The following is a 288,358-nucleotide window of genomic DNA, read 5'->3' as shown; positions in this document are numbered from 1 at the left end:
ATTGATATTTCTGTGGATCCTATGAATTTCATAATTCCATGACTTTTCCTTCTTGGAATTGAAGTTTCAAGGTTTAAAAGTATATATCCATTGTCACAATAAAAACTTTATTTTAGTAATAGGCTATCTTGTATGAAACCCTGAATTGTATTGCCTTATAAAATTCCTTTTTCTAGAGAAATCTAATATTCAGCAATGTTGTTTTGCTTGTATTTGAATATCTATATATATAAGAGGCATTGTGATTACTCGCGAATCCTGCCCCCTGCACAGTATCTCCGCGCCCCACATCACCACACATAATCCTGCCCCCACCCCATTATCACACACAATCCCGCCCCCACCACATTACCACACACAATGCACACCACATCACCACACACAATCCCGCCCCCCACCACATCACCACACATAATCCCACCCCCCACCACATCACCACGCATAAACCCGTCCCTTCAAAACATCACCACACATAATCCCACCCCCCCACCACATCACCACATTAACCCGCCACCCATTACTACACATAATCCCGCGCCCCCACCACTTTACCACACCTAATCCCGCCCCCACATTACCACACATATTCCCGCCCCCACCACTTTACCACACATAATTCTGCCCCCCCACACATTACTACAGATAATCCCGCCCCCCTCACCAGAGCCCCCAGGCCGATCAGGACGAGCCAAATGAAAGGCACGAACCAAATCGGCAGCATGGACATCAGAGGCAACAACCCAGGAATTATCCTCCTGACCATAGCCCTTCCATTTAACCAAGTACTGAAGCTTCCGTCTCGAAATACAAGAATCCAAGATCTTCTCCACCACATACTCCAATTCTCCCTCGACCAACACCGGAGCAAGAGGGTCAACAGACGGAACCACAGGCACCACATACCTCCGCAACAATGACCTATGGAACACATTATGAATGGCAAAAGATGCTGGAAGGTCCAAACGAAATGACACCGGATTGAGGATTTCCAAAATCTTATAAGGACCGATGAAATGAGGTTTGAACTTAGGAGAGGAAACCTTCATAGGAACATAACGAGATGACAACCATATCAAATCCCCCACACGAAGTTGGGGACCCACACAGCGACGGCGATTAGCAAAACGCTGAGCCTTCTCCTGTGACAACGTCAAATTGTCCACTACGTGGATCCAAATCTGCTGCAACCTATCCACCACAGAATCCACCCCAGGACAGTCAGAAGGTTCAACCTGACCTGAGGAAAAACGAGGATGAAAACCAGAATTACAAAAAAAAGGCGAAACCAAAGTACTCAAAATGACCTTCGGGCGTATTAAATGCTGTCTTCCATTCATCGCCCTGCTTTATACGCACAAGATTATAAGCTCCTCGAAGATCTATCTTGGTGAACCAACTAGCCCCCCTAATCCGAGCAAACAGATAGGACAGCAGAGGCAAAGGGTACTGAAATTTGACCGTGATTTTATTTAGAAGGTGATAATCTATACAGGGTCTCAGAGAACCATCCTTCTTGGCCACAAAAAAGAACCCTGCTCCCAAAGGTGACGAGGACGGACGAATATGCCCTTTCTCCAAAGACTCCTTTATATAGCTCCGCATAGCGGTATGTTCTGATACAGATAAATTAAAAAGTCGACCCTTAGGGAACTTACTACCAGGAATCAAATTTATGGCACAATCACAATCCCTATGAGGAGGTAGGGCACTGCATTTGGGCTCATCAAATACATCCTGGTAATCCGACAAAAATTCAGGGACTTCAGAAGGAGTAGAAGAAGCAATTGACACCAAAGGAACATCGCCATGTACCCCTTGACAACCCCAACTTGACACAGACATTGCTTTCCAATCCAGGACTGGATTATGAACCTGCAGCCATGGCAGACCCAACACGACAACATCATGCAAATTATGTAACACCAGAAAGCGAATAACCTCCTGATGTTCAGGAGTCATGCACATAGTCACTTGAGTCCAGTATTGAGGCTTATTCTTGGCCAACGGCGTAGCATCAATTCCCTTTAGTGGAATAGGGAATTGCAATGGCTCCAAGATAAAACCACAGCGCCTGGCAAATGACAAATCCATCAAATTCAGGGCAGCGCCTGAATCCACAAAAGCCATAACAGAGTAGGATGACAGAGAGCAAATCAAAGTAACAGACAAAATGAATTTAGGCTGTACAGTACCAATGGTGACAGACTTAGCGAACCTCTTTGTGCGCTTAGAACAATCAGAGATAACATGAGTGGAGTCACCACAGTAAAAGCACAACCCATTCTGACGTCTGTGATTTTGCCGTTCAATTCTGGTTAGAATCCTGTCACATTGCATATACTCAGGCTTCTGTTCAGAAAACACCGCCAGATGGTGCACCGGTTTGCGCTCCCGCAAACGCCGATCAATCTGAATGGCCAAAGACATTGACTCATTCAGACCCGCAGGCGTGGGGAACCCCACCATAACATCCTTAAGGGCTTCAGAAAGACACTTTCTGAAAATCGCTGCCAGGGCACACTCATTCCACTGAGTGAGCACAGACCACTTCCTAAACTTCTGACAGTAAACCTCTGCTTCATCCTGACCCTGAGAGAGAGCCAGCAAAATCTTTTCTGCCTGGTCTACTAGATTAGGATCCTCATAAAGCAATCCAAGCGCCAGAAAAAACGCATCCACCTTTAGCAATGCAGGATCTCCTGGCGCCAGGGAGAATGCCCAATCTTGAGGGTCCCCACGTAACAAAGAAATAATAATTTTAACTTGCTGAGCAGGGTCACCAGAGGAATGAGGTCTCAGAGAAAGAAACGATTTGCAATTATTTTTGAAATTCAAAAACCTAGATCTATCTCCAGAGAACAGCTCAGGAATTGGTATTTTAGGTTCTGACATAGGACTGCGAACTACATAATCCTGAATGTTTTGTATCCTTGTAGCAAGCTGATCCACACAAGAGGACAGACCTTGAATGTCCATATCTGCAGCTGAGTCCTGAACCACCCAGAGATTAAGGGGAGGAGAGAGGCTAAACACACTGCAGAGGAAAAAAAAAAACCTCAGAGCTTCTCTTATCCCTCTTTTGCGATGCATTAACACTTTACGGGCCTGCTGTACTGTTATGATCCTGGTGGTTAGAACACATGAACTGACCTGATAAGTAAACCCAAAAATACGGACAAGCTCTGGGAATGTGGGAACTTTACTGACCGCAATTCTGATCCTATCAAACCACACTATAGGCAGCCGTGGAGCGTTCCTAACTCGGCCTAGACGCCTCGTTCACAGCCTGAGAAACTAGCTACCCCTAGAGAGAAACAAAGCCTCACTTGCCTCAGAGAAATTTTCCCCAAAGTGTAAGCAGCCCCCCACAAATAATAACAGTGAGTTTAAGGAGAAAACACAAACATAGAAATAAAAATAGGTTTTAGCAAATGAGGCCCGCTAATAACTAAAAAGTCAGAAGATAGCAAGGAATCTGTGCGGTCAGTATAAAATACTACAAAAGTATCCACGCAGAGAATACAAAAAGACCCCCACACCGACTCACGATGTGAGGGGCGCAACTCTGCACCCCAGAGCTTCCAGCTAGCAATCAAATAGCATATAAGCAAGCTGGACTGAACTCATAACATACTGAGAAACATTTTCAAATAGAAATGAGCAAAAAAGGACTAGCATGAACTTAGCTTCTCACGAGGAGACAGGTCACAAGGGAAGTCCCAGAGAGATCTGAACCAGTACTGAATACAACGACAGCAGGCAACAAGTAAAGGTCCAGATGGAGTTAATAGGCAGCAGGCCTAGCAGGAAACGAGGCAGCTGTAGTCCAGCTACAGACCAGCCGTAACACTAAAAGCCACCAGAGGGAGCCCATGAACAGAACTCACAAAGTACCACTCATGACCACAAGAGGGAGCCCAAGAACGGAATTCACAACACCCCAGCACATCACCACACATAATCCTGCCCTGCCCCCTTAACCACGCACAATCCCGCCCCCACCACATTACCAAACACAATCCACACCACATCACCACACACAATCCCACCACCCACAAATCCCGCTCCCCCAACACATCACCAAACAATCCCGCCCCCAACACATCACAACACATAATCCTGCCCTCCAACCCCATTACCACACATAATCCCGCAACCCAACCACATTACTACACATAATCCCGCCCCCCACCACTTTACCACAGATAATCCCGCCCCCACCACATTACCACACATAATCCCGCCTCCATCACATTACCACACATAATCCCGCTCCTTCACCATATCACCACACATAATCCCACCCCCAACACATCACCACACATAATCCCGCCCCCCAACACATCACCACACATAATCCGGTTCCCCCACTCCATTACTTCACATAATCCCGCCCCCCACCACATTACCACAGATAATGCCGCCCCCACCACATTACCACACATAATCCCGCCCCCCACCACATTACCACACATAATCCCATCCCCCAACACATCACCACACATAATCCCGCCCCCCACCACATCACCACACATAATCCCATCCCCCAACACATCACCACACATAATCCCGCCCCCCACCACATCACCACACATAATCCTATCCCCCAACACATCACCACACATAATCCCGCCCCCCAACACATCACCACACATAATCCGGTTCCCCCACTCCATTACTACACATAATCCCGCCCCCCACCACATTACCACAGATAATGACGCCCCCACCCCATTACCACACATAATCCCGCCCCCCACCACATTACCACACATAATGCCGCCCCCCCACCACATTACCACACATAATCCCGCCCCCACCACATTATCACACATAATCCAGCCCCCCACCACATTACCACACATTATCCCGCCCCCCCACCACATCACCACACATAATCCAGCCCCCCACCACATTACTGCACATAATCTCGCCCCCCACCACATCACCACACATAATCCAGGCCCCCCACCACATTACCACAGATAATCCCGCCCCCCATCATATTACCACACATAATCCCGCCCCCCACCACATCACTACACATAATCCAGCCCCCCACCACATTACCACACATAATCTCGCCCCCACCACATCACCACACATAATCCAGGCCCCCACCAATTTACCACACATAATCCCGTACCCTCATCACATTACCACACATAATCCTGCCCTCCACCACATTACCACACATAATCCCATCCCCCAACACATCACCACACATAATCCCGCCCCCCACCACATCACCACACATAATCCCATCCCCCAACACATCACCACACATAATCCTGCCCCCTCACCCCATTACTACACATAATCCTGCCCCCCACCACATTACCACACATAATCCCGCCCCCCACCACATTACCAAACATAATACCGCCCCCAACACATTACCACACATAACCCCGCCCCCCACCACATTACCACACAATACAGCCCCCCACCACATTAACACACATAATCCCGCCCCCACCACATCACCACAGATAATCCAGCCCCCCACCACATTACACACATAATCCCTCCCCCTTGCCCCATTACTACACATAATCCCGTCCCCCACCACATTACCACACATAATACCGCCCCCCACCACATTTCCACACATAACCCCGCCCCCCACCACATTACCATACATAACTCTGCCCCCCATTACATTATCACAAATAATCCTGCCCCCCACCACATTACCACACATAATCCAGCCCCCCACCACATTACCACACATAATCCCGCCCCCCCACCACATTTCCACACATAACCCCGCCCCCCACCACATTACCACACATAACTCTACCCCCATTACATTATCACAAATAATCCTGCCCCCCACCACATTACCACAGATAATCCAGCCCCCCACCACATTACACACATAATCCCGCCCCCTTGCCCCATTACTACACATAATCCCGTCCCCCATCACATTACCACACATAATCCCTACCACATTTCCACACATAACCCTGCCCCCCACCACATTACCACACATAACTCTGCCCCCCATTACATTATCACAAATAATCCTGCCCCCCACCACATTACCACACATAATCCCGCCTCCCACCTCATCACCACACGTAATCCTGCCCCCCCACCACATTACCACAGATAAAAGCCGCCCACCCACCACATCACCACACATAATCCCGCCCGCCCACCACATCACCACACATAGTCCGGCCTTCCCCACATTACCACACATAATCCCGCCCACCCACCACATTACCACACATAATAATCACCACACATAAGCCCACCCCCACATCACCACACATAATCCCGCCCCCACCCCATTACTACACATAATCCCGCCACCCACCACCACACAATCCCGCCCCCAACACATCACCACACAGAATCCCTCCCCCCACCCCATTACCATACATAATCCCGCCCCCTCCTCACATCACCACACATAATCCCGCCCCCCACCACATCACCACACATAATCCCGCCCCACCACCTCATCACCACACATAATCCCGCCCCACACCACATCACCACACACAATCCCTCCCCCAACACATCACCACACTAATGTTATTAGCTTCATTTTAAGTCAAATTTACCACCTGCATAAGTGCTATTGAATGTTGTCATTATTTACTTTAGTTTAATCACCAGCAGCGTAAATTAAATAGCAATGAGCGTGCCGAGCATTAGCTGGCTGGAAACATCTAGTTTCTTAACATTTAAAAACTGGAATAAAGTCTCCAAGTGATTAGCACGCTCATCTCCTAGTATGTCGTGAGTATCTATGTGACTGGATTGCACTATTAAGTCACACATTGACATTTCCAGTCCTTGAAATGTTTTCATGCATTGAATAATCTACTAAAAGTGTTGCATGAAATTGAGTGCAATATTGCTAACCTCATTAGCTGCATTAAGTTTTGCAAGAACCACGAAGATTAGCTGCAAGATCTGCAAAATTAATGCTTCAGTACATTTACTATGCACTTATGGGTTTAGCATTTGAATCATTTTATATGATCAATCAGTTCTGTTTCAAAATGACAGCTGAAACAGACGATAGGATTTTAGGATGACGTTCAAAGTACTCATCATCGTTGGACTGAGGTCTCAGAGAGGAGACAAGTGGCGCCAGGCAGGATTCACCTGTCAGGGGAAAAGTAGCTTCACTAACAAGATATGAAATAAAAGACACTAGAGGAATACTGGCTGAATTGCTTAGTCACCAAAAGTTCATTTTGTAAATACTATTAAGAATTTGGAGCAGTAAGGTCAGAAACGAATCCCTAAAAGATGTAAACACAAAGTTTCTTTACAAATCACAAAATACAGCTGAATAATTAAATCAATGAAAATTTTGGTTCTTTTATGCCTAAACTAATGTTATTTCCTAATTTATTAAAATTAAATTTTTATTTTCATTTCTTGCTTCCCTTCTTCCCATAACCATAACTTTTTTTATTTTTTGGTCAAACTGGCCATGTGTGAGCTTGTCTTTGCGGGACGAGTTGTACTTTTGAACGACACCATTGCTTTTACCATGTCGTGTAATAGAACATAAGAAAAAAAATTCCAAGTGCGGTGAAACTGCAGAAAAAGTGCAATCCCAAACTTTTTTTTTTGTTTGGCTTTTTTATTAGGTTTACTAAATGCTAAAACTGACCAGCCATTATGATTCTCCAGGTCATAGGTTCATAGACACCAAACATGTCTAGGTTCTTTTTTAACTAAGTGGTGAAAAAAAACAACGAAGTTTGTAAAACAAAAAGAAGGGAAAACCGGGCTGCCAGAGCTGCTGAAGTGCTGGGTCTGGAACTGCTGGGGCCAAACCTCCTGTTCCTGGGGGTAACGAGATTGCAGCTGGAGCAAGCCAGTAACCAGGGTGAAAGGGGTGTGGGCAGTCAGTGTAAGGTAAAATGGGCAACAGAAGCCGTCTTCCATCCAGAACGCTGATGAGGTAAAGACTGCAAAAGCTGAGAGGGGAGCGACAGGCAGCGGCATGAAGAGAAAGGGTGGCATAGTGAGGGACTCATCGAAACCGGCGGGTGTGCAGGGGAGCATTCGATCAATGGAGCATCGCAGTACAGACGTCTGGGTGTCGGCTGATATCCAGAAAGGTGCACGCCGGCCAGAGCATTGCAGTGCAGCCCTTCAGATGAAAGCAGCTTCTCAAAGAGGCATGCGCCGAGAGGAACCCTGCAGAGAGCTCTATTCTTTTGCTCCACAGATATATATATATATATATATATATATATATATATATATATATATATATATATATATATGGACTAGGTGCTCAGTGGGCAAAACTGGAGACTGCCTCCAGAAGTAGGACCATGTGCCGTGCGATGACGCCAGCAGGCACCACATGGACTGCCGCCATCATCCTGCTACCCACGGGACCTTCAGAGAGTGACAGGCTGTGGAGCCATGATAAGTGAACTGTTAATCAGAGACTGTTAGTTCAACAACCATTTATTCAGTTTAGCTTTGTACTCTTTGTTTACCCTACTATCTCCCTGTGAGGAGTTTTCCCACTGTTTTTGTAACTGTCCAGTACATACCCCGAACTCAGGGTTGCTCATCTTTACTGATGGAAAGTTAAATTTAGTGCATTGTAGAAGTAAAAGTGTCCGTCATATGATTAGACTTTTATATTTTATATACATTATTCATTTAGCGCTTTTCTATTAAATAGTTATGCTAATTTAAGATGTGGCTCATCAGCCCTAGAATAAGAAATAACTTTCCGAACCCATTGTATAATTTTCATACCCCTTTAAGTTTTTCACTCATTGTTTCATTGTAGCCATTTGGTAAATTCAAAAAAGTTTATTTTTTTTTTCATATTAATGTATACTCTGGACCCCATCTTGACTGAAAAAAAACAGAAATGTAGTAATTTTTGCTAAATTATTAAAAAAGAAAAACTGAAATATCACATGGTCATAAGTATTCAGACTCTTTGCTCAGTATTGAGTAGAAGCACCATTTTGAGCTAGTACAGCCATGAGTCTTTTTGGGAACAATGTAACAAGATTTTCACTCCTGGATATGGGGATGTTCTGCCATTCTTCCTTGCAGATCTTCTCCAATTCCATCAGGTTGGATAGAGAACGTTGGCGGATAGCCATTTTCACGTCTCTCCAGAGATGGCTGGGCCAGTCAAGAATGATCACAGAGTTGTTCTGAAGCCACTGCTTTGCTATTTTAGCTGTGTGCTTAGGGTCATTGTCTTGTTGGAAGGTGAACCTTCAGCCAATTCTGAGGTCCAGAGCACTCTGGAAGAGGTTTTCATCCAGGATATCTCTGTACTTGGCCACATTCATGTTTCCGTCAATGACAACCAGTTGTCCTGTCCCTGAAAAACACCCCCATAGCATGATACTGCCACCACCATGTTTCACTGTTGGGATTTTATTGGGCAGGTGATGAGCAGTGCCTGGTTTTCACCACACATACCGCTTAGAGTTATCACCAAAAAAGTCTATCCTCATCTCATCAAACCAGAGAATCTTATTTCTCATTGTCTGGGAGTCCTTCACGTGTTTTTTAGCAAATTATGCGGGCTTTCATATGTCTTGCACTGAAGAGAGGCTTCTGTCAGGCCACTCTGCCACAAAGGCCCGACTGGTGGAGGGCTGCAGAAATAGTTGATTTTGTGGAGCTTTCTCCCATCTCCCTACTGCATCTCTGGAGCCCAGGCACAGTGATCTTGGGGTTCTTCTTTACCTCTCTTACCAAGGCTCTTCTCGTACAATTGTTCAGATTGGCTGGACGGCAACGTCTAGGAAGACTTTTGGTGGTCCCAAACTTGTTCCATTTAAGGTTTATGGTGGCCACTGTGCTCTTAGGAACCTTGAGTACTGCAGAAATTATTTTGTAACCTTGTCCAGATCTGTGCCTTGCCACAATTCTGTCTCTGCGCTCCTTGGCCAGTTCCTTTGACCTCATGATTCTCATTTGGTCTGACATGTACTGTGAGCTGTGAGGTCCTATATAGACAGGTGTGTGCCTTTCCAAATCAAGTCCTATCAGTTTAATTAAACACAGCTGGCCTCCAATTATAGAGTAGAAACCATCCCAAGGAGGATCACAATGAAATGAACAGCATGTGACTTAATTATGAGTGTCTGAACAAAGGGTCTGAATACTTATGACTAGTGTTGAGCATTCCAATACCGCAAGTATCGGGTATCGGCCGATATTTGCTGTATCGGAATTCCGATACCGAGATCCGATACTTTCGTGGTATCGGGTATCGGTATCGAAACAACATTAATGTGTAAAATAAAGAATTAAAATAAAAAAATATTGCTATACTCACCTCTCCGACGCAGCCTGCACCTTACCGAGGGAAGCGGCAGCGTTGTTTGCTTAAAATTCGCGCTTTAACTTCCTTACGCGAAGTCCCGGCTTGTGATTGGTCGCGCGCCGCCCATGTGGCCGCGACGCGACCAATCACAGCAAGCCGTGACGTAATTTCAGGTCCTTCAGGATTTTAAAATTACGTTCCGGCTTTGTGATTGGTCGCGTCGCGGTCACATGGGCGACGCGACCAATCACAAGCCGTGACGTCACGGGAGGCTGGACACGCGTGCATTTTAAAATGCGCGCATGTCCTGCCTCCCGTGACGTCCCGGCTTGTGATTGGTCGCGTCGCCCATGTGGCCGCGACGCGACCAATCACAAAGCCGGAACGTAATTTTAAAATCCTGAAGGACCTGAAATTACTCAAAAAATACGTGGCACTCAGAAGAATATTTTGCAAGTTGATTATTCCATTTATTTGTGCATCCAGTTAGAAAATAAACGTTTTCGGTCCATACATCAGACCTTCATCAGAAATTCCTTTTTTATCAAACTGGCAGATTTAATGTGGAAGGGTATATCAAGGCCTGAACAGGCCAAGGCTGGGTGACCCGGGATAAGGCAGAGTGGCTGACAGCCAGGTTGCCTCACTATGCCTGAAGAGGTGGTGCTGAGTGAAGGCGCCGATCCGCCGCTATGGGTCTAATAATCAATGGAATAATCAACTTGCAAAATATTCTTCTGAGTGCCAAGTATTTTTTGAGTATTGGATTGAGGGGCTGGAAACCTGACTTGAGCACCACACAGGAACCTTGAGTGCCGTGTGCATTTTTTCATTATCTACAGGACCTGAAATTACGTCACGGCTTGCTGTGATTGGTCGCGTCGCGGCCACATGGGCGGTGCGCGACCAATCACAAGCCGGGACTTCGCGTAAGGAAGTTAAAGCGCGAATTTTAAGCAAACAACGCTGCCGGTTCCCTCGGTAAGGTGCAGGCTGCGTCGGAGAGGTGAGTATAGCAATATTTTTTATTTTAATTCTTTATTTTACACATTAATATGGTTCCCAGGGCCTGAAGAAGAGTTTCCTCTCCTTCAGACACAGGGAACCATCAGGAATACCGTCCGATACATGAGTCCCATTGACTTGTATTGGTATCGGGTATCGGTATCGGATTAGATCCGATACTTTGTTGGTATCGGCCGATACTTTCCGATACCGATACTTTCAAGTATCGGACGGTATCGCTCAACACTACTTATGACTAGTGTTGAGCGATACCGTCCGATACTTGAAAGTATCGGTATCGGAAAGTATCGGCCGATACCGGCAAAGTATCGGATCCAATCCGATACCGATACCAATACAAGTCAATGGGACTCAAGTATTGGACGGTATTCCTGATGGTTCCCAGGGTCTGAAGGAGAGGAAACTCTCCTTCAGGCCCTGGGATCCATATAAATGTGTAAAAGAAAGAATTAAAATAAAAAATATCGCTATACTCACCTGTCCGACGCAGCCTGGACCTCAGCGAGGGAACCGGCAGCGTTGTTTGTTTAAAATTCGCGCTTTTACTTGGTTACGTGAAGTCCCGGCTTGTGATTGGTCAGGGCGGCCATGTTGCCGGGACGCGGACCAATCACAGCAAGCCGTGACGAAATTACGTCACGGCTTGCTGTGATTGGTCCGCGTCCCGGCAACATGGCCGCCATTAACCAATCACAAGCCGTGATGTCACGGGAGGCTGGACATGCGCGCTTTTTAAAAAGCGCGCGTGTCCAGCCTCCAGTGACGTCCCGGCTTATGATTGGTCATGGCGCCATGTTGCCGGGACGCGGACCAATCACAGCAAGCCGTGACGAAATTACGTCACGGCTTGCTGTGATTGGTCCGCGTCCCGGCAACATGGCCGCCATTAACCAATCACAAGCCGTGACGTCACGGGAGGCTGGACACGCGCGCTTTTTAAAATGGGCGCGTGTCCAGCCTCCCGTGACGTCCCGGCTTGTGATTGGTTGCGCCGCGGTCAACCAATCACAAGCCGGGAGGCTGGACACGCGCGCATTTTAAAATTTTAAAATGGGCGCGTGTCCAGCCTCCCGTGACGTCCCGGCTTGTGATTGGTTGCGCCGCGGTCAACCAATCACAAGCCGGGAGGCTGGACATGCGCGCATTTTAACCCCTTCATGACCTTGCCGTTTTTTGCAATTCTGACCAGTGTCCCTTTATGAGGTAATAACTCAGGAACGCTTCAACGGATCCTAGCGATTCTGAGATTGTTTTTTCGTGACATATTGGGCTTCATGTTAGTGGTAAATTTAGGTCGATAATTTCTGAGTTTATTTGTGAAAAAAACGGAAATTTGGCAAAAATTTTGAAAATTTCGCAATTTTCACATTTTGAATTTTTATTCTGTTAAACCAGAGAGTTATGTGACACAAAATAGTTAATAAATAACATTTCCCACATGTCTACTTTACATCAGCACAATTTTGGAAACAAATTTTTTTTTTGCTAGGAAGTTATAAGGGTTAAAATTTGACCAGTGATTTCTCATTTTTACAACAAAATTTACAAAACCATTTTTTTTAGGGATCACCTCACATTTGAAGTCAGTTTGAGGGTTCTATATGGCTGAAAATACCCAAAAGTGACACCATTCTAAAAACTGCACCCCTCAAGGTGCTCAAAACCACATTCAAGAAGTTTATTAACCCTTCAGGTGTTTCACAGCAGCAGAAGCAACATGGAAGTAAAAAATGAACATTTAACTTTTTAGTCAAAAAAATTTTTGCTAAAATATCATTTTTGTATTTTCCCAAGGGTAAAAGGAGAAACTGGACCACGGACGTTGTTGTCCAATTTGTCCTGAGTACGCTGATACCTCATATGTGGGGGTAAACCACTGTTTGGGCGCACGGCAGGGCTCGGAAGGGAAGGAGCGCCATTTGACTTTTTCAATGAAAAATTGGCTCCAATCTTTAGCGGACACCATGTCGCGTTTGGAGAGCCCCCGTGTGCCTAAACATTGGAGCTCCCCCACAAGTGACCCCATTTTGGAAACTAGACCCCCCAAGGAACTTATCTAGAAGCATAGTGAGCACTTTAAACCCCCAGGTGCTTCACAAATTGATCCGTAAAAATGAAAAAGTACTTTTTTTTCACGAAAAAATTATTTTAGCCTCAATTTTTTCATTTTCACATGGGCAACAGGATAAAATGGATCCTAAATTTTGTTGGGCAATTTCTCCTGAGTACACCAATACCTCACATGTGGGGGTAAACCACTGTTTGGGCACATGGTAAGGCTCGGAAGGGGAGGCGTGCCATTTGACTTTTTGAATGGAAAATTAGCTCCAATCGTTAGCGGACACCATGTCGCGTTTGGAGAGCCCCTGTGTGCCTAAACATTGGAGCTCCCCTACAAGTGACCCCATTTTGGAAACTAGACCCCCCAAGGAACTTATCTAGATGCATAGTAAACACTTATAACCCCCAGGTGCTTCACAGAAGTTTATAACGCAGAGCCGTGAAAATAAAAAAATAATTTTTCTTTCCTCAAAAATGATTTTTAGCCCAGAATTTTTTATTTTCCCAAGGGTAATAGGAGAAATTGGACCCCAAATGTTGTTGTCCAGTTTGTCGTGAGTACGATGATACCCCATATGTGGGGGTAAACCACTGTTTGGGCGCACGGCAGGGCTCGGAAGGGAAGGCACGCCATTTGGCTTTTTGAATGGAAAATTAGCTCCAATCATTAGCGGACACCATGTCGCGTTTGGAGAGCCCCTGTGTGCCTAAACATTGGAGCTCCCGCACAAGTGGCCCCATTTTGGAAACTAGACCTCCCAAGGAACTAATCTAGATGTGTGGTGAGCACTTTGAACCCCAAAGTGCTTCACAGAAGTTTATAACGCAGAGCCATGAAAATAAAAAATAATTTTTCTTTTCTCAAAAATGATTTTTTAGCCCACAATTTTTTATTTTCCCAAGGGTAATAGGAGAAATTGGACCCCAAAAGTTGTTTTCCAGTTTCTCCTGAGTACGATGATACCTAATATGTGGGGGTAAACCACTGTTTTGGCACACGTCGGGGTTCGGAAGGGAAGTAGTGACGTTTTGAAATGCAGACTTTGATGGAATGCTCTGCGGGCGTCAGGTTGCGTTTGCAGAGCCCCTGATGTGCCTAAACAGTAGGAACTCCCCACAATTGACTCCATTTTGGAAACTAGACCCCCAAGGGAACTTATCTAGATATGTAGTGAGCACTTTGAACCCCCAAGTGCTTCACAGAAGTTTATAACGCAGAGCCGTGAAAATAAAAAATGTGTTTCCTTTCCTCAAAAATATTTTTTTAGCCCAGAATTTTTTTATTTTTGCAAGAGTAACAGGAGAAATTGGACCCCAAAAGTTGTTGTCCAGTTTCTCCTGAGTACGCTGATACCCCATATGTGGGGGTAAACCACTGTTTTGGCACACGTCGGGGTTCGGAAGGGAAGTAGTGACGTTTTGAAATGCAGACTTTGATGGAATGCTCTGCGGGCATCAGGTTGCATTTGCAGAGCCCCTGATGTGCCTAAACAGTAGGAACTCCCCACAAGTGACTCCATTTTGGAAACTAGACCCCCAAGGGAACTTATCTAGATGTGTGGTGAGCACTTTGAACCCCCAAGTGCTTCACAGAAGTTTATAACGCAGAGCCGTGAAAATAATAAATGTGTTTCCTTTCCTCAAAAATATTTTTTTAGCCCAGAATTTTTTATTTTTGCAAGAGTAACAGGAGAAATTGGACCCCAAAAGTTGTTGTCCAGTTTCTCCTGAGTACGCTGATACCCCATATGTGGGGGTAAACCACTGTTTGGGCACACGCCGGGGCTCGGAAGGGAAGTAGTGACGTTTTGGAATGCAGACTTTGATGGAATGGTCTGCGGGCATCATGTTACGTTTGCAGAGCCCCTGATATGCCTAAACAGTAGAAACCCCCCACAAGTGACCCCATTTTGGAAACTAGACCCCCCAAGGAACTTATCTAGATGTGTGGTGAGCACGTTCAACCCCCAAGTGCTTCACAGAAGTTTACAACGCAGAGCCGTGAAAATAAAAAATCATTTTTCTTTCCTCAAAAAAGATGTTTTAGCAAGCAATTTTTTATGTTCACAAGGGTAACAGGAGAATTTGGACCCCAATATTTGTTGCCCAGTTTGTTGTGAGTACGCTGATACCCCATATGTGGGGGTAAACCACTGTTTGGGCACACGTCAGGGCTCGGAAGGGAAGTAGTGACATTTGAAATGCAGACTTTGATGGAATGGTCTGCGGGCGTCACATTGCATTTGCAGAGCCCCTGATGTGCCTAAACAGTAGAAACACCCCACAAGTGACCCCATTTTGGAAACTAGACCCCCGAAGGAACTTATCTAGATGTGTGGTGAGCACTTTCAACCCCCAAGTGCTTCACAGAAGTTTATAACGCAGAGCCGTGAAAATAAAAAATAATTGTTCTTTCCTCAAAAATTATGTTTTAGCAAGTAATTTTTTATTTTTGCAAGGGTAACAGGAGAAATTGGACCCCAACAGTTGTTGCCCAGTTTGTCCTGAGTACGCTGGTACCCCAAATGTGGGGGTAAACCACTGTTTGGGCGCACGTCGGGGCTTGGAAGGGCGGGAGCACCATTTGACTTTTTGAACGCAAGATTGGCTGGAATCAATGGTGGCGCCATGTTGCGTTTGGAGACCCCTGATGTGCCTAAAACAGTGGAAACCCCTCAATTCTAACTTCAACACTTACCCCAACACACCCCTAATCCTAATCCCAACTGTAGCCATAACCCTAATCACAACCCTAACCCCAACACACCCCTAACCACAACCCTAACCGCAACACAACCGTAACCCTAATTCCAACCCTAATCCTAACCCTAATCCCAACCGTAACCCTAATCCCAACCCTAACCACAACTGTAACCCCAACACACCCCTAACCCTATCCGTAACCCTAACCACAAGCCTATTCTTAACCCTATTTCCAACCCTAGCCCTAATTCCAACCCTAACCCTAAGGGTATGTGCCCACGTTGCGGATTCGTGTGAGATTTTTCCGCACGATTTTTGAAAAATCTGCAGGTAAAAGGCACTGCGTTTTGCCTGCGGATTTACAGCAGATTTCCAGTGTTTTTTTGTGCGGATTTCACCTGCGGATTCCTATTGAGGAACAGGTGTAAACCGCTGCGGAGTCCGCACAAAGAATTGACATGCTGCGGAAAATACAATGCAGCGTTTCTGCACGGAATTTTCCGCACCATGGGCACAGCAGATTTGGTTTTCCTTAGGTGTACATGGTACTGTAAACCTGATGGAAAACTGCTTCGAATTCGCAGCGGCCAATCCGCTGCGGATCCGCGGCCAATCCGCTGCCAATCCGCTGCGGATCCGCGGCCAATCCGCTGCGGATCCGCTGCCGATCCGCTGCGGATCCGCGGCCGATCCGCTGCGGATCCGCGGCCAATCCGCTGCCAATCCGCTGCAGATCCGCGGCCAATCCGCTGCGGATCCGCTGCGGATCCGCGGCCGATCCGCTGCGGATCCGCGGCCGATCCGCTGCCGATCCGCTGCGGATCCGCGGCCGATCCGCTGCGGATCCGCTGCGATCCGCGGCCGATCCGCTGCGGATCCGCGGCCGATCCGCTGCGGATCCGCGGCCGATCCGCTCTGTGTGCACATGCCATAACCCTACCCCTAACCCTAACCCTACCCGTAACCCTAACCCTAACCCTACCCCTAGTTCTAACCCTAACCCTAGTGGTAAAAGAAAAAAAAAATATTTTCTTTATTTTATTATTGTCCCTACCTATGGGGGTGATAAAGGGGGGGGGGGTTATTTATTATTTTTTTATTTTGATCGCTGTGGTAGAACCTACCACAGCGATCAAAATGTACCTGTAACGAATCTGCCAGCCTGCAGATTCGGCGGGCGTACTGAGCATGCGCCCGCCATTTTCCAAGATGGCGGCGCCCAGCGAGGAGACGGCCGGACACCGGGAGGATCGGTAAGTATGAGGGGGTGGTGGGGGGGTGGATCGGAGCACAGGGGGGGGGATCGGAGGACGGGGGGAGCGGACAGGAGCACGGGGGAGCGGACAGGAGCACGGGGGAGCGAACAGGGGGACGGAGGGGGGTACCTGACAGAACGGACGACTGGGGAGGAGATCGGGGGCGGTGGGGGGGGCCAGTACATGATTTCCAGCCATGGCAGATGCTATTGCAGCATCGGCCATGGCTGGATTGCAATATTTCACCATTTTCATAGGTGAAATATTGCAAATTGCTCTGATTGGCTGTTGCACTTTCAACAGCCAATCAGAGCGATCGTAGCCACGTGGGGGCAAAGCCACCCCCCCCTAGGCTGAAGTACAACTCCCCCTCTCCCTGCAGATCGGGTAAAATAGGAGTTAACCCTTTCACCCGATCTGCAGGGATGCGATCATTCCATGACGCCGCATAGGCGTCATGGGTCGGGAAGGGGTTAAAATTTTAAAATGCGCGCGTGTCCAGCCTCCCGGCTTGTGATTGGTTGATCGCGGCGCAACCAATCACAAGCCGGGACGTCACGGGAGGCTGGACACGCGCTCATTTTAAAATGCGCGCGTGTCCAGCCTCCCGTGACGTCACGGCTTGTGATTGGTTGCGTCTCCCATGTGACTGCGACGCAACCAATCACAAAGCCGGGACGTAATTTTAAAATCCTTAAGGACCTGAAATTACGTCACGGCTTGCTGTGATTGGTTGCGTCGCCCATGTGACTGCGACGCAACCAATCACAACGCCGGAACGTAATTTTAAAATCCTGAAGGACCTGAAATTACGTCACGGCTTGCTGTGATTGGTTGCGTCCCGGTCACATGGGCGGCACGCAACCAATCACAAGCCGGGACTCACGTAAAGGAAAGAAAAGCGCAAATTTTAAACAAAGAACGCTGCCGCTTCCCTCGGTAAGGTGCAGGCTGCGTCGGAGAGGTGAGTATAGCAATATTTTTTATTTTAATTCTCTCTTTTACACATTTTTACATTAATGTTGTTTCGATACCGATACCCGATATCACAAAAATATCGGATCTCGGTATCGGAATTCCGATACAGCAAGTATCGGCCGATACCCGATACTTGCAGTATCGGAATGCTCAACACTACTTATGACCATGTGATATTTCAGTTTTTCTTTTTATTAAATTTGCAAAAATTTCTGCATTTCTGTTTTTTTCCAGTCAAGATGGGGTGCAGAGTGTACATTAATGTGAAAAAAACCCTTTTTGAATTTACCAAATGGCTGCAATGAAACAAAGAGAAAAATGTAAAGTGGTCTGAATACTTTCTATACCCACTGTAAGTAAGGATTGCCAACTTAACATTTTATTTTTTCTGGATGGCTTATCAAAAAATCACAGACAGACAATATTTTTTATGTACATGTGAGCAGACAGCGGGATGCATTAATGGACAGGAGGCAGAGCAAGAGTTAAAAGGTTTATGAACAAAGGGGTTACTCCACGCAGAGAGGTAATGGGTAGACAGGGATTTGGCAGGAGGAAAAGGCCCAGTATAAGGGCAGGTTAAAGTAATAATGGCAATAGACAAAACAACTGTTCATGAGAGGTTAAAGTTATCAGTGCGACAGCTTTTTAGATGCAGAGTCCAAATGCTCAACTGTGGCATCGCAACCGGTGCATGTTGATCCCGCAGTAGTTCTAAAGAAGTTGCAAAACCGGTTCCTAATGGTGGCGTCGAGTCCTCGCTGGCTTGAGCGGGGTCCTGGGTCTGGACTCGCCGTGAGGAGTGAAGAATAACCTATGATCCTGCCTGAGCATGGTTCAGCTTGGCAATACACTACGGTTGAGAAAGGACACGGTTCTATGCAAGTCACACTGTCTGTCTCAGGTGGCACGCACGCAGTAACCGACCCTGAGCATCTGTCACTTTTGGATGCAGGAGCCAGCGGGCACACTGTAGGTCTCTTCTTACAGTCACTGTACTTGACAGTCACGGATCTATAGCATGGGCCTGCGCTGTCACGTTGCTCGCAGGATAGAGCGCCAATCTTCCCAATGTTAGGGCACACGGGATGCGTGTGTTCTCATCTTAGTTGTCTGCTGCCAAATTGAATGTGAGATGTTACGGCCGGAGGAATCAGGACACAAATGCAAGCAATTGTCTCTCAGAGATTTCCTGGTCTTTTAATGGTCGGACCGCTCTTTTTATAAGAGAAATCGGGCGGTCTCAGCACATTACATCATGGGTTTTTCCAACTTGTCAATTATTACAAAAATCTTTTGATCTTACATGTTCTATGTTATTATCTTTATTACTATAATATCATTATTCTAATGATTATTGCTTTAAGACTAATTCTGTACCGTTATCGCCCTAATGGCTGTCTTGGGTCAAGCTGACATCTGTCTATGCACGCATTCTACTTATCTTTGGTTTATTGGGGATCAATTCACCTACGTGCAGGTACATTTACTCTCGATAAGACTAGGGGATTTACACGGATCTTGGTACATCCTGGTACAGAGTAACAAACAGAATTTAGTCTTATAACAATGAATTAGAAAACCTTAAAGTGACATGAATCTAATGTTCAGCAAAGCGTCCATATAAGTTTGATTCCAGTATATCTTCATATGCCATACATTCTCCCCTTAACAGTCCCCCCTTTGGAGATATGCAAAATCAAACTCTGATCTCGTCGAGCCTATCGATCTGTCCTCCTGGCCTATTCTGAAGCCTATCTAACTGACTAACCTTCACCGTATAGACGAGACGACCCATCTCTAGTAGATGGACCCCCTCCTAACGGACTTTGCACAGGAGGAAGTCAGATCCTGGTCTTTCCCTCATCGGTGTGTTTCAGGCAGACATATTCCGGGGGATGTGGATATGACATTCCTCTCGTGGTTTCACAGCAGCATCTTTCATCTGTGGGATCTTTGAAATCAGCATGTATGGTCATCATCACTTTGGTTTCCATGGTCCTCATCATCATTTTCTTAAGGCATGTAGCTATGCTGGTAAAGAATGGTAAAGGCTAATACAGTTAAAACAGATAGAATAGTTATTGAAAACTTAATGGGTCAATAAGTGCCTTTATGGCATCACCAGTGTATTCTATAAACCGTTGTTGGTTATAGTATAGGTAGTTTATCCACTGTATGTTCTTATTTATGGGAATGATAGGTTTAAGCCCAACTGCTGTCTCGTTCCTCGCTTTGAATGTATCAGGTACCCCCTGTGTGCCCCCACTGGTATCTATGCTTCTTAGCCAAAATTTACCTTTTGTGCCACCATTCTCCCTCCCAAGTTTAGTACTTGAGCCTAGTACATATAACCCTTGGTCATTCTCTGAGGGGTTGTCAATGGTGAGGTACAGGACTATGCATCCCTCCTTGGGGCAATGAGTTGCAGGGATGTGGAGTATTGAAACTGGAAATGGGGCTTTGGACAGGGTCATGCAGGTTAATAGGCTGATTCCCCATTTGTCTCTGCGTTGCAGGGCCTGGACTGGTTGATATCCCCAGTCACTTTCACCAGTTTGCCACCCAACAAGTGACCAATCCTCACAGTTTGAACCTTCCCCTGTTTCAGCAATGGTGACACAGATGAATTGTGTATTTAGCCATATGTCAAACTGTGCCATGGGGCCTGGGCATTCTACTATGAGGCAATAGTCAAATTGATATGTTACTCTTGGGGAGGAGATATTATACCAAAATGTCACTATACCCTCCTCATGAGTGACTACCCCTTGGTGACTGGCTACCCCTTGGACTATGTGAAGGATAAGTGTCAGATGGATGAAGAGTGGCAGCCGCCACTGGACTCTGGATCTGGCATCTCCTTGCAGTGGGAAGCGTGAACCCATGGACTGCTGTGGTAGTAGACAGGACTTGGAATGAGCTGTCATCTCTAGGTTTGAGGGTACGTCTGTTGAACCTCTTGGTGATGAGGAATCAGTCATCGGGCAGGATCTGGTGGGCACCTTCTAGGTCCTCAGGATCTGGGATGGATGGAACTTGAGAACAAATTTAGTCACATGCCTTATTTAACAATAAACTTAGTCTGCATATAGACAACTGTAGGTATAAAAAGGTATAACCCTAAACTGGGAATATTAGTAGGATCCTATAGTGCTGAGTTTGTAGGACCTGCTAGCGTTTGTGTGTGTACATGCGTATGTGAGACCTAAGGGAAAAACTAAAACTGCTTATGCTATAGCTCCACTGTTTCCTGTCTAGCATTACGTATGTAGGGTGTTTTGTTCAAGGCCTTCAATTCCCCTTGTTCATCCGTAGGCGTGTTTTCTTCGGTGTGGCTCCATCTTGGTTCCTTTTCTTCTTCTCTTCTTTGGATGCTTGCTTCTGGAATGTTGGGACATCTTTTTCCAGGGTTAGTCCTTTTTTTCCTCTGTTTCTGGATCCATATTAGAGTACAGATGAGATGTTTCTGTGTCAAGTAGTATCATTGCTGCTTCTGTTGCTGTTGCTTCAGTTAGTCTGCTGCCCACTGCTTCCCTTGAGGTGTCTCCAGTGTGTGTGTCTCTTCACCTTTTACCACCGCAACTCTTCCTGGCATCAACAAGGACTCCATTATTGTGGGGTCATCTGACCGGCATTCCTTTAGCCATGATGAAGTCTCTTTCCCTCCAGATTGGTCATAGCTTCGGGTTGAGTAGACCTCTTGCATGCTTCTGTCAAGGCCCACAGTCCTGCCTTTTGGGTGGAGGCAGCGGTTTTGCTAGCAGCAGGTATCTTCTGTAGCTACTGCTATACCAGTGTGCGAACGGCCTTCTTGGTCTGCATACCACAAAGAGCATCAGGTCAGGATCTTCCAGAGGTTTTCTTGTCTCATGACAGTGAGACAATCGCAATGAGCCATTTTAGAGTCGACTACCTCTTCCACTGATGTGTAAGAGATGTGATCTTCACCCTCTCCCCCCTTGGCAGAGGTAGGAGAGTAGCTAGGTTATGGACAGCACATCTGGAGATGGTGACGTTGTCCGTGAGCAGAATAGGGCATTGCAGACATAGGACAGCAGAATAGGGCTTTGGGCCAGGATCTTCAACTTGTGACTGGCTTTCATGAAGGTTTGGACTCCCCGGGCCACTGGTTTAATAGTAGTACCCAGGAGAGGATGTGCGTGCAGATTAGCATGTCAAACCAATCAATGGCTTCCTTAGTTGAACTGAAAGGCGTGTCCTTGAGGCAATCATACAGGGATGAAGGACTGTAACTGTGTTGGCTTGGCTGCCAGAGGTATTCTGCTTTCCTGTTTTCCTGTCTTCAGCCAGAGTGGCAGTGGGATATGTCATCTTTCCGGTGACGGCTGCAGTTTCCATGGCAGCAGGGCTCCTGACTCCAGTTCCATCTTCATAGGCTGGACTTTGAGCCTGCTAATTTCTTCTGAGCCTCGTGTCCGCAGTGAGTCTGGGATCAATGCCATCAGTTCAAAGTCCACATGATCTACAGGTGTGTCCTGTAGAAAGAAGAGACCGTACACTTCTGCAGACTGCTCCTGTGAAAGTGACAGTTCATCCTTATGAAACAGACTGCTGGCTTGGAGTTTTGGTAGTGGATCTGATCCTAGTAAACTGACAGGGTAGGTAGATGAGACAACTAATTGAGACAGCATACTCTGTAGGTTGTAGGCCTTCGTGTAGGGGTCTGATCCCTGGAGTGTACCGTGTGTTACCATTCACCCCTACAAAAGGCACTACTGCATCCGTGAGAAGTCTGGGTCGGGTAAGTCAATGTTCCTTCTAGCCGCTTCAGGTCCTCACCTGGAAATTGGAGGGTATACTCTCAACCTCTATATGGGTGAGAGGTGTTGCTTCTCTCGGGTATTTTTGTGGACTGTTAGAGTATACGTACTTTCATGGGTTGCAGATTCAGTATGCCAATACCCTATTAGGGTCTGGAGCTCGGTAGTGGTGGGTGTTAAAGTTTCTTCTAATTGACTAACTTGCATTTCAAATCTGAGATTCTGAAACTTTTGATTACATCGATGGAAGAAACTATCCACAGGTTCTCCTTTCCCCTGCATGACATCCTGGAGAATGGGGGTCTGGGCTGGCAGGCGGTTCTTAGCCCAGACGTAAAGCTTACGGAGGAAATATTCTCAGGATACACGTGACTCAAGCCATTCTACATGGAAGTTGTCAGGCTCAAGGGCTAGTCGCATCCTTGGCCAAAGGGAATATCCTGCTGTAATTTGAGTGAGCCTTTCTAAATCTGCCCATGAGGCAGAGTGTGCCTTCTGTATTTGACGCATCCTTTTATAAAATGGCATGGGATGTTGCACTGGGTCTGGCAAGCTGCTCACTACGGTGTCTGTCTCCTGGTATTTCCAGGGGTTCTTGTGTGGAGTAGGTTGTATGCGAGAGTGCAAGCTTTGAGTTTTAGAAGATGATGATAATGTACTCCCACCATATAATGGTGGATGCTGTGGATTATCAGTCTGAGCTGTTGATTCCTGTCTTCCCTCTTCTGCTTGATTATGTACCTCCATGTCATGTTCATCTTCTCCTTCATTATTCTTTTTATAGACTGCATTAATTAATGGAGCTATAGTGGATGCTGGACAGGAAGTAGCATAATGTATTCCGTCTACATATATAGTTGGATAGAAAGTAGGGCTATTTGCGTTGGTCATCTGACAGTCAGAACAAGTCTCACGGTATTCTGCATTCTGTGTCTGACAGATGGTACATGTCCAGTCGTCGGGAATGTATATGGGCGGTATCAATGACTGTAATGCAGATGTTGTAACTGACACATTTTCCGTAGGCGCCTGTTTGGCATAAAATTCAGTATCCTTATCATATTCCTCTCTCCATACCTGTCTTCTAACTTCCTTTACCATCTTATAAAATTCTTCAGGGTTCTGTAGGATTTCATAGTACCTAAGCCTAAGACCCTGCTCTCTACTCATTAACACATTTTTCCATACCTTCTTATCTAATCTTCCCCCCTTTGGGGTTGGAGGGTTCTTCTTAACATGCGTTTTCTTTCCTTGCTCCCCTATGGGTCGTGTCTGTCTTATATGTGTTGACTGACTACTCCCACCCATTCTATCATCTGAATTCTGAGTGCGCCTGAGGGACATGTGTGTCTATCTCTTGAGACAAGTTCCCACGGGGTTTTGAACAGTTGGATATATGTGACTGTGAAAGCTGTATGTACTCCTTATGTCAAAGGAAAGGGGTTTTTAGAGATATTGTGATGTCTAGTATTTTGAAAACAGTGATATAGGATGTTAGCTAACAATTACCACCAGGGTATTTAACAATTCTTGTATACCCAGAACATGCATAGTCTAAAAACACCAGATAAATTGCTAGAATATCTGTTTCCACAACACTTTCACTTTAACAATAATTTCACAGAAAAATGCAGTGACGTTAGTCAAACATTAACTAAAGAGTAACAATGGACTTCGGATCTCACACTACCAGAAATATCTGTAGAAGTAAAAGCAATTACCATTCAAGGAATTCTCTTCCTACATGAACACATTGTAACACCTAACTTTACAATTCTAAAAGTATGCAAAACAAAACCGGTTGACTAATTCTCTAATCTCACAACATATATATATATATATACAGAATGAATTCAAACCTTTAACCATATGCTAGTACGCCTCCTGCCGGCAAACCATACACTATACAAACAGACAAAAGACAGCTTAAACTGGCACTGATGTCAGATACTGCGAATCCCTGACAACAAAACACTTCACAATCTACCAATCTATATGCCAGCCTGATCTGTAGAGATAAAAAGTCTATACCTGGGCAAAACACAGTTTAGGTAGACAGGGAGAGAGCAATCACTCAGTCACATCAATACGGTAATTGTAATTACCCTTCCACCCTTATAGAATAAAACCTATGAACTTACGCTGCAGCCAAAACATCATCACCATAGCCAGGTGATCTCCGGTGGGCATCCGCAAGAAGTCACCAACCACTTAGAGGTTGTAAAATCACTCAGAGTAATCAAGCCGCTACTCCCACTTCCACTGGGAGAGACACAGTTCAGACTTCTGCGACCATCGGTCAAGCCTGAGAGCAGGACCGGAACCAGAGTGACAGTGAAATTGCTCAGTACGTCTCCCTATCTTTTTCAGGCTGGCTGAGTTAGCACCACATATGCAAACAACCAAAACAGCAAAGCAGAGAGGCAAAAGCAAAAACAGATAAGGCAGACAATTAAGGAAATCGTGACCAGGGTGGGTTTTTGGTGCTAGGACTTGTCAGAACGGTCACTATGTCCGAGTCTGACAGCCGACTGACCTTTATCTCAGCACGGAAACACTGGAGGGTTATAGGTAAGATGAATGATTTTCTTACCTAGTAGGAGGTGCACTTCTCCACCCTCGAGTGGTCCGGTCCAAGATTGGAGGTCTTCCTTGCGGCTGGTCAGGTTCGAACTTTCGTCCTAGCCCCACGTTGGGCGCCAAATGTTAGGGCGCACGGGATGCGGGTGTTCTCATCTTAGGTGTCTGCTGCCAAATTGAATGTGAGATGTTACGGCTGGAGGAATCAGGACACAAATGCAAGCAATTGTCTCTCAGAGATTTCCTGGTCTTTTAATGGTCGGACCGCTCTTTTTATAAGAGAAATCGGGCGGTCTCAGCATATTACATCATGGGTTTTTCCAACTTGTCAATTATTACAAAAATCTTTTGATCTTACATGTTCTATGTTATTATCTTTATTACTATAATATCATTATTCTAATGATTATTGCTTTAAGACGAATTCTGTACCGTTATCGCCCTAATGGCTGTCTTGGGTCAAGCTGACATCTGTCTATGCACGCATTCTACTTATCTTTGGTTTATTGGGGATCAATTCACCTACGTGCAGGTACATTTACTCTCGATAAGACTAGGGGATTTACACGGATCTTGGCACATCCTGGTACAGAGTAACAAACAGAATTTAGTCTTATAACAGTGAATTAGAAAACCTTAAAGTGACATGAATCTAATGTTCAGCAAAGCGTCCATATAAGTTTGATTCCAGTATATCTTCATATGCCATACATTCTCCCCTTAACACCATGGTGTGCACGCTGTCTTCCTGCCCAGTCTCCTGCTCTCTTCCTGCACACAGCCCCTATTATATCAGACATGCCCCCTGTTGAACAGTGTAAAAGGTTGGTCTGGGTCAGAAGGCTTTCCTGCAGGCAACAATGGTGACAGCCCTGACAGTTCTGGAAGCGGCACAAGAAAAGTACCCCCGGTCCAGTCCATCTTCTTACATACACATTGGAAAACCATAATAAATCATTATGATTATAAGTGACTAGTTGGCCCGTGCGAATTTTCGTACATTGGTTGTCGGGGGCGCAGGCAATTTCAGGAAAATCAAGATGGTCAAATATAAACATATTTAATGACTGTATATATGTTTTCACGAATATTTGAAGCCATGGATCCATTATATGTCCATTTTGCAAGCCGGCGAGAAAATCTCGCCATACAGATGTCATATGGATGTTACATGAATGCTTACATGCGAGAAAATCGCATCCTCGCACTGCACACGGATGACATACGGATCACTGTTTAGGGAACATTTCTGCGATTGTCGTCCATGTAAAACAGACTGATTTTTATATACGTTGAGTGTGACTCCAGCGTAAAGGAGACCCCCAACATTATACATAATGTTATTTTACTTACTGATCGGAAGGGTTCTGATTGTCAGGACCTTGCAAAAGAACAGGGACAGCAGCATTTTTTTCCCATCTACAGCTGCACTGCTATCTATTTGCAGTGTAGAGAAGTGCAACATAGCCCTATAAATGTGAACGGAGCAGTTCCCTGTACAGCAGTGCCACTTTGACAGTAAAAATGATGAAGGAAAATTGACCCAATATATATATATTTTTTGCAGTTAGGGTTATTTTTATTTTACTCATTGATATAGTGCCATTAACCCCTTCATGACCGTGGGATTTTTCGTTTTTCCGTTTTCGTTTTTCACTCCCCTCCTTCCCAGAGCCATAACTTTTTTATTTTTCCGTCAATTTGGCCATGTGAGGGCTTATTTTTTGCAGGACGAGTTGTACTTTTGAATGACACCATTGGTTTTACCATGGCATGTACTAGAAAACGGGAAAAAATTCCAAGTGCGGTGAAATTGCAAAAAAAGTGCAATCCTACACTTGTTTTTTGTTTGTTTTTTTTGCTAGGTTCACTAAATGCTAAAACTGACCTGCCATTATGATTCTCCAGGTCAGTACGAGTTCATAGACACCTAACATGACTAGGTTATTTTTCACCTAAGTGGTGAAAAAAAATTCCAAACTTTGCAAAAAAATAAATAAATACAATTGCGCCATTTTCCGATACTCGTAGCGTCTCCATTTTTCATGATCTGGGGTCGGTTGAGGGCTTATTTTTTGCGTGCCGAGACGGCGTTTTTAATTATACCAATTCGGTGCAGATGCGTTCTTTTGATCGCCCGTTATTGCATTTTAATGCAAATCGCGGCAACCAAAAAAACGTAATTCTGGCGTTTCGATTTTTTTTCTCGTTACGCCGTTTTGCGATCAGGTTAATGCTTTTTTTTTATTGATAGATCTGGCGATTCTGAATGCGGCGATACCAAATATGTGTAGGTTTGATTATTTTTTTATTGATTTATTTTGATTGGGGCGAAAGGGGGGTGATTTAAACTTTTATATTTTTTTTATTTTTTTCACATTTTTTTTGACTTTTTTTTTTTACTTTTACCATGCTTCTATAGCCTCCATGGGAGGCTAGAAGCAGGCACAGCCCGATCAGCTCTGCTACATAACAGCGATCATCAGATTGCTGTTATGTAGCTAAAATGCAGGTGTGCTGTGAGCGCCGACCACAGGGGGGCGCTCACAGCCACCGGCGATCAGTAACCATAGAGGTGTCAAGGACCTCTATGGTTACCTTCCTGACTCATCGCCGACCCCCGATCATGTGACGGGGGTCGGCGATGCGCTCATATCCGGCCGCCCGGCCGGATGCGGTAGTTAAATGCCGCTGTCTGCGTTTGACAGCGGCATTTAACTAGTTAATAGCGGCGGGTGATCGCGATTTCACCCGCCGCTATTGCGCGCACATGTCAGCTGTAAAAAACAGCTGACATGTCGTGACTTTGATGTGCGCTCACCGCCGGAGCGCACATCAAAGCAGGGGACCCGACATCGGACGGGATAGTACGTCCGATGTCGGGAAGGGGTTAATTCCACTGTGCTTTACAGACATTAATAGCACTGTCCTCGATGGGACTCACAATCTAAATTCCCTATCAGTATGTCTTTGGAGTGTGGGAAGAAACCGGAGTACCAGGAGGAAACCCACACAAGCACGGGGAGAACATACAAACTCCTTGCAGATCTTGTCCTTGGTGGGATTTTGAACCCAGGACCCCAGCGCTGCAAAGCAACAGTGCTAACCACTGAGCCACCGTGCCGCCGTTAGGGTAAGGTTTAGGCTTATTAGGGTTAGGATTAGGCTTATTAGGGTTACGCTTATTAGGGTTAGGGTTATGCCTATTAGTGTTAGGGTTAGGCAGTAAGAAAAATACTAGTATTAGATTAGGGTTAGTTTTTTGTTAGGCAGGCAAATAAAGAAATGGCCAGCAGAACATTTAGCGCTGAGCAAGCGTACAGCCTGCTTTGCTCCGGCATCTCTGGCAGTGAAACGGAATATGCCAAGCCCGTTATGAAGCCCTAATGTAATTTCTCCACTTTAGTGATAATTCCCAAGCCCCTCCAAGAACTGACCCCAACTATTATCGGCTAAACAAATTGAGACCCATAATTTCGCATTAATTTCTCAATTCCTATACCCCAGAGCAAAATGTGTCTTATTCTATTTTACCCTATAGACTAAATGGTGTGCCATCTATTATTATAGGGAATGCCGTGTGCCCAGTACTCACATTGGTGCCATACTGGATATATTTCTGAACACATAAAACTTAAATTTTAGGTACAAAAAAGAATCATAAAAGAGAAAGAAATGCAAATTGTAAATTGTCAAACTTGTGTTGCATCAACTGCATAAAAAAAGTGGTATAAAACTACTCACTGCCTCCCTAGATAAATAGAATAGAGGGTACAATTTACAAAAAAAGACATTTATGGGAGATTTCTGTTGCTCTTGACCAAACAGGTTCTGCAAATATGACAATATATTTTAAAAAAAAGCCAAATTTGTCACATTCTGCCCCTCCCTGTCAGAGCCCTGCCGTTTGTTCAAACATAACTTTTTAACTACATATGGGGTATCGTCACACTCATAAGAAAGTGAGTAACAAACTGAGTCCAATTTTTCATTTAATCTCTAGCAAAAGTGAGAAATTCAGGTCTAAAGCAAGATTTTTGTGAAAAAAAAAACTTTTTTAATATGACGAGGTAATGCTATCAAATTCTGTGTTGTACGTGTAAGTTCAAAAAGCTCAAGAAAACCCTGGATACAATCCTTGAGGGGTATATTTCCAAAATGGAGTCAGTTGTGGGGGGTGTCTGCTGTTTAGGCACCTTAGGGGGCCCTGCAAATGCGACATGTGCACTCCGTATATTCCAAAATTCAAATATTGCTCTTTTCGCTCCAAGCTCTGCTGTTTGCCCAAACAGACCTATTGAGTACATGTTGGGTATTACTGCGCTCATAAAAAAGCAGGTAACAACTGTGGGGTCCACTTTTTCGTGTAATCTCTGACAAAAGTGAGAAATTCAGGTCTAAAATAAGATTTTTGTGAAAAAATTAACTTTTTCAATATGATGACCTAATGTTATCAAATTCTGTGTCATACCTGTGGGTTCAAATTGCTCAATATGCCAATGGATAAAATCCTTGAGGGGTGTAGTTTCAAAAATGGGGTCAGCTGTGAGGGGTTTCTTCTGTTTAGGCACATCAGGGGCTCTTCAAACCTAACATTGTATCCACTCTCAATTCCTGCCAATTTTGAGATTAAAAAGTCAAACATTTCTCCTTCCTTTCTGAGCCTTGCTGTGCACCTAAACAGTGGTTAGTCCCCACAATTGGGGTATCAATATATTCAGGAGAAACTGCAAAACAAAGTTTGTGGTTCATTTTCTCTTTTTACACTTGTGAAAATAAAAAAATTGGTTCTGAAGTAAAATGTTTGTGAAAAAAAAGTTAAATGTACATTTTTTTCCTTCCACATTGCTTCAGTTCCTGTGAAGCATGTGAAGGGTTAATATACTTCTTGAATATGGTTATGAGCACCTTCAGGGACGCAGTTTTTAGAATGGTGTCACCTTTGGGCATTTTCTGTAATGTAGACCTCTCAAAGTGATTTCAAATGTGAGGTGTTAAAAAAAGGCTGCACGCTATCATGCTAAAGCATGTCAATGTAAAATATATGAAATATGAATAGCAATATGGCTTTTGAATGTAAGGAAAAAATGAGAAGCGTAGCATAGAATTTGGCCAAATTATATCTGCCCATCAACCGTCGTCAAGGTAGTCTCAAAGACTGATGGGTCCCTGCGTGTGTGAATAACTCTCCTAGGCTGATGTCTGAATTCTTGGGTGAATGTGGAAACCTCTGTCATCAATGCCTGCATTTATGGATACGTAGGAACCTGCTATACTTAAAATCACCACATGTTGAAGGCCGGAGTGCTCTGTCAGTAAGCTAACATACAAATGACAGAAAACTGACTGGCACATCCACACTAGTGTGAATAGGTGCTTTAGCATGATAGAGTATAACCTTTTTTTGAATATTGTATATGGAGGTAGCTCCTCCTGGTATGCACCTATTCAAACTAGTCTGGATGTGCCAGTTAGTTTTCTGTCATTTGTATAATAGCTTACTGACCGAGCACTCTGCCCTTCAACATGTGGTGATTTTAATTATCCTAAGGATAGATCATCAATGTAAAAGTAGTGGAAAAGCTCTTTAATGCTCCGGTAAGCAATGCAATTTGTTTGGCAACCCTACACATCTTCAAGGGTTCTTTCTAATGATAATGCTTTTTATGGGTTCCCTTTAAGGAAAATGCTTCACCAAAACTTTTTGCAGTCAATTTTTCATATTGTGTAATCAACGCCTTAACCCCTTAACGACCGCCGATACGCCTTTTAACGGCGGCCGCTAAGGGTACTTAAACCACAGCGCCGTTAATTAACAGCGCTGTGGAAAAAGTGTATAGCGCCCCCCACAGTCCGATTTTCTCCGGGGTCTCGGCTGCCGGGGGTAGCCGAGACCCCAGAGAACATGATTCGGGTCGGTTTTTACCGACCCCGCTTTTGCGATCGCCGGTAATTAACCGTTTACCGACGATCGCAAAAAAAAAAAAAATCCGGACTTGCGTTTCTTTCTCTCCCCTCTAATGTGATCGCACATTAGAGGGGAGAGAAATAGGGTCCCCCGAGCCCCCCACGGTACCTTATGTACCGAAAAAGTTCCCCCTCCGGTCCCCGACCCTCCTCCTTTGTCCTAGTGCTCCAAAATGGCGGGCGCATGAGCAGATGCGCCCGCCAGAACATAACTCCGGCCGCCAGAACTCAGCCTCCCCGCAGTGTATTGGGGTCGGTTTTTACCGACCCCTGGAGCGATCGCAATCCCGGGGGTCTTTACAGACCCCCGGGGTTGCGATCGCTGCACATTGTTTGTAAAAAAAAAAAAAAAAAGTTTGCTTTTCATTTCTCTCCCCTCTGATGTGATCGTACATCAGAAGGGAGAGAAATAAGAGTCCCCAGAGCCCCCCACCATACCTCCGGTGTGTCCCCCTGTCCCCGGTCCCAGGTCCCCGGTCCAAGGTCTCCAGCCCACAGCTCCCGGCCCCCCTTTTTCTTCTCTGCTGGAAGAAAATGGCGGGCGCATGCGCAGTGCGCCTGCCATGATCTGCCAGCAGAGACCCAGCAACCTGTGAGAATTTTCTCATAGGCTGCTGGGTTTTGATTACTGTGATATGTCCTATCACAGTGATCAAAACTCCTAATGTTTTATAAACATGGCAGCACTTGGGATGTACCTCTCTCTTCTCTCCTTGTAGTTGTTCTGGGAGAGAAGAGAGAGAGACTACATATCAAGCGCTGCCCTGTCAGTAATAAAAAAAGCCATTTCTATATCCGCCAGCATCAAATTTACCCACCCCCGTTCCCCGTAATCCCTGCGTCATAAGCAGGGGATTATAAAAAAAAAAAAAATAAAAAATAAATTATAATTTTTTTTAAAATTTTTTGTTAGGGTTAGGGTTAGGGTTGGGGTTGGAAATAAAATGGCCCGCAGAAGTTTCAGCGCGGAGCAAGCTTACAGCCTGCTTTGCTCCGGCAGCTCCGGCAGTGAAACAGAATCTGCCTCTGAAGCTGAGCAGCTTTCAGACAGTGATGACGACTGTTCGTCCACGGGATCCCCCGGCCCGATGGTAGCGGAGTCGGTCGTCACTGCTGAAGCTTCAGAGGCAGGACCAAGTACCGCAGTCCCCCCACCGCTGTGGTATAATGACACCTCATTTTCCCCTCAAATTCCCCCTTTTTCTGCAGTCCCTGGAATAAAAGTAAATGTCGCCAATTTTACCCCCATTGATTTTTTTGAAATTTTCATTAGCCCCGAAGTCCTGCAATTAATCGTCCACCAAACCAACTTATATGCCCGCCAGTATATTTCCCAAAAACCCAATGCCTTTCATTCCCGTTCCTGGATCCCCACAAATGTCCCCGAAACAAAAAAATTCTTAGGCCTCACCCTGAATATGGGTATAGTCAAAAAATCCACTCTCCGCTCTTACTGGGCAACAAAAGCTGTCCACAGCACCCCTGTATTTGCAGCAGTCATGACCCGAGTCCGTTACGAAGCCCTGATGAGATTCCTCCACTTTAGTGACAATTCCCAAGCCCTCCCAAGAACTGACCCCAACTACGATCGGCTAAATAAATTAAGACCCCTAATTTCCCTCCTAAAAACTTCCTTTCTAAATTCCTATACCCCAGAGCAAAATGTGGCAGTCGACGAGTCCTTGATGAGCTACAAGGGCCGTCTGTCATTCCGCCAATTTATTCCCTCCAAGAGAGCCAAATATGGCGTAAAATTATATAAAGCATGCGAGAGCTCATCAGGGTACACGTCCACCTTTTTAATTTATGAAGGTAGGGACCGCCAAATAAACCCCCCAAACTGCCCCCAGACAATTGGTATCCCAGGCAAAATTGTCTGGGAGCTAATGACGCCCTTTCTCAATCAAGGGTACCACGTGTATACGGACAACTTTTACACGAGCATCCCCCTATACAAATCCCTCCATGCTGCAAATACAGGGGCCTGTGGGACAGTGAGGAAAAATAGAGTGGGGCTTCCGTCACAGTTGGTGTCCAGACGCTTGGAGAGGGGGGCGTCATTCTCACTTGCAAGCGACCAACTTCTTGCAGTGAAGTGGAAAGACAGGAAGGACGTCTACATGCTTTCCACACTGCATACGGACACCACTGTGACGGTCAGAGAGAGGGGTGCCACCAGGGACAAAGAAAAACCTGTCTGTGTCACAGACTACAACAAACACATGGGTGGCGTAGACTTGTCAGACCAGGTTCTGCAACCATACCTGGTCAAGAGGAAGACCAGGGCATGGTATAAAAAGGTGGCAATCTATCTAATCCAAACTGCCACATATAACAGTTTTGTCCTATATAAAAAATCACAAGGACCACTTACGTTCCTGCACTTTCAGGAAAAAGTTGTGGAGAGCCTCATATTTGAGTCCATGGCACCGGGGGAAGCCTTCGACTCTGAGGATTCCCGGAGACTTTCAGAACGCCATTTTCCTCACCCTGTCCCTGTCACTCCCACCCAAAGGTATCCTCAAAAAAGGTGCAGAGTTTGCAGAAAGCATGGCAGACGGAGTGATTCCCGATTCTATTGCCCCACATGCCCATCCCAACCAGGCCTTTGTATCTCCCCCTGTTTTGAGACCTACCACACCACCTACAATTATTAGTTTGTTTGTTTTTTCAAAAATTTTTATTTTCTGCTTAGTGGCCCAAGTAGTACAATTTGGAACAATTGATAAATATTATTTTAATTAGTAGATCCCATTTTACCCCATTTCATAATTAATTCCAGAACTTGATCAATCCCATACCAAACTACTATCCCAACAAATTCTCATCCACGTACCCACGTCTGTACGCTCTAGAGTGTGGACCCCACAAATGTTCTTGCAAAGTCAGGTCATCTGAAAATTCTAGAACTTGATCAATCCCATACCAAACTACTATCCCAACAAATTCTCATCCACGTACCCACGTCTGTACACTCTAGAGTGTGGACCCCACAAATGTTCTTGCAAAGTCAGGTCATCTGACAATTCTAGAACTTGATCAATCCCATGCCAAACTACTATTCCAACAAATTCTCGTCCACGTACCCATGTCAATAAGCGTTAGAATGTGGACCCCAGAAATGATCTTGAAAAGTGAGATCATCTGAAAATGAATTCTAGGACTTGATTACTCACAAACATTTTTGACCATTTTTTATGACTGTCTTGCTACACAAAACTTTGGCTTCCATTTATATTACTTATATTTATGTTGATGATACGGGCATGATCATTTTATTGTAGGATTTCTAAAAAAATTAGGAAGTTCCGTACTTATACACTATGGGCTTTACTTTATGGTTCTTGCCGAACCTCTGGTACCAGACAATACTTTCTATAGAGAACTGGTTGTTTTGTGCATATAGCGGTTCTGACCTTGGCGGGTGGGAGCTTGCTATGGTGTACCACGTCTATTGGCACATTTGTCCCCATATAGGGATTGATGGAGCTAAAAGGACGTTGTACGACCAGTCTCTGAAAGTGTCTGCCATTCTAGCCCTGATGGTGTTCTTTCATCTTTGGAACAAACTCCGATTTGCCACATAGTTGGCTGCATTTTCCTACACATTTTGCCCTTCATTCCAGTACAGTTTATTCTTCCTGCTACAATATACGCAAATGCGGGACAACTGTTTTGTTAGCAAGACCAATTTTATAGTCAGCCAATGTGTTTTAGGAGCATGCCTCCCTCTGTGAGTAATAATTCCTGGAAGGATTTTCTTTTTTGCTCAATGTCTCTAGAAGCTTTGAATGGGTCCTGGATCTTCAATTTCAAATAAAGCCAAATTTGTCACATTGTGCCCCTTTCTGTCCACGCCCTGCCATTTGTCCAAACAGAACTTTTTGACTACATATGGGATATCACTGCACTCATAATAAAGTGGGTAACGAATTGTGGGGTCCACTTTTTGATGTTATTTCTGAAAAAGTGAGACATTCAGGTCTAAAACAAGATTCTCGTGGAAAAAAATGAATTTTTTCAGTATGCCGACCTAATGTTATCAAACTCTGTGTCGTACATGTTGGTTCAAATTGCTCAATATACCCCTGATTAAATTCTTTGAGGGGTGTAGTTTCCAAAACAGGGTCAGTTGTGGGGGGTTTCTGCTGTTAGGCACATCTACAAACCCAAAATGGCGTCCGCTCTCACAATTAAGAGATTAAAAAGTCAAACGGCGCTCCTTCCCTTCCAAGCTCCGCAGTGCGCCCAAACAGAGGTTTACCCCCACATACGGGGTATCGACATACTCAGAACAAATTGCACAACAACTTTTGGGAACCAATTTCTCTTGCTACCCTTGGGAAAATACAAAAATTTGGGGTGAAAAGATCATTCTTGTGAAAAAAAAATGATTTTTAATTTTTTCGGCTCTACGTTATAAACTTGTGTGAAGCACTTGGGGGTTCAAAGTGTTGACCACACACCTAGATAAGTTCCTTAGGGGGTCTAGTTTCCAAAATGGGGTCACTTTTGGGGGGTTTCTACTGTTTAGGCACATCAGCGCCTCTCCAAACGCGACATGGTGTCCGATCTCAATTCCAGGGAATTCTATGTTGAAAAAGCCAAATGGCGCTCCTTCCCTTCTGAGCTCTACTGTGCACCCAAACAGAGGTTTACCCCCACATACGGGGTATCGACATACTCAGGACAAATTGCACAACAACTTTTGGGAACCAATTTCTCTTGCTACCCTTGGGAAAATAAAAAATTTGGGGTGAAAAGATCATTCTTGTGAAAAAAAAATGATTTTTAATTTTTTCGGCTCTACGTTATAAACTTGTGTGAAGCACTTGGGGGTTCAAAGTGTTGACCACACACCTAGATAAGTTCCTTAGGGGGTCTAGTTTCCAAAATGGGGTCACTTTTGGGGGGTTTCCACTGTTTAGGCGCATCAGCAGCTCTCCAAACGCGACATGGTGTTCGATCTCAATTCCAGGGAATTCTGTGTTGAAAAAGTCAAATGGCGCTCTTTCCCTTCGGAGCTCTGCTGTGCACCCAAAAAGTGGTCCCCCCCCACATATGACATATCGACATTCTCCAGACAAATTGCACAACAAATTATGTGGTTCATTTTCTTTTTTTACACTTATGAAAATAAAAAAAATTGGTTCTGAAGTAAAATGTTTGTGAAAAAAAGTAAAATGTTCATTTTTTCCTTCCACATTGCTTTAGCTCTCGTGAAGCACCTGAAGGGTTAATAAACTTCTTGAATGTGGTTTTGCGCACCTTGAGGGGTGCAGTTTTTAGAATGGTGTCACTTTTGGGTATTTTCAGCCATATAGACCCCTCAAACTGACTTCAAATGTGAGGTGGTCCCTAAAAAAAATGGTTTAGTAAATTTTGCTGTAAAAATAAGAAATTTCTTGTCAAATTTTAACCCTTATAACTCCCTAATGTATTTTTTTTTTCTAAAATTGTGCTGATGTAAAGTAGACATATGGGAAATGTTATTTATTGACCATTTTGTGTGACATATCTCTCTGATGTAAGGGAATAAAAATTAAAATTTTGAAAATTGCTAAATTTTCAAAATTTTCGCCATATTTCCATTTTTTTTAATAAATAAACGCAAGTAATATCGAAGAAATGTTACCACTAACATGAAGTACAATATGTCACGAGAAAACAATCTCAGAATCAGCAGGATCTGTTGAAGCGTTCCCGAGTTATGACCTCATAAAGTGACAGTGGTCAGAATTGTAAAAATTGGCTCGGTCATTAAGTACCAAATTGGCTCTGTCACTAAGGGGTTAAACCACAGCAACAAATGTGAAAAAAATGTGTATTAACCTCAGTGCTGAATTTTTCAATTTTCTTCTGCGCATATGATGATTGGCTGCAGTGCTCACAAGATGCCCCTGTCAGTTGTTGCTCAAAGAAGATCAGTGGGAAATTTAGCGCTAAGTATGGAGGAGTTATACCAGTTCAAGAGGTAAATATAAATTTCTTTTCTTTTTTTCATGTCACTGGCACCAGTAATAATGGATTGTCCAGTAGTGTCCTATTTAATCCAGGATTCTCAAGAGACCTCCAAGTACTACAATGGGTAAAAAAAGTATTTAGTCAGCCATCAATTGTGGAAATTCTCCCACTAAGTGTACGTTCACATTAGCGTCTTTTGGCGCAGCATCGTCGACGCAACACAAAACGCATGTCAAACCGCATACACAACGCAGCTTTTTTTGACGCATGCGGTCAACGCATGCGTCATAAAACGCTGCGTTTTGTGACAACGCTTGCGTTTTTTTAACGCATGCGTTGCCCTAAAATGTTGACACAATTTAAGATAAAAAAACGCCAAAAAAAGTGTCTAGACACTAGATAAAGAGCACCAATGGATAGAAGAGGGTGGGTGTAATGGAATTTGTGTATATAAGCACTTGCAGAGATGAATTCCTCCCATTTTGCTTGTGTTTCCAGCATCAAGATGGAGCGTCCCATGGAGAGTATCTACATGAATATGGAGTTGGATTTTGCCTTGGCTAATGCTATTGCCTATTACGAACAAAGGAAAAGAGAAAAACTGAGAAGGAGTCATCGGCGCTTTTGGCTACACCCTATAGTTGAAGTCTGGGAGAGCCGTGGAGCCTACCATTGCTTGTTTGGCGAGCTGAATGACAATCTTGAAAAATATTTCGAATTTACCAGGATGTCTCAAGACAACTTCCGCTATCTGCTGCGTCTTGTGGAAGGAGCCATTACCAGGCAGGACACACAGCTCCGGAGATCAATTTCTGCAGAGGAACGGCTGCTGGTGACTCTACGGTACGTCATATGTTCAGCAATGTAATTTATTTTTTTTTTACTTCTGTGTTTCTTCTTAAATGTACTTAATTTAATTTTTTAATTTATCTGTTTGGCAGTTTCCTGGCTACCGGAGTGACCTTAAGATCCCTGCATTTTCAATTTAGGATTGGAGTCTCCACACTTTCAGGAAGTGTTGCCGACACATGCCGTGCTTTGTGGGACAATGTCCGGGATGAATTTTTACCCCTCCCAACAACTGATTTATGGGAGGCCAATGCCCAAAAATTTGATCAATTTTGTTTTTTCCCAAACTGCATTGGAGTTGTGGATGGGAAGCACATTCGGATTACAAAGCCTGCAAGAACTGGATCACAGTTCTTTAAGTATAAAAAATACTTTTCCACTGTGCTCATGGCAATTGCAGGTGCGGACTGCAGGTTTCTCGCCGTGGACATTGGAGCGTTTGGCCATACAAATGACTCACGGACATTTAAAGAGTCTGATATGGGCCAAAGGTTATATGGGAACAATTTTAATTTCCCCCAGCCACGACCTCTTCCTAACACAGAAGGCCCGGCAATGCCATTTGTTGTGGTTGGGGATGAGGCATTTCAAATGTGTGCCAACCTACTGAAACCCTACTCCAGTCGGGGCTTGGACCACACCAAAAGGGTTTTTAATTATAGACTGTCCAGGGCCAGAAGAACTGTGGAGTGCGCCTTTGGGATCCTGGTCTCCAAATGGCGTATTTTAGGATCCGCCATTAATCTCAAAATTGAGACAGTGGATGAGGTGGTGAAGGCTTGTGTGGTTCTACACAATTATATTATGGCAAAAGAGAGACCAAACATGGAACTAGATGAACCCATATCAAACCCATTGCCAGATTACCAACATCATCCTCTGAGGACAACTGTTGAAATTGGGCAGATGAGGCATAGATTTGCATCCTATTTTGTTTCTGATGTTGGGCGTGTGTCATGGCAAGAAGAAATGGTGTAGTGTTTAGGTTTTAATGTTATACTTTATTGTGCTTTTAACTGAAAATAACTTTATTGTGCTTATAATAAAATAAAGTAGTACCTGTTAGATTTTAATTTAATAATAATAAAAGCCTTTTAAACTATTGTGTCCATTTAATGTTTTCTAAAACCAGTTCAAAGTGGCCTAATGTAATGTTCTTTCAATGTTGTAATGTAACAAATTTTTCTACTGCCTTGTGCTTTGAATAAAATAACTTTATTGTGCTTTTACTTTAAATACCTGCTTCCCGTTTTTTTCAAATGTTGTTGTCAATAAAACCCTTTTTATACTATTCCAATGTCCATTTTCCTAACACCTGGTCAAAGTGTCCTACACCACAAAAAATGTGCTCTGGTGATCACCAGTTCCCAACTACACTATGCAAAACCACCCCATTTATGGTCACATAGCCGTGTGTTCTAGAGTTGAGCGAACATGATCGGCTCCCTCCTTGGCAAGCTATAACGCTTGCCGACTAGTTGCATATGGAACCCGGCTTCCTGGAGCGCGCCGGCTGATCAGCTGTTTTCCGCCGCCGCAGCTGCATGTGCCGCGGCTATGTGACAGGCACAACACATGCACGGAGAGCCTATTTGTTGGGCTCTCCATCCATGTGTTGTGCCTGTCACACAGCCGTGGCACATGCAGCTGTGGCGGTGGAAAACAGCTGATCAGCCAGCGCGCTCCAGGAAGCCGGGTTCCATATGCAACTTGTCGGCAAGCGTTATAGCTTGCCAAGGAGGGAGCTGATCATGTTCGCTCAACTGTAGTGTGTTCAAACTATTGAATTCAGGATGCTGAAATCCATCCTGAGTCTAATAGTGGTGACACTTGGCCATGTGACCATTGCTACCACCTCACCTGACCCATGACCTTACTGTATTTTAAAAAATATAACATTTTTTATATGCTCTTTGTGTTTTTAACACCTCGTAGCTCCATGAAAGACACTGAAAAGCTGCCGAATAAACAATTGATAAAACAGTGTCTGACATTGGAGATATGAGGTGTTTAAAAAAAAAAAAGATTTATGTACACGGCGCACAGTGTGTGTTGCCGGCGACAAATTTTGAACTATGGAAATAAAAATGGTTTTAAACATAACATTTTTTATTTTTAACATGGGGAAAAAAATAATGGGAAAGATTAAGGGGAAGGGACATCAGTTATCAATGGGGACTGATAGGTTCTTGTTGGGGAGTGGGAAGAGGAGGAAGAACCATATTCCAGGATACTGGGGGGGATTTCAGACAACACAGTGCCCGATGGTGGGGACATTGCCACCTCTGTAGGGGAGGGAGGAGGCACCAAGACTCTTCGTGTACTTGACTGGCTCTGGCTACTCCTGCTCCAGCTTGACCCCGACCTTGTGCTGTGGTTTGGATTTGGAGCAGCCGGAGCCGCCGCTGATGTATGCTTTCGCTTCTTGGTCCTCTCTCCCTCTTGGTGTTGTTGGTGGCGTCATCTGGTGCTGGAGGTCCTGGCAGGAGCAGGACTCGGCTGCTTGGTGCGATGGTGTTGGTGGCGGCGTTCCTCAGCACCCGGACCTCTGTAGTGTTGCTGTGCAGCAGGACTCGGTGTCATGCTAGCCAGCATTGGTACTACAGGCATTGTAGTCACTGACTGCATGATCCTAGCCTGCTGCAGAGCACTCACATACGCATTGTTGCAGGCCTGCATCACCGAAATCTGGAGTTCCGGTGTAAGGTGTTCCACCATGCCCTTTGTAATGGCGCTAAAAAAATGTTTTGCCGGCCTCATGAGCTCGGATTCCATTGATTCAAGGCGCCGGTCGATAGTGGCCAGAGCAGTGTCCATCCTATCACCCAGCACCTTGAAACAGTTTTGGAAAACCGTGCCCAAATGGAAATATTCGGGCATTAGTGGCCTGTCCGAGGCCTGCTGGCGCTGGCAGGAATAGCCAAAAAAAGGAGCGCCAGAGGCCTCGTACAGGGGAACACCAGGTGGACCAGCTGCTGGTTCTCCAGAGTGTGGTGCATGCCTGCTCTCAATGTGGGATGGCTGTGACGGGTCCGATGGCGCTTCATGAAGGGCCACTCCACGTGGCTCTGTGCTGTTTACTATGTCACTGGGAAATATACTACGTGACTGTCCAATATTCTACGTGGCTCTGTTCTGTATACTACGTCACTGGGAAATATACTACGTGACTGTCCAATATACTACGTGGCTCTGTGCTGTATACTACGTCACTGGGAAATATACTACATGACTGGGCAATATACTACGTGGCTGGGCAATATACAATGTGGCTAGGCAATATACTATGTGGCTGGGCAATATATTACGTGGCTGGGCAATATACTACATGGACATGCATATTCTAGAATACCCGATGCGTTAGAATCAGGCCACCATCTAGTAATTAAATACTCACGCTCGGCGGGCAAGGACCGGTCTCAGGAAGTTAAGCAGCCTATAATGCTTATATGTTGTTGTCCTTCCCCCAGCAGCACCACTTTGAGCCTGTTCCTCCTCCTTGCGCAGGCCCCGATTGAAACGGTCCTTCATGGAACGCCATCTTGTTCTCACTTTTTTGACTGTGAAAGAAAAAAAAAGGTTAGAAATTGTATATTTGCCCGTGATAACACAACCGTGTGCGATGCAACAAACTTGCAGGAGTTGATCACATCACACACGGTTGTGTGATCCTGGCCTGATGGGTCAGAGCTGCGTTGCTGCAATACTTACAAAACTCTTCCTGGACCTTCGCACAAGCGGTGTCAAAGCCATCCCACAGCGACTGGGCAATCTCATTCCACAGTCGCCTCAACACCACTTGGTCCGAGTGCCGGGGGTCACGGCTGTCCCACAACAGGACTCGCTCCTGGATAGAGGTGATGAGGAGATCAATGTCGACCCCTTCATCCTGGTCCCTTCGTGAAACCTAGAATAAAAGAAAGACATTAATGTTTGAAAGCTAAATAAAAATTGCTCCCCCCAAAAAAAAAAAATATAGCGAAAATAAATAAATAAATAAATAAATAACATTCCAAAAATTTTTTTTAAAAATACTTACTTGCCGTCTTGCCACCGCAGCTTGGCCCTGAGGTCGCTGCTCCTGCTGTGTTTCTTCCTCTTCACTTGAAGAGCTCTGTTAAATTTAATTTAAAAAAAATTAATGACACGTGTACAAATGACAGTGAATACTGACCAACAGTAGATAATGTACTCACTTTACTGGCCTGTGAGGTGTTGCTTGACTCTGTGGCCATTTTTTTTTTTGGACAAGAAATTCTGCAAGGAAAAGTGAAAAAAATTATTAAATTTACACAATGCACAATATGCACCCACATAGAAGAAAACAGCAAAAATACCATACATAAAATTATGAAAACAACAAACAGTAAACACATAGGACAATGCCAACAGAACAAGCGCTGAGCAATTGCAGATACACCACACCGCCATACATAAAAATAAAAAACAAGGTCAGAGCCGACACAATGCCAAAGTATAGCAAAAGCTGAATACCAGTCCCAGAAAAGAAAAACATCAATTGCAATACAACAGCTTACTTGAAAAAATAATAAACACATATAAAAAAAAAATGCACAGAAAAGGAAATACAGTATAAACCACCATACATTACAATAAAAAATAACAAGGCCAGAGCCAACAAAACGCCATTCGGTAAAATATAACAACAGAAACACATCAGGCCCAGAGAAAAAAACCCACAAATTTCAAGAAAAAAACCACAATGGCACAGCCGCATTAAAGTACAGAACAACCCAATAGAAATTAAATAAACCACCATAAATTGCAATAAAAAAAGTCACACACACATTAAAAAAAAAAAAAAAAAAAAAAACATTGCAAAGAATAAAAAAATAATGGGCAGATAAATTATATACTTACATCTCTTGAAGGCAAAGCTGTGTCTCGTGTACTCTCCAGACAGGCAAGTGAAATACAATGAAATTAAACCTTTTTTTTATATCTATGGGGTTGTCTTGTCACTGTCTAGACACAGTCTAGACACTTCACTTGTTTTTTAATCAAAAGGCGCATGCGTCGAACAACGTGGGTCGACGCAGACACTTGCGCCCTATGCGCTTTACGTAGACACTAATGTGTTTTTTTGGCGCATTTATGACGCAAGTGCGTTGCTTGCATTATTTACAAAAAATTTGACGCCAGAAAAATGCAACATGTAGCGTCGGCTGAGCCCTGTCTGGCGCGCCCAAACAACGCATGCGTCATACAATGCTTGACAACGCATACCGGCGCATGACCATGTGCCCCCATGTTAAAGATAAGGGTGCATGACGCATGCGTCGGTATGCGTCGACGACGCTGCGCCCAAAGACACTAATGTGAACGTAGCCTTAGGCCAGATTCACACTAGCATTCGGGGGCTTTGCGGTGGGCTGCGCACATCCTCCACTAAGCCCCGCCTACTTCAGCATACTTCTGCATGCGTCCTGCGTACCTATCTTTAACAGTGGGTACGCAGGACATGCGGATGTATGTGGATGTGTTGTTTTGATGTGCCGGCCGTCCGCACAAGACGCAACTTGTTGCGTTCCCATGGCGTCGGCTGCCATGTCAAAACAACGCATCCGCATACATCCGCATGTCCTGCGTACCCAATTTTAAAGATTGGCACACAGGATGCATGCAGAAGTATGCAGAAGTAGGCGGGGCTTAGCGGAGAATGTAAGCATCCCTCCACAAAGCCTCCGAACGCTAGTGTGAACTTAGCCTTAAAAAGTTGAGAGAGGCCTGTAACTGACATCCTAGGTAGACCACAACTATGAGAGTCAAAATGAGACAACAAATCCAGAAAATCACCTTGTCTGATTTGGCAAGATGTATTTTGAAAATTATGGTGGAAAATAAGTATTTGGTCATTAACAAAAGTTAATCTAAATATTTTATTATATATCCTTTGTTGACAATGACAGATGTCAAACGTTTTCTGTAAATCTTCACAAGGTTGGCACACGCTGTTGGTGGTATGTTGGCCCATTGCTCCATGCCAATATCCTCTAGAGCAGTGATGTTTTGGGCCTGTCGCTGGGCAACACGGACTTTCAAATCCCTCCAAAGGTTTTCTATGGGGTTGAGATCTAGAGACTGGCTATGCCACTCCAGGGCCTTCATATGCTTCTTATGAAGCCACTCCTTCATTGCCCTGGCATTGTGCTTAGGATCATTATCATGCTGAAAGACCCATCCATGTTTCATCTTCAATGCCCTTGCTAATGGAAAGAGTTTTGCACTCAAAATCTCATGATACATGGCCCCATTCATTCTTTTATGAACACGGATCAGTCGTCCTGGTCCCTTTGGAGAGAAAAAGCCCCAAAGCATGATGTTGCCACCCTCATGCTTCACAGTAGGTATGGTGTTCTTTGTATGAAACTCAGCATTCTGTCTCCTCTAAACATAACGAGTTTTGTTTCTACCAAACAGTTCTACATTGGTTTCATCAGACCATATGACATTCTCCCAATACTCTTCTGGATAGTGCAAATGCTCTCTAGCAAACTTCAGATGGGCATGGACACGTACTGGCTTAAGCAGGGGGGACGTCTGGCACTGCAGGATCTGAGTCCCCGGCGGCGTAGTGTTACTTATGGTAGCTTTTGTTACGGTGGTCCCAGCTCTTAGAGGTCATTCACTAGGTCTCCCATGTGGTTCTGGCATTTTTGCTCACCGTTCTTGTGATCATTTTGACCCCAAGGGGTGAGATCTTGCGGAGAGCGCGAGATTGAGGGAGATTATTAGTGGTCTTGTATGTCTACCATTTTCTTTTTATTGCTCCCACAGTTGATTTCATCACACCAAGCTGCTTGCCTATTGCAGATTCAGTTTTCCCAGCCTGGTGCAGGGCTACAATTTTGTTTCTGGTGTCCTTCGACAGCTCTTTGGTTTTCACCATAGTGGAGTTTGGAGTGTGACGGTTTGAGGTTGTGGACAGGTGACTTTTATATTGATAACAAGTTCAAACAGGAGTGGAGGACAGAGGAGCCTCTTAAAGAAAAAGTTACAGGTTTATGAGAGCCAGAAATCTTGCATATTTTTAGGTCACCAAATACTTATTTTCCACCATAATTTGCAAAATAAATCTTGCCAAATCAGGCACAGTGATTTTCTGGATTTGTTTTTTTCATTTTGACTCTCAAAGTTGTGATCTACTTATGATGTTGCCTACAGGCCTCTCTCATCTTTTTAAGTGGGAGAACTTGCACAATTGGTGGCTGACTAAATACTTTTTTTCCCCACTTTAATTTCCACATTACTATGTGAGAAAAAAAATATAGCAAAGCAATTAAAAAGAAATTGCTTTTGACTTGCATGATTATCGGAAATGAGAAGAAATTTTCAAGTACTCTATCTGAATAGATTTATATGAATAGTGATTTCATAGTGATTCACTTTAGTATTTTTTTTTTACAATTTTTTTTATTGGCTTATTACACTTGTCTACTATCGGTGGTAATTTGATTCCACAATGTGAACTTTATCATGTAACTGATGCAATCTTCAAACTCAAAAACTTCAGATCACTTCTCACCATATTAGAACCTTAAGGTCCAACTGTAATTTTAAAGTTGTGTACAGGGGTAATGCTGCTTTGATATGGAACAAAAACATAACTATTGAACCTAATATAGTGAATAAGGTAAATAAAAGCAATTTGCTCAGTGTTTTGGAAGAATGCCCAATTTAGTTCAATGTGAGGATTCAATGATCCTTTTGTACAACATTACCAAAGCTGAATAGATTAAAGTAAGAGCTCAGTGATTTGGCAGAATTCCCAGTCTCAAATAAGTGGGGCTAAATAGAATGCAAAGCAACAAATCTTTGGTCTAAATTATTTTCAGGCTTTTTATACAATATTTCAGACATGTCAGGATCTTTGAATGAAACTGTGTGTTCTGCCTAATAGTATCATTTTGTATTGCTCATATGCTTAATATAACATCTCTTAAGGACAGTGTTAGAGTAAAAAAGAATCACGGTGGCCTTTGTTGTAGATATTATAGAAAGTATATCTTATTCAAAAGTAGACTTGAGTGGATATTATTGAACTGAGTAGAAAATTCAAGAACATGATAAATAGGTAATAACTAGCTGAAGTTAAGAAATAAATGCATTTATGACAGTTGAAAAGAAATTCTGCAGTGTACTTATTACAGAATGTATAGACTATTAAATCAAGTGGAATTATATTCCCCTTGAATTTCCCAAACCTTCAGCTACACTAAAATATTAATTTTTGGCAATTCACTATTGGTGAATTCAGCACAGTTGTGGCCAGCTGCATTGCAAAGCTCCAGCAATAAACTGGTGTCTTGTACTCTCTTCTTCCTCTTTTTGCCTTTTTGTATGCATCCTCTACAGGCCTTCTTCACTTTATGCCAGGGCTTCTAATGTAGGCCACTAAAGTCACTGTGCTATTGTGACGCATGCCGTGATATCACGTGTAACGTCGGCCCTGCATGCTTCCTTGCCTTCCTCCCAGTAGGGATGCCTTTAAGCTCACCGTTCCGGCTGCCCAGTCACGTCCCCTGCTCCAGATCCCATGTCACGGGATATGCGCATGCAATGCAGATCTTCTGCCAGTACGCTTAGGGCGCACGCGTACTCCCTGACTCTAGAAGTGACAGCGCGCTTGCACATGATGTGTCCCCAGCCAATAGATGGAAATCACTTAGTACTTAATGCACATTAGTACATTGTCAGTTTGTACTTCCTTAATTGTTTTTAGGTTCCTGCCTGAACCTTTTCCTGTACCATCCAGTTTGAACATGTTCCTGTAACTCACCTGCCATTACTTAGTCCCTAACCTGAAATTGCCTTGTAAGTTCCTGTCTTATATCCAGAAGCTGCACAGTCTGAACCTATACCAGTGGCCGTCATATCTTCTATACAGAAACCACACAGTCTGAACTCGTACCAATGGCTGTCTTGTATCTAGAAGCCACACAATCTGAACCCGTACAAGTGGCCATTCTGCCTTATATACAGAAGCCTCACTGTTTGACATTAGGCCATTGTAGAGTACAGCAGGCCAAGGAAGAACAATGAGGAAGGCAAAAAGAAGAGGAGTAGAGGACTGATCGGTGGACCGCAGGGGGAATTGGGACAGGTGAGTATTCATTTTCTTTTATTTTACATTTTATGTTTATTACACTGAGGTCTGGAGATAACCTGAGCACAATAAATGTGCTCGTAAATTGAAATTGTATGTTCTTTCAACACTTTTGAACAGTCTATATCTCTGCAGGGTGATTTACTTGTTATTTTACTGAAAATATTACTGTAACGTCTAAAAGAGGCAATAGATTGTACTGAAATTTGGACTGTACATACCTTGATTCATGAGAAACTGATGTTTTAAAGCAGGTGTTGAAAATATTCACTTTTTGCATCCAAACATGCACTGAAGTTGGATCAGCCTGTAATTTGATTTTCCACTTTGATTTTGAATATCATTCCAAATCCCGACCTCCATGGGATATTAACCCCTTCACCCCTGGAGCTTTTTCCATTTTTTCGTTTTCGTTTTTCGCTCCCCTCCTTCCCGGAGCCATAACTTTTTTATTTTTCTGTTAATATGGCCATATGAGGGCTTATTTTTTGTGGGACGAGATGTACTTTTGAACAATACCATTGGTTTTACCATGCCGTGTAACAGAAAACGGGAAACAAATTCCAAGTGCGATGAAATTGCAAAAAAAGTGCAATCTCACACTGGTTTTTTGTTTTGCTTTTTTGCTAGGTTCACTAAATGCTAAAACTGACCTGCCATTATGATTCTCCAGGTCATTAGGAGTTCATAGACACCAAAGATGTCTAGGTTCTCTTTTATCTAAGTGGTAAAAAAAAATTCAAAAATTTGCTAAAAAAAAAAATTGCGCCATTTTCCGTTACCCGTAGCGTCTCCAATTTTTGTGATCTAGGGTCAGGTGAGGGCTTATTTTTTGTGTGCCGAGCTGGCGTTTTTAACGATTCCATTTTGGTGCAGATAAGTTCTTTTGATCGTCCATTATTGCATTTAAAAAAAAAACGTAATTTTGGCGGTTTGATTTTTTTTTGCTATGCCATTTAGCGATTAGGTTAATCCTTTGTTTTTATTGATAGATCCGGCGATTCTGAATGCGGCGATACCAAATATGTGTAGGTTTGGGGTTTTTTTTATTGTTTTATTTTGATTGGGGCGAAAGGGGGGTGATTTGAACTTTTCTATATTTTTTATTTTTTTATATTTTTAAACACTTTTTTTTTAATTTTGGCATGCTTCAATAGCCTCCATAGGAGGCTAGAAGCATGCACTACACGATCGCCTCTGCTACATAGAGGTGAAGCATAGATCACCTCTATGTAGCAGAAATGCAGGTGTACTTTGAATGCCGACCACAGGGTGGCGCTCAAAGCAATCAGCCATCAACAACCATAGAGGTCTCAAGGAGACCTCTGGTTGTTATGGCAATGCACCGATGACCCCCGATCATGTGACGGGGGTCAGCAGTGCGAGCACTCCCGGCCGTGCGGCCGGGAGCGCTAGTTAAATGCCGCTGTCAGCGTTTGACGGTGGCATTTAACTAGTTAATGGGTGCGAGCGGATCGCGATTCCGCTCGCACCCATTGCGTGCACATGTCAGCTGTACAAAACAGCTGATATGTTGTGGCTTTGAGGTGGGTTCACCGCCGGAGCCCACCTCAAAGCGGGGGATCTGCCAGCTGACGTACTATTCCGTCAGCTGGCAGAAAGGGGTTAATTTTGATTTACATTGATCACTTACCATATTTTTTGGACTATAAGATGCACTGGACCATAAGACGCACCTAGGTTTTAGAAGAGGAAATTAGAAAAAAAAATTTAAGCAAAAATATGGTCAATTCTGTACTAATATCCCCTATCCTGGTATGCATGGTCCCCTTATCCCCATCCTGGTGTACATGGTCTCTTCATCCCTATGCTGGTATGCATGGCCCCCTCATCTCTATAATGGTATGCATGGCCTCCTCATCCCTATCCTGGTATGCATGGACCCCATACCTATCCTGGTATGCATGGCCCCATCCCTATCCTGGTATGCATGGCCCCCTCATCCCTATCATGGTATGCATAGCCTCCTCATCCCTATCCTGTCATACATAGCCTCCTCATCCCTATCCTGGTATGCAGGGCCCCCATCTCTGTCCTGGTATGCATGGCCCCATCCTTATTCTGGTATGGTTGGCCTCTCATCCTCATCCTGGTATTTATGGCCCCCATCAAAAAAATATGAAAAAAAAGATATAAACCATTATACTTACCTTCTTTCGCTCCCATGCTGCATTTTGATCCAATGCCAGCAGCTGCTTTATGCATGTAAGCAGAGTAGAACTGTGATCTCATGCGCTGCTTACAAGCCGAGGACAGCTGCCAGAATATTGACTCCTCTCCATGCTGGGGCTATGTGAATATTCATTCCCTGAAGCAGCGGGGACATGCAAAAGCTCAGCAGCTGCAGGAACCTGGCTGTCTTTTTTGTCCGCTATTAAAGAGAAATGAATATTCACTGCTTTCTACTCTAATGGGCGCGGAATCCAGTAAATATTAATTTCTCTTTAGCACCGGGCACAGGAGTTAGCCGCAGCCACTGGCTTGTGCCTCCTGTGACTTGTTGCTCCACCGCTGCTGCTCCCCCACCTCCAAATCCACAGCCAGTGCAGGTATATCCAGACTATAAGACGCACCCCCCCATTTTCCTCCATATTTTTGGAGGAAAAAGTGCATCTTATAGTCCGAAAAATACGGTATATTTTATTGTTCTAAATGCATTCTTCCACTATGTAATGCATAAAGATTTGCAACTGGAATATTTCATTCAGTGATATCTAGGATGTGGTAGTTTAGTGTCCCCATTATTTTTTGAGCAGCATATATACAGTTACGTCCATATATATTTGGACAGAGACAACAGTTTTCAAATTTTGGTTATAGACATTACCACAATGAATTTTAAACAAAACAATTCAGATGCAGTTGAGGTTCAGACTCTCAGCTTTCATTTGAGGGTATCCACATTAAAATTGGATGAAGGGTTTAGGAGTTTCAGCTCCTTAACATGTGCCACCCTGTTTGTCTCTGTCCAAATATGTGTGGACTTAACTGTAAATATATATATATATATATATATATATATATATATATATATATATATATATATATACTGTATATCTCCCTGGAATTGTTCAGTATACTTCTATACTATATACAGGTGCTTCTCACAAAATTAGAATGTCATCAAAAAGTTAATTTATTTCAGTTCTTCAATACAAAAAGTGAAGCTCATATGTCATATAGCTTCATTACAAACAGAGTGATCTATTTCAAGTGTTTATTTCTGTTAATGTTGATGATTATGGCTTACAGCCACTAGAAAATCCAAAAGTCATTATCTCAGTAAATTAGAATAATTAACAAAAACACCTGCAAAGGCTTCCTATGCATTTAAAAAGGTCCCTTAGTCAGTTTTAGTAGGCCCCACAAACATGGGGAAGACTGCAGGCATGACAGATGTCCAGAAGGCAGTCATTGACACACTGCACAAGGAGGGTAAGCCACAAAAGGTCATTGCTAAAGAAGCTGGCTGTTCACAGAGTGCTGTATCCAAGCATATTAATGGAAAGTTGAGTGGAAGGAAAAGGTGTGGTAGAAAAAAGTGCACAAGCAACTGAGATAACCGCAGCCTTGAAAAGATTGTTAAGAACAGGCCATTCAATACTTTGGGGGAGATACACAAGAAGTGGATTGTTGTTGGAGTCACTGCTTCAAGAGCCACCACACACAGACACATTGTCTACAAGTATCGCATTCCTTGTGTCCAGCCAATCGTGACCAATAGACAATGCCAGAAGTGTCTTACCTGGGCCCAGGAGAAGAAGGACTGGACTGTTGCTCAGTGGTCCATGGTGTTGTTTTCAGAGGATAGTAAATTGTGAATTTCATTTTGAAATCAAAGTCCCAGAGTCTGGAGGAAGAGTGGAGAGGCACACAATCCAAGCTGCTTGAGGTCTAGTGTGAAGTTTCCACAATCAGTGATGGTTTGGGGGAGCCAAGTGATCTGCTGGTGTAGGTCCACTGTGTTCTATCAAGACCAAAATCAGTGCAGCGATCTAGAAGGAAATTTTAGAGCACTTCATGCTTTCCTCTGCAGACAAGCATTTTGGATATGGAAATTTGATTCTCCAGCAGGACTTGGCACCTGTCCACAATGTCAAAAGTACCAAAACCTGGTTTAAAAACAACAGTATCACTGTGCTTGATTGGTCAGCAAACTCGCCTGACCTTAGCCCCATAGAGAATCTATAGGATATTGTCAAGAATTGAAGAACTAAAATAAATTAACCTTTTGCTGATATTCTAATTTTGTGAGAAGCACCTGTATATACACTAAACCAAAGTTATATCTGTATACAGTTAAGAATGAAGAAACAATAAATCATGCTGAGCTAGAATTCATATTATGAGAGAGAAAAGCATGAGCACTACTGTATGAGGTGCCTATGTAGGGTCCCAAACCATATAGTGATAAATATAAGAACCTGGCACTCACCTTAAATGCAATACAGAAGGAAATTTTATTTGGTCCACGGTGAATAGTACACCAAAACGTTTCGGTCAATCTTTACCTTCGTCAGTTGCTACAAAGATATACAAGAAAAGAAAGAAAAGGACCTTGGAGCAATAAAGGAATTAATAAATAGTTACTTTATTATAAACATTACATAGACAATGTTGGTTAAAATACATACAAATGTCAGGGATAGTGACACCTAAGTGCCACGTCCGATGAGGCTAGTATACAAAGCAAGTAACAATAACAAGGGTCAATCAACACCAAAAACCTAAGTATAGCCTCCTAGAAGCCATTTACTAGAGCTATTAGAAAGAGGAATAGCCTAAATGAGGAAAATGATGCATAGAAACTCAAGAGTGCAAGTGCACAAAACTATAATGTAAATAAATGGTTCAAAACACCAATAAGCATATTCAAACAATAGAGCATTGTGCCACGTTATAGCCAAGTTGCCAATGGTGAATCCATTGCTATAATGCAACATCCATCACAAAAGAGGCATAATGTGAAAGGAGGGTGATAGACCAGAGGGCTGTAAATCAAAAGTGGAGATGCAATACCAAACTACAAACCCTCTAGTCTATCACCCTCCTTTCACATTATGCCTCTTTTGTGATGGATGTTGCTTTATAACAATGGATTGTACGAAGTAAATAAATGTTTCTACCCTTGAGACCCTTGTGGTGGTCTGAAACTGCTTTTATTCCTAAGGCCCAAGCTGTGTGCTGTCAGTAATTTTGGATTAACAATATCAGCCAATAAGGTAGAATCTGCTGTTGGTGTCTGTGAGAAATTAACCTAAAGTCTAAGAAGGCAAAAAAAACGTTGTAGGTCCATCTCTAACTCAAAGGTACTACATCTGTAGCTGGGACAGAATGAGAGACCCTTTTGTAAAACATTATATTCAGAGATGCACAGGGACCTGGAGGAAATATTAACTACTAAAGAGTGGGTACCTGGGATCTTGTAACTCTCATCTGATCCCGATTTATTTTTGTGTCCAAGCCCCCATCGGGTCCTTTTCTTCTGGGGAAGCATCTTGGCTGTCCTAAAAAATGACCGGATGTTGTAGGTTTTGAAAATTTATTTTTTATTTTGTATATATTTCTTGCATATCTTTTGTAGCAACTGACGAAGGTCAAGATTGACCAAAACGTTTTGTTGTACTATTCACCGTGGAACGAATAACATTTCCTGTTAAATTGCATTTAAGTTGACTTCCAGGTTCTAAGAATTCATATCATGACCCTGCAACTGAGTGGGCTGACTGGTCCTTCATCACATAATAGGGCACCTGTATTTTAAACGATACATGGTGGGTGGGGGACCTATTATATTGGAGTTTTGAAAAATGTAGTTAAACCTCTATCTATATTAATATTATTTATTCTTAGAGCACCATTGATTCCATGGTGCTGTTCATGGGAAAAAAAGCAACTAGAGTTACAAAGAAAAAAATAACAGTGACAGACTGGTACAGAGTGGGAGAGCATCCTGACCTTAAAGGAAAGGTGCCGCATTTTATTTTTTGTATTAAAAATAATTGTTTATATAAACAATTATTTTTCATACAAACTTCCTTTTTTTAACTTTAACATTTTTTTTATTATTAATTTTTTTTTAAGCCACTGGGCGCCGCCATTTTGCTTTGCAGGAGTGTAAGTGAAGCTGCACGTCACTTACACTCTGCATTTACGGCAGCCCAGGGCATAGAGATCTGCGGTCGGGAGGCGACTCTATACCTACCATTATAAGCTGCTCCCTGCTCTGGTCTGGCCACGCCCCCTGAGCCGTCCACAGCACGGCAGAGGCAGGAGACCAGCGCCATCTTCCTGGAGCTCACACTGCAGCTCTGAGGTCCAGGCCAGCTTCCCAGGATGATCGCAGGAGCCCTGCAGTCATAGGAGGAGGAGGAGACCATGGACGGGAGGGAGAAGCACTCAGCAGGCAGCTGTGAGTATCAGTGGGGAGGGGGAGAGGGAATCTAATCCTCTCCTTTGTGGTGCTGACTCTGAGCAGTTATCTCCTCCCATGTATGTTACTGAGCTGTGTATCTACTCCTCTCCTGTGTGATACTGTCTGCTTAGCCATGCATCTAATCATCTCCTGTGTGATACTAACTGAGCTGTGTACCTAATCCTCTACTGTGTGCTGAGCCATGCATCTAATCCTATACTGTGTGATACTATGCTGAGCCATGCATCTAATCCTATACTGTGTGATACTTTGCTGAGCTGTGTACCTAATCCTATCCTGTGTGATACTGTGTGCTGAGCCATGCATCTAATCCTATACTGTGTGATACTATGCTGAGCCGTGTATCTAATCCTATCCTGTGTGATACTGTCTGCTACGCCGTGTATCTAATCCTATCCTGTGTGATACTGTGTGCTGAGCCATGCATCTAATCCTATACTGTGTGATACTATGCTGAGCCGTGTATCTAATCCTATACTGTGTGATACTATGCTGAGCCATGCATCTAATCCTATACTGTGTGATACTATGCTGAGCCATGCATCTAATCCTATACTGTGTGATACTTTGCTGAGCTGTGTACCTAATCCTATCCTGTGTGATACTGTGTGCTGAGCCATGCATCTAATCCTATACTGTGTGATACTATGCTGAGCCGTGCATCTAATCCTCTCCTGTGTGATACTAACTGAGCCGTGTATCTAATCCTATCCTGTATGATACTGTCTGCTGCGCCGTGTATCTAATCCTCTCCTGTGTGATACTATGTTGAGCCGTGCATCTAATCCTATACTGTGTGATACTGTGTGCTGAGCCATGCATCTAATCCTATCCTGTGTGATACTATGCTGAGCTGTGTATCTAATCCTATCCTGTATGATACTGTTTGCTGAGCCGTGTATCTAATCCTGTCCTGTGTGATACTGACTGCTGAGCTGTGTATCTAATCCTCTCCTGTGTGATACTGTGCTGAGCCGTGTATCTAATCCTATACTGTGTGATACTGTATGCTGACCTGTGTATCTAATCCTATACTGTGCTGACCTGTGTATCTAATCCTCCTGTGGAATACTGACTGCTGAGCCGTGTATCTAATCTGCTCCTGTGTGATACTGACTGCTGAGCTGTGTATCTAATCCTCTCCTGTGTGATACTCTCTGCTGAGCCGTGTATCTTATCCTATCCTGTGTGATACTATGCTGAGCCGTGTATCTAATCCTATCCTGTATGATACTGGCTGCTGAGCCGTGTATCTAATCCTATCCTGTGTGATACTGTCTGGTGAACAGTGTATCTAATCCTCTCCTATGCATTCCTTTCCCCCTGCATGTCTTTCCCCATTGCACACACAACTCTATGCGTGCGATAACAGGAGCTGCAGGGGTCATGCTGTATTATGGCATTATGTGAGATCTATATGACGGTATTATGTGATCTGTATGGTGGTATTATGCTTGATCAGAATTGTGAGAATTATATGGTGGTATTGTGTGTGATCTATATGGCGGTATTATGTGAGATCTATATGGCGGCATTGTGAGAAGTATGTGGCGGTATTGTGTGATCTATATGGCGGTATGCGAGAACACTGGCGGTATGTGTGATCTATATGGTGGTATTATGTGAACTGTATGACAGTATTGTGTGATCTATTTGATAGTATTGTGTGTGATCTATATGGCGGTATTATGTGAGAACACTATGGCAGTATTATCTTCAGAAAGCGGACCCATTCTATGGTGGTTCTGGCTGAGCACCTGCACGCGGGTCTGGGGTAATAGAGGGGGCAGCATGACCTCCAGTTAGGTGCAGTCAGGGCTGGTGAGGCAGCTTTAGAGAGGGGTCTCATTTTTATCATTACTATATGGCTACATTTCCCCCCAGCGTCACCCCAGACTGCGCCTGTCGTCTCACTTTCACACATCGCCAAGACAGGATCTGAGGAGCCCGACGTACCGACGCATGCTGTGAAAGAAATGCCCGACGTGGGCAGCGGAAGCAGTCTTACAACGCTTCCGCTGCCCCATTGCAAGGTCCGGGCAGGAGGGGGCGGAGTTTCGGCCGTGCATGCGCGGTCGAAAATGGTGGGACTCGACAAACAAAAAAAGTTACATGTAACTTTTTTTGTGGCGGCGGTCGCACGACGGTTGCGACGTGTGGCAATACATCGCAATGCGTCGGTAATGTTAGTCTATGGGGAAAAAACGCATCCTGCAGACAACTTTGCAGGATGCGTTTTTTCTCCTAAACGACGCATTGCGACGTATTGCAAACAACGCTAGTGTGAAAGTAGCCTAAGGCTGCCGTCACACTAGCAGTATTTGGTCAGTATTTTACCTCAGTATTTGTAAGCCAAAACCAGGAATGGGTGATAACTGCAGAAGTGGTGCATATGTTTCTATTATACTTTTCCTCTATTTGTTCCACTCCAGGTTTTGGCTTACAGATACTGAGGTAAAATAGTGACCAAATACTGCTAGTGTGACGGCAGCCTTACTCTGCAGTCACCAACAAAATGGCTGCTCACTGGGTTCCTGAATATCATCCTCTCATCCCTTAGCAAACACCCAGAAGGGAAGGAGAGGAGTGACATCACACATGTCAGCAGACTCCGCCCATAATTACTGCAGTGCTGTAATGTGAGCTAGTTGTACACTAGGTTTTTCTGAAATTTCAGCAGCTGCTCCCCCTAGTTTTTGAAAGTGGAAATTCCAAAACTTTTCAAATTATTTTTCATATTTTACTAAATTATAAACAAATGATAATATTTTTTAAGAAAATGTAAACATTAATTCTTTACATTTTTACAATTGCTGTAAAAAAAAATTTTTTGATGGCACCTTCCCTTTAAGTATTTACAGTCTGCAGGGTAATGGGGAAGTTAGACAGTAGGTTGGAGGGTTGCAGTAGCTCCAGTGGTGGTGAGGTAACAGCTCGTTATCTCAAGTGGTAAGCTTTCTTGAAGAGATGGGTTTTTAAGTTCTGTCTGAAGGTTTCTAATTTTGGAGATAATTGGACATGTTGTGGCATGGAAATCGGAAGGATGCGGGTTGCTTGTGAGAAATATTGAAGGTGATTGGGTGAGGAATATACAAGAGTGGTGGAGAGGAAGAGATCTTATGAGGATTGGTGATTAGTTACATGTGGGGAAATATTAGTTTGAAGATATATGAAGGAGACAGGTTAAGAATGGCTTTGTTGGTCAGTGTTAGTGCTACGTATAATCTAGTAAAATATTCACAATTTTACTGGTTGATAGTTGAGATTTGTTTTCTCATCTCAGCTTTTAAGCTGATCATACATTTTAGGTTTCCATCTATGTAAATTGATCTCATTTGGCTATATGAGAGGCTCTGGACTGGACAAGGAAAAACATTACCCCTTAGACACCAGTCAAGCGCCTCTCACCAAATCAGATACTTTTGTATTGATGAAGGGCAACACCCTGAAACACTGGCTTTTATGCTAAGTCATATTGTAAGGCTTGTTAAAGAAAGGATATTGACTTTTTAGGATCACTACTTTCAATAGGTGGCGCTTGATTTCTACTCCTCTTCCACTATGAAAAGACAATTTTCATATTTAATTTCCCAGATGAGCATGCATGGCTTATAAGTCTACTCACTCACACATGCCAGGCTTGGCTTGTCACTCTTCACAAAGAGTAATGTTACCCCTTAGATTTTTGTTAGCTAAATTTATTGCTTCCCTACAGATAAGCAGTGTTGCAGTTATATTGCCTCCTATCTTGAAATAACATGCAATGTCCATCAGCTCGACTATAACTAGGACATTAGCATCTTTATGGTCTCCATGCATATTTTATTGAAGTTGTGCAAACCTGCTGATTTCAGTGAAAACCGTCTGGCCAGCTGATGTATATGGGGAGCCCCTGACTCTTTTCTGACAGAAAGCACTAGTATAGGGGAGTCGAAATATAGCTATTTGCCAAACAAACTGAAGGTCTTTCGGCTGACAGCTTCTGCATATGTATAGCCTGGTTTCCTGTAATCTGTGTTAGATTTGAATTTCCAATATATAAGTTTTAAAGAATGTGCAATTTACATGTCAAACTATCTAGGAATGATTTTTTCAGCTCTGAAGACACCAAAATTGTGATTGCAGCATTGGGTTATGATATAGGCTATACTTTAGGATTAGTGCAAGATAAAAATTGCAATAAATTTGAAACGTTTTCCATATATGAGGATTATTTTTTATGTAAATGGTATGATGGAATTCATTTCATAGGGCTATATAATATTAAGAAAATGTAGCTGGTTTCTTAAGTGATTACTTGGGTTCTTGTGGTCTAGTACATTAATAAACAAGAATCAGAACTAGTGAGAAATATTGATGACATCCTGAAGGAACAAACATTTGTCAGCGTTGTGAGTAGTCAGATTTACTTTTCAGGCATCTGTGTAAACTGAAAGAAGACAGGAGAGGGAAATGTTCCTTAAAGGCTAGCCAGGCTATAAACTCCTGCTGTCTACACAAACAGTAAAATTATATACAACCTAGCACTGACTTAACTTGGCTGAAACAATATGCATGCCCTCAACTATATAAACATTCCACAAATCCCATCCAAGGTCATTGCCTACTAGTCTATGCAAAATGGTATTATATTGTGAATTAAGTTGCCAAAAGTGACAGAAATCAATATACAAATATAACTGTAGAACTAGATCAATTTCAGTCCCATAATCTAGATATGATTGCAACCATACTTCCGTGTTTAGTAATGCATTTCTGTTCATAATTCATTTTCCCTTATTTCATTTTAAAGATAGGATGAATTACTGCATACCAGACTGTGGAAAGGAAATGCATGCGACTTCCATGAGACTTGGCTACTGTCCTATTTAATTTGAAACTGTGGAACAATTAGACACTGAGTTTCTTCTTCTCATATCCAAGTCATTTCATTGCCCTCAGGGTTTAGTTTAACGGAAGGTCAATATTTAATTTCATAAACCTGAAAGATTATTCAGGCTAATGTTATAATCCCTGAAGAAACTACTTTAAGAAAATCAAACTAATGGATAAACAAAATAACTTCAAAAACTATAAATTCACTAAAATATTTAACATTAGGGATGAGCAGCCCAAACTGGAAAATTTGTGGTCCATTGCCGAACACTGAACACTGACTTTTTACTGTACGTCCATTTTCCTGTTTGAGTTCGGCAGTCTAATAAGGCTTGTTGAAAGGCTGTTTTTTTGACTGTGGGCACTTCTGGAGCCATCACAGCCATGCCAAGTTTTGGCATGCCTGTGATTGGCTGGTGCAGCACATGTCCTGGCCGGTATGAAGGCCAGATCACGAGTGCCACCGCTATTATGCTCTCATTAGTGTAAGGATAGCACGCAGCTGGAGTGAGGGACAGAGTCGGAGAGCACACTTTGCAAAAATAACGCTCTGTGTACTCTGCAACCGATATCTGTAGTAGTACTGTGCTAGTACTGTGGTAAAATCCACTGTGTGTTCTCTGCACTCCCTGCCTGCTGGAGTATTTTCCTTAAAGCTACTGTGTGTACTCTGCACTGCCCTCACCACGCCTGTGGGAACTCTGTGTTTTCTAGTAGTTTTGCAAAAATATATATATGTATCAGCAGTCTTACTGCCATTTGTAGGCAATAAAATTTTTTATATTGGACTGGTGTGTGTTTTTTAATAGTATGTTTAATAAAAAATTGGCATCAGCAGTCCAGTTGCCATTTCTAGGCCAAATAATAATATTTATGGACTGGTGTTTTAGGGCTAGCAGAACGCACCAAATAATTAGAAAGATAGAGTAAGGTGCGTTCGCAGCCCGGGGTCCACCCAGCAGAGATGGAACCTGCTGCTAAGTAATGACAGCCTATATGGCAGTACAATATGGATTCACACAGGGTTAACTTCGCCCAGTATGAAGAAAGCGAACCCTATTACGTCACAGGGCCACGGTACCGCACAAAGAGTGCAAGCAGGGAGTCACAGAACTCTACCCCTAGACTCGGGATTAGAGTACAACTAGATCTCCTGCGCTCGACACCGCAACTGGGGTGTCAGCGTAACTGAAATAATAATTTAGAAGCACGGGAGTGCGTGCGGTGCTGCTCTGGCGGACGCCACTAACCACCCAGGCTTGGGCAAGGAAAGCGCTGTGAAAGCGCACGGCGCCGCACTGGCGGTCACAGCTATTTGACGCTGTTTTGTGTGTCACGTGCTGATAGCAAGTCAGGCGCTAAATAGCAATCATCTAGTCTTGTATAGACTATCGGCTTCTGAATAAAATCACTGTTAAGTTTCAGTATCCTTTGCCACTATTGTCAGACTTGTTTGCTCGGATTAAGGGTGCCAAGTGGTTCACCAAGATAGATCTTCGTGGTGCGTACAACCTTGTGCGCATTAGGCAGGGAGATGAATGGAAAACTGCATTTAATACGCCCGAAGGTCATTTTGAGTACTTGGTGATGCCCTTTGGGCTCTCTAATGCTCCTTCAGTGTTTCAGTCCTTTATGCATGATATCTTCCGGAAGTATCTAGATAAATTTATGATTGTTTATCTGGATGATATTCTGGTTTTTTCTGATGATTGGGATTCTCATGTAAAGCAGGTCAGGATGGTGTTTCAGGTTTTGCGTGATAATGCTTTGTTTTTGAAGGGCTCAAAGTGTCTCTTTGGAGTGCAGAAGGTTTCCTTTTTGGGTTTTATTTTCTCCCCTTCTGCTGTGGAGATGGACCCAGTCAAGGTCCGAGCTATTCATGATTGGACTCAACCTACGTCTGTTAAGAGTCTTCAGAAGTTCTTGGGGCTTGCTAATTTCTACCGTCGTTTTATCGCTAACTTTTCTAGCGTTGTTAAACCTTTGATGGATATGACCAAGAAAGGTTCTGATGTGGCTAATTGGGCTCCTGCAGCCGTGGAGGCCTTCCAGGAGCTGAAGCGCCGGTTTACTTCGGCGCCTGTTTTGTGCCAGCCTGATGTCGCACTTCCCTTTCAGGTTGAAGTGGATGCTTCTGAGATCGGTGCTGGGGCTGTTTTGTCGCAGAGAGGCTCTGGTTGCTCTGTGATGAGACCATGTGCTTTTTTCTCTAGGAAGTTTTCGCCTGCTGAGCGGAACTATGATGTTGGTAATCGGGAGTTGTTGGCCATGAAGTGGGCATTTGAGGAGTGGCGTCATTGGCCCGAGGGTGCTAAGCATCGTGTGGTGGTCTTGACTGATCACAAAAATCTGATGTATCTCGAGTCTGCTAAGCGCCTGAATCCTAGACAGGCTCGTTGGTCATTGTTTTTCTCTCGTTTTGACTTTGTGGTCTCGTACCTGCCTGGTTCGAAGAATGTTAAGGCTGATGCTCTTTCTAGGAGCTTTGTGCCTGATTCTCCTGGAGTCTCAGAGCCAGCTGGTATTCTTAAAGAGGGAGTAATCGTGTCGGCCATATCTCCTGATTTGCGACGTGTGTTGCAGAGATTTCAGGCTGGTAGACCTGACTCTTGTCCACCCGACAGACTGTTTGTTCCTGATAAGTGGACCAGCAGAGTTATTTCCGAGGTTCATTCCTCGGTGTTGGCAGGGCATCCGGGAATTTTTGGTATCCGAGATTTGGTGGCTAGGTCCTTTTGGTGGCCTTCCTTGTCACGGGATGTGCGGTCATTTGTGCAGTCCTGTGGGACTTGTGCTCAGGCTAAGACTTGTTGTTCTCGTGCTAGCGGGTTGCTTTTGCCCTTGCCCGTCCCGAAGAGGCCTTGGACACACATTTCCATGGATTTCATTTCTGATCTTCTGGTGTCTCAAGGAATGTCTGTCATCTGGGTGGTGTGTGATCGTTTTTCCAAGATGGTCCATTTGGTGCCCTTGCCTAAGTTACCTTCCTCTTCCGATCTGGTTCCTTTGTTTTTTCAGAATGTGGTTCGTTTACATGGCATTCCTGAGAATATCGTGTCCGACAGAGGATCCCAGTTTGTGTCCAGATTCTGGCGATCTTTTTGTGCTAAAATGGGCATTGATTTGTCGTTTTCGTCTGCCTTTCATCCTCAGACTAATGGCCAAACGGAGCAAACTAATCAGACACTGGAGGCTTATTTGAGATGTTTTGTTTCTGCGGACCAGGATGATTGGGTGACCTTCTTGCCATTGGCTGAGTTTGCCCTTAATAATCGGGCTAGTTCCGCTACTTTGGTTTCGCCATTCTTCTGCAACTCTGGTTTTCATCCTCGTTTCTCCTCGGGTCATGTTGAGTCTTCTGACTGTCCTGGGGTGGATTCCGTGGTGGATAGGTTGCAGCGGATTTGGAATCATGTGGTGGACAACTTGAAGTTGTCACAGGAGAAGGCTCAGCGTTTTGCCAACCGCCGCCGCGGTGTGGGTCCCCGACTTCGTGTTGGGGAATTGGTTTGGTTGTCTTCTCGGTATGTCCCTCTGAAAGTTTCCTCTCCTAAGTTTAAGCCTCGCTTTATTGGTCCTTATAAAATTTTGGAAGTTCTTAACCCGGTTTCTTTTCGTTTGGATCTTCTGGTGTCGTTTGCCATTCACAACGTGTTCCATAGGTCTTTGTTGCGGCGATACGTTGTGCCTGTGGTTCCTGCTGTTGAGGCTCCTGCTCCGGTGTTGGTTGAGGGCGAGTTGGAGTACGTGGTGGAGAAGATCTTGGATTCTCGTCTCTCTAGACGGAGGCTTCAGTATTTGGTCAAATGGAAGGGCTATGGTCAGGAGGATAATTCCTGGGTGGTCGCCTCTGATGTTCATGCGGCCGATTTGGTTCGTGCCTTCCACGCTGCTCATCCTGATCGCCCTGGTGGTCTTGGTGAGGGTTCGGTGACCCCTCCTTAAAGGGGGGGTACTGTTGTGAACTATACTTCTTGGCTCCCTCTTGTGGTCACTATTGGTTTGGCACTTGGATTGTCTTTTCCAAGGTTGGTTTTCACCTGGTTCGTTAGGCCTGGGGTGTTGCTATTTAAACTTCCTGGATTCTCAGTCCAGTGCCTGGCATCGTTGTAATCAGTTCATTTCTGTTTGCTCCTGTCTTCAGGTCCTGGTTCTTTGCAAGATAAGCTAAGTCCTGCTTTCTTATTTTTGTTTATTTGCATTGTTCATATTTTTGTCCAGCTTGTACAAAATGTGATTCCTGATATCGCTGGAAGCTCTAGGGGGCTGATATTCTCCCCCCTCACCGTTAGTCGGTTTGGGGGTTCTTGGATATTCAGCGTGGATATTTTGCAGGGTTTTTTGCTAACCATATAAGTCATCTTACTATCTTCTGCTATTAGTCAGTGGGCCTCTCTTTGCTAAAATCTAGTTCATTCTTACGTTTGTCTTTTCTTCTTACCTCACCGTTATTGTTTGTTGGGGGCTTGTATTATAACTTTGGGGTCTTTTCTCTGGAGGCAAGAGAGGTCTTATTTTCCCTGATAGGGTTAGTTAGTTCTCCGGCTGGCGCGAGACGTCTAGAATCAACGTAGGCACGTTCCCTGGCTACTGTTAGTTGGTTGTGCTAGGATCAGGTATATAGTTACCACTTCCCTATGAGCTGGTATTTATGTTTGCAGACTTTGCTGTAATCTCTGAGATCCTCTGCCATTGGGATCATAACAGTCGGAGAGGTGAGTATAGCAATATTTTTTATTTTAATTCTTTCTTTTACACATTAATATAGATCCTAGGGCCTGAAGGAGAGTTTCCTCTCCTTCAGACCCTGGGAACCATCAGGTATACCGTCCGATACTTGAGTCCCATTGACTTGTATTGGTATCGGGTATCGGTATCGGATTAGATCCGATACTTTGCCGGTATCGGCTGATACTTTCCGATACCGATACTTTCAAGTATCGGACGGTATCGCTCAACACTACACAACACCCTTTTGGAGGATGGGTACTGGATCCTCCCGAGGTTCTCCCCCCCGGAAAACACCTGGACAGAGCATCCGCCTTAGTGTTTTTAGACCCCGGTCTGTAAGTGACCACAAAATTGAACAAGCGTGAAAAACAATGCCCAGCGAGCCGGCCTGGGGGACAGACGCTTGGCTGACTCCAAATACAGCAGATTCTTATGATCGGTAATAACAGTTACCTGATGTACCGACCCCTCCAAGAAGTGTCGCCATTCCTCAAAGGCCAACTTAATTGCCAACAACTCCCTGTTGCCGATATCATAGTTACGTTCGGCGGATGACAGTTTCTTGGAGAAATAGGCGCACGGACGTAAACCACTCAAAGATAAACCTTGAGATAGTACTGCCCCCACACCAACCTCAGACGCATCAACTTCCACAACAAAGAGTTTAGATACGTCTGGCAACAAATCTGGTATCAGAGGCAAAGAAGAACCCTGCTGCCACCGGCGAGGATGACGGCCTGATGTGCCCTTTGCTCAAGCTTTCAGCAATGTAATCTTTTAATGCTTGTCTCTCCGGACCGGAGATGTTAAACATCCTTGTTTTAGGCAATTTGGCCCCTGGTTTAAACCTGATAGAACAGTCATAAGGACGATGTGGCGGCAACTCTGAACAACCCTTCTCAGAGAACACATCCACAAAATCCAGAAGTGACTCCGGAACGCTTGAAGTCACCGCAGCCACACATGTGGCCAGGCAATTCTCCTGGCAGAACTCGCTCCACCGAATTATGTCCTGAGTTTTCCAGTCAATTACCCCGTTGTGCATAGACAACCAAGGAAAGCCCAAAACCACCTCAGCAGGAAGATTCCTGAGCACCTTACATGTAACCCGCTCGGAATGTAGAACTCCAATGTGGAGTTTCACCTCAGCCACAAATTCAGTAATCTCCCCCTGAGAGAGAGGAGCAGCATTGATGGTAACCACGTGGATAGGATGAGACAGTTTATCAATCCTAAAACCTGCTGTGCGCGCAAACTCCTCATCAATGAGATTTGTGGCTGAACCACTATCCACAAAAACAGTAATTGGCAGCTCACTGCCAGCGATAAAAACCTTAGCAGGGAGCATGCATTGAGAAACCACCATGGAGGATATACATAAGCTCAGATTGGTCTCCTCCACACCCTCTGAGCTTAGAAGTTTTCCGCCGTTGCGTTTTTCTTAGACAGTAGAGGACAGATGTTAATAAAATGACCAGTTTTACCACAGTAAAAACAGGCTCCCTGCTTCCTGAGCTCAGGGGCTCGACGCTTGACATGTGACACCCCTGCAATTTGCATAGGTTCCGTGGGCTCACCTCCAGCAACCTCACTTGAACCTAAACCCTCTCCCATAGGCGGTGTCTCATGCTCCCCCTGATGCAAACGGCGATCAATGCGGACAACCAGACTCATGGTGGAATCTAGAGAAGCAGGAGTCTCGTTCATCAGAAGGGCTTTTTTAACCCTTCCAGAAATCCCATGTGTAAACTGACTCCGCAATGCTGGATCATTCTATTGTGTATCGATCGCCCAGCGACGAAATTCAGAACAGTAATCCTCTGCAACTCGCTCCCCCTGGCGAATAGAGCGTATCTTGGATTCTGCTAGAGCCATTCTGTCAGGCTCATCGTAGATTTTTCCAAGAGAAGAAAAAAACTCTCCACAGAATCAAATGCAGCAGAATCAGATGGCAAAGAAAACGCCCATGCTTGGGGATCCCCATTACCTCAGCCTCATTACCCGAAGATATCGGGCGCATACGGAAAAATAGTTTGCAAGCTTCACGAAAAGAAACAAATTTACTGCGTTCCCCAGCAAATTTTTCAGGCAAAGGAAATTTAGGCTCAGCAACTCTTCCTGTCGCTCCAGCTTGCACATTAGATACTGCTAGTCACTGTTGCTGTACTGCCCCCCTCAACTCAGTGACCTGTAGGGACAGCACCTCCAACTGGCGGGTTATGGAAGTCATGGGATCCATGACGAAACACACAAAAAAAAAAAGAAACCCCCCTTTTTTTTTTTTTTGTTTTTGTTGTTGGGCCGATTATAATGTCACGGGGAGACTAGGAGAACGAGAGCTAATAACCCGGGCCCCTGCAATTTCCCTCAGACTAGGGAAATCCTGACTGACCCTCTACCTGGAGTTTACACTGAAGGTGTGCATGTTCAGGCCTCGAACCTCACCCTGTCTCCTGAGCTCAGCCCTAGGCTGAAACCTCCGCCCACCACCCAGTGAAGAGGTAATACTCCAATACCCACAGTTAGCACAGACAAGGATAAAGGAAAATACACACCACGCCGCAGACACTCAGGAATACACTATAAATGTGCAGGGCAAAATAAATACAAATATAGGAAGGAGTAAATAAGACAAAGGAAAATACACCACCAGCAACGATACTCCAACCACCAGCTCTCCTCTCCAGACCGAGATAACAACGCACAAGACAGAAGCTATAATCGGGGACGCCCAATGATCAGGAGAACTATTTAAAGGTAATGGGAATGGCCTAGCTTCCAATCCGAGGATTAGGTAAATTAACCCCGGAACAGCTAGATAAAATCTAGCAGACGCCAATGAGCAAATAGTGGTCAAAAGCGGAATTACCGCTGTCTGTCGGACGACCTGGTCTGAACAGCGTCCGACATGACATATAGTCAAGCAAATAAAGCAGCACACTGCAGCGCTGAAACATGCAAACATGAAACATGAAAACTGAACTGCATTACTGCACTAGAAATATGAAAAATGAGAGCGTTTAGCGCATAAAAATGGCCAATTTTATGTGTACCTGGTAGCCACTTTAGGGCATGTCTCTTGTACCAGGTCTTACGCTTTCCTTTCCTCGCTGAGAATAAACTTCTCCATGTGAATGGGTACCTGTGAAAACCTCTTCTTAGACTAATATTCTCTCTCTCTCTGTGGAGGGGTAATGGACATGTTGCAATTAAGACACCTGTGGCTAAGAGGCGGACTGCTCGGTCAGAAGGCTAAAGAATACATTTCAAAAAACACATCAGACACATCAGAATAGTACTCAGATCAGCTTATGGACATCACTCCAGCGTGGCTAGGGGGATAGAGTACCCAAACCATACACCTCCAACCTAGGACAGCTTGTCGCTGTCTCTGGGCAGCCTGGCACACATGAGCCAATACATGCTGCATGCCGTGCAATGACCACCAAGTTGCCCGTATTGTTACCTGTGCAGAGTGGGTAACCACTCTGCTGGATCTCGCTGCAAGAACAATGTACCTTCATTTCTTCCATCATTGGAGAGGGATCGCAAAATGTGTGAATACATCACATGCAGGTAGGAAAACTACTAATGACTTTCCCAACTGATATCAGGGGTTCCGTGGAACAGCAAGGCAGAGACAGAGGAGGAAGTCCTCAATTTAGTTGTGGAACCTCCAGCACGTCGCAAGGCAGGGTTAACATGGCAGAAATGTGGCAACATTTTATGAGCACACAGCAACATCTGGCATCACCATCTGAATCGGTCTTTATAAGCATGAGCCAGCATTACAACAACATGGTGGAAGAGTACGTGGCCACACGTCTCCACATGCTGATACATACATACACGTCTCCACATGCTGCACAGGTCTGCCTTGGATGTGCTTGGATTGGACGACATGTGCAGGAAGTTTATGGACAGGGGTTACCCAGGCAGGGATGTGATGGTTTACAAAAATAGAGTTAAAAACGTGACAGGACAGGAGTTCAACAACAAGAGAACTAAGAATGTTGATAAACGGATACTCTTTGTTTCTACATTTAACACTGCCAGTAGTCAAATTAGTGGGATCTTGAGGAAACACTGGCATATATTGAACAAAGGTTTTCCAAGTATAGCCGAATTTTCATGACCTCCCGTCTTTTCTTACAAACGTGGACGTAACCTTAAAGATAGGCTGGTACACTCTGATATAGGCCCTGGCAAGACCATTGTACAGAGAACTTTGGGCCCTCCGAGAAAGGGGAATTTCCCCTGTCTCTGTTGTGCCTGCTGTAGCAACATGATTAAAGGGGATGTTTTCTATCACCCCCATACAGGGAAAGAGATCACTATTAAAGGTAGATATACATGTATGTCTAGTTTTGTCATATATATGATAGTGTGCCCTTGTGGGCTCGTCTATGTGGGCGAGACAACAAAGGAGGTTAAGACACGTATTGGTAAACACAAGAGTACGATTAGAAATAAGATGTTGGAGTTACCGGTCCCTAAACATTTCTGTGACAATAGACATACCGTGAGTCAATTGAGGTTCAGGGTGATTGATGGGGTGCCACCACTCAGAAGAGGTGGAGATCGTACTATGATGTTGAAGCAAAAGGAATTGAGATGGATCTCCAGGTTAGTTTCTGTACAACCTGGGGGTCTAAATATTGAATATAATCTCCAAATTTGTGTATAGTGATTAGGTTTGAGGTTATTCTGTGGCTTAATTGAAGTATTGGTATGTTTTTAATTGGTTTTATACATTTTGTCTTTTTCTTTTGTTCTTTTAGGTTTATATACCTATATGGTCATGTTGGTAGAAGATGTAAAGTCTGATGGCCTTTCCGGGTGGAATGCTACTTTATGGACATTATATAATGTGTACATTATCTTCCTCCCTACTACGGAACCTTGATCTAACATGTGATTGATTACCTTTATGAATCCACCAGCCCTATTGTGATGTATGTCCCATTGCTATCTATGTTCACATTATTCAAGTCCTTTGCCAAGTTGGTTAGGGAGCGCTCTCCCTTTTGAGGAGGCATCGCTCTATAGCGTTACATTTGTTGTGTCTCCCTCTGGATTCATGACTCTGCGCTCGAACTGCAGTATGGTATGGGTCCGGGGCGCATGCGCAGTGGTGCGGCGGTGGGCGTGCACTATTTCCCTCACTAGGTTGCGTCATCGGTGATGGCGCTGCTGTGGGTGGAACTGTGTGGGTCCGCACGCCGGCACGCAGGCATGGAGCACCGGCCTTTCGTTCTGGAGGTTGATTTGTTGATTGGAGGAGTCCCGCATGTGGCCGATGTGAGCGGTTCATCCATTGGCAAGGAGATGTTTGTAAACACTACTGGTTTATGCGGTGTGATTGGTTGATGTAGGACATAATGCATTCTGGATGTTGTGTGGGATTGGTACAATATGGGTCAGATACACATTGGTGGATCCTACACATGTGACCGAATGAGTTACTAAGCTAGATCTGATAGGTATGATAATAATGCACTGGATACAACATACCCAGCTATTGGTGCCTGGTTACTATGGATACATGGTCGGGTTTACAAGTGGTCTGACTTGGGGGATTTTGTGCAATATATTGCCATATATGAAATGATTTTTTTTTTATTCTGCTTTGACAGTTGTTATGTATGTAAGATGTATTATCTCTATTTGTATTGTTGTGTTGTTTTAAAAGATATTTATGATGTAGGTGGTGACCTTGTGGGGATTGGTGTATGGTAATCCACTCCCTATAAAAATCCACCACTACCAATGTTTTTTATGCTTGATAAAGACGCATGTGGGTTGAAACGTTGCACTTTGGCAAATAAAGGAATTTATTTTTGAACACTTTCACCTGGATTGGATGCTCTCCTTCATTTCTTACTTGCCTTGGATGTGCTGTCCTGTGCTGCAGAAAGTGTACTGTCAGAATGTGTGCTTAATATAGCAGAGGGTGTCATCACAAACAGATGCATTCTCCTCATTTATTGTGGGAAAGCTGAAATTCCTTAAAATGAAAAAGATGTGGATGCCACAGGACTATTCCATACATTAGGATGACTAGACAACTATAACAGCAGCACCCTGCCAGTCTTCATCTTTATTTGGTATTCCTTTCATTTAGTTGCCTTCTCCCAAATAAAAAAAAAACTGTGTTGGCTACCTCCTTTTCCATTTCTTACACCAACACCACCACTTCAACCACCTCCGCCAGTTGGACCTCTGTCCCCTAGTTGTAGCTTGTTAGCTTATTTTGGGTTCATTCTATATTATTTGAAATCAGTTCCCCAAAAAAACAAAGAAAAAGTGTTAGACTACTCCTCCCCTGTCTCCGCCCGTACCGCCACATCTACCTCTTCCTCAACTTAAACATACGCCCCGTGGTTCTAGATAGCTAGTTTTAGTTTTGAAAATTTTACGTTGTTTTAAGTCAGTTCGATAGCAAAAAAAGTCTGCCAAAAATAAATAAAGTGTTATATTACTCCTCCCTTGCTTCTTCAACCCATACAGACACATCCACCTCTACCGCTAGTTGGAGCTATACCTCGTAATTTTAGATAGCTAGTTTCGTTTTGTAAATTGTAGGTTGTTGCAAGGCAATTTAATAACAAAAATAAAAATAAAAAAAAAAGTCTGAAAAAAGTGTTTGATTACTTCTCTCTTTAATCTTCTATCTATATTGCCACGTCCATCTCTTCTTCCACTTGGGCATATGCCTCCAAAAAAAGAAGAAAAAAACAATAGAAAAAATGCAAAAAAATACCAAAAAAACCCCAAAACAGTGTATGATCACTCCTCCCTTGAATCTTTATTTATTTTATTAATTTATTTTAATCGGTTATATAGCTCCATTAATTCCACAGCACTTTACAGACATTATTAGCACTGACCCCATTGAAGCTCACAATTTACCGTATTTTTCAGACCATAAGATGCACCTAGGTTTTAGAGGAGGAAATTAGGAAAAAAAAGGAACTGAAGCAAAAAATGTGGTCAATTTTGTACTTAATATCACCTATCCTGGAAAATATGGTCTCTTCATCCCCATCCTGATACATATGGCCCCTCATCCCTATCCTGGTATGCATGGCTCCCTCATCCCTATCCTGGTAGGAATGGTCCCCCTCATCCTTATCCTGGCAGGAATGATCACCCTCATCCCTTTACTGGAATGCAGGGTCCCAATCCAAAATCTGGTATGATTGGCCCCCATTCCAGTCCTGGTATGCTTGTCCCATCCTTATCCTGGTATAATTGGCCCCATCCAAGTCCTGGTATGCATAGCCCTATCCTTATCCTGGTATGATTGGCCCCATCTGGGTCCTGGTTTGCATTGCCCCATCCTTATCCTGGTATGATTGGCCTCATCTGGGTCCTGGTATGCATGGTCCCATCCTTATCCTGGTATGCATGGCCCCATCCTTTTTCTGGTATGATTGGCCCATCCCGGTCCTGGTATGCATGGCCCCATCAAAAAAGATTTAAAAAAAACCATTACACTTACCTTCCTTTGCTCCCTCGCAGTGTCCTGCCAGCAGCTGCTTAATGTTTGTAAACAGCGCATGGCAGGGACATCATGTGCTGCTCCCAAGCAGGACTGTTCATTGCAGACAGCAATGAGTATTCATTGCTCTTCAATAGTGCGCAGTGTCAGCCAGAGCCTTCCTGCTGCTGCCTGCGGTCATGCTGGCAGTGTTAGCAGCTAGTTTTTAACCAGTTAGCTAGGTGGCTGTTTCTTACTCAGATAGTTTAGCTAGGTAATGTCCTATGTGGCTGTAAAATCGACCTTCCAGCAATTTTTTTGTCATTACTGAGGTCCACACACAAAGACAGCAGGGCACATATCATGCAAGTGTGTTGTGCTCTGCTTCTATTGTGCTCCATGCACGAGTATAGCATTCAAAATGTTATTTTTTTCAGCTAAATGTGAAACAGCATTCCATATCCCACCTTGTCATTTAGTGGTGTGGTGTTCTGTGATTTGAGCTGTTGTGTATAAAGAAATATTTGGGGGGGCAGCAGTTGCTACCGTGATTCACCATGTCATATCTCACCTTGTTATTTAGTGGCAGTGAAATTCCACAGTGTGCATAGCTCATGCACATTAAAAAAACTAATAATTTTTTCTGTTGCAAAACGTGATACAGCCCGCCATTTCCCACATTGTCATTTTGTTGGGTTGAAATTAAGCTGTCTGCAAACATCAAGCACATATGGTAGCAAAAATAATGTTTATGTTGCTAAACGTGATTCAGCCTGCCATATCCCACGTTGTAATTTTGTGGTGGTGAAATTGTTGTGTGTGCAGAGCTGTTGCACATAGAAAAAAATAACATTTTTGAGTGTTTACAAACGTGATACAGCAGGATAAATCCGAATTTGAAATGGTTTGGAGCATATCTTCTATGTTATACAGGCGTCAGCCATGCTAAAAAAAATAATATTTAGTTACTAACATCGTACAGTAGGGGACTGTTGTGATTTTGCTTTTTGCTCCCTCTAGTGGTCATTAGTGATTTGACTCTGGAGCGTCTGTCTTTTTCTATATCCTCACCTGGGCCGTTAGTTCAGGGGCGTTGCTATAAGCTCCCTGGACCTTCAGTTCAATGCCTGGCATCGTTGAAATCAGAGCTAATCTGTTGTGCTCTTGTCCTCTGATCCTGGTTCCTGTTTTTCAAGCTAAGTCTGCTTCTTTGCTTTTTGCTTTTGTTTTGTTTGGTATTTTTGTCCAGCTTGTTCCTATCTGTATCCTGACCTTTGCTGGAAGCTCTAGGGGGCTGGTGTTCTCCCCCCGGACCGTTAGACGGTTCGGGGGTTCTTGAATCTCCAGCGTGGATTTTTATAGGGTTTTTGTTGACCAGATAAGTTATCTTGCTATATTCTGCTATTAGTAAGCTGGCCTCTCTTTGCTGAACCTGGTTCATTTCTGTGTTTGTCATTTCCTCTTACCTCACCGTTATTATTTGTGGGGGGCTTGTATCTTGCTTTTGGGTCCCTTTCTCTGGAGGCAAGAGAGGTCTTTGTTTTCTTCTCCTAGGGGTAGTTAGATTCTCCGGCTGGCGCGAGTCATCTAGCGATCACCGTAGGCATGATCCCCGGCTACTTCTAGTGTTGGCGTTAGGAGTAGCTATTTGGTCAACCCAGTTACCACAGCCCTATGAGCTGGATTTTTGTATCTTGCAGACTTACACGTTCCTCTGAGACCCTGTCCACTGGGGTCATAACAGGGGACATCACACTTTCAAATTGTTTGTAGCATCTAGTCTGTTATAGAGGCCTAATCCACAGGCCTCCAAAAAATTATTCTGTTACTAACGTCGTACAGTAGGGGAGATCTAATTTTAATATTGCTTGGAGCATATTTTCTTTGTCATGCAGATCTCATCCACACTCAAATATTTCTTTCTTCTGTGAATAAGATGATTCAGCACGCCATATCTCACCAGTCATTTACGGCGGCTGAAATTTAGCTGTTTGCAGAGCTGGTGCAGGGTTTAAAATCTAATTTTTTGTTGCTAATACTGTGCTCCTACCACACTATCTGAGCAACATGACTTGGAAAAAGTGAGGCCATAGTGGAAGGGGGATGAGGCTTGGTGTTCAAGTTGTACGTGGGGTAGGTAGTAATGTTTGTGAAAGCACTAGTGAACCAACAATGTAACGTCCTATGCAAAGACAACTGGCAACTTCTGTAACTGGACAGGCTACTTCACAACCTTTCTTTGGCAGACACACAGTGGTACTCCTTGTTGATGAGGCCCAGAAAGCGCAAGTGCTCAAGTGGATGGCAAGCGCAGCTTCAAGTGGCCTCTCCTCCTCTTCCTCCACCTCAACATCACATCCAGTACGGTCCACAGAGATGGCACCCAAATTCCCCTTGCTTCTCCATGTGTCCCAACTCGCCAACTGTACAAATGACTGTAAAGAACCACAGATGGGTGAGTCTGAAGAGATGTTCACACATTCTATGCTATGGTCATCAGAATTGTACTCAAGTCCTTCCCAGAGTCAAGAGGAGAAAATCTTCACAGATGAACAACATTTTTTTAGCCTGAATCAGGGGCAGGTCAAAGTAAGGTCCCAGCAGTATCCTGAACCTCGTCACCAGACATTAACCCTCGAGGGGAAGGTGATCCTGCTGAGACTCAGATATCAGAGACCTGTACTGTGCTGTCAGAGCAGGAAAAGGAGGAGGGTGGCTCCAAGAGTGATGAATGTGATAACACAGAGGATAATGATGATGAAGTGGTAGATCCCAGTTGGCATGAACATAGAGGCACACAGCTGAGTAGGTCATCTGAGGAAGAAGGCGAGGAGATTACCTGGTGCCGTACGTAGCAGACAAGTAATGATGCAGTCACGACGAGCAATGCATCCTCAGCCACAATTCTGGCTGTGACCAAAGGCATCCACGAGTCTACAGCTCACAGGGGTGGCAAGGGTTGCCTAGTTTGGGCCTTTTTGACACTGCAAAGGATAAGCCAACTTAAGTAATCTATCAACTTTGCAAAAAAAATGAGTAGAGGTAAAAAATGCAATAATTTGACTACTACATGTATGAACCTTCACATGCGCAATCAACATGCATTATTCTGGGATTCCCACTGTGCCAAAATGCGGACCAGTGGAACTCAACAACCATCAGCCACCCCATTAGTCGCATCTCCTGCTTCTTCCTCCTCCTCTATTACCATACCAAATATTGAGATACAGGCCTCTGACAACAGAATCTTTCATTCTTTACCCGCTCCAGTCATGCTGAGAGCCCACCGTTAGCTGTAATGGAAGAGGACATGCCTGCTGTTTTTGACCGATCTCAGAGAATGAGCACAGAACAACTTTCTCAATCTATCACAACATCGCTGCCTGCACCTTCCTCATGGTCCAGCAGTTTGTCCTGTTCACCATACTCCTCCCTCTCTCAGCACTGCAGCCAACCCACTGTACAGCAGTTGTGGTCACATAAAACATTGTTTCCTCCTATGCATGACAAAGCTAAGAGGTTGAACTCCACTATCTCCAATCTGTTGTCCACGGAAATGCTGCCTTTCCTCCTGGTAGATAAAGACAGATTCCGAAAGCTGATGACCATCGCCGTCCCCCAGTACCAGTTGCCCAGTCGCCATTACTTTTCTAAGAAAGATATGCCTGTGCTACACCATCATGTCATAGACAATATCACCCATTCCTTGACTAAATCTATGTTTGCTAGGGTGCATTTCACCACAGGCACTTGGACGAGTAAGTATGGTGTTATACTCGCTGACTGGGCACTGGGTGACTCTGATGGCTGTGGGGGCAGGCGCTGCTGCACAAGTCTTGGAATACCCAAGGCTTGCAGGACAAGCCTCTACATTTAAAACTTCCTCCACTGCTTCTGCCTCCTCCTCTATCTCCTCTAGGGCCTCCACATGTGCCCTCAACCTCTGTTTTAATGAGAAACACGTTGCAACAGTAAACAGCAAATCCCCATCACCTCTGTACTGCCCAGGCAGGGCTCACCTCAATCAGGCAGTATTAAAATTGATAGGCCTTGGATATCGCAGTCATACAGTTAAAGATTTGTAGACAGCTCTCCAGGCTGAGTTTGATCATTGGGTGTCTCTGCTGAACCTGCATCAAGGGAAGGCCGTGTACGATAATTGTGCAAACCTGGTGGAGACCATATGGCAAAGCAAGCTCACACACGTGCTTTACATGGCTCACGTCCTCAGCCTGGTGGTACAGTGTTTTCTCTGCCACTATCCTGGCCTGGGTCAGCTGCTATAGATAGCACGTAAGCTGGTCATCAACTTGCATCGATACAGAGGTCTTTATCCATGCCAATTAACAGGTTGAAATGTGATGTGCCGACATGGTACAATTCCACTCTGCACAAATTGCAGCGATTGTGGCAGCAGCAACGTGCCCTGACGCAGTATGTCATGTAGTATAGTCTGGGCGAACGCAGTATGGACATGGCACATATCATGTTTACGGTGAGGGCACAGATTAATTACCTCTGCACCCTTCTGCACAGTTTCAAAATGGCTACTAAGATGGTTAGTATTAGCGACGCCGTTATCAGCATCACTATTTCGGTCATCTATGTGCTAGAGCAGACTTTGAATAGCCAAAGGGAGGATAATATTATCTCAATGACCCAGACTGTCGTCACACAGGCAGGTGTCAAGGGAGGGTTGATTACTGCAATCAAGGGGGTCTGGTGATAACACACAAACTGTTAATGTACCTTCACACTGAACAACTTAACAACGATATCGCTAGCGATCCGTGACGTTGCAGCGTCCTGGATAGCGATATCGTTGTGTTTGACACGCAGCAGCGATCTGGATCCTGCTGTGACATCGTTGGTCGGAGCTAGAAGGCCAGCACCTTATTTCGTCGCTGGATCTCCCGCAGACATCGCTGGATCGGTGTGTGTGATGCCGAATCAGCGATGTCTTCACTGGTAACCAGGGTAAACATCGGGTTACTAAGCGCAGGGCCGCGCTTAGTAACCCGATATTTACTCTGGTTACCAGTGTAAATGTAAAAAAAAACAAACACTACATACTTACATTCCGATGTCTGTCGCATCCCCCGGCGTTCTGCTTCCCTGCACTGTGTCAGCGCCGGCTGGCCGTAAAGCAGGGCACAGCGGTGACGTCACTGCTCTGCTTTACGGCCGGCGCTTACAGTGCAGGGAAGCAGAATGCCGGGGGACGCGACAGATACCGGAATGTAAGTATGTAGTGTTTGGTTTTTTTTACATTTACACTGGTAACCAGGGTAAACATCGCGTTACTAAGCGCGGCCCTGCGCTTAGTAACCCGATGTTTATCCTGGTTACCCGGGGACTTCGGCATCGTTGGTCGCTGGAGAGCAGTCTGTGTGACAGCTCTCCAGCGACCACACAGCGATGCTGCAGCGATCGGCATCGTTGTCTAGATCGCTGCAGGGTCGCTAAATGTGACGGTACCTTTAGTGAAGCTGCAAGATCTGAGGAACAAATGGAAGAGGAAGAGGTGATGGGCGAGCAACTGTCAGAAATGAATAGGATAATCAACCTAGAAGATGTGGGTGTTTGTTCTTGCACAATTTTAGCTTGCCCACAGCCTCAGCCTCTGCATGCCTCATCACCATCACGTCCACTTCCCCGTCCCTTGCCACGCACCTTGCCCATTTTAAATGGAGGACAATATTTTCAATCTTCACTACAAATGGCTGAATTTGGAGCAAACTTATATGTGATCCATGTGATGGAAAACCACAGTGTAAAATATCTGGCCTGTAGGTAACTATTTTTTTTTCAGCAAACTGGTGTAAATAACTTGCCTAAGACACTGCAACAAAATTTAATTGAGGCCTGAAATGGCACAATTTTGACCGCATTGATACACCTGTTTAAAAAAGCTCTCGGTAACTATTTTTTTTTTCATCAAACTGGTGTCTTATCTAAGACACTACAACAAAATGTAACAGTAGGCCACAAATGGCAGAATTTTCAATACACTGAGATATGACCCGTATGATGGCCAAACCCCTATTTAAAATAGCTGGATTTTTATGCTGTAATATAGAAAGGGTCGGGCTGTATTTTGCAGTGCCAACCAGCAAATGGAGAAGAAAAACGATGTGCTCTGAATTGTTTTTAAGGAAAATATTTAGGATTAAGATCTAAAAAAAATATTCCTGGCCCCTGATACCTGGGACTATGTATATAAATATGTGTAATAGGCAGCAGCAGCAGACAGAACTTGAATGGACCCTCTTGCTATAGGCAATTACGTCTGCCACATACACTCCCTGCCTGCCTAGCACTGATATCTATTGTATATACACCTTGATTAGTCCTCAGAAGGACTGTTGGTTGAGATGGATTTGTGTATTACAGATGGTATAACCACACTAAATAATAAAATTAAAAATCTCTACCTTTCTCAGCAGCAACTGTCCCTACACTGTGTGATTCCGGAGCTAACTGTGATGAGCAGGGCGGCGCCAGGTCTGATATAGACCTGAACGCGCTGTACGGCCAGCCAATCACTGTAATGCCACAACCAACATGGCTGTGGCATTACAGTGTGTGGCAGACAAATCCTAGCATGTTGATTGGTGCTCTAAAGAGCGCCAAACATGCAGGGCGGTGACCTGAGCTCCCGCCGAGCAAAGCCAGAAATACTTAGCAAGCTCCGTGCATTTAAGCACTGCGATGCTTGGGCAAGCACAAAGTAGTGGCGAGCAGGCTCGCTCATCACTAGTAGTAATGAGAGTTTTCTGCCCCACTTTAATGGTATCCTCCGTAATTTATAACACAACACAAATAAAATTACATAAAACAAAGCAGAGAGCTCTTCGAGGTTACTTCACTGTTTTTTAATTAATCAATGTGACAAATGATTTCTCATTAAAAAAGTCATACTTTGTGTTAAAATTATTATTATTTATTTTTACAGCACCATTGATTCCAAATGGGTTACAAGCAAAATACTAATACAAATTATAGTTAAGAAACTAACTTTGACAGACTGGTACAGAAAAGTAAGGGCCCTGTATTGCAAGCTTGCAGTCTACAGGGTAATGAGTCAGGAGACAATAGGTTTGGGAGATTGCATCAGCTTGGGTGGTGGTGAGGTAGGCTATTACAGGTTGCAAGCTTTCATGAAGAGATGCATTTTCAAGTTTCTTTTGAGAGTCCGGACATGTTTGGGCACAGAATTTCAGAGGTTGGGGGATACTCAGAAGAAGTTTTGGAAGAAATTGGGTGAGGTGCGTACAAGAGAGTGTGAGAGAAGGAGGTATTGGGAGGGAGGACTGAAGAATAAGGGTACCGTCACACAGTGCCATTTTCATCGCTACGACGGCACGATTCGTGATGTTGCAGCGTCGTATGATTATCGCTCCAGCGTCGTAGACTGCGGTCACACGTTGCAATACACGGCGCTGGAGCGATAATTTCATGACGTATTTGCGATGTAGAAGCCGTTGGTTACTGTGCGCACATCGTATACAACCTGTGTCACACGATGCAATCATGCCGCCACAGCGGGACACTAGACGACGAAAGAAAGTTTCAAACGATCTGCTACGACGTACGATTCTCAGCGGGGTTCCGGATCGCAGTAGCATGTCAGACACTACGATATTGTGACGATATCGCTAGAACGTCACGAATCGTGCCGTCGTAGCGATGAAAATGGCACTGTGTGACGGTACCCTAAGTGTTGGAAGATATTGGGAGATTACTTCAGAGATTTACTGAGGAGACAGATTATGGATGGCTTTGTAAGTCAATATTAGTAGTTTGAACTGGATACATTGAAGAATTGGGGGCCTATTAAGGGATTTGCAGAGTGGAGTAGCAAAGAGAGAGGTGGATTAGTGGGGCAGCAAGTAAAGGATGTACTGGAGAGGTTCTAGCTGGGAGGCCACAGAGGAGGATATTGCAGTAGTCAAAATGGTGAGAAAATGAGGGCATACATTAAAATTTTAGTAGATTGAAGGTTGAGGAAAGAACAGATTCTGCAAATATTTTTGGGTTACAGGCGGCAGAAGGTGGCAAGTGCTTTGATGTGTGGTTTAAAGACAGGGAAAAGTGTGATGTAATTTATTGTGATAGAGTTTCATCAGCCTATAGGTGGATTTGGTGAGTTGCCCCAGGCCAAAGGTAAAGATTGAGAAGTGTAGGGATCCCATGACAGAGCCTTGAGGAACACCGATAAAGAGAGGGCAGGATAAGGAGATAGCATGGAAGTGGGAGATGGTAAATGTGAGAATGTTTAGAAAGGTATGAGGAGATCCAGGAGAGGGCAAGACATTTGATGCCAAGGGAAGAAAGGCTATTTCACAGGCAGACGACAGGTCTAGAAGGAGGAGTATAGAGAATTGTCTGTCAGCTTTGGCAGTAAGACACTTATAATGTTGGTTAGGGCAGTTTCGTTGGAATGGTGGGGACAGAAATCAGATTATAGGTTGTTAAAGAGTAAGGTAGATGAGAGGTGGAAAGAAAGTTCAGCATGGACATGCTGCTAGGGAAGTTTGGAGGTGAACAGGAGCATTGATATGGCTTAGCTGGATGTAGAGTTTGGGTCGAGTGATGGTTTCTTCAGGAAAGGTGTGTTTGTGACACGTCTGAAAGCAGATGGGAAGGTACCAGAAGTCAACAATATTTTGAAGATATGGGTTAGGCATGAAATAAGTGTGTTGATGATGTTGGGAAAGATTTTGGATGGGATGGGTCAAGTGCACAAGTGGTGTAATTTGAAGAGAAGACAAGCTCTCCTTCAGTGATGGTGGGGAGACTCTTATCCAATTTACCCAAATTAGTTCTTATACTTTGCATTGACGAGGGTCAATAGCCCGAAACACTGTGTCTGCAAATTGAGATTCTGATTTGGCTTTTATCCTAAGTCATATTGCAAGACTCGTTAAAGGGTTGATTTTGACTGGTAGGATCGCACCTTCCAAAAGGTGGCGCTATACAGTTCAAGTCCTCTTTCTTTGTGAAGAAGCAATTGGCATATCAAATTTATAGACATCATCAGCATGCAGATCTTTGCTTGTGATGATAATTGTAGCTGCTGGCCATATCTAATCACTCTACTTACTCTAGGCTTCCTCTTCCTTTACAGTCCCTTGTACCAAACCCTACATCTATATCTCCTTAATAGTTACATAGTTACATAGTTATTAAGGTTGAAGGAAGACTTTAAGTCAATCTAGTTCAACCCATAGCCTAACATGCCCTAACATGTTGATCCAGGGGAAGGCAAAAAAAAAACATGTGGTAAGAGTAAGCTCCACCATGGGGAAAAAAATTCCTTCCCGACCCCACATACGGCAATCAGACTAGTTCCCTGGATCAACGCCTTATCAAGGAATCTAATATATATACCCTGTAACATTATACTTTTCCAGAAAGGTATCCAGTCACCTCTTAAATTTAAGTAATGAATCACTCATTACAACATCATACGGCAGAGAGTTCCATAGTCTCACTGCTCTTACAGTAAAGAATCCGCTTCTGTTATTATGCTTAAACCTTTTTTCCTCCAGACGTAGAGGATGCCCCCTTGTCCCTGTCACCAGTCTATGATTAACCCCTTCCTGACATCAGACGTACTATCCCGTCGAGGTGGGGTGGGCCCGTATGACCGCCGACGGGATAGTACGTCATCACCGATCAGCGGCGCTCACGGGGGGAGCGCGGCCGATCGCGGCCGGGTGTCAGCTGCATATCGCAGCTGACATCCGGCACTATGTGCCAGGAGCGGTCATGGACCGCCCCCGGCACATTAACCCCCGGCACACCGCGATCAAACATGATCGCAGTGTACCGGCGGTATAGGGAAGCATCGCGCAGGGAGGGGGCTCCCTGCGGGCTTCCCTGAGACCCCCGGAGCAACGCGATGTGATCGCGTTGCTGTGAGGGTCTCCTACCTCCTTCCTGGCTGCAGGTCCCGGATCCAAGATGGCCGCGGCATCCGGGTCCTGCAGGGAGGGAGGTGGCTTACCGAGTGTCTGCTCAGAGCAGACACTTGGTAAGCCTGCAGCCCTGCACAGCAGATCGTCGATCTGGCAGAGTGCTGTGCACACTGCCAGATCAATGATCTGTGATGTCCCCCCCTGGGACAAAGTAAAAAAGTAAAAAAAAATTTTTTCCACATGTGTAAAAAAAAAAAAAAAAAAAAATTCCTAAATAAATAATAATAAAAAATATATATTATTCCCATAAATACATTTCTTTATCTAAATAAAAAAAACCAAAACAATAAAAGTACACATATTTAGTATCGCCGCGTCCATAACGACCCAACCTATAAAACTGCCCCACTAGTTAACCCCTTCAGTAAACACCGTAAGAAAAAAAAAAAAAAAACGAGGCAAAAAACAACGCTTTATTACCATACCACCGAACAAAAAGTGGAATAACACGCGATCAAAAAGACTGATATAAATATCCATGGTACCGCTGAAAACGTCATCTTGTCCCGCAAAAAAAAAACCGCCATACAGCATCATCAGCAAAAAAATAAAAAAGTTATAGTCCTGAGAATAAAGCGATACCAAAATAATTATTTTTTCTATATTTTAGTTTTTATCGTATAAAAGCGCCAAAACATAAAAAAATGATATAAATGAGATATCGCTGTAATCATACTGACCCGACGAATAAAAATGCTTTATCAATTTTACCAAACGCGGAACGGTATAAACGCCTCTCCCAAAAGAAATTCATGAATAGCTGGTTTTTGGTCATTCTGCCTCACAAAAATCGGAATAAAAAGCGATCAAAAATGGTCACGTGTCCAAAAATGTTACCAATAAAAACGTCAACTCGTCCCGCAAAAAACAAGACCTCACATGACTCTGTGGAGCAAAATGTGGAAAAATTATAGGTCTCAAAATGTGGAGATGCAAAAACTTTTTTGCTATAAAAAGCGTCGCTGGTTTCACACTTGCGTTTTTGTCTGCAGCGTTTTTTGCACAAAAAAACGCATGCGTTTTTTCCCTATATTTAACATTGAAAACGCATCCGGTTTTTTTGTACGCGTTTGGTCGCGTTTTCAAACGCATGCGTTTTTTTTCTGCATGCGTTCATTTTCAGAAATACAACCTGCAGTATTTTCTTGCGTTTTTAAGTACATGCGTAAACGCATGCATTTTTATCGAAAAAAAACAGAAAACACACTGAAAAGCCACCCACCACCATCAAGGTGATAAAGGGATCCAAACCCTAACCCTAACTCTACCCCTAACCTCACCCCTAACCGTTTAATGAACATTTTCTGACAGTCATAGTGCCACGTATTTCAGTGCCACGTATTTCAGTGCCACGTATTTCAGTGCCACGTATTTCAGTGCCACGTATTTCAGTGCCACGTGTTTCAGTGCCACGTATCACGTATTTCAGTGCCACGTATCACGTATTTCAGTGCCACGTATCACGTATTTCAGTGCCACATATTTTAGTACCACGTATTTCAGTGCCACGTATTTCAGTGCCACGTATTTCAGTGCCACGTATCACGTATTTCAGTGCCACGTGTTTCAGTGCCATGTATTTAAGTGCCACGTATCACATATTTCAGTGCCACGTATTTCAGTGCCACGTATTTCAGTGCCACGTATTTCAGTGCCACGTATTTCAGTGCCACGTATTTCAGTGCCACGTATTTCAGTGCCACGTATCACATATTTCAGTGCCACGTATTTCAGTGCCACGTATTTCAGTGCCACGTATTTCAGTGCCACGTATTTCAGTGCCACGTATTTCAGTGCCACGTATTTCAGTGCCTCGTATCACGTATTTCAGTGCCACGTGTTTCAGTGCCACGTATTTAAGTGCCACGTATCACGTATTTCAGTGCCACGTATTTCAGTGCCACGTATTTCAGTGCCACGTATTTCAGTGCCACGTATTTCAGTCACGTTTAGGGTTAGGGTTAGGGGTAGGGTTAGGGCTAGGGTTGGAGGTAAAGTTAGGGTTGGGGCTAAAGTTAGGGTTGGGGCTAAAGTTAGGGTTAGGGTTTGGATTACATTTACGTTTGGATTAGGGTTGGGATTAGAATTATGGGTGTGTCAGGGCTAGGGGTGTGGTTAGGGTTACCGTTGGGATTAGGGTTAGGGGTGTGTTTGGGTTAGGGTTTCAGGTAGAATTGGGGAGTTTCCACTGTCCAGGCACGTCAGGGGCTCTCCAAGCGCGACATGGCGTCCAATCTCAATTCCAGCCAATTCTGCGTTGAAAAAGTAAAACAGTGCTCCTTCCCTTCCGAGCTCTCCCGTGCGCCCAAAAAGGGGTTTACCCCAACATATGTGTTATCAGCGTACTCGGGACAAATTGAACAACAACTTCTGGGGTCCAAGTTCTCTTGTTATCCTTAGGAAAATAAAAATTTGGGGGGCTAAAAATCATTTTTGTGGGAAAAAAAAGATGTTTTATTTTCACGGCTCTGCGTTATAAACTGTAGTGAAACACTTGGGGGTTCAAAGTTCTCACAACACATCTAGATAAGTTCCTTGGGAGGTCTAGTTTCCAATATGGGGTCACTTGTGGGGGGTTTGTACTGTTTGGGTACATCAGGGGCTCTGCAAATGCAACGTGACGCCTGCAGACCAATCCATTTAAGGCTGCATTCCAAATGGCGCTCCTTCCCTTCCGAGCTCTGTCATGCGCCCAAACAGTGGTTCCCCCCCACATATGAGGTATCAGCGTACTCAGGACAAATTGGAAAACAAATTTTGGGGTCCAATTTATTCTGTTACCCTTGTAAAAATACAAAGCTGGGTGCTAAAAAATCATTTTTGAGAAAAAAAATAAAAATTATTTTCACGGCTCTGCGTTATAATCTGTAGTGAAACACTTGGGGGATCAAAGCTCTCAAAACACATCTAGATAAGTTCCTTAGGGGGTCTACTTTCCAAAATGGTGTCACTTGTAGGGAGTTTCAATGTTTAGGCACATCAGGGGCTCTCCAAACGCAACATGGCGTCCCATCTCAATTCCAGTCAATTTTGCATTGAAAAGTCAAATGGCGCTCCTTCCCTTCCAAGCTCTGCCATGCGCCCAAACAATGGTTTACACCCACATATGGGGTATCATCGTACTCAGGACAAATTGCACAACATTTTTTGGGGTCCAATTTCTTCTCTTACCCTTGGGAAAATAAAAAAATTGGGGGCAAAAAGATCATTTTTGTGAAAAAATATGATTTTTTATTTTTACGGCTCTGCATTATAAACTTCTGTGAAGCACTTGGTGGGTGGGTCAAAGTGCTCACCACACATCTAGATAAGTTCCTTAGGGGGTCTACTTTCCAAAATGGTGTCACTTGTAGGGAGTTTCAATGTTTAGGCACATCAGGGGCTCTCCAAACGCAACATGGCGTCCCATCTCAATTCCAGTCAATTTTGCATTGAAAAGTCAAATGGCGCTCCTTCCCTTCCAAGCTCTGCCATGCGCCCAAACAATGGTTTACACCCACATATTGGGTATCAGCGTACTCAGGACAAATTGCACAACATTTTTTGGGGTCCAATTTCTTCTCTTACCCTTGGGAAAATAAAAAATTGGGGGCGAAAATATCATTTTTGTGAAAAAATATGATTTTTTATTTTTACGGCTCTGCATTATAAACTTCTGTGAAGCACTTGGTGGGTCAAAGTGCTCACCACACATCTAGATAAGTTCCTTAGGGGGTCTACTTTCCAAAATGGTGTCACTTGTAGGGAGTTTCAATGTTTAGGCACATCAGGGGCTCTCCAAACGCAACATGGCGTCCCATCTCAATTCCAGTCAATTTTGCATTGAAAAGTCAAATGGCGCTCCTTTCCTTCCGAGCTCTGCCATACGCCCAAACAGTGGTTTACCCTCACATATGGGGTATCAGCGTACTCAGGACAAATTGTACAACAACTTTGGCGGTCCATTTTCTCCTGTTACCCTTGGTAAAATAAAACAAATTGGAGCTGAAATAAATTGTGTGTGAAAAAAAGTTAAATGTTCATTTTTATTTAAACATTCCAAAAATTCCTGTGAAACACCTGAAGGGTTAATAAACTTCTTGAATGTGGTTTTGAGCACCTTGAGGGGTGCAGTTTTTAGAATGGTGTCACACTTGAGTATTTTCTATCATATAGACCCCTCAAAATGACTTCAAATGAGATGTGGTCCCTAAAAAAAATGGTGTTGTAAAAATGAGAAATTGCTGGTCAACTTTTAACCCTTATAAGTCCGTCACAAAAAAAATTTTGGTTCCAAAATTGTACTGATGTAAAGTAGACATGTGGGAAATGTTACTTATTAAGTATTTTGCGTGACATATGTCTGTGATTTAAGGGCATAAAAATTCAAAGTTGAAAAATTGCAAAATTTTCAAAATTTTCGCCAAATTTCCATTTTTTTCACAAATAAACGCAAGTTATATCGAATAAATTTTACCACTAACATGAAGTACAATATGTCACGAGAAAACAGTGTCAGAATCGCCAAGATCCGTCAAAGCGTTCCAGAGTTATAGCCTCATAAAGGGACAGTGGTCAGAATTGTAAAAATTGGCCCGGTCATTAACGTGCAAACCACCCTTGGGGGTGAAGGGGTTAAAAATATCATCAGAAAGGTCTTTGTACTGTCCCCTCATATATTTATAAATTAACATAAGATCACCCCTTAGCCTTCGTTTTTCCAAACTAAATAGCCCCAAGTATAATAACCTATCTTGGTATTGCAGACCCCCCAGTCTTCTAATAACCTTGGTCGCTCTTCTCTGCACCCGCTCTAGTTCAGCTAGGTCTTTCTTATACACCGGAGACCAGAACTGTGCACAGTATTCTAAGTGTGGTCACACTAGTGACTTGTATAGAGGTAAAATTATGTTCTCCTCATGAGCATCTATGCCTCTTTTAATGCATCCCATTATTTTATTTGCCTTTGTAGCAGCTGCCTGACACTGGCCACTGAATATGAGTTTGTCATCCACCCATACACCCAGGTCTTTTTCATTGACGGTTTTGCCCAGATTTTTAGAATTAAGCACATAGTTATACATCTTATTACTTCTACCCAAGTGCATGACCTTACATTTATCCCCATTAAAGCCCATTTGCCATTTATCAGCCCAAGCTTCTAGTTTACATAAATCATCCTGTAATATAAAATTGTCCTCCTCTGTATTGATTACCCTGCAGAGTTTAGTGTCATCTGCAAATATTGAAATTCTACTCTGAATACCCCCTACAAGGTTATTAATAAATATGTTAAAAAGAAGAGGGCCCAATGCTGACCCCTGTGGTACCCCACTGCTAATCGCGACCCAGTCCGAGTGTGCTCCATTAATAACCACTAGGGTTGAGCGACTTTTATTTTTATAGGATCGGGTCGGGTTTCACGAAACCCGACTTTCTCAAAAGTCGGGTCGAGTGAAATCGGCCGATCCTATAAAAAAGTCGGGGTCGGGGTCGGCCGAAACGCGAAACCCAATGCAGTGCAATGGGATACTATGGTTCCCAGGGTCGCTGAGCGGTCACGTGGGCCGCCGCGACTAATCACAAAGCCGTGACGTCATCGGAAGGTCCTTCACACGTTCATTCTTAAGAAGGAAGGCTGCCAGAAAGAAGCAGGGCGCGTACGAGGGTGAGTATATACCTAATAGGAATATACTCACCCTCGGCTTCTTTCCGGCAGCCTTCCTTCTTAAGAATGAACGCATGAAGGACCTTCCGATGACGTCACGGCTTTGTGATTGGTCGCGACGGCCCACGTGACCGCTCCGCGACCAATCACAAGCCGTGACGTAATTCTCATGTACCTGAGAACCAGAACAGGACCTGAGAATTACGTCACCGGCTTGTGATTGGTCGCTCAGCGGTCACGTGGGCCGCCGCGACCAATCACAAGCCGTGAAGCATTCGAAAGGTCTTTCAAGCGCCATTTTTAGGAACGGAAGATGCCAGTTACCAGCGGCGATTTCCAGGCTGCGTCGGAGAGGTGAGCATATCAATATTTTTTATTTTAATTCTTTATTTTACACTTAAATGTGGATTCTGATACCGATTTCCGATATCGCAAACATATCGGAACTCGGTATCGGAATCCCGATACCAGATTCAGAAGATCGCCGACCTCATGGCCGACCCCACACAGGGGTCGGGTCGGGTTTCATGAAACCCGACTTTGCCAAAAGTCGGCAACTTCTGAAAATGGTCGACCCGTTTCGCTCAACCCTAATAACCACCCTTTGTTTCCTATCCCTGAGCCATCTCTCAACCCACTTGCACATATTTTCCCCTATCCCCATTATTCTCATAAGCTTTTGAAAAGTCCATATACACTACATCTACTGGGTTCCCTTGGTCCAGTCCGGAACTTACCTCTTCATAGTAGCTGATCAAATTAGTCTGACATGAACGGTCCCTAGTACACCCGTGCTGATACTGGGTCATGAGGTTATTCCTCTTCAGATACTCCAGTATAGCATCCCTTAGAATGCCCTCCAGGATTTTACCCACAGTAGAGGTTAAGCTTACTGGCCTATAATTTCCGAGTTCAGTTTTTGTCCCCTTTTTGAATATTGGCACCACATTTGCTATACGCCAGTCCTGTGGTACAGACCCTGTTATTATGGACTCTTTAAAGATTAAAAATAATGGTCTATCAATGACTATACTTAATTCCTGCAGTACTCAGGGGTGTATCCCATCCGGGCCCGGAGATTTGTCAATTTTTGTGATTTTTAGACGCCGCCGTACTTTCTGCTGGATTAAGCAGGTAACATTTAATTGGGAATTTTTATCACTAGTCATATTGGCTGCCATGGGATTTTCTTTTGTAAATACTGATGAAAAAAAGTCATTTAGCATATTGGCTTTTTCCTCATCCTCATTCACCATTTCACCCAGACTATTTTTAATGGGGCCAACACTATCATTTTTTAGTTTCTTACTATTTATGCAGTTAAAGAATATTTTGGGGTTATTTTTGCTCTCTCTGGCAATGAGTCTCTCTGTCTCAATCTTTGCTGCCTTGATTTGCTTTTTACAGAATTTATTTAATTTTTTGTATTTATTTAATGCCTCCTCACTACCTACTTCCTTTAATTCTCTAAATGCTTTCTTTTTGTCACTTATTGCGCCCCTTACAGCTCTATTTAGCCATATTGGTTTCCTCCTATTTCTAGTATGTTTATTCCCATACGGTATATACTGTGCACAGGTCCTATCCAGGAGGCTAATAAACGTCTCCCATTTTCTTTGTGTATTTTTATGTCTCAGGATATCGTCCCAGTTAATTGCACCAAGATCCTCTCTCATCCGTTGGAAATTTGTCCTCCTGAAGTTTAGTGTCCTTGTCACCCCTCTACTACACATCTTATTAAAGGAGACATGAAAACTTATTATTTTGTGATCACTATTCCCCAAGTGACCCCCAACCCTTATATTTGATATGCGGTCTGGCCTTTTGGTTAATATTAGGTCTAGCAATGCCCCCCTTCTTGTTGGGTCCTGAACCAGTTGTGAAAGGTAATTGTCTCTCATAGTTGTCAAAAACCGATTACCTTTACTGGAACTGCAGGTTTCTGTTCCCCAATCTATTTCAGGGTAGTTGAAGTCCCCCATAATAATGACTTCTCCTTGAGTCGCAGCTTCATCTATTTGCTTTACGAGGATAATCTCCATTGCTTCCATTATTTTTGGAGATTTATAACAAACCCCTATCAGTAATTTATTATTTTTTCCCCCTCCCCTTATCTACACCCACAGGGACTCTACATTTTCATTAGATTCACCTATATTATCACGCAGGATGGGTTTTAAGGTCGATTTTACATACAGACACACCCCACCCCCTCGCTTATCTGTATGGTCATTTCTGAAAAGGCTATAGCCCTGCAAGTTAACAGCCCAGTCATGGCTCTCATCCAGCCATGTTTCAGATATCCCCACCATGTCAATATTATGTTCCAACAACATTAGTTCTAATTCGTCCATTTTGTTGGCGAGGCTTCTAGCATTAGTATACATGCACTTGATGTTCCTCTCTGTACCTCTATTCTTTCTTAAATTACTAACTGTTCTAACCCCACCCCCCATGCCACCGCCACCCCCAACTTCCTTATTTGTGCCCAGGTCTCTATCTGCACTATCTTCCCCTCCTATAAAATGAATACCCTCCCCCCCAATTCCCTAGTTTAAACACTCCTCCAACCTTCTAGCAATTAATGTGGTCTGCGTACACTCTAGAGATCTTTCCTTGCACCGGCACCTTGCACCTTGATTTACTATAAATGTTAAGGTTTTCAGGCAATTCCTGCCATCTGCCAAATAACTAAATGTTACCCTTCTCCTCTGTCATGCCACTGTTGACCAGGAGGATGTTGCTGAGAACACAGAAGATTTTCCCCCTGAAGGAGATAAATAACAGTTTAATTCCTTAAAGCATGAAGGGTTTTAATTGCGTCCAGTGTGTGTAAATGCATGCAAGGGGTGTATATTCATTTATGTAATCTGCATGTATACACAGATGGAATGCTTGTGTATATATATATATATACATACATACATACATACATACATACATACATACATACATACACACAGTAATGGCCAAAAGTGTTGGCACCCTTGAAATTGTTTCAGTAAACGAAGTATTTCTCCCAGAAAAGTATTGCAATTACATGTTTTGCTATGGACATGTTTATTTTCTTTGTATATATTGGAGCAACACACAAAGACAGAGAAAAAAGGCAAGTTTGACGTTATTTCACACAAAACCCCCAAAATGGGCAGCACAAAATTGTTGTCACTCTCAACCAAATGTTGGCTTTCTCACCCTTTGGAATAAATAACTGCAATCAATTGCTTCCTATAGCCATCAGCAAATTTCTTACACCTCTCAACTGTAATCCTTTTGTATTCTTCATATTTCATGATGTCTTGCATACAGTCAAGGCACTCAGTGCATGAGGCAGCAAAACAACCCTAAAATATCTTTGAGCCCCCACCATATTTGACTGTAGGTACAATGTTCTTTTGTTTGTACGCCCCATTCCATTTTCGGTAAAATTGTAGAATTATTTGTTTTACCAAAAAGCTATATCTTGGTCTCTGTCCACAAGTGACTCCCAGAAAAACTTTGGATTAATCATATACACTTTGGCAAACTGCAGTCTAGCTTTTTTATGTCTCTATATCAGCAGTCGGGTCCTGCCATAGGATTTCATTTCATTCAAATGTTGACAGATAGTTCAATTTGACACTGATGCACCCAGAGCCTGCATTGCAGGTTCAATTTTTTTAGGTCTTGATTGGAGCTACTTTCCACCATCCAGACTATCCTGCATTTGAATATTTCATTAATTTTTCTCTTCCATCCACATCCAGGGAGATTAGCTACAGTGCCATTGGTTGTAAGCTTCTTGAAAATGTTTTGCACCTTGGACACAGGATCAAGATATATGAAGATGGGTTTGTAACCTTGAGATTGTTGACAATTTTCAACAATTTTAGTTCTCAAGTCCTTAGACAGTTCTTTTCTCCTCTTTCTGTTCTACATGCTTAGTGTGGTACAGATATACACACACTGCAAAGATTGAGTCAACTTATCCTCTTTTTATTTGGTATCAGGTGTGGTTTTCATATTGCCTACATCTGCTACTTGCAACAGGTGAATGTGAACAAGCATCACATGCTTTAAACAAAGTTATTTGCCCACAATTTTGGAAAGGTGCCAACAATTTTGTCTTGTCCATTTTTGGGGTTTTGTGAGAAATGGTGTTAAATTTGCCTTTTTCTCTCTGTGTTTAAATAAACATGTGTATAACAAAACATGTGTATTTGCAATAATATTATGGGGGAAATACTACATTTTCTGGAACAATTTCAAGGATGCCAACACTTTCAGCCATGACTGTATATAAAGTATATGCACATATGTTTTGTGTGCATGCGTATAGTGGGTAAGCATGTGTACATCATCTGGGCCTATGGGAAGTATTCAGACTTGGCACATTGGACAGCATGAGCTGTAGACACAGTCCTCTACTCAAGGCTGTATTATAGATCTGTATTGTATGAATCCATAAATCTTCCATTTGCCCATACTATATTATGAATGGTGAAACTTAGGGGTGAATTGATTAAGACTTGTACTTTCCATGCCAGTCAGGAATCTTTGAATAATGCACACCTCCCAAGTTTCAAAGAACAAAAAGAGGGATAAATAATGGTAAATAATTTTGACCATGCCCCTAGTCATTTTCCAAGCCGCACCCACTAACCCTTTTATTCTACCCTGGAAGTAGGAGATGACAGATGAGCAGTGGTAGGGAAGGCCATTCAGCAGAAAACCAAGGTTGCAGAGCATAGACCCATATCCAGGACTGTATAGCTGAATCCAAGATGGTTAGGATTAAAGATGAGCGAATCAAATTACGGGATCTGGTCCAGGGTCCAGGTCAGTGGAATCAGGTGGCTGAATGGCAGATCACTGGCACTGCTTTTAATCATATCATCTCTAGATGGGACTATTGAAATTATTTTTTATTCATTCATTCATAGTCATAGCAGCCATAACTTTTTCCTTTTTATGTATGCGTCAATATATGACATCTGGCTATTTTCTTCTATAAGGCCGTGTCTGTGAATTGAGATACTGATTTGGCTTTTATCCTAAGTCATATTGCAAGACTCGTTAAAGGGTTGATTGTGACCTGTGGGATCGCTACTTCCAACAGATGGCGCTATAGAGTTCAAGTCCTCTTTTTCTCTGAAGAGGCAATTTGCATATTAAATTTCCCAGAGGAGCATTGCACGGCGAATAAACCTCCTTATCATCATTTTATCATTTTAAATCATTTTATCTTTGTAAAAATATGCTGATGAGGGTTTTTAACCTTACACAGTAGGAACATATATACACCCTTATTGAGAGTTTTATATAGTTATGCCCACAGTACAGTAGTTATAAAACAGCAGCCATACCGGTCTTACTAAGTCAGATCAGGCACGAGCTGATTAGCATAACACACTATTCTTTTCTGAGATCACAAGGCTGCAATAGCGTGGTCAGATATATAAGTGCAGCGGCAGTGCAGGTGCCATACCTTGAGGAAGAGGGACGTTTCCCTCGAAACGCGTCGGGATTGGCCCCTACACATCACCATCTAACCACGCCCCCCGCACACCTCACTACGCCGGCAGCGGCGCCATCGGCCGAGGCTTCCGCTGAGCTGCGGCGGCGGGTCTCTACAGGGAATTTGCTACCTTGGGGAGGACGCTCCCATCATCAGAAAAGACTACTGAACGGTGGGGAAAGAAACCGCTACACAAGTGGCAACACTCAGGACTCTATACAGATCAGTAAGTGCCTTGCAGCGCGGCATCCTTTGTTGTTTCTTTGATTACGTTTTGGGCAGTTGTACACACCTACTGGCTGGTTGCCTGCTGCTGCTCTTTCAGGCACACGTGTCTAGCGCCTCTGTGATCTACAAATATACCACTTCAGGTATTGAGATGTGAGACTTGTGCGAGTTTCTCGCAAGTGTGACCCAGGCCTTAGAAACACAATGGTCGCAGTTTTTATGAAATCACATCCTCTTTGCTTGTACAGTTAAACACATCAGAATTTCTGCGCAAAAAAAGCAGCAGAATGAACCACAGCATTTACACTACATGTGAACAAGGCTTAAATATCAAAGCACAGATTTGATTTCATGTGAACACTTGCCCTAGGTGTGTCTAAGGGTATGTGTCCACGTTCAGGATTGCATCAGGATTTGGTCAGGATTTTTCATCAGTATTTGTAAGCCAAAACCAGGAGTGGAACAATTAGAGGAAAAGTATAATAGAAACATATGCTCCACTTTTGCATTTATCACCCACTCCTGGTTTTGGCTTACAAATACTGATGAAAAATCCTGACCAAATCCTGATGCAATCCTGAACGTGGACAAATACCCTAAAGATGCCTTGGTACTTTGCAGTATTGTGTTTTTTCTCTATTGGCTTCTTTGTCAAGCTTGAAAAAAAGCATGTAAAGAAAAACATTTTTAAAAGCAGAATCAAAGCTTTTGTTATTGCTTCAAGTATAGCGGACACCTGTAGAAAACATGTTGGAAAAAAGCAGCATTTACACTGTGTGAACACGGCTTCAGCGTTACATTTTTATTACTTTTTTATAGCTTAGTAAGAGAAAAAAATGTTTACGCCATTTAACAATCACCATAAATAATCTCTTCACTGTGTTGTGCCAGTTGTTTTGACTACATGGACATTAAATAAGTCTGTTATTTCCTAATTTGTGATGTTTATTTATTTTTTTTTTTTAAAGCATATTAAAAATGACATTTCTGCAATGGTTTTTCATTTTTTTTTATAGTTTTATAGGAACCAAAAATCTGACTTTTATTTTCCCTGTAGAACATAGGGAAATAGAAATGCACTACTATGTACAGATGTATCTCTATGTATCAGTACAATCTGCCTGCGGGGTCAGAGACTTCGATGCAGCTTCAAGTACGGCATATCACATTTTCCAGTCTTCATTAGATAGGAGAATTATATAGCCTTCTCCTGCATTGTGGGCCTTCACTATTTTTAGTGTGCTAGGCAGCTGCTTAGAAGAACCCATGGCTTTCTTAACGATGATAGTGAACAAACCATAACCCTAACTAATTAAGGTTCGAAACCTTGGTCAAAGTTATATGAGCACACACATCTCTAAGGGTACCCAAACTTCTGCATCAACCAATTTTCATATTTGTAATTTTTGAAATGTAAAAGATGAAAAAAAAATATATTTTTTGTTTGCCTAAATACAAAGGGAAGGTGTCATCTTTGACTTTATCACCTTTTAGAGATCATTTAACCTTCAACTTGCTTAACTCTTCACAATAACAGTCATTTTGACCAAGGGTGCCCAAAATTTTACATGCCATTCTATTGCATTACAAAGACACCAGCAATTCAAAAGTAATGATAAAAATGCATCTTATATTCAGCTACTTTATATATTACGGAGTGATGTTTCAGCTGATAAAAAAGCAGATAAAAGAAAAATATGAAAATGGGCAATACAGTAGTGTGTGTATTTTATGTAAACATTGCTTGAAAATACATGCTAAATATAAATGTATTAATAATTTAGTTCATGGCCAGCATTGTGTTTTTAAGTTATAAAATATTATTGTACGATGTTGCTGAAATTAATATAAAAATAAAACCCCGTGGATAAAATGATACTTTCTGAAATGTTTTACCTGTGCAATTCTTCCTATTTGGTTTTGTTGTTTAATTTGTACATAATATATTACACACATTGGGTGTATGAAATTCTAAGGATCAGGTAAGAATTTCTTTCTTTTCATCACATCTTATAAAGAAAACTATTTAATGCTTTAAGCAAACACTCAAAGAACCTGTCTGTTATGCTGTCAGCTCCCGTCCTGCACTGTGCAACCATTCATCTGTCATGTTGCTCTCTGTGGACACCAGGTTGGTGTCTGGAGTTTGTAGATGTTTTCCCAATTGGAAAGCCCCAATGCAGACTGCCATTCCTTCCTTGACAGGCTGTGTAGGTGATTACATCAAGAGATTGCATTGTGTTTTACCACTGGGGCCAGGTGTCATTCTTTAGGGAAGAGCGTTAAAGCTTTTGTCAATGCCTATTCCTCTTGTTTCATTTAACATCAACTCACCTTTTGGTATTAAAAAGAAAAATACAAACTGATAAGGATATCCCCAGGCAGAGTTTTCATCCAACCTAAGGCAGCCATTGCGGTTAGAAAGATCCTTCAATAACCTGTCAAAAACTGACATCAGTGGTAAAGAACTGCTCATTTCTATATCTCGTTGAGGATTGATGTACATGCCACTTTTATATCCTTTAGCTCAATATAACATTTGCCCTTTCATGTTCTCGGTTTAAGCCATTGGGAATTCAAAGCTATTTCAAAGCATAATTATACCAATCTGCATATAAAAAGCTCTATGTCCTAGAGAGGGTTCAATAGAAAAAGAAAACTCTTCTAAGGATGGAAATGAGAAATAAATCCCACAACTAAGATGCAGTAACATTAATACATTTTTCATCTGATGTGAATAGTTGGAAGGTTTGTGAAGTTGCTGGAAATTTGCCAAAGCCAAAGGACAATTCTAAAACAATATAAAGAAATACTGGATGCAGACATCAAAAAGCAACTGTTGCTGATGAAAAAAAAAAAGTCTAAGGCTCATTCACTGGAAAAACGATTGATAAATTAGCTGCACTCTTCAACATTAAAATTGCAACACCATGAAGGACAAGCCGTAAGGTGATGCAAATTAAGGAAGTGGCAGGTGTCTGTAAGACCTGCAAATGATCACATTTTCATGTACCTAACTGCAATTTGTGGCATGTGAGAGGGTTAAAAAAGCTAGACTGAAAGTAATTTTTTTAGCCATATGAAGCCTTATAACTATTGCCACTTGCCGCAAACTGAGAAAGATAGAATCCTTGGACTGGAAATAACATGATTTACCTCTAATGCCGACTGCAGCAAGCATAGGATGAGATGTCAGCACTATGCAACGCTCTGTGTCCCAGTGGCTGGGAGAAAACAGATGCACTGGATGTACAAAGGCATACCTCTGCAGGGGTGTATAATCAGGTAAGAAGAAAGGTGCATTGAGATCTATTATACCGAAAGGGGTATAATTTGCAAAATGTAGTCACTTGAGGGGGGATTAATATTAATGTAAAATTAGTTGACATATAAGGGGATTATGTTGTTCTGTCACCTCTGGGGCACTGACAATGTGACATGGCACCCTCAAACCATTCCAGCAAAATCTGAACTACAATATGGTATCTCTTCCCTTGTGAGCTTTGCATTGTGCCTCAAAAGTAGTATTCCTCCATATGTGGGGTATCTGCACACTCAGGAGAAATTGCACTACAAATTGTTTGTTGCAATTTCTACTGTTACCCTTATGAAAATGCAAAATTTGGGGCTATAATAACATTTTTGTTAAGAAAATGTGATTTTTTTTTTATTTTCATGGCTCAACCTTATAAACTTCTGTTAAGCACCTGGGCGTTCAAGGTGCTCACCACACATCTAAATACATTCCTTGAGGGTCTAGTTTCCAAAATGGTGTCAGTTGTGTGTTTTTACCACTGCTTAGGCACATCAGAAGCTCTCCAAACGCGACATGGCATCCAATTTCAATTCCAGCCAGTTTTGCGTTGAAAAAGTCAAATGGCGCTCCTTGTCTTCCGAGATATGCAATGCACCCAAACAGTGGTTTACCCTCACATATGGGGTATCAGCATACTCAGGACAAATTGCACAACAAAGATTGTGGTCCAATTTCTCCTATTACCCTTGGTAAAATACAAATTGTTGGCGAGAAGATCATTTTTGTGGAAAAATATGATTTTTTATTTCCACGGCTCTACGTTATAAACTTATGTGAAGCACTTGGGGTTCAAAGTGCTCACAACACATCTAGATAAGTTCCTTAGGGGGTCTAGTTTCCAAAATAATGTCACTTGTGGGGGGTTCCATTGTTTAGGCAAATCAGGGGCTCTCCAAACGTGACGTGGTGTCCGATCTTAATTCCAGCCAATTTTGCGTTGAAAAGTCAAACGACAACCCTTCGCTTCCAAGCTCGGCCAAGCACCCAAACAGTGGTTTATCCCCACATATGGGGTATCAGCATACTCAGGACAAATTGCACATCTTTGGGGTCCAATTTCTCCTTTTACCCTTTCTCCTCTTACTGTGAGGAAGCTACCCTCTAGCAAAACGTGCATTGGGGTTGGAGCACAGGAGTGCTGGCTTGCTTACAACTATGGGTAATGACCGTTACATCTGATATACATATATATATATATATATATATATATATTTATATATGAATGTGTTTACCAACTCTCACTAGGGTATCTATTATTGTCATTAGGGTTGAGCGACTTTTATTTTTATAGGATCGGGTCGGGTTTCACGAAACCCGACTTTCTCAAAAGTCGGGTCGAGTGAAATCGGCCGATCCTATAAAAAAGTCAGGGTCAGGGTCGGCCGAAACACGAAACCCAATGCAGTGCAATGAGATACTATGGTTCCCAGGGTCTGAAGGAGTGGAAACTCTCCTTCAGGCCCTGGGATCCATATTAATGTGTAAAATAAAGAATTAAAATAAAAAATATTGATATACTCACCTCTCCGACGCAGCCTGGACCTTACCGCTGGTAACCGGCAGCCTTCTTTGCTTGAAATGAGCGCATTCAGGGCCTTCCATGACGTCACGGCTTCTGATTGGTCGTGTGCCGCTCATGTGACCGCCACGCGACCAATCACAAGCCGTGACGTAATTCTCAGGTCCTAAATTCCTAGAATTAGGAATTTAGGACCTGAGAATTACGTCACGGCTTGTGATTGGTCGCGTGGCGGTCACATGGACGGCCGCGACCAATCACAAGCCGTGACATCATCTAAGGCCCTGAACGCGCTCATTCTTAGGAAGGAAGGCTGCCGGAAAGAAGCCGAGGGTGAGTATATTCCTATTAGGTATATACTCACCTTCGGACGTGCCCTGCTTCTTTCCGGCAGCCTTCCTTCTTAAGAATGAGCGCGTGAAGGGCCTTAGATGACGTCACGGCTTGTGATTGGTCGCGGCCGCCCATGTGATCGCTCACGCAACCAATCACAAGCCGTGACATAATTATCAGGTTCTAAATTCCTAGAATGAACCAATCAGAAGCCGTGACATCATGGAAGGCCGTAAACACGCTCATTTTAAGCAAAGAAGGCTGCCGGTTACCAGCGGCGATGTCCAGGGGCCTCCGGAGAGGTGAGTATATCAATATTTTTTATTTTAATTCTTTATTTTACACTTAAATGTGGATTCCGATACCGATTTCCGATATCGCAAACATATCGGAACTCGGTATCGGAACTCCGATACCAGATTCAGAAGATCGCCGACCTCATGGCCGACCCCACACAGGGGTCGGGTTTCATGAAACCCGACTTTGCCAAAAGTCGGTGACTTCTGAAAATGGCCGACCCGTTTCGCTCAACCCTAATTGTCATTACATGCCATGGTAGATATTGGTCAGTCTCTTGTGATGTGGCCATCAAGGTGGGTGTGCAGCAGCAGTTTAACCTACATTTTTATTGTTACTATGTATTCCTGCAGCCCATTCATGAATACCGCTCTTGAGTAGTGTTGAGTAGGGTTGAGCGACTTTCATTTTTTTAAGATCGAGTAGGGTTTTGGGAAACCCGATTTTGTCCAGAGTCGAGTCGAGTGCAGTCGGCCGATTATCGCTAAAAGTCGGGGATCGACCGAAACACGAAACCCAATGCAAGTCAATGGGGAAGCATAGTCGGCAGTGAGTGGAGGCCAGGAAAACACCTACAGTGCCCATTTTAATGCCAAAAACATCCATTCTTGTTTCTGAAGCTTGCCAATCTTAATTAACTGTATAATAATAGTTGGGCATAGGGAATTGGGGGAAAGTTGTGGGGGGAGTAGGGCTGGCTCAAGTTTTTCGTGGGCCCAGGAAATGCGGACTACGTCACGGCGGTGTTGCAGGGAAAGGTAAGTATTTAAACGTTGCAAGTGCTGTGATCCTGAGCAAGCAGGGGGGGGCCCACTCGTTCGCATTGGCACTGGCACAGGGCCCCTCAAAGTACGGCGGTGTGTTTGCATGGCGGGGGCGCCTCCCACCAGCAGCGACACTTTTGCGTACTCTGAGGGGCCCTGTGCCAGTGACGTCGCCAACGAGTATGCCCCCCCACCTGATGAAGGAACCTGCACTTTCATCTGCACCTTCCTCTTTGTCCCTGTGTAAGGTGGTATAACATGCGGGAAGGGGAACCTTACTTTCAGCAGGGTCAGATTCTGGCTGTGTAGAGTACAAGGGGAATGTAGTGGTCTAGGTCAATGTACCAGCAGACTCATTTAGCAGTGGCTGGGCAATGGGCAGGATGAGGAGGAAACAGATATAGGGCCAAAGAATAAAGTAGGCTAAATGCAGTTCAAAATTGGTAACAGGACTAAACAGGCGGCATTGCTTTGTTCAGTGGAGTAGCAAACCCAAGAGCAGCAGACACTGTTTCAAGGGCCTAACCACACTAGTAGGCCAAATGCAGTTTAATATCTGATAGTATAGGGCGAAAGCCAGAATGTGGAAGCTCAGCTTTGTTCAGTTGAGGACAACACCAGGGAGGGGCAGACACCTTTAGTAGGCCGGAAAAGCCTATTGCATTTTTTAAAATGGTAATTTGGAGCAGAAGGTTGAAGCTCAGCTTTATTTAGTTGAGGACAACACCAGGCAGGGGCACACAGACAGACACCTTTAGTAGGCCGGAAAAGCCTATTGCATTTTTTAAAATGGTAATTTGGAGCAGAAGGTTGAAGCTCAGCTTTATTTAGTTGAGGGCAACACCAGGCAGGGGCACACAGACAGACACCTTTAGTAGGCCGGAAAAGCCTATTGCATTTTTTAAAATGGTAATTTGGAGCAGAAGGTTGAAGCTCAGCTTTATTTAGTTGAGGGCAACACCAGGGAGGGGCAGAAGCCGTTAGTAGGCCCTAACCAAAGTTGAAGGCCAAATGCAGTTTAATTTCTGATACTATAGGCCGAAAGCCAGAAGGTGGAAGCTCCGATTTAGACAGTGGAGGACAATTTGAATTAGGGACTGCAGACAGACTTAGTAGGCTGTCCCCTGTGGACCATGCATCCACCACATTAACCCATTGCGCCGTAATGGACACGTAATCTTCCGTGGCCATGCCTACAGGTCCATGCGTCTGTTGTCAGGTGCACCTTTGTACTCACAGATTGCCAGAGTGCATGGACAATGCGGTCTTCTACATGCTGGTGGAGGGTTGGGATGGCTTTTCTCGCAAAAGAAGTGTCGACTGGTTAGCTTGTAGCGTGGTACAGCGTAGTCCATCATGGCCTTATTAATAGTAAATAAAATATATAACTAGGCTCTATGAACTTTTAAATAGGTTCCAGGGGTACACGGGCAGCATTGGTGTGGTCAGTGGAGGAGTATTGCAAGTAGGGGCTGCAGACAGGCTATCAAAGGCCTAAAATACCAAACAGTAGGCACTCATGGCAGTTTTACATCGGTTACATGGATACACAGGCAGGCACTCCAGGCAGCATTGTGGTCAGTGGAGGAGTATTGCAAGTAGGGGCCGCAGACAGGCTATCAAAGGCCTAAAATAACAAACAGTAGGCAGTCATGGCAGTTTTACATCGGTTACATGGATACACAGGCAGGCACTCCAGGCAGCATTGTGGTCAGTGGAGGAGTATTGCAAGTAGGGGCCGCAGACAGGCTATCAAAGGCCTAAAATAACAAACAGTAGGCAGTCATGGCAGTTTTACATCGGTTACATGGATACACAGGCAGGCACTCCAGGCAGCATTGTGGTCAGTGGAGGAGTATTGCAAGTAGGGGCCGCAGACAGGCTATCAAAGGCCTAAAATAACAAACAATAGGCTCATTGCAGTTTTACAGCGGTTACATGGATACACAGGCAGCTAGGTGGTGAGTGGAGGAGTATTTAAAGTAAGGACCGCAGACAGGCTATCAAAGGCCTAACATAACAAACAATAGGCTCATGGCAGTTTTACAGCGGTTACATGGATACACGGGCAGGCAGCTTGGTGGTGAGTGGAGGAGTATTTAAAGTAGGGACTGCAGACAGGCTTCAAAGGCCTAACATAAGAAAATGGGCTGGCTGTAGGCACTTTATAATTGGTTCCAGGGGTACACGGGCAGCAGTGGTCTGGTCAGTGGAGGACTAGTGGAAGGAGGGACCGCAGACAGGCTTCAAAGGCCTAACATAAAAAAATGGGCTGGCTGTAGGCACTTTATAATTGGTTCCAGGGGTACACGGGCAGCAGTGGTCTGGCCAGTGGAGGACTAGTGGAAGGAGGGACCGCAGACAGGCTTCAAAGGCCTAACATAAAAAAATGGGCTGGCTGTAGGCACTTTATAATTGGTTCCAGGGGTACACGGGCAGCAGTGGTCTGGCCAGTGGAGGACTAGTGGAAGGAGGGACCGCAGACAGGCTTCAAAGGCCTAAAATAACAAACAATAGGCTCATGGCAGTTTTACAGCGGTTACATGGATACACGGGCAGCTTGGTGGTGAGTGGAGGAGTAGTGCAAGGAGTGTCTGTCCCAGTACTCCCAAAATATAAATAGATGTTAATGTCTCGCAAAACAACCAAAACAAAAAAAAAGGTGGCATACTTAGGTACAGGGGTGGGCTCATCTGCTGAGTTTCTGACATAGTAATTTGGCAGTAACTATTTAATGGTGCCAATATAGGACACAGACACAGACTACTTTAAGTTGCATCATAGATGTCTACAAATTTGTATTGTCAGTGCCAGACATTGAATGATGTCAGCGAATAGACTAAAGATTGGTGGAGCTGTGCGACATAATTTTGCACGTGGTAGAGCACATTTTGAGCTGGGGTAGGGGGGAACTCTCTTGAGGCCGGCGGGACCGCCCCAGGGCCCCTCATGTTACAACGGTGTGTCTGACGTTGGGTGCGCACCACCACCGCCAGAGACACTACATTGTACTATGAGGGACCCAGTAGCAATGCCGTCAACCAAAAGCGAGCACACCCACCTCTTCAGACAAACAGCAGTCTCACGGGTGCTTGCGACAAGTCGCGATACCACGGCCCCGTGTGGGGAGTTTTGCCATTTAGGGAGGTGTAAACATGTCGTATGCTGTACAATCAGCTGCAGCAAATTAGACATTAGAAAAGTAATTCACAGGCAAGAGCTTTTCATAGGAAAGCTAGGTGTCGGCCGGGCAAGGTGGGGCAAAAGATTTCGAAATCCAGTTGTGGTTCATTTTAATGAATGTTAGATCGTCAACATTTTGGGTAGCCAGACAAGTCCTTTTTTCGGTTAATATTGAACCTGCAGCACTGAATACTCTTTCTGATAGGACACTTGCTGCCGGGCAAGCAAGCTCCTGCAATGCATATTCTGCCAATTCTGGCCAGGTGTCTAATTTGGAGGCCCAGTAATCAAATGGGAATGACGGTTGAGGGAGAACATCGATAAGGGATGAAAAATAGTTAGTAACCATACTGGACAAATGTTGTCTCCTGTCACTTTCAATTGATGCAGCAGTACCTGTCCTGTCTGCGGTCATAGCAAAATCACTCCACAACCTGGTCAGAAAACCCCTCTGTCCAACGCCACTTCTGATGTGTGCACCCCTAACACTCCTAGTCTGCTGCCCCCTGGAGCTCGTGTGAGAACGATCACGTGCGCTGTGTGCTGGGAATGCCTGAAGCAAACGGTCAACAAGAGTTGATTGTTTGGTTGCTAATATTAGTTCCAAGTTCTCATGTGGCATAATATTTTGCAATTTGCCTTTATAGCGTGGATCAAGGAGGCAGGCCAACCAGTAATCGTCATCGTTCATCATTTTCGTAATGCGTGTGTCCCTTTTTAGGATACGTAAGGCATAATCCGCCATGTGGGCCAAAGTTCCAGTTGTCAAATCTCCGGTTGTGATTGGTTGAGGGGCAGTTGCAGGCAAATCTACGTCACTTGTGTCCCTCAAAAAACCAGAACCCGGCCGTGACACGCAACCAATTTCCTGTGCCCCCGGGAAAGGTTCGGCATTAAAAATATACTCATCCCCATCATCCTCCTCGTCCTCCACCTCCTCTTCGCCCGCTACCTCGTCCTGTACACTGCCCTGACCAGACAATGGCTGACTGTCATCAAGGCTTTCCTCTTCCTCTGGTGCAGACGCCTGCTCCTTTATGTGCGTCAAACTTTGCATCAGCAGACGCATTAGGGGGATGCTCATGCTTATTACGGCGTTGTCTGCACTAACCAGCCGTGTGCATTCCTCAAAACACTGAAGGACTTGACACATGTCTTGTATCTTAGACCACTGCACACCTGACAACTCCATGTCTGCCATCCTACTGCCTGCCCGTGTATCCTCCCACAAATAAATAACAGCACGCCTCTGTTCGCACAGTCTCTGAAGCATGTGCAGTGTTGAGTTCCACCTTGTTGCAACGTCTATGATTAGGCGATGCTGGGGAAGGTTCAAAGACCGCTGATAGGTCTGCATACGGCTGGCGTGTACAGGCGAACGTCGGATATGTGAGCAAAGTGCACGCACTTTGAGGAGCAGGTCGGAGAACCCAGGATAAGTTTTCAATAAGCACTGCACCACCAGGTTTAAGGTGTGAGCCAGGCAAGGAATGTGTTTCAGTTGGGAAAGGGAGATGGCAGCCATGAAATTCCTTCCGTTATCACTCACTACCTTGCCTGCCTCAAGATCTACTGTGCCCAGCCACGACTGCGTTTCTTGTTGCAAGAACTCGGACAGAACTTCCGCGGTGTGTCTGTTGTCGCCCAAGCACTTCATAGCCAATACAGCCTGCTGACGCTTGGCAGTAGCTGGCCCATAATGGGACAACTGGTGTGCAACAGTGTCATCTGCCGATGGAGTGGTTGGCAGACTGCGTTCTGTGGAAGAGCTGTAGCTTCTGCAGGAGGACGAGGAGGAGGAGGAGGAGGGGGTGCGAACGCCTACAGCCAACTGTTTCCTAGACCGTGGGCTAGGCACAACTGTCCCTAAATTGATGTCGCCTGTGGACCCTGCATCCACCACATTCACCCAGTGTGCCGTGATGGACACATAACGTCCCTGGCCATGCCTACTGGTCCATGCATCTGTAGTCAGGTGCACCTTTGTACTCACAGATTGCCTGAGTGCATGGACGATGCGCTGTTTAACATGCTGGTGCAGGGCTGGGATGGCTTTTCTGGAAAAAAAGTGTCGACTGGGTAGCTCGTATCGTGGTTCAGCGTACTCCATCAGGGCTTTGAAAGCTTCGCTTTCAACTAACCGGTAGGACATCATCTCTAACGAGATTAGTCTAGCTATGTGGGCGTTAAAACACTGTGTACGCGGATGCGAGGATAAGTACTTCCTTTTTCTAACCAGAGTCTCATGTAGGGTGAGCTGGACTGGAGAGCTGGAGATCGTGGAACTTTCGGGTGTGCCGGTGTACATGGCAGACTGAGAGACGGTTGGAGACGGTATTGTTTCCGCCGGTGCCCTAGATGCAATATTTCCTCCTACAAAACTGGTGATTCCCTGACCCTGACTGCTTTTGGCTGGCAAAGAAACCTGCACAGATACTGCCGGTGGTGCGGAAAATGGTGTCCTTACAGTGACGGAAGGGATGTTGCGTTGCTGACTAGCTTCATTGGCCGAGGGTGCTACAACCTTGAGGGACGTTTGGTAGTTTAGTCCAGGCTTGAAAATGCATGGTGGTTAAGTGTCTATGCATGCAACTAGTATTTAGACTTTTCAGATTCTGACCTCTGCTTAAGCTAGTTGAACATTTTTGACAGATGACTTTGCGCTGATCAGTTGGATGTTGTTTAAAAAAATGCCAGACTGCACTCTTCCTAGACTCGGATCCCTTTTCAGGGATTGCAGACTGAGCTTTAACCGGATGGCAACGCTGTGCTCCAACAGGTTTTGGCTTTGACACGCGTTTTGGGCCAGATACGGGCCCGGCAGATGGAACCTGTTGCGATGTTGATGCCTGCTGCAGCCCCTCCTCCACCTCCGCTTCTGAACTACTGCCGCCTGCACCCTGTTCCCCCAATGGCTGCCAATCGGGGTCAATAACTGGGTCATCTATTACCTCCTCTTCGAGCTTGTGTGCAACTTCGTCTGTGTCACTGTGTCGGTCGGTGGTATAGCGTTCGTGGCGGGGCAACATAGTCTCATCAGGGTCTGATTGTGGATCTGTACCCTGAGAGGGCAATGTGGTGGTCTGAGTCAAAGGAGCAGCATAGTACTCTGGCTGTGGCTGTGCATCAGTGCACTCCATGTCAGAATATACTTGTAATGGGCATGGCCTGTTAAATGTTTCACTTTCTAAGCCAGGGACGGTATGTGTAAAGAGCTCCATGGAGTGACCCGTTGTGTCGCCTGCTGCATCCTTCTCTCTTGTTGTAGTTTTTGCTGAGGAGGACAAGGAAGCGACTTGTCCCTGACCGTGAACATCCACAAGCGACGCGCTGCTTTTACATTTACCAGTTTCGGAAGAGGAGGCAAAAGAGCTAGAGGCTGAGTCTGCAATGTAAGCCAAAACTTGCTGTTGCTGCTCCGCCTTTAAAAGCGGTTTTCCTACTCCCAGAAAAGAGAGCGTTCGAGGCCTTGTGTAGCCTGACGACGAAACTGGCTCCACAGCTCCAGACTTAGGTGGAATATTTTTATCCCCACGACCACCTGATGCTCCACTACCACTACCATCATTACCAGCTGACAATGAACGCCCACGACGACCTCTTGCACCAGACTTCCTCATTGTTTTAAAATCTTAACCAAAGTAACTTTATTTGTTGCTGTCAAACAACTTACACGGTGAGCTATAACTTCAGTATGATTTCAATATCCCTTAACAGGTTGGTGAGACCACAAGGAAAATCAGGCACAATGTTACACACTCTGTTTTCTGTGGCACAAAATCACAGAGATGACACACACGCAGGACTGTCACTCAAGCACTAATGTCAATATTAATCTCCCACCTAATTTATTTATTTTTTTTTCTCAGGGAGACTTTAGAAACCAAATAATATAAAAAAAAAAAAAAAAAAAAAAAAAAAAAAAAGGCTTTCTATGGCCCACAATTAGAGAGAGAGAGGTGGCACACCCAGGAGTCAAGACTGGCGCACAAGCTGAAAGGGCAATATTACTCTCCCACTGTTTTTTTATGTTTTTTTTTTTTTAAGGGAGACTTTAGAAACCCAATAATATTTTAAAAAAAAAATAAATAGGCTTTCTATGGCCCACTGAATGAGAGGGAGAGAGGTGGCACACCCAGGAGTCAAGACTGGCACACAAGCTGAAAGGGCAATATTACTCTCCCACTGTTTTTTTATGTATTTTTTGTTTTTTAAGGGAGACTTTAGAAACCCAATAATATTTAAAAAAATAAATAAATAGGCTTTCTATGGCCCACTGAATGAGAGGGAGAGAGGTGGCACACCCAGGAGTCAAGACTGGCACACAAGCTGAAAGGGCAATATTACTCTCCCACTGTTTTTTTATGTTTTTTTTTTTTTTTCAGGGAGACTTTAGAAACCAAATAATAAGAAAAAAAATAAATAAATAAATAGGCTTTCTATAGCCCACTGAATGAGAGATAGCACACACAGCAGTGGCACACAAGCCCTGACTGAGGCCAATATTTTTCTCCCACTGATTGATGTAGTGTTTTTGTGTTGAGGTAGATTTTAGAACACAAATCAAGGAAAAAAAAAAAATGCTTTCTATGGCCCACTGAATGAGAGAGAGGTGGCACACCCAGGAGTCAAGACTGGCACACAAGCTGAAAGGGCAATATTACTCTCCCACTGTTTTTTTATGTATTTTTTGTTTTTTAAGGGAGACTTTAGAAACCCAATAATATTTTAAAAAATAAATAAATAGGCTTTCTATGGCCCACTGAATGAGAGGGAGAGAGGTGGCACACCCAGGAGTCAAGACTGGCACACAAGCTGAAAGGGCAATATTACTCTCCCACTGTTTTTTTATGTTTTTTTTTTTTTTTTCAGGGAGACTTTAGAAACCAAATAATATTAAAAAAAACCCCCAAAAAATAGCCTTTCTATGGCCCACTGAATGAGAGAGAGAGGTGGCACACCCAGGAGTCAAGACTGGCACACAAGCTGAAAGGGCAATATTACTCTCCCACTGTTTTTTTATGTTTTTTTTTTTTTTCAGGGAGACTTTAGAAACCAAATAATATTAAAAAAACCAAAAAAAAAAAATAGCCTTTCTATGGCCCACTGAATGAGAGAGAGAGGTGGCACACCCAGGAGTCAAGACTGGCACACAAGCTGAAAGGGCAATATTACTCTCCCACTGTTTTTTTATGTTTTTTTTTTTTTTAAGGGAGACTTTAGAAACCCAATAATATTTAAAAAAAAAAATAAATAGGCTTTCTATGGCCCACTGAATGAGAGGGAGAGAGGTGGCACACCCAGGAGTCAAGACTGGCACACAAGCTGAAAGGGCAATATTACTCTCCCACTGTTTTTTTATGTTTTTTTTTTTTTCAGGGAGACTTTAGAAACCAAATAATATTAAAAAAACCCAAAAAAAAATAGCCTTTCTATGGCCCACTGAATGAGAGAGAGAGGTGGCACACCCAGGAGTCAAGACTGGCACACAAGCTGAAAGGGCAATATTACTCTCCCACTGTTTTTTTAGGTTTTTTGTTTTTTTTCAGGGAGACTTTAGAAACCAAATAATATTAAAAAAAATAAAAAAAATAAATAGGCTTTCTATAGCCCACTGAATGAGAGATAACACACACAGCAGTGGCACACTAGCCCTGACTGAGGCCAATATTTTTCTCCCACTGATTGATGTAGTGTTTTTGTGTTGAGGTAGAATTTAGAACACAAATCACGGAAAAAATAAATAGGCTTTCTATGGCCCACTCAGTGAGAGATGGCACACACAGGGATGGCACTGTAGCAGAAATGCCAATCTTAGTCTCCCACAAAAAAAACAAAAAAAAAACAGGGACTGTCCTACAATTACTATCTCCCTGCAGTAATCTAAGCCAGGTATGGCAGGCAGCAATAGGAGTGGACTGATGCACAAATTAAATAAAAAGTGTGGACAAACAAAAAAGATAGCTGTGCAGAAAGGAAGGAACAAGAGGATATGTGCTTTGAAAAAAGCAGTTGGTTTCCACAGTGGCGTACACACAGCAATACAGCTATCACGGAGCCTTCTAGGGCAGCCCAATGAGCTACAGCGCTGAGGGGAAAAAAAAAAAAAAATAGCTTCCACAGTCCCTGCACACCGAAGGTGGTGTTGGACAGTGGAAATCGCTGCAGCACAAGCGGTTTGGTGGTTAGTGGACCCTGCCTAACGCTCTCCCTGCTTCTGACGAAGCGGCAGCAACCTGTCCCTAAGCTCAGATCAGCAGCAGTAAGATGGCGGTCGGCGGGAACGCCCCTTTATAGCCCCTGTGACGCCGCAGACAGCAAGCCAATCACTGCAATGCCCTTCTCTAAGATGGTGGGGACCAGGATCTATGTCATCACGCTGCCCACACTCTGCGTTCACCTTCATTGGCTGAGAAATGGCGCTTTTCGCGTCATTGAAACGCGACTTTGGCGCGAAAGTCGCGTACCGCATGGCCGACAAGCACAGGGGTCGGATCGGGTTTCATGAGACGCCGACTTAGCCAAAAGTCGGCGACTTTTGAAAATGATCGACCCGTTTCGCTCAACCCTAGTGTTGAGCATTCCGATACCGCAAGTATCGGGTATCGGCCGATACTTGCGGGTATCGGAATTCCGATACCGAGATCCGATACTTTTGTGGTATCGGGTATCAGTATCGAAACAACATTAATGTGTAAAATAAAGAATTAAAATTAAAAATATTGCTATACTCACCTCTCCGACGCAGCCTGGACCTCACCGAGGGAACCGGCAGCGTTCTTTGCTTAAAATGCGCGCGTTTACTTCCTTCCGTGACGTCACGGCTTGTGATTGGTCGCGTGCCGCCCATGTGGCCGCGACGCGACCAATCACAGCAAGCCGTGACGTAATTTTCAGGTCCTCAATGCCTAATTCTAGGCATTCAGGATTTTAAAATTACGATCCGGCTTGTGATTGGTCGCGTCGCGGTCACATGGGCGACGCGACCAATCACAAGCCGTGACGTCACGGGAGGCAGGAAACGCGCGCATTTTAAAATTACGTCATGGCTTGTGATTGGTTGCGGGCCGCCCATGTGACCGCGACACGACCAATCACAGCAAGCTGTGACGTAATTTCAGGTCCTGGTGTGCAGAATTAGGCATACAGGACCTGAAATTACATCACGGCTTGCTGTGATTGGTCGCGTCGCGGTCACATGGGCGGCACGCAACCAATCACAAGCCGTGACGTAATTTTAAAATGCGTGCGTTTCCTGCCTCCCGTGACGTCACGGCTTGTGATTGGTCGCGTCGTCCATGTGACCGCGACGCGACCAATCACAAGCCGGATCGTAATTTTAAAATCCTGAATGCCTAGAATTAGGCATTGAGGACCTGAAAATTACGTCACGGCTTGCTGTGATTGGTCGCGTCGCGGCCACATGGGCGGCACGCGACCAATCACAAGCCGTGATGTCACGGAAGGAAGTAAACGCGCGCATTTTAAGCAAAGAACGCTGCCGGTTCCCTTGGTGAGGTCCAGGCTGCGTCGGAGAGGTGAGTATAGCAATATTTTTTATTTTAATTCTTTATTTTACACATTAATATGGATCCCAGGGCCTGAAGGAGAGTTTCCTCTCCTTCAAACCCTGGGAACCATCAGGGATACCGTCCGATACTTGAGTCCCATTGACTTGTATTGGTATCGGGTATCGGTATCGGATTAGATCCGATACTTTGCCGGTATCGGCCGATACTTACCGATACTTTCAAGTATCGGACGGTATCGCTCAACACTACTCTTGAGTAATGTATTTACTATTAACATGGAGTCAAGCAGACAACAATACTACCGTCTTCTGGTGACAATGGTCAAACTCTGGTACCTTCCACTGCCCCAGTCCATATACGACTACTGCCTAAGCTCGACAAGACTCCTGCACAACTCTCCTCACAGTCTCGGTCAAGCGAGCCCAAAGTGGCTGACGGTAAAAGGGGTCACGATTGGGTACGGGCCACACGTGGCTCAGAAGTTGTTTAACGGCACAGTCAGGGTACAAGGGTCTGTCCTGTCCTCAGTCACTCATATGGGGCACGTGTGTTATAATCACGGACACTGAGCATTCTGTGCCTTGCTTTCTGACAGTCACCGGACTCACGCTGTACGTCCCTTTCTCTCTGGTCCCCACTGTCGGTGATGGGCGACGTCTGGCCCTAGCTTGCACACTGCCAATGTTCTTAGGGCTTGGCACTTCTCTCTCTGGCTGCTGCACGGCTGGCTCAGCTCTACTATGTGTGCATGTCTCAGCTCTATGTACACAGCTTAGCTCTGCAGGTGACAGGGCTCTTTGTATGCGACCCCACACAGCGTTGGTATTCTCCATGCAGGGGACAAGGGAAACAGAGCACACCACTCACCACTCTGCGTGCTGCTCTGTCCTGGCACCAAATTCCTCTTATCTCCCTGCTGCCGAGCGCCCTTTTTTCCCTTCCTTCTTGTGTCTGCAGGAAGGTCCGCCGCTCTCGTTCTTCCCTTATGCAGCCAGGGAAGGTCCACCCCACTCATTCTTCCCCCGGGAACAGAGGATGCAGCCTTTCTAGTTCCAGACCCGGCATGCAGGTACCTGCGTTCCGGTCCATATTCTTACACCAGGGGTGGGGAACCTCAGGCCCCAGGGCCTTTTATGGCCCTTGATGACCTTTTATCATGCCCCTCAGCAGATTCTCGTCCGCATTCTTGATTACAACCAGCTCATTAATTTCATCTTGCTCTGTTAGCACACACATGCAGTGTTCACTACAATGAAACCAGTGCCAGAGTCAGGATGCACTTTGTGGGTGGAGTTTCTACAGCTCCTGAAGGATAGTATAAATATCCAAATGGCCCTTGAAAAAAGATTCCCCACACCTGCCTTAAACCCACGCCTGTTTTTTTTCTAATTGTTTATTTACAGTGCAGAAGCTGGCTGATGAATACTCCCATCAACAGCTCTTGCTCTCACTGTTATTAGTGACAACAGGCATCAGCTGATGGGAGCTGTAGTCCCATCAGCTGACACCAATGACCGGAGCTGAACTTTATGCCTCCGTTCACAGCTGTGGGCTCACGCTGTCTTTTGACACGGTGTGGAGCTGCAGCTCTCTGACCAGCGGGGATGATTTCACTAGCGATCAGAAGCGGTGTTTCCACACTATCATGCATATAACACCGTGACAAACACCCAGTATTTGGGCAGCCAAGTACAGTTAAGCCACACCAAAAATGGTGCCGGCATTCCTATTATTGGCAATCAAGCCAAGCATGTTCATTGGCTGCAAATAAAGTGCCAAACATGCTGAGTGGGTCACTCGAATATACCGTAGCGAATAGCAAATAATCATTATCGGCTGCACATCACATTACACATTACGAACATAAGCAAGGAATGTGCTGCCGAACCTTCATTCTTTTTCCATCAATTTTTTGTTGGCTCTTGTTTTCAGGGCAAAAAATGAGCATCGATTAGCTCTTATTTCTCAACTGATGCTCATCAACGAGCCAAGATATTCCAGTCTAAATGGGCAATGTCATACAGTATGTAGAGTTTTCTATCAATCTATAAGCGAATAATCACAAATGACACAACAGCACTCTGCGAGTCCTAAAAAGTATTATTATTTGGTCATATTAGTCTTAGCACTTATCTGTTAACTTACTTTTTTGGACTTGAACATATACAGCGTACATTATATTAGTAGCAGCTAAACTTTTTGATTACCATCTAATGTTAATTGGGGGTCTCATGACATAGGGGAAATAAGGACTGAGCTGTTGTATTTTAACACTGAATCTTATTGTTCGTAAGGAATATAAACTAAGCTGTCACCAGCTGTCTGCAATTAGCTGAAACATCACATGTAACATAGGCGTGAATAAAAGGATTGACTGTTTTGCAGTTAAACAAATAAAAGGATTGACTGTTTTGCAGTTAAACAAACATCTACAACACTTCAAATTCATAATATAGTCATATGCAATAGCCATATACTGTATGTATGAATATAGCTTACCTAACTGACAAAAGCAAAAGCAAAAGAGTTTGTCCAAAGACGTAGCGGAGCTCAGTTCCCAGAGGCAGTAACACATCACTTGGAGGACATACAGTAGTGCATATTATTACAGTGCTACATTACTTACACAATGTTTAACAGGCTCTATATGTACAGAAACATACTCCCTCACAAGTTCTGAATTCCAGAAAAAAAACTACTTTTCATATTATGTATGCGTAAAGGATGTATGTAGCTTTCATCCCAAAAAGGGTACCTTGAACAGACTTGGCTCAAGTCTCTCCATCAAGCATATCCCAGATGAAAGCTGACTTTCACCCTTTAACACCTTCAATGGAACCTGGATTTTCAATGGGGTCTTCTGGGTTGCATACGCAGAATAGCTACTGATGGAGGAGCAAGCCAAAGCCAAGAATGGTCAAACAAAGCCTGTTCCATATCAAGATAGACCTAACCAGGTACAAAAAGACTAGACAAAACTAAATTCCGGGAGAAAGTCATAGTAAGAGGGCATGAGGTAAGTCAAAAGTAGAGTCAGACATGCCTTGGAGAGATTCAAGAGGGTTTACAGAACAAGCATGGTTAGAGACACTAGACAGATGAGAATCTGGAACAAAGCACACAAATAGGACCAGAGATGTAGAGAAGCCAAAAATAACTGCCATTTCAAACAGTATGTTGCAAGATGAAGAGGGTTGAAGTGCTGCCTTGTTGACCACTGGAGGAAGCTTATTTCACCTGCTGAACTGTTGGAAAGCAAACACACTCATTCTGCCTGACTATGTAGTAACACAAGTTTCACTCATGCCACTATACCTGGATGGACAAAGAATAATCCTGTCAGGACTCTGACTCTCATGTGCACTGTGTCTTCCTGCTATAAAACTCCACCCCAGCCTTCAGTCTGTGCTAGAGTATTCTGCCTTGCATCCAGCTCCTGACCTCTGATTACTCCCTGGCTATACACCTGCTCCTGTGAACCTGTGTAGTGATCCTGCTACTCTGCTCTGAGTTCCTGCTGCATACACCAGTTCCAGTAATCCTCCTTCATCTGCTGCTCGTGTTTACTTCATCTGCATTTGCTGGACATGTAAGCTGCTGCTGATCTGCAATAACCTGAGACTATTAACCAAGCCTCCATGGTTGAGCTAAGATATGATTTGAACTGCCTTATAAGCATATCTATCTGTGGATTTATTTGTTGTCAAGTTTCCTCAAGAATAACTGTGCTTCATTGACTTTCTGCTTGATTGCATTTCCCTCTGGAGTTTCCTATAGACTGTTAAGCTGCGTTTATTATTTGCACCAAGTGTTGTGGACTTGAGTTTCTCTCTGCACCTGTTTAAATCACCGTGTGATAATATAGACTTTACTACTTATAAAACTGTGTCCTGTAGTTGTCTTGATCCACGCAAAGAGTCTCCTGAGTTACTTACAAATTCGCTCAACTATTTGAGACAAAACATCTCCTCTATCAGCAGTTCCTCTCGCAGTATGAATATGGCAGCACCTGGTAAAAGATGCAGATGTTGCTGGGGGAGGTCCAGGTAAAGATGTAACAGTATGTAGAGGACAATAAACACGTTCAATATTATTTTTCTTTTTTTTCTTCAATTTTTTGGCCTTTAAAATCTGTTTTTTTCTTGATTAATTAGGGGGCCTCCGATATTTACTTACGTTTCAATGGTTGGAATATCTCTTTAAACTGTTGTTGTCATCTGCTTTTTACAATCTCCCAACTTTCCTATTGTTGGGGTAGGCAGTCATGGTTGATTGACAGTTCATGCCAAAAGCATTGCTGTGCTCTGAAGCATCTGAAGTGTAATAGGGCCGAAGCTAGATTATATCAGGATGTGTAACATCTGTCAAGTGTGAACATCTCCCCTTCATATTAAAGGATTTCATGTTTGCTATACACTAATTGTTCTTACACGACCTTGGACGCATCCATACTCCCTCGTCAGTAGTTGCTTACTGACCTTGGAAGTATTGATACGCCCACAGCTACTGTGCATTCACGAATGCTCGTGCATTGCAATACTTTATAAGCAATCAGAGAAAAAATAGTGAAAATCCCAGAGAAGGACTAAATAAAAAAGTAAAAAAAAAAACTAGCATCACAAAATATGAAATATATATATATATATATATATATATATATATATATATATATATATATATATATATACTGTGTGTGTATATATATATATATATATATATATTGTACCCATACATTTGTATTTTTCTAAAATAAAAAAACTAAACTAAACAAAGTACACATTTGGTATTGACGGGATTCGAACAACCCAGCCTATAAAACTGTCCTACTAGTCTACCCTTTCAGTTAACATCGTAAAATAACAAGGTAATAATTAATGCTTTATCATCATATCGCCAAACATGAAGTGGAATAAAATGCGATGAAATTGCAGGGATTGTCTGCCACGCACTGTAATGCCGCAATCATGTTGGTTGTTTCATTACCGAGATTGGCTGGCAGCACAGCGTCGTCAGGTCTATGTCAGACCTGGCACCGCCCTGCTCGTCCCAGTCAGCTCCAGAATCACCAGTGTAGGGAGAGTTGCTGCAGCAATAGGGACAGAATAGGTGGGGTATCAGTGTGTGTATACCATTGTTGAATCCACAAATCCAACTAAACCAATAGTCCTTCTAAGGACTAATTATGAGGTCTATAGATATCCGTGGTAGGTAGGTAGGCAAGCAGTGTATGTAGCATAATTTATTGCATACAGCAAGAGGGTCCACTCAATTACTGTCTACTGCTGCTGCCTATTACAGATATTGAACGTATATACATAGCCCCAGGTATCAGTGGCAAGGAATACGTTTTTTTGCATCATAGGAGGACATGTGTTGTGAACTCTGTTTTTGGGCTCCCTCTTGTGGTCACAACTGGTACTGTGTGAGTGCTGTCTTTGGGCTCCCTCTGGTGGCTCTTTGTGTCATTCTGCAGGTCTGAGGCTTGATCAGCTGTCTCGTTATCTGTTAGCTGGTTTCCTATTTAGTTCACCTGGACTCTCAGTTGTTGCCTGCTGTCAATGTCTTCAGTGCTATTTTGGAGCTCTCCTGCAGTCCTTCGTTATCAGTCTCTTCAAGAGAAGCTAAGTTTTGCTTGGTTCATTTTTTGACCATCAGTGGTCATATGTTTCTTGGTTTTTTTTTGTTTCTTGTCCAGCTTGCTAATATGTGATTTCCTTGCTTGCTGGTAGCTCTAGGGGGCTGAGTTTCTCCCCTCACACCGTTAGTTGGTGTGGGGGTTCTTGTATTCTCAACGTGGATATTTTGCATAGGGTTTTTTACTGACCTCACAGTTCCCTATCTGTCTTCTGCTATCTAGTATTAGCGGGCCTCATTTGCTGTATCTGTTTTAATTTCTACGTTTGTGTTTTCCCCTTACCTCACCGTTATTATTTGTTGGGGGCTTCCTATATCTTTGGGGTGATTTCTCTTGAGGCAAGTGAGGTCTTACTTTCCCTCCAGGAGTAGATAGTTTCTCAGGCTGCGTCGAGACGTCCAGGATTTTAGGCACGTTCACCGGCTACCTTTAGTGTGTTGGTTAGGATCAGGTTTGCGGTCAGTCCAGTTACCACCTCCCTAGAGCTCGTGTCTATGTTCATAAACTTAGCTAGTCCGTTTTGTGATCCTCAGCCACTAGGATCATAACAGACATGCTCCACGTCTGTTCAAAGGGATATTGGGGTGCAACCAAATTTTGAGCAGGCCTTGCATTGACTTCACGGGCAAACTTTCTGGGAGTAAAAAAAATCATAATAATGGGAAGTTTGGTTTCATATGGCCATCCAGTACGTTGGTTCAAAGGGTTATTGGGGTGTGTGTGACTTTGGGGCAGGGCAGGCCTTGCATTCAATGCAGAGACTAACAGTATGGCAGCAGCAAATTAATAATAATGGGAACTTTGGTTTCTTGTGGCCATCCAGGACGTCTGTTCAATGGGTTATTGGGGTGCATCCAAATTTGGGGCAGGCCTTGCATTCAATGCATAGGCAATAACAGTATAGAAGACACACTGTTTAATAATGGGAACAACAAAGCATAGCTGGCTGATGGCTTCTAAGAATAGTGAGGGCTGGCTGCTGGCCCTTTAAGAATATTAAAGACCACCTGATAGACCTCCTCCTTTAACAGTCCCTCCTTCATAAATGAAACAGGATGTGTCTGATGATGTGTCACACACCACATGGCCAGCTAAGGTTGCAAAATGTTAAAATGACATTTCCCAGTGAATGCATTTGTCTTGGTTGAAAGAAATGCTGAAGTTGAAAAACGCATCAAAAATGCTACGTGTGAACATAGCTCAAGTGGTGGAGGAACATTTTTGCTTTGGGTTATTTATTTTGCTTTACATACAAATCATTACCCTGGAAAGGATATTCCTTAACATATTTCACAGGAAAATCAATTTTGGTTTAGTTTTTGTTATGTTTTATTGTGCACCCGGAAAAATGGAGTAAAGCTCCAGCTCCAGCAGTGACCTGGATGACAAAAATGCTTCCAAGGTCTTCCCCATGATGTTCCCATGTCATTTGAGCACTGTTCCCATCGATTTCCGATGTTTTTAGATCCTAAAAAGACCCCAGGCGTGGTCGTGGCAAAAATGCTCGGATTTCCAATAGAATTACATTGGGCTCGTTGCAAGGACGAGCACCCAAGCATTCCAATTTAGTTGACCCAAGCAACTAGCACCCGAACATTGTAGTGCTCGACCATCACTAGTCATAACCCCTTTACTCAAAAAAATCCCTCAACCAAAGCTGCACTGTTAACTAAAGACTTGTCTCTAATGACCCATCATCTAAACTCTTGGAATGATTGGTCCTCTATGGTTTGATCCGCTATCTCTCTGATAACTCTCTACTTGATTCTTTATAATCTGGTTTATGCTATTTACGTTATGGAGAAGCTAACCTTACTAAAGTCTCTAACAATCTACCAACAGCTAAATCTAACAGTTACTACTTCCTGCTGATTCCTATGGATCTCTCTGCAGCTTTTGACACTGTGGATCACCAGCTCCTACTTACTATGCTCCACTCTATAGGCCTCAAAGACAGGCATTCTCTCCTGGTTTTCTTCCTACCTCTCTAACACGGTATCTTTGTTGGCTCTTATTCATTTAACCTACCTCTTAGAGTCGAGGTTCCTCAAGACTCAATACCTGGCCCTAACCTATTCTTTCTATACACTGCCCCTATTGGACAAACCATCAGCAGATTTGGTTTCCAGTATCTTCTCTATTCTAATAACATCCAGTTATACTCCTTTTTCCCTGATATTACACCAATCTTAATACAAAATAACAGCCATTGTATTTCCAGTTTCTCTAACAAAACACACTCCCTCTATCTGAAACTGAATCTTTCCAAAACTGTACTTCATGTTTTCTCCCTTTACTAATCAGTCTATACCCAATATAGCAATTTCCATGTATAGTTCAGCCATAACTCCCAAGCAGCACGTTCCATGCCTTGGGACCACATTTGACACAGAATTTTCCATCACTCCCTATATCCAGTCACTCACTCGCTCATGTTACCTGCATCTTAAAAATATCTCCAGAATCCAAACTTTTCTCAGCTATGAAACTGCTAAATCTCTTTCTGTTGCTCTTATTCACTCTCGTCTGGACTACTGCAAATCTCTAACCACAGTCACCAGTGGTTCTCAGCCTGGACGATCACAGCTTGGCACCGTCCAGGTTGAAAACTGTTTATCCCCCAGACATGGATTATAACATGGGATGGAACGACAGACTGGTATGGCATATTGTTTTTTTTTAATTTTAGTTTTATTACAGAAGACCGAGGGCTTCGGTGGAATTAGACGAGGTCATAAGTATGGTTTAATTAATATTATTAAAGGAGTCTGTGTCTTTCTTTCAATTAAAGGACTATTTTCTTTCTGTGTCTTTATTTGCCATATATCTATAGGATTAGTAATGGATAGATGTCTTATAGACGCTTCTCCAGTACTAAGCTGTGGGCTTGATATCACCTGACAATACAAAGGTGACATCAACCTGACAAATATTAACCCCACTTGCCACAACTACAGGGCAAGTGGGAAGAGCCGGGCAAAGCACCAGAATTGGTGCATCTAATAGATGTGCCTTTTCTGGGCAGCTGCGGGCTGCTATTTTTAGCTTGTGGGGGCCAATATACATGGCCCCTTATCAGCCTGAGAATACCACCCCCCAGCTGTCTGCTTTAGCAAGGTTGGTTGTTAGAAATGGGGGGGACCCCACTCTGTTTTTTTAATTTATTTAAATAATTAAAAAATATGGCATGGGGACTCCTCTATTCTTGATAACTAGCCTTGCTGACAGCTGAGAGTTGCAGCTCCCAGCTGTGAGTTTTGCATGGCTGGTTAACAGAAATACAGGGGAACCCATCCCGATTTTTTTATTATTATTTATTTACAGAGCAGGATCGGCTTATGAATACTCCCATTCGCTGATCCTGCTCTCGCTGTTATTAGTGGCAGCAGGTGTTGGATGATGGGAGCAGTGGTCCCATCAGCTGACACCAGTGACAGGAGGTAAACTTTATACCTCCAATCACAACTGAGTGCTCATGCTGTCTATTGACAGAGTGGGAACCGCGGCTCTCTGATCGGCGGAGATGACTTCACTGCCAATCAAAAGCAGTGTTTGCTGTGCTGCCATGCATATGACAGCGCAACAAACACCCGGTGTTTGGGCAGCCTAACCCAAACAGTAACACGGACTTCCTGGTGAAGTCCATGTTCGGTGTCCATGCCCGAACAGTAGGTGTTCGGTACGGACGTCAAACTTTACTGTTCGGGGTCGCACATCTCTAGTCTCAACCCCATTTCCCCTCCCTTATGTCCCTATGCTCTCCATTCAGCAAATGATCTAAGACTGGCATCCTCCAAAATCTGAACCTCGGTCTTCAAGACTTATCTCATGCTTCTCCAGTTTTCTAGAATGCAATTCCCCAGACAATCCAACTAATACCTAACCTTCATGTTTTTAAGCGTGCTTTAACCCCCTTATGATCTATGACATATAGATAGATAATAGGTCACTTCCCCCTCTATGATACGGGTTCCGGTGCTGAGTCTGCATGTTTTCAGCTACATGACAGCTGGTCTGATCCATTGTCATGTGCTTTTATTATGGGTGGAATTGCGATCTACCTGCGACTGTTAACATGTTGAATGCCACTGTAAATCTCTGACAGCGGCATTTAACATGCCTGTGGTGAAAGCGTGTCACTAGCTCTGCCTAATGGCACCCCAGTCACATTATTGCTGGGCGCTGATAGGTTGGCATGATAACCCGGGTCTGCCGGAGTCCCCTGTGGTTGTCATTGCCAATCTGCTATGAGCACAGCCCAATATTTAAAAAAATATATATATGAAAGTTCAAGTCACCCCCTTTTGCCCCATTCAAAATAAAACAATAAAATAATCAAGAAAACACATATTTGGCATTGTCTCATTCGGAAGTCGGATTATTTTTTTCACTAATTAAATAGAAAAGAATCTATACATGTTTGGTATCTATATATTCTTTTTTATTTAAGTAATATATGAAGAAAGTCAGCTCATCACGTTTTAGAAATATAAATTAGAAGTCCCGCATGGGTAGCCCAGAACCAGGCAAGTCTTCAATGGGAAAAAGTAGATAGTTATCCAGCAAGACCAGCAAGACAAATGTAGTAAAATCCAGGAAACATTATTATCAAAAAATAAAATGCAAGGGTGGGATCAACAGCGGCACACTGACCAACGTGTTTCGGCTACGATGCCTTAACCCCTTAACGACCAGAGATATTTTTGTTTTTGCATTTTCATTTTTTGCTCCCCTTCTTCCCAGAGCCATAACTGTTTTACTTTTTGGTCAAAATGGCCATGTGAGGGCTTGTTTTTTGTGGGCCGAGTTGCACTTTTGGATGACACCATTGGCTTTACCATGTCATGTACTAGAAAATGGGAAAAAATTTCAAGTGTGGTGAAATTGTAAAAAAAAAAAGTTCAATCCCACACTTGCTTTTGTTTGGCTTTTTTGCTAGGTTCACTAAATGCTAAAACTGACCTGCCATTATTATTCTGCAGGTCATTATGAGTTAATAGACACCACACATGTGTAGGTACTTTTTTATCTAAGTAATGAAAAAAATTTCCAAGCTTTGTTAAAAAAAAAAAATTGCGCCATTTTCCGAGGCCCATAGCGTCTCCATTTTTTGTGATCTGGGGTCAGGTGAGGGCTTATTTTTTTGCATGCCGTGCTGACATTTTAATGATACCATTTTTTAGCAGATACGGTCTTTTTATAGCCCGTTATTGCATTTTAATGCAATGTGGCGGCAACCAAAAAAATCCAATTCTGACGATTTGACTTTTTTTCTCACTATGCCGTTTAGTGATCAGATTAATCCTTTTTTTATTGACAGATTGGGAAATTCTGAACGTGATGATACCAAATATCTGTATGTTCATTTTTTTATTGTTCTATTTTTTATATTTTTTTATACTTTTAAAAACATTTTTTTTTACTAGAAGCTGCCATAACCCGATCGGCTCTGCTACATAGAGATGATGATCAGATCGCCTCTATGTAGTAGAATTACTCACTTGCTATGAGCAACTACGAGTGGGCGGTGCTCACAGCAAGCTGGCAGTGACAACCATAGAGGTCTCCAGGAGACCTCTGTTTGCCATGCCAACAAACAGGTGACCCGCAATCATAGGTTCATGTTATACTCACTCAGGGGGGCGGTCCGGTCCGATGGGTGTAACAGGTCTGGGTCCGGCACCTGCCATCTTCTTGCTACGCCGCCCTCCTGCTTCTTCATTGCTCTCCGACATTGGCGCTCCTGCGCAGGCCTACTCCTCTGCCCTGTTGAGGGCAGAGTAAAGTACTGCAGTGCGCAGGCGCTGGTAAAGGTCAGAGAGGCCCAGTGTCTACACACTGCAGTACTTTACTCTGCCCACAACAGGGCAGAGAATTACGCCAGCACAGGAGCGCCAATGTCAGGGAGCAATGAAGAAGCAGGAGGGCGGCATCGCAAGAAGATGGGAAGCGCCCGACCTGGACCTGCGACACCCATCAGACCGGACCGCAGAGGACCGCCCCCTCCCCAGGTGAGTATACTACAACTTATTTTTCTTCACTTGCAGGTCAGACCGGGGCTTATCTACAGCATTATAGAATGCTGTAGATAAGCCCTGAAAGGCAGTGGCCACATCTTATAGCAGAAAAATTTGCTGACAGGTTCCCTTTAAGTGCTGCATATATTCAGTCACCACTGCTGATCAGCAAATATTTTTAGTCATCTTGACAACTCATAGCAAACAATAAAATAAAAGAGCTGAAAGATTGGGAAAACAGAGTAAAGTGTTAATGCTCAGTACTTTGCTTAGTCGCTTGTTTTTAGAAGCAGTTTGCAAATTTACGTATTTTAGAAGATCGCAATCACCTTTTAAGTACAGATTCCAGTGATACAGAAACTAAGGATGTCGTTCGTTCAAGGGCTGTGCATGGATTTGCAAAGAGTACAACAGGGAGACCTGGAGATTCTAGCTGTAATTAGAAAGGAGGTCTACAAATTGATTGAAGACATGGCATATTTTCCTCAGGAAGCAACGTTTTTCCCATTCTACATTTCATCTCAAACTGGAAGTGCACTTTTAAATCAAACACCAAAAGGTTAAATTTAAACAGCTGTATCACTGCACCTCTAATATTTCACCTGTCTGCACTTTTTCAGTATTATTTTTGCTAGGGATGATTTTGTTTGCGTGAAAACACATAGAGGACTTGACCTAGATTTTATGATGATACTGGTAAGTCTGCTTGCAGAGCTTGCATTTTAGTACACTCCATTATTTACTTTCTAATGGGTGTGTGACCTTACAGAAAGTGATATGTAGGAAAAGTTTCAGATGTGTTGTTAATATCATTGTTTCAGTGGGATTAGATCAAGCCAGGACAAATTAGAAATATAGGAAAGCCATTAGGTAGCACAAAAGGATATTTCAAATTTATTTTACATCTATCAGTAGTAAGCACAACTAAGAAACTATTACAAATAAATGCTTCTCACAAAATTAGAATATCATAAAAAAGTTAATTTATTTCAGTTCTGCAATAAAAATGTGAATCTCATATAATAATAATAATAATAATTTTATTTATATAGCGCCAACATATTCCGCAGCGCTTTACAACTTATAGAGGGGACTTATACAGACAACAGACATTACAGCATAACAGAAATCACAGTTCAAAACAGATACCAGGAGGAATGAGGGCCCTGCTCGCAAGCTTACAATCTATGAGGAAAAGGGGAGACACAAGAGGTGGATGGTAACAATTGCTTTAGTTATTTGGACCAGCCATAGTGTAAGGCTCGGGTGTTCATGTAAAGCTGCATGAACCAGTTAACTGCCTAAGTATGTAACAGTACAGACACAGAGGCTATTAACTGCATAAAGTGTATGAGAACATGATGGAGGAACGTGATTATGTTGTTGTTTTTTATTAATAGGCCACACAGGGATAATTAGGTTAATGCGTTGAGGCGGTAGGCCAATCTGATATATTATATATCTCTATATTATATAGAGTCATTACAGAGTGATCTATTTCAAGTTTTTATTTCTGTTAATGTTGAGGATTATAGCTTACAGCCAATGAAAACCCAAAAGTCATTATATCAGTAAATTAGAATAATTTATAACACCAGCTTGAAAAATGATTTTAAAATCTGAATTGTTGGCTGACTGAAATGTGTGTTCAGTAAATGCACTCAATACTTGGCCGGGGCTCCTTTTGCATCAATTATTGCATCAATATAGCGTGGCATGAAGGCGATCAGCATGTGGCACTGCTGAAGTGTTATGGAAGCCCAGATTGCTTTGATAGCAGCCTTCAGCTCATCTGTATTGTTGGGTCTGGTGTCTCTCATCTTCCTCGTGACAATACCCCATAGATTCTCTTTGGGGTTAAGGTCAGGCGAGCTTGCGGGCCAGTCAAGCACAGTGATACTGTTGTTTTTAAACCAGGTATTGGTACTTTTGGCAGTGTGAACAGGTGCCAAATCCTGCTGGAGAGTGAAATTTCCATCTCCAAAAAGCTTGTTGGCAGAGGTAAGTATAAAGTGCTTTAAAATTTCCTGTTTAGATGGCTGTGCTGACTTTGGTCTTGATAAAGCACAGTGGACCTACACCAGCAGATGATATGGCTCCCCAAACCATCACTGATTGTGGAAACTTCACACTAGACCTCAAGCAGCTTGGATTGTGTGCCCCTCCATTTTTCTTCCAGACTCTGGGACCTTGATTTCCAAATGAAATGCAAAATTTACTTTTATCTGAAAAAAACACCTTGGACCACTGAGCAACAGTCCAGTTGTTTTTCTTCTTGGCCCAGGTAAGACACTTCTGGCATTGTCTATTGGTCATAACTGGCTTGACACAAGGAATGCGACACTTGTAGCCCACGTCCTGGATATGTCTGTGTGTGGTGGCTCTTGAAGCAATGACTCCAGCAGCAGTCCATTCCTTGTGAATGTCCCCCAAATTTTTAAATGGCCATTTATTAACAATTAGTGATGAGCGAATACACTCATTACTCGAGATTTCTCGAGCATGCTCAGGGGTCCTCCGAGTATTTTTTAGTGCTCAGAAATATATTTTTTCTTGCCGCAGCTGAATGATTTACATCTGTTAGCCAGCATAAGTACATGGGGGGTTGCCTGGTTGCTAGGGAATCTCCACATGTACTTATGCTGGCTAACAGATGTAAATCATTCAGCTGCAGCAAGAAAAACTAAATCTCCGAGCACTAAAAAATACTTGGAGGACCCCCGAGCATGCTTGAGAAATCTCGAGTAACGAGTATATTCACTCATCAGTATTAACAATCCATTCAAGGTTGCAGTTATCCCGGTTGCTTGTGCCCCTTTTTCTACCACACATTTCTCTTCCACTCAACTTTCCATTAATATGCTTGGATACTCCGTGAACAGCCAACTTTTTTAGCAATTACCTTTTGTGGCTTGCCCTCCTTGTGGAGTGTGTCAGTGACTGCCTTCTGGACATACTCTACACCTAATGAAACAGATTACGGGACCTTTTTACATGCTTAGGAAGCCATTGCATGTGTTCTTGGTTAATTATTCTAATTTACTGAGATAATGACTTTTGGCTTTTCATTGGCTGTAATCCATAATCATCAACAATAACAGAAATAAACACTTGAAATAGATCACTGTTATGGTTCTCAATGGCAAGAGAACATAGCCCAGCAAACATAAGTACTAGCTCTTGAAAGGATGGAAACTAAACTGACCATGAACTAAACCTGCCGCACAACTAACAGTAGCCGGGTAGCGTTGCCTACGTTTTTTATCCCTAGACGCCCAGCGCCGGCCGGAGGACTAACTAATCCTGGCAGAGGAAAATATAGTCCTGGCTCACCTCTAGAGAAGTTTCCCCGATAGGCAGACAGAGGCCCCCACATATATTGGCGGTGATTAAAGATGAAATGACAAACGTAGTATGAAAATAGGTTTAGCAAAATTGAGGTCCGCTTACTAGATAGCAGGAAGACAGAAAGGGCACTTTCATGGTCAGCTGAAAACCCTATCAAAATACCATCCTGAAATTACTTTAAGACTCTAGTATTAACTCATAACATCAGAGTGGCAATTTCAGATCACAAGAGCTTTCCAGACACAGAAACGAAACTTCAGCAGTGAACTGGAACAAAATGCAAAAACAAACGAGGACTAAAGTCCAACTTAGCTGGGAGTTGTCTAGCAGCAGGAACATGCACAGAAAGGCTTCTGATTACAATGTTGACCGGCATGGAAGTGACAGAGGAGCAAGGTTAAATAGCGACTCCCACATCCTGATGGAAACAGGTGAACAGAGGGGATGATGCACACCAGTTCAATTCCACCAGTGGCCACCGGAGGAGCCCAAAATCCAATTTCACAACAGTACCCCCCCCTCAAGGAGGGGGCACCGAACCCTCACCAGAACCACCAGGGCGATCAGGATGAGCCCTATGAAAGGCACGGACCAGATCGGAGGCATGAACATCAGAGGCAGTCACCCAAGAATTATCCTCCTGACCGTATCCCTTCCATTTGACCAGATACTGGAGTTTCCGTCTGGAAACACGGGAGTCCAAGATTTTTTCCACAACGTACTCCAACTCGCCCTCAACCAACACCGGAGCAGGAGGCTCAACGGAAGGCACAACCGGTACCTCATACCTGCGCAACAATGACCGATGAAAAACATTATGAATAGAAAAAGATGCAGGGAGGTCCAAACGGAAGGACACAGGGTTAAGAATCTCCAATATCTTGTACGGGCCGATGAACCGAGGCTTAAACTTAGGAGAAGAAACCCTCATAGGGACAAAACGAGAAGACAACCACACCAAGTCCCCAACACAAAGCCGAGGACCAACCCGACGCCGGCGGTTGGCAAAAAGCTGAGTCTTCTCCTGGGACAACTTCAAATTGTCCACTACCTGCCCCCAAATCTGATGCAACCTCTCCACCACAGCATCCACTCCAGGACAATCCGAAGATTCCACCTGACCAGAAGAAAATCGAGGATGAAACCCCGAATTACAGAAAAAAGGAGACACCAAGGTGGCAGAGCTGGCCCGATTATTGAGGGCAAACTCCGCTAAAGGCAAAAAAGCAACCCAATCATCCTGATCTGCAGACAAAAAACACCTCAAATATGTCTCCAAGGTCTGATTCGTCCGCTCGGTCTGGCCATTAGTCTGAGGATGGAAAGCAGACGAGAAAGACAAATCTATGCCCATCCTAGCACAGAATGCTCGCCAAAATCTAGACACAAATTGGGTTCCTCTGTCAGAAACGATATTCTCCGGAATACCATGCAAACGGACCACATTTTGAAAAAACAGAGGAACCAACTCGGAAGAAGAAGGCAACTTAGGCAGGGGAACCAAATGGACCATCTTAGAGAAACGGTCACACACCACCCAGATGACAGACATCTTCTGAGAAACAGGAAGATCCGAAATAAAATCCATCGAGATGTGCGTCCAGGGCCTCTTCGGGATAGGCAAGGGCAACAACAATCCACTAGCCCGAGAACAACAAGGCTTGGCCCGAGCACAAACGTCACAAGACTGCACAAAGCCTCGCACATCTCGAGACAGGGAAGGCCACCAGAAGGACCTTGCCACCAAATCCCTGGTACCAAAGATTCCAGGATGACCTGTCAACGCAGAAGAATGAACCTCAGAAATGACTTTACTGGTCCAATCATCAGGAACAAACAGTCTACCAGGTGGGCAACGATCAGGTCTATCCGCCTGAAACTCCTGCAAGGCCCGCCGCAGGTCTGGAGAAACGGCAGACAATATCACTCCATCCTTAAGGATACCTGTAGGTTCAGAGTTACCAGGGGAGTCAGGCTCAAAACTCCTAGAAAGGGCATCCGCCTTAACATTCTTAGAACCCGGCAGGTAGGACACCACAAAATTAAACCGAGAGAAAAACAACGACCAGCGCGCCTGTCTAGGATTCAGGCGTCTGGCGGACTCAAGATAAATTAGATTTTTGTGGTCAGTCAATACCACCACCTGATGTCTAGCCCCCTCAAGCCAATGACGCCACTCCTCAAAAGCCCACTTCATGGCCAAAAGCTCCCGATTCCCAACATCTTAATTCCGCTCGGCGGGCGAAAATTTACGCGAGAAAAAGGCACAAGGTCTCATCACGGAACAATCGGAACTTCTCTGCGACAAAACTGCCCCAGCTCCGATTTCAGAAGCGTCGACCTCAACCTGAAAAGGAAGAGCAACATCAGGCTGACGCAACACAGGGGCGGAAGAAAAGCGGCGCTTAAGCTCCCGAAAGGCCTCCACAGCAGCAGGGGACCAATCAGCAACATCAGCACCCTTCTTAGTCAAATCAGTCAATGGTTTAACAACATCAGAAAAACCAGCAATAAATCGACGATAAAAATTAGCAAAGCCCAAAAATTTCTGAAGACTCTTAAGAGAAGAGGGTTGCGTCCAATCACAAATAGCCTGAACCTTGACAGGATCCATCTCGATGGAAGAGGGGGAAAAAATATATCCCAAAAAGGAAATCTTTTGAACCCCAAAAACGCACTTAGAACCCTTCACACACAAGGAATTAGACCGCAAAACCTGAAAAACCCTCCTGACCTGCTGGACATGAGAGTCCCAGTCATCCGAAAAAATCAAAATATCATCCAGATACACAATCATAAATTTATCCAAATAATCACGGAAAATGTCATGCATAAAGGACTGAAAGACTGAAGGGGCATTTGAAAGACCAAAAGGCATCACCAAATACTCAAAGTGGCCCTCGGGCGTATTAAATGCGGTCTTCCACTCATCCCCCTGCTTAATTCGCACCAAATTATACGCCCCACGGAGATCTATCTTAGAGAACCACTTGGCCCCCTTTATGCGAGCAAACAAATCAGTCAGCAGTGGCAACGGATATTGATATTTAACCGTGATTTTATTCAAAAGCCGATAATCAATACACGGTCTCAAAGAGCCATCTTTCTTAGCCACAAAGAAAAAACCGGCTCCTAAGGGAGATGACGAAGGACGAATATGTCCCTTTTCCAAGGACTCCTTTATATATTCTCGCATAGCAGCATGTTCAGGCACAGACAGATTAAATAAACGACCCTTAGGGTATTTACTACCCGGAATCAAATCTATGGCACAATCGCACTCCCGGTGCGGAGGTAATGAACCAAGCTTAGGTTCTTCAAAAACGTCATGATATTCAGTCAAGAATTCAGGAATCTCAGAGGGAATAGATGATGAAATGGAAACCACAGGTACGTCCCCATGCTTCCCCTTACATCCCCAGCTTAACACAGACATAGCTTTCCAGTCAAGGACTGGGTTATGAGATTGCAGCCATGGCAATCCAAGCACCAACACATCATGTAGGTTATACAGCACAAGAAAGCGAATAATCTCCTGATGATCCGGATTAATCCGCATAGTTACTTGTGTCCAGTATTGTGGTTTATTACTAGCCAATGGGGTGGAGTCAATCCCCTTCAGGGGTATAGGAGTTTCAAGAGGCTCCAAATCATACCCACAGCGTTTGGCAAAGGACCAATCCATAAGACTCAAAGCGGCGCCAGAGTCGACATAGGCATCCGCGGTAATAGATGATAAAGAACAAATCAGGGTCACAGATAGAATAAACTTAGACTGTAAAGTGCCAATTGAAACAGACTTATCAAGCTTCTTAGTACGCTTAGAGCATGCTGATATAACATGAGTTGAATCACCGCAATAGAAGCACAACCCATTTTTTCGTCTTAAATTCTGCCGTTCACTTCTGGACAGAATTCTATCACATTGCATATTCTCTGGCGTCTTCTCAGTAGACACCGCCAAATGGTGCACAGGTTTGCGCTCCCGCAGACGCCTATCGATCTGGATAGCCATTGTCATGGACTCATTCAGACCCGCAGGCACAGGGAACCCCACCATAACATCCTTAATGGCATCAGAGAGACCCTCTCTGAAATTCGCCGCCAGGGCGCACTCATTCCACTGAGTAAGCACAGCCCATTTACGGAATTTCTGGCAGTATATTTCAGCTTCGTCTTGCCCCTGAGATAGGGACATCAAGGCCTTTTCCGCCTGAAGCTCTAACTGAGGTTCCTCATAAAGCAACCCCAAGGCCAGAAAAAACGCATCCACATTGAGCAACGCAGGATCCCCTGGAGCCAATGCAAAAGCCCAATCCTGAGGGTCGCCCCGGAGCAAGGAAATCACAATCCTGACCTGCTGAGCAGGATCTCCAGCAGAGCGAGATTTCAGGGACAAAAACAACTTGCAATTATTTTTGAAATTTTGAAAGCAAGATCTATTCCCCGAGAAGAATTCCGGCAAAGGAATTCTAGGTTCAGATATAGGAACATGAACAACAAAATCTTGTAAATTTTGAACTTTCGTGGTGAGATTATTCAAACCTGCAGCTAAACTCTGAATATCCATTTTAAACAGGTGAACACAGAGCCATTCCAGGATTAGAAGGAGAGAGAGAGAGAGAAAGGCTGCAATATAGGCAGACTTGCAAGTGATTCAATTACAAGCACACTCAGAACTGAAGGGAAGGGGAAAAAAAAAAAAAAAAATCTTCAGCAGACTTCTCTTTTCTCTCCTTTCTCTGTCAATTAATTTAACCCTTTTTTTTGGCCGCTCAAACTGTTATGGTTCTCAATGGCAAGAGAACATAGCCCAGCAAACATAAGTACTAGCTCTTGGAAGGATGGAAACTAAACTGACCATGAACTAAACCTGCCGCACAACTAACAGTAGCCGGGTAGCGTTGCCTACGTTTTTTATCCCTAGACGCCCAGCGCCGGCCGGAGGACTAACTAATCCTGGCAGAGGAAAATATAGTCCTGGCTCACCTCTAGAGAAGTTTCCCCGATAGGCAGACAGAGGCCCCCACATATATTGGCGGTGATTAAAGATGAAATGACAAACGTAGTATGAAAATAGGTTTAGCAAAATTGAGGTCCGCTTACTAGATAGCAGGAAAACAGAAAGGGCACTTTCATGGTCAGCTGAAAACCCTATCAAAATACCATCCTGAAATTACTTTAAGACTCTAGTATTAACTCATAACATCAGAGTGGCAATTTCAGATCACAAGAGCTTTCCAGACACAGAAACGAAACTTCAGCAGTGAACTGGAACAAAATGCAAAAACAAACGAGGACTAAAGTCCAACTTAGCTGGGAGTTGTCTAGCAGCAGGAACATGCACAGAAAGGCTTCTGATTACAATGTTGACCGGCATGGAAGTGACAGAGGAGCAAGGTTAAATAGCGACTCCCACATCCTGATGGAAACAGGTGAACAGAGGGGATGATGCACACCAGTTCAATTCCACCAGTGGCCACCGGAGGAGCCCAAAATCCAATTTCACAACAGATCACTCTGTTTGTAATGACTCTATATAATATATGAGATTCACTTTTTGTATTGAAGAACTGAAATAAATTAACTTTTTGATGATATTCTAATTTTGTGAGAAGCTCTTGTATAATTTTAAAATCTTCTAAAAGAACAGTAAACAATATCATAATCTTGTATAATGTCCTATAGAGTGTATAGTGTTCTAGATCAATGTGTTACTGTATATTGATAATGACATGTTAGATCACATCACAAGTCTATGCTAGTTCACTGAAATGGTAAAGGAGTACCCGGATAATACTTTTTCAAATATGTTTCAAGCATTATAAAGAAAAGGTGATGGCAAATACATGGGCAATATTTTACAGACATGAATAGTGGTGATGTAAGGTGGTCAGGGTGGTTGTCACAGCAAGGGACTGTTCTTCCGGCACACCCTGGCACCCCACAAAAAAATATAATGTCCTGTCTGTCGTGTGGTTTGTGTAAAGTGCATATCACTCAATTTTGGGATGGAGATCTCGTCTCAGGGTTCCGGTTCCAGATGTTGCTACACACTGACTGACAGACTCCGAGTCCATTTTTAACATTTCAACTTTACTCAAAAAGATCAGTTCAGTCAAAACACCCCACAAAAATCTTCACTGATCACAGTTTCCTCCAGCTCCGCTGTTCCTTATTCTCCTGGCAATCTCAGTCTGACATGTACCATCTGATACCTCAGCTTCCCGACTTTCCAAGCTAGTTCATGCTTTGGGATCCTCACCTGTTTTCCCCTCTGTGGGTGAAATAAAGGATGGCTGTTCCAAATCTTTTCCAGGCTATAAGGCTTGGACATTCCTGGATATCACACTGAACCAAGTCGCTGCAGTTCTCATAATGTATCATTTTTCCTATTACCCATGTGACTTCCAGCCCTAAGGCCCTAAACTGTTGGTTCTTCCTTGAACCTGTTTCTGGAGCAACCTTACAGATCTCCATTCAACTCTCTAAATGCAGTAAACTTGGAAATGTCCCAACTATACTTACTCCTACCCCCTCCCAACTTGGAAATCCCCTATTTCCTTAACCACTTCTGTCTTGAACTTTTGCAACATCCTAATCTACAATGCCCCCCACTGTACTAAAACCATTCTAACCATTCTTTCTACGCTGACTAAATCCTATACTTGTGCTATAATTTCTCCACTCTATCCCTAGTCTTATAAAAATGCACAACTATACATTACACATATGTCATCACATAATAAACCATGTTAAACTTATTACCATTTTATTAGGAAGGGATGCAGGTTATGACTTAACCCCAACACACCCTTACATACCTCCCTCCTAAAACATGGTCATCTCTGACAATACGGTACAGGTAGGATATATCACAAATATGTAAACATAATTTTTAAAACATTTTTAAAAACAGAAATTCTTATGCTCTACATTATTGTCTGTTTTTCTTCTCTCTCGACCATCTATGACCCTATTCCTGGTCAGGACTGGTACCGGTACAACTTGGTTTTAGACCCTGGAACATACAGTTCAAGTCTCTTTAATAAACCGCCCCTTTGGCTGACAATAAACACTTGCCCGAATGTGCATGGGCACAGTCTCATTTGAACTGGCTCACTCATCGTGTGATCCTGTTTAGGGTTTTTCCCCTCTCTCTTACAGTACAGATCCTTTAAAACAAGTGTGTTGCTCTAAGATCCAAGGAAGAAAGTTCGCAATCAAATAGCACAGTCCAGAGAGCAGCCACACACAGTTTGTTTTAACAGTTGGTCGACCCCATTAGGATCTTAGTCCCGTAACCCAGCGGAGAATGCGCTAACATGCGCAAAAAGAACTTGAAGAGGGAAAAAACCACTCAAACAAACTTATCCAACTGTGGCCTTGCTGGCCAGCACCGATATATTCTCGGCACAATCAGTGATTCCTTGCCCTCAGGGACGCAGAACAGTCCCGTATGATGTGCAATAAGCACTGATGGCCGACCCTTTAGATTTCAGATGCCATTTTAAATGTACCCCAGTAGCCAAATTCAAATCAATGTTTCCTTATGCTCACCACTCCTGGGCCCTGGCAGATGACAAGTGTGGCCATAGAGGAATCACTGGATGTTGACTCCCCACTCCCTCTCCTGATTCTCTCTCTGGGGAATGTTGGACTCTGCCGCTTGTGCCTCTGCTTGATGCACATCCTGTTCTTGGGTAACCAGGGTAACCACCACCGCATACCACCCTCTAGGCCCATCTTCCTTGATAAAGGTTACATGGTCCCAAGCTGGAAATCAGATGGAACCAGAATTAACATAGACTTTGTCTCAAGTTCTGGCCCCGCAAATGAAGCCGTACATCCTACCTGAAACAAAAAACTCGATGAGGCCACGTGTCATCCAGCCGGCAACAGATTCTCCCCAGAATGTCTTAATTCAGCCCATACCCATCTTTCTATAAGCTTCTTTTGTTAAATCACCTCCACTATCCATCTCGTCTCTTCAGCCGTGGGGGTCGGGACTTCTTCCTCATACATTATAGGTAGGGGCTCAGGGATAGGTGGCTGTGGTAGACTTACCGGCCACGCCGTGACTCTCTCTATTTGCCTCTATCCACTGCTGCTAAGCATAGACCGCTGTGGCACTACTGCCTCCATGTTGTCCTCTTCCAGAAGTTCGAAGGCCTCTGGACTCTCCGCTGCCTTTAGACCTCCTGGCCGCATTCCTTCCTCTGCCTGCGCTATCATGTGCTTCCATTCGGCCCGTCTGGGCCCACCACAGAGGACGAAACCATAGAATGAGCAATCAAATTCTTTCGGGATAACGCACTTCTCCATAGACATGTTCTCCTCCGGACTGCATGATTGCAGTGATACGGCTGTTTCCTCTTTACGGATGTAGGGCTCCTCATTGGGGATGGTTGGTTCCGGGAGGCCTCCAGTATGTGCCTTCCTCTCTATGAGCCACCACTTTCACTCCATGCTGTCAACACCACCGTGATACTTGATGTTGGTGTGCTCCATTACTGCCGGTGCCACGTTTTGTAATGGCGCCGCATTTAGTCTGTGGATCCAATCCCGATTGATCCGCCCTTTCAGCTTTGGACTCCTCCTGTTGTTCAGGGATCTGTTGTAGAGTACATGCTTCTTCTTTCTTTGCCATGAACGGGCACAGGTCATACTGTATGTGACCTGGGCTCAGGTCATTTCCTCCACCAGGCAGATTTTCATGCTTTTTTACTTGCAAGACACTCACGATGGGTGGAGCTGTCATCTGCCTCCACCCCATCACCCGCCATTTTAGTATCTCTAATGACAGTGCTCTTTGTCATCCCAGAGGTTCCTCCACTTTTCAAACGAGAGAAATCTAAATATTGCCGACTATGCCAATTTTGTGAAATGGCCAGATTGGTAGTCAAGGAGAGAGGATGCTATTCCTGCACACCCTGGCAACCCACAAGAAAAGATAGTTTGTGGATAGTGTATATCACTCACTCTCTTTTGGGATGAAGATCTCAAGTCACCACGATTCTGGCTCCAGATGACGCCACACACTGACTGACAGACTCCGAGTCCAGTGTTAACATTTAACATTTCAACTTTACTCAACAAGTTCAGTTCAGTCACAAACACTGCACAAAAATCCTCACTGATCACAGTTTCCTCCAACTGTGCTGTCCCTTGTTCTCCTGGCCATCTAAGTCTCTGACATGTAGCATCTGGTATCACAGCTTCCTGACTTCCCAAGCTAGTTCATGCTTGAGGATCCTCACCTGTTTTCCCCTCCGAGGGCAAAATAAAGAATGACTCTGTCAAACCTTTTCCAGTCCGTAGGACTCAGACATTCCAGGATATTCCACTGAACCTAGTTGCTGCCGTTCTCATGCAGCTTCTCTTTTCTCGTACCCATGTGACTTCCAGCCTTAAGGCCCTGAACTGTTAAGCCATAAGAACAGGTCCACATTAACCTCTATTTAACTAAAGTCAACAATGAACTTCTTAAGCGATATATACATACAAGTGGTCATTAGTGTTGAGCGATACCTTCCGATATCCAGAAGTATCAGTATCAGATTGGATCGGCCGATATCCGATATTGTTTTTCGGATATCACCGATATCGATACTAATGCAAGTCAATGGGGCACAAATATCGGAATGTAAATAAGCCCGTTCTGTGCTTCTACATCCTTTTCCGGAGGGGGGAAGAGTGTGGGCGGTGCGTGGGCGGACACTGTGCGTGTCTGTCTTTGCAGGAGGGGTCAGTGTGGGCCTGCCGTGGATCTATACGGGCGTCTTGGGGCAATGTGCGGACCTGCCAGGGATCTGTACGGGCATCTCGGGGCTATGTGCAGGCTGCTGGAGCTCTGTGCGGGCCTGCCAGGGCTCTGTGCTGCCTGCCAGGGCTATGTGTGGGCTGCCGGGGTTCTGTTCAGGCCTGCCGGGGCTCTGTGCTGCCTGCCAGGGCTCTGTGCGGGCTGCCGGGGCTCTGTGCAGGCCTGCCGGGCTCTGTGCAGCCTGCTGGGGTTTTGTGCGGGCTGCCGGGGCTCTGTGCGCGTGTGCAGGCATCGTCCAATGGGACTACAAGTCCCATCGGACGATGCCTGCTACAGTGACAGTGATTGACACAATAGCCAATGATGGGACAGTAGTAGTCCCATCATCCGGCTAATGTGTTAAATGTAAAAAAAATACTACATACATACTACATACATACTACATACATACATACTACATACATACTACAAACATACTACATATATGCTACATACATACATATTACATACATACTACATACATACTACATACATACATACTGCATACTACATACATACTGCATACTACATACATACTACATACATACTACATACATACATACTACATACATACTGCATACTACGTACATACATACTACATACATACTACATACATACATACTACATGCATACTGCATACATACTACATACATACTACATACATACATACTACATACATTCATACATATTACATACATACTACATACATACATGCTACATACATTCTACATACATACTACATACATACATACTATATACATACTACTACAATACAGTCATACATTACATACAATACATACATATAGACATACAGTACATTAAACATAGATTACATATTCACCAATGCTTGTCATTTTGATCCCCGAAGCCAATGTCATCTGTAAAAAGGTTTACAATAACAAACAACCAATATACTCCCTGTCCGCAGAAATCCACGAGTGTCCCACGACGATCTCCCATGGAGAACGGCAGCATCGTCTGATGCGACTGCTCTCCAGGGGCTCCAGGAACACAATGACGGGAGGAAGGTATCCTTCCGCACTGTATTCCTCCGCCGCTGTAAAATAAAAATAGTCCCTAGTCTCACTTTATGCCATTGCTGTGTGAGAAATTTTCCCACGCAGCAATTGCCATAAAGTGTGACTCAGAGGTTACCATAGTTCAGTGATGCACTGCAGGAGCCATTGTCTCCTGTCAGTGTGTCACTGAAGGTCCTATAGAGCAGTGACATCACCAGGTGTCACTGTTCTATAGGGGAGATCGTAGTGGGACACTCGTTATTAATTGGACTACGGCGGACAGGTAGTATACGGTTTATTATTTTACATTTTTTGCAGGCGCTGAAGTATGGTAAGTATGGTGAAATAAAAAATATTAAAATACTTTTTTCTTAAAGTGTGTGTATTTTATTAACCCTTTACTAGTATTGGATTAATAATGGATAGGCGTCTTATTGACGCCTCTCCTTTATTAACCCGGCTTGATGTCACCTTATGATAGCAAGGTGATATTAACCCCTTATTACCCCATATCCCACCGCTACACGGGAGTGGGAAGAGAGGGGCTAAGTGCCAGAATTGGCACATCTTACAGATGTGCCATTTCTGGGGCAGCTGCGGACTGGTATTTGTAGCCGGGGCGCCAATATCCATGGTCCCTTTCTGGCTATAAAACATAGGGGGACCCCACATCATTTTTTGGGGAGGTCCCCCTATTTTAATAGCCAGTAAAGGCTGCGCAGAGAGCTGCGGGCTGATATTCATAGCAGGCTACAAATATTGGCCCCCAGCTGTTCTCCCTCTGGTGCAGAAAATTGTGCGGGAGCCTACGCCATTTTTTCCATTTTTTTTAATTCAATGCTCATTAAGGTTTCTTTCATACTTGCATCGGTACGGGTCCGTCGCTATGCGTCGGGCCGACGTACCGACGCACATTGTGAAATTTGTGAACGACGTGGGCAGCGGATGCAGTTTTTCAATGCATCTGCTGCCCATTCTGAAGTCCGGGAAGGAGGGGGCAGAGTTTCGTCCGCACATGTGCGGTAGAAAATGGTGGACGCGATGGACAAAAAAAGTTCACTTGAACGTTTTTTCGTGCCGACGGTCCGCCAAAACACGGCGGATCCATTGCACGACGGACCCGACGTGTGGCCATCCGTCGCAATCGGTCGCTAGTACAAGTCTATGGGTAAAAAAACGCATCCTGCGAGCACATTTGCAGGATCCGTTTTTTTCCACCGAATCTATTTTTTATTCCACCGGATCCTTTTCTTATTCCGCCGGATCCGTTTTTTTTACCGGATCTGTTTTTTTCCGCCGGATATGTTTTCTTCTCATAGAGTTTAAATAGCACCAGATTGCGCCTGATAGCCACACATTTCATCTGTTTTTTGCAGGATCCGTCAAAAAAGCTGTTTCCGCTGGACAGAAAACACATACAGAGGAACGTTTTTTCTGTCTGGCGAAAAAACGCACAGCGACGGATCCAGCAAAAAACATATGAAACTGAGATGTGAAATGAGGCCGGATTCATAATTTCACATCTCAGTTTCATATGTTTTTTGCCGGATCCGTCACTGTGCGTTTTTTCGTATGTGTTTTCCGTCCGGCGGAAACAGCTTTTTTGACGGATCCTGCAAAAAACGGATGAAACGTGTAGCCATCAGGTGCAATCTGGCGCTAATACAACTCTATGAGAAAAAAACTGATCCAGTGGAAAAAACGGATCCTGCAAATGTGCTCGCAGGATGCATTTTTTTACCCATAGACTTGTACTAGCGACGGATCGTGACGGATGGCCACATGTCGCGTCTGTCGTGCAACAGATCCGTCGTGTTTTGGCGGACCGTCAGCATGAAAAAACGTTCAAGTGAACGTTTTTTGTCCGTCGCGTCTGCCATTTTCTACCACACATGCGCGGATGAAACTCCGCCCCCTCCTTCCTGGACTTCAGAATAGGCAGCGGATGCATTGACAAACTGCATCCGCTGCCCACGTCGTGCACAAATTTCACAATGTGCGTCGGTATGTCAGCCAGACGCATAGCGACGGACCCGTCCTGACGCAAGTATGAAAGAGGCCTTAATGAGCATTGAATTTTTTTTTAAAAAAAGGAAAAAACGGCGTGGGTTCCCACGCAATTTTCTGCACCAGAGGGAGAAAGCCGACGGCCGGGGGCCAAAATTTGTAGCCTGCTATGAATATCAGCCCGCAGCCGCCTGTGTAGCCTTTGCTGGCTATTAAAATAGGGGGACCCCAAAAAAAATTACGTGGGGTCCCCCTATATTTTATAGCCAGAAAGGCTATGCAGACAGCTGCAGGCTGATATTCATAGCCTAGAGAGGGGCCATGGATATTGGCCCCCAGCTACAAATACCAGTCCGCAGCCGCCCTGGAAATGGCGCATCTGTAAGATGCGCCAATTCCAGCACTTAGCCCCTCTCTTCCCACTCCCGTGCAGCGGTGGGATATGGGGTAATAAGGGGTTAATGTCACCTTGCTACCGTAAGGTGACATTAAGCCAGGTTAATAATGGAGAGGCGTCAATAAGACGCCTATCCATTATTAATCCAATACTAGTAAAGGGTTAATAAAACACACACACATTAGGAAAAAAGTATTTTAATATTCTTCATTTCACCATACTTACCATACTTCAGCGCCTGCAAAAAAGCGTAAAATAATAAACCGTATACTACCTGTCCGCCGTAGTCCAATTAATAACGAGTAGGGTTGAGCGACTTTTACCTTTTTAGGGTCGAGTCATGTTTCGCGAAACCCGACTTTTTGAAAAGTCGAGTCGGGCGAAATCGGCCGATTACTGCGAAAAGTCGAGGATCGGCCGGAACACGAAACCCTATGCACGTCAATGGGGATTTTTTTTTTTTCTCTCTCTCTCTCTCTCTCTCTCCCCTCCGTCCCATATTCCCCTCTGTCCCAGCACAGAAAATCTTGTGTTACACATTGCAAATCCCTACTGCGCACAAGCGATAAAATGATGATAGCCGTGCACGCCCCTAACCCCTATGTCATCACTCTGCCCACACTCCTTCATTGGCTGAAAGAATGGCGCTAAATGCGTCATACGAAATGCGACTTTGGCGCCAAGATCGCGTACCGCATGGCCGACCCCACACAGGGATCGAGTCGGGTTTCATGAGACGCCGACTTTGCCAAAAGTCGGCGACTTATGAAAATGAACGATTCATTTCGCTCAACCCTAATAACGAGTGTCCCATGACAATCTCCCCTGTAGAACTGTGACATCTGGTGATGTCACTGCTCTATAGGACCTTCAGTGACACACTGGCAGGAGACAATGGCTCCTGCAGTGCATCACTGAACTATAGTAACGTCTGAGTCACACTTTATGGCAATTGCTGCGTGGAAAAATTTATCACACAGCAATGGCATAAAGTGAGACTAGGGACTATTTTTATTTTACAGCGGCGGAGGAATACAGTGCGGAAGGATACCTCCCTCCCGTCATTGTGTTCCTGGAGCCCCTTGAGGGCGGTTGCATCAGCTGATGCTGCCGTTCTCCACAGGAGATTGTCGTGGGACATTCGTGGATTTCTGCAGACAGGGAGTATATTGGTTGTTTGTTATTTTAATCTTTTTTACAGATGACACTGGCTTCGGGGAACAAAGTGACAAGTAATGGTGAGTATGTAATCTATGTTTAATGTACTGTATGTATGTATTGTATGTAATGTATGAATGTACTGTATGTAGTATGTATGTATGTATGTAGTATGCATGTAGTATGTATGTAATGTATTTAGTATGTATGTAGTATGTATGTATGTATGTAGTATGTATGTAGTATGTATGTAGTATGTATGTTGTATGTATGTATGTAGTATGTATGTAATATGTATGTATGTAGTATGTACGTAGTATGTATGTAGTATGTACTGTATGTAGCATGTATGTAACATGTATGTAGCATGTATGTAGCATGTAGCATGTATGTAGCATGTATGTAGCATGTATGTAGCATGTAGTATATACTGTATGTAGTATGTATGTAGCATGTATGTAGTATGTATGTAGCATGTATGTAGCATGTAGTATGTGTGTAGTATATATGTAGCATGTATGTAGCATGTATGTAGCATGTATGTAGCATGTAGTATGTAGTATGCATGTATCATGTATGTAGCATGTATGTAGCATGTATGTAAGTAGTATGTATGTAGTATGCATGTAGTATGCATCTAGTGTGTATGTAGCATGTATGTAGCATGTAGTATGTAGCGTGTATGTAGCATGAATGTAGTATTTTTTTTTTACATTCAACACATTAGCCAGATGATGGGACTACTACTGTCCCATCATTGGCTAAAATGTCAATCACTGTTATTGTAGCAGGCATCGTCCAATGGGACTTGTAGTCCCATTGGACGATGCCTGCACAGACACAAAGACCCCCCGGCAGGCCGCACAGACCCCAGAGAGGCCCATACAGACCCCCGAGAGGCCGAACAGAGCCCCGCCAGGCACGCACAGACCCCCCCACGGTCCCGCACAGACCCCGCCTGCACAGAGACATGCAGTCTCCGCCCACGCACTGCCCACACTCCATTATAGTGCATTATTGCACTATGGGAACTTCCGATTCCGGTATCCGATATCACAAAAATATCGGAACTCGGTATCGGAATTCCGATACAGCGAATATCGGTGATACTTGATATTTGCAGTATCGGAATGCTCAACACTAGTGGTCATTAGTTGTTGCTTCCCACTGCCTAAAGGTTAATTCAAATTTTGATGTCATTACATTACTACAACATGCGAATAAATCTTTCTGACGAGGGTGTCCATGTCTTGCACGTCATCGAAATTCTTAACAACAAAGACTGCTCAGGAATGTAAAAACACTAGTCCCTTTGGGATAATCCTTCTTAGTACGCCATATCAGGACTTGTGGCTATCTTGATACACTATTATATCCCTCTCTAGACCAGAGCAGAGATCTGCTTGATGAGAAGTTCCGGATATTAGCTATATTTCCTCCACAGTGGGCAGTGTAGTGCGGAAGAGTAACCACATACTTTATATGTACATGATAGTATGTACTTTCAATGAAATCTCATTAGGCCAATTCAAATTGGCGATAACGGAAAGATATGATGATAAATTCACAAATAAGGTTCCCTGGTATTCAACTCTTCACTGCAGCATAGTGATCAGGCCTTCATTACAGGTGCACTTATGTTGCATCCACGGAGTAGCTTCTGTCTGGTGTATTGAGCTGAGGGACAAAAATACCGAGTCAGAATGAGAGAGCAATGATAAAATCATAAACAATAGCAAAGTCACAGGATAGCCATGTTTGAGGGTAGGGGATCAGAAAGAGGAGTCAAGGAGGACTTCCAATGGTTAAACAGGAACATGGAGGAAGCAAAGCTAGGTCACATACAGTCTATCCAATAATAAGCACATCAGAGTAGTGTAGCAATAAATGACACTACCAGGGGGTCTTATGAAGTGACCCTACTGGCTGCCAAATATGTTATACTATTAAATAATTCCTAATTAAAGTCTATGGCACATGCCCAGAATGGATATACTCATCAGCACTCAGGAGTCAATCCTGCTCATAGGATCAGACCAGCAACATCTGACATCAGTGGAAAAAGGCAAAGGAGCAGGGTCACATAAGTATATTACAAAACCTTTCAAAAAAATAAATGTTTTACACATTACTTTCCTTCTTAGGCTATGTGCAGGAGGTGTATTTTTGATGCCAGCGCACCCAGCGCATTTACCAGGATGAAAATGCTTCAGTTGCAGTTTTGTGAAATGGCGCCGGCCTATTTGCCGTCGTTCGTGTTGCGTCTTTGACTCTATACTTTCAAGTATTGAGAGTGGGTGGCTTCCTAGGAGAAGTTTCCCCAGGAATGGACAGGTCACTTTTTTTTAACATCTGTAGAATTTCTGAACCCTGAAGTGGTTAAAAGACGTGACAGAAGACTAAACGTGTGCACAGCAAAGTCGTATTGGCATTGGTGAGAATTATGTTGATTTGATGTGGCTTTTTTTTCAGCACTTTTTTAGGCAGATTCTGGGTGCAATACCATATGCACATTCCCTGACAGTGTTACCTGATCTACAAAAAACTCCTTTTAGCACCTTTGGGACATCTGGGCTAAATGTTATTCTCTGCTTAAAAATGTTGGCTCAGTTTTATAATGCAGTTGTATAGTCATTTAGTATTTCCTTTTTGTTTTGTCTAATAGTAAGTCATAGTATATATATTTGGGTATTATCCATTAGATGTCATGTGTGGCCAATACATATATATACAGTTAAGTCCATATATATTTAGAAAGAGAAAACATTTTTCTAATTTGGGTTACAGACATTACCACAATGGAATTTAAACAAAACAATTCAGATGCAGTTGAAGTTCAGACTTTCAGCTTTCATTTGAGGGTATCCACATTAAAATTGGATGAAGGGTTTAGGAGTTTCAGCGCCTTAACAAGTGCCACCCTGTTTTTAAAGGGACCAAAAGTAATTGGACAATTGACTCCAAGGCTATTTCATGGACAGGTGTGGGCAATCCCTTCGTTATGTCATTCTGAATTAAGCAGATAAAAAGCCTGGAGTTGATTTGAGGTGTCGTGCTTGCATTTGGAAGGTTTTGCTGTGAAGTAAACATGCGGTCAAAGGAGCTCTCCATGCATGTGAAACAAGCTATGCTTAAGCTCCGAAAACTGAAAAAACCCATTCGAGAAATTGCTACAATATTAGGAGTGGCAAAATCTACAGTTTGGTACATCCTGAGAAAGAAAGAAAGCACTGGTAAACTCATCAATGCAAAAAGACCTGGGCGCCCACGGAAGACAACAGTTTGGATGATCGCAGAATAATCTCCATGGTGAAGAGAAACCCCATACACAACAGCCAACCAAGTGAACAACACTCTCCAGGAGGTAGGCGTATCAATATCCAAATCTACCCTAAAGAGAAGACTGCATGAAAGTAAATACAGAGGGTTCACTGTACGGTGCAAGCCACTCATAAGCATCAAGAATAAAAAGGCTAGACTGGACTTTGCTAAAAAGCATCTAAAAAAGCCAGCACAGTTCAGGAAGAACATTCTTTGGATAGATGAAACCAAGATCAACCTCTACCAGAATGATGGAAAGAGAAAAGAATGGCGAAGGCGTGGTACAGCTCATGATCCAAAGCATACCACATCATCTGTAAAACACGGCCGAGGCAGTGTGATGGCTTGGGCATGCATGGCTGCCAGTGGCACTGGGTCACTAGTGTTTATTGATGATGTGACACAGGACAGAAGCAGCGTAATGAATTCTGAGGTATTCAGAGCCATACCGTGGCTCAGATCCAGCCAAATGCAGCCAAACTGATTGGTCGTTGTTTCATACTACAGATGGACAATGACCCAAAACATAAAGCCAAAGCAACCCAGGAGTTTATTAAAGCAAAGAAGTGGAATATTCTTGAATGGCCAAGTCAGTCACCTGATCTCAACCCAATTGAGCATGCATTTCACTTGTTAAAGACTAAACTAAAGACAGAAAGGCCCACAAACAAACAGCAACTGAAAACCACTGCAGTAAAGGCCTGGCAGAGCATCAAAAAGGAGGAAACACAGCGTCTGGTGATGTCCATGAGTTCAAGACTTCAGGCAGTCATTGCCAACAAAGGGTTTTCAACCAAGTACTAGAAATGAACATTTTATTTAAAACTATTTAATCTGTCCAATTACTTTTAGTCCCTTTAAAAACAGGGTGGCACATGTTAAGGAGCTGAAACTCCTAAACCCTTTATCAATTTTAATGTGGATACCCTCAAATGAAAGCTGAAAGTCTGAACTTCAACTGCATCTGAATTGTTTTGTTTAAAATTCATTGTGGTAATGTCTATAACTAGTGTTGAGCATTCCGATACCGCAAGTATCGGGTATCGGCCGATACTTAGCGGTATCGGAATTCCAATACCGAGATCCGATACTTGCCGCGTATCGGATACCGGAATCGGAAGTTCCCAGGATTCAAACTGCACAAATTTGCACGAATTCAGCCAATGAGAATGATTCCAAGTGTGGGCACATCCTGTTCAGCATGAAGGGCATGAAACTACTGGCAAGGCTGTGATTGGCTGCTGAAATGATGTCATGCTGCAGTTTAAAAGTCGCTGGCGCCATTTTGCGCTCACTCTGCTGTGAATTCAGTTAGTGACAGGACGCTGTTTGCTGACTGAGGGCCAGTTTAGAGATAGCGATTTGCTTCATTGTTCTTTTCCAAGGCTAATTTAGCAACCGCTGTGTTCACCTACTAATCACCTTGCTTTTGCCTTGCAGCGCTGTTTTCACAGCGATCTGCAAGGTCTGTGTGTGTGTGTGTGAGTGCAGCCCACTCTCTAGTCTGTGTGCAGCCATAGGCCATAGCTGGTTGTATTCAGTTCAGGGAGGGTGGTTCATTGCCTCATACTGTTCTATTTTTATTTATTTTTTTCAAGTAGTGTAGTCTGCTGCTCATTTTTTCTAATAATTCCTATTAGTGACTTTCCACCCGTATCCAGCTAACTTGTGGAAAAACACTACATAGGATAAAGTAGAGGAGGTTTTTTGGGCCTTGCAGCGCCGTTTACGGCTGTCTGCACGGTCTCCATGTGACTGCAGCTCGCCCTGTAGTCAGTGAGCAGCCATAGCCTGGTTGTATCCAGCTCAGGGTTCTTCACTGCGTCATACCGTCAAATCAATTTTCCTTTTGTTTTAAGTAGTGCAGGCTGCTGCACATTTTTTCAAAAAATTCCTATTAGTGTCTTTCCACCCGTATCCAGCTAACTTGTGGAAAAACACTACATAGGATAACGTAGAGGAGGGTTTTTGGGCCTTGCAGCGCCGTTTACGGCTGTCTGCACGGTCTCCGTGTGACTGCAGCTCGCCCTGTAGTCTGTGAGCAGCCATAGCCTGGTTGTATCCAGCTCAGGGTTCTTCACTGCATCATACCGTCAAATCAATTTTCCTTTTGTTTTAAGTAGTGTAGTCTGCTGCTCATTTTTTCTAATAATTCCTATTAGTGACTTTCCACCCGTATCCAGCTAACTTGTGGAAAAACACTACATAGGATAAAGTAGAGGAGGTTTTTTGGGCATTGCAGCGCCGTTTACGGCTGTCTGCACGGTCTCCGTGTGACTGCAGCTCACCCTGTAGTCTGTGAGCAGCCATAGCCTGGTTGTATCCAGCTCAGGGTTCTTCACTGCGTCATACCGTCAAATCAATTTTCCTTTTGTTTTAAGTAGTGCAGGCTGCTGCACATTTTTTCAAAAAATTCCTATTAGTGTCTTTCCACCCGTATCCAGCTAACTTGTGGAAAAACACTACATAGGATAACGTAGAGGAGGGTTTTTGGGCCTTGCAGCGCCGTTTACGGCTGTCTGCACGGTCTCCGTGTGACTGCAGCTCTCTCTGTTGTCAGTTCAGCCCCCAAAAAATAAATAAATAATAAAGTTCACCAAACACACCACTTTACATTTGTGTAGGCCACATTAGCACATATTAAAGTCCAGTCCACACTTTAGAAAATTAGTGTTTCTTATACCTGTTAGGAGCTGTTCAGGAATAAGCACACAAAGCCGTTACCCGTTAGTACTTTTCTGCTTATCTTTATCAGTCAACCAAGATGAAGAAGGCAGGGAGTAAGGCACGTGGGCGTGGGTGCGGAGCAGGGAGAGGACGTGGGGATTCTGTGCCTGCTGCGGGCACCGGTGACTCCTCAGCACCCAGTTTCACCAGGGAACAGTCCTTCATGCGCAGCTTTGTCGCAGAGCGCCGTACACCGCTGCTGCGTGAAGAACAAATTGAAGCCGTTGTCGGATGGATGGCAGCTAACGCATCGACTTCAATTAGTGCCACATCCTCTCAGACACAGAGCACTGGAGAGCAGCCATCTGTCTCTTCACCACCTGCCAAATTGCCCAGGCAGAGAGCCCAGGACAGGAGCCGTCTCTACTTCTGTTCTCTGAATCTCTTGGCTTGGAAACAGGGGGCCAGCCAAGCAGCATTGGAGAAATGGAAGAAGAGGCAGGGTGCAGTGATGCCCAACCACTTTTTCTCTCTTCCTCTGAAGAGGCGGGTGGGCCAGTGCCTCCGGTCACCACATCGCAGGACGCATCCGATGATGACACTCAGGTGCAACTTTCTGGTGGGTGCTCTGCTGCTGAGACTACCCAGGAGGAGCAGTTGGTGGCAGAGGGTAGTGTAGATGATGAGGTCCTTGACCCATCTTGGCGTGAGGGACAGGAAGGTGGTGGGAGCAGCTCTGAGGAAGAGATTCCCCGAACGGGCCAAAGAGGCAGAGGGAGGGGGAAGACTGCGGATCCTGCAGCCTCCGCTTTGGCACCCGTTCGGAGCATGTCTCTTCCAAAAGCCAAAAAGGGCGCTCCCAAGACTTGCAGTGCCTGGTCCTTTTTTAACACAGTTGCAGATGACATTTGCTATGTCAAATGCAAGGTGTGTCATCACAAAGTCAAAAGAGGTCGAAATGTCAGCAACCTCAATACCTCCAACATGTGGAAACATGTGCGCACCAGGCACGCGGCGGAGTTAGAAAAACACACTGAAGAGCTAGGCCAACCAACAGCGGCAGCTACCACCTCTTCAGCTCGTGTTGCCTCTTCCTCTAGCTCACACGCAGCTGGTTCGGCTTCCTCCCAGGATCGCCGTGGAAGAACCTCTGGCCCTGTTGTCCAGAGACCCACTGTAATTCCATCCGCAGCACCACGTTCCCAGTCATCCACACACTCCCAGCCCAGTCTACAGCCATCGGTAGTACAGGCATGGGAGAAAAGGCGGCCTTTCTCGTCAAACCACCCACGAGCACAGGCTCTGACTGCAGGCATTGCCAAACTTCTGTCACTGGAAATGCTGTCATTCAGGCTGGTGGAGACTGACAGCTTCCGTGACTTGATGTCATTGGCAGTCCCACAGTACAATGTGCCCAGCCGCTTTTACTTCAGCAGGCAAGCTGTCCCTGCCCTGCACAAGCATGTGGAGGGACACATAAAACACGTGCTACTGAACGCCGTCAGTAGCAAGGTCCACCTCACCACCGATGCGTGGACCAGTCAACATGGACAGGGGCGATACCTTTCCCTCACTGCCGATTGGGTTAATGTTGTTGAGCCGGGTACAGATCGTGCGAGTGGTGCAGGACGTGTCCTGCCCACTCCAAGGATTGCAGGAATCCATTCTGTACGCATTGACTCCTCCTCTTACACCAGTTCCTCAGAATCATCGCTGCAGGAGCCGTCACAGTCCACCTCCACATGGACCCGTGATGAACGTTTACCTGTTATGACCGACATGAGCACAGCCGTGGCCAAACGTCAACAGGCCGTCTTGAAATTAATTTTTTTGGGGAATCGAAGCCACACAGCGCAGGAGCTCTGGAATGCCATCAAGCAGGAGAGCGATGTGTGGTTTGTGGCAGCGAATCTCCAGCCAGGCATGGTAGTGTGTGATAATGGCCGAAATCTGGTGGCAGCTCTGGGCCTCGGCAACCTCACTCACATCCCATGTCTGGCACATGTGCTCAATTTGGTTGTGCAGAGTTTTTTGAGGGACTATCCGGATCTTGATGCACTGCTGCACAAGGTCCGCCTAGAGTGTGCTCACTTGCGGCGTTCCAGCACGGCAAAATCGCGCATTGCGGCTCTGCAGCGCCGACACTGCCTGCCGGAACATCGCATCATATGTGACCTACCTACCAGGTGGAATTCCACATTACATATGTTGGAGCGGTTGTGTGAGCAGCAGCAAGCTGTAATGGAGTACCAGCTGCATCAGGCGCAAAGAAGTCGCACTCCGCGCCGTTCAGACTTCACAACCACAGAGTGGGCCACTATGAAGGACGTCTGCCAGGTTTTGCGTCCCTTCGATTATTCCACGCGGATGGCGAGTGCAGATGATGCACTAGTCAGCATGACTGTCCCCCTTATCTGCCTGCTTGAAAAATCACTGCAAGAGCTAAGGGATGATGTTGTGGAAGAGGTGGAGGATGAGGATTCACCATTTCCATCATCTTCTGGACAGTCAGCGCCACGTGGTTCCTCACAAACGCATAGGCAGGAGACACTTTGTGAGGAGGATGAGGAGGAGTCAATGGAGGAGGAAGATATCCGTCCAGAGGAGGGAGTTACACAATTGTCCAGTACTCAGTGTGTACAGCGAGGGTGGGGTGATGACGAGCGGGCAGAGATCACGCCTCCAGCAGGGGACAGCGTTTCTTGGCCAGTTGGCAGTCTGCAGCACATGGTGGATTAGAATGCTGCAGTGCCTGAGAAACGACCGCCGCATCGCCCACATTCTCATCATGTCTGATTATTGGGTGTTCACCCTCCTCGATCCTCGCTACCGGGACAACGTAGAAAGCCTCATCACACCGTTGAACCGGGAGCGAAAAATGCGGGAGTACCAAGACACACTGGTGAATTCCATTATCTTCTCCAGTCCAACTGAGAGAAGTGCTGCTAGTGCATTACAAAGCAGCTCAGTGCGTCCAGGCAGTGGTGGAGGCTCTGCACAAAGAGGGAGCAGAAGCAGTGCCTCTGCCCAAGGCAAGACCAGTATGGCCCAACTGTGGAACAGTTTTGTGTGCCCGCCACAAAAGTCTACACCATCACAGACGGCTCCAGTCAGCAGGAGGCAACGGTTCCGTCAGATGGTGACAGACTACATGTCTTGCCCTCTTGCTGTACTCCCAGACGGCTCTTCCCCTTTCAAGTTTTGGGTCTCAAAGCTGGATACATGGCCAGAGCTAAGCCAGTATGCATTGGAGGTGCTGGCTTGCCCTGCGGCTAGTGTATTATCGGAACGCGTCTTTAGTTCTGCAGGTGGTGTACTAACTGACCGTCGCATGCGACTATCCTCCGATAACGTTGACCGGCTTACTTTCCTGAAAATGAACAAGGAATTTGCCACTCCTCTTCCTGATTAAAAAATTAGGTGACTGTCTACAGTATCCAGGTCTCCTGTTTGTTCATCTTTCTACCACCTGAACTTTAATTCCTGGGCTCCAACACTGCCAGTTGAGGCTCAGAAGTGCCGTCTGCACAGTCAAAACATACGACCCAGTGTTATTGGGTTTCAGTAACGTCAGCTGATCCCCAGCTGTGTAGCTGGCAATGTGTCCTGCGACCGCCACGCTGACACAACAACTTAAATGTAAGGGAACCTGTCCCCCCCCCCCAAGGCGTTTGTTACTGAAAGAGCCACCTTGTGCAGCAGTAATGCTGCACAAGGAAAAGGTAGCTATTTTTGTTTAGCTCCTTGCACACGCAGAACTTAACACTTATAAAATGTGTCCACTGATACCATAAAACCGTCCCGGAGGTGGGACTTTCCTTCGTAATGTGATGCAGCACAGCCGTCATTCTTACCCCCCCGGCACGGTGCGCCGGCTCCTCAGCGTTGTTTGATTCTGTCTCGAAGCCTGCGCTGTTATGTTATCCCTTGGCCAGGCACACTTAGCGCTGCCCCTCTTCTGACATCACTTGGTGTCAGGCTGACTGTGCCTGTGCGGCCGCGCTGGCCGAGATCCAGCCTCGCAGTGTCTTCTGATTTAATCCCACTGGGGGCCTGAGATCCATCGACATGCGCAGTGCATATCTGAACCTCCGCCTCTCACTCATCTCCCTCCACCTTCTTCAGACTGTGCTCCATCAGCTGATCCCTAATAGCATGCCACGGCCGTGACGCCGCACAGTATGAAGAAGCCGAAGGGAGGGGAATGAGAGGCGAGGATATGCACTGCGCATGGCCACGGATCCCAGGCCTGAGGTGGGATTACATTAGACGACACTGCGAGGCGGGCTCTTGGCCAGCGCGGCCGCACAGGCGCAGCCAGCCTGACACCAAATGATGTCAGAAGATGGGCAGCGCTAAGTGTGCCTGGCCAAGGGATAACATAATAGTGCAGGCTCCAGGATGGAATGAAACAACGCTGAGGAGCCGGGGCACGGCGCCAAGGGGGTAGGAATGATGGCTGTGCTGCGTCATATTACGAAGGAAAGTCCCACCTCCGGGACGGTCTCACGGTATCAGGGGACACATTTTATGATATGTGTTTAGTTCTGTGTTTGCAAGGAGCATAATGAAAAGAGCCACTTTTTCCTTTTGCATCCTTTGTGCTGCACAAGCTGGCTCTTTCAGCTACAAACGCCTTGGGGGGGGTTAAAGGTTCCCTTTCGACTTTCTCCAATCGGGCTTCGGCCTACACTGTGTTCCTCTGCTCCTCCTGCTGTCCCTGGGCTCCAACACCGCTAGTTGTTGTCCGGAAGTGCTGTCCGCACAGTCAACAGTCGCTCCTCTGTTATTGGGGTTCAGTAACGTCAGCTGTTCCCCAGCTGTGTGTGTGGCAATCCCTCCTATCTGCTCCACCTCCTCCTCCTGCTGTCCCTGGGCTCCAACACCGCTAGTTGTTGTCCGGAAGTGCTGTCCGCACAGTCAACAGTCGCTCCTCTGTTATTGGGGTTCAGTAACGTCAGCTGTTCCCCAGCTGTGTGTGTGGCAATCCCTCCTATCTCCTCCACCTCCTCCTCCTGCTGTCCCTGGGCTCCAACACCGCTAGTTGTTGTCCGGAAGTGCTGTCCGCACAGTCAGCAGTCGCTCCTCTGTTATTGGGGTTCAGTAACGTCAGCTGTTCCCCAGCTGTGTGTGTGGCAATCCCTCCTATCTCCTCCACCTGCTCTTCCTGCTGTCCCTGGGCTCCAACACCGCTAGTTGTTGTCCGGAAGTGCTGTCCGCACAGTCAACAGTCGCTCCTCTGTTATTGGGGTTCAGTAACGTCAGCTGTTCCCCAGCTGTGTGTGTGGCAATCCCTCCTATCTCCTCCACCTGCTCCTCCTGCTGTCCCTGGGCTCCAACACCGCTAGTTGTTGTCTGGAAGTGCTGTCCGCACAGTCAACAGTCGCTCCTCTGTTATTGGGGTTCAGTAACGTCAGCTGTTCCCCAGCTGTGTGTGTGGCAATCCCTCCTATCTCCTCCACCTCCTCCTCCTGCTGTCCCTGGGCTCCAACACCGCTAGTTGTTGTCTGGAAGTGCTGTCCGCACAGTCAACAGTCGCTCCTCTGTTATTGGGGTTCAGTAACGTCAGCTGTTCCCCAGCTGTGTGTGTGGCAATCCCTCCTATCTCCTCCACCTCCTCCTCCTGCTGTCCCTGGGCTCCAACACCGCTAGTTGTTGTCCGGAAGTGCTGTCCGCACAGAGCCAAACACTTCGCCAGTGTTGTTAGTGGGGTTCAGTAATGCCTGCTGCTCCCCTGCTGTGTATACGGCAATGTGTCATGCGACCGCCACGCAGGCACAACAACTTAAATTTAAGGGAACCTGCCCCCTCCCAGGCGTTTGTTACTGAAAGAGCCACCTTGTGCAGCAGTAATGATGCAAAAGGGAAAAGTGCCTCTTTTCGTGGTGCTCCTTGCATACGCTGAACCGAACACTTCTGAAATGTGTCCCCTCACACCGTTAAACCGTCCGGTCAGAGGGACTTTCCACAGGCGCAGCCAGCCTGACACCAAATGATGTCAGAAGACGGGCAGCGCAAAATGTGTGCATGGCCAAGGGCTAACCTAACAGCGCAGGCTCCGGGACAGATTAAAACAACGCTGAGGTGGCGCACATCGCCAAGGGGGTAAGAATGACGGCTGTGCTGCGTCACATGACAAAGGAAAGTCCCTCCGACCGGACGGTTTAACGGTGTGAGGGGACACATTTCAGAAGTGTCAAGTTCAGCGTTTGCAAGGACCATAATTAAAAGAGCTAAGTTTACCTTTTTCAGCATTATAGCTGTACAAGATGGCTCTTTCAGCTACAAACGCCTGGGGGGGGGGGTTAAAGGTTCCCTTTCAACTTGCTCCAGTGCAGGCTTCGGCCTACACTCTGCTCCCCCTGCAGAGCCTGGGCTCTAACACCACCAGTTGCTGTCCGGAAGTGCTGGCTGCACAGAGCAAAACACCCACCACTCTGTCAGTGGGGTTCAGCACCGCCAGCTGTTCCCCTGCTGTGTAGCCGGCAACATGTCCTGCAACAGCCACGCAGACACAAAGCTGCCGCCAGTGCAGGCTTCGGCCTACACTCTGCTCCCTCTCCTCCTGCTGACCCCTGGGCTCTAACACCGCCAGTTGGCGCCCGGTACTGCTGGCTGCACAGAGCCAAACACCTCGCCAATGTGTCAGTGGGGTTCAGCACCGCCAGCTGTTCCCCTGCTGTGTAGCCGGCATCGTGTCCTGCAACAGCCACGCAGACACAAGAACTGAAATTGAAGGGAACCTGTCCCCCCTCCCCCAGGCGTTTGTATGTTTCACCGCCACCTTGTACAGCAGTAATGCTGCATGTGTGCAAGGTGGCTCAGAAACTTATTCTCCTTGCACATGTGGAACTGAACACGGTTAAAATGTGTCCTCTGTGACCATTAAACCGTCCCTGAGGTGTGACTTTCCTTTGTAATGACACGCTGCAACCCTCTTGGTAGCGCTGCCCGTCTTCTGGCATCATTGTTTGGCTGGCTGCGCCTCTGCGGCCGCCCTGCCCCACACAACGCCCCTCGGTGTCTTATTTATTTTGACTGCGAGGGTGTGATAGATGGGCATGAGCAGTGCATATGTTCGCCTGTCCCTCATCTCCTTCCGCCTTCTTCAGACTGTGCGGCTTCATGGCCGTGGCATGCGATAAGGGATCAGCTGACGCCGCACAGTCTGAAGCAGGTGTAAGGACCCGAGTGCCTCGGCAAACATATGTACTGCGCCAGGCCATGAATCCCAGCCCCGCAGTGTTTTAACAATGTAAAGACACTGCGGGGCTGGGATTCATGGTCATCGCATCATCGCAAACCGCATTGGCCGACATTAAATGATGTCAGAAGATGGGCAGCGCTAACAGCGCAATGCCAAGGGATAACACGACAGCGCAGACTCCTGTGCAGCAAATATCGATGCTCAGGATGCCGCGCCAAGCACCAAGGTGGGATTTTTGACAGCTGTGCTGCGTCTGATTACGAAGGGAACTCACGCCTCCAAAACAGTTTGACTGCTTAAGGGCCTAAATATTATACGTGTTTCTTTCTGCGTGTGCAAGGAGCAAAATTAAAAGAGCAACCTTGGACTTGTGCAGCATTACTGCTGCCCAAGCTGTGGCTCTTGTAGTTTGTAACCCCTGAGGGGGGGGTTAAAGGTTAACTTTAAAATCGGTTCAATTAGGCTTCGGCCTACACTCTGCTCCACCTGCAGAGCCCGGGCTCCAACACCACTAGTTGCTGTCCGGAAGTGCTGGCTGCACAGAGCAAAACACCCGCCACTCTGTCAGTGGGCTTCAGCACCGCCAGCTGTTCCCCTGCTGTGTAGCCGGCAACGTGTCCTGCAACAACCACGCAGACACAAAGCTGCCACCAGTGCAGGCTTCGGCCTACACTCCGCTCCCTCTCCTCCTCCTGCTGACCCCGGGCTCTAACAACGCCAGTTGGGGCCCAGAAGTGCTGGCTGCACAGAACCAAACACCTCACCAATGTGTCAGTGGGGTTCAGCACCGCCAACTGTTCCCCTCCTGTGTAGCCGGCATCATGTCCTGCAACAGCCACGCAGACACAACAGACCCAAAGCTGATGCCAGTGCAGGCTTTGGCCTACACTCTGCTCCCCCTGCTGACCCTTTGCTCCAACACTGCTAGTTGGGGCTCTAGGAAGACAAGCTTGAATAGGTCCCCATCCTGGTTCCAGCACCATCAGCTGGTTCCGGGCAGAGCCTTTGGCTTAGGTGCCTCCTTCTGGGTATCCGAGTTCCACCAACGTCAGGTGGTCCTTGGTAGTGCTTTCAGGCACGGGTACCTCCTGCTTAGTAACCGGGCTCCAGTAACGTCAGCTGGTCCTCGGTAGTTCCATTGGCTCTTGGACCTTCGGGTAGCCATCCGAGTTCCAGTTCCATCAGCTGTTTCTCGGCATTTTCTTAGCCTTCTTGTACCTTCTGCTACATTTCCAAGTTCAAGAGACTAAAGACGATGACCCGGAAGACCACCCCTAAGATGACGACGACACCAGAGACGACAACCACTGAGATGACGACGACCCTGGAGACGATGACCCTGAAGACCACCCCGATGACGACGACCCCGGAGACGACGACCCTGGAGACGATGACGACCTGGAAGACCGAGAAGCAGAAGAACAAGAGGCTGCAGAACAAAGAGCAGAAGAACATTAAGCATAAGACTAAATTATCAGAGCAAAAGATATTATCTAAATTATAAGCAGAAGAAGACTAAGCAGTGTATGGGGGTGAGTCCGTTCCTCCTCGTGGTGCCCCTGGATAAAGCCTGATGCTGCAGGCCAAACTGAACGCGGACAAATGTAACTTTTTTGTGACAGGCAGAACGGAAGGTGTAATCTTCTAACTTTTATAGATAACAACTATGGGAATGCCTGTCACAAATAAGAATATGATGAAGAAGTTGAATATGAAGAAGATAATAGTTAAATAAAAAGAATATGAACAATGTAACAAAAAAAATAATAGGTAGAAGATCAAGAAGATGAAGAAGGTGAAGAAGTTGATGTCAAAGAAGCTGATGATGAGGATAATGAAGAAGAAAGTGTGGGAGAAGTAAAAAAGAAGGTGAAGGGTGTGGAAGTAGTGAAACATCAATATCTGACAAAAAAAAAAAAAAATTAACATAGTCAAAATCTTTCTAACGCCGAACGTCATAAAAAACAAAACAAAATCCTGCTATTCTATTTGATTGGGCTAAACCTCTGTGCCTTTAATGTCTCCGCCACCTCCCCCAATACATCCTACATTATTCTTAGTTGTTTTCCTTCATGTAGAATAAACCTACAAGGAAAGAAAGGGTTTATTTTAATTCCGATATTTTCGTCCCATTGACTTGCATTGGGATCAGGTATCGGTATCGGATTAGATCCGATACTTTGACGGTATCGGATGATACTTTCCGATACCGATACTTTCCGATATCGGAAGGTATCGCTCAACACTATCTATAACCAAAATTAGAAAAATGTTGTCTCTGTCCAAATATATATGGACTAACTATATATATATATATATATATATATATATATATATATATATATATATATATATATATATACACTCACCTGCCACTTTATTAGGTACACCATGCTAGTAACGGGTTGGACCCCCTTTTGCCTTCAGAACTGCCTCAATTCTTCGTGGCATAGATTCAACAAGGTGCTGGAAGCATTCCTCAGAGATTTTGGTCCATATTGACATGATGGCATCACACAGTTGCCGCAGATTTGTCGGCTGCACATCCCAAAGATGCTCCATACAAGGCAGGATGGATCCATGCTTTCATGTTGTTTACGCCAAATTCTGACCCTACCATCCGAATGTCGCAGCAGAAATCGAGACTCATCAGACCAAGCAACGTTTTTCCAATCTTCTACTGTCCAATTTCGATGAGCTTGTACAAATTGTAGCCTCAGTTTACTGTTCTTAGCTGAAAGGAGTGGTACCCGGTGTGGTCTTCTGCTGCTGTAGCCCATCTGCCTCAAAGTTCGACGCACTGTGCGTTCAGAGATGCTCTTAGGCCTACCTTGGTTGTAACGGGTGGCGATTTGAGTCACTGTTGCCTTTCTATCAGCTCGAACCAGTCTGCCCATTCTCCTCTGACCTCTGGCATCAACAAGGCATTTCCGCCCACAGAACTGCCGCTCACTGGATTTTTTTTCTTTTTCGGACCATTCTCTGTAAACCATAGAGATGGTTGTGCGTGAAAATCCCAGTAGATCAGCAGTTTCTGAAATACTCAGACCAGCCCTTCTGGCACCAACAACCATGCCACGTTCAAAGGCACTCAAATCACCTTTCTTCCCCATACTGATGCTCGGTTTGAACTGCAGGAGATTGGCTTGACCATGTCTACATGCCTAAATGCACTGAGTTGCCGCCATGTGATTGGCTGATTAGAAATTAAGTGTTAACAAGAAGTTGGACAGGTGTACCTAATAAAGTGGCCGGTGAGTGTATATATATATATATATATATATATATATATATATATATATATATATATATATATATACATGGCATTACATATACTCTACTGTGGGTATATATTGTATGTGTATATATATATATATATATATATATATATATATATATATATATATATATATATATATATATTAATTAGATGAAAGCCTGATGCTATCGCGTCGGGAGGGTGGTAATGTCACGATGGGGCAGGCTTTGCAGCGTTGAGAGTCTCTCCCCCATGTGCTCACCCACCTATCCACTCTCTCTTTCCCCATGTGCTGACTTCTCCAGTCTGTGCTCTCTTCTTTGACCTGTCTACCCCAGGTGCAGTAAATCAGACCGCCGCCATCTTTGTGCAGACAGATAGCGGCGGTCACATTAAAACTGCGCATGCGTTCCTACAGTACAAAGATGGCGCCAGTCAGTGAATCATTTGGCTGATCCCGGTGGCGGTGTGTTTGCAACGGTGTTCTGCTGGTGGTACCATGCAAGAGGCTGCATACGGCGTATACAGTGTGTGTGTGTGTATGTGTGTGTGTGTGGTGCTTATGGCGTATACACTATGTTCCAAATTATTATGCAAATGACATTTTTCTGGGATTTTCCTAAATGGTCAGTGCAAATGACAGTCAGTCTAATAAAAGTAATCACCCGTTAGAGTATGCATTGAATTTTATTGAAGAAACCTCCCAATGATAACAGTATAATCTCCAAAATGAATAAAAACTCAAAATGCACTGTTCCAAATTATTAGGCACAGTAGTATTTCTAAACATGTGATATGTTTTAAAGAACTGAAAATGCTCATTTGTGGAATTTGCAGCATTAGGAGGTCACATTCACTGAACAAAAAAGCTATTTAACTCCAAAATATCCTAACAGGCCAAGTTACATGTTAACATAGGAGCCCTTCATTGATATCACCTTCACAATTCTTGCATCCATTGAACTTGTGAGTTTTTGGAGAGTTTCTGCTTGTATTTCTTTGCATGAAGTCAGAATAGACTCCCAGAGCTGCTGTTTTGATGTGAACTGCCTCCCACCCTCATAGATCTTGTGTTTGATGATACTCCAAAGGTTCTCTATAGGGTTGAGGTCAGGGGAAGATGGTGGCCACACCATGAGTTTATCTCCTTTTATGCCCATAGCAGCCAATGACTCAGAGGTATTCTTTGCAGCATGAGATGGTGCATTGTCAGCATGAAGATGATTTTGTTCCTGAAGGCACGTTTCTGCTTTTTAGACCATGGAAGAAAGTTGTCAGTCAGAAACTCTATTTACTTTGCTGAGGTCATTTTCACACCTTCAGGAACCTTAAAGGGCCCTACCAGCTGGTTCCCCATGATTCCAGCCCAAAACATGACTCCTCCACCTCCTTGCTGACATCGCAGCCTTGTTGGGACATGGTGGCCATCTACCAACCATCCACTACTCCATCCATCTGGACCATCCAGAGTTGCTCGACACTCATCAGTAAACAAGACTGTTTGGAAATTAGTCTTCATGTATGTCTGGGCCCACTGCAACTGTTTCTGCTTGTGAACACTGTTTAGGGGTGGCCGAATAGTAGGTTTATGCACCACTGCAAGCCTTTGAAGGATCCTACACCTTGAGGTTCGATGGACTCCAGACGCACCAGCAGCTTCAAATAACTGTTTGCTGCTTTGTAATGGTATTTTGGCAGCTGCTCTCTTAATCCAATGAATTTGTCTGCCAGAAAACTTCCTCATTATGCCTTTATTTGCATGAACTCTGTCTGTGCTCTGTTTCAGTCACAAATCTCATCAGAGTATGATGATCACTCTTACGTTTTCGTGAAATATCTAATTTTTTCATACCTTGTCCAAGGCATTGCACTATTTAACGCTTTTCAGCAGCAGAGAGATCCTTTTTATTTCCCATATTGCTTGAAACCTGTGACCTGCATAATAATGTGGAACATCATTTTTGAGTAGTTTTCTTTTAATTAGAATCACCTGGAAAACTAATTATTACATGTGTTTAAGATTGATTTCAGTGATTCATTGAGCCCTGAGACACAATACCATCCACGAGTTTATTTGAAAAACAAAACAATTAAATCTTTAAGACACTTAAATCCAATTTGCATAATAATTTGGAACACAGTGTACAGTGTGTGTGTGGTGTGTACAGCATATACAGTGTGTGTTTGTGTGTGTGTGTGTTGTGTACGGTGTATAGTGTGTATGTGTGTGTGTGTGGTGCGTACAGCGTATACAGTGTGTGTGTGTTGTTCGATGGTGTTCCGCTGGTGGTACCGCGCAATTGGTTGATACCAGCATCAGTTTCCATATTGAGACACCCATCACTTGGGTGTCCCAATATGGCGGTCGGTGAACTTCCTCCACTTGGAATTCTGAGATCCGGACACATCTGTCACGGGGAGACTAGGTGAGCGAGAGCTAATAACCCGCTAATAAATTTCGCTCAGACTAGGGAAATCCTGACTGACCCTCTACCTGGAGTTTACACTGATGGTGTGCATGTCCAGGCCTCGAACCTCACCCTGTCTCCTGTTTCAACCCTAGGCTGAAACCTCCGCCCACCACCCAGTGAAGAGGCAATACACCAATACCCACAGTTAGCACAGACAAGGATAAAGGAAAATATACACCACGCCGCAGTCACTCAGGAATACACTATAAATGTGCAGGGCAAAATAAATACAAATATAGGAAGGAGTAAATAAGACAAAGGAAAATACAGCACCAGCAACGACTCTCCAGCAACCAGCTCTCCACTCCAGACCGAGATAACAACGCACAAGACAGAAGCTATAATCGGCGATGCCCAATGATCAGGAGAACTATTTAAAGGCAATGGGCATGGTCCAGCTTCCAATCCGAGGATCAGGTAAATTAACCCCGGAACAGCTAGATAAAATCTAGCCGACGCCAATGAGCAAATAGTGGTCAAAAGCGGAATTACCGCTGTCTGTCGAACGACCTGGTCTGAACAGCGTCCGACATGACAGTACCCCCCCTTCTACGAGGGACCTCAGGGCCTTCATGGCTTATAGGACCCGGCTTGTCCGGATGGCGATGATGAAAAAACCTGACCAGCCGATCCGCATGAATATCCGAGGCTGGTACCCAGGACCTCTCCTCAGGCCCATAACCACGCCAGTGTACCAAGTACTGTAAAGTGCGACGCACTACACGAGAGTCAACCACCTTGGAGACTTCAAACTCCAAATTACCATCCACCAAGAATGGAGGTGGCATAGGCGCCGCATCCACAGAACCCACCACCTTCTTCAGAAGAGACCTGTGGAACACGTTGTGTATCTTATACACCGTAGGGAGCTCCAATCGGTACGCTACTGGGTTAATGACGGCGGTGACCTAAATGGACCAATAAACCGTGGACCCAATTTAAGGGACGGTATTTTGAGTCTTATGTTTTTTGTGGATACCCACACCCAGTCATCCACACTCAGGTCCAGACCTGGCACACGCATACTGTCAGCCACACGTTTGTACCTAGCACCCACACTCAACAGGCGCTGTTTAACTCTCCTCCAGACTGATGACAATTGTGCTCCTAACTGACCCTCCTCCGGAACGCCGGAAGAGCCCCTCTGACTCAAGGTACAAAATTGAGGATGTAGCCCGTAAACACAAACAAACGGAGACTCCCCAAATGACTCCTGGCAGTGATTATTGATGGCAAACTCAGCCAAAGGAAGAAAGGTAGACCACCCTCCTGATTATCAGAGACAAAGCAGCGTAGGTACTGTTCCAAATTTTGGTTCATATGCTCAGTCTGACCATTTGACTGAGGATGGAACGCTGAAGAATGAGACAACTTGATCCCCAGCCGTGAGCAAAATGCTTTCCAAAATTTTGCCACAAACTGAGACTCCCTATCAGACATGATGTCAGACGGAACCCCATGAAGTCTGACCACCTCCTGCACAAATACCTGAGCCAGAGTCTTAGGACTCATTTCCACATGCGAGGCACATGTGTTATGGTTTCCAATGGCAAGGAAACATCAGAAGCATAGAATAAACGGACAAGCTCTCGGGTGATGGAAACTAGAGCTGACCGCGATGCTAAACCTACACACCACACTAGAAGTAGCCAGGGGGCATTCCTGCGTTGTCTCTAGATGCCGCGCGCCAGCCGGAGAACTAACTACCCCTGGTAGAAGAAAACACAGTCCTGGCTTGCCTCCAGAGAATGTCCCCACAGGAGATAGCAGCCCCCCACATATAATAACGGTGAGAGCAGATGAAAAGACACACGTAGTATGAAAGCAGATTTAGCACAGAGAGGCCCGCTAACTAAATAGCAGAAAGATACAACAGAGGACTTCGCGGTCAGCTGCAAAACCCTTCAAAACACCATCCTGAAATTACCTTAACTCATGTGACAACTCATGACACCGGAGTGGTAATTTCAGCCCAACAAGAGCTTCCAGCTGCAGAGATTCACATAAGTGCAAACTGGACAAAACATACAAAAATAGACTTAAGGACTAAAGTGTCCAACTTAGCTGAGCAGAAAACTGGGAGCAGGAACATGCAACAGAATCACTCTGGATACATTGATGGCCAGCATTAGAATGACTGAGGAGCAAGGTTAAATAGGATACTCCCACATCCTGATAGGAACAGGTGAACTGAGAAGGCAAAGCTTGCAGGACACCAGTACCACAAGAGACCACCGGGGGAGCCCACGAACCGAATCACAACAGTACCCCCCCCTTAAGGAGGGGGCACCGAACCCTCACAAGAACCACCAGGGCGATCTGGATGAGCCCTATGAAAGGCATGGACCAAATCAGAAGCATGAACATCAGAAGCTGTAACCCAAGAATTATCCTCTTGACCGTAGCCCTTCCATTTCACCAGATATTGAAGTCTCCGTCTGGAAACACGGGAGTCCAAGATTTTCTCCACCACGTACTCCAATTCACCCTCAACCAGCACAGGAGCAGGAGGCTCAACAGAAGGCACAAGTGGTACCTCATACCTCCGCAATAATGACCGATGGAAGACATTATGGATAGCAAAGGATGCTGGGAGGTCCAAACGAAAAGACACAGGGTTTAGAATTTCCAAAATCTTATAAGGACCGATGAACCGAGGCTTAAACTTAGGAGAAGAGACCCTCATAGGGACAAAACGGGAGGACAACCACACCAAGTCCCCAACACGAAGACGAGGACCAACACGACGATGGCGATTAGCAAAACGTTGAGTCCTCTCCTGGGACAACTCCAAATTGTCCACCACCTGCCCCCAAATACGATGCAACCTATCCACCATGGTATCCACTCCAGGACAATCCGAAGACTCCACCTGACCAGATGAAAAACGAGGATGGAACCCTGAATTGCAAAAGAAAGGGGAGACCAAAGTGGCAGAAGTGGCCCGATTATTAAGGGCAAACTCAGCCAACGGCAAAAAGGAGACCCAGTCATCCTGATCAGCAGACACGAAACACCTCAAATAAGTCTCCAAGGTCTGATTAGTACGTTCCGTCTGGCCATTTGTCTGGGGATGAAATGCAGACGAAAAAGACAAATCAATGCCCATCCTGGCACAAAACGCCCGCCAAAATCTGGACACAAACTGGGATCCCCTGTCGGAAACGATATTCTCCGGAATACCATGCAGCCGAACCACATTCTGAAAAAACAGGGGCACCAACTCAGATGAGGAAGGCAGCTTGGGCAAGGGCACCAAATGAACCATCTTAGAGAAGCGGTCACACACCACCCAAATGACGGACATCTTCTGAGAAACAGGGAGATCAGAAATAAAATCCATAGAGATGTGTGTCCAAGGCCTCTTAGGAACAGGCAAGGGCAACAACAACCCACTAGCCCGAGAACAACAAGGCTTGGCCCGAGCACAAACATCGCAAGACTGCACAAAAGTACGCACGTCCCGAGACAGGGAAGGCCACCAGAAGGACCTAGCCACCAAATCTCTGGTACCAAAAATTCCCGGATGACCTGCCAACGCAGAAGAATGAACCTCCGAGATGACTCTATTGGTCCACTCATCCGGCACAAACAATCTACCAGGCGGACAACGATCAGGCCGATCCGCCTGAAACTCTTGTAAAGCACGTCGCAGGTCTGGGAAGACAGCAGACAATATCACCCCATCCTTAAGTATACCCGTAGGTTTAGAATCACCAGGGGAATCAGGTTCAAAACTCCTAGAAAGGGCATCCGCCTTCACATTCTTAGTACCTGGCAGATACGAAACCACAAAATTAAACCGGGAGAAAAACAACGACCAGCGCGCCTGTCTAGGATTCAGACGTCTGGCCGACTCAAGATAAATCAAATTTTTGTGATCAGTCAAGACCACCACCTGATGTTTAGCACCCTCAAGCCAATGACGCCACTCCTCGAATGCCCACTTCATCGCCAAAAGCTCCCGATTACCGACGTCATAATTTCGCTCGGCGGGTGAAAATTTTCGAGAAAAGAACGCACAAGGTCTCATCACTGAACAATCTGAACTTTTCTGCAACAAAACCTCCCCCGCTCCGATCTCGGAAGCATCAACTTCCACCTGAAAAGGAAGAGAAACATCAGGCTGGCACAAAACCGGAGCAGAAGAAAAACGGCGCTTAAGCTCCCGAAAGGCCTCCACAGCAGCAGGAGACCAATCTGCAACATCAGCACCCTCTTTAGTCAAATCAGTCAAAGGCCTGACAATGCTAGAAAAACCAGTTATGAATCGACGATAAAAGTTAGCAAAGCCCAAAAATTTCTGAAGGCCCTTAAGAGAAGTCGGTTGCGTCCAGTCACAAATAGCCCGAACCTTCACAGGATCCATCTCAATAGAAGAGGGGGAAAAAATGTACCCCAAAAAAGAAATCTTCTGAACCCCAAAAACACACTTTGAACCTTTAACAAACAGAGAATTGGTCCGCAAAACCTGAAAAACCCTCCTAACTTGTTGAACATGAGATTCCCAGTCATCCGAAAAAATCAAGATATCGTCCAAATACACAATCATAAATTTATCCAGATATTCACGGAAAATATTGTGCATAAAAGACTGAAAGACTGAAGGGGCATTTGACAGACCAAAAGGCATCACCAAATACTCAAAATGGCCCTCGGGCGTATTAAATGCGGTTTTCCACTCATCCCCCTGCTTAATTCGCACCAAATTATACGCACCGCGAAGATCAATCTTAGAGAACCACTTCGCCCCCTCAATGCGAGCAAATAAATCTGTCAGCAATGGCAAAGGATACTGATACTTGACTGTGATCTTATTCAAGAGTCTATAATCAATACAAGGTCTCAAAGAACCATCGCTTTTAGCTACGAAAAAGAACCCCGCTCCAAGAGGAGACGAAGAAGGACGAATATGTCCCTTTTCCAAGGACTCCCTAATATACTCTCGCATGGCAGCATGTTCAGGTACAGACAGATTGAATAGACGACCCTTAGGAAATTTACTGCCAGGGATCAAATCTATGGCGCAATCGCAATCTCTGTGAGGAGGAAGAGAATTAAGAGTAGATTCCTCAAAAACCTCACGATAATCAGACAAAAACTCAGGAATTTCAGAGGGAATAGATGAAGCAATGGAGACCAAAGATGTGTCCCCATGATTTCCCTGACATCCCCAGCTTAGTACAGACATTGTTTTCCAGTCAAGGACTGGGTTATGAGTTTGCAACCATGGCAATCCCAGCACCAACACATCATGTAGATTATACAGTACAAGGAAGCGAATCACCTCTTGATGGTCTGGAGTCATACGCATAGTCACTTGTGTCCAGTATTGTGGTTTATTACTAGCCAATGGTGTAGAATCAATACCCTTTAAAGGTATAGGAACTTCCAGAGGCTCTAGATCAAACCCACAGCGCCTGGCAAAGGACCAATCCATAAGACTCAAAGCGGCGCCAGAATCCACATACGCATCCGCAACAATAGAAGATAACGAACAAATTAGAGTTACAGACAAAATAAACTTGGACTGCAAAGTGCCAATAGCAGAGGATTTATCAACTTTCTTTGTTCGTTTAGAGCATGCTGATATAACATGAGTAGAATTTCCACAATAGAAGCACAAATGATTTTTGCGCCTATAAATCTGTCGTTCGCTTCTGGACAGAAAGCTATCACATTGCATACTCTGTGGTGCCTCTTCAGAAGACACCGCCAACTGGTGCACAGGTTTGCGTTCCCGTAAACGCCGATCAATCTGAACTGCCATTGTCATGGACTCATTCAGACCAGTAGGCGCAGGAAACCCCACCATGACGTCTTTTACAGCATCAGAGAGACCTTCTCTGAAAATTGCCGCCAGAGCGCACTCATTCCACTGAGTAAGCACAGACCATTTTCGAAATTTTTGGCAATATATTTCGGCTTCATCTTGCCCCTGAGAGAGGGCTATTAGGGCTTTCTCAGCCTGAATCTCCAAATTTGGTTTCTCATAATGCAACCCCAAAGCCAGAAAAAACGCATCCACATTGAGCAACGCAGGATCCCCTGGTGCCAATGAAAATGCCCAATTTTGGGGGTCACCCCGCAGTAAAGAAATAACAATTTTTACTTGCTGGGCAGGATCTCCAGCAGAATGAGATCTCAGCGAAAGAAACAATTTACAATTGTATTTAAAATTTAGAAAACAAGATCGATCTCCAGAAAAAAACTCCGGTATAGGAATTTTAGGTTCAGACCGAGGAGCATGTAACAAAAAATCTTGTATATTCTGAACTTTAGAGGCAAGATTATTCAAATTGGTAGCCAGACTCTGGGGATCCATATTTCAACAGATAAAGTCTGAGCCATACAGGGGTTAAGAGGAGAGGAAAACAGGAGACTGCAATTAGAGCTGGAGTGCAACTTCAGAGGAAGGAAAAAAAAAAAAAAAAGTTTTCACACAGTTCCTTTTCTCTCCTGCTTCAGCCTATAGATTAAACATTTTGGCTGGCCATACTGTTATGGTTTCCAATGGCAAGGAAACATCAGAAGCATAGAATAAACGGACAAGCTCTCGGGTGATGGAAGCTAGAGCTGACCGCGATGCTAAACCTACACACCACACTAGAAGTAGCCAGGGGGCATTCCTGCGTTGTCTCTAGATGCCGCGCGCCAGCCGGAGAACTAACTACCCCTGGTAGAAGAAAACACAGTCCTGGCTTGCCTCCAGAGAATGTCCCCACAGGAGATAGCAGCCCCCCACATATAATAACGGTGAGAGCAGATGAAAAGACACACGTAGTATGAAAGCAGATTTAGCACAGAGAGGCCCGCTAACTAAATAGCAGAAAGATACAACAGAGGACTTCGCGGTCAGCTGCAAAACCCTTCAAAACACCATCCTGAAATTACCTTAACTCATGTGACAACTCATGACACCGGAGTGGTAATTTCAGCCCAACAAGAGCTTCCAGCTGCAGAGATTCACATAAGTGCAAACTGGACAAAACATACAAAAATAGACTTAAGGACTAAAGTGTCCAACTTAGCTGAGCAGAAAACTGGGAGCAGGAACATGCAACAGAATCACTCTGGATACATTGATGGCCAGCATTAGAATGACTGAGGAGCAAGGTTAAATAGGATACTCCCACATCCTGATAGGAACAGGTGAACTGAGAAGGCAAAGCTTGCAGGACACCAGTACCACAAGAGACCACCGGGGGAGCCCACGAACCGAATCACAACACACATGTCCGTGTCTCGCATGTGTAAACCAAGCTCTGGCGCCGGCATTTGGGAGCGGAGCTGTGCAACTCCATGTGTTCCTATGCGGCCGCACGCTCCGCTCTGGAGTGCTGGCTCCACAGCTTGGTTTACACATGTGAGATACGGACGTGTGCCTCGCATGTGGAAATGAGCCCTTAGCGTTAGGCAACGAAGGCAAAGACACAAAGTGCGACATTTTAGAAAACCGATCAACAATCACCAAGATGACCGTGTTCCCAGCTGATGAGGGCAAAGCAGTGATGAAATCCATGGAGATTTCCGTCCATGGCTTACTAGGTACTTCAAGAGGAAGTATTGTGCCAACAGGACGGGAGCGGGGCATCTTAGCCCTAGCGCACGTGATACAAGCTGACACGTATGAGACCACATCCTGTCGGATCTTGGGCCACCAAAACCGACGTGACACCAACTCCAAGGTACCTCTAACCCCTGGGTGGCCAGCCAGGACAGCATCATGATGCTCCGCCAAAACCTTTAAGCGGAGATGAAGCGGTACAAAAGATTTGTTGATGGGAAGCTCAGATGGTACCTCCTCCTGAGCCTCGGCAATCTCAGCCTCAACCTCGGTAGTGAGAGCTGAAACCACAACACCCTTTTGGAGGATGGGTACTGGATCTTCCCGAGGTTCACCCCCCGGAAAACACCTGGACAGAGCATCGGCCTTAGTGTTTTTAGACCCCGGTCTGTAAGTGACAACAAAATTGAACCGCGTGAAAAACAATGCCCAGCGAGCCTGCCTGGGGGACAGACGCTTGGCTAACTCCAAATACAGCAGATTCTTATGATCGGTAATAACAGTAACCTGATGTACCGACCCCTCCAAGAAGTGTCGCCAATCCTCAAAGGCCAACTTGATTGCCAACAACTCCCTGTTGCCGATATCGTAGTTACGTTCGGCGGACGACAGTTTCTTGGAGAAATAGGCGCACGGACGCAAACCACTCAAAGATGAGCCTTGAGATAGTACAGCCCCAACACCAACCTCAGATGCATCGACTTCCACAACAAAGGGTTTTAAAACGTCTGGCTGCACAAGAATGGGGGCTGAAACAAAACTGTTCTTAAGAAATTCAAATGCGCGCACAGCAGCCTCAGGCCAAATGGAGAAATTGGTACCCTTTTTAGTCATGTCAGTTAGCGGTTTAGCAATGATGGAAAAATCCTTGATAAATTTCCTATACTAGTTAGAAAACCCAAGGAACCGCTGAAGTGCTTTCAGGTTATCAGGTCGTTCCCAATGCAGCACCGCTTGCACCTTAGCGGCGTCCATTTTAAAACCAGAAGCAGACACAATATAACCCAACTCCTATAATTATCCCTAGTAAAGCTGCCGTGAAGGGAGCATACAAAACACCAAAAAGAAAAAATTCTTCACATGAAGGCAACACCATAAAAAATTAATATAATCTTTATTGAAATACACAACACATGTTGCAATAAAATATTGGCGGGTAGGGTACACAGAACACAGGACAAAAGGTGGGTAACCCAAAATACAGCTCCATAAGTAACTCAATAAAATAAGTAAAAAAGTGCAAATGTGCAGTTACTCATATATGACACACGTCATAAAAGTACATAGCAGTATAACCATTATTACTACTAAGGCAAAGTAGGCCAGTAAAGTGACAGTGTGCAAAAAATAACATATAGATATACTACATAAGAGCAGACAGTGGCATGAGTATTAATATTTACCAGTAGGAGCGTTCCTGGGGACCCACCACACCCGACGCGCGTTTCGCACCGAAATGCTTCGAAACGCACCGAAGCATTTCGGTGCGAAATGCGCGTCGGGTGTGGTGGGTCCCCAGGAACGCTCCTACTGGTAAATATTAATACTCATGCCACTGTCTGCTCTTATGTAGTATATCTATATGTTATTTTTTGCACACTGTCACTTTACTGGCCTACTTTGCCTTAGTAGTAATAATGGTTATACTGCTATGTACTTTTATGACGTGTGTCATATATGAGTAACTGCACATTTGCACTTTTTTACTTATTTTATTGAGTTACTTATGGAGCTGTATTTTGGGTTACCCACCTTTTGTCCTGTGTTCTGTGTACCCTACCCGCCAATATTTTATTGCAACATGTGTTGTGTATTTCAATAAAGATTATATTAATTTTTTATGGTGTTGCCTTCATGTGAAGAATTTTTTCTTTTTGGTGTTTTACAATATAACCCAAGAAAGGCAACTCTTGAACAGAAAATACACATTTCTCAAGTTTAGCATACAGCTTATTCTCTCTGAGAAGCTGTAACACCTGCCTGACATGATTTAAATGAGCATCACGGTCGCAAGAATATATGAGGCGGTCATCTAGGTACACGATAACGAATTTCCCCAAAACATGCGAGAACACATCATTGATGAAATGTTGGAAAACTGCAGGTGCGTTAATCAACCCAAAAGGCATCACCAAATTTTCAAAATGACCCTCAGGGGTATTAAAAGCCATCTTCCACTCATCACTTTGACGGACTCTTATGAGGTTGTACGCCCCCCTGAGGTCAAGCTTGGTAAACCACTTAGCACCTGCCACCTGGTTGAACAAATCTGGTATCAGTGGCATAGGGTATGGATCACGAACCGTAATCTGGTTCAACTCCCTGAAATCCAAACACGGGCGTAATCCGCCATCTTTCTTCTTCACGAAGAAGAACCCTGCTGCCACTGGCGAGGATGACGGCCTGATGTGCCCTTTGCTCAAGCTTTCAGCAATGTAATCTTTTAACGCTTGTCTCTCCGGACCGGAGGTGTTAAACATCCTTGCTTTAGGCAATTTGGCCCCTGGTTTAAACCTGATAGAACAGTCATAGGGACGATGTGGCGGCAACTCTGAGCAACCCTTCTCAGAGAACACATCCACAAAATCCAGAAGTGACTCCAGAACGTTTGAAGTCACCGCAGTCACACATGTGGCCAGGCAATTCTCCTGGCAGAACTCGCTCCACTGAATTATGTCCTGAGTTTTCCAGTCAATTACCGGGTTGTGCATAGACAACCAAGGAAAACCCAAAACCACCTGAGCAGGAAGATTCCTGAGCACCTTACATGTAACCCGCTTGGAATGTAGAACTGCAATGTGGAGTTTCACCTCAGCCACAAATTCAGTAATCTCCCCCTGAGAGAGAGGAGCAGCATTGATGGTGACCACGCGGATAGGGTGCGACAGTTTCCCAATCCTAAAACCTGCTGTGCGCGCAAACTCCTCATCAATGAGATTTGTGGCTGAACCACTATCCACAAAAACAGTAATTGGCCGCTCACTGCCAGCGATAAAAACCTTAGCAGGGAGCATGCATTGAGAAACCACCATGGAGGATATACATAAGCTCAGATTGGTCTCCTCCACACCCTCTGAGCTTAGAAGTTTTCCGCCGTTGCGTTTTTCTTAGACAGCAGAGGACAGATGTTAATAAAATGACCAGTTTTACCACAGTAAAAATAGGCTCCCTGCTTCCTGAGCTCAGGGGCACGACGCTTCACATGTGACACCCCTGTGATTTGCATAGACTCCATGGGCTTACCTGCAGCAACCTCACGTGAACCTAAACCCTCTCCCATAGGCGGTGTCTCATGCTCCCCCTGATGCAAACGGCGATCAATGCGGACAACCAGACTCATAGCGGAATCTAGAGAAGAAGGAGTCTTGTACATCAGAAGGGCTTTTTTAACCCTTCCAGAAATCCCATGTATAAACTGACTCCGCAATGCTGGATCATTCCATTGTGTATTGATTGCCCAGCGCCGAAATTCAGAACAGTAATCCTCTGCAACTCGCTCCCCCTGGCGAATAGTGCATATCTTAGATTCTGCTAGAGCCATTCTGTCAGGTTCATTGTAGATTTTTCCAAGAGAGGAAAAAAAACTCTCCACAGAGTCAAATGCAGCAGAATCAGATGGCAAAGAAAACGCCCATGCTTGGGCATCCCCGCTTAACAATGACAACACCAGGCCCACACGTTGAGCCTCATTACCCGAGGAGATCGGGCGCATGCGGAAATATAGTTTGCAAGCTTCTCGAAAAGAAACAAATTTACTGCGTTCCCCAGCAAATTTTTCAGGCAAAGGAAATTTAGGCTCAGCAACTCTTCCTGTCGCTCCAGCTTGCACATTAGATACTGCTAGTCGCTGTTGCTGCACTGCCCCCCTCAACTCAGTGACCTGTAGGAACAGCGCCCTCAACTGGCAGGTTATGGAAGTCATGGGATCCATGACAAAACAAAAAAAAAGAAACCCTTTTTTTTTTTTTTTTTTGGGCCGATTATAATGTCACGGGGAGACTAGTAGGTGAGCGAGAGCTAATAACCCGGGCCCCTGCAATTTCCCTCGGACTAGGGAAATCCTGACTGACCCTCTACCTGGAGTTTACACTGATGGTGTGCATGTCCAGGCCTCGAACCTCACCCTGTCTCCTGTTTCAACCCTAGGCTGAAACCTCCGCAAACCACCCAGTGAAGAGGTAATACACCAATACCCAGTTAGCACAGACAAGGATAAAGGAAAATATACACCACGCCACAGTCTCTCAGGGATACACTATAAATGTGCAGGGCAAAATAAATACAAATATAGGAAGGAGTAAATAAGACAAAGGAAAATACATCACCAGCAACGAATCTCCAACAACCAGCTCTCCACTCCAGACCAAGATAACAACGCAGAAGACAGAAGCTATAATCGGCGACGCCCAATGATCAGGAGAACTATTTAAAGGCAATGGGCATGGCCCAGCTTCCAATCCGAGGATCAGGTAAATTAACCCCGGAACAGCTTGATAAAATCTAGCCGACGCCAATGAGCAAATAGTGGTCAAAAGCGGAATTACCGCTGTCTGTCGAACGACCTGGTCTGAACAGCGTCCGACATGACAACATCTGGACGGAACAGGATGTAAAGACATTACAAGGTAAGTATACACACTGCTCAAAAAAATAAAGGGAAAACAAAAATACCACATCCTAGATATCTCTGAATTCATTGCATAGTGGAATGTGTTCAGAACAATAAAACCTAACAATTATCAAAGTAAATCAAAATGAAAATCCCATGGAGGTCTGGATTTGGACTGAAACTCAAAATCAAAGTGGAAAATGAAATTACAGGCTGATCCAACTTCAGTGGAAATGCCTCATGACAAGGAAAAGATGCTCAGTATTGTGTGTGGCCTCCACGTGCCTGTATGACCTCCCTACTATACAATGCCTGGGCTTGCTCCTGATGAGGCGGCAGATGGTCTCCTGAGGGATCTCCTCCCAGACCTGGACTAAAGCATCCACCAACTCCTGGACAGTCTATGGTGCAACGTGATGGTGGATGGAGCGAGACATGATGTCCCAGATATGCTCAAATGGATTCAGGTCTGAGGAACGGGCAGGCCAGTCCATAGCTTCAATGACTTCATCTTGCAGGAACAGCTGACACACTCCAGCCACACGAGGTCTGACATTGTCCTGCATTAGGAGGAACTCAGGGCCAAACGCATCAGCATATGGTCTCACAAGGGGTCTGAAGATCTCATCTCGGTAGCTAATCGTAGTCAGGCTACCTCTGGTGAGCACATGGAGGGCTTTGCGGCCCTCCAAGGAAACCCCACCCCACACCATTACTGACCCATGGCCAAACCGGTCATGCTGAAGGATGTTGCAGGCAGCAGATCGCTCTCCACAGCATCTCCAGACTCTGTCATGTCTATCTCATGTGCTCAGTGTGAATCTGCTTTCATCTGTGAAGAGCACAGGGCGCCAGTGGCAAATTTTTCAATCCTTGTGTTCTGTGGCAAATGCCAAGCATCCTGCATGGTGTTGAGTTGTGAGCACAATCCCCATCTGTGGATGTCGGGCACTCAGACCATCCTCATTGAGTCGGTTTCTAACAATTTGTGCAAACACATGCACATTTGTAGCTTGCTGGAGGTCATTTTGCAGGGCTCTGGCAGTGCTCCTCGTGTTCCTCCTTGCACAAAGGCGGAGGTAGCGGTCCTGTTGCTGGGTTGTTGCCCTCCTACGGCCCACTCCATGTCTCCTAGTGTACTGGCCTATCTCCTGGTAGAGCCTCTGGACACTAAGCTGACAGACACAGCAAACATTCTTGCCACAGCTCGCATTTATGTGCCATCCTGGATGAGCTGCACTACCTGAGCCACTTGTGTGGGTTGTAGAGTCCGTCTCATGCTACCAAGAGTGTGAAAACACAACCAACATTCAAAAGTGACCAAAACATCAGCCAGAAAGTATTGGTACTGAGATGTGGTCTGTGGTCCTCACCTGTAGAACCACTCCTTTATTGAGGGTGACTTGATAATTGCCAATAATTTACATTTGTTGCCTATTTCATTTGCACAACAGCATGTGAAATTGATTGTCAATCAGTGTTGCTTCCTAAGTGGACAGTTTGATTTCACAGAAGTTTGATTTACTTGGAGTTATATTCTGTTGTTTAAGTGTTCCTTTTATTTTTTTGAGTAGTGTATATACAGTAGAGATAGATAGACAGATAGATATATATATATATATATATATATATATACACATATATATATATATATATATATATATATATATATATATATATATATATACATATATACAGTACAGACCAAAAGTTTGGACACACCTTCTCATTTAAAGATTTTTCTGTATTTTCATGACTATGAAAATTGTAAATTCACACTGAAGGCATCAAAACTATGAATTAACACGTGGAATTACAAAAAAAGTATGAAACAACTGAAAATATGTCATATATTTTAGGTTCTTCAAAGTAGCCACCTTTTGCTTTGATGACTAGTGTTGAGCATTCCGATGCTGCAAGTATCGGGTATCGGCCGATACTTGCTGTATCGGAATTCCGATACCGGGATTCCGATACTCTTGTGGTATCGGGTATCGGGTATCGGAACAACATTAATGTTAAAATGTGTAAAATAGAGAATTAAAATAAAAAATATCGCTATACTCACCTGTCCGACGCAGCCGGGACCTCAGCGCAGGAACCGGCAGCGTTGTTTGTTTAAAATTCCCGCTTTTACATGGTTACGCGAAGTCCCGGCTTGTGATTGGTCAGGGCGGCCATGTTGCCGGGCCGCGGACCAATCACAGCAAGCCGTGACGAAAATACGTCACGGCTTGCTGTGATTGGTCCGCGTCCCGGCAACATGGCCGCCATTAACCAATCACAAGCCGTGACGTCACGGGAGGCTGGAAACGCGCTCATTTTAAAAAGGGCGCGTGTCCAGCCTCCCGTGACGTCACGGCTTGTGATTGGTTGCGTCGCGGTCAACCAATCACAAGCCGGGAGGCTGGACACGCGCCCATTTCAAAATGAGCGCGTCCAGCCTCCCGGCTTGTGATTGGTTGATCGCGGCGCAACCAATCACAAGCCGTGACGTCACGGGAGGCTGGACACGCGCCCATTTCAAAATGAGCGCGTCCAGCCTCCCGGCTTGTGATTGGTTGATCGCGGCGCAACCAATCACAAGCCGTGACGTCACGGGAGGCTGGACACGCGCCCATTTTAAAATGAGCGCGTGTCCAGCCTCCCGTGACGTCCTGGCTTGTGATTGGTCAGGGCGGCCATATTGCCGGGACGCGGACCAATCACAGCAAGCCGTGACGTAATTTCGTCACGGCTTGCTGTGATTGGTCCGCGTCCCGGCAACATGGCCGACCTGACCAATCACAAGCCGGGAATTCACGTAACCAAGTAATAGCGCGATTTTTAAACAAACAACGCTGCCGGTTCCCTCGCTGAAGTCCCGGCTGCGTCGGACAGGTGAGTATAGCAATATTTTTTATTTTAATTCTTTCTTTTACACATTTATATGGTTCCCAGGGCCTGAAGGAGAGTTTCCTCTCCTTCAGACCCTGGGAACCATCAGGGATACCGTCCGATACTTGAGTCCCATTGACTTGTATTGGTATCGGGTATCGGTATCGGATTGGATCCGATATTTTGCCGGTATCGGCCGATACTTTCCGATACCGATACTTTCAAGTATCGGACGGTATCGCTCAACACTATTGATGACTGCTTTGCACACTCTTGGCACTCTCTTGGTGAGCTTCAATAGGTAGTCATCGGAAATGGTCTTCCAACAATCTTGATGGAGTTCTCAGAGATGCTTAGCACTTGTTGGCCCTTTTGCCTTCATTCTGCGGTCCAGCTCACCCCAAACCATCTCGATTGGGTTCAGGTCTGGTGACTGTGGAGGTCAGTTCATCTGGCATAGCACCCCATCACTCTCTTTCTTGGTCAAAAAGCCCTTACACAACCTGGAGGTGTGTTTGAGGTCATTGTCCTGTTGAAAAATACATGATGGTCCAACTAAATGCAAGCCGGATGGAATAGCAAGCCGCTGCAAGATGCTGTTGTAGCCATGCTGGTTCGGTATGCCTTCAATTTTGAATAAATCCCCAACAGTCTCACCAGCAAAGCACGCCCACACCATCACACCTCCTCCTCCATGTTTCAAGGTGGGAACCAGGCATGTAGAGTCCATCCGTTCACCTTTTCTGTGTCGCACAAAGACACGGTGGTTGTAACCAAAGATTTCAAACTTGGACTCATCAGACCAAAGCACAGATTTCCACTGGTCTAATATCCATTCCTTGTGTTCTTTAGCCCAAACAAGTATCTTCTGCTTGTTGCCTGTCCTTAGCAGTGGTTTCCTATCAGCTATTTTACCATGAAGGCCTGCTGCACAAAGTGTTCTCTTAACAGTTGTTGTAGAGATGTGTCTGCTGCTAGAACTCTGTGTGGCATTGGCCTGGTCTCTAATTTGAGCTGCTGTTAACCTACGATTTCTGATACTGGTGACACTGATAAACTTATCCTCAGAAGCAGAGGTGACTCTTGGTCTTCCTTTCCTGGGGCAGTTCTCGTGTGAGCCAGTTTCTTTGTAGCGTTTGATGGTTTTTGCAACTGCACTTGGGGACACTTTCAAAGTTTTCCCAATTTTTCGGACTGACTGACCATCATTTCTTAAAGTAATGATGGCCACTCGTTTTTCTTTACTTAGGCTGGTTTCACACTTGCGTTTTTATCTGCATGCGTTTTTAAAAAAAAGCATGTGTGAAAAACGCATGTAAACGCGGTAAAACGCATGCGTTTTTTAGACGCATGCGTTTTTACAGAAAAACACAAGAAAACACAAGAAAACAAGAAAAAACAAGAAAACCCTAACCCTAACCCTACCCCTAACCCTAACCCTAAACGTGACTGAAATACGTGGCACTGAAATACGTGCAACTGAAATACGTGGCACTTAAATACGTGGCACGTGGCACGTGGCACTTAAATACGTGGCACGTGGCACTTAAATATGTGGTACTTAAATACGTGGCACTTAAATACGTGGCACGTGGCACTTTAATACGTGGCACGTGGCACTTAAATATGTGGCACGTGGCACTTAAATACGTGGCACGTGGCATACGTGGCACTGAAATACGTGATACGTGGCACTTAAATACGTGGCAATATGACTGTCAGAAAATGTTCATTAAACGGTTAGGGGTGAGGTTAGGGGTAGATTAGGGTTAGGGTTTGGATCCCTTTATCACCTTGATGGTGGTGGGTGGCTTTTCAGTGTGTTTTCTGGTTTTTTTCTATAAAAACGCATGCGTTTTTAGCGCAAACAAACGCATGTGCTTAAAAACGCATGCATTTACATAGACAGCAATGCATTTTTTGCCGCGAAAAAACGCATGCATTTTTTCGCGGCAAAAAAACGCGCAAGAAAATACTGCAGGTAGCATTTTTGAAAATGAACGCATGCAGACAAAAAACGCATGCGTTTGAAAACGCGACCAAACGCATGTGCAAAAAAACGCATGCGTTTTCAATGTTAAATATAGGGGAAAAAAACGCATGCGTTTTTTGTGCAAAAAACGCTGCAGACAAAAACGCAAGTGTGAAACCAGCCTTAGCTGCTTTTTTTTTGTCATAATACAAATTCTAAGGCCGTGTGTCCACGGTAAGTAAACGCTGCTTGTTTGACGGTGCAGCGTCAAACACGCAGCGTCCAGATGTTCCAGCATAGTGGAGGGGATTTTTTGAAATCCCGTGTCCACTATGCGTGGAAACCCGCATGCGGCGGGCCTGCGACTCCGGACATGCTGCGCGTCTTTTCAGATCGCAGCATGTCCGTGCTACCTGCGTCGCCGCTGCGTCGCCGCAGGTAATATCACAGGGCCCTATGGCGAGGGGTGCGATGATCCCGGATGTGTACTGTACACATCCGGCATGATCGCGTCCCAGAAAGGGGGCGGGGCTTAGCGCCGAGCGGCTTCGCCGCTGCGGCGATACCGCCGGCCATCCTGACCATGGACACGTACCCTTACAGTCTATTCAGAAGGATTATCTGCTGTGTATCCACCAGACTTCTGCACAACACAACTGAAATCCTACTTATTAAACCTGACAGGTCACACCTGTGAAGTGAAAACCATTCCTGGTGACTACCTCTAGAAGCTCATCAAGAGAATGCCAAGAGTGTGCAAAGCAGTCATCAAAGCAAAAGGTGGCTACTTTGAAGAACCTAGAATATAAGACATAATTTCAGTAGTTTCACACTTTTTTGTTAAGTATATAATTCCACATGTGTTAATTCATAGTTTTGATGCCTTCAGTGTGAATGTACAATTTTTAGAGTCATGAAAATATAGAAAAATCTTTAAATGAGGAAGTGTGTCCAAACTTTTGGTCTGTACTGTACATTATGTATGTATGTGTAGATAGAGAGATACACACAAACACAAGAATGTTTTCTCCGAACTAAAGCAGTAATCAGCTCCTTCCTCAAGTTGGAAAAGGTAATACTTTGCTTCCAGATTAGATGTGTAGAAACCGTGTGGCAGAAAATAACATTCAATCTCTTTTTTTTTCCTTTTTCTCTCTATTGGTGATAAAAAAAGGTTTGATGACAACTTTAAACATGATGTGCAGACAGTGAAAAATGCTTTCCACAAAGTGTGCAGGCCATAATGAATAGATGAAAGTATTTGATGGGGGTTGACTTTATTAGAAGTATTGCTTTCTTGGAGAAGTGAATCAGAGGAAACACAATCCTGTGAAAAGAAAATGAATAAAAAGCAGAGGTTCCAGCTGAAGACTGATGAGCAGTGACAAGGAAGGATGTTCCCAGGGAGGTGCTAAAAGATGGAGCAGGTGGGATTCAGCAGAGTTGATAGGTGTTTTGACATAAATTAGCAAGTTTTAACACCCTTTGTCTGGAGAGAAGACATGGAATGCTTTTCACAACATACTGGAGAAGATTAACCCCATATACTCTGAGCGCAAGCTGCCGCTGTAGGAAACAAAGCAGCCTCACATCCGATAAGTAGCAAATTGGCCCTAAATCAAATCTCAAAGCGGATGCTTTTTTTTTTTTAGTTTAAATATAGCCCATGTTTTATTTTTTATGCTTTTGCATGAAAGCCTGCTGTAAGATCATAGCACAAGTCAGTTTAAGAATAGTTTGTTAATAAATATGTTTTCTTATACATGGAAATGAAAAGTTTTTTTTTTAGTTAAATGATGAAAAATAAATCTTGTTTTGTGTCACTATTTTCTGAGATTCAAAGCATTTTTATTTTTCCTTCGATGGAGCTGGGTTTCTTACAAGAATTACACCAGCGTCCTATCGGTAGAGGTAGAGGAGATGGAAAGAAAGTGATAAAGCTGCTGACAGAAGCACGGATCCAGTGTGAAAAGCTGTAAAAAATAGTTTCAACAAATATCAAACTCTCCTATTCCTTCACCCTACTCGCTATGCATAATAATAATAATAATCTTTATTATTTATGCATGACATAATAAATACTGAATGCCTAGATACACCAATTGCCAGAGGAAGAAAAACTTTAACGAGAAGGTAAACAATATAGTATGTATTAAAATAGCATGACAAAAGGGTATGCAATAACCAGCAGTAAAGGTAAGTCCTACGTTATTGATGTTGCATATATATGTATCAATAAATAGAATTGCTGCACTTCAGACCATGGCTGGTTATAAAGAAACGAGTGACCCATCAGAGATACAGCGATAATTGCACTAAGTCCCAAGAGTTGCTAGATGCCATATGCCATGCGGTTCGGGCACCATAAACTGGTTACTCACAAGACTTGATTTGATGATTTTTGCTGACTTTGGTGTCTGCCACATAGGTGAGACCAGGAACTATGTCAATGAGTCCAGCGATTGTGGGACGAGAAAGGCTGCGTACATAGATGCGTGTGACCAAGTACAGGGTCTCTGATGGACCAAATAAGTAACCAATGCATTTCGGGTAATACGCTGTGTTATGATTTTTTTCTTGCAAGACCAACTGTTTTGTACACCAAAATGGTAACAATAAAACTAAGTGTTGAGAGCTTTTACTTACATTTTTGTGTGTGGTGCTTTAACTGAAAGACAGTAACTCTGCTGTTTCGACTTATTTTTGACCTCACTGTAAGGGTTAATAATTTCATATTTTTATCTGTCAGATATTTATTGATCAATCGATAGAAAATGTTTATTTTATTTTTTTTTATGTTTTTCAGTTTCTGCGCTTTACAGTATTCCCCTTTTAACATTTTAAAAACATAAAGAAAAAAGCAACAATGGTATATTTACCAAAATCTGGTCGCAATACTAATTTTCTGCAGGATAAAAGGCAGATCCAGCATCGGTGCAAGTTTCTAATAAACGACTAGTCACGTTCATATGTTCACTATTTGTAAGCTAAAACTAGGAGTGGAACAATCACAGGAAACACGTCACCACTTCTGGATTTTTAACCCACTCCTGGTTTTGGCTTACAAATACTGATGTAAAATACTGACCAAATACTGAACGTGGCCTTATAGATGCACACAGATAAGATGCCAGTTACATAGATACAGTATGTGTAGTGCACCATGCTGATTTAATTATTATTATATTTCCATTCACACCTAATGCACATTATACCTATCATTTAATGTTAACTAGTAAAAAGTCAATGCCTACCATGGTGGAATTACAGTAACTCGTACAGAATGTGTTACACATGAGCTTTTCTATAGATTTCTAGATGCAGTTCAGATTCCTGTATAAAGAGTATTGGTGAGAAGTATACATCACGGGTACAGTATGTACACACTCTGGTGTATAAAGAAGCCTTGTAGACTTAGGGGGCTATATGAGGTTGAAAAAAAGCATTTCCATTGGCAGCCCTGTACAGAGAAACCTTTTCACTTCTAGCTAGTTACAACTGTGGGAACATGGCACAGAAGAGGACAGGAGCGGTGATGGAAATGGGAGAAGTCAGCGATGGATAAGTATTTTAACCTATGCACTGCACACATATTACTGACGGCTAATAGGGAGGAAGGGTTAATATTAAAAAAGGGATTCCTTAAAGGGTGTTCCAGTTCAGAGAGCCCATGTTTATTTTAAGAAAACAAACTGTGCTTAGGGCCAGGGTCACACTTGCATGTGCAATGCGAGAAACTCACACGAGGCTCTCACATCAATACCCGGCACTGCCGCTGGCACTCGGGACCAGAGCATTCAGCTGCATAGAAATACATGCAGCTGCACACTCCGGTCCCGAGTGACAGCGGCAGTGCCGGGTATTGAGAAGCGAGACTCGTGCGAGCTTCTCGCATTGCATGTGCAAGTGTGACCCCGGCTTTAGTCTAAATTCAGTTGTGTGTGTCATGGTCTGAGTAAAAACTGCAATGCAAGGACTGACCGCTGGTCTCGGCATATAAAGCTGTCAAGTTCAGGACAGGAGACCTTCGGCGAGCCTGTGCATCATGGTCCGTACTCGGAATGTGATATATGGAAGTTGGAATTCTGGCTTACGCACCCTCCCTGGGTCCAGCGCTACGTCTCCACTGCTCCCTGCATTCTGCTATGGCCTGCAGTGCTGACCCCAAGTCTACAGCACTGCAGCTAATCAGTGAGCACAGTACTGATTAGCTGCAGCACCCTGGACATGACGATAACGCTGTAGACAATGACTGACACCAAAGACTCAGCACTGGACCCAGGAGGATGAGGAAAGCTTGGCTTGATTTCTTTTTAAAGTTACAGCTGCTTGACAGTGATTATTTGAAACCGGAAAACCTCTTTAATATACCGCTCTTACACTGCCCAAATTCCAATAATATAAAATAAATAAATAAATGCTTATAACAAAGGACACGCAGTAAAAGCATAAAACACCAGACTTCTGTAATATCTGATTTTTTTTTAAATGCATGGAGACTTTGAGTAATTTAAGAAGAATATGTATTTTTAATGTATCCATCTTTTCGCTACACTGAAAAGCATTTCCCTTTTTATAGTATTAAATAATACAAAAAAATGGGCATGCAACTGAATGCAAGTGAAATGGGAACCATAGATTCACTTTTCTATATGTTATTGGTAACATAATAAATCTTCACCTTTAATCCCAATAAATATGAATTTCCAAGATTAAACTCTCTTCCCATGGCCTCTTATACACTGCCATGGTACGCTGACAACAGCACATGATAAATTATAGGGATACCATTAAAATTTTGCTGAATACTTAGAATTGAAATGTCAGTAGAAGTATCATTTTGCCATGAGCTTTAGTGCAGTTTTTCCTTTTTTATCATTTTTTCATGTTAGAACAGCACAGACCACATAAGAACATCTCTGGGCATACAGCTCAATTCCCAAGTGCCTCTATGATTTATGATGTGTTTTCACTGAATGAATGTCATAAATTATTTTATTCCACAAAATTTAAAGGAAACTCTCTGTATGACACTTTATCCTTAAATTTCAGTTTTGAAATGGTGCTTTCTTCATGAAACTAAACATACTAGTGCTTATGTGGATGGATAAAATATTGTGGATAAGCTTCGACTTCTATGGAGCCATGTGTTAGGGGTCGAGTTCCCACCTCTGCACAGGGGGAATCTCAAGCCATCTCCGCTGCAGTCTCCCATTCTTTTCCTGCTGCAGAGGAGCCTGCTCAGCAGAGGTGTCGGTCCTAGTGTTTTGCTCAGTCTGATACTGTGCAAAGGGTTACTGCTATCTTTCCAGCTTCTGCCATTGTAGCCAGTACTGGTCAGCGGCGAGCAGACGTCTTTGGGACCAAGTCCTAAGTTTCCCCTTCTGAGCAGGACCAGGGTAAGATTTCTCATTGGAGATCAGAGGTCACATGCTCAGATACTGCAGCAACTCCAATTGGTCCTCTAGGAAGGTCCTGAAGTTGCTCAAGTTCTGTGGCAGCCTCCCATTGGTCCTTCTGGGAAGGTCCTGAAATTGCTGCAGCTATAAAAGGTTTGCATGACCGCACGGCCATGCGCTAGTATCAATCTATGTTATGTGCTTTGTGCCAATGTGGTCTTGTGTGTATGTATTTAGGGCCCCGGCTAAAATAAGCCCCTAGAATACCAGCACCTCTGGTGAGGAGTTTTGTGTGTATGTATTCAGGGTCCCGGCTGAAATAAGCCCCTAGTATACTGACACATCCGGTGAGGAGTTTGTGTGTGTGTGCAAGACCACTGACTGCTATCAGCTCAGCAGTTAGCTGGGTACTCCTGTAAGTCTAACAGGGCACAGTGCTTTCTTTTGTCGGCGACTCTGTGAAGTAACAGAGTTCGCTTATACCGCCATATAGTGCCATTTGCTACCAGTAGGTTCCTCCTGCACGGTGGACCCCGGGCTGCGAAAGCACCAATAACTTCATCTATTTACTCGGTGCGTTCCGCTAGCCCTAACACCATGATTTGGCAACCGTAGGAGTTTATAGTTCTTACTGTACCTTTGTCTTACTCTCATTTCATATGGAAATAAACTGTGTTTGCCATAAGTCCAAAAGGTTGAAATCAGATTTTGCTGTATATAAAGTTTTACTGGATCTCAAAATTTATATAGAGTTATATATCTGGACCACCTATAGTGAGGAAAATAAGTACCGTGTTTGATACTCTGCCATTTTTGCAAGTTTTCCCACCTCCAAAGAATGAAGAGGTCTGTAATTTTAAGACATACTGATAGGAAATTTAGATTGTGAGCCCCATCGGGGACAGTGATGATAATGTGTGCAAACTGCTGCGGAATATGTTAGTGCTATATAAAAATAAAGATTATTATTATTATTTAACAAAGGTACACTTCAACTGTGAGAGACAGAATCTAAAAATAAAAATAAAACAGAAAATCACATTGTATGATTTTTAAATAATTAATTTTCATTTGGTTGCATGGAATAAGGATTTCCTCACCTACCAACCAGTCAGAATTCTGGCTCTCACACACCTGCTAGTTTTCCTTTAAGAAGTCCTCCTATTCTTCAGCCATTGCCTGTGTTAATTGCACCTGTTTGAACTCATTACTTGTTTAAAAGACACCTGTCCACACAATCAATCATACTCCAGCCTCTCCACCATGGCCAAGACCAAAGAGCTTTCCAAGGACAAAATTGTAGACCTGCACAAGGCTGGGATGGGCTACAAGACAATAGGCAAACAGCTTGGTGAGAAGGCAACAACTGTTGTCACAATTATTGGAAAATGGAGGAAACACTAGATGACTGTCAATCTTCCTCGGTCTGGGGCTCCATGCAAGATGTCGTCTCATGGGGTAAGGATGATTCTGAGAAAGGTCAGGAATCAGCCCAGAATTACACAGTAGGAGTTGCTCAATGACATGAGGAGAGCTGTAACCACATTCTCAAATATTACCGTTAGTAACACACTCCACCATCGTCGACTAAAATTCTGCAGGGCATGCAAGGTTCCCCTGCTCACATTAGGACATGTTCAGGCTGAATTTGCAGTTCACCAGTGACCATCTGAATGATCCAGAGGAGGCATGGGAGAAGGTCATGTGGTCAAATTAGACCAAAATAGAACTTTTTGGTATTAACTCCATTCGCAGTGTTTGAAGAAAGAAGAAGGATGAGTACAACCATAAGAACACCATCCCACCGGAAATCATAGAAGGGGAAACATCATGCTTTGGGGGTGCTTTTTTGCAAAGGGGACAGGATGACTGTCAGGATTCCTGACCGCTGCCACCAATTTGTCACGATTAACACCGTGACGATCACCCCTACGTCACGGATCGGGGTGACTTTAGGCCAACAGATGGCTATCACATGTGCAGGGGGGCTTATCTTAGTTATCCCTCCACTGCTAGCAATGTGATAAAAAAAAACACACACACAAGGCTATTGACCTCTTAGTTTACAGCAGGGGCTTATTTTAGGTATCCCACTGCTCTTCAATATACCATGAACTGCAGGAATCTATGACTATCCCGCTTACAGTTCCACTTAAACCTTGCATCTCTCTGGCGCCCCCTTACTGTCAGGTCAGATTAGGTACTGCACCTAGGGTAATTAGTCGCCAGAAAGGCTGCCTGCTATTTACTGGCTATTGGGCACGCTGCAGCGACGCAATAAACTACTCCCGCTCAGGCAGGAACAATAATTATCAACGCCGCAGTCGCTACAACACCCAAAGGCCTGCACACGGTAAGCTGCCACCAACTTCGATTAAACGGGTCCGAAGCTAACCCAACGCAGTAGCGTAATTCCCTTAAGGAGACAGGGAACGTTTTAGAACAGGGAGAACAAATCTAGTATATTAAATATTATACTCCATAAATGATTTTTAGGCAGTGTTTATAAAAAGTTATTTTACAAGGATGTTACAAAAGAGACAATTGCAAATATGTACAAGGTAATTATAAAAAACAGGGAATAACTGAGAAATAACACTTACATGTGTTCAGAGCATTGCAGGCAACCAGGCTAGTGGAGTTCCCATACGTCCCAGTGCATTAGGACTTGCACAGGGCTCTTCAGGTAAAAAAACTGACTGCTGGAAGCCTGCCAGAAACTTATAACCTGCAGCCTGTGACATCACAGAAAGGGCTGAGTTAAGATCGCCCTCCTCTTTCTTCAGTCTTGGTAACTCTAACACAAGTTACTCTAATGGCTGTATCTCCGCTACAGAACATGTCATAATCATAATAAACCCAGCATTCATCTCGTATTAACGTTAGTATTCTAATGAGATCAAATATGTCCTATTTGTGATACATAATTACAGAGAAATCCCTACTTCTTTACCAGATGGAGTTAGAAGTCCGTGCTTACCGTGGTGGATAGATCCACCGAGGGAGATTAAGAATATGCATTTTACTGTTCCTATCTTAATTGGTTTGCCTAATATCTTACAAAAACAGAACAAATGACTTTCATGGATTCTGGAAGCTTCTCTACCAGTTTAAGCTGGTACAACTGTCTATGCAGCTACATTTAGCGGTCGTAAAAATTCTTTTGGGACGGGTATGAGGGATTTGGGAGCTGAAAGTCAGGAATTTGCAGCTACAAGCCATAAAAGCTGTTGCAGAATCACTCCAAGAAGGGGGGCTTAGCCCACAGCATGCTAGCAAGAGAAACTAAACTTATATGATATTTCATACAATATTGTGACAATGACTGAACTGTATTGAAGGAATGATGGATGGGGTCATATATCTCGAGATTTTGGCCAACAACCTCCGTCCCTCAGCATTGAAGATGAGTTGTGGCTGAGTCTTCTAGAATGACAAAGACTAGAAATACACAGCCTGGGCAACTAAGAAATGTCTCCATAAGGAGCATTTCAAGGTCCTTGAGTGGCCTAGCAGTCTCCAGACCTAAGCCCAATAGAAAATTTTTGGAGGGAGCTTAAACTCAATGTTGCCCAGTGACAGCCCCGAAACCTGAAAGATCTGGAGATGATCTGTATGGAGGAGTGGGCCAAAATCACTGCTGCAGTGTGTGCAAACTTGGTCAAGAACTACAGGAAACATCTGACCTCTGTAATTGCAAACAAAGGTTTTTGTACCAAATATTAAGTTCTGTTTTTCTATTGTATCAAATACTTCATGCAATAAAATGTAGATTAAATATGTAAAAATCATACAATGTAATTTTCTGGATTTTTTTTAGAATATGCCTCTCACAGTTGAAGTGTACCTATAATAAAAATTACAGACCTCTCCATTCTTTGTAGGTAGGAAAACTTGAACAATCGGCAGTTCATCAAATACTTATTTTACCCTCTGTATGTACACTTCCCATAGACTATATTGCAGATATGGCTGGAACAAAGAGTAGGTAAAGGTAGATGAACGCCTGTGGCACTACTTCATAGCATGCTTGGGTTTGTATTGCCACCGATGTCTCTCGTAGAGACATGTTGAGCCACCCAGCACCCTTCTTAGTGTTTATTGACACCGATTGGCTGAACATTGTAAATGAACAGTTGGCATAATATACTGGACCGTCCAGTCACTGTTCATGAGTACTACATGCCCTCCAGTGCTGTATCTAAACTCAGCTAAGGAATTGGTAAGGTGTTTGGCCAGGATTGAGTGTGTGGGGGGCTCTGTCAAGTTAGATCAGCGCATTGTGAAGCCTCAGTGATATTTCAAGTAAATAAAACTATTAACTGATTTACATAACTTTTTTGCATCTGATTTTCAAAGGTGTTTGGTCAGTCTGTCAGTTTATGTCATGAGTGTTTTATCAATGATTTTCTCATATGTCAAAAAAAGTCATTTCAAAGCTTCTCCTACCCATCGTAATATAAAAATGGACAGCACACAAGTTGCACACAGTTGGCATTGTGCTGTCAATCATTTTCACAGTAGTAGACTTGTATGGGTAATTTTGATCCATGACTCAGATCAAAAGCGGACATCTCTGAGATGTCTTGGCTGATACATTGGCTGCAAAAAAAAGCAAAAAAACACAGGCAAGAACAACTCGATAGATAATAATGGGTATGCATTTTATCCATTAAGCACAAAGATAAAATATGTACAAGAAAAATAGATGTCTCACTTCCCATAGATAATGTCATTAGCTACTCTAGCTTTCACTTTCATCCTCTGTCCTCCTACGCAGTACAGCTTCTCACTCACATTACTTCTCTATCATCATGCTGTCTCTCCTGCACACACATGTAGTGACTTATAGCTAAGAAAGGACATACAGATCTACAGAAGATAGAGTGCAGATCACACAACTTCTTTTAGGATTCTGTTGTTCTTCTGCAGATTGACCACTAGTGGCTACTATTTTTCACTTTTGCTAAATTGTTTTGCAATTGCACTCCTTAACTCTGGAGGCTGTTATTGTGTTGCTGCAATCACCTTTTTCCAATATGGCCTATACTGAATCTGGGAAAACCATTTTGTTTCCTGTTTGGGCCTACTTAGAGTCAAAGTCACATGGCACATTCACTCATTGCTTGAGTATTGTGTCTAGCTGTTTGTCTAGTGCCAGTCGCCAGCTCCTCAACCCTCTTAGGCCTGTTTCACACGTCAGTGTCTCTGATATGTGTAGTGACAGTTTTCTCATGTACCGGAGACATTGACATGCGTAGACCCAAATAAACAGTGTAGCGAGAAAAAAATTCGAAACGCCAGAATTTAGTTTTTTTTGTCGCCATGACATTGCATTAAAATGCAATAACAGGTGATCAAAAGAACGTATCTGCACCAAAATGGTAGCATTAAAAATGCCAGCTCGGCACGCAAAAAATAAGCCCTCAACCGACACCAGATCATGAAAAATGGAGATGCTACGGCTATCGGAAAATGGCGCATTTTTTTTTTTTTTAGCAAAGTTTGGAATTTTTTTTCACCATTTAGATAAAAAATAACCTAGTCATGTTAGGTGTCTATGAACTCGAACTGACCTGGAGAATCATATTGGCAAGTCAGTTTTAGCATTTAGTGAATCTAGCAAAAAAGCCAAACAAAAAACAAGTGTGAGACTGCACTTTTTTTGCAATTTCGCTGCACTTGGAATTTTTTTCCTGTTTTCTAGTATCCGACATGGTAAAACCAATGGTGTTGTTCAAAAGTACAACTCGTCCCGCAAAAAATAAGCCCTCACATGGCCATATTGACGGAAAAATAAAAAAGTTATGGCTCTGGGAAGGAGGGGAGCGAAAAACGAACACGGAAAAATGGAAAATCCCAAGGTCATGAAGGGGTTAATGTATATATTTATTAAGTGGGGGAAATGGCTATATATAGTTGGCAGGGGTGCAGTGGTGGATTAATAATAACTAATTATATATTAATGGTGGGTGTATGTCTGTATTCAGATGTGTAGTGTAGAAGAAAGGGAAAAAGTGGGGATTGTGCTCTGGAAGTGGGCTCTACGTAACTATATGTTATTTTGTGCAGAGACGAGTCCTGGCTGGAAGAAATGAGACACTTCCAGTGCAGTCTTACACTGAAATCACATGAACAATCAGCAGAGCCATTCACTCTTGTGTATGGTGAGATACAGTCTGCGGAATGAATGGTCAACTGACAGCTATCTCATATGTATGGCCAGCTTTACTGAAAGGCCTGTTCCTTCATCGAATATACTGCTGACAGGGATGAGGAGCAAGAAAAAAACATTAGGGAGAAAGTAGGTCAAATAAGGTCTTATCCGACATACAGATTATAATTTATTATTTAGAAACATTGTTTCCTTTAAAATTAGTGACTGTCCCCTTACTGTATCTGCAGATATAAAAAGATCCAAGGATAGTTTTTTTTGCATGTTGCCTTTTTTCCACATCATTGCTTTAGGGCTTCATGCACATGGCAGAGCTTTTAAATTTTGAGAAGTAAAATAATTTATTACATTGATTCAGTGAAAACACATCATAAATAGTGTTGAGCGATACCTTCCGATATCGGAAAGTATCGGTATCGGATTGGATCAGCCGATATTCAAAAAATATCGGATATCGCCGTTACTGATACCCGATACCAATGCAAGTCAATGGGACCAAAATATCGGAATTAAAATAAACCCTTTCTTTCCTTAAGAATAATGTAGGATGCATTGGGGGAGGTGGCGGAGACATTAAAGGCATATAGGTTTAGACCAATCAAATAGAATAGCAGGAATTTTAATTTTTTTTAAGACGTTCGGAGTTACAAAGATATTGACTATGTTAAGATTATTTTTATTTTGTCAGATATTGATGTTTCACTACTTCTATGCCCTTCACCTTCTTTTTTACTTCTCCTACACTTTCTTCTTCATCATCCTCAGCACCAGCATCTTTGACATCAACTTCTTCTTCACCTTATTCATCTTCTTCTTCATCTTCTACCTATTATTTTTTTTTGTTACATTCTTCATATTCTTTTTATTAAACTATTATTCTTCTTCATATTATACTTCTTCATCATATTCTTATTTGTGACAGGCATTCCTGTAGTTGTTATCTATAAAAGTTTGAAGATTACACCTTCCATTCTGCCTGTCATAAAAGAGTTACAACAGGATTTGTCCGCGTTCAGTTAGGCCTGCAGTAGCAGGCTTTTTCCAGGGGCACCACGAGGATGAACGGACTCACCCCCATACACTGCTTTGTCTTCTTCTGCTAATAATTTAGATAGTATCTTTTGCTCTGATGTTTAGTCTCATGCTTAATGTTCTTCTGCTCTTTGTTCTGCAGCCTCTTGTTCTTCTGCTTCTTGGTCTTCCGGGTCGTCGTCTTTAGGGTCTTGAACTTGGAAATGCAGCAGAAGGCTGACGTTACTGGAACCCGATTACTAAGCAGGAGGTACCCGTGCCAGAAAGCACTACCAAGGACCACCTGACATTGGTGGAACTCGGATACCCAGAAGGAGGCACCTAAGCCAAAGGCTCTGCCCGGAACCAGCTGACGGTACTGGAACCCGGATGCGTAGCCGAAGGTCCAAGAACCAATGAAACTACTGAGGACCAGCTGACGTTACTGGAACCCAGTTACTAAGCATGAGGTACCCATGCCAGAAAGCACTACCAAGGACCACCTGACGTTGGTGGAACTCGAATACCCAGAAGGAGGCACCTAAGGCAAAGGCTCTGCTCGGAACCAGCTGACGGTACTGAAACCAGGGGGATCTATTCAAGATTGTCTTCCTAGAGCCCCAACTAGCGGTGTTGGAGCCAAGGGTCAGCAGGGGGAGCAGAGTGTAGACCGAAGCCTGCACTGGAGGCAGTTAGTGTCTGTTGTGTCTGCGTGGCGTTTGCAGGACACGTTGCTGGCTGCACAGCAGGGAAACAGCTGACGTTACTGAACCCAACTGACATAGTGGCGAGTGTTTTTCTCTGTGCAGCCAGCACTTCCAAGCACCAACTGGCAGTGTTAGAGCCCATGGAATCAAGGAGGAGCAGAGGAGCAGAGTATAGGTCGAAGCCTGTTCTGGAGGCAGCTCAGTGTCTGTTGTGTCTGCATGGCGTTTGCAGGACACGTTGCCGGCTACATAGCAGGGGAAAAGCTGACATTACTGAACCCCACTAACACAGTGGTGAGTGTTTTTCTCTGTGCAGCCAGCACTTCCGAGCACCAACTGGCGGTGTTAGAGCCCAGGGAATCAAGAAGGAGCAGAGTGTAGGCCGAAGCCTGCACTGGAGGCAGCTTAGTGTCTGTTGTGTCTGCGTGGCATTTGCAGGAGACTTTGCCGGCTACACAGCAGGGGAACAGCTGGCGTTACTGAACCCCACTAATACAGTGGTGAGTGTTTTTCTCTGCGCAGCCAGCACTTCCGGGCACCAACTGGTGGTGTTAGAGCCCAGGGAATCAAGGAGGAGCAGAGTGTAGGCCAAAGCCTGCACTGGAGGCAGCTTAGTGTCTGTTGTGTCTGCGTGGCGTTTGCAGGACACATTGCCGGCTACACAGCAGGGGAACAGCTGGCGTTGCTGAACCCCACTAACACAGTGGCGAGTGTTTTTCTCTGTGCAGCCAGCACTTCCGGGCACCAACTGGCAGTGTTAGAGCCCAGGGAATCAAGGAGGAGCAGAGGAGCAGAGGGTCGGCAGAAGCCTGCACTGGAGGAAGCTTAGTGTCTGTTGTGTCTGCGTGGCGTTTGCACGACACGTTGCAGGCTACACAGCAGGGGAACAGCTGGCATTACTGAACCCCACTGACACACTGGCGAGTGTTTTTCTCTGTGCAGCCAGCACTTCTGGGCACCAACTGGCATTGCTAGAGCCCAGGGACAGCAGGAGGAGCAGAGTGTAGGCTGAAGCCTGCACTGGAGACAGCTTAGTGTCTGTTGTGTCAGCGTGGCGTTTGCAGGACACATTGCCGGCTACATAGCAGGGGATCAGCTGGAGTTACTGAACCCCACTGATACAGTGGCGAGTGTTTTTCTCTGTGCAGCCAGCACTTCCGAGCACCATCTGGTGGTGTTAGAGCCCAGGGAATCAAGGAGGAGCAGAGTGTAGGCCGAAGCCTGCACTGGAGGCAGCTTAGTGTCTGTTGTGTCTGCGTGGCATTTGCAGGACATGTTGCCAGCTACAGAGTAGGGGAGCAGCTGCCATTACTGAACCCCACTAACACAGTGGCGAGTGTTTTTCTCTGTGCAGCCAGCACTTCCGAGCACCAACTGGCGGTGTTAGAGCCCAGGGAATCAAGGAGGAGCAGAGTGTAGGCCAAAGCCTGCACTGGAGGCAGCTTAGTGTCTGTTGTGTCTGCGTGGCGTTTGCAGGACATGTTTCCGGCTACACAGCAGGGGAACATGTTGTGAATTCTGTTTGTGGGCTCCCCCGGTGGTGTTCTATGGTAGTGCCACTTATTTGCCTTCTTCTATCCTTGATCACCTGTTGACACCCATTAGGGGAGTTTCCTATTTAAGGCTGCTTGGCTGCTGGTCCGATGCCGGCCAACAATGTATCAGTAGCATTCTGTTGCATTCTCCTGCCTCAAGATCCTGTTCAGCTAAGTTGAATTTTGTTTCTAGTTAATGCTATTTTTGTCCAGCTATTTGCAATGTGACTCTCTGTAGCTGGAAGCTCTCGTGGACTGAAATTGCCACTCCAGTGGCATGAGTTGTCACTGGAGTTTTAAAGTAATTTCAGGATGGTGTTTTTGAGTAGTGTTTTGAAGTTGACCGTGAAGTGACTCTTTCCTGTACTTCTGCTATTTAGTAAGCGGACCTCACTGTGCTAAATCTGCTGTTCATCCTACGTATGTCTTTTCCTCTTGACTCACCGTCAGTATCTGTGGGGGGCTGCTATCTCCTTTTGGGGTTCATCTCTGGAGGTAAGGCAGGCCTGTATATTCCTCTGATAGGAGTAGTTAGATCTCCGGCTGGCGCGTGGTGTCTAGGGCATCGTAGGAAACACTCCCCGGCTACTTCCAGTGTCGTGTCAGGTTCAGGTCACGGTCACTTTAGTTCCCATCACCCGAGAGCTAGTCCGTTGTTATTTTGATTTCCCTGCCATTGGGAAAATCATAACAGTTTGGCCGGCCCACATGTGTTAAAACTATGCACTAAAGCAGGAAAGGATATTAAAAGGTTTTTTTTTTTCCTTCTGTGTTTGGAAAGTGCACCTTAGTGCTTATTTGTACTCCTTGCTTAAACTGCAGTCTTCAGCCTTTTTTTTTCCTCTCCTCTTAATCTCTGAATGGCTTTGGTTACACCTGTTTGAATCATGGATCCACAGAGTTTGGTTGCGGGTCTGAATAACCTGGCTACAAAGGTCCAGAACTTACAAGATTTTGTTATACGTGCTCCAATGTCTGAACCTAAGATCCCTATGCCTGAATTTTTTACCGGAGACAGATCCCGTTTTTTGAATTTCAGAGAGAATTGTAAATTGTTTTTGTCTCTGAAATCTCACTCTGCTGGTGATCCTGCGCAACAGGTTAAAATTATTATTTCTCTATTGTGGGGTGACCCACAAAGTTGGGCATTTGCATTGTCGCCAGGGGATCCTGCGTTATTAAATGTAGATGCGTTTTTTCTGGCTTTGGGGTTGCTTTATGAAGAGCCTAATTTAGAGATTTTGGCTGAGAAAGCCTTGATAGCTCTTTCCCAAGGGCAAGATGAAGCTGAGATATACTGCCAAAAATTTCGTAAATGGTCGGTGCTTACTAAATGGAATGAGTGCGCTCTAGCAGCTAATTTCAGAGAAGGTCTCTCTGATGCCGTGAAGGATGTCATGGTGGGGTTCCCTGTGCCTACAGGTCTGAATGATGCCATGAAATTGGCTATCCAGATTGATCGGCGTTTACGGGAGCGCAAATCTGTGCACCATATGGCGGTATCTTCTGAGCAAAAATCTGTGCACCATATGGCGGTATCTTTTGAGCAAAAACCTGTGCACCATATGGCGGTATCTTCTGAGCAAAAACCTGTGCACCATATGGCGGTATCTTCTGAGCAAAAACCTGTGCATCATTTGGCGGTGACCTCTGAAAAGGCACCAGAGCATATGCAATGCGATAGTGTATTGTCTAGAGGCGAGCGACAGAATTACAGGCGCAAAAATGGGTTGTGCTTCTATTGTGGAGATCCAGCTCATGTTATATCAGCATGCTCTAAACGCATAAAGAAGGTTGATAAAAAGGTTGATAAATCTTTTTCTATGGGTACCTTGCAGTCTAAATTTCTTTTGTCCGTGACATTGATTTGTACTTTATCATCTGTTACTGTGGATGCTTATGTGGATTCTGGCGCCGCTCTGAGTCTCATGGATTGGTCCTTTGCCAAGCGTTGTGGGTTTGATTTAGAGCCTCTGGAGGTTTCTATTCCCTTAAAGGGTATTGATTCTACACCTTTGGCTAGCAATAAACCACAATATTGGACACAAGTGACTATGCATCTTTCCCCAGACCATCAGGAGATTATTCGTTTCCTTGTGTTATATAATCTACATGACGTATTAGTACTTGGATTACCATGGTTACAAATTCATAATCCAGTCTTGGACTGGAGATCAATGTCTGTGCTGAGCTGGGGATGTCGGGGGATTCATGGGGATGCACCTTTGGTTCCCATTTCTTCATCTACTCCCTCTGAGATCCCAGCATTTCTGTCAGATTTTTATGATGTCTTTCAGGAGCCTAAAACTGATTCTCTCCCCCCTCACAGAGAGTGTGACTGCGCTATTGAGTTGATTCCCGGTAGTAAATTTCCTAAGGGTCGCTTGTTTAATTTGTCTGTACCTGAACATACTGCTATGCGGGAGTATATCAGAGAATCTTTGGAAAAGGGTCATATTCGCCCCTCTTTGTCTCCACTGGGGGCAGGGTTTTTCTTTGTGGGTAAAAAGGATGGTTCATTGAGACCTTGTATCGACTATCGACTTCTGAATAAGATTACAGTTAAATACCAGTACCCGTTACCTTTACTGACTGATCTTTTTGCTCGCATAAAGGGGGCGAAGTGGTTCACTAAGATCGATCTACGTGGTGCGTATAATTTGGTGCGGATTAAGCAGGGGGATGAGTGGAAGACCGCATTTAATACGCCTGAAGGCCATTTTGAGTATTTGGTAATGCCTTTCGGTCTCGCGAATGCCCCTTCCGTTTTTCAGTCCTTTATGCACGATATTTTCCGTGAATATCTGGATAAATTTATGATTGTGTATTTGGATGATATTTTGATTTTTTCGGAGGACTGGGAATCTCACGTTCAACAGGTCAGGAGAGTTTTTCAGGTTTTACGAGCTAATTCTCTATTTGTGAAGGGCTCAAAGTGTATTTTTGGGGTTCAGAGAATTTCCTTTTTGGGATATATTTTTTCCCCTTCATCTATGGAGATGGACCCTGTTAAGGTTCAGGCTATTTGTGATTGGATACAACCTACTTCTCTAAAGAGTCTTCAGAAATTCTTGGGATTTGCTAATTTCTATCGCCGATTCATAGCGGGTTTTTCTGCCATTGCTAAACCTTTGACTGATTTGACCAAGAAGGGTGCTGATGTTGCTAATTGGTCCTCTGCGGCTGTGGAGGCCTTTCGGGAGCTTAAGCGCCGCTTTTCTTCTGCTCCTGTGTTGCGCCAGCCTGATGTTTCGCTCCCGTTCCAGGTTGAAGTAGATGCTTCCGAGATCGGAGCAGGTGCAGTTTTGTCGCAGAAAGGTCCTGACTGCTCAGTGATGAGACCATGTGCGTTTTTCTCTCGAAAGTTTTCGCCCGCTGAGCGAAATTATGATGTTGGAAATCGGGAGCTCTTGGCCATGAAGTGGGCATTTGAGGAGTGGCGTCATTGGCTTGAGGGTGCTAGACACCAGGTGGTGGTCTTGACTGACCACAAAAATCTAATTTATCTTGAGTCAGCCAGGCGTCTGAATCCTAGACAGGCGCGCTGGTCGTTGTTTTTCTCTCGATTTAACTTTGTGGTTTCATATCTGCCTGGGTCTAAGAATGTGAGGGCGGATGCCCTCTCTAGGAGTTTTGAGCCTGACTCGCCTGGTGATTCCGAACCTACTGGCATCCTGAAGGATGGGGTGATATTGTCAGCTGTCTCCCCAGACCTGCGGCGCTCTTTGCAGGAGTTTCAGGTGGATAGGCCTGATTGCTGTCCGCCTGGTAGACTGTTTGTCCCTGATGACTGGACCAGTAGAGTTATTTCGGAGGTTCACTCTTCCGCGTTGGCAGGTCATCCTGGAATTTTTGGCACCAGGGATCTGGTGTCTAGGTCCTTCTGGTGGCCTTCCTTGTCTCGAGATGTGCGTATTTTTGTGCAGTCTTGTGATGTTTGTGCTCGGGCTAAGCCCTGCTGTTCCCGGGCCAGCGGGTTGTTGTTGCCCTTGCCTGTTCCTAAGAGGCCTTGGACGCACATCTCTATGGACTTTATTTCTGACCTTCCTGTTTCTCGTAGGATGTCCGTCATCTGGGTGGTGTGTGACCGTTTTTCCAAGATGGTTCACTTGGTACCTTTGCCCAAATTGCCCTCCTCCTCTGAGCTGGTCCCTCTATTTTTTCAGAATGTTGTGCGTTTGCATGGTATTCCTGAGAATATAGTGTCTGACAGGGGTACTCAGTTTGTGTCTAGATTTTGGCGGGCGTTCTGTGCCAGGATGGGCATCGACTTGTCTTTTTCGTCTGCATTCCATCCTCAGACTAATGGCCAGACTGAGCGTACTAATCAGACCTTGGAGACTTACTTGAGGTGTTTTGTGTCCGCTGATCAGGACGATTGGCTTGATTTTTTTCCATTGGCAGAGTTTGCCCTTAACAATCGGGCCAGTTCTGCCACTTTGGTTTCTCCATTTTTTTGTAATTCAGGGTTTCACCCTCGCTTTTCGTCCGGTCAATTGGAGTCTTCGGATTGTCCTGGAGTAGATGCTGTGGTTGATAGAATGCATCAGATTTGGGGACAGGTTGTGGACAATCTGAAGTTGTCCCAGGAGAAGACTCAACAGTTCACTAATCGTCATCGGCGTGTCGGTCCTCGTCTTTGTGTTGGGGACCTGGTTTGGTTGTCTTCTCGATTTGTTCCTATGAAGGTTTCGTCTCCTAAGTTTAAGCCTCAGTTTATCGGCCCTTATAGGATTCTGGAGGTTCTCAATCCTGTGTCCTTTCGTTTGGACCTCCCAGCATCTTTTACTATTCATAATGTTTTTCATCGGTCATTGTTGCGGAGGTATGAGGTGCCGGTTGTTCCGTCTGCTGATCCTCCTGCTCCTGTGCTGGTTGAGGGTGAGTTGGAGTATGTGGTGGAAAAGATCTTGGACTCCCGTGTTTCCAGACGGAGACTTCAGTATCTGGTTAAGTGGAAAGGCTATGGTCAGGAGGATAATTCTTGGGTGACAGCATCTGATGTTCATGCTCCTGATTTGGTTCATGCATTTCATAGTGCTCATCCAGATCGCCCTGGTGGTTCTGGTGAGGGTTCGGTGCCCCCTCCTTAAGGGGGGGGTACTGTTGTGAATTCTGTTTGTGGGCTCCCCCGGTGGTGTTCTATGGTAGTGCCACTTATTTGCCTTCTTCTATCCTTGATCACCTGTTGACACCCATTAGGGGAGTTTCCTATTTAAGGCTGCTTGGCTGCTGGTCCGATGCCGGCCAACAATGTATCAGTAGCATTCTGTTGCATTCTCCTGCCTCAAGATCCTGTTCAGCTAAGTTGAATTTTGTTTCTAGTTAATGCTATTTTTGTCCAGCTATTTGCAATGTGACTCTCTGTAGCTGGAAGCTCTCGTGGACTGAAATTGCCACTCCAGTGGCATGAGTTGTCACTGGAGTTTTAAAGTAATTTCAGGATGGTGTTTTTGAGTAGTGGTTTGAAGTTGACCGTGAAGTGACTCTTTCTTGTACTTCTGCTATTTAGTAAGCGGACCTCACTGTGCTAAATCTGCTGTTCATCCTACGTATGTCTTTTCCTCTTGACTCACCGTCAGTATCTGTGGGGGGCTGCTATCTCCTTTTGGGGTTCATCTCTGGAGGTAAGGCAGGCCTGTATATTCCTCTGATAGGAGTAGTTAGATCTCCGGCTGGCGCGTGGTGTCTAGGGCATCGTAGGAAACACTCCCCGGCTACTTCCAGTGTCGTGTCAGGTTCAGGTCACGGTCACTTTAGTTCCCATCACCCGAGAGCTAGTCCGTTGTTATTTTGATTTCCCTGCCATTGGGAAAATCATAACAGGAACAGCTGGCGTTACTGAACCCCACTGACACAGTGGCGAGTGTTTTTCTCTGTGCAGCCAGCACTTCCGGACACCAACTGGCAGTGTTAGAGCCCAGGGACAGCAGGAGGAGCAGAGTGTAGCCTGCACTGGAGGCAGCTTAGTGTCTGTTGTGTCTGCGTGGCATTTGCAGGACACGTTGCCGGCTGAACAGCAGGGGAACAACTGGCATTACTGAACCTCACTGACACAGTGGCGAGTGTTTTTCTCTGTGCATCCAGCACTTCCAGGCACCAACTGGCGGTGTAAGAGCCCAGGGACAGCAGGAGGAGCAGAGTGTAGCCTGCACTGGAGGCAGCTTAGTGTCTGTTGTGTCTGCGTGGCATTTGCAGGACACATTTCCGGCTACACAGCAGGGGAACAGCTCGCGTTGCTGAACCCCACTAACACAGTGGCGAGTGTTTTTCTCTGTGCAGCCAGCACTTCCGGGCACCAACTGGCAGTGTTAGAGCCCAGGGAATCAAGGAGGAGCAGAGGAGCAGAGGGTAGGCCGAAGCCTGCACTGGAGGCAGCTTAGTGTCTGTTGTGTCTGCGTGGCGTTTGCAGGACACGTTGCAGGCTACACAGCAGGGGAACAGCTGGCATTACTGAACCCCACTGACACAGTGGCGAGTGTTTTTCTCTGCGCAGCCAGCACTTCCGGGCACCAACTGGCATTGTTAGAGCCCAGGGACAGCAGGAGGAGCAGAGTGTAGGCTGAAGCCTTCACTGGAGACAGCTTAGTGTCTGTTGTGTCTGCATGGCGTTTGCAGGACACGTTGCCGACTACACAGCAGGGGATCAGCTGGAGTTACTGAACCCCACTGATACAGTGGCGAGTGTTTTTCTCTGTGCAGCCAGCACTTCCGAGCACCATCTGGCGGTGTTAGAGCCCAGGGAATCAAGGAGGAGCAGAGTGTAGGCCGAAGCCTGCTCTGGACGCAGCTTAGTGTCTGTTGTGTCTGCGTGGCGTTTGAAGGACATGTTGCCAGCTATACAGCAGTGGAACAGCTGGCGTTACTTAACCCCACTAACACAGTAACGAGTGTTTTTCTCTGTGCAGCCAGCACTTCCGAGCACCAACTGGTAGTGTTAGAGCCCAGGGAATCAAGGAGGAGCAGAGTGTAGGCCGAAGCCGGCACTGAAGGCAGCTTAGTGTCTGTTGTGTCTGCGTGGCATTTGCAGGAGACGTTGCCGGCTTCACAGCAGGGGAACAGCTGGCGTTACTGAACCTCACTAACACAGTGGCGAGTGTTTTTCTCTGTGCAGCCAGCACTTCCGGGCACCAACTGGCGGTGTTAGAGCCCAGGGAATCAAGGAGGAGCAGAGTGTAGGCCAAAGCCTGCACTGAAGGCAGCTTAGTGTCTGTTGTGTCTGCGTGGCATTTGCAGGACACGTTGCCGGCTACACAGCAGGGGAACAGCTGGCGTTACTGAACCCCACTAACACAGTGGCAAGTGTTTTTCTCTGTGCAGCCAGCACTTCCGGGCACCAACTGGTGGTGTTAGAGCCCAGGGAATCAAGGAGGAGCAGAGGAGAAGAGGGTAGGCCAAAGCCTGCATTGGAGGCAGCTTAGTGTCTGTTGTGTCTGCATGGCGTTTGCAGGAAACGTTGCAGGCTACACAGCAGTGGAACAGCTGGCGTTACTGAACCCCACTGACACAGTGGCGAGTGTTTTTCTCTGTGCAGCCAGCACTTCCGGGCACCAACTGGCATTGTTAGAGCCCAGGGACAGCAGGAGGAAGCCGACTGTAGGCCGAAGCCTGCACTGGAGACAGCTTAGTGTCTGTTGTGTCTGCGTGACGTTTGCAGGACACATTGCCGGCTACACAGCAGGGGATCAGCTGGCTTTACTGAACCCCACTGATACAGTGGTGAGTGTTTTTCTCTGTGCAGCCAGCACTTCCGGGCACCAACTGGCGGTGTTAGAGCCCAGGGACAGCAGGAGGAGCAGAGTGTAGGCCGAAGCCTGCACTGGAGGCAGCTTAGAGTCTGTTGTGTTTGTGTGGCGTTTGCAGGACACGTTGTCAGCTACACAGCAGGGGAACAGCTGGCATTACTGAACCCCATTAACACAGTGGCGAGTGTTTTTCTCTGTGCAGCCAGCACTTCCGAGCACCAACTGGCGGTGTTAGAGCCCAGGGACAGCAGGAGGAGCAGAGTGTAGGCCGAAGCCTGCACTGGAGGCAGCTTAGAGTCTGTTGTGTTTGCGTGGCGTTTGCAGGACACGTTGTCAGCTACACAGCAGGGGAACAGCTGGCATTACTGAACCCCATTAACACAGTGGCGAGTGTTTTTCTCTGTGCAGCCAGCACTTCCGAGCACCAACTGGCAGTGTTAGAGCCCAGGGAATCAAGGAGGAGCAGAGGAGCAGAGTGAAGGATAAAGCCTGCACTGGAGGCAGCTTAGTGTCTGTTGTGTCTGAGTGGCGTTTGCACGACATGTTGCCGGCTACACAACAGGGGAACAGCTGTCGTTACTGAACCCCACTGACACAGTGGCGAGTGTTTTTCTCTGTGCAGCCAGCACTTCCGGGCACCAAGTGGCGGTGTTAGAGCCCAGGGAATCAAGGAGGAGCAGAGGAGCAGAGTGTAGGCCGAATCCTGCACTGGGGGCAGCTTAGTGTCTGTTGTGTCTGCGTGGCATTTGCAGGACATGTTGCCGGCTACACAGCAGGGGAACAGCTGGCGTTACTGAACCCAACTGACACAGTGGCGAGTGTTTCTCTCTGTGCAGCCAGCACTTCTGGGCACCAACTGGTGGTGTTAGAGCCCAGGGAATCAAGGAGGAGCAGAGTGTAGGCCGCAGCCTGCACTGGAGGCAGCTTAGTGTCTGATGTGTCTGCGTGGCGTTTGCAGGACACGTTACCGGCTACATAGCAGGGGAACAGCTGGCATTACTGAACCCTACTAACACAGTGGCGAGTGTTTTTCTTTGTGCAGCCAGCACTTCTGGGCACCAACTGGTGGTGTTAGAGCCCAGGGAATCAAGGAGGAGCAGAGTGTAGGCCAAAGCCTGCACTGGAGGCAGCTTAGTGTCTGTTGTGTCTGCGTGGCGTTTGCAGGACTTGTTGCCGGCTACACAGCAGGGGAACAGCTGGCGTTACTGAACCCCACTGACACAGTGGCAAGTGTTTTTCTCTGTGCAGCCAGCACTTCCGGACACCAACTGGCAGTGTTAGAGCCCAAGGACAGCAGGAGGAGCAGAGTGTAGGCCGAAACCTGCACTGGAGGCAGCTTAGTGTCTGTTGTGTCTGCGTGGCATTTGCAGGACACGTTGCCGGCTGCACAGCAGGGGAACAACTGGCGTTACTGAACCTCACTGACACAGTGGCGAGTGTTTTTCTCTGTGCAGCCAGCACTTCCGCGCACCAACTGGCGGTGTAAGAGCCCAGAGACAGCAGGAGGAGCAGAGTGTAGCCTGCACTGGAGGCAGCTTAGTGTCTGTTGTGTCTGCGTGGCGTTTGCAGGACATATTGCCGGCTACACAGCAGTGGAACAGCTGGCGTTACTGAACCCCACTAACACAGTGGCGAGTGTTTTTCTCTGTGCAGCCAGCACTTCCGAGCACCAACTGGTAGTGTTAGAGCCCAGGGAATCAAGGAGGAGCAGAGTGTAGGCCGAAGCCGGCACTGGAGGCAGCTTAGTGTCTGTTGTGTCTGCGTGGCGTTTGCAGGACACGTTGCCGGCTACACAGCAGGGGAACAGCTGGCATTACTGAACCCCACTAACACAGTGGCGAGTGTTTTTCTCTGTGCAGCCAGCACTTCCGGGCACCAACTGGTGGTGTTAGAGCCCAGGGAATCAAGGAGGAGCAGAGGAGAAGAGGGTAGGCCAAAGCCTGCACTGGAGGCAGCTTAGTGTCTGTTGTGTCTGCATGGCGTTTGCAGGACACGTTGTAGGCTACACAGCAGTGGAACAGCTGGCGTTACTGAACCCCACTGACACAGTGGCGAGTGTTTTTCTCTGTGGAGCCAGCACTTCCGGGCACCAACTTGCATTGTTAGAGCCCAGGGACAGCAGGAGGAGCAGACTGTAGGCCGAAGCCTGCACCGGAGGCAGCTTAGAGTCTGTTGTGTCTGCGTGGCGTTTGCACGACAAGTTGCCGGCTACACAACAGGGGAACAGCTGTCGTTACTGAACCCCAATGACACAGTGCCGAGTGTTTTTCTCTGTGCAGCCAGCACTTCCGGGCACCAAGTGGCGGTGTTAGAGCCCAGGGAATCAAGGAGGAGCAGAGGAGCAGAGTGTAGGCCGAAGCCTGCACTGGGGGCAGCTTAGTGTCTGTTGTGTCTGCGTGGCGTTTGCAGGACATGTTGCCGGCTACACAGCAGGGGAACAGCTGGCGTTACTGAACCCAACTGACACAGTGGCGAGAGTTTCTCTCTGTGCAGCCAGCACTTCTGGGCACCAACTGGCGGTGTTAGAGCCCAGGGAATCAAGGAGGAGCAGAGTGTAGGCCGCAGCCTGCACTAGAGGCAGCTTTGTGTCTGTTGTGTCTGCGTGGCGTTTGCAGGACACGTTGACGGCTACATAGCAGGGGAACAGCTGGCATTACTGAACCCCACTAACACAGTGGCGAGTGTTTTTCTCTGTGCAGCCAGCACTTCTGGGCACCAAGTGGCGGTGTTAGAGCCCAGGGAATCAAGGAGGAGCAGAGTGTAGGCCGCAGCCTGCACTGGAGGCAGCTTAGTGTCTGTTGTGCCTGCGTGGCGTTTGCAGGACATGTTGCCGGCTACACAGCAGGGGAACAGCTGGCGTCACTGAACCCCACTGACACAGTGGCGAGTGTTTTTCTCTGTGCAGCCAGCACTTCCTGGAACCAACTGGCGGTGTTAGAGCCCAGGGACAGCAGGAGGAGCAGAGTGTACGCTGAAGCCTGCTCTGGATGCAGCTTAGTGTCTGTTGTGTCTGTGTGGCGTGTGAAGAACACGTTGCCGGCTACACAACAGGGGAACAGCTGGCGTTACTGAACCCCACTGACACAGTGGCGAGTGTTTTTCTTTGTGCAGACAGCACTTCCAGGCACCAACTGGCGGTGTTAGAGCCCAGGGAATCAAGGAGGAGCAGAGTGTAGGCCGCAGCCTGCACTGGAGGCAGCTTAGTGTCTGTTGTGCCTGCGTGGCGTTTGCAGGACATGTTGCCGGCTACACAGCAGGGGAACAGCTGGCGTCACTGAACCCCACTGACACAGTGGCGAGTGTTTTTCTCTGTGCAGCCAGCACTTCCTGGAACCAACTGGCGGTGTTAGAGCCCAGGGACAGCAGGAGGAGCAGAGTGTACGCTGAAGCCTGCTCTGCATGCAGCTTAGTGTCTGTTGTGTCTGTGTGGCGTGTGAAGGACACGTTGCCGGCTACACAGCAGGGGAACAGCTGGCGTTACTGAACCCCACTGACACAGTGGCGAGTGTTTTTCTCTGTGCAGCCAGCACTTCCGGGCACCAACTGGCAGTGTTAGAGCCCAGGGACAGCAGAAGGAGCAGAGTGTAGGCCAAAGCCTGCTCTAGATGCAGCTTAGTGTCTGTTGTGTCTGCGTGGCGTTTGCAGGACACGTTGCCCGCTACACAGCAGGGGAACAGCTGGCGTTACTGAACCCCACTGACACAGTGGCGAGTGTTTTTCTCTGTGCAGCCAGCACTTCGGGCACCAACTGTCGGTGTAAGAGCCCAGGGACAGCAGGAGGAGCAGAGTGTACGCTGAAGCCTGCACTGGAGGCAGCTTAGTGTCTGTTGTGTCTGCGTGGCGTCTGCAGGACAAGTTGCCGGCTACACAGCAGGGGAACAGCTGGCGTTACTGAACCCCACTGACACAGTGGCGAGTGTTTTTCTCTGTGCAGCCAGCACTTCCGGGCACCAACTGGGGGTGTAAGAGCCCAGGGACAGCAGGAGGAGCAGAGTGTAGGCCGAAGCCTGCACTGGAGGCAGCTTAGTGTCTGTTGTGCCTGCGTGGCATTTGCAGGACATGTTGCCGGCTACACAGCAGGGGAACAGCTGACATTACTGAACCCCACTGACACAGTGGCGAGTGTTTTTCTCTGTGCAGCCAGCACTTCCTGGAACCAACTGGCGGTGTTAGAGCCCAGGGACAGCAGGAGGAGCAGAGTGTAGGCCGAATCTTGCTCTGGACGCAGCTTAGTGTCTGTTGTGTCTGCGTGGCGTTTGCAGGACACGTTGCCGGCTACTCAGCAGGGGAACAGCTGGCGTTACTGAACTCCACTGTTGTGTATTTGCTTTTTGCTCCCTCTAGTGGTTACTAGTTTTTTGACTCTGGTTTTTCTGTCATTCCTTTTATCCGCACCTGGGTCGTTAGTTAGGGGTGTTGCTATATAAGCTCCCTGGACCTTCAGTTCTATGCCTGGCAACGTAGTTATCAGAGCTAGTCTGCTGTGCTCTTGTCTACTGATCCTGGTTCCAGTTATATCAGCTAAGTCTGCCTTTTGCTTTTTGCTATTTGTTTTGGTTTTGTATTTTTGTCCAGCTTGTTCCAAATCTATATCCTGACCTTTGCTGGAAGCTCTAGGGGGCTGGTGTTCTCCCCCCGGACCGTTAGACGGTTCGGGGGTTCTTGAATTTCCAGTGTGGATTTTGATAGGGTTTTTGTTGACCATATAAGTTACCTTTCTTTATTCTGCTATCAGTAAGCGGGCCTCTCTGTGCTAAACCTGGTTCATTTCTGTGTTTGTCATTTCCTCTTACCTCACCGTTATTATTTGTGGGGGGCTTCTATCCAGCTTTGGGGTCCCCTTCTCTGGAGGCAAGAAAGGTCTTTGTTTTTCCTCTACTAGGGGTAGCTAGATTCTCCGGCTGGCGCGTGTCATCTAGAATCAACGTAGGAATGATCCCCGGCTACTGCTAGTGTTGGCGTTAGGAGTAGATATATGGTCAACCCAGTTACCACTGCCCTATGAGCTGGATTTTTGTATTCTGCAGACTTCCACGTTCCTCTGAGACCCTCGCCATTGGGGTCATAACAGTTTGCCAGGCCAGTATTAAATGTTTAATGCATTGCAGAAGAGGGATTATAAGAAAGAAGATTCTGAGTTTTTTTTTTTCTTTTTCCCCTTTACCTCAGAGTGGCTATGCTTGCTGCAGACATGAATGTCCAGACCTTGATTACAAGTGTAGACCAGCTGGCTACTCGTGTGCAGGGCCTACAAGACTATGTTATCAGAAATCCTAGGTCAGAACCTAAAATACCGATTCCTGAACTGTTTTCCGGAGACAGGTTTAAGTTTAGGAATTTCATGAATAATTGTAAATTGTTTTTGTCCCTGAGACCCTGTTCATCTGGAGACTCTGCTCAGCAAGTAAAAATTATTATTTCGTTCTTACGGGGCGACCCTCAGGATTGGGCTTTTTCGCTGGCGCCAGGAGATCCGGCATTGGCTGATATTGATGCGTTTTTTCTGGCGCTCGGTTTACTTTATGAGGAACCCAATCTTGAGATTCAGGCAGAAAAGGCCTTGCTGGCTATGTCTCAGGGGCAGGACGAGGCTGAAGTGTATTGCCAAAAATTTCGGAAATGGTCCGTGCTGACACATTGGAACGAGTGTGCACTGGCCGCTAATTTTAGAAATGGCCTTTCTGAAGCCATTAAGAATGTTATGGTGGGTTTTCCCATTCCCACAGGTCTGAATGATACTATGGCACTGGCTATTCAAATTGACCGGCGGTTGCGGGAACGCAAAACCGCAAATTCCCTCATGGTGTTGTCTGAACAGACACCTGATTTAATGCAATGTGATAGAATCCTGACTAGAAATGAGCGGAAAATTCATAGACGCCGGAATGGCTTGTGCTACTACTGTGGTGATTCTACACATGTTATCTCAGCATGCTCTAAACGTATAGCTAAGGTTGTTAGTCCTGTCACCGTTGGTAATTTGCAACCTAAATTTATTCTGTCTGTAACTTTGATTTGCTCACTGTCGTCTTATCCTGTCATGGCGTTTGTAGATTCAGGTGCTGCCCTGAGTCTTATGGATCTGTCATTTGCTAAGTGCTGTGGTTTTACTCTTGAACCATTAGTAAATCCTATTCCTCTTAGGGGTATTGATGCTACGCCATTGGCAGCAAATAAACCGCAGTATTGGACACAGGTTACCATGTGCATGACTCCTGAACACCGCGAGGTGATACGTTTCCTGGTTTTACATAAAATGCATGATTTGGTTGTTTTAGGGCTGCCATGGTTACAGACCCATAATCCAGTCCTGGACTGGAAGGCTATGTCAGTCTCAAGTTGGGGCTGTCGTGGTATTCATGGGGAGTCCCTGCCTGTGTCTATTGCTTCTTCTACGCCTTCGGAAGTTCCTGAGTATTTGTCTGATTATCAGGATGTCTTCAGTGAGTCTGAGTCCAGTGCACTGCCTCCTCATAGGGACTGTGACTGTGCTATAGATTTGATCCCAGGCAGTAAATTTCCTAAGGGAAGACTGTTTAATCTGTCGGTACCTGAACATACCGCTATGCGTTCATATATCAAGGAGTCTCTGGAGAAAGGACATATTCGTCCGTCTTCTTCCCCTCTTGGTGCGGGATTCTTTTTTGTGGCAAAAAAGGACGGATCTTTGAGGCTTTGTATTGATTATCGGCTTTTAAATAAGATCACTATCAAATTTCAGTATCCTTTGCCGCTGTTGTCTGACTTGTTTGCCCGGATTAAAGGTGCCAAGTGGTTCACCAAGATAGACCTTCGTGGTGCGTACAACCTTGTGCGCATTAAGCAAGGTGATGAATGGAAAACCGCATTCGATACGCCCTAAGGTCATTTTGAGTACTTGGTGATGCCTTTTGGGCTCTCCAATGCGCCTTCAGTTTTTCAGTCCTTTATGCATGACATTTTCCGGAAGTATCTGGATAAATTTTTGATTGTTTATCTGGATGATATTTTGGTTTTTTCTGAGAATTGGGATTCGCATGTGGAGCAGGTCAGGTTGGTCTTTAAAATTTTGCGTGAAAATTCATTATTTGTCAAGGGCTCAAAATGTCTTTTTGGTGTACAGAAGGTTCCCTTTTTGGGGTTCATTTTTTCCCCTTCTGCTGTGGAGATGGACCCAGTCAAGGTCCGAGCTATTCTTGATTGGACTCAGCCCTCGTCAGTTAAGAGTCTTCAGAAGTTCTTGGGTTTCGCTAACTTCTACCGTCGTTTTATCGCTAATTTTTCTAGCATTGTGAAACCTTTGACGGATATGACCAAGAAGGGCTCCGATGTAGCTAACTGGGCTCCTGCTGCCGTGGAGGCTTTCCAGGAGTTGAAACGCCGGTTTACTTCGGCGCCTGTTTTGTGCCAGCCCGATGTCTCACTTCCCTTTCAGGTTGAGGTGGATGCTTCAGAGATTGGAGCAGGGGCCGTTTTGTCGCAGAGAGGCCCTGGTTGTTCTGTTATGAAACCTTGTGCCTTTTTCTCTAGGAAGTTTTCGCCTGCCGAGCGAAATTATGATGTGGGCAATCGGGAGTTGTTGGCCATGAAATGGGCATTTGAGGAGTGGCGTCATTGGCTCGAGGGTGCTAAGCATCGTGTGGTGGTCTTGACTGATCACAAAAATCTGATGTATCTCGAGTCTGCTAAACGCCTTAATCCGAGACAGGCCCGCTGGTCATTGTTTTTCTCCCGCTTTGATTTTGTTGTCTCGTATTTACCAGGTTCAAAGAATGTGAAGGCCGATGCTCTTTCTAGGAGCTTTGTGCCTGATGCTCCTGAAGTCGCTGATCCTGTTGGTATTCTTAAAGATGGAGTTATCTTGTCAGCTATTTCTCCGGATCTGCGACGTGTGTTGCAGAGATTTCAGGCTGATAGGCCTGAGTCTTGTCCACCTGACAGACTGTTTGTCCCGGATAAGTGGACTAGCAGAGTCATTTCCGAGGTTCATTCCTCGGTGTTGGCAGGTCACCCGGGAATTTTTGGCACCAGAGATCTGGTGGCCAGGTCCTTTTGGTGGCCTTCCTTGTCAAGGGATGTGCGGTCATTTGTGCAGTCCTGTGGGACTTGTGCTCGAGCCAAGCCTTGCTGTTCTCGTGCCAGCGGTTTGCTCTTGCCCTTGCCTGTCCCGAAGAGACCTTGGACACATATCTCCATGGATTTCATTTCTGATCTTCCGCTATCTCAGGGCATGTCCGTTATCTGGGTGATATGTGATCGCTTCTCCAAGATGGTCCATTTGGTTCCTTTGCCTAAGCTGCCTTCCTCTTCCGATCTGGTTCCTGTGTTTTTCCAGAACGTGGTTCGTTTGCACGGCATCCCTGAGAATATTGTGTCAGACAGAGGATCCCAGTTCGTTTCCAGGTTCTGGCGATCCTTTTGTAGTAGGATGGGCATTGATTTGTCGTTTTCGTCTGCCTTCCATCCTCAGACTAATGGACAGACGGAGCGAACCAATCAGACTTTGGAGGCTTATTTGAGGTGTTTTGTCTCTGCTGATCAGGACGATTGGGTGACATTCTTGCCGTTGGCTGAGTTTGCCCTTAATAATCGGGCTAGTTCCGCCACCTTGGTTTCGCCTTTTTTCTGCAACTCTGGTTTCCATCCTCGCTTTTCTTCGGGTCATGTGGAGCCTTCTGACTGTCCTGGGGTGGATTCTGTGGTGGATAGGTTGCAGCGGATCTGGAATCATGTGGTGGACAACTTGAAGTTGTCACAGGAGAGGGCTCAGCGCTTTGCCAACCGCCGCCGCGGTGTGGGTCCCCGACTACGCATTGGGGATTTGGTATGGCTTTCTTCCCGCTTTGTTCCTATGAAGGTCTCCTCTCCCAAATTTAAACCTCGTTTTATTGGGCCTTACAAGATATTGGAAATCCTTAATCCTGTGTCTTTTCGTCTGGATCTTCCTGTGTCGTTTGCTATTCACAATGTATTTCATAGGTCCTTGTTGCGGCGGTACATTGTGCCTGTAGTTCCTTCTGCTGAGCCTCCTGCTCCGGTGTTGGTTGAGGGCGAGTTGGAGTACATGGTGGAGAAGATCTTGGATTCTCGCCTCTCCAGGCGGAGGCTTCAGTACCTGGTCAAGTGGAAGGGCTATGGTCAGGAGGATAATTCCTGGGTGGTCGCCTCTGATGTTCATGCGGCCGATTTAGTTCGTGCCTTTCATGCCGCTCATCCTGATCGCCCTGGTGGTCGTGGTGAGGGTTCGGTGACCCCTCACTAAGGGGGGGGTACTGTTGTGTATTTGCTTTTTGCTCCCTCTAGTGGTTACTAGTTTTTTGACTCTGGTTTTTCTGTCATTCCTTTTATCCGCACCTGGGTCGTTAGTTAGGGGCGTTGCTATATAAGCTCCCTGGACCTTCAGTTCTATGCCTGGCAACGTAGTTATCAGAGCTAGTCTGCTGTGCTCTTGTCTACTGATCCTGGTTCCAGTTATATCAGCTAAGTCTGCCTTTTGCTTTTTGCTATTTGTTTTGATTTTGTATTTTTGTCCAGCTTGTTCCAAATCTATATCCTGACCTTTGCTGGAAGCTCTAGGGGGCTGGTGTTCTCCCCCCGGACCGTTAGACCGTTCGGGGGTTCTTGAATTTCCAGTGTGGATTTTGATAGGGTTTTTGTTGACCATATAAGTTACCTTTCTTTATTCTGCTATCAGTAAGCGGGCCTCTCTGTGCTAAACCTGGTTCATTTCTGTGTTTGTCATTTCCTCTTACCTCACCGTTATTATTTGTGGGGGGCTTCTATCCAGCTTTGGGGTCCCCTTCTCTGGAGGCAAGAAAGGTCTTTGTTTTTCCTCTACTAGGGGTAGCTAGATTCTCCGGCTGGCGCGTGTCATCTAGAATCAACGTAGGAATGATCCCCGGCTACTGCTAGTGTTGGCGTTAGGAGTAGATATATGGTCAACCCAGTTACCACTGCCCTATGAGCTGGATTTTTGTATTCTGCAGACTTCCACGTTCCTCTGAGACCCTCGCCATTGGGGTCATAACACTCCACTAATACAGTGGTGAGTGTTTTTCTCTGTGCAGCCAGTACTTCCGGGCACCAACTGGTGGTGTTAGAGCCCAGGGAATCAAGGAGGAGCAGAGGAGCAGAGTGTAGGCCGAAGCCTGAATGGAGGAAGTTGAAAGGGAACCTTTAACCCCCCCAAGGCATTTGTAGCTGAAAGAGCCATCTTGTGCATCACTAAGGATGCAAAATGAAAAGGTAGCTCTTTTAATTATGCTCCTTGCAAACGCAGTACTAAACACTTATAAAATGTTTCCCATGATACCGTGAAACCGTCCCGGAGGTAGGACTTTCCTTCAAAATGGGACGCAGCACAGCCATCATTCCTACCCCCATGGCGCCGTGCGCCACCTCCTCAGCGTTGTTTGAATCTGTCCCTTAGCCTGCACTGTTATGTTCAACATTGGCCATGCGCAGTTAGCGCAGCCCGTCTTCTGACATCTTTTGGTGTCAGGCTGGCTGCACCTGTGCGGACACGCTGCCCGAGATCCCGCCTGGCAGTGTCATCTAATGTAATCACACCGCGGGCCTGGGATCCATGGGCATGCGCAGTGCATATCTTTGCCTCTCACTCCCCTCCTTCCGGCTTCTTCAGACTGTGCGGCGTCATGGCTGTGGCATGCTATTAGGGATCAGCTGACGGTGCACAGTCTGAAGAAGGCGGAGGGAGATGAGTGAGAGCCTGAGGTGAAGATATGCACTGCGCATGCCCATGGATCCCAGGCCCGCAGTGTGATTAAATCAGAAGAGACTGCGAGGCGGGATCTCGGGCTGCTGTATATACTTTATTGATATAAAAACAACATTTATAACATATAAAAACTGTTAGGGGTAATGACCACCAGTGCAGGAGCAATGGTGGGTCACACACAGGAGACGTCCTCAATATGCACAGAAATAAAGTAGCAGGGAGTACTCATAAAGGGAGCATATGTGGTGGTAACAATGTAAACAGATGCATAATAAATCCATAAACACACAGCCCAGTAAATACATACATGTCTGAACTATGACACAATGCCCATACCTAACATCAGGCAGCTAGATCAGCTTGACAAGAGTGCTCACATTCTACATAATATAATGTCAGAATAAAGGTATAGTTACCTAGAGGAGGAACCGGGGACCCACCACACCCGACGCGCGTTTCGCACCGAAATGCTTCGTCCGGGGTGGTTGGGTCCTGGCCAAATGGGGTTATATATTGGTCATGACCAATGAGAGAAAAGAGGAGTTAGAAATAAAACCACCGACACCTGTGATCATGCATAGTAATGGCTAAGCATACCTTAATCCCCCACATCGCACGTGCCGCTCTAATAATAAGGTGCTGCATTGACAGCACAGGCGCGCCATACAGCGGTATACACAATTCCACGTGTAGCGCTGGAAACCGGAAGTTTGATCGGCGTCCATCTGACGCCGACAGCGCAGGCGCGCGCTTGTTAGGACCGGAAGCATACCTACTGCGCGTGCGCATAATTAGACGTGCGTCGCTGAACACTGGGAATATGTACGGCGTAAGTAAGGCACCGACAGCGCAGGCGCGCACTGTTGAAGGGAAAAATGCGTACCTGCTGCGTGTGCATATAGTAGATGGAGCCTGAATAAAGTAACGCGTCTGTCAGACACCAACCGCGCAGGTGCGCACTGCTACAGTAGAGAGAATACCCGTTATACATATATATAGAGTTAGGATAGCAGTTTTGTGGGGCCACAATAACAGGAGCCGAAAAAAAAAAAAATTATATACAACTGTGCTATAGAATAATAAGGCACAGGCGCATATGGCAGAAAGAAGCTTAATCATACATAGAGATGTGACAAAAAAGAAGAAATATCGGTAATGCTAGTCAACACCAAAAGAGAAAAAAGAAGTGGAAATTATATAACCAACCAAAATAAACATAACAAAAGTGTGGGGATAATAATGTGAAACAGAAAGTGAGGAAAGTGAAGGACAATAACATAGTACGTAAAAGATAATGTAAAGCAATTACAAAAATTGCTATATATATAAAAAATGCATGAATAGGGACTGACAGGAAAAAGACAAATAATAGCAAGATAAATTCTAATTAATTAATTGGAAGGACAAAAAGTGGCATACACCAGAGTGTATGAATGTGTTGGACAAGAACAATATAATAAGCTAGGAAATAAAGTGACATAGGTGCATCTGAATAAATATGGTAATGCACAATAGAGTGCGATATGTGATATATTATAAAGGAAAAAATAGCCACACATTACACAGTTATAGAGAAAAAAACATAAAATGACAAACATCAGTATATGGAATTATCCCAAATAAGCAAAGAAGAATTGAATAAAGTGACATAAGTGCATGTAATAAATATAATAATTAACAATATAAAGTCCCCCCAGGGGACAGATAAAGAATACAATGAGGTAAGTAGTATCCTATAAAGGAATAAAGTGACATAAGTGCATGACAATAAATATAATAATTATCACTACAACAATACAACCAATTGGAAATAAATAAATACCCTAATAGGTGAATATACAAAGATATTTGAAACCATATAATGATGACTATGAAAGATAAATCCTTATTAATTAATATAACAAATATAATGCCATGACGCGCATATCCTCTTGAAGCAGCTGATAATGACATCCTCTTGAAAGACCATGGAAACGTATGACCAAATATATAAACCCCTAAAAGATTAAAATTGGAGATAGAAATAATGAATAAGACACAGACATACAGTGTATAAAAATTTATTAAAAACAAGCCAGGATAAAAACATACAGAAAACAGCAATGAAAAGTCGTGGAGATAATAACTCGAGCAGGACGATCATATAGGTAAAAAGGGAACAAAACTATTATGATCGTTCAAGCCATGTGGAAAAATAGTCTGGAGTCTATATATCCACTTTGTTTCCCTTTGAGCCAAGAGTCTCTTCCAATTCCCCCCACGAGGGCCAATAAACACTCTATCAATACCCTTAACGCTCAACCCCATTGGGTCGCAGTTATGGAAGGCCTTAAAGTGGCGCGGTATTGGTTTTAGTTTAGTGGTGTCATCTTCAGTGGAAGCATCTGTAATATCCAAGACATGCTCACGCACCCTGCGGCGAAGTTCACGCGACGTCATACCCACATAAATGAGGCCGCAGGGGCAAGTGGCATGATAAACCACTGCTTTGGTAGTGCATGTAATTGTGTGGGTAATTTTAAAGATTCTATCCCCAGCAGAATTGGGGAATTCTGTGGACTCACAAATATTTTTACATGCAACGCACTTGCCACATCGAGTGCAGCCCCACTTGGGCCCTCTGGACTCAAAAATGTATTTTTGTCTTAGACCCTTATGGTGGCTGTGAACTAGATGATCTCTAAGATTCTGGGATCTCCTAAAGGAGATCGCGGGATAATCACCAATAAATTGGGAAATTGTGTCATCTAGTTGCAATATATGCCAATGTTTGGCAATAGCAGCCCTGATCTCACTACTCCTAGAGTTGTAATCCAAGATACATCGTACCTGATCACTTTGTCCAGTGGGTTTCTTTTGCTGTAGCAATTCAGCTCTCTGGCTCCGATATGCTCGTTGATATGACCGACAGATCGTTCTTCTCCCATATCCTCTGTCCTTGAATCGTTTATGGAGGTCTGATGCCTGCTTTTCAAAAAGAAGATTGTTTGAACAGATTCTTCTTGCACGTAGGTATTGTCCTGTTGGGATATTTTTTATGAGATGATAAGGATGTTGTGAGGACGCATGTAGTACTGAATTAACCGACGTGCTTTTTCGATACAAGTCGGTTTGTAAAAACCCATCTTTGTCTGCAAAAATGGAAATATCGAGGAACTCGATACGGCTGGTGTCACATTTGTATGTAAGTTTGATGTTCTTACTGTTGTTATTAAGAACCGTAAAGAATGAATCTAACTCAGCCCGGGTTCCCTGCCAAATCATCAGTACATCATCAATATACCTCCACCAGGCAATAACCCCTGTGCTAAGATGATGTGGAGATGTTTGAAAAATGTCACGCTCCCAAAGGCCTAAAAAGAGATTCGCATATGAGGGCGCACAAGACGCCCCCATAGCGGTACCCTGTACTTGACGAAAAAATGAATCCTTGTATATGAAAAAGTTGTGTGTCAGGATAAATTTCAGGGCCTTAATAAGAAAAATACATAGATATTCATCTAACCCACTGTTGCTCAGGTAGAAAGTGACTGCCTCCAGTCCATCCTCGTGACGGATCGAAGTGTACAACGATTCAACGTCACAGGTTACAAGGATCATGCCAGGTTCCAACTGGACCCCATCTAATTTCTTCAAAGTGTCTGTCGTATCCTTCAAAAAAGAAGGAAGTATCTCCACCAACGGTTTAAGATAGAAATCTACCAATTTAGAAATCGGATCCGAGATGTTATTAATACCCGACACTATGGGCCTACCTGGTGGTGTATTGGGATCCTTGTGAATTTTTGGGAGTAAGTAGATACTTGCTACCGTTGGGTCCTCAATCCAGAGTCCCTCCATCTGTTTATTTGTTAAAACGCCATTGTCAACCGCCTCCTGTAAAAGACCACGAAGTTCATCCTTATACTTTAATAGGGGGTTAAATGTCAGTTTCTGATAGCAAGACGTATTCTTTAACTGTCTTATCATCTCTTTCTCGTACGCAGTAACCGACCATACTACTACATTCCCCCCTTTATCGGAGGGTTTGATAATTACCTCTTGGAGGTTTCTCAACTCCTTGAGGGCCCTTCTTTCTTCACTGCTAAGATTATCACCTCTAATAGTTTCAGGGATCTTTTTTACTTCCTGCATAACTGAGCGTATAAACATATCGAGGTCTGGATCTGAGGGAATTTCTTAGATTTGGGAAGAAGATGTCTGGGATACTTGCTTCCCTCAGCATCCGTAGCCAAGTCTTCTAGGATCTGGATTGTTTCCGCCTCTGTTGCTGTTGGAGATAAATCATCATGTGTATCACGAAAAAACATTTTCTTGAAAAATAACCTCCGGGTAAACATTTGTAAGTCCTTAAGGACCGAAAATTGGTCCAAAGCAGAGGATGGAGAGAAAGTAAGACCCTTCTTAAGGAGGGAGATTTGAGCAGGTGATAGAACAACATTAGAGAGGTTAATTACCTTCATGGAGGTGTTCTGAGAAGGGTCTTCAGGGTCCAAGTCCAAGTTTTTAACACGACGTCTCGTGTTATATCCCCGAAAACGGTCGTCTCTCCGCCTTTGGTTGAATCTTTGATGTCGCTCCACCACCTGACCAGCTGATGAAGTAGAAGAATTGGCACTAGAAGTGCTGGCAGATTCTAAAGCAGGACCATTCTTGTTAGATGGATCAAGATGAGACCATTTATATACCTTATTCTCCATTTTGTCCTGCTGGTCACGTAGAAATTTCTTATTTTTGTTACTAGAAATATCTCTCTCCCATAGGTCACAATGTTCGTCGATTTCCTTCATGAAGGTCTCAAACTCCTCAGACGTACATTCAGTCTGGAGTTTTTTATAAATCTCATCGATCTCAATGCCCAAGTCATTTATGGATTTCCCATTAATCTCAATCAAGAGGGTTATGAATGTCGTAGAACACACATGACAGGCGGTTTCCCATCTCATACGCATAGCTGGGTCACTAACTGGAAATGAAGGGAAGATCTGGACACGCAATCCTCTAGGGATAAGACTCTTAGATATGTAATTTTCCAATGATGTCCTGTTCCACCACAATCTAGTACGACGATTCAGGAGGTTTTTAAAAGTTTTTTTTCAGTGCTGTCTTCTGAACAGGCTCCTGCACCGGCGGAGCACCACCAAACACATTATGAGCATGTGCAGTCCAAGAAGCATCTCTGCTTCTAAAGTCCATAATGGACTGGGATATCAATAAGTCCTAAAGTAAGATAAATACAAGAAACACCAAAATAATATCCCTACTGTAGCCATGAAGGTACACCTATACTAACAAACCAAAACAAAACACCCTCACTTCAAGGCCAAATGATGAGAAAAGTATATACTTTATTGATTGATATAAAAACAACATTTATAACATATAAAAACTGTTAGGGGTAATGACCACCAGTGCGGGAGCAATGGTGGGTCACACACAGGAGACGTCCTCAATATGCACAGAAATAAAGTAGCAGGGAGTACTCATAAAGGGAGCATATGTGGTGGTAACAATGTAAACAGATGGGGTTGAGCGTTAAGGGTATTGATAGAGTGTTTATTGGCCCTCGTGGGGGGAATTGGAAGAGACTCTTGGCTCAAAGGGAAACAAAGTGGATATATAGACTCCAGACTATTTTTCCACATGGCTTGAACGATCATAATAGTTTTGTTCCCTTTTTACCTATATGATCGTCCTGCTCGAGTTATTATCTCCACGACTTTTCATTGCTGTTTTCTGTATGTTTTTATCCTGGCTTGTTTTTAATAAATTTTTATACACTGTATGTCTGTGTCTTATTCATTATTTCTATCTCCAATTTTAATCTTTTAGGGGTTTATATATTTGGTCATACGTTTCCATGGTCTTTCAAGAGGATGTCATTATCAGCTGCTTCAAGAGGATATGCGCGTCATGGCATTATATTTGTTATATTAATTAATAAGGATTTATCTTTCATAGTCATCATTATATGGTTTCAAATATCTTTGTATATTCACCTATTAGGGTATTTATTTATTTCCAATTGGTTGTATTGTTGTAGTGATAATTATTATATTTATTGTCATGCACTTATGTCACTTTATTCCTTTATAGGATACTACTTACCTCATTGTATTCTTTATCTGTCCCCTGGGGGGACTTTATATTGTTAATTATTATATTTATTACATGCACTTATGTCACTTTATTCAATTCTTCTTTGCTTATTTGGGATAATTCCATATACTGATGTTTGTCATTTTATGTTTTTTTCTCTATAACTGTGTAATGTGTGGCTATTTTTTCCTTTATAATATATCACATATCGCACTCTATTGTGCATTACCATATTTATTCAGATGCACCTATGTCACTTTATTCCCTAGCTTGTTATATTGTTCTTGTCCAACACATTCATACACTCTGGTGTATGCCACTTTTTGTCCTTCCAATTAATTAATTAGAATTTATCTTGCTATTATTTGTCTTTTTCCTGTCAGTCCCTATTCATGCATTTTTTATATATATAGCAATTTTTGTAATTGCTTTACATTATCTTTTACGTACTATGTTATTGTCCTTCACTTTCCTCACTTTCTGTTTCACATTATTATCCCCACACTTTTGTTATGTTTATTTTGGTTGGTTATATAATTTCCACTTCTTTTTTCTCTTTTGGTGTTGACTAGCATTACCGATATTTCTTCTTTTTTGTCACATCTCTATGTATGATTAAGCTTCTTTCTGCCATATGCGCCTGTGCCTTATTATTCTATAGCACAGTTGTATATAATTTTTTTTTTTTCGGCTCCTGTTATTGTGGCCCCACAAAACTGCTATCCTAACTCTATATATATGTATAACGGGTATTCTCTCTACTGTAGCAGTGCGCACCTGCGCGGTTGGTGTCTGACAGACGCGTTACTTTATTCAGGCTCCATCTACTATATGCACACGCAGCAGGTACGCATTTTTCCCTTCAACAGTGCGCGCCTGCGCTGTCGGTGCCTTACTTACGCCGTACATATTCCCAGTGTTCAGCGACGCACGTCTAATTATGCGCACGCGCAGTAGGTATGCTTCCGGTCCTAACAAGCGCGCGCCTGCGCTGTCGGCGTCAGATGGACGCCGATCAAACTTCCGGTTTCCAGCGCTACACGTGGAATTGTGTATACCGCTGTATGGCGCGCCTGTGCTGTCAATGCAGCACCTTATTATTAGAGCGGCACGTGCGATGTGGGGGATTAAGGTATGCTTAGCCATTACTATGCATGATCACAGGTGTCGGTGGTTTTATTTCTAACTCCTCTTTTCTCTCATTGGTCATGACCAATATATAACCCCATTTGGCCAGGACCCAACCACCCCGGACGAAGCATTTCGGTGCGAAACGCGCGTCGGGTGTGGTGGGTCCCCGGGTTCCTCCTCTAGGTAACTATACCTTTATTCTGACATTATATTATGTAGAATGTGAGCACTCTTGTCAAGCTGATCTAGCTGCCTGATGTTAGGTATGGGCATTGTGTCATAGTTCAGACATGTATGTATTTACTGGGCTGTGTGTTTATGGATTTATTATGCATCTGTTTACATTGTTACCACCACATATGCTCCCTTTATGAGTACTCCCTGCTACTTTATTTCTGTGCATATTGAGGACGTCTCCTGTGTGTGACCCACCATTGCTCCTGCACTGGTGGTCATTACCCCTAACAGTTTTTATATGTTATAAATGTTGTTTTTATATCAATAAAGTATATACTTTTCTCATCATTTGGCCTTGAAGTGAGGGTGTTTTGTTTTGGTTTGTTAGTATAGGTGTACCTTCATGGCTACAGTAGGGATATTATTTTGGTGTTTCAAGGTTGAACATAACAGCACAGACTACGGGACAGAATCCAACAATGCTGAGGAGGCGGCGCACGGCGCCAAGGGTGCAGGAATGATGGCTGTGCTGCGTCCCATTATGAAGGAAAGTCCTACCTCCAGGACGGTTTCACGGTGTGAGGACACACAATTCATAAGTGTTAGGTTCAGCGTATGCAAGGAGCACAACAAAAAGAGGCACCTTTTCCTTGTGCAGCATTACTGCTGCACAAGGTGGCTCTTTCAGTAACAAACACCTGGGGAGGCACAGGTTCCCTTAAATTTCAGTTGAGGTGTCAGCGTGGCGTTCGCAGGACACATTGCCGCAACACAGCAGGGGAGCAGCTGGTGTTACTGAACCCCAATAACAGAGGAGCGACTGTTGACTGTCCAGACAGCACTTCCGGACAGCAACTGGCCGTGTTGGAGCCCAGGGAATGCAGGAGGAGTAGGCTAAAGTTATTGCCGCAACACAGCAGGGGAGCAGCTGGCATTACTGAAACCCAATAACACTGGGTCATGTGTTTTGACTGTGCAGACGGCACTTCTGAGCATCAACTGGCAGTGTTGGAGCCCAGGGATTACATTACAGTTCAGGTGGTAGAAACAAGAATGCAACAGGAGACCTGGATACTGTAGACAACCAATTATTTAATCAGGAAGAGGAGTGGCAAATTCCTGCGAGATCCAGGCCTTGTTCATTTTCAGGAAAGTAAGCCGGTCAACGTTATCGGAGGATAGTCGCATGCGACGGTCTGTTAGTACACCACCTGCAGCACTAAAGACGCGTTCCGATAATACACTAGCAGCAGGGCAAGCCAGCACCTCCAATGCATACTGGCTTAGCTCTGGCCATGTATCCAGCTTAGAGACCCAAAATTTGAAGGGGGAAGAGCCGTCTGGGAGTACAGTAAGAGGGCAAGACATGTAGTCTGTCACCATCTGACGGAAACGTTGCCTCCTGCTGACTAGAGCCGTCTGTGATGGTGTAGACATGTGTGGCGGGCACACAAAACTGTGCCACAGTTGGGCCATACTGGTCTTGCCTTGTGCTGAGGCACTGCTTCTGCTCCCTCTTTGTGCAGAGCTTCCTCCACTGCCTCGACGCACTGAGCTGCTTTGTAAGCACTAGCAGCACTGCTCTCATTTGGACTGGAGAAGATGATGGAATTCACCAGTGTGTCTTGGTACTCCCGCATTTTACGCTCCCGGTTCAACGGTGTTATGAGGCTTTGTAAATTGTCCCAGTAGCGAGGATCTAGGAGGGTGTACACCCAATAATCAGCCATGTTGAGAATGTGGGCGATGCGGCGGTCGTTTCTCAGGCACTGCAGCATGTAATCAGCCATGTGCTGCAGACTGCCAACTGGCCAAGAAACACTGTCCTCTGCTTGAGGCGTGATCTCTGCCTGCTCTGCATCACCCCACCCTCGCTCTCCACACTGATTACTGGAGAATTGTGTAACTCCCTCCTCTGGACCGATGTCTTCCTCCTCCATTGACTCCTCCTCATCCTCCTCACAAAGTGTCCCCTGCCTAAGCCTTTGTGAGGAACCACGTAGTGCTGACTGTCCAGAAGCTGATGGAATTGGTGACTCCTCATCCTCCACCTCTTCCACAACATCATCCCTTATCGCTTGCAGTGTTTGTTGAAGCAGGCAGATATGGGGGACAGTCATGCTGACTAGTGCATCATCTCTACTCGCCATCCGTGTGGAATCATCGAAGGAACGCAAAACCTGGCAGACGTCCTTCATAGTGGCCCACTCAGTGGTTGTGAAGTCTGAACGGCACGGAGTGCGACTTCTTTGCGCCTGATGCAGCTGGTACTCCATTACTGCTTGCTGCTGCTCACACAACCGCTCCAACATATGTAATGTGGAATTCCACCTGGTAGGTAGGTCACATATGATGTGATGTTCTGGAAGGCGGAATCGGCGCTGCAGAGCTGCAATGCGCGATTTTGCCATGCTGGAACGCCGCAAGTGAGCACACTCTAGGTGGACCTTGTGCAGCAGTGCATCAAGATCCGGATAGTCCCTCAAAAAACACTGCACGACCAATTTGAGCACATGTGCCAGACATGGGATGTGAGTGAGGTTGCCTAGGTCAAGAGCTCCTACCAGATTTCGCCCATTGTCACACACTACCATGCCAGGCTGGAGATTCGCTGGCACAAACCACACGTCGCTCTCCTGCTTGATGGCATTCCAGAGCTCCTGCGCTGTGTGGCTTCGATTCCCCAAAGAAATTAATTTCAAGACAGCCTGTTGATGTTTGGCCACAGCTGTGCTCATGTCGGTCATAACAGGTAAACGTTCACGGGTCCATGTGGAGGTGGACTGTGACGGCTCCAGCAGCGATAATTCTGAGGAACTTGTGTATGAGGAGGAGTCAATGCGTACAGACTGGATTCCTGCAATCCTTGGAGTTGGCAGAACATGTCCTGCGCCACTCGCACAATCTGTACCCGGCTCAAGAACATTAACACAATGGGCAGTGAGGGAAAGGTATCGGCCTTGTCCATGGTGACTGGCCCACGCATCGGTGGTGAAGTGGACCTTGCTACTGACGGCGTTCAGTAGCGCGTGTTTTATGTGTCCCTCCACATGCTTGTGCAGGGCAGGGACGGCTTGCCTGCTGAAATAAAAGTGGCTGGGCACATTGTATTGTGGGACTGCCAATGCCATCAAGTTATGGAAGCTGTCAGTCTCCAACAGCCTGAATGACAGCATTTCAAGGGACAGTAGTTTTCCAATGCCAGAATTCAGAGCCTGTGCTCGGGGGTGGTTTGCCGAGAATGGCTGCCTTTTCTCCCATGCCTGTGCTACCGATTGCTGTAGACTGAGCTGGAAGTGTGAGTATGACTGGGAACGTGGTGCTGTGGGTGGAATTACAGTGGGTCTCCGGACAACAGTGCCAGAGGTTCTTCCATGGCGATCCTGTGAGGAAGCCGAACCAGCTGTGTGTGAGCTGGAGGAAGAGGCAACAATACGAGCTGAAGAGGTGGTAGGTGCTGCTGTTGGTTGGCCTAGGTCTTCAGTGTGTTTTTGTAACTCCACCGCGTGCTTGGTCCGCACATGTTTCCACATATTTGTGGTATTGAGGTTGCTGACATTTTTCCCTCTTTTGACTTTCTGATGACACACCTTGCATTTGACAAAGCAAATGTCATCTGCAACTGTGTCAAAAAAGGACCAGGCACTGCAAGTCTTGGGAGCGCCCGTTTTGGCTTTTGGAAAAGTCATGCTTCTAATGGGTGCCGAAGTGGAGGCTACAGGAACCGCAGTCTTCCCCCTCCCTCTCCCACTTTGGCCCGATCGGGGAATCTCTTCCTCAGAGATGCTCCCACCACATTTCTGTACTTCACGCCACGATGGGTCAAGGACCTCATCATCTACACTACCCTCTGCCACCAACTGCTTCTCTTGGGTAGTCTCGGCAGCACAGTACGCACCAGAAAGTGGCACCTGAGTCTCATCATCAGATGCGTACTGAGGTGTGGTGACCGGAGGCACTGGCCCACCCATCTCTTCAGAGTCAGAGAGACAAAGCTGTTGGGCATCACTGCATACTTCCATTTCTCCAATGCTGCTTGGCTGGCCCCCTGTTTTCAAGCCAAGAGATTCAGAGAACAGAAGTAGAGATGGCTCCTGTCCTGGGCTCTCTGACTGCCTGGGCAATTTGGCAGGTGGTGAAGAGACAGATGGGTGCTCTCCAGTGTTCTGTGCCTGAGAGGATGTGGCACTAATTGAAGTTGATGCGTTAGCTGCCATCCATCCGACAACGGCTTCAATTTGTTCTTCACGCAGCAGCGGTGTATGGCGATCTCCTACAAAGCTGCGCATGAAGGACTGTTCCCTGCTGAAACTGGGTGATGATGAGTCACCGGTGCCCGCAGCAGGCACAGAATCTCCACGTCCTCTCCCTTCTCCGTGCCCACGCCCACGCCCACGTGCCTTACTCCCTGCCTTCTTCATCTTGGTTGACTGATAAAGATAAGCAGAAAAGTACTAAGGGCTTAGTGTGCTTATTCCTGAACAGCTCCTAACAGGTATAAGAAACACTAATTTTCTAAAGTGTGGACTAGACTTTAATATGAGCTAATGTAGCCTACACAACTGAAAGTGGTGTGTTTGGTGAACTTTATAATTTTTTTTTTTTTTTGCAGAACTGACTACAGAGTGAGTTGCACTCACACACAGACCGTGCATACAGCCGTGAACGGCACTGCAAGGCCAAAACAAGCTCCTCTATGTAATACTATTTAGTGTTTTTCCACAATCTAGCAGGATACGGAGGGAAAGCCACTAATAGGATAAATTTTAAAAAATGTGCAGCAGGCTGCACTAATTGAGAAACAGACAATGGAACGGTATGAGGCAGTCACGCACCCTGAGCTGACTACAACCGGCTGTGGCTGCGGACAGACTACAGAGCGATGTGCACTCACACAGAGACCGTGAAGACAGCCGTAAACGGCACTGCAAGGCCAAAAAAGGCTGCTCTATGTAATCCTATGTAGTGTTTTTCCACAATTTAGCTGGATACGGATGGGAAGCGACTAATAGGAAATATTTGAAAAAATGTGCAGCAGGCTGCACTAGTTGCAAAAAAGGACAATGGATAGAACAGTATGAGGCAATGACGCACTCTGAGCTGACTACATCCGGCTGTGGCTGCAGACAGACTACAGAGCGATGTGCACTCACACACACAGAGACCTTGCAGACAGCTGTGAACAGTGCTGCAAGGCAAAAGCAAGGATCTCACACAGCGGTTGCTAAAGTAGCCTTGGTAAAGCACAATGAAGCAAATCGCTATCTCTTAACTGGCCCTCAGTCAGAACACAGCGTCCTGTCCCTAACTGAATTCACAGCAGAGTGAGCCCTAAATGGCGGCAGCGACTTTTATAGTGCATCATGACATCATTTCAGCAGCCAATCACAGCCATGCCAGTACTTCCATGCCCACCATGCAGAACAGGATGTGACCACACTTCTAATCATTCCTCATTGGCTGAATTCGGCCACTTTGAATTGTGGCAACTTCCGATTCCGGTATCCGATATACTGAAAATAACGGAACTCGGTATCGGAATTCCGATACCGCAAATATCGTCCGATACCTATAGAACACCGCTGCGTATTTCTCGCAAGTCACACTGCTGGTCCATGTGTAATCCGTATTTTTCTCGCCCCCATAGACTTTCATTGGTGATTTTTTTGCGCATTACGGTGACAAACGCAGCATGCTGCAATTTTGTACGGCCGTAGAAGACCGTATAATACGGATCGGTAAAATATGGCTGATAGGAGCTGGGCCATAGAGAATCATTGGGCCGTGTGTTATGCGTATTTTACGGGTGTATTTTCTGCGCTCATACGTCCGTAAAACTCACCAGTGTGACGCCGGCCTTATGCTCACGGCAAAAATGCTGCTTTGTTTGTATGTTTCTTTAAATGTGCTAGATGGCTTTCACAGAAACTTTCCATAGATTTATTCTTTTCTGTCTGTACATACAGGTAGACATGTGTGCCTGCCATGTTTCACAGTTCAGTCACTAGGTTCTTTCTCTTGGTCTTGATCTATTATCTATTTCCAGTCTGTCTGTCTTATTTTTTATCTATTTCTATGCCTGGAAGTAAAACTTTTATCAAAGCTCTGCTTATAACTAGGGCTATAACTATGGTAATGCTAATGGTTTAAGCCACAGTGTGGAACTGCAATGAGTCATTGGTCATCTCAATTTTTTTTTCAGATTGTCAGAATTCTTATTCAGACATGTCTGTTATACTTTTTTAGATTGATTTTAACCATATACTGTATATAGCACAGAAAATATTGTTCATTGCTGTACACACTTCACCTTCACTTACTTTGCTTCCTGTTCTTTTCCGAGCTCATAATATATGTTACAGGTTGGACTTCCAACAGGTTTTCAGAACACATAGTCGCTAGTAGTTGTCAGATGACTTTCTAAAGCAATATGCTTTTTTTAGGCCATGTTCACACATGCATATACATCACTAGTGATGAGCGAGCACTAAAATGCATGAATTGAAAAAATAGCTTCTTAGAGAGTAAGAACGAGCTGAGTGTGTGTAGGAGGGGGGTGCCATGAAGGTAGCCATTGCCGACAGCAATCCCTGTATAAGTTCACATTTCTCTGCTGCGTTACCTCTGTGATGATTTTCTGCACCATCTGGACTTGCCCGTTAAGGGGATATATTCCTCACAGACGGTTCCAAAATAAAGAAGACACACTCTGGCTTAACTTCAATGTGAGCTTGTTTACTCAGCACAACTTGCTCCAATACAGGCACTTAGCGTATCATAGTCAGTATCTTCTTTTGTGTCCCTGCTCTGTCCTCTCCTTCTCTATATTCAGCCCTCGGGTCGAACCTTATCTTCTGGTTCCGCAGAATCTATTCCATCCGGAATTTTTGCCTCACGTGGGGGAGTCCTACACCGCTTCGCCCCGGTCCTAAGAACTGCTGCCCAAGCAATGACCTGCCACATCTTGCTTGTACTACCCGTGCTGACCAGACCTCTTTTTGTAGGGACAGATTTCTATCAGCTGCATCTGCGGCACATCCGTGTTCTTCCTCCTGGAGGAACCTTTAGTGTAGCTTTTCTATGCTGGGCCCCTTTCTTTAACATTGCGGGGCACAGTGACTTCTGGCCAGGCAGCCCTATGAGCTGCATGGGCGCCCAAACCCCGACTGACTAAACTAGGAAGCTTACACAATTTTTATGCCACTGTGCCCCTCCTAATCTAACCAGATGCTACAGTGCCCCCCTCTAATGACCAACTAAGAACACTATGCCCTTATCACTATACTGTGCCCGGGGACAAACTTTCCCTACAAACTACATGTGCATGGAATATACAGAGCAATATACAGACAGTATAGCAATGCTCTTGTACACGGTGGTAATACACTTTATGTATAGCAGTACCACTGCGTACAAACACATTAATAATATATATATATATATATATATATATATATATATATATATATATATATATATACACTTAAAGGGGTTGGGGAGAAGAAGGGAACAAAACATATCTGCATCCCCTACATGTGTCCGGACCGTAAGTGCGAGCTAAGTAAGTGTGTGACTTGTGATTCAGTGACTTTGCATTCAGGGAGTTTGCGAGAAATTACTGAATTGCTGTTTGTATTTTAATAATACTTTGTATTTCGTTTTACTTAACATTTCCATCTGGTGCAATCCCCATTAGGAAATGAGTTCAATTATTGACAATGCCATGCAGTGTACATGTTGCCACATGTATGCAATCCTTGATCAGCCGGTCGAGGGTGCATACTGCTGTGCGATATGTGAGAACGTTGAGCATTTGGAAGCCCAGGTTCTGGATCTAAATGTGCAGCTGGCAACACTGAGATCCATAGACAATATGGAAAGGAGTCTGTTGCTCACTGAGCAGATGCTCAATGGGATGGATGAGGGGGGATGGTAGGATGGAGCTGCAGGACAGTGAGACAGTTAGCTGGGTGACAGTTAGAAGGTGGGGTAGAGGGAGGAGTGCCAGAGAGGATAGTCCTGATCAGGCTCACCCCAATAAGTTTGTTAAGTTGGCAGATGAGGGGGGTGCCAGTACAGGGGTAGCACTGCTGCAGCCAGGCATGTCTTCAGAAAGTAGGAGGAGTGTCTGCTCCAATAAGGGGGAAATAGGAGAGCAGGTCAGGCCAGACAGGTGCTGGTAGTGGGGGACTCAATTATTAGGGGAACAGATAGGGCAATCTGTCACAAAGACAGGGATCGTCAAACGGTGTGCTGCCTACCTGGCGCTTGAGTTCGACACATCGCTGATCGGGTTGACAGATTATTGGGAGGGGCTGGTGAGGATCCAGCATTTATGTGCACATTGCCACAAATGACAAAGTTAGGGGTAGGTGGAAGGTCCTTAAAGATGATTTCAGGGAATTAAACTGTAAGCTGAAAGCCAGGACCTCCAAGATGGTTTTCTCTGAAACACTGCCTGTACCATGTGCCACGCCAGAGAGGCAAAGGGAGATTAGGGAGATAAATAAGTGTCTCAAGAATTGGTGTAGGAAGGAGGGGTTTGGGTTCCTGCAGAACTGTGCTGACTTCTCAGTTGGCTACAGGTTCTACGATAGAGACGGGCTGCACCTCAATGGGGAGGGTGCAGCTGTGCTGGGGGAGAAAATGGCTTAAAGGTTGGAGGAGTGTTTAAAATAGGGATTGGGGAGGGTATTCATTTTATAGGAGGGGAAGATAGTACAGATAGTGACCTGGGCACAAATAAAGAAATTGGAGGCGGAATGGGGGGGTGGGGTTAAACAGGTAATATTTTTAAAAAGAATAGAGGTACAGAGAGATACATAAAGTGCATGTATACTAATGCCCGAAGTCTCACCAACAAAATGGAGGAATTAAAATTATTTTTGTTGGAACATAATTATGATATGGTGGGGATATCTGAGACATGGCTGGATGAGAGCCATGACTGGTCTGTTAATTTACAGGGCTATAGTCTGTTAAAAAATCACCGTACAGATAAGCGAGGGGGAGGGGTGTGTTTATATGTAAAATCATCCTTAAAACCCATCCGGCGTGATAATATAGGTGAATCTAATGAAAATGTAGAGTCGCTGTGGGCGCAAATATGGGGAGGGGGTAAAAATAATAAATTACTGCTAGGGGTTTGGTATAAGTCTCCAAAAATAATGGAAGCAACAAAGAATATCCTCGTAAAGCAAATAGATGAAGCTGTGACTCAAGGAGAAGTAATTATTATGGGGGACTTCAACTACCCTGAAATAGATTGGGGAACAGAAACCTGCAGTTCCAGCAAAGGTAATCGGTTTTTGACAACTATGAGAGACAATTACCTTTCACAACTGGTTCAGGACCCAACAAGAAGGGGGGCACTGCTAGACCTAAAATTAACCAACAGGCCAGACCGCATAGCAAATATAAGAGTTGGGGCTCACTTGGGGAATAGTGATCACAAAATAATAAGTTTTCATGTATCCTTTAATAGATGTGTAGTAGAGGGGTTACAAGGACACTAAACTTCAGGAGGGCAAATTTCCAACGGTTGAAAAATGATCTTAGTGCAATAAACTGGGACAATACCCTGAGACATAAAAATATACAAAGAAAATGGGAGACGTTTATTAGCAACCTGGATAGGACCTGTGCACAGTATATACCGTATGGGAATAAACATACTAGAAACAGGAGGAAACCAATATGGCTAAATAGAGCTGTAAGGGGCGCAGTAAGTGACAAAAAGAAAGCATTTAGAGAATTAAAGGAAGTAGGTAGTGATGAGGCATTAAATATACAAAATTAAATAAATTCTGTAAAAAGCAAATCAAGGTAGCAAAGATTGAGACTGAGAGACTCATTGCCAGAGACAGTAAAAATAATCCCAAAATATTCTTTAATTACATAAATAGTAAGAAACTAAAAAATGATATTGTTGGCCCCCTTAAAAATAGTCTGGTGGGATGATGGATGAGGATGAGGAAAAAGCAAATATGCTAAATGTCACGATCGTGGTTTGTGGAACCTGTTGTGATTTTGCTTTTTGCTCCCTCTAGTGGTCATTAGTGATTTGACTCTGGAGCGTCTGTCTTTTCCTATATCCTCACCTGGGCCGTTAGTTCAGGGGCGTTGCTATATAAGCTCCCTGGACCTTCAGTTCAATGCCTGGCATCGTTGAAATCAGAGCTAATCTGTTGTGCTCTTGTCCTCTGATCCTGGTTCCTGTTTTTCAAGCTAAGTCTGCTTCTTTGCTTTTTGCTTTTGTTTCGTTTGGTATTTTTGTCCAGCTTGTTCCTATCTGTATCCTGACCTTTGCTGGAAGCTCTAGGGGGCTGGTGTTCTCCCCCCGGACCGTTAGACGGTTCGGGGGTTCTTGAATCTCCAGCGTGGATTTTTATAGGGTTTTTGTTGACCAGATAAGTTATCTTGCTATATTCTGCTATTAGTAAGCTGGCCTCTCTTTGCTGAACCTGGTTCATTTCTGTGTTTGTCATTTCCTCTTACCTCACCGTTATTATTTGTGGGGGGCTTGTATCTTGCTTTGGGGTCCCTTTCTCTGGAGGCAAGAGAGGTCTTTGTTTTCTTCTCCTAGGGGTAGTTAGATTCTCCGGCTGGCGCGAGTCATCTAGCGATCACCGTAGGCATGATCCCCGGCTACTTCTAGTGTTGGCGTTAGGAGTAGCTATTTGGTCAACCCAGTTACCACAGCCCTATGAGCTGGATTTTTGTATCTTGCAGACTTACACGTTCCTCTGAGACCCTGTCCACTGGGGTCATAACAGTATGCCAGGCCAGTATTAAATGTTTAATGCATTGCAGAAGTGGGATTATAAGAAAGAAAATTTTGAGTTTTTTTTTCCCTCTCTCATTTTTTTTTTTTCTTTTCCCCTTTACCTCAGAGTGGCTTAAGCTTGCTGCAGACATGAATGTCCAGACCTTGATTACAAGTGTGGACCAGCTTGCCGCTCGTGTGCAGGGTATACAAGATTATGTTACCAGAAATCCTAGGTCTGAACCCAAGATTCCGATTCCTGAACTGTTTTCAGGAGACCGATTTAAGTTTAGGAATGTCAGGAATAATTGTAAATTATTTTTGTCCCTGAAACCTTGTTCGTCTGGAGACTCTGCTCAACAAGTAAAAATTGTTATTTCATTCTTACGGGGTGACCCTCAGGATTGGGCTTTTTCGTTGGCGCCAGGAGATCCGGCATTGGCTGATATTGATGCGTTTTTTCTGGCGCTCGGTTTACTTTATGAGGAACCCAATCTTGAGATTCAGGCAGAGAAAGCCTTGCTGGCTATGTCTCAGGGCCAGGACGAGGCTGAGGTGTATTGCCAAAAATTTCGGAAATGGTCCGTGCTGACACATTGGAACGAGTGTGCACTGGCCGCTAATTTTAGAAATGGCCTTTCTGAGGCCATTAAGAATGTTATGGTGGGTTTTCCCATTCCCACAGGTCTGAATGATACCATGTCCCTGGCTATTCAAATTGACCGGCGGTTGCGGGAGCGCAAAACCGCAAATTCCCTCATGTTGTTGTCTGAACAGACACCTGATGTGATGCAATGTGATAGAAAAACCGCAAATTCCCTCATGGTGTTGTCTGAACGGACACCTGATTTGATGCAATGTGATAGAATCCTGACTAGAAATAAGAGGAAAATTCATAGACACCGGAATGGCTTGTGCTACTACTGTGGTGATTCTACACATGTTATCTCAGCATGCTCTAAACGTATATCTAAGGTTGTTAGTCCTGTCACCGTTGGTAATTTGCATCCTAAGTTTATTCTGTCTGTAACTTTGATTTGCTCACTGTCATCTTATCCTGTCATGGCGTTTGTAGATTCAGGTGCTGCCCTGAGTCTTATGGATCTCTCATTTGCTAAGCGCTGTGGTTTTATTCTTGAACCATTAGAAAATCCTATCCCTCTTAGGGGTATTGATGCTACGCCATTGGCAGAAAATAAGCCGCAGTATTGGACACTGGTTACCATGTGCATGACTCCTGAACACCGCGAGGTGATACGTTTTCTCGTTCTACATAAAATGCATGATTTGGTTGTTTTGGGGCTGCCATGGTTACAGACCCATAATCCAGTCCTTGACTGGAAGGCTATGTCAGTGTCTAGTTGGGGCTGTCGTGGTATTCATGAGGATTCCCTGCCTGTGTCTATTGCTTCTTCTACGCCTTCGGAAGTTCCGGAGTACTTGTCTGATTATCAGGATGTCTTTAGCGAGTCCAGGTCCAGTGCATTGCCTCCTCATAGGGAATGTGACTGTGCAATAGATTTGATTCCAGGCAGTAAATTTCCTAAGGGAAGACTGTTTAATCTGTCGATACCTGAACATACCGCTATGCGTTCATATATCAAGGAGTCTCTGGAGAAAGGACACATCCGTCCGTCTTCTTCCCCTCTTGGTGCGGGATTCTTTTTTGTGGCTAAAAAGGACGGATCTTTGAGGCCTTGTATTGACTATCGGCTTTTAAATAAGATCACTGTCAAATTTCAGTATCCTTTGCCGCTGTTGTCTGACTTGTTTGCCCGGATTAAAGGTGCCAAGTGGTTTACCAAGATAGACCTTCGTGGTGCGTACAACCTTGTGCGCATTAAGCAAGGGGATGAATGGAAAACCGCATTCAATACGCCCGAAGGTCATTTTGAGTACTTGGTGATGCCTTTTGGGCTCTCTAATGCCCCTTCAGTTTTTCAGTCCTTTATGCATGACATTTTCCGGAACTATCTGGATAAATTTCTGATCGTTTATCTGGATGATATTCTGTTTTTTTCTGATAATTGGGACTCGCATGTGGAGCAGGTCAGGATGGTCTTTAAAATTTTGCGTGAAAATTCTTTGTTTGTCAAGGGCTCAAAGTGTCTTTTTGGTGTACAGAAGGTTCCCTTTTTGGGGTTCATTTTTTCCCCTTCTGCTGTGGAGATGGACCCAGTCAAGGTCCGAGCTATTCTTGATTGGACTCAGCCCTCGTCAGTTAAGAGTCTTCAGAAGTTCTTGGGTTTCGCTAACTTCTACCGTCGTTTTATCGCTAACTTTTCTAGCATTGTGAAACCTTTGACGGATATGACCAAGAAGGGCTCCGATGTGGTTAATTGGGCTCCTGCTGCCGTGGAGGCTTTCCAGGAGTTGAAACGTCGGTTTACTTCGGCGCCTGTTTTGTGCCAGCCTGATGTCTCGCTTCCCTTTCAAGTTGAGGTGGATGCTTCAGAGATTGGAGCAGGGGCCGTTTTGTCGCAGAGAGGCCCTGGTTGCTCTGTTATGAGACCTTGCGCCTTTTTCTCTAGGAAGTTTTCGCCTGCGGAGCGAAATTATGATGTGGGCAATCGGGAGTTGTTGGCCATGAAATGGGCATTTGAGGAGTGGCGTCATTGGCTCGAGGGTGCTAAGCATCGTGTGGTGGTCTTGACTGATCACAAAAATCTGATGTATCTCGAGTCTGCTAAACGCCTGAATCCTAGACAGGCCCGCTGGTCATTGTTTTTCTCCCGTTTTGACTTTGTTGTCTCGTATTTACCAGGTTCAAAGAATGTAAAGGCCGATGCTCTTTCCAGGAGCTTTGTGCCTGATGCTCCTGGAGTCGCTGAACCTGTTGGTATTCTTAAGGATGGTATTATCTTGTCAGCTATTTCTCCTGATCTGCGACGTGTGTTGCAGAGATTTCAGGCTGATAGGCCTGATTCTTGTCCACCTGACAGACTGTTTGTGCCTGATAAGTGGACCAGCAGAGTCATTTCCGAGGTTCATTCCTCGGTGTTGGCAGGTCACCCAGGAATTTTTGGCACCAGAGATCTGGTGGCCAGATCCTTTTGGTGGCCTTCCTTGTCTAGGGATGTGCGGTCATTTGTACAGTCCTGTGGGACTTGTGCTCGAGCTAAGCCTTGCTGTTCTCGTGCCAGCGGGTTGCTCTTGCCCTTGCCTGTCCCTAAGAGACCTTGGACACATATCTCCATGGATTTCATTTCTGATCTTCCGGTTTCTCAGGGCATGTCTGTTATCTGGGTGATATGTGATCGCATCTCCAAGATGGTCCATTTGGTTCCTTTGCCTAAACTGCCTTCCTCTTCCGATCTGGTTCCTGTGTTTTTCCAGAACGTGGTTCGTTTGCACGGCATCCCTGAGAATATTGTGTCAGACAGAGGATCCCAGTTCGTTTCCAGATTCTGGCGATCCTTTTGTAGTAGGATGGGCATTGACTTGTCGTTTTCGTCTGCTTTCCATCCTCAGACTAATGGACAGACGGAGCGAACTAATCAGACTTTGGAGGCTTATTTGAGGTGTTTTGTCTCTGCTGATCAGGACGATTGGGTGACCTTCTTGCCGTTAGCTGAGTTTGCCCTTAATAATCGGGCTAGTTCCGCCACCTTGGTTTCGCCGTTTTTCTGCAACTCTGGTTTCCACCCTCGTTTTTCTTCGGGTCATGTGGAACCTTCTGACTGCCCTGGGGTGGATTCTGTGGTGGATAGGTTGCAGCGGATCTGGAATCTTGTGGTGGACAACTTGAAGTTGTCACAGGAGAGGGCTCAGCGCTTTGCCAACCGCCGCCGCGGTGTGGGTCCCCGACTACGTGTTGGGGATTTGGTGTGGCTTTCTTCCCGCTTTGTTCCTATGAAGGTTTCCTCTCCCAAATTTAAACCTCGTTTTATTGGTCCTTACAAGATATTGGAAATTCTTAATCCTGTATCCTTTCGCCTGGATCTACCTGTGTCGTTTGCTATCCACAACGTGTTTCATAGGTCCTTGTTGCGGCGGTATGTTGTGCCTGTGGTTCCTTCTGCTGAGCCTCCTGCTCCGGTGTTGGTTGAGGGCGAGTTGGAGTACGTGGTGGAGAAGATCTTGGATTCTCGTCTCTCCAGGCGGAGGCTTCAGTACTTGGTCAAGTGGAAGGGCTATGGTCAGGAAGATAATTCCTGGGTGGTCGCCTCTGATGTTCATGCGGCCGATTTAGTTCGTGCCTTTCACGCTGCTCATCCTGATCGCCCTGGTGGTCGTGGTGAGGGTTCGGTGACCCCTCACTAAGGGGGGGGTACTGTTGTGATTTTGCTTTTTGCTCCCTCTAGTGGTCATTAGTGATTTGACTCTGGAGCGTCTGTCTTTTCCTATATCCTCACCTGGGCCGTTAGTTCAGGGGCGTTGCTATATAAGCTCCCTGGACCTTCAGTTCAATGCCTGGCATCGTTGAAATCAGAGCTAATCTGTTGTGCTCTTGTCCTCTGATCCTGGTTCCTGTTTTTCAAGCTAAGTCTGCTTTTTTGCTTTTTGCTTTTGTTTCGTTTGGTATTTTTGTCCAGCTTGTTCCTATCTGTATCCTGACCTTTGCTGGAAGCTCTAGGGGGCTGGTGTTCTCCCCCCGGACCGTTAGACGGTTCGGGGGTTCTTGAATCTCCAGCGTGGATTTTTATAGGGTTTTTGTTGACCAGATAAGTTATCTTGCTATATTCTGCTATTAGTAAGCTGGCCTCTCTTTGCTGAACCTGGTTCATTTCTGTGTTTGTCATTTCCTCTTACCTCACCGTTATTATTTGTGGGGGGCTTGTATCTTGCTTTGGGGTCCCTTTCTCTGGAGGCAAGAGAGGTCTTTGTTTTCTTCTCCTAGGGGTAGTTAGATTCTCCGGCTGGCGCGAGTCATCTAGCGATCACCGTAGGCATGATCCCCGGCTACTTCTAGTGTTGGCGTTAGGAGTAGCTATTTGGTCAACCCAGTTACCACAGCCCTATGAGCTGGATTTTTGTATCTTGCAGACTTACACGTTCCTCTGAGACCCTGTCCACTGGGGTCATAACAGGAACCATTGTTCCACGGACCGCGGAGAGCCTGGAGGGGCATGACTAAGTGATCAACTGACTATTGACTAGAGTATCTGATGGTGAGGTTAGACTTGTCCCCCGATGAACGCCAGGTGCCACTCCAAGACAGACCAATGATCGCTCAGCAGCTGGACCCGAAGGACAGACTGGATGGAGCAGCAGGCAGAGCTTGTATCTGAGTGCAGCTGACCAAGTTCGTATCAGAGTGCAGAGTTTGTGTCAGAGTGCAGCAAGCAGGACTTGCTTCAGAGTGCAGCAGGCAAGATCTGCTTCAGATTGCAGCAGGCAGGATTTGTTTCAGAGAGCAGCAAGCAGGATTTGCACTTAGAGTACAGCAGGCAGGATTTGCACTTAGAGTGCAGCAAGCAGGATTTGTACTAGGAGTACAACAGGCAGGATTTGTACTTGGAGTAAAACAAGCAGGATTTGTACTTAGTGTACATCAGGCAGGACTTGCACTGCTATTCAAACTTACACAACATAGACTGAAACAGGAAGGTTGCTTAGGCACCTCCCCAGTGGGGAAGAAGCAATATACAGCTCTGGCAAAAATAAAGAGACCAACACATCAAAACCCTGTCATGGGCAGCCCAATCTCCAAACCTGAACCCCATTGGAATGTAATCAAGAGGATGATGGATAGTCACAAGCCATCAAGCAAAGAAGAACTGCTTACATTTTTGCACCAGAAGCAGTGTGAAAGACTAGTGGAAAGCATGCCAAGACGCATGAAAGCTGTGACTAAAAATCATTTATGAACTCTTCCTGAGTTAAAACATTAGTATTGTTTTTTCTAAATGATTATGAACTTGTTTTCTTTGCATTATTTGAGGTCTGAAAGCACTGGGATTTTGTTTTTAAATTCTGACCATTTCTCCTTTTCAGAAAAAAAATAAAACATTTATTGCTTGAAAATTCAGAGATGTGTTGTCAGACGTTTATAGAATAAATAAACAATTTACATTTTACTCAAAAATATACCTAGAAAGACAAAAATCAGACAAACTGAACATTTTGTAGTGGTCTCTTAATTTTTGCCAGAGTTGTATACATAGTGTTTCATAGCCATTGGCTGGGGAGGAAATAGCAAGTGCACATGCTGGCCCTTTAAGAGAGAGGGAGCGCACATGTGGGAGACCTAAGGACATGGCTAGAGGAACAGCTGGAAGCATGCTGAGCATGGGGAAGGAAAGAATCATCTGCTGCATGGGTGAGTGAAGAGACACCCCGCCGACCCTGCCTGTCAGAGCAGGGACTCGGCGTGGTGCTAACACTAAGTGACTTTTTTTCAACAGTATTTACACAAGAAGATCCCATAACAGACAACATGATCAGTAATAACAAAAATTATCTATTAAATGTCACCTGCTTAACCCAGCAGGAAGTACGGCGGCATCTAAAAATCACTAAAGTTGTAAAATCCCCAGGCCTGGATGAGGTACACCCCCGAGTACTGCAGGAATTAAGTACAGTCATTGATAGACCATTATTTTTAATCTTTCAAGACTCCATAATAACAGGGTCTGTACCACAGGACTGGCGTATAGCAAATGTGGTGCCAATATTCAAAAAGGGGACAAAAACTGAACTCGGAAATTATAGGCCAGTAAGCTTAACATCTACTGTGGGTAAAATCCTGGAGGGCATGCTAAGGGATGCTATGCTGGAGTATCTGAAAAGAATAACCTCATGACCCAATATCAACATGGGTTTACTAGGGACCGCTCCTGTCAGACTAATCTGATCAATTTCTATGAAGAGGTAAGTTCTGGACTGGACCAATGACATGCAGTGGTTGTGGTGTATATGGACTTTTCAAAAGCTTTTGATACGGTGCCACACAAAAGGTTGATACATAAAATGAGAACAATAGGGATAGGGGAAAATATGTGAAAGTGGGTTGAGAGCTGGCTCAGGGATAGGAAACAAAGGGTGGTTATTAATGAAGCACACTCGGACTGGGTCGCGGTTAGCAGTGGGGTACCACATGGGTCAGTATTGGGCCCTCTTCTTTTTAACATATTTATTAATGACCTTGGAGGAGGCATTCAGAGTAGAATTTCAATATTTGCAGATGACACTAAACTCTGCAGGGTAATCAATACAGGGGAGGACAATTTTATATTACAGGATGATTTATGTAAACTAGAAGCTTGGGCTGATAAATGGCAAATGAGCTTTAATGGGGATAAATGTAAGGTCATGCACTTGGGTAGAAGTAATAAGATGTATAACTATGTGCTTAATTCTAAAACTCTGGGCAAAACCGTCAATGAAAAAGACCTGGGTGTATGGGTGGATGACAAACTCATATTCAGTGGCCAGTGTCAGGCAGCTGCTACAAAGGCAAATAAAATAATGGGATGTATTAAAAGAGGCATAGATGCTCATGAGGAGAACATAATTTTACCTCTATACAAGTCACTAGTTCGACCACACTTAGAATGCTGTGCACAGTTCTGGTCTCCGGTGTATAAGAAAGACATAGCTGAACTAGAGCGGGTGCAGAGAAGAGCGACCAAGGTTATTAGAGGACTGAGGGGTCTGCAATACCAAGATAGATTATTACACTTGTGGCTGTTTAGTTTGGAAAAAAAGAAGACTAAGGGGTGATCTTATTTTAGTCTATAAATATATGAGGGGACAGTACAAAGACCTTTCTGATGATCTTTTTAATCATAGACCTGAGACAGGGACAAGGGGGTGTGACGGGGTGTATGGCAGAGCAAGAAGGGACAACAGGCCAATGGATGATTCCACAGATTTATTATCAAGAACGCTGGAACAACACATGCAGGTAGATCTACAGAGTCCACAATTAGTCCAACGGAACAGGTTCGGGGGCACCTCCCGATAATCCTTGTGCCAGCTAACAAAGCAATAGTCCACACGAGTCCAAGGGATCCCAAAACAATCCCACGAACGACGAGATATGTCCTCAGCTCAAGTCTCGCTTCCGCAGTCACAGATGAACGTAGGGTCTTGCCTCAGCTAAGAATCCCCACTCCTTCTCCTTCAAGGGTCAACTCACATCTGATCTCAAAAAATAAGAATGGCTTGTCTGAGCTCCTGGGATCCGCCCATGAAGGGGGGTAGGGGTCACACCTTCTATTCAATGGTTGGGTCCATCAGAAGATTCTATTCTGGTCGGCTCCACTTAGTCCAGGTTGTATGTACATTTGACTAGCCACCTGCTGAGAGGAAGAATGGCTATTCCTTCACTAGTGTTGACAAAGCTTAATTATATTAAAGCTTAGGGCTGCAAGTATTGGGGGAAGGAGACATTGTTACAGGTAAACTCCTAGCACAATTAAATACATAAATTACAGCTTATAGAAACCAGAGAACAGTTACATACATCAAATGGCATATTATTCAAATACAGGACAGGGCAAAAGTACAGATCATGACAATCCCTTCCCCTCCCAATTTGTGTACGTACTAGGGACCTCCACAGGTCGCTGATTAAGTACACACAGGCATGGCTGACCAGACTCAGGGCTCCTCTTGCCTGGACAGTCCATCTGCATTTTGGTGTTGGCTGCCTCTTCTATACTGTATGGTAAAGTTATAGGGCTGCAGAGCCAGGCTCCATCGTAGTGAGCGTCCATTGTCCCCAGAGACTCTGTTCAGCCAGATGAGGGGATTGTGATCAGTAACCACAGTGAATTCTCGTCCATACAGATACGGTCTTAGTTTCCTGAGGGCCCACACTACAGCCAGACATTCTTTTTCAACAGTTGCATAGGCCACTTCTCGGTCCAGCAATTTCCGGCTGAGGTAGGCAATGGGGTGCTCGTCCCCAGCTGCATTCACCTGGCTGAGTACAGCTCCCAGTCCATAAGCAGAGGCGTCAGTCTGCACAATGAATCTCCTCTTGTAGTCTGGAGCAGCCAGAACAGGGTCGCAGACCAGAGCGTCCTTCATCCTGTTAAAAGCCTCATCACAGGCTGGAGTCCAGACCGCCAGCCGGGGCATCGTTTTCTTGGTCAGGTCGGTAAGAGGCTTGGCCACCGTGCTGAAATGAGAAACAAATTTTCGGTAATAACCGGCAGTGCCCAAAAAAGCCATAACTTGTTTCTTAGTTTGGGGTACAGGCCAGTCTCTAATAGCTTGGATTTTGGCAGGTTCAGGATGGAGCTTCCCTCCTCCCACTCTATGCTCTAGGTACTGAACTTCACCCATCCCCAATTGGCATTTATCTGGTCGAATGGTTAGGCCTGCTGCAAGAAGCAGGTCAAGAATAATGGCTACTTGGCTCAGATGTTCTTCCCACGTCTGGCTGAAGATTGCGATATCATCCAAGTAGGCACAAGCAAAGTCACCACATCCCCGGAGGATCTGGTCCACCATTCTCTGGAAGGTTGCAGGGGCAGTCTTCATTCCAAAGGGCATGTTTAGAAATTCATACAGACCAAAGGGGGTTATAAAAGCGGACCGTTCTCTCCCTTCCTCCGTCAGAGGGATTTGCCAGTAGCCCTTACTGAGATCCAAGGTAGTGACATATCGGGACCCAGCCAGGCGGTCTAGAAGTTCGTCAATACGGGGCATTGGGTACGGATCACTGACGGTATGGTTGTTTAGTCGTCGATAGTCCACACAAAACCGGGTACTCCTATCCTTCTTGGGTACTAACACCACAGGAGAGGCCCAAGGGCTATGGGAGGCCTGGATTACCCCAAGCTGTAACATCTCCTCCAGTTCGTGCTGCATGGTGTGCCGAACTGATTCAGGTACCCCGTAAGGAGCCTGTTGTATGGGACGGATACCCTGAGTGTCCACATGATGTTGGGTGACGGTGGTTCGACCTGGTTGGGATGAGAAAGCAACCCGTCTCTGTTGAAGCACTCCCAGCATCTGTTTTTTCTGTAAGGAATCCAGGTGATCTCCCAGTGGAACCTGTTCCACAGTGGATGGGGCTCTCGCTGCTTCCACGAGATCAGGTAGGGAGTCCTCATCCTCTTGACCATCTTCTGAAGCCAGCTGGCAGCTTGCTATCATTGGAATGTTCCTGTCATGGTACTCCTTAATCATATTCACATGAACAGTCTTTTGTCTTAGCCCCTGATCATCTAAAGCAAGAAGATAATTGGTGTCATTTAGTTTTCTGAGAACCCAGAAGGGACCCTCCCATGTGGTCTGCAGTTTATTCTGCCGATGGGGAACAATCATTAAGACCTGTTGTCCTTCTACAAACTCCCGATAGCATGCTTTACGGTCATACCATGTCTTCTGTCTGGTTTGAGCCATCCGCACATGACTCTGGGCAAAACTAGCAAGTTGAGCCAGGGTTTCTCGCAGCTTTAGGACATAAGGGACAACAGGGGCTCCTGTATCCTCAACTTGCCCCTCCCAGTATTCCTTGAGCAGGGTTAAGGGTCCTCAGACCTTTCTTCCATAGAGTAGTTCAAAGGGGGAAAACCCAGTGGACTCCTGGGGAACTTCCCAATAGGCAAACAAGAGATGGGGTAGATACTTCTCCCAGTCTGAATCTCTGTCCGTGAAGGCCCTTAGCATATTCTTCAGAGTGCCATTGAATCGTTCACAAAGTCCATTTGTTTGGGGATGATACGGGGTCGTTCGGATCGCTCGTACTCCACAAGTGCGCCACAGGCACTGGACCAGCTCTGACATGAACTGGGAGCCTTGGTCTGACAAGATCTCACTGGGGAATCCTACTCGGGTAAAGATGGTAACCAAGGCCTCGGCCACCTTGGCTGCAGAAATACTTGACAAGGCCACAGCTTCTGGATATCGGGTGGCATAGTCCACGACAGTGAGAATGTACTGCTTCCCAGATTTACTTGGCTTAGCAAGAGGTCCAATGATATCGACAGCTACTCTTTGAAAGGGTTCTTCTATTATAGGGAGCGGTTGCAGGGGTGCCTTTGGGTGATCTCTGGGTCGCCCTCTTCGCTGACATATGTCACAAGTTCGGCAGAAATGCGCTACGGCTTGGGAAATCCCCGGCCAATAGAAAGTTTGAGTCAATCGTCTCTCCGTACGAGTTTTGCCTTGATGGCCAGCCATAGGAATGTCATGAGCAAGGTGTAATAGGGGAATTCTGTACTTCTGAGGAATAATCAGCTGTTTGCTATAAGTCCAGGGCTTATCTAGGGAGTCGGCATTGGTAACCCGATATAGAAGTCCATTTTCTATGATAATTCTTTCCCCGTTCTCCCCTAGCTGCCCTATCTCAGCTCGAGCTCTAAAACTAGCAAGGGTGGGGTCAGTCTCTACCTCTTTTCTAAACTGAACTTTATCCCAAGTAACATTCATATTATCCCCACAAGAAGAATCACTCACCGGCTGTGACGGCATTTCTGGTGGCCTCATTTCCATGGATGGGTTGTACACGTCCACATCCGCTGCCCTCTTGGCTTGACTTCTGGTTACCGCACCGACAAAGTGGCATTGAAGATTTCCCACATCATTTCCCAGAAGAACATCTGCAGGGAGGCCGCTCATCACACCGACCATACATTGTTTGGCCCCAAAGCCATAATCCAGGGTCACACTCGCTTTTGGAATATATCTCTGGGTGCCTCCAGCCAATTCAATAGCAATTCCTGGTCCTTTTTGAATTGCTTCTGGTTGAATTACTCGGGGATCGGCTATGGTGAGGAAAGCCCCAGTGTCACGGAAGCCAACAACTTTTTGGCCATCCAGCACGACCTCCTGTAGATGCTTGTGCTGAAGCTCAGAAGAACAGGTGGCTGGGGCTCGCACCCCATAGACTCCTGGTAGGGGATCCAGGGTATCCGAGTCACTTGGCAAGTCATCAGGGACTATATCCAGCCCTTCTCCTGGCGAGGGGGTCTGTAGATAATGAACGGGCAAAGGCAGTCTGTAGCGGTTCTGCCTCCGAACACCTGGACATTGGAATTGCAGATGCCCAGGCTGCCCACATCCATAACATCTGCGCTCTGGGATTCTTCCTCCATGTCGTATTCCCAAAGGTGGACCAGGAGTAGTGCGAGGCACAGTCACACGAAGGTCACCATGAGTTGGTGGTCTAGTGGGATGGTAAATATTGGAGGCCGAAGGACCAGGGGCTGCCAGCGTTGGGGGGCTGGTAGTTTTTTTCTCACTGAGTAGTAGTTTTTTCCACTGAGGCTTGATGGTGAGAACCTCATCAGCTAGAGCTGCAGCTTCCTCCACAGTGGCTGGTCTCCTCTCACGCACCCATTCCCGGATCTCAGCAGGGCACTTGAAGTAAAACTGCTCTTTTAGGATAACCTGGAGAAAGGTCTCCCAGGTTAAAGCCTCCTCTGCTTCCAGCCAGCGATTACATATTTGTTTGAGTCTGTGGGCATACATCTTGAAAGACACTTCCTCATCGCAGGCTAAAGTACGGAACTGAGTCCTGTAAGTGTCTGGTGTCACAGCATAATGTTCTAGAATAGTCAGTTTAATCTCCGCATACTCACAGTTCTCTCGAGGGCTCATAGCTCTATAGGATGCGGCAGCTCCACCCTCTAAGAGCCCCACCAGATGTCGGACTCGCTCTCTGTCCGGGACTTCCATTAATCGACACTGATGCTCAAAGTCCTGGAAGAAGCCCTCGATGTCTCCTGAAGCCTCTTTAAACGGCTTGAAGTCTTTGCGGGACACTCTGGGGAGTTCCCTCATGGTGGGTGCTGGGGTTACAGTCTGTCTGGAGCTTCTAGCTGCTTCCAAAGCGATCTGCCTCTCCAGCAATGCCATCTCCTGAGCTCTGTCCTCGGCTCTGTGAATGGCCTCCCTCTCCCTCTCCTCGGCTCTGTGAATGGCCTCCCTCTCCTGAGCTCTGTGAATGGCCTCCCTCTTCTCAGCTCTGTGAATGGCCTCCCTCTCCCTCTCCTGAGCTCTGTGAATGGCCTCCTTCTTATCGGCGATGGTGGCCTCCTCTCCCAGCAATGCCAACTCCTCCTCGTACCATACAACCCACTGACTTTTTTGGGTATTTAAATCCGGCTGCAGTCTTTCCTCCATTTGCTGTGAGGATCCCTCCTCAGCGTCATCTTGCAGGCGAACTCCTTCCAAAGCCTCAATTAGCTGCTCCTTGGAGAGCCACTTGTAGCTGACTCCCAGTTCACGGGCCTTTGTTTGTAAGTTCACCACAGTCCAGTTCTTGTACTCTGCAGTGCTGGTTCCCGATGTTGGGCCGTTGTCCTCCATTCCTTCTGCTCTGATCCCGCTGCTGCCACCAGTTTGTGACGGGGTGTATGGCAGAGCAAGAAGGGACAACAGGCCAATGGATGATTCCACAGATTTATTATCAAGAACGCTGGAACAACACATGCAGGTAGATCTACAGAGTCCACAATTAGTCCAACGGAACAGGTTCGGGGGCACCTCCCGATAATCCTTGTGCCAGCTAACAAAGCAATAGTCCACACGAGTCCAAGGGATCCCAAAACAATCCCACGAACGACGAGATATGTCCTCAGCTCAAGTCTCGCTTCCGCAGTCACAGATGAACGTAGGGTCTTGCCTCAGCTAAGAATCCCCACTCCTTCTCCTTCAAGGGTCAACTCACATCTGATCTCAAAAAATAAGAATGGCTTGTCTGAGCTCCTGAGATCCGCCCATGAAGGGGGGTAGGGGTCACACCTTCTATTCAATGGTTGGGTCCATCAGAAGATTCTATTCTGGTCGGCTCCACTTAAGGTACCTTCACACGAAGCGACGCTGCAGCGATAGCGACAACGATGCCGATCGCTGCAGCGTCGCTGTTTGATCGCTGGGAGCTGTCACACAGACCGCTCTCCAGCGACCAACGATGCCGAGGTCCCCGGGTAACCAAGGTAAACATCGGGTTGCTAAGCGCAGGGCCGCGCTTAGTAACCCGATGTTTACCCTGGTTACCAGCGTAAAAGTAAAAAAAACAAACAGTACATACTCACCTGCGCGTCCCCCAGCGTCTGCTTCCTGACACTGACTGAGCTCCGGCCCTAACAGCACAGCGGTGACGTCACCGCTGTGCTTTCACTTTCACTTTAGGGCCGGCGCTCAGTAAGTGTCAGGAAGCAGACGCTGGGGGACGCGCAGGTGAGTATGTACTGTTTGTTTTTTTTACTTTTACGCTGGTAACCAGGGTAAACATCGGGTTACTAAGCGCGGCCCTGCGCTTGGTAACCCGATGTTTACCCTGGTTACCAGTGTAAAACATCGCTGGTATCGTTGCTTTTGCTTTCAAACACAACGATACACGGCGATCGGACGACCAAATAAAGTTCTGGACTTTATTCAGCGACATCACAGCAGGATCCTGATCGCTGCTGCGTGTCAAACTAAACGATATCGCTAGCGAGGACGCTGCAACGTCACGGATCGCTAGCGATATCGTTACAAAGTCGTTTCGTGTGAAGGTACCTTAAGTCCAGGTTGTATGTACATTTGACTAGCCACCTGCTGAGAGGAAGAATGGCTATTCCTTCACTAGTGTTGACAAAGCTTAATTACATTAAAGCTTAGGGCTGCAAGTATTGGGGGAAGGAGACATTGTTACAGGTAAACTCCTAGCACAATTAAATACATAAATTACAGCTTATAGAAACCAGAGAACAGTTACATACATCAAATGGCATATTATTCAAATACAGGACAGGGCAAAAGTACAGATCATGACAGGGGGCATCCTCTACGTCTGGAGGAAAGAAGGTTTAAGCATAATAACAGACGCGGATTCTTTACTGTAAGAGCAGTGAGGCTATGGAACTCTCTGCCATATGATGTTGTAATGAGTGATTCATTACTTAAATTTAAGAGGGGACTGGATACCTTTCTGGAAAAGTATAATGTTACAGGGTATATACACTAGATTCCTTGATCTGGCGTTGATCCAGGGAACTAGTCTGACTGCCGTATGTGTAGTCGGGAAGGAATTTTTTTCCCCAATGTGGAGCTTACTCTTTGCCACATGGGTTTTTTTGCCTTCCTCTGGATCAACATGTTAGGGCATGTTAGGTTAGGCTATGGGTTGAACTAGATGGACTTGAAGTCTTCCTTCAACCTTAATAACTATGTAACTATGTAACTACCCTTAAAATTATAGACTGCTCATGTCTTTGTCAGTGGGCAAACTTACAAAATCAGCACGGGATCAAATACTCATTTTCCCTACTGTATATCTACATGATGTGCGTGATTGTTGTGCTCCAGCGGCAGGCACAGTTTCACCTTGCCCACGGCCTCAGCCTTTGTGCTCACCATTAGCATCATGTCCAGGTGCCTGTCCTTTTCATGCATTGCAGACAGTATTACAATGCCAGAAAAATTTGCCCACTATAGATGGATGTATGAGACCGCAGTATGAATATAGCAATGCAAGATTTTTAACAAACAATTTATTTTTGGGGGGTGTTTGAGGCCAAACTGTAGCACGATAAATTCTGTATAAAATTTCACTGCTGGAAAAAATTGCAGTATTACAATAACAGCAAAATTTACCCAATTGATATGGACATAAGAGACTGCAGTATCAATATAGCAATGCAATTTATTTAACAAGCAACTTTTGGGGGGGATTGAGACCCAACTATAGCACAATAATTGCTGTGTAAAATTTCACAGCACAAACAAAAGGCTGTATTACAATGCCAGAAAACATTGCCCATTTGATATGGACATATAAGACTGCAGTAACAATATAGAAATGAGATTTATTTAACAAATATTATTTTTTGGGGAGGGAGGGTTTGAGGCCCAAATGTAAAAAGGCTGTATTACAATGCCAGACAAATTTGCACCTCAGATGAACACCTAAGATGAAATTATGAGACTGCAGTGTAAATATAGAAATGTGATTTATTTAACAAACAATTTTTTTTTGGGGGGAAGGGTTTAAGGTACAACTGTAGCATGCTAAATGCCGTAAAAAATGTCACACCTCAAAAAAAGTCTAGATTACAATTGCACACCTCAGATGAACTTATGAGACTGCAATATAAATATAACAATGCCATTTTTTTTAACCATTTATTTTTTTTTGGGGGGGGGTTTGAGGCAGAACTGCACAAAAAAGGCAGTATAAAATTTCACTACTCAAAAAAAGGCAGCATTACAATGCCAGGCAAATTTGCCCAATTCAGATGGACATACAAGACTTCAGTATCAATATAGAAATGATTTTAAGATCCAATGAGTCTGGCTGTATGTTTTTGACGCACAACTGCCGCAGTAAAAATGGTGTATAATATTTCCCTGCTCAGAACAATTTGCAGGATTTAGAGCAAAACAAATATTATTAGCCCTGAACAGGGGTTTTGGTATCAGTTGCAAGCTGCAGTATAGAGGACATACAATTCACTCTATCCTGTCCTACACAATCCCTTCAGCACAATTTTCCCTAAGTACTGCTAACAGCAGTATTACAATTTATTATAATTAGCCCTAAGGAGGGCTGGTGGTGTACTTCACAGAAATATAAATGTGGTTACATTCTTGGCTAATACACAGCTACAATTCTGTCCCTCTCTGATCAGCACTTCTCCCTATGCTGCCTGTGTTTGGGGTACAGTGTGCTGAGCATGACGTCTTATATAAACCATATGACGCTATGTGGCCAGCTAATCACAGTAATGCCACAACCAAGATGGCTATGGCATTATTGTGACTGTCAATCAATTGACTCATATGCATTGGCTGTCTAAAAAGTGGCAAACATGCGGGACAAGAACTAAAATGCCTGCTCGGACATTCAAAAAATACTCGCCAAGTAACGATCATTCTGAGTACACTGATTCCTGATCGAGTAACGTGTAATGACAAGCACGTTCACTCATCACTACTCATTTTCTACTCCACACTGATGAGGGGAAAATACCCCGAAACAGCTGTCTGTGGATGGATACCATGTTTTGGCATAGGTGGTTTTCCTTTATTGGATGCTGCCCTTCCCGTGGTTGTTCCTTCCCGGTGAAAGACCTGGCTATTCATTGCTTGTGTTGAGAAACACGTGATGATGTCTCCGCGGCTTTTCTACATGCATTTGCATATTTCCCATCAGGGATGGGGGCAGTGTTCTGGATCAGTTAACTGGTTCATGCAGCTTTACATGAACACTCGAGCCTTACACTATGGCTGGTCCAAATAACTAAAGCAATTGTTACCATTCACCTCTCGTGTCTCCCCTTTTCCTCATAGTTTGTAAGCTTGCGAGCAGGGCCCTCATTCCTCCTGGTATCTGTTTTGAACTGTGATTTCTCTTATGCTGTAATGTCTATTGTTTGTACAAGTCCCCTCTATAAGTTGTAAAGCGCTGCGGAATAAATATGTTGGCGCTATATAAATAAAAATTATTATTATTATTATTGAGAAACACGTGATGGTGTCTCCACGGTGTTGGATGTTGTGATCTCCCCGAGGTCATTCATCCTTATGTTTATAGTCTTTTCAGTAGGCACTGCTCCTAATAGCCAGTTTCCTACTCCACACTGATGAGGGGCAAATACCCCGAAACAGCTGTCTGTGGATGGATACCATGTTTTGGCATAGGTGGTTTTCCTTTATTGGATGCTGCCCTTCCCGTGGTTGTTCCTTCCCGGTGAAAGACCTGGCTATTCATTGCTTGCGTTGAGAAACACGTGATGATGTCTCCGTGGCTTTTCTACATGCATTTGCATATTTCCCATCAGGGATGGGGGCAGTGTTCTGGATCACGGCGTTGAGAAACACGTGATGATGTCTCCGCGGTGTTGGATGTTTTGATCTCCCCGAGGTCATTCACCCTTATGTTTACACTCATCACTATAAACCTCTTTTTTTTCACTCACTCCTGGTTTTAGCTTACTGACCAAATACTGAATGTGGCCTTAAGCACACTAGATTTCTTTTTATAAGTATAAAAAATAGATAACGACTAGAAATGAGCAAATTGATTTGGTAAGTATGAAACTACAAATTTCAGCAAAATTTCAGATTTGTCAGACTACAAACTTCTCTTCAACCAATTATAATCCAGCAAAATGGCAGCTACTTAATCTCTTTTGAGAGATGAGAAATGGTTTAAAAAATACTACATTGTACCCACCTCTCCCTTCACATTTAATTTCTCCTGCAACCATAGCTTCCTGCGTGGTCCTCCGCTTGTTCCTTTGTGTCTTCCGTCAACTGCTGTCAAGAAATGTCTGAACCTTTCCAGTGTTTCATAGAAATTAATACAAACTGGAATGAAAAAATGAAAAGAAAATATTTTTTTTTTCTGCTAAAATATTGCTTTAACCCTAATTTTTAAATTTTCACAAGGAGTAATAGTAGAATACGTACCACGCAATTTGTTATTCAAATCCTCCCGAAAGTAGCAATCCTAAGTGTGGTCAAAAAGTGCTGTTTGGCCATACAGTAATGCTTGGAAGGAAGAAGCGGTAATTGATATGTAAAATGTGGGAAGGGGGAAGAGGAGTAGTCAGCTCACGTGACTTCGACGTGTTCGAAAGCACTGTGTCTGGATGTGATTCCTCTTACTGTGTCTGGCTGTAGTTCCTCAGAAGGAGAAGCCCTGGTCCTGAGCAGTAGACAATATGGAAAGGCAAGAATGAAATCTCCAGAGTCGAAAAAGGTAAAACTTGACTTTTATTTTAAATAGTCATAAAAATAATATGACCTGTTAGGGCTAGTGGAACGCACCAAATGAATATATAGATTTTATTATGATAGATGCGTTCGCAGCCCGGGGTCCACCGTGCAGGAGAACCTGCTGCTAGCAAATAGCGGAACTAAATGGCGGTGTTAGCTAACTCTGTTACTTCACAGAGCAGCCGTGAACTCAAAGCACTGCGCCCTGTTAGACTCCACAGAGGCACAGGCTAACTGCCTAAACAAGAGCAGTCAGTGGTCATGCATGCACACGAAAGGTGCCAGCATTCTAGGGGCTTATTTCGGCCAGGTCCCTGAATACCCAAGCATACAAACTCCTCGCCGGAGGTGCCAGCATTCTAGGGGCTTATTTCAGCCGGGTCCCTGAACACACTCATACAAGACCACACTGGCGCAAAGTACATAAATAAAGAGCAATACTAGCGCATGGCCGTGCGGCCATGCGAGCCTTAGATAGTTGCAGCACGTACAGGACCTTCCAGAAAGGACCAATGAGAGGCTGCCACAGAGCGTGAGCACCTACAGGACCTTAGCTGCAGTGTCTGATCATGTGACCCTCGATCTTCACTGAGAGATCTTACTCAGGGCATGCTCAGAACGAGAAAAGCAGGACTTAGTCCCAGAAGCGTCTGCTCGCCGCTGCCCAGCACTGACTTCAATGGCAGAAGCAGGAAAAGCAGCAGTAACTCTCTGTACAGAGTCAGACTGAGCGAGACGCTGGAACCGACGTCTCCGCTGAGCAGACTCCACTGCGGCAGGAGAAGAATGGGAGACTGCAGCGGAGATGGCCCGAGATTCCCCCTGTGCAGAGATGGGAACTCGAACCCTAACACATACCACCATGTTCTGGGCTAATTGGTGGCATGCCAGTGTACATATTTTTTACAATTATTGTGAGGCAGTGACCGATGTCATATGCAAATGTCACTATGTGTCCTCCAGGATGCACACAGAAGTGTATTGAGGCCTAGGGAGTGCATCGCAGTCACAGGAATAGCGGTGATTGCAATGCAAAATATTGCCAAGGCTATTTGTCCAAGTCAGATTTAGGAAAACCTACCATGAGCTTTTATTTTTGAAACATACTACAGGATGGTAGTGGGGTGGTCTGTTTCCTCCTGGCCGGGTCTTCCATGTGACTTACGGCCACAAGTTCCTTGTAATATCCCTGCTGCAGTGGGTTGGGTGTGTCAGTCTTGTTTTGCTAACCTGCAGAGCAGAAAGCTCTGCCATAGCTTAAACCTGTGTGAAGCAACACGGAGCCAAGCGGAGCCAAAAGGCCTGGCACCCCTCAGCGTACTTGGTGGTGCAGTCACCCACGCCAACCGGTCTCGGTTACGGACTATCTTGTTTACCCGTCTGCGATCCAGAGGATACTATTTACTTTCTGTTTGACAGTATGCTGACCATTAAAAGAAACTTTATTTTTGAGCTTTCCTGGGTCACTGCCTGACTTTCACACTGCACCAACCACGCTGCACTACACTATTTACAATGAAAGTCAAGTTTTACCTGTATAACAGCATATACACTTTTTGCACTTTAAATGTATTGCTGACCCAGTACACGTGCTATCCTTAGCCAGATCGGGTTTAAAAAGCATCATATTTGTCACCTGTCCGATTGTTATGAACTGGTGGTTTAGGAGCAACATGGGACGTGCTCTGGAGGAGGTGGTTCCTGTACTGACCGCAGTTCCTGAGCTTAACACAACACTAGAAGTAGCCGTGGGATGTTCCTGTCACTCCCTAGACATCTCGTCACAGCCGGAGGACTAACTGCCCCTAAAGATAGAAACAGGAAAGCTATCTTGCCTCAGAGAAAATCCCCAAAGGATAGGGCAGCCCCCCACAAATATTGACTGTGAGTGGAGAGGGAAATGACATACGCAGAATGAAAACAGGGTGTAGCAAAGGAGGCCAGTCTAGCTAGATAGATAGAACAGGACAGAATACTGTGCGGTCAGTATTAAAAACTAGAAAAATCCACCACAGAGTTTACAAAAATCTCCACACCTGACTAAAGGTGTGGAGGGTAAATCTGCTTCCCAGAGCTTCCAGCTAAACTGTTATGACCCCAATGGCGAGGGTCTCAGAGGAACGTGGAAGTCTGCAGAATACAAAAATCCAGCTCATAGGGCAGTGGTAACTGGGTTGACCATATATCTACTCCTAACGCCAACACTAGAAGTAGCCGGGGATCATTCCTACGTTGATTCTAGATGACACGCGCCAGCCGGAGAATCTAGCTACCCCTAGTAGAGGAAAACAAAGACCTTTCTTGCCTCCAGAGAAGGGGACCCCAAAGCTGGATAGAAGCCCCCCACAAATAATGACAGTGAGGTAAGAGGAAATGACAAACACAGAAATGAACCAGGTTTAGCACAGAGAGGCCCGCTTACTGATAGCAGAATAAAGAAAGGTAACTTATATGGTCAACAAAAACCCTATCAAAATCCACACTGGAAATTCAAGAACCCCCGAACCGTCTAACGGTCCGGGGGGAGAACACCAGCCCCCCTAGAGCTTCCAGCAAAGGTCAGGATATAGATTAGGAACAAGCTGGACAAAAATACAAAACCAAAACAAATAGCAAAAAGCAAAAGGCAGACTTAGCTGATATAACTGGAACCAGGATCAGTAGACAAGAGCACAGCAGACTAGCTCTGATAACTACGTTGCCAGGCATTGAACTGAAGGTCCAGGGAGCTTATATAGCAACACCCCTAACTAACGACCCAGGTGCGGATAAAAGGAATGACAGAAAAACCAGAGTCAAAAAACTAGTAACCACTAGAGGGAGCAAAAAGCAAATTCACAACAGTACCCCCCCCTTAGTGAGGGGTCACCGAACCCTCACCACGACCACCAGGGCGATCAGGATGAGCGGCATGAAAGGCACGAACTAAATCGGCCGCATGAACATCAGAGGCGACCACCCAGGAATTATCCTCCTGACCATAGCCCTTCCACTTGACCAGGTACTGAAGCCTCCGCCTGGAGAGGCGAGAATCCAAGATCTTCTCCACCACGTACTCCAACTCGCCCTCAACCAACACCGGAGCAGGAGGCTCAGCAGAAGGAACTACAGGCACAATGTACCGCCGCAACAAGGACCTATGAAATACATTGTGAATAGCAAACGACACAGGAAGATCCAGACGAAAAGATACAGGATTAAGGATTTCCAATATCTTGTAAGGCCCAATAAAACGAGGTTTAAATTTGGGAGAGGAGACCTTCATAGGAACAAAGCGGGAAGAAAGCCATACCAAATCCCCAACGCGTAGTCGGGGACCCACACCGCGGCGGCGGTTGGCAAAGCGCTGAGCCTTCTCCTGTGACAACTTCAAGTTGTCCACCACATGATTCCAGATCTGCTGCAACCTATCCACCACAGAATCCACCCCAGGACAGTCAGAAGGCTCCACATGACCCGAAGAAAAGCGAGGATGGAAACCAGAGTTGCAGAAAAAAGGCGAAACCAAGGTGGCGGAACTAGCCCGATTATTAAGGGCAAACTCAGCCAACGGCAAGAATGTCACCCAATGGTCCTGATCAGCAGAGACAAAACACCTCAAATAAGCCTCCAAAGTCTGATTGGTTCGCTCCGTCTGTCCATTAGTCTGAGGATGGAAAGCAGACGAAAACGACAAATCAATGCCCATCCTACTACAAAAGGATCGCCAGAACCTGGAAACGAACTGGGATCCTCTGTCTGACACAATATTCTCAGGGATGCCGTGCAAACGAACCACGTTCTGGAAAAACACAGGAACCAGATCGGAAGAGGAAGGCAGCTTAGGCAAAGGAACCAAATGGACCATCTTGGAGAAGCGATCACATATCACCCAGATAACGGACATGCCCTGAGATAGCGGAAGATCAGAAATGAAATCCATGGAGATATGTGTCCAAGGTCTCTTCGGGACAGGCAAGGGCAAGAGCAAACCGCTGGCACGAGAACAGCAAGGCTTAGCTCGAGCACAAGTCCCACAGGACTGCACAAATGACCGCACATCCCTTGACAAGGAAGGCCACCAAAAGGACCTGGCCACCAGATCTCTGGTGCCAAAAATTCCCGGGTGACCTGCCAACACCGAGGAATGAACCTCGGAAATGACTCTGCTGGTCCACTTATCCGGGACAAACAGTCTGTCAGGTGGACAAGACTCAGGCCTATCAGCCTGAAATCTCTGCAACACACGTCGCAGATCCGGAGAAATAGCTGACAAGATAACTCCATCTTTAAGAATACCAACAGGATCAGCGACTCCAGGAGCATCAGGCACAAAGCTCCTAGAAAGAGCATCGGCCTTCACATTCTTTGAACCTGGTAAATACGAGACAACAAAATCAAAGCGGGAGGAAAACAATGACCAGCGGGCCTGTCTCGGATTAAGGCGTTTAGCAGACTCGAGATACATCAGATTTTTGTGATCAGTCAAGACCACCACACGATGCTTAGCACCCTCGAGCCAATGACGCCACTCCTCAAATGCCCATTTCATGGCCAACAACTCCCGATTGCCCACATCATAATTTCGCTCGGCAGGCGAAAACTTCCTAGAGAAAAAGGCACAAGGTTTCATAACAGAGCAACCAGGGCCTCTCTGCGACAAAACGGCCCCTGCCCCAATCTCCGAAGCATCCACCTCAACCTGAAAGGGAAGTGAGACGTCAGGCTGGCACAAAACAGGCGCCGAAGTAAACCGGCGTTTCAACTCCTGGAAAGCCTCCACGGCAGCAGGAGCCCAGTTAGCTACATCGGAGCCCTTCTTGGTCATATCCGTCAAAGGTTTCACAATGCTAGAAAAATTAGCGATAAAACGACGGTAGAAGTTAGCGAAGCCCAAGAACTTCTGAAGACTCTTAACTGACGAGGGCTGAGTCCAATCAAGAATAGCTCGGACCTTGACTGGGTCCATCTCCACAGCAGAAGGGGAAAAAATGAACCCCAAAAAGGGAACCTTCTGTACACCAAAGAGACACTTTGAGCCCTTGACAAACAAAGAATTTTCACGCAAAATTTTAAAGACCAACCTGACCTGCTCCACATGCGAATCCCAATTATCAGAAAAAACCAAAATATCATCCAGATAAACAATCAAAAATTTATCCAGATACTTCCGGAAAATGTCATGCATAAAGGACTGAAAAACTGAAGGCGCATTGGAGAGCCCAAAAGGCATCACCAAGTACTCAAAATGACCTTCGGGCGTATTGAATGCGGTTTTCCATTCATCACCTTGCTTAATGCGCACAAGGTTGTACGCACCACGAAGGTCTATCTTGGTGAACCACTTGGCACCCTTAATCCGGGCAAACAAGTCAGACAACAGCGGTAAAGGATACTGAAATTTGACAGTGATCTTATTTAAAAGCCGATAATCAATACAAGGTCTCAAAGATCCGTCCTTTTTTGCCACAAAAAAGAATCCCGCACCAAGAGGGGAAGAAGACGGACGAATATGTCCTTTTTCCAGAGACTCCTTGATATATGAACGCATAGCGGTATGTTCAGGTACCGACAGATTAAACAGTCTTCCCTTAGGAAATTTACTGCCTGGGATCAAATCTATAGCACAGTCACAGTCCCTATGAGGAGGCAGTGCACTGGACTCAGACTCACTGAAGACATCCTGATAATCAGACAAATACTCCGGAACTTCCGAAGGCGTAGAAGAAGCAATAGACACAGGCAGGGAATCCTCATGAATACCACGACAGCCCCAACTAGAGACTGACATAGCCTTCCAGTCCAGGACTGGATTATGGGTCTGTAACCATGGCAGCCCTAAAACAACCAAATCATGCATTTTATGTAAAACCAGGAAACGTATCACCTCGCGGTGTTCAGGAGTCATGCACATGGTAACCTGAGTCCAATACTGTGGTTTATTTGCTGCCAATGGTGTAGCATCAATACCCCTAAGAGGAATAGGATTTTCTAATGGTTCAAGAGTAAATCCACAGCGCTTAGCAAATGAGAGATCCATGAGACTCAGGGCAGCACCTGAATCTACAAACGCCATGACAGGATAAGATGACAGTGAGCAAATCAAAGTTACAGACAGAATAAATTTAGGTTGCAAATTACCAACGGTGACAGGACTAACAACCTTAGCTATACGTTTAGAGCATGCTGAGATAACATGTGTAGAATCACCACAGTAGTAGCACAAGCCATTCCGGCGTCTATGAATTTTCCGCTCATTTCTAGTCAGGATTCTATCACATTGCATTAAATCAGGTGTCTGTTCAGACAACACCATGAGGGAATTTGCGGTTTTTCTATCACATTGCACCGAATTAGGTGTCTGTTCAGACAACACCATGAGGGAATTTGCGGTTTTGCGCTCCCGCAACCGCCGGTCAATTTGAATAGCCAGTGCCATAGTATCATTCAGACCTGTGGGAATGGGAAAACCCACCATAACATTCTTAATGGCTTCAGAAAGGCCATTTCTAAAATTAGCGGCCAGTGCACACTCGTTCCAATGTGTCAGCACGGACCATTTCCGAAATTTTTGGCAATACACTTCAGCCTCGTCCTGCCCCTGAGACATAGACAGCAAGGCCTTTTCTGCCTGAATCTCAAGATTGGGTTCCTCATAAAGTAAACCGAGCGCCAGAAAAAACGCATCAAGATCAGCCAATGCCGGATCTCCTGGCGCCAGCGAAAAAGCCCAATCCTGAGGGTCGCCCCGTAAGAACGAAATAACAATTTTTACTTGCTGAGCAGAATCTCCTGATGAACAGGGTCTCAGGGACAAAAACAATTTACAATTATTCACGAAATTCCTAAACTTAAACCTGTCTCCGGAAAACAGTTCAGGAATCGGTATTTTAGGTTCTGACCTAGGATTTCTGATAACATAGTCTTGTATGCCCTGCACACGAGTAGCCAGCTGGTCCACACTTGTAATCAAGGTCTGGACATTCATGTCTGCAGCAAGCATAGCCACTCTGAGGTAAAGGGGAAGGAGAAAAAAAAAAAAAAAACTCAGAATCTTCTTTCTTATAATCCCTCTTCTGCAATGCATTAAACATTTAATACGGTCCTGGCAAACTGTTATGACCCCAATGGCGAGGGTCTCAGAGGAACGTGGAAGTCTGCAGAATACAAAAATCCAGCTCATAGGGCAGTGGTAACTGGGTTGACCATATATCTACTCCTAACGCCAACACTAGAAGTAGCCGGGGATCATTCCTACGTTGATTCTAGATGACACGCGCCAGCCGGAGAATCTAGCTACCCCTAGTAGAGGAAAACAAAGACCTTTCTTGCCTCCAGAGAAGGGGACCCCAAAGCTGGATAGAAGCCCCCCACAAATAATGACGGTGAGGTAAGAGGAAATGACAAACACAGAAATGAACCAGGTTTAGCACAGAGAGGCCCGCTTACTGATAGCAGAATAAAGAAAGGTAACTTATATGGTCAACAAAAACCCTATCAAAATCCACACTGGAAATTCAAGAACCCCCGAACCGTCTAACGGTCCGGGGGGAGAACACCAGCCCCCCTAGAGCTTCCAGCAAAGGTCAGGATATAGATTAGGAACAAGCTGGACAAAAATACAAAACCAAAACAAATAGCAAAAAGCAAAAGGCAGACTTAGCTGATATAACTGGAACCAGGATCAGTAGACAAGAGCACAGCAGACTAGCTCTGATAACTACGTTGCCAGGCATTGAACTGAAGGTCCAGGGAGCTTATATAGCAACACCCCTAACTAACGACCCAGGTGCGGATAAAAGGAATGACAGAAAAACCAGAGTCAAAAAACTAGTAACCACTAGAGGGAGCAAAAAGCAAATTCACAACATAAACTGAATAAATCCATAGAGACAAGCTGGACTAGAAAAAACATAGAAAGTGCAGAAAGCTTAAGTCCACAACAAGTGGACTGCAAAAGAACAAAGCAAGGACTTATCTTTGCTGAACTGGTCAGAATATCAGGGAAATCCAAGCAGAGATGTGAATCCAACCAGGAACCATTGACAACTGGCACTGGCTGAAGGATAGAGCCAGGATAAATAGCCGAGCCAGAATAAACGATCAGTGGAAGCAGCTGCTGACTGCTAAATCCAAGGAGCAGCAGTTCCACTTAAAACCACCGGAGGGAGCCCAAAAGCAGAACTCACAAAAGTGCCACTTACAACCACCGGAGGGAGCCCAAGAGCGGAATTCACAACATCCGATTATCCATTTATAGCATGTCCCACGATGATCTGGATGGTTTGGATACCGGTCACATCAGTGATGCGACTGCTATCTACACCAGCCGGTTCACACTGAAACAGGAGCGTGAGAACGCTCCTGCAGTGTTTAGCGGTGACATTAGAAAAGTTCACAGGAGTTCATAGCTGATGAACCCTGGTCACCTCACTCATGGCACCACTACACACTACAGGAGCGTAACTACACTCTTGTCTCAGTGTGAGCTGGCTGGCGTGGATAGCGGTCACATCAATAGATTATCATTGGACAGGTGAGGAATATGATGTTTTATTATTTTTGTTTTTTTGAGGGGACATGGGTTTCAGTAGATTATTTTCTCTTCTGACAGGTGAGGAATATGGTGCTTTATTATTTTGTTCTTTTACAGATGTCATGGGCTTCAGCAGATTAGGCGTAAAGGTGAGTATAACTTTGTTTTTTTATCTTTATTTCAAATAATGGAGTCTGTATCTTTCCTTCAAATACATGACTTTATTCTGGCTAGGTTTTTTTTTACAATCTTACTATGGGGTTAATAATGGGGGCATCTTATAGACGCCTCTCCATTACTAACCCCAGGACTTGATGTCAGCTGACAATACAAAACTGACATCAACCCCACAACTGTTACCCCACTTGCCACTGCCACAGGGCAAGTGGTAAGAATGAGGCTGAGCACCAGATTTGGCGCATCTTAGTGATGCGCCATTTCTGGAGTGGCTGAGGGCTGATGTTGGTAGCCTGGGAGGGGGGGATAATATCTATTGCCCCTTCCCAGGCTATTAGTATCAATCCACAGCTGTCTATTTAGCCTTTGATGGTTTGAATTTATAGGGGGACCCTATGTTTTTTTTTCTGGGGTCCCATGTAAACTCACCAGTAAAGGCTAAGCAAACAGATGTAGGCTGTTAGCAATAGCCTGGGAACCATTTGGGATACCATCCCTTTTCCCAGATTATTAACATTAGTCCTCAGCCGTGGGCTTCACCTCTGCTGGTTGTGAAAATTACACGAGAGCCCATGCCATGTTTTTAATTTAATTCTTAATTTTACACATAAAGTACACAGCGTTTGCTGAATAAACCCCCATCACTGTCGCCTGGTTGCGTTAATCTCAGGGAGACCAGGCTACAATGATGAGAGCTGCTTTCAGCAGCCGGCATCTGGGATCAGCACAAACTGTACTGCTTTTTCCCAGGTGTTGGTACGTGATGACACACCTGACATGTCTGCGGGTTTTCCACATGAACACATGGTTCATGTGAAAAACCTGACATGTTCGCACCACCATTGAATACAATGGGTGTGTACATGTGTATGTCTGTATTTGCAGTCCTTAAAAAAACAGACCGCATATGGACATAAAAATTGGACATGTGAAGTGGGCCTAAGAGAGTTTGTGATCTTTTGATTGTCTGACAGTAACATATTTTGGGGACATCACCCCATGTTTGATGAGTGGTGGCAGCGATTTAAGAAATGGGGGTATGCGGAATGTGTGGGGTTGTGTTTTATGTTCACTTTATAGCCTATAACAGAGGTTAAGTGGTGGATTGAGTGAGAGGAGATAAATTAACCCTTGTAGGCGAACCCCACTTCCTGTTCTAAGAAGAGTGTACAGTACCTGTGTTTCCTCATCGTCTGAGATATCCTGCCGTGGTCCGCTGACCGTGTGCACTGCCCCCCCCACGTACTCATCCTCTAACATAGCAAGTTGTTGGGCATCAGTCCGCCTAGTCTCTTCCACTTATAGAGCAGGGCCAGGCGGTGTGCCATGAAACCACAGCCAGCTGAGTCCTCAAACAACAGAAGAGACTGCTGCATGACTTTTTGCTTAATTATGTGCTTTCTGCAGGGGAACAGGTGAAAGACAATGCCAAGGAAAAAGAGTCACTTTCAACCATCCAATCTACCACATTTTCAGTTTCTCGTGGCATCACCATTCTGCCAGCATTATTCAGGCCTCTGAAAAGATGTCGAATGTCCTAGCACCTGCATGTACTACCAGTATTTTGTGATGTAGCAATTACAGAACTATTATTTCTTCTCCCTGCAGCAGCTCCACCATCACGACTAGCAGCACCATAGCCATGTTGCTTGTTTGATGCTCTCCTCATATTTATGGCCACAAAATATAACACTGGTTGACTTTGCACCAGGATTGAAAGGTCGGCAAAGTATACACTGGCATTGCACTGTGCACCAGGCTGGATGGGCACAGTTCACAAGGCTGGATCTTCACTGTGTACTAGGCTGTACCAGCAATATTTATCATGCTGTAAAGAGTAGATAGGGGCTGTATGCCCTAGGCCGGGGTCACACTTGCGTGTGCAATGCGAGAAACTCGTGCGAGTCTCTCGCATCAATTCCGGGCACTGCCGCCAGCACTTGGGACCAGAGCGTGCAGCTGCATAGAAATACATGCAGCTGATCGCTCCGGTCCCAAGTGCCGGCGGCAGTTCTAGGTATTGGTTCTAGAGACTAGTGCAAATTTCTCGCATTGCACACGCAGGCTGTACGTACTGCACTCTTTTCTCCAGTGTGACTATACCCACACACTAAGATACTCCTTTCCTAGCGCCCATAAAGTATTATGCCAACAAATGTGCCCCCAAAATATAATAAGATACCTTAACAGTAAATTCCTCCATAGTACCCTCCACACACACAGTATGATGGACTCCATAGTCCCACACACAGTATAATGGCTCTATACAGTATAGTCCTCTCCACACTGTATAATGGCCCCCACTAACCCTCTAAACAGTGTAATGGCTCCCAACATAGGCCTCCAGACAGTATAATAGACCCCACACAGCCATTCACACAGTATAATTGCCCCTGCACAACACTGCACACAGTATAATGGACCTCGAACAGCCATGTAAACAGTATAACTGGCCCCCACACAGCACTCTAAGCAATATAATGGCTCCCACATAGCCCTCATAATAGTATGATGACCTCTCAAATAGAATGATGCTCCCCAAATAGCCCTGCAAATAGGATGATGGCTTTCACAAAGCACTCTGAATAGTATGGTTGCCCATATATCCTTCCAAACAGTATAATGGCCCCCACACAGCCATCCAAAAAGTGTAATTGGCCCCCACACATCCATTCAAATAATATAATATGGCCACTACACAGTCCTCCAAACAGTATAACTGGCTCTGTCACAGCCCACTAAACAGTATAATGGCCCCCGCATAGGCCTCCAAATAGTATGATGGCCCCACAAAGCACTCCAAACAGTATGATGACACCCAAAATAGCCCTCCAAATAGTGTGATGGCCCCGACATGGCACTCTATTTAGTATGATGGCTCCCTATATAACCCATCAAATAATATGATGGCCCTCCACAAATAGCCCTCCAAATAGTATGATGGACCCACAAATTACCCTCCAAACAGTATGATGACCCCCAAATAGCCCTCCAAATAGTGTGATGGCATCAACATGGCACTCTATTTGTGGGGGCCATCATACTATTTAGAGTGCCATGTTGGGGCCATCACACTATTTGGAGGGCTATTTGGGGGTCATCATACTGTTTGGAGGGTAATTTGTGGGTCCATCATACTATTTGGAGGGCTATTTGTGGGGGCCATCATACTATTTAGCCCTCCAAATATTATTATGACCCCACAATTAGCTTTCCAAACATTATGTTGCTCTTACAAATAACTCTCCAATTAGTATGATGGTCCCAAAGTAGTGTCATGGCCATTGCAAAGCACTCTAAATAGTATGGTAGCCCCACAAATAGTCCTTCAAATAGTATGGTGGTCCTTCAAATAGTATTATGGCCCTCATAAAGCACCTCAAGTAGCATGATCGCCCCCAACATAGCACTCCAAATATAATGATGGCCTCCATATATAGTCCTCTAAATAGTATGATGCACCTCCATATTGTTGACTGCACAAGCAGTCCTCCAAATAGTATGGTGGCTCCCCAAGTAGAATGATGGCCCCTACACCACCCTCCTAATAGTATGACGGCCCTATAACTAGCCCTTCAAATAATATGATGGCCACCCAAATAGCATAATGGTCGCCACAAAGTGCTCATTAATTTTAAAAAAAAGCTCACCTCTCCCAGTTTCCTCGCTGCTCCAGTATCTGCAATGTGTGGTCTGCAATGTGTGGTCTGCACTGTTCGATGCAGCATCATAATAATGACATTATGGTGCCACCTGTGACAGCTCCCTCTTCCATCATTGCTTTCAGCTGTATCCGCACCCAGGATGTGGATACAATTGAAAGTTGGGCAGGGGTGCTTGGTGTCAGTGTTGGTATCAGGCCACCTCGCCTCACGGGCCCCATAGCAGCTGCGTGGTATGCCACTATTAGTGGCACACGGTACACCACTGGACTTGGTCACGGGTCTCCTGACTTGAACTCGACTGCCTCATATATGCCTATGTAATTCTTGAGCTTGGGTTAGGAGACTCACAGCCAATCTGCAAATCATGGGCCATGATGATACATGGATGTGTGAGTACAGCCTGAGTGAGAGAGTGCATTGTCTGGTTACACTTTGTGCTACGTTAGCAACAAGATTCTCATGAGCGAACTGAAACATTGCTTCTCCATACTTTAATTGCTTAACTGAATGTTTTTTATTTTCTTCATGGTCCCAAAAATTAGACTGCTCAGTCTTTTGTACAAAGTAAAAGCTGCAGGGCAGAAGATATGGTGCATTAAAGTTGTCTGGTGATGGAAAACCCTTTTAATCTATCATGCAAGGTCTATACTTGTGACCTGCCTGCTTCTGAAGGAGGAACAGAAGTATGTAGTAACCCTGTAAATACTTTGTGTTTTTAGAACTGATATTTATGATAACTGATTTATTTTTTTCCTTTTACATCCATAAATTCACAATTCTTTTGGATCTATTTTACCAAAGTGTAGTGCTTTCTGCAGGCACAGTTGAAAACTGCGTAGTAAGAGTTTATGAACACAAGAAAGCCCAAAGCATATACCATAGTCTACATATTGCGGCTCACAGAGGCTTTAAAGGGGTTGCCCCGACATATAATATTAATAACGTTAATATCAGTCTGAAAGGGTCTGATGGTCTGAAATCCTACATCTCTAATGTTCAGCTGTTATTAGCTCCTGCGGAGGCTGGATGTCAGCAGCATTGAACAGAGCTGCAGATCTGCTCCTGGCGAGATCCCCCAACCCAAGCTTCTCTCACACATTAAAGCTTCATTCAGACATCTATTGTCAGGTACGCGTTGGTTTTCACAGAAAGAATTCATACCCATTATAATCTATGGGGCTGTTCGCATTTCCATGTTTTTTTTTTTAGTTCTTGTGCCAACAAACAATGAACAAAATCCGTTCATTGTTTATCTAAGTCACTGAACAAAATCATCCATACAAATCTAGCTAGGAGTCCATGAAAAACACTGACTGATCACAGCCCACATTGCCATCTATGTGCAATTTGTGTTGTCAGTTTTTAGCTTTGCAATGAGCAGGAGATGCTTTTTGATTTTTTTTCATATGAGAAAATAACTGATGAAACACATAGTAAAAACTGACGAAACACTAACGAAAATCTGATCCAAAACACTGATGAAAATCAGTCTGTATTTTTTACATAAGAGAAAAATCACTGAGGTCTGAATGAGGCATAAATAGTAAAAGACACTGTTTATGCTGTCCAATATTTTGACATGACATATGAATTGGTCAGTTTGATTAGCATTTCAGATTAAATATATACATATCTCAGCTTTTTGGGGGCAAAAAAATAAATAAGTAAATAAACAAGTAAATGAATGCAAATCTTATACTCACCTACTAGTCTTCCCCAATACTCTGCAGCGCTGCCCAATTCCTCTAATGATCTCCTGACTTTTTCTTCCAGAGTAACAGGCATTTTACGGCTCCAGTCAATTAATGGTGAGAACAGTTTCCAATAAGTCAGCACTGACTGGCTGCATGTAAAAAGTATGTGAAGAGACCAAGTCTGTACATCCTGTTTTAGTTATTCAGATATGTGACTGATACATCCAATATAATAGGAAAATAAAGTGTGTGCAGACAAAGAATCATAGAATAGAATCATAGAATCATAGAATAGAATCATAGACTAGAATCATAGACCAGAATCATAGAATCATAGAATAGAATCATAGGATCATAGACTAGAATCATTGAATAGGGTCATAGAAAAAAACCAAAGAATCATAGACTAGAATCATTGTTGCAAAACAATGGGGAGACAAAGAGCGCAATAGGGTCTTATCCACGTTACACAGAGGAGAATATACACCAAATTTGCTCACCTGTTTAGGATGAGATTAGAGCATGTAGATAGCGGCTGCTGAAGATCCACAGGTCTTCACCGACCAGAGAAAATAATGTCTTCAAAGGGAGATTTGTAGTTAAAATTCTGTGCTGCCGCTAAGATGAATTTCAGGAGAGTATATACACCGTGTGGTATTTCCTGATGAAGGGGGCATGAGACCCCTAAAACGCGTTGAATAAAACCACTGTGAATCAACTATACTCTCCTGAAATTCATCTTAGCGGCAGCGCAGAATTTTAGCTACAAATCTCCCTTTGAAAACTAGAATCATAGAATAGAATCGTAGAAGAGAATCACAGAATCATAGACTAGAATCATAGAATAAAATCATAGAATAGAACAAAATCATAGAATCATAGAATAGGATCATAGAATCACAGACTAGAATCATAGAATAGAATCATAGAATCATAGACTAGAATCAAATAATAGAATCATTGAATAAAATCATAGAATCACAGACTAGATTCATACAAAATAATCATAGAATCATAGACTCAAAATCATAGACACAGAATCATAGAATCATAGACTAGAATCATAGTATCATAGACTAGAATCATAGACTAGAATCATAGAATAGAATCATAGACTCAGAATCATAGAATCATAGATTAGAATAATAAAATAGGATCATAGAATAAAATCATAGAATCATAGACTCAAAATCATAAAATCATAGACTAGAATCATAGAATAGAATAATAGAATCATAGACTAGAATCATAGAATAGAATCATAGAATCATAGACTCAAAATCATAGACTCAGAATCATAGAATTATAGACTAGAATCATAGTATCATGGACTAGAATCATATAATAGAATCATAGAATAAAATCATAGAATCATAGACTCAGAATTATAGAATCATAGAATAAAATCATAGAATCAGAATCCCAGAATTATGGACTATCAAACTTTTCTGTACTATGTTTCATGTTATTATGATTACCAATCCAAATATACCACATTATTTATAATGCTTTACGTAGCACAATATTGGTGTAATACAACTTTAAAACACAAAAACTGTGTGACACGGACAATCATCAAACCACAAGAACACAAAAGCCATATGTAGTAACATAATGCTGAATTGCAGCTCTGCAATAGACATATAAAATTATATAGAAAGCCTACTGTTTAGAAAAAAACATGCAAGCTATAAATAATAAATAAAATAAATAAATTGCAATCATATTATATGGCACTGTGTACTTATAAAAGACTCCTTTCAAAAATAGAGGTGTTAATAGTTTATTTTTTATCACTTAACAAAATACAAAATGAAAGAGTAAACTTTAAATCACATCAAAATTTAGTGTGACCACCCTTTACATTCAATTCTGCATCAATTCTTCTAGGTACAATTGCACACAGTTATTTAAAGAACTTAGAAGGAAGATTGTTAAAAAGACATCTTGGAGAACTAACCACAGATCTTCTGAGCGTGTAGGCTTGCTGAAATCTTCCCTTCAATATGGAAACAAGGCCAAGTGACTCAACTATGCACGAAAACGTAGAAACTGGGGTGTAGCAGCATGTGCTCTACACTAGGGTTGAGCGACTTTCATTTTTTTACGGTCGAGTCGGGTTTTGTGAAACCAGACTTTGTCCAGAGTCGAGTCGAGTGCAGTCGGCCGATTATCGGTAAAAGTCGGGGATCGACCGAAACACGAAACCCAATGCAAGTCAATAGGGAAGCATAGTCGGCAGTGAGTGGAGGCCAGGAAAACACCTACAGTGCCCATTTTAATGTCAAAAACATCCATTCTTGTTTCTGAAGCTTGTCAATCTTAATTAACTTTATAATAATAGTTGGGCATTGGAAATTGGGGTCATTTGGCAAAAGTTGTGGGGGGTAGGGCTGGTTCAAGGTTTTAGTGGGCACAGGAAACGTGGACTACGTCACGGCGGTGGAGCAGTGAGAGGTAAGTATGTCAAGTTTGCAAGTGCTGTGATCCTAAGCAAGCAGGGGGGGCCCACTCGTTGGCATTGGCACTGGCACAGGGCCCCTCAAAGTACAGCGGTGTGTTTGCACGGCGGGGGCACCTCCCACCGGCAGCGACACTTTTGCGTACTCTGAGGGGCCCTGTGCCAGTGACGTCGCCAACGAGTATGCCCCCCCACCTGATGAAGGAACCTGCACTTTCATCTGCACCTTCCTCTTTGTCCCTGTGTAAGGTGGTATAACATGCGGGAAGGGGAACCTTACTTTCAGCAGGGTCAGATTCTGGCTGTGTAGAGTGCAAGGGGAATGTAGTGGTCTAGGTCAATGTACCAGCAGACTCATCTAGCAGTGGCTGGGCAATGGGCAGGATGAGGAGGAAACAGATATAGGGCCAAAGAATAAAGTAGGCTAAATGCAGTTCAAAATTGGTAACAGGACTAAACAGGCGGCATTGCTTTGTTCAGTGGAGTAGCAAACCCAGGAGCAGCAGACACTGTTTTAAGGGCCCAAACACACTAATAGGCCAAATGCAGTTTAATATCTGATACTTTAGGCCAAAAGCCTAAGACTGAAGCTCAGCTTTATTCAGTTGAGGGCAAACACCAGGGAGGGGCAGACACCGTTAGTAGGCCGGAACCACCAATTTTTTTAAAAACAGCAGTTAATCAGAGCCAGAAGGTAGAAGCTCAGCTTTATTCAGTTGAGGACAACACCAGGCAGGGGCAGACACCGTTAGTAGGCCGGAACCACCAATTTTTTTAAAAACAGCAGTTAATCAGAGCCAGAAGGTAGAAGCTCAGCTTTATTCAGTTGAGGACAACACCAGGCAGGGGCAGACACCGTTAGTAGGCCGGAACCACCAATTTTTTTAAAAACAGCAGTTAATCAGAGCCAGAAGGTAGAAGCTCAGCTTTATTCAGTTGAGGACAACACCAGGCAGGGGCAGACACCATTAGTAGGCCGGAAACCACCATTTTTTTTAAAAACAGCAGTTAATCAGAGCCAGAAGGTAGAAGCTCAGCTTTATTCAGTTGAGGACAAACACCAGGGAGCAGCAAACAGAGGTATTAGGCCCCATCCAGCAATTAAAAAAAAAAAAAAAAAAAAAAAAGCTTAATCAGAGCCAGAAGGTAGAAGCTCAGCTTTATTCAGTTGAGGACAACACCAGGCAGGGGCAGACACCGTTAGTAGGCCGGAACCAACAATTTTTTTAAAAACAGCAGTTAATCAGAGCCAGAAGGTAGAAGCTCAGCTTTATTCAGTTGAGGACAAACACCAGGGAGCAGCAAACAGAGGTATTAGGCCCCATCCAGCAATTAAAAAAAAAAAAAAAAGCTTAATCAGAGCCAGAAGGTAGAAGCTCAGCTTTATTCAGTTGAGGACAACACCAGGCAGGGGCAGACACCGTTTGTAGGCCGGAACCACCAATTTTTTTAAAAACAGCAGTTAATCAGAGCCAGAAGGTAGAAGCTCAGCTTTATTCAGTTGAGGACAACACCAGGCAGGGGCAGACACCGTTAGTAGGCCGGAACCACCAATTGTTTTTAAAAACAGCAGTTAATCAGAGCCAGAAGGTAGAAGCTCAGATTTATTCATTTGAGGACAACTTGAATTAGGGACTGCAGACAGACTTACCAGGCTGTCCCCTGTGTGGACCATGCATGCAATACATTAACCCATTGTGCCACAAAGGACACGTAACCTTCCGTGGCCATGCCTTCCGCTCCATGTGTCTGTTGTCAGGTGTACCTTTGGACTCACAGATTGACAGAATGAAAGGACAATGTGGTCTTTAACATGCTGGTGGAGGGGTGGGATGGCTTTTCTCGCAAAAGAATTGTCAACTGGGTAGCTCATAGCGTGGTACAGCGTAGTCCATCATGGCTTTATTAATATTAAATAAAATAAAACAATAGGCTCTATGCACTGTAAAATAGGTTACAGGGGTACACGGGCAGCAGTGGTCAGGTCAGTGGAGGCCTAGTGGAAGGAGGGACCGCAGACAGGCTTCGAAGGCCTAACACAATAAAATGGGCTGGCTGTAGGCACTGTAACATAGGTTCCAGGGGTACACGGGCAGCAGTGGTCTGGTCAGTGGAGGCCTAGTGGAAGGAGGGACCGCAGACAGGCTTCGAAGGCCTAACACAATAAAATGGGCTGGCTGTAGGCACTGTAACATAGGTTCCAGGGGTACACGGGCAGCAGTGGTCAGGTCAGTGGAGGCCTAGTGGAAGGAGGGACCGCAGACAGGCTTCGAAGGCCTAACACAATAAAATGGGCTGGCTGTAGGCACTGTAACATAGGTTCCAGGGGTACACGGGCAGCAGTGGTCAGGTCAGTGGAGGCCTAGTGGAAGGAGGGACCGCAGACAGGCTTCGAAGGCCTAACACAATAAAATGGGCTGGCTGTAGGCACTTTATAATTGGTTACAGGGGTACACGGGCAGCAGTGGTCAGGTCAGTGGAGGCCTAGTGGAAGGAGGGACCGCAGACAGGCTTCGAAGGCCTAACACAATAAAATGGGCTGGCTGTAGGCACTGTACTATACTCTTTCTGATAGGATACTTGCTGCCGGGCAAGCAAGCTCCTGCAATGCATATTCTGCCAATTCTGGCCAGGTGTCTAATTTTGATGCCCAGTAATCAAATGGGAATGACGGTTGAGGGAGAACATCGATAAGGGATGAAAAATAGTTAGTAACCATACTGGACAAATGTTGTCTCCTGTCACTTTCAATTGATGCAGCAGTACCTGTCTTGTCTGCGGTCATAGCAAAATCACTCCACAACCTGGTCAGAAAACCCCTCTGTCCAACGCCACTTCTGATGTGAGCACCCCTAACACTCCTAGTTTGCTGCCCCCTGGAGCTCGTGTGAGAACGATCACGTGCGCTGTGTGCTGGGAATGCCTGAAGCAAACGGTCAACAAGAGTTGATTGTTTGGTTGCTAATATTAGTTCCAAGTTCTCATGTGGCATAATATTTTGCAATTTGCCTTTATAGCGTGGATCAAGGAGGCAGGCCAACCAGTAATCGTCATCGTTCATCATTTTCGTAATGCATGTGTCCCTTTTTAGGATACGTAAGGCATAATCCGCCATGTGGGCCAAAGTTCCAGTTGTCAAATCTCCGGTTGTGATTGGTTGAGGGGCAGTTTCAGACAAATCTACGTCACTTGTGTCCCTCAAAAAACCAGAACCCGGCCTTGCCACGCAACCAATTTCCAGTGCCCCCAGGAAAGCTTCCGCATTAAAAATATACTCATCCCCATCATCCTCCTCGTCCTCCACCTCCTCTTCGCCCGCTACCTCGTCCTGTACACTGCCCTGACCAGACAATGGCTGACTGTCATCAAGGCATTCCTCTTCCTCTGGTGCAGACGCCTGATCCTTTATGTGCGTCACACTATGCATCAGCAGACGCATTAGGGGGATGCTCATGCTTATTATGGCGTTGTCTGCACTAACCAGCCATGTGCATTCCTCAAAACACTGAAGGACTTGACACATGTCTTGTATCTTGGACCACTGCACACCTGACAACTCCATGTCTGCCATCCTACTGCCTGCCCGTGTATGTGTATCCTCCCACAAAAACATAACAGCCCGCCTCTGTTGTCACAGTCTCTGAAGCATGTGCAGTGTTGAGTTCCACCTTGTTGCAACGTCTATGATTAGGCGATGCTGGGGAAGGTTCAAAGACCGCTGATAGGTCTGCATACGGCTGGAGTGTACAGGCGAACGTCGGATATGTGAGCAAAGTCCACGCACTTTGAGGAGCAGGTCGGAGAACCCAGGATAAGTTTTCAATAAGCACTGCACCACCAGGTTTAAGGTGTGAGCCAGGCAAGGAATGTGTTTCAGTTGGGAAAGGAAGATGGCAGCCATGAAATTCCGTCCGTTATCACTCACTACCTTGCCTGCCTCAAGATCTACTGTGCCCAGCCACGACTGCGTTTCTTGTTGCAAGAACTCGGACAGAACTTCCGCGGTGTGTCTGTTGTCGCCCAAACACTTCATAGCCAATACAGCCTGCTGATGCTTGCCAGTAGCTGGCCCATAATGGGACAACTGGTGTGCAACAGTGTCATCTGCCGATGGAGTGGTTGGCCGACTGCGGTCTGTGGAAGAGCTGTAGCTTCTGCAGGAGGACGAGGAGGAGGAGGAGGGGGTGCGAACGCCTATAGCCAACTGTTTCCTAGACCGTGGGCTAGGCACAACTGTCCCGAAATTTATGTCCCCTGTGGACCCTGCATCCACCACATTCACCCAGTGTGCCGTGATGGACACATAACGTCCCTGGCCATGCCTACTGGTCCATACATCTGTAGTCAGGTGCACCTTTGTACTCACAGATTGCCTGAGTGCATGGACGATGCGCTGTTTAACGTGCTGGTGCAGGGCTGGGATGGCTTTTCTGGAAAAAAAGTGTCGACTGGGTAGCTGGTATCGTGGTTCAGCGTACTCCATCAGGGCTTTGAAAGCTTCGCTTTCAACTAACCGGTAGGGCATCATCTCTAACGAGATTAGTCTAGCTATGTGGGCGTTAAAACCCTGTGTACGCGGATGCGAGGAAAAGTACTTCCTTTTTCTAACCAGAGTCTCATGTAGGGTGAGCTGGACTGGAGAGCTGGAGATCAAGGAACTTTCGGGTGTGCCGGTGTACATGGCAGACTGAGAGACGGTTGGAGACGGTATTGTTTCCGCCGGTGACCTAGATGCAATATTTCCTCCTACAAAACTGGTGATTCCCTGACCCTGACTGCTTTTGGCTGGCAAAGAAACCTGCACAGATACTGCCGGTGGTGCGGAAAATGGTGGCCTTACAGTGACGGAAGGGATGTTGCGTTGCTGACTAGCTTCATTGGCCGAGGGTGGGTGCTACAACCTTAAGGGACGTTTGGTAGTTAGTCCAGGCTTGAAAATGCATGGTGGTTAAGTGTCTATGCATGCAACTAGTATTGAGACTTTTCAGATTCTGACCTCTGCTTAAGCTAGTTGAACATTTTTGACAGATGACTTTGCGCTGATCAATTGGATGTTGTTTAAAAAAATGCCAGACTGCACTCTTCCTAGCATCGGATCCCTTTTCAGGGATTGCAGACTGAGCTTTAACCGGATGGCCACGCTGTCCTCCAACAGGTTTTGGCTTTGACACGCGTTTTGGGCCAGATACGGGCCCGGCAGATGGAACCTGTTGCGATGTTGATGCCTGCTGCAGCCCCTCCTCCACCTCCGCTTCTGAACTACTGCCGCCTGCACCCTGTTCCCCCAATGGCTGCCAATCGGGGTCAACAACTGGGTCATCTATTACCTCCTCTTCGAGCTCGTGTGCAACTTCGTCTGTGTCACTGTGTCGGTCGGTGGTATAGCGTTCGTGGCGGGGCAACATAGTCTCATCAGGGTCTGATTGTGGATCAGTACCCTGAGAGGGCAATGTGGTGGTCTGAGTCAAAGGAGCAGCATAGTACTCTGGCTGTGGCTGTGCATCAGTGCACTCCATGTCAGAATCTACTTGTAATGGGCATGGCCTGTTAAGTGTTTCACTTTCTAAGCCAGGGACGGTATGTGTAAAGAGCTCCATGGAGTAACCCGTTGTGTCGCCTGCTGCATCCTTCTCTCTTGTTGTAGTTTTTGCTGAAGAGGACAAGGAAGCGACTTGTCCCTGACCGTGAACATCCACAAGCAACGCGCTGCTTTTACATTTACCAGTTTCAGAAGAGGAGGCAAAAGAGCTAGAGGCTGAGTCTGCAATGTAAGCCAAAACTTGCTGTTGCTGCTCCGCCTTTAAAAGCGGTTTTCCTACTCCCAGAAAAGAGAGCGTTCGAGGCCTTGTGTAGCCAGACGACGAAACTGGCTCCACAGCTCCAGACTTAGGTGGAATATTTTTATCCCCATGACCACCTGATGCTCCACTACCACTACCATCATTACCAGCTGACAATGAACGCCCACGGCCACGACGACCTCTTGCACCAGACTTCCTCATTGTTTAACAAACTTAACCAAAGTAACTTTATTTGTTGCTGTCAAACAACTTACACGGTGAGCTATAACTTCCGTATGATTTCAATATCCCTTAACAGGTTGGTGAGACCACAAGGAAAATCAGGCACAATGTTACACACTCTGTTTTCTGTGGCACCAAATCACAGAGATGCCCCACACGCAGGACTGTCACTCAAGCACAAATGTCAATATTAATCTCCCACTGTTTTTTTTTTTCTTTTTCAGGGAGACTTTAGAAACCAAATAATAAAAATAAATAGGCTTTCTATGGCCCACTGAGTGAGAGACGGCACACACAGGAGTCAGGAGTGGCACACAAGCAGAAAAGGCAATATTAATCTCCCACTGTTTGAATTTTTTTTTTTTTCAGGGAGACTTTAGAAACCAAATAATAAAAATAAATAGGCTTTCTATGGCCCACTGAGTGAGAGATGGCACACACAGGAGTCAGGAGTGGCACACAAGCAGAAAGGGCAATATTAATCTCCCACTGTTTGAATTTTTTTTTTTTTTTCAGGGAGACTTTAGAAAACAAATAATAAAAATAAATAGGCTTTCTATGGCCCACTGAGTGAGAGACGGCACACACAGGAGTCAGGAGTGGCACACAAGCCCTGAGGCCAATATTTTTCTCCCACTGATTAATGTAGTGATTTTTTGTCAGGTAGATTTTAGAACCCAAATCAAGCAAAAAAATAAATAGGCTTTCTATGGCCCACTGAGTGAGAGACGGCACACACAGGAGTCAGGAGTGGCACACAAGCAGAAAGGGCAATATTAATCTCCCACTGTTTGAATTTTTTTTTTTTTCAGGGAGACTTTAGAAACCAAATAATAAAAATAAATAGGCTTTCTATGGCCCACTGAGTGAGAGATGGCACACACAGGAGTCAGGAGTGGCACACAAGCAGAAAGGGCAATATTAATCTCCCACTGTTTGAATTTTTTTTTTTTTTTTCAGGGAGACTTTAGAAACCAAATAATAAAAATAAATAGGCTTTCTATGGCCCACTGAGTGAGAGATGGCACACACAGGAGTCAGGAGTGGCACACAAGCAGAAAGGGCAATATTAATCTCCCACTGTTTGAATTTTTTTTTTTTTTTTCAGGGAGACTTTAGAAACCAAATAATAAAAATAAATAGGCTTTCTATGGCCCACTGAGTGAGAGACGGCACACACAGGAGTCAGGAGTGGCACACAAGCCCTGAGGCCAATATTTTTCTCCCACTGATTGATGTAGTGATTTTTTGTCAGGTAGATTTTAGAACCCAAATCAAGCAAAAAAATAAATAGGCTTTCTATGGCCCACTGAGTGAGAGATGGCACACACAAGGATGGCACTCTAGCAGAAATGCCAATCTTAATCTCCCACAAAAAAATTAAAAAAAAAACAGGGACTGTCCTACAATTACTATCTCCCTGCAGTAATCTCAGCCAGGTATGACAGGCAGCAATAAGGAGTGGACTGATGCACAAATTAAATAAAAAGTGTGGACAAACAAAAAAGATAGCTGTGCAGAAAGGAAGGAACAAGAGGATTTGTGCTTTGAAAAAAACAGTTGGTTTGCACAGCGTCGTACACACACAGGCACAGCAACGCAGCTATCAGGGTCAGGGAGCCTTCTAGGGCAGCCCAATGAGCGACAGCGCTGAGGAAAAAAAAATTTAGCTTCCACTGTCCCTGCAAACAAAAGGTGGTGTTGGACAGTGGAAATCGCTACAGCACAAGCGGTTTGCAGCTTTATGTACCCTGCCTATCACTGTCCCTGCTTCAGAAGAAGCGGCAGCAACCTCTCCCTACGCTCAGATCAGCAGCAGTAAGATGGCGGTCGGCGGGAACGCCCCTTTATAGCCCCTGTGACGCCGCAGAAAGCAAGCCAATCACTGCAATGCCCTTCTCTAAGATGGTGGGGACTGAGATCTATGTCATCACGCTGCCCACACTCTGCGTTCACCTTCATTGGCTGAGAAATGGCGCTTTTCGCGTCATTGAAACGCGACTTTGGCGCGAAAGTCGCGTACCGCATGGCCGATGCAACGCTGGGATCGGCTCGGTTTCATGAGACGCTGACTTTGCCAAAAGTCGGCGACTTTTGAAAATGAATGACCCGTTTCACTCAACCCTACTCTACACTGATGAGTCAAAATTTTAAATGTTTGGCTGTAACAAAAGGCAGTTTGTTCACCAAATGGTTGGAGAGCAGGACAATGAGTTTTTGCAAGAACAGTTAAGCATGGTGGAGGTCCATGCAAGGATTTTCCTTAACATACAGAATTACAAAAGTCTATCAGCTCAACGTAGTGAGTGCACAACTACTTTTCTTGTGTATACTCAAAGGTAAACACAATGTTCTGAAGGATTATATGTAAATCTTCACCAAAATATTAAAACCAGACACAATCAATTTGGAGAAAAAAACATGACAAGTACTAATGTGTTTCTAACCTTGCGGTCCTTACTCATAGTCCAATTATGAGTAAAGACCATAATGTCAGGAACATGTCAGTCCCTGTCATGTTTTTTTCTCCATATTGGATGTGAATACTTTAACATGTGGATGAGGATATACATGAACAACTTATAATATCCAGAACATTGTGCTGATATTTGTGGATATACGATGGATTACGAATGGCTTTCTTTGTTCTAAATTAAAAGTGTACATTCTAGATTCAGACTGAGGGTGGGAAAATTATAAAAAGCAGCTAGGGTAACAAAGAGCAAAGAAACACAAGAGAAACAAACCAAAAAATGTGTTAAATCTTAGACTCCTCAAAGTACACACTTTTTACTTTAATGACAGCTTTCCATACCATTGCTTTTTTTTAAGGAGATTCATCACACTGTCACCTGAAATGGCTTTCCAACTGTCTTAAAGGAGTTTCCAGAGGTGCTGACTCTGAGCAGTTGATGGCAGCTTGACTTTACTCTGCGGCCAAGACCATCAAACTCAAATCAGTGATCGTTGAAGCCAGATCACCTGATGCAGCACTACAACTCTTTTTTTCTTGATCAAATAGCCCTTACATATACTGGAGGTGTGTTTTGTGTCATTGTCCTGTTGCAACACAAATGTTGGTCGTGCTAAGCACAATCTAGATAGCATAGCATTTGTCTTGCAGTCTGCTCTGGGCACTTGAATTTGACATATCCTGAAAATATAGGCAGCTGACAACACTCTTATAAAGGGACACATAGTCCAATTCTCCAAGGAATCCTCTTGGAAACAGTCCAATATACAGTGGGTATGGAAAGTATTCAGACCCTTTTAAAGTTTTCACTCTTTGTTTCATTGCAGCCATTTGGTAAATTCAAAAAAAGTTCATTTTTTTCACATTATTGTACACTTTGCACCCCATCATGACTGAAAAAAAACAGAAATGTAGAAATATTGGCATATTTATTTAAAAAGAAAAACTGAAATATCACATGATTATAAGTATTCAGACCCTTTGCTCAGACACTCATATTTAAGTCACATACTGTACATTTCCTTGTGATCCTCCTTGAGATGGTTCTACTCCTTAATTGGAGTCCAGCTGTGTTTAATTAAACTGATAGGACTTGATTTGGAAAGGCACACACCTGTCTATATAAGACCTCACAGCTCACAGTGCATGTGAGACCAAATGAGAATCATGAGGTCAAAGGAACTGGCCAAGGAGCTCAGAGATAGAATTGTGGCAAGGCAAAGATCTGGCAAAGGTTACAAAAGAATTTCTGCAGTACTCAAGGTTTCTAAGAGCACAGTGGCCTCCATAATAATAATAATAATAATAATTATTATTATTATTTATTTATATAGCACCATAAATTCCATGGTGCTGTACATTAGATGGGGTTGCATCAAAATACAAATATCACCTTGTAGTAGATGTTGGTAGATGTTTGTAGTAGATGGTGATCAGATAGAGGGAGAGGGAAGGTTGTGAAGTTAGATAGGGAGCAGAAATGGGTGAAGACCAGGTCTAATGTGTGTCCATCTGTGTTGGTGGCTGAGGAGGACCACTGAGTAAGTCCAAAAGATGAAGTAAGGGACAGAAGTTTGGAGGCTGCAGACTGGTGGATGTCAATGGGGATGTTGAAGTCGCCCATGATGATGGTGGGAATGTCAGCAGAGAGAAATAAGCCAGGTGTAGAATTGGTCAATAAAGGGAGTGGTAGGGCCCGGAGGTCGGTATATGATGCCTACTTGGAGGTTGGAGGGAGAGTAGATGCGGACACAGTGGACTTCAAAAGAGGGGAGGATAAAGAAGGGAAGAGGTGGGATTTGTTTAAAGGTACATTTGGAAGAAAGGAGAAGGCACACTCCTCCACCATGTCTGTTGCCAGGGCGAGGAGTGTGGGTGAAGTGGAGGCCGCTGTAACATAGCTCAGCAGGGGAGGCTGTGTCAGAAGGTGTCAGCCATGTTTCGGTGAGGCCCAGGAAGGAAAGATTATGAAAGGTAAAGAGGTCTTGAATCACGTGGAGTTTAATGCATATGGAGCGGGCATTCAAGAGTGATCCAGAGAGAGGGATCAGGGTGGTGAGCATCAAGGGCACGGATTTGAGGTGGGCAAGATTTCAGGTGTTTATATTGGGTTGGGAGTGGTAGGAGGGTGTAGTAATGGGAGGTATGAGCTGTGGGGGTGCAGGATTGGGCGAAAATCAGGTGGGAGAAGGAGAGTGGCCGGCTTGTTTTGTGTTTTATTAGGAGAGATCTAAGTTTGAGGAGCAGGTCAGAGGAAGAGGTCAGGTGGGAGGCAAGAGGGATGGAGAAATTATTACTTGGTTAGAGGGTGCTGGGGTTTGGGGATAGTGAAGGAGAGTGAGGAGTAAAGGAGCCAAAACTGTTAGAGCATATGTCGGCATGATGAGAGTAACTGTGGAGGAAGGAGAAAGAATGTTGTATATTTAATAACCGTGGTTAGTCGTACCTCCTGTTCACTTCTGGCTCATTTTTGGCATATTTCTTCTGTATCTTTTTAGAGACATCCTTATAAAGACTGACCACAGTCAAAACAGACCTGTGACTCTGAATTTATAACAAGCTAAGTGCACATAGGTCAGGTGTGATCAGGTGGGAGGGGCAGCAGAGAAACTGATCACAGACACAGGAGGGGATTAATTAGGAGTCAGAAGGGAAAAGGCAAAAGGAAATAGTCAGATTCAAATGGAAAGATAAAGCCAAGTGTGTATTAGCATCAAAGAATTAAGGTGGGAAAACATGCAGGGAGAAAAAGAAACAAAAAAACAAACAAAAATAAACAGTACTAGCAGACAGATACAGGGTGAGTGGGATCAGGAAAGATGGGTGATGGTGATCATATTGCAGCCAGTGGACATACCAGGAAATAGCAGACAGATACAGGGTGAGTGGGATCAGGAAAGATGGGTGATGGTGATGATATTGCAGCCAGTGGACAAACCAGGAAGAGCAGACAGATACAGGGTGAGTGGGATCAGGAAAGATGGGTGATGGTGATGATATTGCAGCCAGTTGACATACCTGAGGATGAAGCAGATCGATTGTCAGATTGATAGCAATAATGAAACGTAGCTATAATAATAATTTAAGCATCTAAGGCAGGGGGTTATTTTTCTTGCATATTTCTCCTGTATCCTTTTAGAGACATCCTTATAGAGACAGACCACCATAATCTTTAAATGGAAGAGGTTTGGGACCACCAGAAGTCTTCCTAGACCTGGCCATCCAGCCAAACTGAGCACTCCTGGGAGAAGAGCCTTTGTGAGAGAGGTAAAGAAGAACCTCAACATCACTGTGGCTGAGCTCCAGAGATGCAGTATGGAGATGAGTGAAAGTTCCACAAAGTCAACTATCGCTGCAGCCCTCCACCAGTTGGGCCTTTATGGTAGAGTGTCCCAACAGAAGCCTCTCCTCAGCGCAAGACATATGAAAGCCCGCATAGAGTTTGCTAAAAAAACACATTAAGGACTCCCAGACTATGAGAAATAAGATTCTCAGGTCTGATCAGATGAAGATAGACCTTTGTGGTGATAATTCTAAGCAGTATGTGTAGAGAAAACCAGGCACTGCTCATGACCTACCCCATACAATCCCAACTTGAAACATGGTGCTGGCAGCATCATGCTATGGGGGTGTTTTTCAGCTGCAGGGAAAGGACTGATTGCCATTGAAGGAAACATGAATGCAGCCAAGTACACAGATATCCTGGATGAAAACCTCTTCCAGAGTGCTCTGGACCTCAGACTTGGCCAAAGGTTCGCCTTCCAACAAGACAATGACCCTAAGCACACAGCTAAAATAACAAAGAAGTGGCTTCAGAACAACTCTGTAACCATTCTTGACTGGCCCAGCCAGAGCCCTGACCTAAATCCAATTGAGCATCTCTGGAGAGACCTGAAAATGGCTGTCCACCAACATTCACCATCCAACCTGACGGAACTGGAGAGGATCTGCATGGAAGAATGGCAGAGGATCCCCAAATCCAGGTGTGAAAAACTTGTTGCATCATTCCCAAGAAGACTCATGGCTGTACTAGCTCAAAAGGGTGCTTCTACTCAATATTGAGTAAAGAGTCTGAATACTTATGACCATGTGATATCTGAGTTTTTCTTTTTTCATAAATTTGCAAAAATGTCTATATTTCTGTTTTTTTTTTTTCAGTCAAGATGGGGTGCAGACTGTACATTAATGAGAAAAAAATGAACATTTTTGAATTTGCCAAATGGCTGCAACGAAACAAAGTGAAAAATTTAAAGGGTTCTGAATACTTTCCATACCCACTGTATATGTAATAGACAGTGTCCAAATCTACCATGGACTTGATTTTGAGATTTTCGATACTTAATGTTTGGTGGATTGTGGGGCTGGTAACTCTGATGACTTTATCCTCCATAGCAAAAGTATTATTGTTCTGTTTTTCTTATGGCAGTGTTTATGAGAGGTAGATTCATCACAGAGATTGATTGTTTACATGTCTCAAATTGAGGATACCTTCAAGGTTCTAGCAATTTTCTTCACTGACTGATATGTGTTAAAGTAATGACAGGCTGTGATTTCTCTTTACTTGGTTGAGTGTTTTCTGCCATATTCTGGATTAGAACAGTTGTGAAATTTGGCTCAGCACTGTGTGGGACTGTGTGGCAATACTGCCTCTGATCATTGCAAATACTTTTTGAAAGCTGTTGATTCCACAAACAAACTCTTAGCAAGAAATACATGTTCATTGGAAGCCATTCCATGTGACTACTTGATAAAGCTCCTGGAGAAAAGCCTTAGGTGATTAAAGCTGTCAAAGTGAAAGGGAGGGGGACATCGAGGAATCTAAGGTTTAACACATATTTTTCTTTGATTCACATGTTTCTTTACACCTTGTTTCCTTATATGTGTTCCTTTGAGGTTTTTGTTACATACAGTCTAAATCTACAATGTTTGGATTGCAGTAAGACAATAAGAACAAGGAAGCAAATTGCATGAACAGGTGGGTCCAAACTTTTGGCCACCACTATAAACAAATACATTTAGTGTACACTAGCTGTACCACCGGGCTTCGCCCGGGTTAATAACTGCTGTTAGGAAAATAGAATGTGTTAAAAAAACAGCCTTTCCACCAACACACCCTAACTGACATGCTATTACCTCACACAAGCTTTGTTATACTGAGAATGCCCTTTGTTGCCCATATTAACCAATCACAGGTCAGATTAATTAACTGTAGCAAAATAGAAGCTGAGCTGTAATTGGTTGCTATTGGCAGCCTGATAAATCCCCAGCCAACAGGAAGCCCTCCCCCTTGCAGTATATATTAGCTCACACATACACATAATAGACAGGTCATGTGACTGACAGCTGCCATATTTCCTATATGGTACATTTGTTGCTCTTGTAGTTTGTCTGCTTATTAATCAGATTTTTATTTTTGAAGGATAATACCAGACTTTTGTGTGTTTTAGGGTGAGTTTCATGTGTCAAGTTGTGTGTGTTGAGTTGCGTGTGGTGACATGCATGTAGCGACTTTTGTGAGATGAGTTTTGTGTGGTGACATGCGTGAAGCAACTTTTTGTGTGTCAGGTTGCATGTGACAGGTTAGTGTAGCAAGTTGTGTGCAGCATGTTTTGCGCATGGCGAGTTTTGCGCTTGGCTAGTTTTATATGTGGTGTATGAGTATGTGCAAGTTTTGTGTGAGGCAACTTTTGCATGTGTTGCAACTAGGGTTGAGCGAAACGGGTCGATCATTTTCAAAAGTCGCCGACTTTTGGCTAAGTCGGCGTCTCATGAAACCCGATCCGACCCCTGTGCTTGTCGGCCATGCGGTACGCGACTTTCGCGCCAAAGTCGCGTTTCAATGACGCGAAAAGCGCCATTTCTCAGCCAATGAAGGTGAACGCAGAGTGTGGGCAGCGTGATGACATAGATCCTGGTCCCCACCATCTTAGAGAAGGGCATTGCAGTGATTGGCTTGCTGTCTGCGGCGTCACAGGGGCTATAAAGGGGCGTTCCCGCCGACCGCCATCTTACTGCTGCTGATCTGAGCTTAGGGACAGGTTGCTGCCGCTTCGTCAGAAGCAGGGAGAGCGTTAGGCAGGGTCCACTAACCACCAAACCGCTTGTGCTGCAGCGATTTCCACTGTCCAACACCACCTTCGGTGTGCAGGAACAGTGGAAGCTATTTTTTTTTTTTTTTCCCCTCAGCGCTGTAGCTCATTGGGCTGCCCTAGAAGGCTCCGTGATAGCTGTATTGCTGTGTGTACGCCACTGTGGAAACCAACTGCTTTTTTCAAAGCACATATCCTCTTGTTCCTTCCTTTCTGCACAGCTATCTTTTTTGTTTGTCCACACTTTTTATTTAATTTGTGCATCAGTCCACTCCTATTGCTGCCTGCCATACCTGGCTTACATTACTGCAGGGAGATAGTAATTGTAGGACAGTTTTTTTTTTTTTTTGTTTTTTTTTTGTGGGAGATTAAGATTGGCATTTCTGCTACAGTGCCATCCCTGTGTGTGCCATCTCTCACTGAGTGGGCCATAGAAAGCCTATTTATTTTTTCCGTGATTTGTGTTCTAAAATCTACCTCAACACAGAAACACTACATCAATCAGTGGGAGAAAAATATTGGCCTCAGTCAGGGCTTGTGTGCCACTGCTGTGTGTGCGCTATCATTCAGTGGGCTATAGCAAGCCTATATTTTTTTTTTTTTTTTTTTTTTAATATTATTTGGTTTCAAAAGTCTCCCTGAAAAAAAAAAAAAACCTAAAAAAACAGTGGGAGAGTAATATTGCCCTTTCAGCTTGTGTGCCAGTCTTGACTCCTGGGTGTGCCACCTCTCTCCCTCTCATTCAGTGGGCCATAGAAAGCCTATTTATTTTTTTTTTTAAATATTATTGGGTTTCTAAAGTCTCCCTGAAAAAAACAAAAAATACATAAAAAAACAGTGGGAGAGTAATATTGCCCTTTCAGCTTGTGTGCCAGTCTTGACTCCTGGGTGTGCCACCTCTCTCCCTTTCATTCAGTGGGCCATAGAAAGCCTATTTTTTTTTTTTTAATATTATTTGGTTTCTAATTCTCCCTGAAAAAAAAAAAAAAACCTAAAAAAACAGTGGGAGAGTAATATTGCCCTTTCAGCTTGTGTGCCAGTCTTGACTCCTGGGTGTGCCACCTCTCTCCCTCTCATTCAGTGGGCCATAGAAAGCCTATTTATTTTTTTTTTTAAATATTATTGGGTTTCTAAAGTCTCCCTGAAAAAACAAAAAATACATAAAAAAACAGTGGGAGAGTAATATTGCCCTTTCAGCTTGTGTGCCAGTCTTGACTCCTGGGTGTGCCACCTCTCTCCCTTTCATTCAGTGGGCCATAGAAAGCCTATTTATTTTTTCCGTGATTTGTGTTCTAAATTCTACCTCAACACAAAAACACTACATCAATCAGTGGGAGAAAAATATTGGCCTCAGTAAGGGCTTGTGTGCCACTGCTGTGTGTGCTATCTCTCATTCAGTGGGCTATAGCAAGCCTATTTTTTTTTTTTTTTTTTTTTTTTTTAATATTATTTGGTTTCTAATTCTCCCTGAAAAAAAAAAAAAAACCTAAAAAAACAGTGGGAGAGTAATATTGCCCTTTCAGCTTGTGTGCCAGTCTTGACTCCTGGGTGTGCCACCTCTCTCCCTCTCATTCAGTGGGCCATAGAAAGCCTATTTATTTTTTTTTTAAAATATTATTGGGTTTCTAAAGTCTCCCTGAAAAAACAAAAAATACATAAAAAAACAGTGGGAGAGTAATATTGCCCTTTCAGCTTGTGTGCCAGTCTTGACTCCTGGGTGTGCCACCTCTCTCCCTTTCATTCAGTGGGCCATAGAAAGCCTATTTTTTTTTTTTTTAATATTATTTGGTTTCTAATTCTCCCTGAAAAAAAAAAAAAAACCTAAAAAAACAGTGGGAGAGTAATATTGCCCTTTCAGCTTGTGTGCCAGTCTTGACTCCTGGGTGTGCCACCTCTCTCCCTTTCATTCAGTGGGCCATAGAAAGCCTTTTTTTTTTTTGGTTTTTTTAATATTATTTGGTTTCTAAAGTCTCCCTGAAAAAAACAAAAAAAACATAAAAAACAGTGGGAGAGTAATATTGCCCTTTCAGCTTGTGCGCCAGTCTTGACTCCTGGTTGTGCCACCTCTCTCTCTCTAATTGTGGGCCATAGAAAGCCTTTTTTTTTTTTTTTTTAATATTATTTGGTTTCTAAAGTCTCCCTGAGAAAAAAAAATAAATAAATTAGGTGGGAGATTAATATTGACATTAGTGCTTGAGTGACAGTCCTGCGTGTGTGTCATCTCTGTGATTTTGTGCCACAGAAAACAGAGTGTGTAACATTGTGCCTGATTTTCCTTGTGGTCTCACCAACCTGTTAAGGGATATTGAAATCATACTGAAGTTATAGCTCACCGTGTAAGTTGTTTGATAGCAACAAATAAAGTTACTTTGGTTAAGATTTTAAAACAATGAGGAAGTCTGGTGCAAGAGGTCGTCGTGGGCGTTCATTGTCAGCTGGTAATGATGGTAGTGGTAGTGGAGCATCAGGTGGTCGTGGGGATAAAAATATTCCACCTAAGTCTGGAGCTGTGGAGCCAGTTTCGTCGTCAGGCTACACAAGGCCTCGAACGCTCTCTTTTCTGGGAGTAGGAAAACCGCTTTTAAAGGCGGAGCAGCAACAGCAAGTTTTGGCTTACATTGCAGACTCAGCCTCTAGCTCTTTTGCCTCCTCTTCCGAAACTGGTAAATGTAAAAGCAGCGCGTCGCTTGTGGATGTTCACGGTCAGGGACAAGTCGCTTCCTTGTCCTCCTCAGCAAAAACTACAACAAGAGAGAAGGATGCAGCAGGCGACACAACGGGTCACTCCATGGAGCTCTTTACACATACCGTCCCTGGCTTAGAAAGTGAAACATTTAACAGGCCATGCCCATTACAAGTATATTCTGACATGGAGTGCACTGATGCACAGCCACAGCCAGAGTACTATGCTGCTCCTTTGACTCAGACCACCACATTGCCCTCTCAGGGTACAGATCCACAATCAGACCCTGATGAGACTATGTTGCCCCGCCACGAACGCTATACCACCGACCGACACAGTGACACAGACGAAGTTGCACACGAGCTCGAAGAGGAGGTAATAGATGACCCAGTTATTGACCCCGATTGGCAGCCATTGGGGGAACAGGGTGCAGGCGGCAGTAGTTCAGAAGCGGAGGTGGAGGAGGGGCCGCAGCAGGCATCAACATCGCAACAGGTTCCATCTGCCGGGCCCGTATCTGGACCAAAACGCGTGTCAAAGCCAAAACCTGTTGGAGCACAGCGTTGCCATCCGGTTAAAGCTCAGTCTGCAATCCCTGAAAAGGGATCAGAGTCTAGGAAGAGTGCAGTCTGGCATTTTTTTAAACAACATCCAACTGATCAGCGCAAAGTCATCTGTCAAAAATGTTCAACTAGCTTAAGCAGAGGTCAGAATCTGAAAAGTCTAAATACTAGTTGCATGCATAGACACTTAACCACCATGCATTCTCAAGCCTGGACTAACTACCAAACGTCCCTCAAGGTTGTAGCACCCTCGGCCAATGAAGCTAGTCAGCAACGCAACATCCCTTCCGTCACTGTAAGGCCACCATTTTCCGCACCACCGGCAGTATCTGTGCAGGTTTCTTTGCCAGCCAAAAGCAGTCAGGGTCAGGGAATCACCAGTTTTGTAGGAGGAAATATTGCATGTAGGGCACCGGCGGAAACAATACCGTCTCCAACCGTCTCTCAGTCTGCCATGTCCACCGGCACACCCGAAAGTTCCACGATCTACAGCTCTCCAGTCCAGCTCACCCTACATGAGACTCTGGTTAGAAAAAGGAAGTACTTATCCTCGCATCCGCGTACACAGGGTTTTAACGCCCACATAGCTAGACTAATCTCGTTAGAGATGATGCCCTACCGGTTAGTTGAAAGCGAAGCTTTCAAAGCCCTGATGGAGTACGCTGAACCACGATACGAGCTACCCAGTCGACACTTTTTTTCCAGAAAAGCCATCCCAGCCCTGCACCAGCATGTTAAACAGCGCATCGTCCATGCACTCAGGCAATCTGTGAGTACAAAGGTGCACCTGACTACAGATGCATGGACCAGTAGGCATGGCCAGGGACGTTATGTGTCCATCACGGCACACTGGGTGAATGTGGTGGATGCAGGGTCCACAGGCGACATCAATTTAGGGACAGTTGTGCCTAGCCCACGGTCTAGGAAACAGTTGGCTGTAGGCGTTCGCACCCCCTCCTCCTCCTCCTCGTCCTCCTGCAGAAGCTACAGCTCTTCCACAGAACGCAGTCGGCCAACCACTCCATCGGCAGATGACACTGTTGCACACCAGTTGTCCCATTATGGGCCAGCTACTGCCAAGCGTCAGCAGGCTGTATTGGCTATGAAGTGTTTGGGCGACAACAGACACACCGCGGAAGTTCTGTCCGAGTTCTTGCAACAAGAAACGCAGTCGTGGCTGGGCACAGTAGATCTTGAGGCAGGCAAGGTAGTGAGTGATAACGGAAGGAATTTCATGGCTGCCATCTCCCTTTCCCAACTGAAACACATTCCTTGCCTGGCTCACACCTTAAACCTGGTGGTGCAGTGCTTATTGAAAACTTATCCTGGGTTCTCCGACCTGCTCCTCAAAGTGCGTGCACTTTGCTCACATATCCGACGTTCGCCTGTACACGCCAGCCGTATGCAGACCTATCAGCGGTCTTTGAACCTTCCCCAGCATCGCCTAATCATAGACGTTGCAACAAGGTGGAACTCAACACTGCACATGCTTCAGAGACTGTGCGAACAGAGGCGTGCTGTTATTTATTTGTGGGAGGATACACGGGCAGGCAGTAGGATGGCAGACATGGAGTTGTCAGGTGTGCAGTGGTCGAAGATACAAGACATGTGTCAAGTCCTTCAGTGTTTTGAGGAATGCACACGGCTGGTTAGTGCAGACAACGCCGTAATAAGCATGAGCATCCCCCTAATGCGTCTGCTGATGCAAAGTTTGACGCACATAAAGGAGCAGGCGTCTGCACCAGAGGAAGAGGGAAGCCTTGATGACAGTCAGCCATTGTCTGGTCAGGGCAGTGTACAGGACGAGGTAGCGGGCGAAGAGGAGGTGGAGGACGAGGAGGATGATGGGGATGAGTATATTTTTAATGCGGAAACTTTCACGGGGGCACAGGAAATTGGTTGCGTGTCACGGCCGGGTTCTGGTTTTTTGAGGGACACAAGTGACGTAGATTTGCCTGCAACTGCCCCTCAACCAATCACAACCGGAGATTTGACAAGTGGAACTTTGGCCCACATGGCGGATTATGCCTTACGTATCCTACAAAGGGACACACGCATTACGAAAATGATGAACGATGACGATTACTGGTTGGCCTGCCTCCTTGATCCACGCTATAAAGGCAAATTGCAAAATGTTATGCCACATGAGAACTTGGAACTAATATTAGCAACCAAACAATCAACTCTTGTTGACCGTTTGCTTCAGGCATTCCCAGCACACAGCGCACGTGATCGTTCTCACACGAGCTCCAGGGGGCAGCAGACTAGGAGTGTTAGGGGTGCACACATCAGAAGTGGCGTTGGACAGAGGGGTTTTCTGACCAGGTTGTGGAGTGATTTTGCTATGACCGCAGACAGGACAGGTACTGCTGCATCAATTGAAAGTGACAGGAGACAACATTTGTCCAGTATGGTTACTAACTATTTTTCATCCCTTATCGATGTTCTCCCTCAACCGTCATTCCCATTTGATTACTGGGCCTCCAAATTAGACACCTGGCCAGAATTGGCAGAATATGCATTGCAGGAGCTTGCTTGCCCGGCAGCAAGTGTCCTATCAGAAAGAGTATTCAGTGCTGCAGGGTCAATATTAACCGAAAAAAGGACTCGTCTGGCTACCCAAAATGTTGACGATCTAACATTCATTAAAATGAACCACAACTGGATTTCAAAATCTTTTGCCCCACCTTGCCCGGCCGACACCTAGCTTTCCTATGAAAAGCTCTTGCCTGTGAATTACTTTTCTAATGTCTAATTTGCTGCTGCAGATTGTACAGCATACGACATGTTTACACCTCCCTAAATGGCCAAACTCCCCACACGGGGCCGTGGTATCGCGACTTGGCGCAAGCACCCGTGAGACTGCTGTTTGTCTGAAGAGGTGGGTGTGCTCGCTTTTGGTTGACGGCATTGCTACTGGGTCCCTCATAGTACAATGTAGTGTCTCTGGCGGTGGTGGTGCGCACCCAACGTCAGACACACCGTTGTAACATGAGTGGCCCTGGGGCGGTCCCGCCGGCCTCAAGAGAGTTCCCCCCTACCCCAGCTCAAACTGGGCTGTACTACGTGCAAAATTATGTCGCACAGCTCCACCAATCTTTAGTCTATTCGCTGACATCATTCAATGTCTGGCACTGACAATACAAATTTGTAGACATCTATGATGCAACTTAAAGTAGTCTGTGTCTGTGTCCTATATTGGCACCATTAAATAGTTACTGCCAAATTACTATGTCAGAAACACAGCAGATGAGCCCACCCCTGTACCTAAGTATGCCATCTTTTTTTTTGTTTTGGTTGTTTTGCGAGACATTAACATCTATTTATATTTTGGGAGTACTGGGACAGACACTCCTTGCACTACTCCTCCACTCAGCACCAAGCTGCCTGCCCGTGTATCCATGTAACCGCTGTAAAACTGCCATGAGCCTATTGTTTGTTATTTTAGGCCTTTGATAGCCTGTCTGCGGTCCCTACTCCTCCACTGACCACCAAGCTGCCTGCCCGTGTATCCATGTAACCGCTGTAAAACTGCCATGAGCCTATTGTTTGTTATTTTAGGCCTTTGAAGCCTTTCTGCGCTCCCTCCTTCCACTAGTCCTCCACTGACCAGACCACTGCTGCCCGTGTACCCCTGGAACCAATTTTAAAGTGCCTACAGCCAGCCCATTTTATTGTGTTAGGCCTTCGAAGCCTGTCTGCGGTCCATACTTCCACTAGTCCTCCACTGACCAGACCACTGCTGCCCGTGTACCCCTGGAACCAATTTTAAAGTGCCTACAGCCAGCCCATTTTATTGTGTTAGGCCTTCGAAGCCTGTCTGCGGTCCATACTTCCACTAGGCCTCCACTGACCAGACCACTGCTGCCCGTGTACCCCTGGAACCAATTTTAAAGTGCCTACAGCCAGCCCATTTTATTGTGTTAGGCCTTCGAAGCCTGTCTGCGGTCCCTCCTTCCACTAGGCCTCCACTGACCAGACCACTGCTGCCCGTGTACCCCTGGAACCAATTTTAAAGTGCCTACAGCCAGCCCATTTTATTGTGTTAGGCCTTCGAAGCCTGTCTGCGGTCCCTCCTTCCACTAGGCCTCCACTGACCAGACCACTGCTGCCCGTGTACCCCTGGAACCAATTTTAAAGTGCCTACAGCCAGCCCATTTTATTGTGTTAGGCCTTCGAAGCCTGTCTGCGGTCCCTCCTTCCACTAGGCCTCCACTGACCAGACCACTGCTGCCCGTGTACCCCTGGAACCAATTTTAAAGTGCCTACAGCCAGCCCATTTTATTGTGTTAGGCCTTCGAAGCCTGTCTGCGGTCCCTCCTTCCACTAGGCCTCCACTGACCAGACCACTGCTGCCCGTGTACCCCTGGAACCAATTTTAAAGTGCCTACAGCCAGCCCATTTTATTGTGTTAGGCCTTCGAAGCCTGTCTGCGGTCCCTCCTTCCACTAGGCCTCCACTGACCAGACCACTGCTGCCCGTGTACCCCTGGAACCAATTTTAAAGTGCCTACAGCCAGCCCATTTTATTGTGTTAGGCCTTCGAAGCCTGTCTGCGGTCCCTCCTTCCACTAGGCCTCCACTGACCAGACCACTGCTGCCCGTGTACCCCTGGAACCAATTTTAAAGTGCCTACAGCCAGCCCATTTTATTGTGTTAGGCCTTCGAAGCCTGTCTGCGGTCCATACTTCCACTAGGCCTCCACTGACCAGACCACTGCTGCCCGTGTACCCCTGGAACCAATTTTAAAGTGCCTACAGCCAGCCCATTTTATTGTGTTAGGCCTTCGAAGCCTGTCTGCGGTCCATACTTCCACTAGTCCTCCACTGACCAGACCACTGCTGCCCGTGTACCCCTGGAACCAATTTTAAAGTGCCTACAGCCAGCCCATTTTATTGTGTTAGGCCTTCGAAGCCTGTCTGCGGTCCATACTTTAAATACTCCTCCACTCACCACCAAGCTGCCTGCCCGTGTATCCATGTAACCGCTGTAAAACTGCCATGAGCCTATTGTTTGTTATGTTAGGCCTTTGATAGCCTGTCTGCGGTCCTTACTTTAAATACTCCTCCACTCACCACCTAGCTGCCTGTGTATCCATGTAACCGATGTAAAACTGCCATGACTGCCTACTGTTTGTTATTTTAGGCCTTTGATAGCCTGTCTGCGGCCCCTACTTGCAATACTCCTCCACTGACCACAATGCTGCCTGGAGTGCCTGCCTGTGTATCCATGTAACCGATGTAAAACTGCCATGACTGCCTACTGTTTGTTATTTTAGGCCTTTGATAGCCTGTCTGCGGCCCCTACTTGCAATACTCCTCCACTGAGCACAATGCTGCCTGGAGTGCCTGCCTGTGTATCCATGTAACCGATGTAAAACTGCCATGACTGCCTACTGTTTGTTATTTTAGGCCTTTGATAGCCTGTCTGCAGCCCCTACTTGCAATACTCCTCCACTGACCACACCAATGCTGCCCGTGTACCCCTGGAACCTATTTAAAAGTTCATAGAGCCTAGTTATATATTTTATTTACTATTAATAAGGCCATGATGGACTACGCTGTACCACGCTACAAGCTAACCAGTCGACACTTCTTTTGCGAGAAAAGCCATCCCAACCCTCCACCAGCATGTAGAAGACCGCATTGTCCATGCACTCTGGCAATCTGTGAGTACAAAGGTGCACCTGACAACAGACGCATGGACCTGTAGGCATGGCCACGGAAGATTACGTGTCCATTACGGCGCAATGGGTTAATGTGGTGGATGCATGGTCCACAGGGGACAGCCTACTAAGTCTGTCTGCAGTCCCTAATTCAAATTGTCCTCCACTGTCTAAATCGGAACTTCCACCTTCTGGCTTTCGGCCTATAGTATCAGAAATTAAACTGCATTTGGCCTTCAACTTTGGTTAGGGCCTACTAACGGCTTCTGCCCCTCCCTGGTGTTGTCCTCAACTAAATAAAGCTGAGCTTCAACCTTCCGGCTCTCATTAAGTGGTTTTAAAAAAAAAAAAATTGGTGGTTAGGGCCTACTAACGGCTTCTGCCCCTCCCTGGTGTTGTCCTCAACTAAATAAAGCTGAGCTTCAACCTTCCGGCTCTCATTATGTGGTTTAAAAAAAAAAAATGGTGGTTAGGGCCTACTAACGGCTTCTGCCCCTCCCTGGTGTTGTCCTCAACTAAATAAAGCTGAGCTTCAACCTTCCGGCTCTCATTAAGTGGTTTTAAAAAAAAAATGGTGGTTAGGGCCTACTAACGGCTTCTGCCCCTCCCTGGTGTTGTCCTCAACTAAATAAAGCTGAGCTTCAACCTTCCGGCTCTCATTAAGTGGTTTTAAAAAAAAAATGGTGGTTAGGGCCTACTAACGGCTTCTGCCCCTCCCTGGTGTTGTCCTCAACTAAATAAAGCTGAGCTTCAACCTTCCGGCTCTCATTAAGTGGTTTTAAAAAAAAAATGGTGGTTAGGGCCTACTAACGGCTTCTGCCCCTCCCTGGTGTTGTCCTCAACTAAATAAAGCTGAGCTTCAACCTTCCGGCTCTCATTAAGTGGTTTTTAAAAAAAAATGGTGGTTAGGGCCTACTAACGGCTTCTGCCCCTCCCTGGTGTTGTCCTCAACTAAATAAAGCTGAGCTTCAACCTTCCGGCTCTCATTAAGTGGTTTTAAAAAAAAAAAAAATGGTGGTTAGGGCCTACTAACGGCTTCTGCCCCTCCCTGGTGTTGTCCTCAACTAAATAAAGCTGAGCTTCAACCTTCCGGCTCTCATTATGTGGTTTTAAAAAAAAAAATGGTGGTTAGGGCCTACTAACGGCTTCTGCCCCTCCCTGGTGTTGTCCTCAACTAAATAAAGCTGAGCTTCAACCTTCCGGCTCTCATTAAGTGGTTTTTAAAAAAAAATGGTGGTTAGGGCCTACTAACGGCTTCTGCCCCTCCCTGGTGTTGTCCTCAACTAAATAAAGCTGAGCTTCAACCTTCCGGCTCTCATTAAGTGGTTTTAAAAAAAAAAAAATTGGTGGTTAGGGCCTACTAACGGCTTCTGCCCCTCCCTGGTGTTGTCCTCAACTAAATAAAGCTGAGCTTCAACCTTCCGGCTCTCATTATGTGGTTTAAAAAAAAAAAATGGTGGTTAGGGCCTACTAACGGCTTCTGCCCCTCCCTGGTGTTGTCCTCAACTAAATAAAGCTGAGCTTCAACCTTCCGGCTCTCATTAAGTGGTTTTAAAAAAAAAATGGTGGTTAGGGCCTACTAACGGCTTCTGCCCCTCCCTGGTGTTGTCCTCAACTAAATAAAGCTGAGCTTCAACCTTCCGGCTCTCATTATGTGGTTTTAAAAAAAAAAAAAATGGTGGTTAGGGCCTACTAACGGCTTCTGCCCCTCCCTGGTGTTGTCCTCAACTAAATAAAGCTGAGCTTCAACCTTCCGGCTCTCATTAAGTGGTTTTAAAAAAAAAATGGTGGTTAGGGCCTACTAACGGCTTCTGCCCCTCCCTGGTGTTGTCCTCAACTAAATAAAGCTGAGCTTCAACCTTCCGGCTCTCATTATGTGGTTTTAAAAAAAAAATGGTGGTTAGGGCCTACTAACGGCTTCTGCCCCTCCCTGGTGTTGTCCTCAACTAAATAAAGCTGAGCTTCAACCTTCCGGCTCTCATTAAGTGGTTTTAAAAAAAAAAAAAATGGTGGTTAGGGCCTACTAACGGCTTCTGCCCCTCCCTGGTGTTGCCCTCAACTAAATAAAGCTGAGCTTCAACCTTCTGCTCCAAATTACCATTTTAAAAAATGCAATAGGCTTTTCCGGCCTACTAAAGGTGTCTGCCCCTCCCTGGTGTTGTCCTCAACTGAACAAAGCTGAGCTTCCACATTCTGGCTTTCGCCCTATACTATCAGATATTAAACTGCATTTGGCCTACTAGTGTGGTTAGGCCCTTGAAACAGTGTCTGCTGCTCTTGGGTTTGCTACTCCACTGAACAAAGCAATGCCGCCTGTTTAGTCCTGTTACCAATTTTGAACTGCATGTAGCCTACTTTATTCTTTGGCCCTATATCTGTTTCCTCCTCATCCTGCCCATTGCCCAGCCACTGCTAAATGAGTCTGCTGGTACATTGACCTAGACCACTACATTCCCCTTGTACTCTACACAGCCAGAATCTGACCCTGCTGAAAGTAAGGTTCCCCTTCCCGCATGTTATACCACCTTACACAGGGACAAAGAGGAAGGTGCAGATGAAAGTGCAGGTTCCTTCATCAGGTGGGGGGGCATACTCGTTGGCGACGTCACTGGCACAGGGCCCCTCAGAGTACGCAAAAGTGTCGCTGCTGGTGGGAGGCGCCCCCGCCATGCAAACACACCGCCGTACTTTGAGGGGCCCTGTGCCAGTGGCAATGCGAACGAGTGGGCCCCCCCTGCTTGCTCAGGATCACAGCACTTGCAACTTTTAAATACTTACCTTTCCCTGCAACACCGCCGTGACGTAGTCCGCATTTCCTGGGCCCACGAAAAACTTGAGCCAGCCCTACTCCCCCCACAACTTTCCCCCAATTCCTTATGCCCAACTATTATTATACAGTTAATTAAGATTGGCAAGCTTCAGAAACAAGAATGGATGTTTTTGGCATTAAAATGGGCACTGTAGGTGTTTTCCTGGCCTCCACTCACTGCCGACTATGCTTCCCCATTGACTTGCATTGGGTTTCGTGTTTCGGTCGATCCCCGACTTTTAGCGATAATCGGCCGACTGCACTCGACTCGACTCTGGACAAAATCGGGTTTCCCAAAACCCTACTCGATCTTAAAAAAATGAAAGTCGCTCAACCCTAGTTGCAACTTTTGTGCATGTGGCAATTTTTCCGCGTGTGCAAGTTTTGCGTGTGGAGAGTTTTCCATGAGGTGAGTTTTGCACGTGTGGCGAGTTTTGCGTGAGCCTAGTTTTGCATGTGTCGAGTTTTGCATGTGGCGAATTTTGCACGTGGCGAGTTTTGAGTGGCGACTTTTGTGTTTCGACTTTTATGTGGCGAGGTTGGTGTATGTGTGATGAAATGTGTGCTGAGGGTGATATATGTGTTCAAGTACGTAGTAGTGTGTGGCTTATTTTGTGTGTGTGTCATATCCTTGTGTGTGATGAGTATCCCATGTCGGGGCCCCACCTTAGTAACTGTATGGTATATACTCTATGGCAC

Source organism: Ranitomeya variabilis, chromosome 1 (assembly GCF_051348905.1).
Source record: "Ranitomeya variabilis isolate aRanVar5 chromosome 1, aRanVar5.hap1, whole genome shotgun sequence".
NCBI classification, from domain to species: Eukaryota; Metazoa; Chordata; class Amphibia; order Anura; family Dendrobatidae; genus Ranitomeya; species Ranitomeya variabilis.
This window is presented reverse-complemented; position numbering follows the sequence as displayed.